The sequence below is a fragment of the Delphinapterus leucas genome, chromosome 14 (assembly GCF_059928025.1).
Source record: "Delphinapterus leucas isolate spDelLeu-1000000601 "Yukka" chromosome 14, BTC_Dleu_Yukka2, whole genome shotgun sequence".
NCBI classification, from domain to species: Eukaryota; Metazoa; Chordata; class Mammalia; order Artiodactyla; family Monodontidae; genus Delphinapterus; species Delphinapterus leucas.
The window spans coordinates 25375734-25622407 of NC_143142.1; the positions used below are offsets into that span (position 1 = coordinate 25375734).

The 246674-nt window shown below is 57.5% G+C and overlaps 10 protein-coding genes, 1 long non-coding RNA gene and 1 pseudogene across 23 annotated transcripts; 3 read left to right on the plus strand and 9 right to left on the minus strand.

The window, feature by feature from the left end:
* The first annotated feature begins 7126 nt into the window (after window positions 1–7126).
* Window positions 7127–19744, plus strand: GGT1 (gamma-glutamyltransferase 1). 5 transcript variants are annotated; one of them, XM_022551447.2, is made up of 14 exons: window positions 7133–7252; window positions 9067–9235; window positions 9766–9930; window positions 10554–10684; window positions 10809–10895; window positions 13661–13853; window positions 14085–14242; window positions 15176–15325; window positions 15723–15859; window positions 18201–18388; window positions 18569–18696; window positions 18791–18903; window positions 18976–19089; window positions 19428–19744. In XM_022551447.2, exons 3-14 carry the CDS (start codon window positions 9770–9772, stop codon window positions 19572–19574), a joined length of 1707 nt encoding a protein of 568 aa, XP_022407155.2. In that variant the 5' UTR covers window positions 7133–7252; window positions 9067–9235; window positions 9766–9769; the 3' UTR covers window positions 19575–19744. The 5 variants fall into 5 exon arrangements, with proteins under 5 accessions (XP_022407154.2, XP_022407155.2, XP_022407156.2 ...); XM_022551446.3 differs by having other exon boundaries at window positions 7127–7252; window positions 18791–19089; XM_022551448.2 differs by lacking the exons at window positions 7133–7252; window positions 9067–9235; window positions 9766–9930; window positions 14085–14242 and having other exon boundaries at window positions 10572–10684; window positions 18791–19089.
* Window positions 19745–19915: 171 nt separating this feature from the next.
* Window positions 19916–40738, plus strand: GGT5 (gamma-glutamyltransferase 5). Of its 8 annotated transcripts, none has more exons than XM_022551439.3 (13): window positions 19916–22978; window positions 32889–33019; window positions 33322–33417; window positions 33918–34113; window positions 34658–34815; window positions 35335–35481; window positions 36335–36471; window positions 36803–36993; window positions 37391–37497; window positions 37638–37756; window positions 37891–38001; window positions 38936–39014; window positions 40227–40738. In XM_022551439.3, the coding sequence occupies exons 1-13, from the start codon at window positions 22806–22808 to the stop codon at window positions 40721–40723; spliced, it is 2142 nt and encodes a 713-aa protein (XP_022407147.1). In that variant the 5' UTR covers window positions 19916–22805; the 3' UTR covers window positions 40724–40738. The 8 variants fall into 8 exon arrangements, 6 of the variants coding, with proteins under 6 accessions (XP_022407147.1, XP_022407152.1, XP_022407151.1 ...); XR_002641667.2 differs by having other exon boundaries at window positions 19922–22978; window positions 38936–39248; window positions 40227–40339; XR_002641668.3 differs by having other exon boundaries at window positions 19924–22978; window positions 38827–39014; window positions 40227–40247.
* Window positions 40739–54759: 14021 nt separating this feature from the next.
* SUSD2 (sushi domain containing 2) lies at window positions 54760–61317 on the minus strand. The gene is given in 15 exon segments (XM_089894797.1): window positions 54760–54986; window positions 55128–55304; window positions 55420–55692; window positions 55809–56057; window positions 56411–56569; window positions 56666–56809; window positions 56899–57167; window positions 57252–57337; window positions 57569–57770; window positions 57889–58103; window positions 58106–58161; window positions 58552–58719; window positions 59197–59348; window positions 59515–59722; window positions 61180–61317. Coding segments are annotated over 15 exon segments (2541 nt in total). The 5' UTR covers window positions 61256–61317; the 3' UTR covers window positions 54760–54879.
* A 2238-nt stretch (window positions 61318–63555) lies between these two features.
* CABIN1 (calcineurin binding protein 1) lies at window positions 63556–161664 on the minus strand. Its single transcript, XM_089894244.1, is given in 40 exon segments — window positions 63556–63943; window positions 64041–64267; window positions 65968–66132; window positions 69216–69498; window positions 71939–72013; window positions 72971–73645; window positions 74406–74502; window positions 75384–75547; window positions 101947–102060; window positions 108673–109004; window positions 110188–110370; window positions 120906–121084; window positions 122564–122715; window positions 125594–125854; window positions 126243–126504; window positions 128555–128700; window positions 128882–129088; window positions 129803–129964; window positions 131627–131742; window positions 136342–136498; window positions 136594–136836; window positions 139365–139559; window positions 140809–140961; window positions 141700–141887; window positions 142395–142473; window positions 143578–143795; window positions 144291–144427; window positions 146180–146348; window positions 147366–147652; window positions 149387–149536; window positions 150805–150934; window positions 153136–153316; window positions 154089–154223; window positions 154852–154965; window positions 156004–156096; window positions 156573–156614; window positions 157835–157899; window positions 161234–161346; window positions 161569–161607; window positions 161609–161664. Coding segments are annotated over 40 exon segments (6873 nt in total). The 5' UTR covers window positions 161650–161664; the 3' UTR covers window positions 63556–63799.
* LOC111162977 (uncharacterized) lies at window positions 84118–93125 on the plus strand. The gene is made up of 3 exons (XR_004024941.2): window positions 84118–85946; window positions 86179–86290; window positions 86407–93125. It is a non-coding gene; the product is annotated as an uncharacterized LOC111162977 (long non-coding RNA).
* Window positions 161665–163900: 2236 nt separating the features above from the next.
* On the minus strand, window positions 163901–166651 carry LOC111163030 (D-dopachrome decarboxylase). The gene is made up of 3 exons (XM_022551418.3): window positions 166287–166651; window positions 165778–165953; window positions 163901–164163 (listed from the first exon to the last, which is right to left on the minus strand). The coding sequence occupies exons 1-3, from the start codon at window positions 166515–166517 to the stop codon at window positions 164091–164093; spliced, it is 480 nt and encodes a 159-aa protein (XP_022407126.1). The 5' UTR covers window positions 166518–166651; the 3' UTR covers window positions 163901–164090.
* Window positions 166652–168510: 1859 nt separating this feature from the next.
* LOC111163016 (glutathione S-transferase theta-3) lies at window positions 168511–173958 on the minus strand. Its single transcript, XM_022551398.2, has 5 exons — window positions 173764–173958; window positions 172292–172379; window positions 171593–171743; window positions 169274–169450; window positions 168511–168944 (listed from the first exon to the last, which is right to left on the minus strand). Exons 1-5 carry the CDS (start codon window positions 173873–173875, stop codon window positions 168750–168752), a joined length of 723 nt encoding a protein of 240 aa, XP_022407106.1. The 5' UTR covers window positions 173876–173958; the 3' UTR covers window positions 168511–168749.
* Window positions 173959–175373: 1415 nt separating this feature from the next.
* Window positions 175374–176194, minus strand: LOC111163044 (glutathione S-transferase theta-1-like). The gene is made up of 2 exons (XM_022551453.2): window positions 176018–176194; window positions 175374–175812 (listed from the first exon to the last, which is right to left on the minus strand). Exons 1-2 carry the CDS (start codon window positions 176189–176191, stop codon window positions 175618–175620), a joined length of 369 nt encoding a protein of 122 aa, XP_022407161.2. The 5' UTR covers window positions 176192–176194; the 3' UTR covers window positions 175374–175617.
* Window positions 176195–185237: 9043 nt separating this feature from the next.
* Window positions 185238–193712, minus strand: LOC111163045 (glutathione S-transferase theta-4). The gene is made up of 5 exons (XM_022551454.2): window positions 193586–193712; window positions 192422–192509; window positions 188291–188441; window positions 187453–187629; window positions 185238–186339 (listed from the first exon to the last, which is right to left on the minus strand). The coding sequence occupies exons 1-5, from the start codon at window positions 193695–193697 to the stop codon at window positions 186142–186144; spliced, it is 726 nt and encodes a 241-aa protein (XP_022407162.1). The 5' UTR covers window positions 193698–193712; the 3' UTR covers window positions 185238–186141.
* Window positions 193713–193717: 5 nt separating this feature from the next.
* On the minus strand, window positions 193718–195758 carry LOC111162932 (glutathione S-transferase theta-1-like; annotated as a pseudogene). The gene is made up of 4 exons (XR_016387442.1): window positions 195647–195758; window positions 195476–195590; window positions 194784–194965; window positions 193718–194701 (listed from the first exon to the last, which is right to left on the minus strand). The product of XR_016387442.1 is annotated as a glutathione S-transferase theta-1-like (transcript).
* An 18113-nt stretch (window positions 195759–213871) lies between these two features.
* Window positions 213872–214685, minus strand: MIF (macrophage migration inhibitory factor). Its single transcript, XM_022551402.3, has 3 exons — window positions 214481–214685; window positions 214135–214307; window positions 213872–214052 (listed from the first exon to the last, which is right to left on the minus strand). Exons 1-3 carry the CDS (start codon window positions 214586–214588, stop codon window positions 213986–213988), a joined length of 348 nt encoding a protein of 115 aa, XP_022407110.1. The 5' UTR covers window positions 214589–214685; the 3' UTR covers window positions 213872–213985.
* A 9193-nt stretch (window positions 214686–223878) lies between these two features.
* On the minus strand, window positions 223879–239514 carry SLC2A11 (solute carrier family 2 member 11). Its single transcript, XM_089894798.1, is given in 14 exon segments — window positions 223879–224176; window positions 224395–224522; window positions 224742–224817; window positions 224949–225050; window positions 225471–225581; window positions 225692–225879; window positions 228790–228938; window positions 229455–229584; window positions 231232–231356; window positions 234435–234595; window positions 236824–236922; window positions 239068–239165; window positions 239168–239283; window positions 239285–239514. Coding segments are annotated over 14 exon segments (1842 nt in total). The 5' UTR covers window positions 239443–239514; the 3' UTR covers window positions 223879–223975.
* Between the last annotated feature and the right edge of the window lie 7160 nt (window positions 239515–246674).

Sequence of the window (246674 nt, forward strand, 5' to 3'; positions counted from 1 at the left end):
TGCGGGAGCCGAGGAAGACATCAGACCAGGAGACAGAGGAGGGCTTCAATGAGGAGGTGGTGGTGTTGAAGTTGGGGCCTGATGGAAGAGCCCCAGCAGTAGGGCGGTGGGTGAATCACACAGAGGCAGGGGCAGGCCCCAGCTGACAGGAATTTATCTGGAGGGCCACGTGAACCTTTGAAGGGTTTTTCAGTGGGGGAGGGATGTGCTCAGAGCACTGGGGATGCAGTAGTAGAGCGGCTGGGGACTCTGCAAAGTTGCCAGGTGAGAGGGGGCGGTGTGGGGGGCTGGGGGCTCAGGTTTGGCGAGCAGGAGGGGGTGTAGAGGTAGGGGCTGCTGGACAGGGCCGGTGAGGATGCGTGCGCTGCTGTCCAGGGCTAGGCCCTGGCTAACATGGCCGGTGGAGGTCTGGGAGGGTAGCTGCCTAGCTCAGGTTCCGGCTTGTTGGTTAATCCAAGGCGTCTGAAACATCAGCCAACAGGATGTTTCAGTGAAGGGGGCCAAAGAGATGCTGAAAAAGGGGGTGGGGGCAGGGCTTCTACAAGCCCAGGCAGGCTGAGCAGGGTGTGCATGGAGAGTGTGGGACAGTTTTGGCATTAGCGGAACCGCGCATCCACTTAGCCCTGTGCAGGGTCACGGGGTGGGGGATGGCAGCCGTGGACAGGTGGGCTTGGGCGTTGCACCCTCACACACACACCTGGAGATAGGAGTATGTCGGCTCTCCGGGAGACCAAGCCATGTGCTGGGCTGGGGGCCGGGGTGTGGGCAAGACGCAGCCTTCCTCCGCCACCCCCTGGAGCTCCCAGACACCGCAGATAATTATGAGGTGATGTGATAAATGCTACCTATGCAGGGAGCCGTGGGCAGGGAGGATGCGGCGGCCAGGAGTGGGGCACCTATGACCTCTGAGCTGCTCATCCAGGAGGGAGAGGCAGCTGCAGGCCCGGGTGCTGGACCACAGAGGTCATGGTGCTCACGGCAGCCTGTGCATGGCCGTCTCAGTGCATCTGCCCAACAACTATTTTAATGATCCCTGCTCTCCAGATAGAAAACTGGAGGCAGGAAGAGGAGACCCTGGGCCATCAGGGCTGGGACTGAACTTGAACCTAGGGACTGTAGAGCCCATGCCCTTGGTTGCGCTGCCTCTGAGTTCGGGAATTAGACTTGGTCCACCAGGTGCCAGACTGGCTCTGCTGCCGGAAGTTTCCAGGTGTTAACAAGCTGCTAGCCCTGGAGGCCCATGTACTTGCCGGAGCTCCAGCCTCTGTCCTCACATCAAAGGTGGGTGCTGAGATGGTGAACCGCTACAAGGGCACCAGGGAGTGTCTGGGACACAGGGGGCTCTCTGCCTATGCCTGCAGTTGGCCAGAGCTCACTTCCCACTACCACTGGACCTCACCAGCCCCTTCACCAAACCCGAGTTCTCCTTCCATCCCCTCAGTGTGGTCTGTGTGGCTCTGAGAGGTGGTGGCCAAATAGCCATAGGGTATGGGGAGCCCTGCTCTGTGGCCTCTGACAGTGGGCAGGGTGTTAGGCCAGGTACCCCTGAAGCAGGTGCAGAAGGCATTCCAAGAAGAGAAATTGGGGCTTGACGTTGGGAAGAACCTGCCAAACAACCAGTCTCACTGTCCTTAGAGGTAGTGAGTTCCCTGTCATGGCAGGTGTGCAAGCCGACCCTTCTGGGGTGATGGAGATGGGAGCTCAGAGGCCAAACATTTGAGATTCTGTGGTCCTCAAATTGATGAAGATGAACTTTTGTTCAGCCAACTGACCAGATGTCTCCTTGGTGCAGATACCAGGGGACACAAAATGTCTTGGATGATGTTAGGTTTCCTGACTCCCGGTGGCCCAGCAGCTCTGGAGGATGGCTTAGATGCTGCTGGCGTCTGGACCTGCCTGCCTGGCTCACTCACTGTGAGGCTCCCAACTGCATTTTGGGATGTTGTGTCTTCTTTTCTGGCCGAGTCACGTGGCTTGTGGGATCCCAGTTCCCCACCAGGTTTTGAACCCAGGCCCTAGCAGTGAAAGCCCAGAATCCTAACCACAAGGCCACCAGGGAACGCCCAGGATGTTGTGTCTCTACCAGCCAGATGTGGCCCACCTGGGGCACAGGCTCATCTGGCACTTCTGGGGGCTCAGACACAGCCACCCCCAGGACCTGACAGCAGGGTGGGGCACCACTGGTAGGAAGTGGTTTGCAGGTGTTTCCCCATTTCCTGGGTTGCTGTCCTGCCGGGTAGCTTTGGGTAAGTCCTTTTTCTACTTAGGGTGAGGTTTCCTGTGCCAGGAACACCCTGCTTGCCCCACAAGTGCTTTGTTTTTCCAGGCATAGAAGTGGGGCAGACCTGAGCCTGTTAGAGCAGGAAAGTGGCCTCCAAGGCCTCTGTGGGCCCACTTCTCAGAGTGGGGGATGGGCCAGGTGCCTGCCTCCCTGACCACTGGTCCAGGGCCTGAGCCTCCTGTCTGGCCAAGGTCCCCAAACTCTCTAGGTCGCTGGTGCCAGCACCGCAGGGGTGATTAGCAGATGAAAGGTTTTGGGATGGTGGGGTGGGGCCCCCAGGCTGCCTTGGCAGCTCCCCTGGCTGGAGGCCAGCCCGACCCAGGGAAGCTCCTCCAGGAGCAGGGACACAGAGACCCAAGCTCAGCCAGCCCCCAGCCAGCGCCCCATCAACACTCCCTTCTTCCCATGGCCCCTGCCCTCTGCCTGACTCCCAGAATGGCTGAGGAGCTAATGGTCACCCACCAGGGTCTTAATGAGTGAGCTGGGGTTAATGGGTTACCCAGCCCAGTGGCACATTCACCAGCCTCCCCAGGCTCTCAAAGTCCAGATGCACTGGCCTGGCCTTCAGGGTCTGAGCTCAGCCACTTCCGTTTCCAGCTTTGATGCCTCAGGGCTCAGGAAGGGTCAGGGCGGTCAAGAGTCTCCCTTGTACCCTCACTGCTGCGGAGATGCCCCAGGCTCAAATTGTTCCTTCTGCCTGGCTGGCCTCCACAGTCCAATCCCAGTGCTATCTGGATCCCCCCCCCATAGTTTCTGCCCCTCCCTGGGGGTCCTGGGCTCCTCTTCCTCCTTGGTTTACTATACTATCCCATCTTCAGTCTGGCTAGGGGCTGCTTGAGAGAAGAATCTGAATGGGCCAGGGTCAGATGGGAGAGTGAGTGAATGAATGAATGATGGATGAATAAATGTAAGCAGCAGGCTGTGTGTGGACCTCAGAAGAATGGGCAGGCTTGGGCCTGCCAGCCCTGTGGGGGTACCCACCCCATCCTGTTGGCTGGAGCAGGTGCGGGGGTGTGAGCAGATGGCCCCATCCTCCATCAGCCTGCCTCCTCAACCCCAGAAAGTTGAGGGATGAGGAAAGACTCCCCGGTTCATGTGACTCCTTTCTGTCCTGGTGACGGTGACCAGGGTCCTTGGAGTGACAGCCTGTGGACATCTGTAGCCCCGGGGGTTGGGGCGAGGGCATCCCCTGACCAGGAACTCTAGAGAAAACATCAGGCTTCTCAGGCCTGGCGGGGCCTCTGATGCTCACACACCCACCCCTGTTGGTGGAGGCATCTGGCTGTGCCCCAGCACTGTGGGACCTCTCTTTGGATATTGAACGTGGCCAGGAGTTCTCCTCCTCCCAGAGGACCCTTGGCCTAACTGGCCTCTGCCTGAAACCCAGCCTCATGTAGCCCTACCTAGGCCCTCAAAGCTCAGGTCTCTTATGCAGGGTTTGGGACCCCACTGGGCTTGAAGAGGCTACCTGCTGTCCCAGGTCACACAGCCCCAGGGACAGGACCAGGAACCAGTCCTCTTCCCACCTGGAAAGGTTCCTGTGCCTTTAAAGCCTTCCCCCACTCAGGCCAGCAGGGGGAGGGAGGGGAGGAGCTGGGCACTGGGGACTCTGCTCTGTGCTGGAGTACCGAAGGAGGACCAGCCTTGCAGCCAGGTGAGCTGGGGCAGGATGGGAGTCTGGCTGTACCCCAGTGCTATGTGACCCTGAAGCTCAGCTCACCATCTCTGAGCTGCTGGACATCGTAGGAGTGGGGAGCTCAGGCTTGGGGCCTCTCGGGGACATCTGGAGGACTGGGTTCCAGCCCCAGCTCTGTTATGTCCCGGCTGTGCTCTGGAGGAGTCCCCCGTCCTCTCTGAGCCTCAGTTTATACACCTGCGTCATGGGAGTGAGCTGCTCTTCAGGGTGATGGGGGTGGGGATTGTGTGGACGGATCCTGCAGAGGGGTCACACGGATGGGCAGAGCCTTAGGCCCTTGGTCTGACTGGGTCTGGGCTGGGAGCCTCTGTTTCTTTTCCAGTAAGTGGGTTTGAGGCTGCCTGACAAGGCTTTCTGGCTGACTGCTACAGCTGTGGGGTGGGTGGAGGAGGGTGGGGAAGTGGGCTTCTTGGATTGAGAGGGAGGAGGGCAGTGTGGAGAAACTGAGGCCCAGAAGGATGGGGCAGCCTGGGGCGGTGGTGGGGTCACTGGGGTGGCGGGTCTGGAGTGGAGGTGAGTGGTGATGGGGGCTGAGGTGCTGTGTCCTCGGGCCACATCTCTCGGGCTCTGGTTTGCTCTCATGGTGGGGGTGGGGCATGGCCGGTACAAGTACAAGGGGTGATTGCACAACTCCGGGGACGCCCGCCCCCTTGTGGTCATTGCAGGCATGTATAGCTATTTCGACAGGTTTCTGGCAGGTAGTGGTTATCAGGTCTTGGGGAAGGAGGCTCCCAAATCCGGTCTGGGTCATGGTAAGCTTCCTGCCCAGAGCTGTGTTCTCATACCTAGGGGACATCACTCCTCACTGTGGGCATTGGTGGTAAGGAAAGTGAAGGGGTGCCTACCTGTCCATCCATGTGCCTCCAGGGCCAAGTCGCTTCTACCTAAGCCTCGGCTTCAGGCCTGTGAATGGGTTTGGGGCTGTGCCCAGTTTCGCCCCTGTGACTCTGGGGCTGGAGGATTAACAGAGAAACCCCACGCTGTCTGTTCTGTCTCACTCTTCTTCACGCTCTCTTCTCTGCTGCGTCCTAGAACATGCTCGCTCAGCCTAGATTCAGCATGGGTGTGTGTGTGTGTGTGTGTGTGTATATATGTGTGTGTACTGGGAGGGGGTGGTGCTGATGGCAGGGTCAGTATCTCTGGCTGGGTGAGGCTTGCATATTCCTGGGGGCAGAGAACTCACCACCTTTTGTGCCTAGGACAGGAGCCGTGGGGTCTGGAGGAGACCTCCAGCCCAGACCCACTGCCCCCAGGTCCCCTCTCTGCATGTGGGTGTGGGGGGCTGACTGGGACAGAATGTGACACACTTGATATGTGAGGAAGGGCTTTCTTTGTTCCGTACGTATGTATGCCTCAGTTGACATGGCCTTTGAGACACCTTCGCTTTTGTCTCCCCTCCATAGAACCTGCAGCTGGGCTTCTTCCAACTTGCCTCAGCTCAGGGTTTTCCTGTTGAGGTCACATGGGGGGTCTGGGTCATCCTCTGCCCACTCAGACCTTCTTCTTACTTTCCTGCCACTTCTGCCATGTCTCATGCCATCCCAGGCAGGGAGAAAACCATTGAGCAGGCTCAGGCATTGAGACAGAGCCCTGTGGCTCTCCACTGCAGACCCCTCCCAGCCGACTGAGCTGCAATGCAGCCATTCAGGCAGGACCAAATACCGTGATGTTCCTGGCTGATGTCCAGTCCTTGGGGACAGGTCTTGGGCCTTGGTCCCTGGATCCTGCCTTGTCCATCTTCTTAGTTACCCTGGTCTGCAGGGGAGGGGATGGTGTCTAGGGAAAGAGCTGTCATGGCACCGCCATCCCAGGGTCATGCTGGTTGAAGATTTCATGGTAGTGCATTGGGTCGGTTCCATGCCAAGCCCGCCCAAGGGCAGTTGAGTGATAGGACCAGGCCTGTTCTGGCTGTGTGACCCAGGGCAGGCAGCAATGTCTGGTCAGCCTCCACGTCTCCTTCTACCTATCAAATGGTGCAGCCTTGCGGGGTTATTGCGGATTAGATGTCACAGACGGGGGCTGTGGGGGCTCCTGGGCAGCTTCGGCACAGCGAGCTGGGGAGCGGGGGAGGGAGGCATGACTCAGGAAGTGGCTGATCCTTCTCCTTGCCTGACGAAAGCCAAAGGGGGATGGGGCAGTGTCCAAGTTCCCTGGGGCGGGTCTGCAGCTGCTCCTGACTCTGGACTCCTTGGTGGGCTGGTCAGGGACATGCAGCAACTTGGGGCAGGTATGGGGTAGCCAGGTGTGCACTGGTGGGCTGTGTGACCTTGGACCCGCTCTGGCCGTCTCTGGGCCCTGCCTTTCCAGGCTGTTTAGGTGGTTCCTTGGGCCTGGGCACTAATGTTCCTGGATAGGTGGTGGAACCTTCCGGACTTGAAGCCCTGGGCCGTGCCCCAGGGAGGTACCCTTGCCGTCCAGCTGTGGGGTGTGGTGAGCCTCTCAGGTCTGGGTTCTGCTCTGGTGCTGGTGACACCCCTGCTCCACGGCCTCAGGAACCATCTCTGGGACACCATGTCTGGCCCTGGAGTTCCGATACTCTGAACAAGGACAGGGCAAGCCTGTGGGGGACACCCACCCTTCGGAGGGACCTGAGTCCAGGAGGAGGGATGCCTTGTCTCTGTCGCCACACCTCGCCTTCCCCATTGGGGCCACACCTCTTGCCTGCTGCCACCATCCAGGGAACCCCAAGGGTCACTGCTGAGAGCACCTCGTACCTCCAGGGCCCTCCCAGGGCTGCGTGAACTCTAGTCACTTGGCAATAGGCCGAGTCCCTGTGCCTCCTTGTTGCCGTGACATGACAGCAGCCTCCGGCCACCCTCTGGCTATCCTCCCTGCCAGGCCAGACCTCTCTTTGAGGACCGCCCGCTCTCCACCTATTCTGACACACACACAGGGATTCTAGGTGCCCCCCGGCAGGCCTCTCCCCCTCTCCCCCCGCACCCCTCCCACCCCCATCCCCCACCCCCTGGACTACGTGAGCACGTGAGTTCCTCCGGCCCCTCCTGCTCCTTTCCTGCCTCTGCTCCTCCTGGGAGGAGCCCACCCCCACCCCAGATCCCAGCCCAGCTCTGAGGCCCCCAGAGGAGCTCTGCCCAGGCAGGGCTGCAGGCGTGGCTCTGGGCGGCTCCTGAGAGTGGGGGGGCCTGGCCTACACTGTGGCCAAGACCTTCCCAGGCAGACAAATCTGCCTCTTCCTCCCCAGCCAGTGTCCCAGCCCAGAGCTGTCTTCTGAGGAACAGGGGCTGTCCTGGGCGCCCGCTGCCCTCAGGCCTCAGGTAAGTCCACCGGGCTCGGGAGGAGCAGGGTCGCTATTGGAGGTCAAGCACCCGCTCTCTGGCCTCAGTTTCCCTTCCTGACACTGATTTGGGTGAGAGCCAGTCCTCTGGGCTTGGACGTTGTTTTAGTGAGGCTGAGAAAAACGTGTGTGGGGGATGGGAAACAGAAGCACAGTCACCCGGCAGGGAGTCTTCCGCAGGGCTGGGATGGCTGCCTATGGGGGGCTGAGTCAGACCTCCCTACTGCCCTGCCCAGGGAGAAGGGGATGGGTCAGTGCGGCCCACCCCTCCACCCACTCCCTGGCAGACTGAGCCTCACAGGGTGCACCCTGCCCTTTGCGGAGCCCACTTGGGCCCTTGGGTGGAAGGAGGCACAAGCAGATGGTTGGTGGGGGGCTGGAGCGTGGACCTCAGGAGGTCTTGGCTGCCTTGTCTAGGGGCCTGAGGGTGGAGAGGAGGACCCAGAGTTGTGGGGGTGGGGTCTCAGCTGATGGTCCCAAGCCCAGGAGAAATGAGGCCATGCCCTCAAGCTGCCCAGCGTGGCCTGACCCAGTGGACAGGACTGGGGGGCCTCCTTGACGGGTGGGGCTGTGCCTGTGCTGGGGAGGGGGACACTGGCTCCTGTCTTGCCCCGCCCACCCCGCCGCATATGATGGGAAAGTTCTAGGTCTGGAACAGATGCCTCAGGTTGCTGGCCCAGCTCCCGAGGTCCCACAGACCTCCCAGCACAGCTGCCTCTATCAGGAACCCTGACTTGGCCCCCTGCCAGGGCCCGGGGTACGCCCTGAGAGCTGTCAGGCCTGGCAGAGGGCATGGCCTGTCCTCAGGGCAGCGGTGGCGGCAGGACCTGGCTGGCTCTTTGGAGAGAGCCTTGCCTTCTGACCGCTCTTCCGAGGACTGCAGAGCAGGCAGTGCTGGTGGGGGATGGGAGGGTGTCCAGCGAGAAACGGTGGTGCCTAGATTCGGTCAAGGTGGTCAAGACAGAGAGGAGGCTGGCTTGGACCCTGCTGGGGGTGTGGGGTGGTAGTCTGCTGTGTGACCGCCCCCTGAGCTTGGGGAGGAGAAAGCCCTTCTGTGCTGGGGTCTGGGCCCCCACGTTGGGTGGGACTCCATTCCTAGACCAGCTCTAGGAGACCCTGTGAATAGGGACAGGGTAGCCAGAGGGGTCCCAGCCCTGGGCTCTCCAGCAGACATCGCCCTTTGGAGGGAACTGAGTCCAGGAGAGGAGGCACCCTGCCTCTGTCACCACACCTCTCCTCCCCCGTTGGGGTCACACCCCTCGCCTGCTGCCATTGCCACGGGGACCCCAAGGATTACTTCCATCCCTCCCTCACAGCCTGGCAGGAAGTCAACAGGGAAATAAACAGTGAGTGGAGGCTGACCGGCTCCCCTCTGCCATACACAGACCTCCAGGCCCCCCCAACATAGCCAACACTTACCTAACACTTCATGCTTTCCAACCCACTTCATCTTCACAATACTCCCAGCAGGCCCTTCTGTCATTCCACTGGACAGATGGTCAGATGGTCAGTGACTTGCCCAAGGTCCCACACAGGTGAGACAGGGCAGGCTGGCCCCAGAGCCCATGCTCCATCCCCTCGGCTGGCACGCTGGCCCTCACCCCTTGGTCACATGACAGCTCCCTGCCCTGCTCTGTGCAACACCCTTGCTGTGCAGGGGAGAAATGCACTGTGGGGACGGAATATTCACCAACATGGGAGTGGCTGACAGAGTTCATCAGAGGCAGAGACACCTCACATTGCTCCCCGGAGGGCAGGCCCAGCCCGCTTCAGAGACACCTGCTCCATTTTCAGGAGAACAAGCAGACTGCGTGGTCTGGGAGTCTCCCTGGAGCAGATTCTGTGGCCACAGGCTCCTGCAGAGCGTGAAGGAGACCTCAGTTATTTCTCCGGCCTGTTCAGCCAAAACCATCTTTTGTGGCCACCTCCTTGGGAGGCTCAGGGCTCCCACCCACCGAGGAAGGTAGGCTCTGGTCCCACGGTGGCTCATCTGATAATTTCAGGAGACTGTGGGTGCCCCCTTTGAGGACACAACAAAAGCTGAACCCCACGCTCTGTGGCAGGTCACTCTGGGGACCCAAGAACAGTGCCGGGAAGGAATCAGGCCAGGCCTGTGCCTCCCGGAGTGACTGGCTTGGTGGTGGAGGGCTCTGCCACAGGACAGACAAGGTCCTGCAGGATCAGGGGCTCCTCTCTGGAAGTGAAATCCGGGGGGCTCCCTGCTGGAGATGGGGTCCTTACTGGGAGGGGGCCCCGAGGATAAGCAGGAGGATTTGGGGGGCAGAGGTAGGACCAGGAGCTTCTGGCAGAGGGAGTGGCCTGAGCAAAAATCTGGGGGCTGGGTGGCCCATGCATTCTGGGGGCCGGAAGGAGACATGAGGACATATGTCTGAGGCTCGACTTTGTGCTGTGCCCTGTGGGGCGATGATGTGCCCAAGGCCAGGTCAGCAGTGGCCCCCTGACCTTCTACCCTCCCATCCCCCATGCCCGCAGAGCCATGAAGAAGCGGTCCATGCTGCTGGCCCTGGTGGCCGTGGTCCTAATGCTCCTTATCATTGGCCTCTGCGTCTGGCTGCCTGAGACCTTCAAGCCCCACAGCCATGTGTACCCCAGAGCTGCCGTGGCCGCGGATGCCAAGCGCTGTTCAGAGATCGGGAGGTGAGTGGGGCAGGGTGTGGGGACACAGGCCCTGGAAGACAGCCACCGTAAGTGGACCTGGGCAAGACCCTCGCCTCTCTGGGACTCAGTTTCGCCACTGGTAAACGGGCTGCCTGGATGAGGGGTGTTCGGTGTGCGTGCAGCTGCCTATCCTGTCCCTGGACCTTCTCAGCAGCTTCTGGTCAGGGGAGAAGGGGACACTGGCCCTGAGAGCAGGGTGTGGGTCTCCCAGTGTCCAGCTGAGCCCTTTTCTCAGTTCAAGGGTGTCTGTCTCTTCAGATAAACTCTGCTGTTTTATTTTTAGACCCCTAGCTCACATGTCCAAAGATCAGTTCTCACTTAAAAACTTAAACAGAAAAAAGATGTTATTAATAAAAAGTAACAATTTCCCCTTTTTTTCCGATTATAAGTCACGTACATCTGTTTGCTTGAAAAAGAGGAACATTTAAGCCCGTTGGTTTTAGAATACAACAGTCTTTTACATTAAAAAATCAGAAACTATGGGCTCCTCTCCATCCTCCTTTGGGCAGTGTGGCCAGGCGGTGGGGAGGTGTATGGAGGGGTGCGCATCTCGGAGGGTAGAGACCCCGCCGGCTCTCACTCCCGGCACGTGCCACTGGCAGGGATGCATTGCTGGACGGCGGCTCAGCGGTGGATGCTGCCATCGCAGCCCTGCTGTGCGTGGGGCTCATGAACGCACACAGCATGGGCATCGGGGGTGGCCTGTTTCTCACCATCTACAACAGCACCACACGTGAGTGGCTGGCAGGGTGGGAGGGGCTGCACTTGGGCTGGGCAGGCAGAGCTGGGCAACTCCTAGGTTCACACAAGTGAGGGGCTGGTGTTGGTCCGGACTGCCCACATGCTTCTTCTTCCAGGAAAGGCTGAGGTCATCAATGCTCGAGAGGTGGCCCCTCAGCTGGCCTCTGCCGGCATGTTCAACAGCTCAGAGCAGTCAGAGGAAGGTGAGTGCGGGCTCGGTGTGGGTGCAGGGGCAGGACGAGCTGCTGGAAGGCATGAGCACCCGCCCCCCACCCTCCATATTCCCCCCATCCCATCTGGGGCTGGGAGTGGCTCTGGCAGTCCCCTCCCATCCCTTCCTGGCCCCACAAAACCTTCCATAATGATTGGTCAAGCCCATCATCACAGAGGGTAAAGAGAGCTTCTGTTATTTCTGCTCAGGTCCCTCCAGGGCCACACGGAGCTAGAACACAGAAAGAGTGATTACTATTACAACAGCTTGCATGTGCCAGGGTCCTGGGGCCAGCACTCTGCTCAGCCCTTTTCACCGATGAGCCCCTTGAATCCTCCCTGTACGCTTGGCAGGGGGAGCGTGGTGTTGATTCCCATTTTACAGGTGGGGATGCTGAGGCCCAGAGAGGTCATGTAAACTGATTAAGGTCACACAGCTGGATGGTGGTAAAGCTGGGATTGAACCCAGGCTATCTAAACCCTGGGTTTTTAAAGGGCATCCAAGTCATTCATTCGTTCGTTCGTTTGTTCATCGGTGGGGATAGCTCTCTAGAGTATGGGAAGGAGTCTCTCTTTTCTAACCTGTCCTTAAGCCAGGAAGGAAATCCCTGCAACTCCCCAGGCAGCCAAGGGAAATCAATGGCCACCAGGGGGCGCCCCTGCAAGGACCCCAGTGGATTGCAGGATGAGGTTGGAGGGAAGGAGGGGCGGGGATTAAAGGCCATAGTGGGTCTGAACCCCTCCTGCAGGCTTTGCAGGACCCCTCCTGCAGGTGGAGCCCTGTGTAGGGTGCTGAGAGCAGTCGTTTTGGAATCCCCTCCAACACAGTCTTTGAATTTTTACCCATTGGGAAACTCAGTGTAGAAATGAAATCATTCAGAGTGTGAGATTGTGGGAATCTTACAGACTTAGCATCTTTGGATGCTTGGAATTCACATATTTAACTAGGGCTCGTTGGGCACCTCCTACAGCATCAGGGGCTGTTCCCTAAGCCAGTAGAAACAAAGGTAACAGGTGAAATGCACATTCCAGGTGGAACAGGGAGAGATAGCACGCATGGGTGTGCCATGTGCCACAGCACTGCTTGGGAAGCAGAGGTGGGAAGGGTTGGAGGGCTTGTGGGTTCATCAGGTGCCCTGGTCAGGGCACGTGAGCAAAGACCCAGAGGCTGGGGCTGGGGGCAGCCGTGGGGGTGTCTGGGGGAAAGAGGAGGACACAGGGTCAGGTAGAACCGCCCAGGTCATGTTGGACCTCATGGGTCATCATGTCTGAGTGAGGTAAAGGTGTTCCCTGAGTCGAAAGGGGGACCTGGGTGGATCTGGCCGCTTTCTGATGGAACCCCCTCAGGCTGCTGTGAAAGAGGAGGAGCAAGTTACCTGCCCGTCAGGTGGCCCATCAGGATGTCACGGTGATAACCAGGGAGAGGTGAAGTTGGCGGCTGGTGGCTGGGCCGAGCACACTTGGAGGGCGGAGCTGCAGATTTGCTGATGGGTTGGGTGTGACGCTCACCCAGGAGTCTCGGGTGAGTTGGGGTCTCAGGTCTGCACCTGGAAGGACAGGGTGGCCTTTACAGAGACCAGCAAGGTGTTAAGTTTGAGAAGCGTTTTTCAAGTGGGCAGGTGCGTCCTCAGATCTGGCCATCAGGGGAGCAGGCCGAAGAGTCAGTCTGGGAGTTGTCAGCATGTAATGGACCCTGCAGCCTGACATGGAGGAGGGCACCCAGAGTTGGTGCAGACAGAGGAGAGGGCAGGGAGATGCAGAAGTGACACAGGAAGAGAGAGTGATGGGCCAGGTAAGATGAGAAAGAGACCCTGCGATGGCAGCGTGGGGGTCACTGGTGACCTTGGTGAGAGTGTGGCGTGAGAGCCTGATTGACCAAGGTCAGGGTAGCACTTATTTAAGGGGGAGGAATTGTGTGCTGGGTGTCAAACCTTCCGGGATGTGCCAATGTCGTAACAACCCGGCTCTTGGAACCTCATGCCCCACTTCAGGGTGGGAGAGGCAGCTCGAGAGCTGCAGCCGCCAAGCCTGGGTGTGCCCCCCTACCCTGCATCTCAGGGTTGAAAGCAGGAGGGTGTCTGGGAGCCGAGGCTGTGGCTGAAACTTTCTGGGTCAGTGCTGGCTTTAGGGTGTGGCAGGGGCAGCGAGGCCTAGTGGGGAACGAGGGTCCAGGGCTCTGTTTCCAGGGGAATCATGGCTCCTCAAAGGACAGTGCTGGGAAACAAAACTCTTTATGGTCAGATAGGGAAACCAAGACCCAGAGAGGGAACAGGGCAGGGGTTTGGGCTCGGGTCCCATTTGGGACAATGGAAGAGAGGAAGAGAGCCCCTTGCTTTGGGACCAGCCCAGCCTTGAGAGTGGCCTGGGCTTGCAATGGGGGCTTTGGCGGGTTTTGGAGGAACACTTGAGCCTTATGGGATGAGGGGCCTCGTGGCCCAGGAGGCTCAAACTGAGAGATGGTGAGGTCTGGCTTCCTTATACTCTCGCTGTGCAACCGTGGGCCTGGCACAGGATTTCAGACACGGTGGCACCTGCGGAGACAGGCATCCAGGCCTGGGACAGCGGAACCCAGCACACGTGCTACCGCCCCTCCCTCCTGTGCCCTCATCAGACAGCTGAGCTGAGCCACACTCATGCCTCTGAGTCCAGATGTGACCTCAAAAATCTATGTCCTTCCTGAGCCTCACTGGTCCCACCTGGGGTTGTGCCTGGAACATCCCCCGTGTGGAGCCACTAGCTGTGTCCCTCTCCTTCGCAGGTGGGCTGTCGGTGGCGGTTCCAGGTGAGATCCGCGGCTATGAGCTGGCACACCAGCGGCACGGGCGGCTGCCCTGGGCTCGCCTCTTCCAGCCCAGCATCCAGCTGGCCCGCCAGGGCTTCCCTGTGGGGAAGAGCTTGGCGGGAGCCCTGCAGAGAAGCCAGGCTGCTATCCAGCGGCACCCTGAGCTGTGGTACGTCTGTGGTCCCTACTGGTGGGCAAGAGCGGGTGGCACTTTCAGGAACCTGCGCTGAACGAGGGACCAAAGCCCTGCCTGTTCTGAGCCTGGGGGTGGGGTCCCGGCCCCACCTGGGCTGGATTCTGTGGACAGGGGCACCCCATCCTTTGTTCTCTTGTGTGTGTGTGAGTGGGGTGGCTGAGTCCGCCCCACCTGCCTGCCTCACGGGAGCCCCCTCTGCCCCAGCGAGGTGTTCTGCCGGGATGGGAAGGTGCTGCGGGAGGGGGACCGAGTGACCATGCCTCGGCTGGCCGACACCTACGAGACGCTGGCCTTGGAGGGCGCTCAGGCTTTCTACAACGGGAGCCTCACGGCCCAGATTGTCAAGGACATCCAGGAGGCCGGTGAGCGGGCGACCTCAGGGGCCTGGGGCCAGGAACTCCACAGCGGGAACACTGAGCCTGGGGTCCTTGGGTCCTACCTGGCCTGGACACTGGGCCCTCAGGGAGTGTCTGGCAGGGGAGGGTCACAGATGTGTCTGCAGTTAATGACAGGCCACACGGATCCACAGCTCCTGGTTAAGTCAAAGCTGAGAGAAACCCTGCAGTCCAGGAGAGAAAACCCTGGTGGGGGGAATGCAGGTGTAGGCAGGAGCCAGGGTTGGGGAAGCGCTAAAGTACAGACCCTGGAGGACTTCCTGGAGGAGGTGGTGCCTGAGCCACAGGTGAGGTTGGACTTTGTAAGCAGAGAGAACAGTTTGAGGCCCGGAGAGAAGGCTTTTATTTCTCCAGGAGGATCACAGGGGATGAGGGTGGACTTGGTGAGCGAGGCATGGGAGGAGCTGCATGCAGGGCCTGCGGTTGGGAACTTGTGGGCAGGTTCTTATAGGTTCAGGAGCCCCATGCTGCCTCTCCCTCACCGAGCCATGGCCTCTTCATGTTAGTTTTTCCAGTGTGTCAGGGAGGAGGGTGATTAGCATGTTGACCTTTACCGCTGACATCGGAAATTAGCCTGTAAATACTTGGTATGTCTGGAGCCATTTCCCTAGAGAATTAAGAGCTTCCCTCCACCCACCCATTAGTCATAGGAGGAGGGGACTGGGGGGCGGAGGTAGGGGAAGTGGGGGATGGGAGCAGATATCTCCCACTTAGAGAAGATCCTCTGGCCGCCAAGAGGACAGACGACAGACCCCGAGGTCAGTGGGGCAGCAGGTGGAGGGCGCTGGCCTGGACCTGGCCAGAGGAAGGTGGCACTGTCAGGGAGGTCCGGGGATAGACAGGGCTCCCTGCTTGATGGCCCCCCAGAAGTGTGCCCCATCTCCGTGTCACCCCATGCAGGGGGCATCGTGACGGCCGAGGACCTGAACAACTACCGCGCAAGGCTGATCGAGCACCCACTCAGCATCAGCCTCGGGGACGCCCAGCTCTATGTGCCCAGTGCCCCGCTCAGCGGGCCAGTGCTGGCCCTCATCCTCAACATCCTCAAAGGTCAGCTGCCCTCCGCGGCCCTGCAGAGCAGCGTCCTGGGGGTGGGCACAGCCATGTGAGGTCACGGGGTGGCTCTCAGTGCCAGAGTTCATGCTGGGCGGCCTGGTCCAAAGGGCACATCTGGTAAATCTGAGTGGTCATCTGTGACCCCGTGGACTGGGTAGACCTGTGGCTGACATGTGAGGCCCAGTCCTGGGGGACCCTTGCTTCCTTCCATCCTCCCCCGCCTCCCAAGCAGCCACTGCTGTTGGTTATTAAACGTCCCCCTTCTCAAGGTGAACCAGGTGGGTCAGGGAGGCGTGGACCACCCCCTCTCCAGGGCACTCAGCTGTCCTGGCCGAGCTGGGATGTCCCGGGGCCACCGGGACCACCAACCTGCCTGGCTCTGCCCAACCAGGGTACAACTTCTCCCGGGAGAGCGTGGAGACACCTGAGCAGAAGGGCCTGACCTACCACCGCATAGTGGAGGCCTTCCGGTTTGCCTACGCCAAGAGGACCCTGCTTGGGGACCCCAAGTTTGTCAATATGACTGAGGTAAAGGGCAGGGGCTGGCCTTCGATGGGTGGGGGGCCTACCATGGAGATGCCAGGAGGGCTCCCCGGGCCACCCCAGCCTCACTCAGCCTTTATTCATCTATTTCTGCCACTGACTTGCCCTCGGGCCTACTGTGTGCTAGGATGGACTGTTGACCCTGAGTCCTAGCCTCTGCCCCACGGAGCTCACAGGGTGGGAGAGACAGACTTGTCAGGGAGTGATAGTGCCCTCCTCTGCCACATTCCAACCTCGGGGCCTTTGCATGTGCTGTGTCCTTGGCCTGGAAGGCTCTGGAGTGGTCAGTGCCGAGGTGAGGAATGCACAGGGGCATCAGAGCCCTCAGGGTGGAGGAGGGTGGATTCAGGGGAGGGGACCAGTGTTCCAGGTGGGCAGAGGCCCCAGCCACGTGCTCCCTGGTCACACCCAGGAGCTAACTTCCCAGATCCCCACCCAGGCCCTGCACTGCCCGACCTACCCACTCGCCAGGTGCCCCGGCTCCAGGCTGGACTTCCACCTCCACCCCGATCACATCCCTCATTACCTACTTGGGTCCCCCCCTCCCTGCAAGGTAGACCCGCAGACCCCCTCACACTGACCTGTGACCTCCCACAGCTGCTCAGCAGCCCCTCTTCTCTTACCTGGGGATGATTTTGCACTCACTGCTCCCCACATCAGCACCTGGCATCCCTGAGGTGGTGGAAGCCAGTGCATCATGCCCCTCTTTGCCCTCCCTCCTGGCTGAGACTGGCCTTCTGCTCATCCACTCTCTGACTGCACGCCCTTCCTACACTGCTGCTCTCCCTCCTGGGTTCCCAGTCTGCCCTTTCTGATGGGTCATTTCCGAAAGAAGTGTATGGTTGTGGGTCCAGAACCCTCCAGCTGCTTCCCCGTCCCTCTGCTCCCCATTGGGGCAAACTTGGCCACCATCTCCTCTCTGGAGCCCTCTCCCCTGGTGCCCGCCCTTCCTCCCTCCCTCCATACCTGCGCTGCCAGGTCCTGAGACCAGCCTCCGTTTCCCCTTCGGCCCACTCTCTGCAGCATCTCACCACGTTCACCAGCACCTCCCTCCCTTGACTTTTTAATTTGCAAGGTTATGGACGTTTCGGCACATTTCCTTCCTCTCTCCCCATCTCCATCCGTTTCCCCCTTGCTCTCCCTGTTTTTTCCTTTTTAGATGTCTGGTCGGCCTTTCCCCAAGGGTCCCATCCGTGTCTTGAGGCCCCCAGCCTGTCAAGCTCACACCTGCTGTTGCTGTCACGTCTGCCGTCTCTTAGCCTCAATGGACCCCCTGGGCTGTTTGGTTGATTTTAAGGCCCAGGGCAGTTGTCTTTTAGGATGTCCGAATTCCTGGATTCAACCCTGTTTCCTTGGAAGTAGATTCAGGCTGAACGTTTTCCCCTTGGATTAGTCACTTAATTCATGGGTGTTGCTGGAACCTTCTGGAGGCATTTCCTCTGCTCAGCCTCCTGCGCCCTGCCTTGCCCATGAACTCAACACATCAGGTGTGGCCCATCACCCACCTGAGACAGATTCTTCAGGGTCCGACGAGCTCCTTTCCCAAATCAGGCTCCCAACCTGCCCCAGTTAGCGGCCACTATAGACTGAAGACTTGGGGCCTTTCTCCGTTCCTCTTTTCCACCTGGTGAGCCCCCAGCATCTCTCACCTGGTGGATATCATAGCCTCCCAGTTGGGTTTCACCCCCACACAGCTGCCAGAGGGATAACACCCATCACTCCTCTTCCCTAAGCACAGGTGGCTTTGAAGTCCTTATAGGGCTTGTAAGGACCTATGGGATCAGCCCCTGCTGGCATCTTCAACCTCTTCTCTCCCTAACCCCATTCACTGTCTGCCTGTCACTCACAGGCCTGCCTCAGGGCCTTTGCATTACCATTCAGGTGGCTTTTTCAGATATTACCTTCTCTGAGAAGCCCTCCCTGACCACTCTGCTCCCACCCCATCACACTCCACCCCCCTCACCTGGCTTGTTCTTTCCAGCACATCCCTGCCTGCCTTTGTCTTCCCTGCTGTGAGGGTGGGGACCTGCGCGTCTGTTCCCTGCTGATCCCCCAGTGCTGGGCATGAAGTTACAAGCTCCCTGAATGAATGAATGATTGGATGCAATGAGAGTGGGGACTCCGAGGACGGACAGACATTCAGAGTTGCTGGACAGCAACAGAGACAGAGGTTGGGGAAAGGGGGTCAGACGGGCCACGTGAGACTTTGGGTGCAAGAGGGTTATGGTCAGAGCCATGGCTGGGGGCTTCCTGAGAGCTGCTCGCACAAGCCCATCCCCCTCCCCACCTCCCTCACCTCCTCAGGCCAGCTCTGGGGTCTCGGCAGGTGGTCCGCAACATGAGCTCCGAGTTCTTCGCTGCCCAGCTCCGGGCCCGGATCTCCGATGACACCACTCACCCGGCCTCTTACTATGAGCCTGAGTTCTACACGCCGGATGACGGGGGCACCGCCCACCTGTCCGTGGTCTCAGAGGATGGCAGTGCTGTGTCGGCCACCAGCACCATCAACCTCTAGTAGGGCTGCTGGGTGGCCGGGTGGGCCGGGGCTGCCTGCGTGTCCTAGAAGGGGGGCTCCACATTGGTAGAGTGCTGGCCCCCAGCTCCCCAGGGAGCGTGTTGGCACTTTGGTGGGCACGTGGGGCTGGTGGGACGGGGCAGGGGTGGGCACAGCTCTCTGACCCAGCTGGTCTGCAGCTTCGGTTCCAAGGTGCTGTCACGGGCCAATGGGATCCTGTTTAACGATGAGATGGATGACTTCAGCTCCCCCAACATCATCAACCAGTTCGGGGTGCCCCCCTCACCGGCCAACTTCATCACACCAGGTGTGGGCACAGGGCTTGGGTGGGGAGGGGGCTGGTGTCCCAGCAGGCAGCTGACCAGCTCCTCTGTCCCCTCCCTCCCACCGGCCGGCTGCAGGGAAACAGCCGCTCTCGTCCATGTGCCCGGCGATCATCGTGGGTCAGGATGGCCAGGTCCGCATGGTGGTGGGTGCCTCCGGGGGCACGCAGATCACCACGTCCACTGCACTGGTATGTGCCACCTGCCTGTGCCCCCAGCCCCTTGCCCGCTGGGCTACACTGACCCCATCCCCTCATCCGCAGGCCATCATCCACAGCCTGTGGTTCGGCTACGATGTGAAGCAGGCGGTGGAGGAGCCCCGGCTGCACAACCAGCTTTTGCCCAACACCACGACGCTGGAGAAAGACATTGACCAGGTTGGGGGGTGGTGCTGAGTCACAGTGGGGGCCCCTGGGAATCCTGGAACAGGACCTGGGTCTCCTGTGTCATTGCGGAGTGGACGATGGCTGCTGTCCTCTGCCTGGGGCAGATGACCCTCATGCCCGCTGCCTGGGCCACTTTGCACCCCATGCTCTGAGGGCCAGGCCACCCGCTCCGATGAGACCCAGTCGGCCCAGCTGCCCCCAACTTGCTCTTCGTGGCCACTCAGACAGAAATGGCACCACCTGTGTCTTTGGAACCCATGCCCACACAGGTGTGGTTCAGATGGTGTCTTGGGCCCCCGTTGAGGCCTCCCTCTCCCTCCCACCCCTAGGCAGTGGCTGCAGCCCTGAAGACCCGGCACCACCACACCGAGGTCACTTCTGCCTTCATTGCTGTGGTACAGGCCATTGTCCGCACAGCTGGCGGCTGGGCGGCTGCCTCAGACTCCAGGAAAGGCGGGGAGCCTGCGGGCTACTGAGTACTCAGGCAGGCAAGGTGGACCAGCAGCCCAGGGATGAGATGTCCGCTGGGGGTGGGGGGCTGGGAGTGGGACTTCGGGGGACATGCTTCCCCTGTGAGCGGCAAAGCAGTGCAATAAATGGGGGCTGCAGTGCCAGGCTCTGGGCGGTCTTGCCGGCCAGCTCCCAATTCCCTGGGCCTCAGCATTCTGTGTGAAGTGGGGCCACCCGTGCAGGGAAGGATGGAGAGAAGGGATTCAGAGGTCTGGACAGCTCAGGCACTGGAGCCAGCCTCAGCATTCTCACTGGAACGGGGCGGGAGTTGGGGGTGCAGGGCTGGGGTGGGGGCCCAGGGTGGGCCATGCCAAGCACTGTTCTTCCTCACCCTGAGCCCCACGACGAGAGCCAGGCCACTTCTTCCCTGGGCTGGGCAGCAGCACTTCCCAGTGTGAGCCACCAGGGGGCGCATGGCCCTGGCGTTTCCTCCTGGGAGCCCTGGTACCTCTTCAGCCCGGCGGGTGTCCAGCCTCACCATAACCAGCACACACTGAGGTGAAGCTGAGGTCTGGGTGGGGGTGGGATTGGGCAAGAGGCTGGAGCAAAACATGTTGGTCAGGGCCAGGCCCAGGGGGCTTTCCAAGCAGAAACCCAGAGTGAAACCCAAGCTGTGATCCATTCCAGAAGGAAGCCCGGTTCTCAGGGATCCATGAACTGGAAGAGGTCGCCAAATCCCCAGGGGTCAGGGCTTGGGCCAGCACCCCAGGGAGGGTGGCTCTGGGTGGGGGAGAACCACAAGACGCGGCACCCAGCCTCCCCCACCGGGGCCAGCCCCTCCCTCCCTCAGGGCCTCCTAACTCATCCTTTATACACAGTTGTAACGCCCAAGGTGAGGTGCTGGGAAAGACCTGGGGAGGCGGGCAGGGGTGAGGGCGTCCCAGCACGACAGCAAGACATCCCGCTGCCTAGTGAGCACCAGTGGGGGCCCCTGAGGGCAGGGGCACAGGGCTGGGAGAGCCCAGGTTTGGGCTCTCCTTCATGAGGCAGAAAATCCTGATGCTTCCAAAGTGCCCACAGGGAAACAGGGTGTTGGTCTGCAGAGTGCTCCCATGTCTGAGCCTTGAGCTCTGGAGGGTGGCATCTTTGGGGTCCCTGGGGCATGGGGGGACAAGATGGAGGCTGAGCTGGTGGGGTGGGCAGGTCTCTCCTCAGCCCTCATTTTAGCCCCAGAGGAAAGGGGAGAAGACTGAGGCCTGAGGGGCGGGCCTTGCTCCAGCGGAGGTGGGGGCTGGCCTGGAACTCCCTGGGCCCCAGCACGTGGACAGGGTGCACCCCAGTTCCCCAGCCGTTATGGGGTTCAGCTCCCCCCTGGAGCCTGGAGACTTGGCTTCCCCTCTCTTTCCCGCCCCTCATCTCCTGGACACGGATGTCCAGGGCCCTTCCTGGCTGTGCCTCCCTGATCGTACTTCTGGCCAGCCCAGCACAATGCCTGTTCCTTCCCTGGGCCTTCGCTCTAGCAGTCCCTGCATCCTGGCCTCTGCCTGACCAGGAAGGCTGGGGAGAGGGGGCGTTGTTCCACCCTGACCCTGCCGACCTCTCTGTCCCTGCTTCCTCTGCCTCCCGGGCTGGCCCTGGCCCAGGAATGCACTCTGGTTCCTGGTTGAGCAATGTCACTGTGGTTTGGGGGTCCGGTGGGGGTGGTGGGAGGTGACCGCAGCCCTCCCCACCCCCCAAGGGTGCCCCAGTAGCCCCTCCAGCTCAGGCTGGCAGGGGCTTCGGAAAGGGGGGCCTGGCAGGCTCTGTGGCTGTGTGGGCACGTGTCTCAGTTTCTCTGCTGTGCCAGAAGGGGTAAAGAGACCTGGGGAGGGCAAAGCTCAGCTGGAAAGGAAGCTGGGAGAATGTGGGGGCTCTGGGGGTGGGAGTCCAGCCCCTGCACCCTGGGCCTTGCTGAGTCTCGTCAAAGGGGGCACCTCGGGGAGCCCCCACTCTCCCAGCCACCTCCCAGCTGGGCACCCTGAGGCTTGGGCAGGGCAGGGTGCAGGCCGGTGCCCCCAGGAGAGGAGGTGCTGTCAGCTCAGGAAGAGGGAAGCAGACATTTCACCAGGGATGGGCAGAGATGCAGGTGGAAGGGAAGCCCGCTCCCTGAGGCCCAGTGGCATTTCCGGGACAGCAGGCCCCAGGGGTGGACAGTCCGGTGGGCACTGTGTGCCAAGGGCTGGACGCAGACCCTGTCTTCATTCCCCACACAGAAGTCTTGTCCTGGGCATTTGGTGTTCCAGTCGCCTCCCCTGAGCAGACAGGGAAGCCAAGTCCCCTCTTGGTCACCCCTGGCCACCCCCCTGCCCTGGCTTCAGCTGAGCTGGGACTTGAACTCGGGTCCTGATTGACATTGCCTTGGGTCCCCCTGTGTCTGCCTCTGGTCCCCTTTAGCCCCAGTGTCCTCTGGCTCTGAGGATGCTGCGGTGAGCTGCGGCTGGGTGGGGCCCCATGAAGAGGAGGTGAGTTGGGGTTCTGCCCTGGCCCCCTGCCCCACTGAGCCTGATCCAGGGGAGGGTCATGGGCAGGCCTGCACTCTGCTGTCCTGGCTTTGCTGGGAACCGGGGAGCAGCCGTGGGGTCCTGGGAGGCCTGCACCCCAGCTTCCCCTGGGAAGCCAAGCAGGCACCAAGTCCTCACACACACAGGACAGGACGGGACAGGGTAGCCCTGGGCATTGGCAGCCGGTGGGAGGGGTGATTGTACCAAGGCTTTCAGGGGACAAGCGGTGGGAACAGCAGTGAGGGAGTTAATGGCAGCCGCTGACTCCTCTCTGGCAGGAAAAAGTCCCCATAGACACCCTGCTGCCTGGCGTCTTGCCAGGGCCAAGACAGGGGCTGAAAACTGGAAGTCCAGGCGGGTGGCCAGCTCTGCCTCTGAGGTGGGCGCTGGAGGAAGGCAGCAGCCCCGCTGCCAGCCGCCCATCCACATTCCCACCTGTCCGCCTGGCTGCCCGCTGTTCGCCTGGAAACCTGTCTGTCTATCTATCTGTAATCCTGACTCTGTCCGCTTGTCCATCTGACCGTCCTTCTCTGTCCAGCCATCTGGCTGTCAATCCATTTGTTTGTCTCTGGCTCCGGTCTATTTGTCCATCTGTCCCATCATCTGTGAGTCCATCTGCTCATCTTGTTGTCCATTCATCCACCTGTCTCTCTGTATCTCTCCGCCCACTGGTGTGTGTGCCCACTTACCTCCTCTCTCCCCCTGGACCACAGAGCCATGGCCCAGGGCCACGGGGCCATGGTCAGCATGGTCCTGCTGGGGCTGGGGCTGGCGCTGGCCATCACTGTGCCTATCGTGGTCGTCTCTTGGCACCGTGTCCACTGTGGCCCCCAGGCCTTTGCCCATGCTGCGGTTGCTGCGGACTCTAAGATCTGCTCGGACATTGGACGGTGAGTAGGAAGTGGGTGGGAACTGGGTGGCCCTTGGCGCTGACCCCTCCTGGAGACTTTGTGACCAGTGGCGAGAGTGTGGAGAAGGCACACGTGTGTGCATGTTGGCATGTGGGGGTCGTGTGGGTTTGGGCTCCAGTAAGGAAGCAGCCTCAGGGCCCTTGCACAGACCAGGTAGCAGGGGTGCACAGGGTAACAACAGTGTGGGCAGAGCAGAGGTGGTGTGTGAGGCTGATCCTAGCTCCAGGGCTTGGGAGGCCCAGCGAGGGCACTGCTGCAGTGTTGCTTGTCTGGTCCCGGCCCCTTCAGAGAAGCCCTGGCAGTTTTCCAAGGCTGGTGTCTTTCCCCAGGGACATGGGTGAGGGGGTTCAGGGGCTCCATATGTGAGGACTGCCTGCCAGGACCAGGCTCCCCTCCTGGCCCTGGAAAACTGGCCTCTGATGGCATCATGTCCCCTGCGGCCTCCCCTCTGTGTGTCAAGGCTTGGAGCCAGGCCAGTGGCAGGCAGAGTGACTGATGTTCGGTGGGCCGGGGCAGGGGGGCTGTGGAGAGGGGCCCCAACTGATGTTTCCCAACGCTCTTCCAGGAAGCCCAGCCCACAGGAGGCTTCCGCTGCCTGCCAGGACAGGATGCGCAGCACGCCCCTCCTGGCCCCTGCCCCACTCTGGGCTTGTGGGAGCCTGGGCTAGCAGCCCCCTCCCTGCCGGCTCAGTCTGCTTCCCGGAATATCTGCCTCAAGGGCCATTGTCAGAGTCAAGTGCTTTGTGAACCAAAGAGGACTGTCCTGGACCAAGGGGCAGTGTGTCTGAGTCCCACCCAGGGCACCACTGGGCAGGTGGCATCCATGCCCCCTTCGTCCCGGGGTCACCCCTCTTCCGTGCTTTCTCCCTTGGTTTCATTCATTCCTTCCTCCCTTCATCTTCCATCTGTCTGTTCGTCTGTCCCTGCCCTGCCGCCTTCTGGCCTGGTCCTCAGGCTCTTCTCAGGGTGCTTTGTCCCCTCCCTCAGGGCTCCCTCTTGGATGACAGGGACAAGTTGGGGGCAGACTGCTTGGTCTTCCCAGAGGGCTCCCAGGGGCCAGGAGGGGAATGACCCCTCTCAATGCTCTGAGAACTGCAGAGGCGCTGTGCCCCCTGAGCCCATATTTGCAAGGATGCAAACAAGTCGGGGCTTCAGACCCAGAGACCACTGATGGGGACGCGGCCCCCAGGGGTGGGGGGCTGCTGCCACGGATCTGCGAGGGGGTTCCGGGCCTGCTGTGTCTCCCCAAGTCTTTGTTGGGGGTTTTGGAGGGCTGGGGGTTGGGGTCTCTGCTCTGCAACTCTCGCTGGTGAGGTGAGCAGATGTGGTTCCCCCCAAGTGTTTCATGTCCTCGGCGTTCCACTTCCTGTTCTTGTTCTAAGAAACCAGGGGTGGGAGAGAGCCTGGAGCTGCCACAGCTGCTGTGGGACAGAGGCTCACATGATCTGGCAGGGCTGGGGAGATCCTGCAAGGGCCTCCTAGACCCCACCTCCTTCCACCCTGTGAGCACTGGGTTCTCTCAGTGGGGCTGGGACTCCTGCAGCAGCCAGAGCCCCTGGGGGAGGATCCGGCTCCGAGCCTAGTGTACACACGATAGAAGCACGGTGACAACGAGGTCCGTCCCATCCTGCGTGATGCCAGTGTGTTAGGCTCATGTTCAAACTGGGAGTTCCAAGGCTCCACGTGAGCGCTTGCCTTCTAGGGAGACCAGGGTTAGTGGTGATTTTTTGGCTTTGTGATGTCTGTCTGCTGTGACCACTTGGAAACGCCACACAGGATCCTGAGCGGAGGGTTCATAGTTCCACTTGACTTAGAGGAAACTAGGCCTGCACAGAAGGGACCAGCAGGGTGTCACAGCATGAGCGGGCCCAGCTGGGACTGTCCTGCTCTGCTGCCCCTGCAGAGAGGGAATCTCTCCGGGGTTGTTGGAGGGTGGAGTCTTCCCAGGGTCCCCACCCTCCGCCCAGGATTCCAGCCTGCCCAGACCCTGGGCTCGGATCGTAAAGGCCAGAGCTTCAGTGGCCATGTGGGTGGTTGTAAAGGGAGCCGGCGGGGGGCCCAGGGTGCTTGTCCTGTGGGGCCCTGGAGTCAGGGGTGGGGAGGGGCTGGGCCCCGCAGGTTGGGTCTCGTCAGCTGCTTCAGACCCATTCAGGAGTCGGCCTGTGGGTCATGCCCTTGGTGCAGAGGAGAATGGGGACTCTGGACAAGTCTCGGTTTCCCCACCTGTGAAGTGGGGCTCGTGTTGGCACCTCTGTCACGGAGCGCACCCAGCCCAGAGGAGGTGTCCCTGGCCTGTTGTAACAGTGGCTTGGTCTGGATGTGGTCGGCATCTCAACAGGGGACCCTGCTGTGGGGAAGGCTCACGGGATTATGGTGTGATGTCACCCTTCCTCCCCTCCCAGCCCTTGTGACCCTAGTGGCTCTCTGGACTCCCGGTTGGCTCACCAGGAAATTACTGCACTTACAACCCTCTGGGGTTCAGGAGGAAACAGCCTGTATACCTGGGCATCATGCATACACACGTGTGAGCGTGCGTGTCCGAGTGTGTATGTGACAGCAGCCTTCCAGCTCCTTGGGGACAGGCAGGTGAGAGAAGTGTGACTGCTCTGCACCGCAGCTCTCTGCTGGCCACAACTGGCCCCTTCACAGCTGAGGAGACCCAGGCTCAAGGAGGGTGAGGCACTTGCCTGGTGAGTAGGAACCCCAACCCAGGTGGCCCTGAGCACGTACCATCCTGTTGACATGACCGTGTTCGTGGTACATGTTGGCGGGCATCTTGGATGCGTGAAGGTGTGTGATGCTTGGCTACCTGCAGCACCTGCCACCTGCCAGCCATTGTCCTGGAGTCATAGTGGTAACCAGATGGTCAAGGCTCTTGCCTTCGTAGTGGGGGGAGATAGACAATAACTCCACACCTAATGCTGAGGGACTGGAAGTGATTATTGGTCATTGTGGGTATCCTCGTCTGTGAAATTTCTGTTAAAATCTTTTGCCCATCTTTCTGTCAAATGTATATCAAATGCATTTTCTGCATTATCAAGACAATCAAATGATTTTTCTCCCTTTAAAAAAGTGCAGTGGGACTTCCCTGGCAGTCCAGTGGTTAAGGCTCCACACTTCCAATGCAGAGGGCGTGGGTTCGATCCTTGGTTGGGGAACTAAGATCTCACATGCCGCGGGTGTCACGGCCAAAAAAAAAAAAAAATGCAATAAATGTTAAACTGCCCTTGCTTTCCTGGAAGGAGCCCAGCTTGTTCATGATTTAATATCATTTTTAGTTATCCCTAAGTTTGATTTGCTAATATTTTGTTTAGTATTTTTTTCTTCATATTCATGAGAGGTACTGGTCTGTAATTTTCCTTTCTTCTCATGTCCTTGTCAGGTGTTGGTGTCAAGGTTACACTGGTCTCATAAAAAGAGCTAGGAAATGTCCTCTCCTTTTCCATAGTCTGCAAGAATAGGTTTTGTGTTGTTGTTGTTTCTTGTTCTTAAGATTGGTGTTATTTCCTCCTTAAACGTTTGTAAGAAGTTACTGGTTAATCTTCTGAGCCTGAGTTCTTTGTGTGCATGTGAAGGTTTTAAATAACAGATTCTGTTTCTTTAACAAGTATAAGACTTTCAAGTTTTTATTTTTTCTTGAGTCAGTTTTGGTAAGTTCTTTCCAAGGAATTTGTCCAGTTTGTGCAAGTTGTCATGTGTTGGCATATAATTGTTTATAACGTCCTCTCATTATTATCCTCTTAATGTCCAGAGTCTGTAATGAGGCCCCTTTTTCTTTTTTTTTTTTTTAGAAGATGTTGGGGGTAGTTTATTAATTAATTTATTTATTTTTGCTGTGTTGGGTCTTAGTTTCTGTGCGAGGGCTTTCTCTAGTTGTGGCAACCGGGGGCCACTCTTCATCGCGGTGCGCGGGCCTCTCACTATTGCGGCCTCTCGTTGCGGAGCACAGGCTCCAGATGCGCAGGCTCAGTAGTTGTGGCTCACGGGCCTAGTTGCTCCGCAGCATGTGGGATCCTCCCAGACCAGGGCTCAAACCCGTGTCCCCTGCATTAGCAGGCAGATTCTCAACTACTGCGCCACCAGGGAAGCCCCCATTTTTCATTCTTGATATTGGTAACTAGCGTTTTCTCTTATCATTCTTGATCAGTCTTGATAAGAGTTTTATCAATTTTATTGTATTTTGGAAGAATCAACTTTTGGCTTTGTTGATTTTCTTTATGATGCATTTATTTCCTCTTTCATTAGTTTCTACTTTTATCTTGGCTTTTTTCTCCTCCTTCCATTGAGTTTAAGTTGCTTTTTAAAAAATATTCATCTTGAGATACATTTTGGGAAAAACAAATTATAAGGTGGATACATAGATGATTGATCTTTAAAGTCTTTTCTAGTACATGCACTTAAAGCTATAATTTTCCCTCAAAGTTTGGCTTAGCTGCATTCCACAAGTTTTTTGTAGTTCTTCCCCTAAATGTTCATATTTTTATTTTGAAAAAGTTTTACACCCACAGAAAAATGGAAAGAATACCCATACACACTTCACTTAGATTCACCAGTTGTTCATACTTTGCCACATTGTCTCTCTGTCTCTTTCTCGTGCTCTCTCACTCTCTCTCCATATATCTATCTTTCCACATATTTGGAAAATAAGTTGCATTTATCATGACACTTTATCCCTAAATATTTCAAACATGTATCTATTAAGAATAAGATTATTCTCCTATATAACCTTAATACCATTATCACACTCAAGAAATTTAACCTTGGTAAAATTATAGTATCTAATACCTAGTCCAATTCAAAAATTTTCCAATTGACCCAATCTTTCTTTTTCTTTCTTTCTTTCTTTCTTTTTCTTTCTTTCTTTCTTTCTCTTTCTTTCTTTCTTTCTTTTTCTTTCATCTTTTAATTTGAATTTTATTTTATTTTTTTATACAGCAGGTTCTTATTAGTTATCTATTTCATACATATTAGTGTTTATATGTCAATCCCAATCTCCCAATTCATCCCACCCCCACCCCCAACCCACCTTTCTTTTTAGATCCAGTATCCAGTGATTGTCATGTTTCTCTAGTCTTCTTTAATCTAGAATAATCCCCTGCTTTAAAAAAAAAAAAAGTTGATATTCTGTGACATTAAAGAAGTCGGTTCAGTTGTATCAGTCTTTCTTTACAATCTTGGTTTGTTTTTATAATTTATTTACGATCAGATTCAGGTTAAACACAATATAAGATAGGTATTTTGTCTTCCCATTGTATCACACAAGAGGGAACACAATGTCAGACCCTCTCATCATTGTGATGCCAAGTTGGATCACTTCATAAAGGTGGTGTCTTCCAGATCTCTCCATTGTACGGGGTACCATTTCCCTATTAAATTAGTAACATACGGTTTGATACTTTGAGACCAGGCGAATATCCTTTTCTCAAACAACATTTATCCCATGTTTTAGCATCGATTTTTATCCTTGTCTCAACAGATACATTTGTGTTTGCAAAAAGGTGATTTCTAAACTAGTCATTTCTTCACCACTCATTGGCTGGCATTCTTCTGTAAAAAAGATCCCCCTTCCCCAACCCAGATATTCTTGAGTATTACTATTGACTCATGGATTATTTTAGTTCACTATGTTATAATCCATCACTTTACTCTTTCTGATGCTCAAATTGTCACAAATTTGACCAGTGAGAGCCCCTTTAAGCCAGCATCTATGTTCTTTTACACGAATCCATCAGTCTTAGAGAATTTTCTTGACTTATACACAAAATGTTCCAGGATCTATTTGTATATTCCCTCACACCTGAAATCAGGAATTGGTAGAGAATGGTATTTTAGAAATGAAAATCTGGATGCTAAGAGGGTTCATTATTATTGGGATGCCATTGCTTCTAGGTAGTATCAGTGCATACAACAAGAAAAAATGTAAAATCTCTGACACCTCCAGTTCAAATCCACTATGATGTGGTCTTCTGCATCTTTCTCCATCCCATCTTGTCTCTGGAACTATGAGAAGTTCCCAGCAATGTCCATATATTTACTTACTTGCTGTATCCCCAGGTACTCACAAAAAAGTTTCAGAATTACTTCAACAATACACTATGAACAATGAATCTACTAGAGAAAATTCAAGATGTCTTTGCCGAGGTTTTTTTGGTCCTTAAGATATATCCCATGAAAGATGTGCAGTTAATTAAATTCTTTTTCCTGTGTGATTATGTTAACAGTTCAATATACTATTAGCTTAGTTTTTTTCAATTAAAATTCAATTTTAGGGTTTTCTTTTTCATCCTTTCTGTTTAATTTTCTTTCTGAATACAAGTCAGAACTGTATAAAAAGGTATTCTCCAAAGTCTCACTCTCATCCATATGAACTTTATTCTGTTCCTATTCTCTCTTTTAGAGGAAATCATTTTCATTTGTTTTGGATTTATTTTTCCTGTGTTTCTTTTCTCTTCTTTCAAATGCATATGTGTATGTGTGTATATATATATATTTTTTTCTTTTCTTTTTTCTCTTTATTTCTTTTAAAATTATTTCTGTTTTTTGCAAAATAAATATATCTCTTATTTTCTCTTTCTGATATACTTTTTGATACTGAGAAAGGTTTATATGTTTGTTATAATGGTTATAATTATATTAATATCTTTTTTTTTTTTTGCGGTACGCGGGCCTCTCACTGTTGTGGCCTCTCCCGTTGTGGAGCACAGGCTTCCGGATGCGCAGGCTCAGCGGCCATGGCTCACAGGCCTAGCCGCTCCACGGCATGTGGGATCCTCCTGGACCAGGGCACAAACCCGCGTCCCCTGCATTGGCAGGCGGACTCTCAACCACTGCGCCACCAGGGAAGCCCCAGCTTAGTCCTTTTTAATTGAGCACTAGCGAGCGTGTATAAAGATTGTTAAAACTGTTTAGAAATAATTTGAGGCCTATATGCACAGAAATCTCTGGTGTTCCTATACACCAACAATGAAAAATTAGGAAGAGAAATTAAGGAAACACTCCCATTTACCATTGCAAAAACATATAATACTCAGGAATAAACCTGCCTAAGGCGAAAGACTTGTACTCACAAAACTGTAAAACACTGATGAAAGAAATCAAAGATGACATAAACAGATGGAGAAATATACCATGTTCTTGGATTGGAAGAATCAATATTGTGAAAATGACTATACTACCCAAAGCAATCTACAGATTCAATGCAGTCCCTATCAAACTACCAATGGCATTCTTCACAGAATTAGAACAAAAAATCTTACAATTCGTATGGAAACACAAAAGACCCCGAATAGCCAAAGCAATCTTGAGAAAGAAAAACGGATTTGGAGGAATCAGGTGTCCCGACTTCAAACGATACCACAAAGCTACAGTAATCAAGACAGTATGGTACTGGCACAAAAACAGAAATATAGATCAGTGGTACAGTACAGAATGCCCAGAGATAAACCCACACACATATGGGCACCTAATTTATGACAAAGGAGGCAAGAACATACAATGGAGAAAAGACAGCCGCTTCAATAAGTGGTGCTCGAAAACTGGACAACTACATGTGAAAGAATGAAATTAGAACACTACCTAACACCATACACAAAAATAAACTCCAAATGGATTAAAGACTTAAATGTAAGACCAGACACTATAAAACTCTTAGAAGAACGGGCTTCCCTGGTGGCACAGTGGTTGAGAGTCCACCTGCCGATGCAGGGGACACGGGTTCATGCTCCGGTCCGGGAAGATCCCACATGCCACGGAGCAGCTGGGCCCGTGAGCCATGGCTGCTGAGCCTGCGCGTCCGGAGCCTGTGCTCTGCAACAGGGGGCGGGGTGGGGGCCACAACAGTGAGAGGCCCGCGTACCACACACACACACAGAAAAAAAAAACTTAGAGGAAAACACAGGAAAAACACTCTTTGACATAAACCACAGCGAGATCCTCTTCTGAGGATGTCTGAAGCCCTGCTTGGCTGTTCAACCTCCTCTTCCAGGACTGGCAGTCATCTGGAGGGGAAAAGCGGCTCCAAAAGCCAGGCTCCTCTCACTCGGAGGCCTGTATTTCTCTCCTGCTTCTGACGCCTTTGAGCAGATGTTTTCTATTTGTCTGGCTTTTCTAGTTGTCTGTGGAAGTTTGGTCTGAATTGTTTAGTCTTTCATTACTAGGATGTCTGCTTTACATGTTAACAGATTATTTTTTTAAAAACCTATGGGAGCAAGGCAGATGCAGGGGACCAGATAGGAGACTGTTACAGTAACCCAGGTGAGAGATGCTGGTGGCTTAGACCAGGGTGGTGCTGTGGTGGAGGAGGTGATGAGAAAGGATTGGAATCTAGGTGTATTTTGGAGGTATAACTAACAGGCAGGATTGGCCATTGGATATGGGGATGAAAGAAAGTGACCAATCAAGGACGACTCTGAGGTTTATAGCCTGAGGGTGAATGGTTGTGTCCTTTTCTAGGATCGTGATGACTAACAAAGGAGCAGTTTGCGGGGCAGAGGTGGGAGGGAAGGAAAAAGTGCAGTTTAGGTCATGTCAAGAGTGAAATACCTCTTAGATGCCTAGGGGAGGTAGCCTGTGGATGGCTGGGGATAAGTGCCTGGAGTTTAGGGGAGATCAAATTTGGGGGTCATCAGCACAGAGGTTGCATTTTAAGCCCTGAGCCTGGATCAGCTCATCTGGGGGAGGACATAGATGTACCAGGACCAAGGACTGAGCCTGGGGCTTCTAACATCCTGAGATTGGGGTGGTGGGAGGAAAACCGGAGCGTGGTAAGTGGGGGTCCTGAAAACCTAGTGCGGAGAGCACTTCCGAGGTCAAGTGAGATGCGGCCTTTGTGATGGGAATTTAGTTTTTTCCAGTTTGTCTTTTTTCTTTGTTTATGGTGTTTTATTCTAATTAAAGTGTGTGTTTCTCTGTGCCTGGATGTAGAATCTTAGTTCTTTCATACTTCTGTCTTTGTGCCCTCTTTCCCATTCCAAGATTACCTGTGTCCATGTGGCCCCCATGTGTGCCCACGTGTGGGCCCAGAGCAGGGATATGTGGCTCCGGGGAGGGGTGAGCCCAGCATGGAGTCGTCGGATCAGTGTGCCTGAGCTGAGAAGGTGCTGGGGTCAGCGGTGGGGGAAGGGGACCCAGGCCCAGCCCCTCTTTGGGCCTTGGTTTCGCATCTGTGACCTTGAGGTGCTGGGGAGGATTCCTGGCTGTGAGGGAAGAGGCAGCCCCCAGTGAGTTGTGCAAGGCTGTGCCCCAGGGAGATGGGCATTTCCTCGGCACAGGCCAGTCTGACCAGCACCTAGGAGCTGAAGGGTTCACCCCTCGCTGCCCGTGGACAGATGGGGAGACTGAGGCCTGAGAGCATTCCCACAGACCGTGGGGCCCTGGGGGGGGCTGTGGAACCCATCAGCCCAAGCCCTAAGCCCTGATGGCAGGGCAGGATCCCGGGGTGACTTGAAAAAATCCAGTCTTGAAGGGGTTGGGCCAGTGTGTCCCCAGTGAGATGAGGAGTGGCATCTGCTAGGCTAGGCTCCCGGCGCTGCCGGGAGGAACGGAGGGGCTGGCCCGGGCCTGGTTCTGCCTGTTGTAAATGAGCCACTGCTGCTGGGAGGACCTAGGGAATAATGGCAGCTGGAGCACTTTGTAAACTGAGAAGAACCTTATATACAGCCAGGGGCAGTGTAAATGGCATCACAATTTGCAATCTGTAGAGTGCTGTACACCTGTGAGTGGCTGGACTTGAGGGGGCAGCCCAGTGTGGTCTCAAAACTAACCTGCGGTTTGGTGGCAGCAAGCAGACCACCCACATGTCCCCATTCCCCAGTGAATGCTAGCAGAGCAGCCCAGGGCAGGAGGCCAGGGCAGGGGAGCCAGGCCACTTACTCTGTGCCATGTTCCCTAGAGCCATCCTCCAGCAGCACGGCTCACCTGTGGATGCCACCATCGCGGCTCTGGTCTGCACCGGGGTTGTCAACCCCCAGAGCATGGGCCTGGGTGGAGGGGTCATCTTCACTATCTACAATGCGTCCACAGGTGAGTCCATACGGGACCCCCGTGGGGAGGATGGGCTCGTCCACAGGTGCTAACAGTGAGGTCCTTTTAGACCACCTGAGTGTGTGGCCGACCTGCCCTGTCTACCCACGCCCCTTCCTGGGTCTCTTGGTGCCCCCCAATCTCTGCAAAGCCTAAACCAGCGCAGAGGCCAGTTCATGGTAGAGAGAGAAACTGAGGTCGAGAGCAGGGCCAGGGCTGTCTGAGGGGGACTGTTGGTGTGCAGTGAGGCCTGGCAGCCACCGGGGTGCCCCTGACACCCCACACGCCCTGCCCAACTCCAGGGAAGGTGGAGGTCATCAACGCCAGGGAGACGGTACCCGCCAGCCACGTCCCAGGTCTGCTGGACCAGTGCAAGCAGGCCCAGCCTCTGGGCACAGGTGAGGCCCTAGAGGGGCCACCCGCTCCCACCCCACCAGACCACTGGGGCTGACCAGAACCCCCCACCCTGAAGGGGCAGCGCCCCTGATGGACAGCTGAACCACCCTGGCACTGAGGGGTGGCAGCTGGGGATGGGGAGCCCCTGCGGAGGTTTTCCCGGGGGAGGGCTCTCTGAGTTGGGAGGGACGATCCAAGCAGAGGGACCACCTCAGCCGAAGGCCCGGAGGGTTCAGTGGAGACAGGTTGGGGGGCTGGGGGTGGGGGGTGGGGATGGGGCCAGTTTTTCTGGGCCCACAGGCCTGGCCATGGACTTTGTGCAGAGGGAAATGGGGAGGTACAGGAGTGTGAGGGGGAGGGCCGTGCTCCCAGGTGGGCTCCAGAAGGCTCGCTCTGGCTGCCACGGCTGGGGGGCCAGGCAGCCAAGAGTGGAGTGACAGAGGGCCCCCGGGGGCCAAGGGGGGCGGCCCAGGGGCAGGGGCATGACACCCATGCCGTGCAGGTGCCCAGTGGATCGGGGTGCCTGGGGAGCTCCGTGGCTACGCTGAGGCCCACCACCGCCACGGCCGCCTGCCCTGGGCGCAGCTCTTCAGGCCCACCATCGCGCTGCTCCGGGGGGGCCTCCGCGTGCCCCGCATCCTCAGCCGCTTCCTGCGTAGCAGCTACCTGCGCCCTTCCCTGCACGCATCGTCCCTGAGGTGAGCTCCGACGGGGGCCCAGGGCCCCTCCTCAGCCCCTCCTCCAGCCAGCGGATCAACCTTCTGGGGGCCGGGGCCCTGGCTGGCCAATATGTCACTGGCTATGTCACAGCTCAGAGACCTCCGGTTCCACGTGGCAGAACCTCATCAGAGGGCTCAGGCCAGAGACAGTTTATGCCAAAGTGATGGGGCTCCCAGGGTGCAGATTTGGGCCCTGCCCTCCCCCCCCAACCCACTCTCTCTGGGCTGGCAGGAGGGCTTTGGCCATCCCACTCGCCCACCCGGGCAGCCCACTGACCAGGAGGAATGCCAGGTGTCAAGCCCTGGGTGGACGCTGGCTTGGCGGGGGGGCGTGTCCTCCCTGGGCCTGGGTGATGAGAGACGTGAGGGGTGTCAGCCCCACCCAATCCTGGAGAATCTGCCCCCATGTCCACCACAGCCCCTCAGGACTCTGGACCAGGACTCCCTCCCTGTAGGGTCCCTCCAAAAGTGTGGCTGCCCTCCAGGACCTGGCCTCACCCTGAGGCTGCCCCCCACCCCCCAGGCAGCTCTTCTTCAATGGGACAGAACCCCTGAGTCCTCACGACCCACTCCCGTGGCCCGCGCTGGCCGCCACCTTGGAGACCGTGGCTGCGGAAGGCGCAGAGGCCCTCTACACAGGGAGGCTGGGCCAAATGTTGCTGGAGGACGTTGCCAAGGAAGGTCAGCACGTGAGGCCCCACAGCCCCGTTCCGCCAGAGAAAGAGGGGTCTGGGCGCCAGGGCTGAGGGTGGGTCCGGCCCTCCCCTCCCCTCGCCCTGAGAGGGGGCCAGCTGCTCCTAGGGCTTGGAGAGGTCGTTGCCCAAGTCATGCCCACTGCTGGTCTCAGGGACCTTGCAGTCAAAGCCCCCGAGGAGCAGGACCCTGAGGGTTAGGGCCACGAGACGGGAGCTATCGGTGGCTGCAGGGGTGCTCCTGGGCCTGGAGTTGGCCACCCTGAGTCTCTCAGAGGCCAGCTTGCCTCCCCGACCTTCTCCCACTCTCCCCTCCAACCTGCCCGTCCCTGGCCTCTGTCCACCCATCCCCCAACCCTGAGGCCACTGCCCACAGGCCCAGCACCACCCCTCTGAGCCTAGAAGGCTAGGGAACGAGGGGGGCCCCCACTGTGTAAACCAAGGTCCCTGGCTGACACTCTGCACCTCGTTTCCCCGTCTGTACATGGAGTCCTCTGTCTCACCCCAGGGAGCCGGCTGACCCCGCAGGACCTGGCATCATTCCGGCCTGAGGTGGTGGACGCCCTGGAGGTGCCCCTGGGGGACTACACCCTGTACTCACCGCCACCGCCTGCAGGGGGCGCGATTCTCAGCTTTGTCCTCAATGTGCTCAAAGGTGAGGCCCCCAGGAGCCAGGGGGTCCGGCGCCCGTGAACTGAATTCCAGGCCCAGCCAGGCTCTGGGCAGCCACTGCCTCCTCCAGCTCAGCCCCCTCCTCAGATGCTGAAGACGGGGCTGAGGAGTGGGCCAGGACGGTGTGTTCTAGAGCTGGCCTCCGGTGTGGCCCACGCCTGGGCTCTGCTGAAGAGTCTGCCGTCATCTACCCACTAAGTGCCCCCAGGTGACCCCGGCGCAGGGCACAGGTGCAGTGGCTCTGCAGGTGGTGAGCTGCCGGTCCAGTGTGTGCAGCTAGGGCTGAGGCCCAGCCTACTGCAGCCTGCAAGGGGGTTGCGGGGTGCGGGAGGCATCCTGGCAGCGTCCAGAGATGGGGCTGCCTGATGCAGCCTGTGGCTGCCGTAACAAAGTATCACAAATTACCAAAACCTGGTGGCTCAGACAACAGAAATTTATTCTCTCATAGTTCTGGAGCCCAGAAGTTCAAAATCAGGGTGCCTGCAGGGCCACATTCCTTCCGGGGGGCCTGGGGGAGAATCTGTTCTTTGCCTCTTCCAGCTTCTGGCGTCTGCCAGCATTCCTAGGCTTGTGGCTGCATCCCTGCAATTTCAGCCTCCCTCTTCTCTGTGTCTGTTTAATAAGGATATATGTGATTACATTTAGCGCCCACCCGGATAATCCAGGATAATCCGCTCCTCTCAAGATCCTTAATTTAATCACACATTTGCCATACAAGGTAATATTCACTCTTTTTCCATATAAGGTATTCACAGGTTCTGAGAATTAGGACATGGACAAATCTTTCTCAAACCACTGCACAGGATGACCCCCACCTGCGCCCACCCCCTCCCCAGGGTTCAACTTTTCCGCGGAGTCAGTGGCCAGGCCCGAGGGGAGGGTGAACTTGTACCATCACCTCGTGGAGACGCTCAAGTTTGCTAGGGGGCAGAGGTGGCGGCTGTGGGACCCTCGAAGCCACCCGGAGGTCCAGGTGAGGTGCCCTGAGCTGGTGGAGAGCCCCCTTCCCTGCCCCAGGGCTCAGCATGAAGGGAGGGTCAGGCCAACGGGTGCTCCATCCACAGACCCTGAGAGCCTGGCGGGTGAGGCTGGCGGGATGTGTACATGGTTGGTTCTAGAACCGGATGGCCTGGCAGTGGGCCAGAGCAGGGAGGGTACAGCAGTCTGGGGACTGAAGGGAGCCCTGGAGGGGCAGGTACGGGGGGGCAGTGGTGGCGCTGCATCTCTGACACCCTTAGGGGACCTTCTGCTCTGTGACTCCACCTGGCCTCTCACTGACCCTGTCACCTGTCTGCCCACCCCAGAACGCCTCCCAGGACCTGCTGGGGGAGGCTCTGGCCCAGCACATCCACCAGCAGATCGACACCCGGGGTGACCACCAGCTCAGCCACTACAGCCTGGCCGAGACCTGGAGCCATAGGATGGGCACGGCCCACGTGTCCGTGCTGGGGGAGGATGGCAGCGCTGTGTCTGCCACCAGCACCATCAATACGCCGTACGTGGGGCCGGGGGCAGGCGGGCAGGCCCCACTCCACTCCCTAGACCTCAGCCCTCCACCCCCAGCCTGGCCTCCCAGCACCTCCCTGGCTGTGTCCATCGAGCGGTACCTTGTTTTCCCCTCTCCTGTGTCAAAAGGGTCCTACACCCTGACACCTCTGGCCGAAAAGGCTGCTGATGGGGTGGCCCTGGGCCAGGATGAGGACGGGCCTTACAACCAGGAGGATGCCGTGGTGGGGGACAAGGTGGATCTTTGGGGGCAGGGCCAGGGAGGGAAGAGCAGTTCCAGGATGCTGGAGGACAGCTGCTAAAACGAGGAGCTTCTGGAGCGCTGGGGTGCAGCCCATGTGTGTCGGGAGCCCACGGCCTGCGCCCAGCTCTGCCTCTGTCCACAGCTTTGGAGCCATGGTGTACTCACCGCGCACGGGCATCCTCCTCAACAACGAGCTCCTGGACCTGTGCTGGAGGCACCGGCGGGGCTCCGGAGTCACCCCCCCTCCTGGTGAGCACAATGCCCCCGGACGAGAGGAGGGAAGGCAGGAAGGCCGGGCAGGCCCAGCACAGAGACAGGGATGGAGGGGGTGGCCCCGTGGGGGCGCTGGCTCGGAAGCGAGGCTGCACTGATACCCGTCCGGCCTCCAGTTCCAGGTGAGCGGCCCCCTTCATCCATGGTCCCCTCCATCTTGGTCAACGCAGCCCAGGGGTCGAAGCTGGTGATCGGCGGGGCTGGCGGGGAGCTCATCATCTCTGCTGTGGCCCAGGTGAGTCTGGGGGCTCCTGGATGGAACGTGCCCTTGCTGGGCGGCCCTGTTGTCCTCATGTCCTGGGAGGGGTTGGGGAGGGTGGCTGGTGCCCCTCCCTCCCTCCCTGCCTGCATCCTTCTCTCCCCAAACAGGCCATCATGAACAAGCTGTGGCTGGGCCTTGACCTGCAAGCTGCCATTGCAGCCCCCATCCTGCACGTGGACAGCAAGGGCCGGGTAGAGTACGAGCCCAGCTTCAGCCAGGTGAGGCCGTGGGCCAAGAGACCGCTAGACAGACGCCTCAGCGCTTGCCTTCAGAGCCCCTGGTGGGGCCTCAGCTTTTGAGTGTGCCCGGTGCACTTTGGCTTTGGGGGCCACCAGGAGTTGAGAAGCTCCATGGGGGAGGCAACAGGCAGCTGGTCTCCACGGCAGGGGACAGGGTGTTGTTCACACGACTCCCAGAACGAGTTCCCCTGCACCTTGGTCCCTGCTCTTTCTGGGCCATTCTATCCGGAAGCTACTTTCCCCGGCTGAGGCCTCTCAGACTCTCCCTCGTGGTGATCTGCTTCCTTGTGCGATCTGCAGCTTTTATCTGCGGGTCTATTTCTAAAGGAGTCTATTATTCCTGGGAGTCTGCAGAGGGATTTCCCTCCATGGCATTGGGTTCTTGGTTCCCCACACAAGCAGGCCCAGGAGCTGAATGGGGACTCCCAGCACCTCCCCTCCTCCTGGGCAGATGGCTGGCCTCCTTGGAAGGTCTCTGGGCTGGCAGATGCCCTCACTAGGACCCACTTTAAAGGACTAGCAGCTTTTCAAGACTCCAAACTTCATGCCCAGGGTCCATTCAAGCAGCTGGGGTTCAAGGTCATCAAAGCTGCCTTTCCTGTTATGAGCTTCTCTGGTCTCAAAGCCGCCTCCCGGGGCCCTTGGAATTTTGAGGACCACAGAGTGAGGGGCCTTGAGTCCAAGGGGGTGTGTAGTCCTGAGAACGTTGGTCTTTGGGCCTGGAGACTAAGGACCTCAGCCCGTCAGGCCCAAACTCTCAGAGTCCGAGGCCCTCCCTCCCAGCCTCCCTCCCTCCCTGTGCAGGGTCCTCTCCATGGCAGGAGGACTTGATGCTCTCCCAGGACTCATCCTCTTAGGCCCTTCTCCTTGACCTTGACTGAAGGTCTTTACTCTGTGAACACCATTCTCCAAGGACCTCAACTCTGAGAATTTGGACCTGACAGCCTGGAATCCAGAGAACCCCGAGCCCACGGCCCTCAGCTCCCTGGAAGGTTAGAGTGTTGGCCACACAGGTCAGGACCTCCCATGGAGAACATCTGAGGCACTGGGTGGAGACCTTGAGTCTCCAAGGGCCCTCAGAGCCAAGGCCCAGGCCTGAGGCCAGGAGGGTCCTTGTTCCTCAGGGCCTTGGAGTTTGGCCACTACGACGCTAAAGAATAGTCTCCGAGGACCACAGGTCCTGCTGTGGCTGTGAGGAGCTGGGCCTTCCAACCTAAGGACACTAGGTAATTAGCACGTCAGGCAGAGATACACCCAAGGCCATAGCGCCTGGAGACCTCGCCGTACCCGTGGCTCAGGTCCTGGGGACTGCAGGGCACCTGGAACTGAGGGCCCTGGTGGGCAGGGGTCCGTGGCCTTAAGTGGGAATGTGGGGCCCGAGTAACACAGGTCTCCACGTGCCAGGATCTGTGTGAAGAGTCACAGACTGGCAAGTGTGGGGACCAGGCCCCGAGGCAAGGTACTCGGGCGCTCAGACACCAACGCCTGGGCCCTGACGCCCTCCAATTCCACACACTCACCGTCTCAGACCTGAGCCTTTACAGCCCGTGTTCGTAGTGCCTCACCCTTGGGGACCGCTGGTGCCTGTGGCCTGGGGTCCATGTCCTTGGACTCATGGGTGTTCAGAAGCCTCTAGCTGACTCCTCCACCAGCGGGGCAGGGCCCTGGAGAGTCTGGGACCCCCGTCTTCTCATGCTGGTGTTGAGATGGCAGGTCCTAAGCTGCCAACAATGCTGGCACCAGGGCCATTCCTCCTGTCCAGGGCAGGAGCCAGATGTTGAGTTGGGCCTTTCTTATGTATGGGTGACCTGGGACTCCAAAGGGCCCAAGCTCTGCCTTCTAGAAGATTTTGCTTTCAAGGTCCTCAAAACGTTGAAAGCTATCTTCTCCACAGAAGCCCTTGGACTCCTTGGTTGTCACGTTGAGGCCCCTGGTGTCCTTGATCCAGGACAGAAGTGAACCTGCATCTCAGCTTCCTTCTAGTCCAGGCGATGTCCTCCTATCATATCCCCTGGAGCCCAGGCTTCTCCTCTGGGGCCTTTGGAGTGGGAGGCTGTAGACTCCATGCCTGCAGACAAGGCTGCGTCCAGCGCCCCTCTGTCCTCTCCCAGACTGCACCTGCCAGTCCTGCCTCCTTGGCCAGGGTCCTCAGCTCCCTGCCCGGGGTCCCAGCCCCTCCATGACCAGCCTTCTCTCCTCTCCAGGAGGTGAAGAAGGGGCTCCAGTACCGGGGCCAGAACCAGACCGAGAGGCCCGTTTTCCTGAACGTGGTCCAGGCCGTGTCCCAGGACGGGGCCTGCGTGTACGCCGCAGCGGACCCCAGGAAGGGTGGGGAGCCTTCAGGCTACTAAAGAGGCTGCTCCCTCCCCAGAGCTGGGATCCCACCCAGCACACGTCCAGGCTAGCCTGGTCCGGCAGAATCTGGACCCCTTGGCTGGACGGTCAGCCTGGGGCTTCAAGAGGTGGGGACAGCCCAGCAGAAGGACGGCTGTGGGGGCCGAGCCCTGCCCTCCCAGAGCCCCTGTGGCCCTGCCCTGACCCCTCCAACCTCCCCAGGCCTCTCACCCAGGACTGTGCCCCCGCTCCCCGAAGCCCCATTCCCCACCTGTGTATCTTCCAGTCCAAGATTAAAGAAAAGGCTGCACCACGCCTGATTCAGGGTCGAGGTGGGGAGGGGACCTTCAAAAAGCACGTGCAGTGAGCTGCAGCCCTCCACACACACCACCACGGAGCCAGGGAAACCAGACACGGGCTGGGCCTTCTCCAGGCCACCCCTGGACACTTGCTGGGGCTCCGCACACGCCGTTGGGAGGAAGGCAGGGGTGTGGCCTGGGGGCACCTGTCCCTGGCTCCTGGGGGCCCTTGGCCCAGGCCCGTCCTGGAGCTTGTCCTCCGTGCCAGGAAAAGGCTGGATGAAGCGAGACCTAAGCCCTCCCCAGCCCCCAACTCCATGTCCTCACGCTCATCACTGTTGATGTTTCGGGTGAGTCATTCTTCGCGGGGGCGCTGTCCACGCCCTGTAGGCGGTGGAGCAGCATCCCTGGCCTCCCCTTGCTAGGCGCAGTGTCACCCCACCGCCACAGCCAGTCACCAAACCACCCCCGATTGAGACCCACGAGCCCCCAGCCACCGTGGATGGCTCTGCCAGCTCCTGAGTGCGCCACCCTCCCTGGGGGGGGTCCTGCCCCATGCCGAGTCCTGGGAGCATTGGGAGTTCCTGTTTCACCCCAAACATCCCACAGGGGTGTACCTCTGCCTGGAAGGGCGCCACTACAGATCCATCACCTCCCATTCTGCCTGGAGTTCAGCCGCACAGGACGGGTTGGATGTTGCTCCTGTGCCTGCTGGGACAGAGCACTACACACTGAGGGCCTTCAGACAACAGACACTCTCGCCGCAGTGCCTCCCAGCTGTATCCCCAGAGCATGAGAACGGTGTCCCTGCACTCCTGACTCACCCTCTGCCATCCCTGGGACCCTCACCATCCCCTGGAGCCTCAGTTACCACTTGTGAACTGATGGGTCCCCGCCCAGGCTCTAGCCCAGGTTTCTGGACCATCAGACTCACATACCCACTCACCCGCCCACCTCCCACCTCCAGAGAACCTGGGATCCACAGGCACCTCGGACTCAATACACCCAACCAGAAGCCAGCTCTGAGGCAGCCGGAAGTTCTCTGGTGCCCCCCTCTCCCCCCTCCATGATAGTCACCCAGTCCTCTCCCTCCATATGCGTGGCTTGGCCTTGGTTCCATCCCTTCGTCCCTTTCTGCCTCCTTGCCGCTGCCACAGCCTCTATCCACTCCCTACTCGTGACAGTGATGAGCCTTGGAAAATGCATACCTGATCCTGCCATGAGGCCACACAGAGCCCTCCTTGGCTCCTGGGGGCCCCTGGAGGAAGCCCATTCCTCTTGCTCCCTGCTCATCCCACCCTAGGTTACTTGCCTGGCCCCTGCCCACATCCCTCTTGGACCACAAGTAATGCCAACCAAGATGCATTCCCAGCCCAGTTAGCGACTCTTACAGCCTCTTTAAACATCTTGTTACACAGAGGAAATCAAAGCGGTATCTTCAAAATAACATTCACATCAATACAGATCAGCCCCCACAGAATATAGCTAAAGCAGGGCTCAGAGGAAAATATATTGCCTTAAATAGTTACATTAATAATAATCAAAACAAAATATCTAACATACCAAGTTAGTAAAAGAACAACCAGAACAGTAAGGAAGGCAAGAGGAAGAATTTAGTAACAACTGAAGCAGAAATTGATAAACTTGAAGTCAGAAGGACAGATCTTTGAAAAAGATATATAAGCTATTAGCTAGCCAATTAGTAAAAATGAAGGACGTGTAAATACACACAAAAAAGAAATGACAACGGGGAAATAACCTAAGCTATAGAGGAAGTTAGAAGTACTAGAAAAGATTACTCATTTTAATAAAAATAAATTTGGAAACTTGACAAAATAAATTACTTTCTAGGATGATGTAAGTAGAATTGTGATACTTAACACATACTAAAAACACTGCCACTTATCTGAAATTCAGATTTAATTGGGCAGGCTTTATTTTTATTTGCTAAATCTGGCAAGCTTAAGTATAAATGACAAACGGGTCCAAGAAAGAGCAAAGGTCTAGACATGTCAGTGATCACACAAAAAAAACTGAGAACGTGGCAGGAACACTGGTCTACCTCAAATGCCCTTCTGGAAAGTTTCCCAGGCGAAGTGTGTCCTGCCGTTAGGATCAGAGGCCTCTCTTGCCAGTTAAGCCGCCACAGTGTAGAGCCAGGAGGAACATTTCCACATTCACTTTATGAAGTCAGCATAGGACTAGCCCCAAACTCGGCAAAGCACACCAAAGGCCAACACAAAACTCCTCAAACAAATACAAGCAAGGGGACTCCAAGAACACATTCAAAAGGACAGGGTGTCCGGGTGGGGCCAACACCACTACTGATGGGAATGTCCATGAGAGGGACTTGTACTCCTTTCACCAGAGGAGAAAAATCACGGAGTCCTCTCCACGGAGAGGCATTTGACAAAATTCAGCACTCATTCTTTTTTTTTTTTTTTTTTTTTTTTGCGGTACGCGGGCCTCTCACTGTTGTGGCCTCTCCCGTTGAGGAGCACAGGCTCCGGACACGCAGGCTCAGCGGCCATGGCTCACGGGCCCAGCCGCTCCGCGGCATGTGGGATCTTCCCGGACCGGGGCACGAACCCGTGTCCCCTGCATCGGCAGGCGGACTCTCAACCACTGCGCCACCAGGGAAGTCCCTCAACACTCATTCTTGATTTAAAAAAACAAAACAAAACAAAAAAACACCCACAGACAAAACAACAAAACACTGAATAAAATGGAAATAAATGGATATTCCCTTAACATGAATAAATATCTCAAAACAACAGTAACATCTGTCGGACACTGACCACGGCTAGGTGCTACTTTATTGCTTTACATGCATGAATTCCCGTAATCCCCTAATGAAAGGGAGCTATGATGAGGCCCATCTTCCAATGAGAGCACTGATGTACCAAAGCTCCCGGGGCCCTGTGGGGTAAGTGCCAGAGGTGGAAACTGGGGAGACAGATGGAGAAGATGAGTCTTGACCCCTACCTCATACCATATACAGAAATTAATTCGAGATGAATCTTAGGCCTAAATGGGAAAACTAAAATAAATGCTTGGGCAGCCAGTCCAGAATCATTTATTACAAAGACATTCATTTCCCTCATTGAATTGCATCAGTGCTTTTGTGAAACAAACAAAAAAACTCAAGTAAACCAAGCCATCAGATTTAAAAACACACTGTAAACATACAGTAGGTTAAAACAGCATATGAATAAACCTCAGAAAGCAATCAACCACAACACAAAGTTCACAAAGAAATGCAAATATATGGGGATCTTGTCTGCTAAAAGAGCATTTCAAAGCAGTAGGAAAAAGATGAATTGCTGACAATCAGTATTAGAACAAGTGGGTAGCCACCTGGAAAACAGTAAAGTGGGACCCCGGGCTTTTATTTATACCAAATTAAATGCCAGTTGGACCAAAGATTTAAGAGTTAAAAATAAAACCATACAAATATTGTAAAAAAATGGGAGAAAAAAATTTTATTTATGTCCTTAGAGTAGGGAAGTCCTTTTTTAGGCATGACATAAAATCAAGGAGCCACATTAAAGGGACTTTCCTGGTGGTCCAGTGGGTAAGACTCCACACTCCCAACACAGGGGGCCTGGGTTCGATGCCTGGTCAGGGAACTAGATCCTGCTGGCTGCAACTAATAGTTCGCGTGAGGCAACTAAAGATCCCACGCACCACAACTAAGACCTGGCGCAGCCTAAATTAATTAATTAAAAAAAAAAGCCATACTAAGGAAAGGATAAATTGGGACTTCCCTGGCAGTTCGGTGGTTAAGACTGCCCTTCCAATGCAGGGGGCAGGTTTGATCCTTGGTCGGAGAACTAAGATCCCACATGCCATGCAGCGTGGCCAAAAAATTAAAAAAAAAAAAAAAAAAAAAAGAAATTTGAACACATAAAAATTTTAAATTTTGATGTGAAAAATATTTCAAAAGACCAATGAAAACCTTGTGGAAAGACAGTTTCAGTACGCGATCTGGGGCTGGTTACTTTAATATTTAAATATTTAATATCAAAGACCAAGTATCCATTAGAAAGATGCACAGGGATATGACTCATTAGACCACAGAAAGAGAACTACAAATCGCCATTTCAACATATAAAGAATTGCTCAACCTCACTGACAAATGCGCCAATGAAAAAAACAATGAGATCCACAGGACAAAGCAAATGGCTCCAGCCCAAAGGCTTCCTCTGTGAATGCTTCCAAACACTGATGCAACAAAAAACACCAGTCTTACACAAACTTCCTGAGAACAGAACAGAGAAAACACTGCCCAACTTTTAATAAGGCCAGCATAATCCTGAGAACAAAACCTGACAAAGAAACTTCATGAAAGAAAAGTAGAGGGTGATTTCATTCATGCACAGATGCAAAATTCCTAAATGAAATCTGAGCAAGCCAAATTCATATATATAAATTCATCACTACCAATTTGGGTTTATTCTGGGAATGTATGATTGGTTGAACATTACAAAATCAAGCAATGCAATTCATTGTATTAACATACTAATAGAATAAAGAAGAAAAATCATTCACCATCTCAATAAATGCAGAAAAGCATTTGATAAAATTTGCCAACTTTCACAATAAAAATTCTCAGTAACTAGAAATAGAAGAAAACTTCCTTCATTTTATAAGTTGCGGCTACAAAACCCTACAGTAAACATCATACTTCATGGTAAAACATACAAGCCTTCCTTTTGAGATTGAGACCAATTCCTTTTGAGATGGAAACATGCATTGCTAGCTTTCATCATTTCCTTTCTGTACTGAAAGAGAAGTCCTTGCCAGGGCAATAAGGTGAGAAAAAAGAACAAAAGGTATAATTGGAAAGGAGGACATAAAACTGTCAATATTTGTAGATACTTAACAGGTAAACTGTTAGAATTAAGTCAATTGAACAAGATCACTGGAATCAAGGAAAATATACAAAAATCAATGATATCTCGACATCATTCACAAATAGAAAACACTTTTTTGAACTGAAATCAATTACAATAGCATTAAAAAAAAAATCCATGCCTAGAAGTAAAACTAACAAGTATGCAAGACCTCTACACTGAACACTGCAAAATATAACCGAAGAATTTGAAGAAAACGAATAAATGGAGGATTAGACTACATTCATGGACTAGAAGGCTTAGTGCTGTGAAGATGCCAATTCTCCCCACATTCACCTATAAATCCAATGCAATCCTAATAAAAATCCTCACAGGTTTGTGTGTGTGTATGTGTGTGTGTGTGGAAATTGGCAAGCTGATTCTAAAATTCATATGGAAACACCAAGGACCAGGACTAGCCCAGGCAATCTTGAGGAAGAACATGAAGGAGAGGGACCTCCCTGGTGGTCCAGTGGTTAAGACTCCAAGCTTCCAATGCAAGAGGCCTGGGTTTGATCCCTGGTCAGGGAACTAGATCCCGCATGCCACAACTAAAGATCCCATGTGCTGCAGCTAAAGAAAAAGATCCTGCATGCCACAACAAAGATCCCGCATGCTGCAACTAAGACCCAGTGCAGCCAAATAAATAAATAAAAATAAAATATTAAAAAAAAGGAAAGATATGGCCAATTAAAAAAAAAAAAAGAACATAAAGGAGGACTCACATTACCAGATGTCATGAACAAGCTATGGTAATTAAGGCAATTTGGTATTGGTGCAAAAAAAAACTGGGCAGGGCTTCCCTGGTGGTGCAGTGTTTAAGAATCCACCTGCCAATGCAGGGGACACAGGTTCGATCCCTGGTCCAGGAGGATCCCACATGCCATGGAGCAACTAAACCCGTGCATCACAACTACTGAGCCTGTGCTCTAGAGCCCGCGAGCCACAACTATTGAGCCCATGCGCCACAACTACTGAGCCCATGCACCACAACTACTTAAGCCCGTGTGCCTAGAGCCCATGTTCCGCAACAAGAGAAGCAACCACAATGAGACGCCCGCTTACTGCAAAGAAGAGTAGCCCCTGCTCACCGTAACTAGAGAAAGCCCACACAGCAACGAAAACCCAATACAGCCAAAAGTAAATAAATAAATTTTAAAAAATAAACTGGGCAATGGGACAGAACAGAAAGTCACCTGACAAGTGACAGAGGAGACACGGCAGTGCAATGGGAAAAGAATGCTGTTTCAATAAACAGTGCTAAGTCAATCAGATAGCCAGATGAAAAATGTGTATCCTGACTCCTACCTCACACCATGCACAAAAATCATTCCAGATGGTTGGCAGATCTAATTATGAAATATCACACAATAACACTTTTATAGGAAAATACAGAACAGCTTTGTGACTTGGGAGAAGGCACGTGTTTCTTAAACAGGACACAAAAAGTACTAACTGTAAAAGAAAAAAATGGATAAATTGACCTATATAAAAATTAAGAACTTCTGTTCAACAGAAGACATTAAAATAGTGAAAAGGCAACCCATGGAATACGAGAGTATCTGCAGTGCTTATATCTGACAATAAACTCTTACCCAGAATAAAGAACTCCTAAAAATCAATTAGAGAGCTCTAGATAGATAACCTGACGGAAAATGGGCAAAAGACATGAACACATCTCATAAAAGAGGAGCTCTGGATGGCCAATGAACATACAAAGAAATGCACAGCTTCACTAGTTGTCAAAAAAAAAAAAGCAAAATAAATCCACAATATGCTACCACTATATACCCATCAGAATGGCCAAAATTCAACAGACCAACAATGCCAAGTGTTGGCAAAAATATGGCAAAATGGGGACTTCCCTTGCAGTCCAGTGGTTAAGACTCCACACTTCCACTGCAGGGGGTATGGATTTGACCCCTGGTTGGGGAACTAAGATCCCACACTAACATTCCACTTCTATAAACAAAGTACAAATACAGCGGTTGTTTTTTTAAAAAATAAAAATATATGGCAAAATGGAATTGCCATTCGCTGCCGGTGGGAACATCAACTGGTAAAACAACTTTGGAAAACCAATATTACCTACTAAAACTACCACACTGCTACCTCATGCCCAGCAATGCTACTCCTAGGAACTTACCCAATATAAATGCATATGTCTGTAACTGACCAGGACCCTATGGGGCCTTCCTGGAATAGACCCTGCCCCTTCCAATGTCCTCTGCCTGCCTCTCTGTCTATAGAAAAACTTTAGTCTCCAAGGCCTTCCCTGAGTTTCTGAGAATACATTTAATCAGAGAAGTGACAAATACAGAAAGAAAGGAGAATAGCCAAGCAAGACAAAATAATAATAGTTTAGCCATTAAACAAAGTCAAGGACCTTCAGTTACTCCTCAAGGGCTACAGATAATATTCTGAGCTATGTCCTTTGAGCCATTTCACAGATACTAAAACCCCCACCAGGTGGAAGAAGTTAACTGCATGCTGCCCACTAGCACCTAAACCCCAGACCAGTTGGAACCAGAAGGATGACGATGTTGACTCCCACTTACCTCACCACCAACCCATCAGAAAAATGTCCACGACCTGACCACGCACCCTGAAACCTCCCTCCCTCACCCTGTCTTTAAAACCTTTCCCTGAGGGACTTCCCTGGTGGCGCAGTGGCTAAGACTCCGCACTCCCAATGCAGGGGACCCAGGTTCAATCCCTTGTCAGGGAACTAGATCCCACATGCATGCTGCAACTAAGAGTCTGCATGCCACAATTAAGGAGTCCACGTGCTGCAACTAAGGAGCTGGCAAACTGCAACTAAAACCTGGCGCAACCAAATAAATAAATGAATTAATAATAAAATAAAACCTTTCCCTGAAAGCCGTCAGGGAGTTCGGGCCTTCTGAGCATTAGCTACCTAGACTCCTTGCTTGGTCTGGCAATAAATGCTGCACTTTCCTTCAGCACAACTTGGTGTCAGTAGATTGGCTTTACTGCATGAAGGTGAGCAGACCCACGTTTGGTTCGGTAACACATCTGTGCATCAAAAGACACATACGGGCTTCCCTGGTGGCGCAGTGGTTGAGAGTCTGCCTGCCAATGCAGGGGACACGGGTTCGTGCCCCGGTCCGGGAAGATCCCACATGCCGCGGAGAGGCTGGGCCTGTGAGCCATGGCCAGTGAGCCTGCGCGTCCGGAGCCTGTGCTCCGCAACGGGAGAGACCACAACGGTGAGAGGCCCGCATACCGCAAAAAAAAAAAAAAAAAAAAAAAAAAAAAGACACATACAAGAATGTTTACAGCACTAGCCATTATAGCTCCAAACTGAAAACCACCCCAAAGCGCCTCAACAGGGAAATGGATAAACAAATTCATTAGCCGAAATAATACTCAGAAAAACTCTAGGATTCCACCTGTGTGAAGGACAAACCAGGCAGAACTCACCTATGGGGTGAGAAATTGATGGTTGACCTGAGGAGGAGGGAGAGGACAGTGTCTGATAGAGAAAATGTTAGGGGTGACCAGAGTGGTGGTTCACTGGGCATGCTCACAAGCTGTACCCTGAGCAGTGCACTTTCTTGCTTACAACTTATACTTTATTTAGCCGAGTTCCATCAAAGAAGCAGGGCCCACACCATGGGAACTGGGCAAGGGGTCCCTGTAAGGCTACTGTCTCCCATGGGATGCTGCAGCCTGAGGTCCATGAGGCAGAGTCAGGAGGAAAGATGCATGGAAAGTGGAGGGAGGATCCAGAGCTGACTGGAGCCCACGAGGATAGGCTGAAGTCCACATCCCTTCTTGTTGTCAAGGGCGACGAAGGTTTCTTGTAGCAGCTGGACTGCTTTGTCACACACCTGACCCAGGAGAATGGACTGAGGGTGGACTGGGAGGAGGTGGAGTAGTTGCCTGGATTCTGCTGGTGCTTGATGAGCTGGGTCAGCAGGCGCGCCACAAGGAGTGTGACTTACAAAAGAGGTTGCCAATTCCCTTCCGCCCTCCCAATCCTGCACAGGAATCTCTCTTGTGGTCCTAACCCAAAACACATTGGGAAGGGAATTCTGGGAATGCCGGTCAGCCTGACGGAGGCCCCACAGTGTGTTTCACTAACTGACAAAGAGCAAAAAATCTGAAGGCTCCTTACTCTGATGAGGGTGTAGGGGGCCTGGCAATCGCGTAGGTTGGTGGTGAGTGTCAGCGGGTACAACTCTAGGAGGAAAACAAATGTGTCGTTTAACCAGCCCATTGGACTTCCCCGGTGGCGCAGTGGTTAGGAATCCGCCAGCCAATGCAGGGGACACGGGTTCAAGCCCTGGTCTGGGAAGATCCCACATGCCGCGGAGCAACTAGGCCCATGCGCCACAACTACTGAGCCTGCGCTCTAGAGTCCGTGAGCCACAAATGCTGAGCCTGCGTGCCTAGAGCCCATGCTCCACAACCAGAGAAGCCACCGCAATGAGAAGCCCCGGCTCGCCACAACTAGAGAAAGCCAGGGTGCAGCAACAAAGACCCAACACAGCCAAAAATAAATAATATAAATAAATTAAAAAAACAAAAACAAAAACCCCAGCCCATCATCTTGTGTGAATTTCCCCTACAGGTGAACCTGAACTTACTTACCAAGCACAACAGCATTTGAAGAAGCAAAAGACTGTCCACCACCTGGGGAATGACTAAGTAAATTCCTCTGTTTGAGTTTTAAAATTTTCTAATTGTAGTAAAATACAAATAACACAGGACTTCCCTGGTGGCTCAGTGGTTAAGAATCTGCCTGCCAATGCAGGGGACACGGGTTCGAGCCCTGGTCTGGGAAGATCCCACACGCTGTGGAGCAACTAAGCCCATGCACCACAACTACTGAGCCTGTGCTCTACAGCCTGCGTGCCACAACTACTAAGCCCATGTGCCACAACTACTGAAGCCCACGTGCCTAGAGCCCGTGCTCCATAACAAGAGAAGCCACCGCAATGAGAGGCCCGCGCACCACAATGAAGAGTAGCTCCCGCTCGCCGCAACTACAGAAAGCCCGTGCGCAGCAATGAAGACCCAATGCAGGCAAAAACATATAAATAAATTAAAAAAATAAAACAAATAACAAAAACTTTACCGTCTTAACCATTTCTAAGGGTCCAGCACAGTGGCATTAAGTACATTCACATGGTTGCACAACCATCACCACCACCCATCTCGACCTTTTCGTGTTCCCAAACTGAAACTGTCCCCATTAATTGACAGCTCCCAGGAGTTCCCTGGTGGTCTGGTAGTTAGAATTTGGTGCTTTCACTGCCATGGCCCGGGTTCAATCCCTGGTCAGGGAACTTGCCAAAAACAACAGCTCCCCATTTCCCCTCCACAGCCCCTGGCAACCTCTATTCTACCCTCTGTCTCTATGAATTTGCTCTAGGGACCTCATGTAAATGGAATCATGCTGTATTTGTCCTTTTGTGTCTGGCTTATTTCACTTAGCATAATGTCCTCAAGGTTCATCCATGTTGTAGCAGTGGTCAGAATATCCTTCCTTTTTATGACCCGATAATATTCCATTGTACAGATAGACCACATCTGATTATCCATTCACCTGTTGATGGACACTTAAGTTGCCTCCACCTTTTGGCTATCGTGAATAACGCTGCTATGAACATTGGAAGATCCACTGAATTTTTTAAAACCTTTTGCACATAGTATTTATCTTCAACACTGATGAAAAACATAAGGCCATCTTTTCACATCTCTGCCTGTTGTGTATAGTTCAGGGGACCAATTGCTGCAACACATAGACCCCAAAATGTACTATGGCTTACTCACAAGGGAAGTTTATTTTTTGTTCCCAAAGCAGTACTGGATGGGTGAACAGGTGGGGATGGGGAGATCCTTCCACATGCTAGGGACCTAGGTTGGCATGGCTTCCAGTCACCTGAGCAACATCGGGAGCAGGGGGAAGGGCCTGCAGGGGGTTGCCTGTGGAGGTGTTAAGGACCAGCCCTGGAACTGCCCCATCCCCTCCTGCTAGAAACCAGTCACATGACTGCACCAACTGCAAAGGGTGCTGGGGAATGTAGTCCAGTGCTTTTGGAAGGGCACCCGGCCTGTGTGGCTGCAGAGTACCTACTGGACCTCACTTCTCTAATGGCTTCTGTCCTCTGAAATTCAGCTGGAGCCAGACTCCTCCAAAAAGCACCCACCTGGCCTCCTGCTCCCACAATGCACTACACCGATCACACCCTCCTCCAGAGCAGCATGGACCATGGGGACAGGGGTCTCCCAGCAGAGGCCTGGCCCGGGGCAGGGACTCGGTCACCTGGGGCTTTGCGGGAGGAAGCAGCCTGGCAGAGGGGTCCCTACTCCCCACATTGGTCCCTTCCCCCTACATCAGCCCCTTCCCACTGTTCAGCCAACAGGAGGCCCAAGTGGGAGGCTGGAGGGGAAGTGGTGTTTCCCCTCCTCGGGAGGCTAGAGGCCTCTGTTGGTGGGGTAATTGTCTCTGTGGTGAGGGCCCCACACAACCGCATGGTTCTCTTTCTTGGGGACCTGGCCTGGCTCCTTGGCCTCCCCCATGCTTTGTCCCTCGCTGGCTCCTATTTCACTTCCCAGCTCTCTCATTACCTGCATTTCCAAGTCCCTGGATTACTGTCCTCAAAATCCCAACTAGTACAAGGGACAGGGGACTGGCCGCTGGGTTCTGGTGCCGTCACTTCCTGGGGCTGTGGTTTGGGGAGACCACCTCTCTGAGGCCAGGGTGCCTACCGTTGATGTTTCTAGGGAGTCTCTGCCCAGCTCTGGGATCTTGTGCCCTCACACAGGCCCTGCAGCACCCCAGACTCCCGACGGGTCCCTGGGAAAACCCCTGCCAGGTGTTGGGGCTTCCCAGCCTGGCCGGCCCCTGGCACTGGGAAGGCCTGACGTCTGGGGCCAGGGCCACGATGGAGCCCTTCTCCTGCCAGGGCAGCTCCAGGGCCTACCTTAGAGGGACAAGAGTAGGGTAGGGGGCCTGAGGGAGGCCATGCTTTACTTTCAGGATGAAGCCTGGCAGGGGAGGCACCTCTACTGCTGCCCTCCACGTTACTCCTCAGACCTGAGTGCACGTCCCATCCTCTGAGCCTTTGCTCAGGCTGTTCCTCTACCTGGAAAGCTCTCTGACCAATCACACCTCTGAGGCCAGTCTGGGAGTGGTGATGCTGCCCCTGCCCTCCTGCTCTGACCAGGAACCTGACCCTCACCCACCGTCAAGGGCCTGGCCCGGCCTGGCTCGGCAAGGAAGCACTGGGGCTCAGGTTGGTGGGAGGCCAGCCCTGCCTTACCTCATCTGCAGAGAGGAAAGTACCTGCCCAGGGGCCAAAGGGTGGGCCCTCAGCCCCCCTGTCCTGAGCTGGAAGCCCAGAGGTTGGGGGGAGGTGGGTGGGGTCTGGAAGGACAAGAAGCACTGACCCCATCCGCCTCCACCAGAGTCTCCTCAGCACCACCCCCAGGACTCCCACCCCCCCAATCTCATCTTAGCCCTGTTCAAATGTGCCCCACTGTGCACACTCCAGGAATCCCTGCAGATGGGATCTGCCGCTGCCCCTGCCCACCCCTCTGCCAAAGGTGAGGCTGAGGAGGTAGGGAGGCCTGGCCTCCGATCCAAGTGGTCAGTGCCAGCTGGACGACCTTGAGTAACCCATGCAACCTCTGAGACTGGGGGATGACTCGAGACCCTCCCAGGTGAGGGAGATGACCCATGCAACCTCTGAGACTGGGGGACGACTCGAGGTCACCCCCCAGATGAGGGAGATGAAGAGGTGGGTCTGCATGAACCTTGGCCGGGGTCGTGACCACAAGCCTGCTGGCCCAACTGCACTGCTCTCCCTGATGGCCTGGGTCCCTGGGTAGCCTCCGCCTCCACTGTTCTTACCCTCTGCTGCCCCCACGTGGCCACTCTTGGTGCTGCGGTGAAGGGGCTTCTCTCAGCCTCCCACCCAGGGCTCCAGATCTCGTGGGCAACCCCCTGCCCCTCACTCCTCTCAGGCAGAGCTGCCCGCCCTGGCCAGGGGGCGCCAACCTCCAACCCCACACTCCCTGGTGCTTTCTCCATCTAACACCTATGATGCAAATCTGACCCCATCCTACCCTGCCCAGGCCTGCCCACAGCCCCCATTCAGCACCCTTGCTACAAACGGGGCAGTGATGGCATAAGGCCTGGGCCCTGTACTAGCTTCTGGACACTCCTGGGCAAAGGGCTCAGGGACCGGGACCAGTTGGGCATCGCATTACCAGACTGCCTCTGGGGCTGTGACAGGGCAGGGTGGGGGGCCCAGGGCCAGGCTGCCAGCTTGCTTGTTCCCTACATTGGGGGAGGGTGGGCCGCCCAGCCCTGTCCCTTCTCTTGAGTGCCCAGCGTAGCACCCCATGGAGAACCCTTCCCCTCCCTGTCACAACGTGGTCATTGTTCCAGATCCCACTTTACAGATGGAGAGACAGAGGTTGGGGAGAGACCGGTCCCAGGCGACCTGCCAGTGGACGAAGGCCTCAGACCCAGGTTGCTCTGGGTGCTGTGGACCGCACAGGGCAACCGTGGGACTCCCTGGAACCAAGGCACAGCACGAGCATGAGGACACCAGGGAAGGGGCACCAAAGGCTTGTTTTCTCCCCCAACAGGCAGGAAGGGGTGTTTCAGGAGATGTTCCAGAGACTTAGAATTACAAGCCTGGAGCTTAGAGGGTGACTCTCCACACCCAAGTCTGGACCCACCTACAGTCTCAGGCCAGGCCCAGGGTCTGGGAATCAAGGCAGCTCGGCCCTGGGGCCCCCTGTTGGGGCACCACGACTCAGTATACTGGGAATCAGCATCATGGGCAAGGGATCTGAGGTACTGGCCTTTGAAGATCAGGTGCTGGAGTATTAGGGCTCGGGAGACAGGCCTCAGAATTCAAGGGTACGGAGTCTCGGGCCTGGGGAATTAAGAGTCAGGGGTATGTGGGGAACAGAGCCTCGGGAACTCCACAGTGACTACTCAAGGTCCGGGTCTTTGGTGACAGAGCAGGGCACCGGGCTTTAAAAGCTCAGGTTCAGGTGTCCGTGTCCCAGGTGTATGGTGGTAGGGATTTGTGGATCCAAGTACTGGGGTGCACGTTCTTGGGAGTTTGGGAGGCTGGTCTTTGGCCCCGGGGAGGTCCTGTGTGCCCTTGGCCGCCGGCCAAGCGTGCTTCCCTCAGGGTTGCGAATCCCAGACGGCCCTGCAACAGAGGCTGGGTCTAGAGCAGGCCCGGTGGTCCCACCCGCGCCCCGGGACGCCAGGAGAGCCTAGGAGGGGCACAGAGCCTAGGAGGGGCAGACGGGGGTCTGGAAGGGCGGGGGTCTCACGTGTTGCTCTTATTGCGGCGTAGGAGCACGTAGACGAGCGCGACGAGGGCCACCACCGCCAGGCCTCCAAAGATGACGCCCAGCAGCACCGCGCTGCTCCGTCCTAGAGGGGCGGCAGGGCGTAAGGCGTGGGTGGGCGCACACGTGCAGGGCACGTAAGCGGGGCGGGCGAGTGGGCGGGGCAATGCTGGGGGCAGGCCGAGAGCTGGTGGGAGGGGCCGGTCGGTGGGCGGGGCATCCTCACCTCGCTGGCAAGTCGGGGTGGGCTGGGACCAGGTGCCATCAGTCTGGCAGGTGCTGGCCTCGGCCCCGGCCAGGCTGTAGCCGCTGTCGCAGTGGAAGTGGACAGTGGAGCCCACCAGGTACCTCATGCCCTCCTTGTGCCCGTTGGAGGGCGGAGCCAGCCAGCCACAGGACACCACTGGGGCAGGGGTGGGGCACAGACGACAGGCCTGAGCTGCTGACCACAGCCACCAGCCTGGGGGGCCGTGTCCCAGCACCCAGTGCCCGCCGCCCTCACCCACCACCGCCCTCACCGGGCTGCAGGCTCTGCGCGCGAAGCAGGTGCCGCCTGTGGACCAACAGCGTGGCGTTGCCCACGCTCAGGCTCCCGGTGGCCGCCACGTCCAAGTTGCAGAAATTGTTGTCCCCACACAGTTTGGCCGCCTCACTCTCCTGGCTGGGGCTGGAGGTGGTCTCCTCGGGGAAGAGGGGCAGGAAATTGGGGTCATGCTTGGGCCGGAGCAGGAAGTTTTCCACGAGGAACTTGGAGTCGTAGGTGAGCAGGGAGGAGGCATTCTCCACAGCCCCTAGGGAGACAGCAGCAGGCCTGGCTGGTGGGAGGGCCTGGGGGCTCCCACACACACACCTCCACTGAGCACCCCCCAGCATGGTGCCCCCTCCCCTCCAGCCTGTGGTCACTCACAGTCAGCCCCAAACTGGAACAGTTCTCGGGAACTGGCACTGGGGGGCAGGACCTGGCCGCTGCGCAGGGTGAAGTCGTCTGAGGGGTTGTCATTGAGTGTCCCAAGGAGGCCTCGTGTGTGGGTCAGGAACTTATCGGGCAGCAGGACCGCCACACTCAGGAACGGACCCTGGACGCTGACCTCCAGGCCGGCCCCTGATGACAGCATGACTGATACTCTGTCCCCAGCAGCTACTGACAGGAACATGCCTGGACACAGGGGGAGCTGGGGTCAGGGCCGCCCCTGTGGGCAACTTGCTGTGACCCCAGAGCCCCGGGATGCATGGGCCGGCACCCATGGGCTCAGGGGCAAGGGAGGGTGTCCCCAGGGCCCAGCCTGCTATGACACTCCACCACCCCGGGCGGTGGATCTGAGGTGCCCAGGCCCTAAATGGGGCCCCCATACCAGGGCCGTGCGAGGGGGTTGCCTGTCGGCCCTCATGCCCTGACTCCACCTCCCCATCTGCGCCCTGGACACCGCCTGCTTTCTGCCAGGGCCAGAGAGAGGTGTGGAGGCCCCGGCGGGGAGGGCAGGGGAGTGGGGCCCCCACCATCCCACTCACCCTTCAGGTCCATCCAGCTTTGCTCCTTGAAGCTGAGCACCTCCTGGTTCAGCAGCACCTGCAGGGCCCCGGCCCCATCCCTCAGCCGGACCTCTACCACATCTGAGTTGCCCTCCTGGACAGCCACAGCAGTCAGCCCTGTGCCTCGGTCCTGAGAGCCTGGGATGATGGGTGCAAAATGGGGTCCACTCGGCTCAGCCTCCCCCTCCCCAGGGATGACCCTGAGCCACCCAGAGCCCCAGGGCCCAGCCTCACCCTCGGGCGTCATCCTGGTCTGGGCCCGCGCCTGCAACCTCAGGTCAGTCCCAGAGGCCTCCAGCAGCACATACTCGCCGCGTCCGTTGAATGTGAAGTTGGTGCCATCGAAGGTGACAAAGTGTGGGTCCCCGAAAGCGGAAGCTGTGGAGAGCGGAGGGTCAGGCAGGTTGCCCTGGCCCCGCCCTGCCTGGGGCCTCGCCCTGGCCAGCACCTGCCCAGGCAGCACCCACCCAGGCGCGGGGGCTGGTAGCTGTGGCAGTCACTGGAGGGCCGCCTCTGCATGTAGTAGGAGCACTCGGGCGCCCAGAGGCAGCAATAGTAGAAGCTGATGACATCGTAGATCCAGTGGGAGAGGCCCGGCACGCGGGGCGGCACGCGGTATGGGGGTGCGCCCCAGTCGTGGCCACGGTCTGGGGTGCTGCCACTGGTGGAGTCGGCTGTCAGGAGCTGTGTGCCCGCTGCCGTGTAGCAGCACTGCTGGCCTGAGCCATATAGGGGGCTGGGGGCACAGACAGGTCAGGGCCGCCTTGGCATCCTGCCCCCAGCCCCCACCCCGCACCCTGCCCACCGTCTCCATGCTCACCTGGCTTGCACGGAGCGAACGCAGTGCACAGCCCCTGGGTGATAGGTGCACACGCTGCCATGCTCGATATCACAGCCGTAGTCTGCCTGCAGAGTGGCTGGTTGCTGTCCCCTGCACTGGCTTTGCACTCTGTCATCCCCTCCCTGGGAGCCAACCCCTCTGGGGCCCTGGGCCCTCAGACCCCAGCCTTACCTCCCAGGTCTCTACCTGCCTCCCCCTGCACTGCCTTGTACGGCACAGCCGTGTGCCTAGTTGGGGCAGCTGGCCCCGCCCATCCCCTCGCTCCCTACTGGGCCCTGACTGGGGTGGGGGCTCACTTGGAAGCGGCCAGAGTCAGCCTGGGCCTGGGCCAAGGTGCAGGGGCAGTCGGGCACCTCCTCCAGGAAGTTGGGCAGCTGGTCCTCCAGCTCCTCCCAGGCCAGGCACTGAGCTCGGGCCCAGGCCACAGGGTCTGCCCGGAAGTCATCGCCCAGGTGCCAGGCTAGCGCGTGCTCGTTGCTCCAGAGTGCGTGCACGTCCCTATGGGGACACATGCACACTAGAGACCACCCTTCCTGCCCTCGGCCCTGGCTCCCCATCTAGCGTGGGGGCAGCAGGCAGACAGGCCCCAGCCCATCTCCTGCAGGGCGGCCCTTACTTCTCCCCTGCGTGTTTGCTGCTGACAATGCGAAGGGCACCCACTTTCCACCTCTGGTAGTCTTGAGGTGCAGGTTTTGGTGTGAAGGTGAAGGAGCCGGAGTTGGTGATGCTTGTGGCCAAGGAGTACAGGTATGACCACGCTGCCGTCCACTCCTGGGAGTACGGCTTCCCTGGGGGAGAGAAGGCCTTGTCAGCCCCTGGGCCTGAGTCCGAGGAACCCCGGGGCATGGGGTGGGGGGGTGGGGTGCCGGTCTTTGGTGCTCAGAGCAGCCTGGTAGATGGACAGAAGGGTAGACAGATGACCACCATAGGAGGCCCTGCCCTGTTTGGGGAGGGAGCCAGGCCCAGGGCCAGCCAGCCATCCAGGGACTCAGAGAGGATGGGGCAGAGCAAGCCTTTCCTGTTTCCAGGATAAGCCTTGTATCCAGGAGCGGAGAATGGCCACACCTCCTCCTAGAGCTGGTACCCAAACAGCCAGGGATCCCCAGCTTCCCTGTGCTGCTCCAGCCAGTTCCCCTTTCTTGCCTGCACTCTTCCCACTGGAAATCCCCACCTGGATTCCCTCCACCTGGAATCCCCTTTCTCCCATCTCTGCAAGCTCCAAACTCCTGACCCCACCAGGCCCCACAGAGGCAGCCTAGGGTTACTCTGCTGGCCTCACCTGTCTCCTCGTAGCCCCATAGCTCTACAGTGATGGAGTTCGTGGGCAGAGCCAAGGTGTTCCAGGTCAGGGTGAGGTTACCCTGGGCGCTGGCGGTGCCGTAGTACTGCCAGCGGGTCTCATTCACCAGCTGGCTCTTTTCAGACTCTGACACTTTGCTGGGGTGCACTGGGCAGGGGGCAGGGGGCGGGGGTGAGGGGTGAGTGAAGGCCCAGGGCCCAGGGGGTCCAGGGGAGGAGGCCCGGGGCTCTTAGAGCTGTGGGGACCTCCCAAGGACAAAGCACAGCAGTCCCTTGGGAGCGATGCTCTCCCCCTGGCGGCAGGAAAGGGCAGGAACTGAGAGAGGCAGGGCCCTGCCCCCACCCATGCCCAGGCCTCTGTCCTCCACTTGGCTGCTGCCCTCCCCTGGCTGGCCGAGCCACACTCCCTCTGGGCTGGAACTCCTGCATGGGTGCCAGCGGTGGGGAAAGGAGCTTGGGGAGCCTGCACCCAGGGAGTCGGGCGGGCCTCCAGAGGGACTGGTTCACCCAGAGCAGGTGGGCCAGGTGTGCATAGATTAGCGCAAGGGAAAGTCCCTGTGAGGGGCCTGGGCCCGGGAGGGTGCGGCCTGGTGCCTCCAGTCTGGACCAGCATGTTGGGTCTCACCAGCCAGCCAGGTGCCTGAGCGTGGGAAGGAGCGGCCATTGTCCATGGAGAGCGTGAAGGGGATGCGGCCGGTCTCATAGAGCAAGGGTGACACACAGTGCACTCGTCCCGAGGAGTCCACGAAGCCGCGGGTCTGGATGCTCTCCTTAAAGCTGTGAGTGTGGAGGAGGCAGGAGAGGCTGGGCCAGCGTGGGCTGACCTCTCTGAGGCTCCCAGCCTCCTCCCTGGACAGCCGTCCCAGTCCTCTGTCCCGGGGGCCCCACCCAACCAGCCAGTGGGTCTGAGCCCCAGCGTGCACAGAGTCCTCGGGCCTCCCACCTGCAGATCACGCTGTCAGTGGGGTTGGACCAGTTGAGATGCTGTATCACAAAATCCTTGCCACCCATGATGGAGCCCGAGTAGGGCAAGATCTCCAGGCAGAAGTCCCGAATGTCCGAGCAGCAGCTGGCCAGGCCGAAGCAGGTCGGGTGGCAGGAGCATGGCCCATCCTGGACTCCACAACGGTGGGAGCAGCTCCCCTGGGCACCTGGAGGAGAGGGCCCTGAGTGCCCAGCCTGGCCACCCCATGTACAGGGCCCACATCTCTTTCCCCCTCGAGCCTGTTAGAAGCATCCCCAGGAGAAAGTTGGCCAGGAATTGCACTGACCACCACGTGGACCCAGTGGAAACCCATAGGGCCCATGGGGTGGGGTAACTCTTAGTCCAGTTGGCCTGAATGACTGGCTAGAATGAGGGGAGATTTGGGGAAATGTGTCCAGACATAAAACTTTTCGGGAGGAGCCCCTGGGCAGACTGGCTACCAAGTCCGGTACCTGACGGCATCCTCAGATGGCTACACGTGCCTGACCCCTTGACATGGGCCGGGGACCTGTCTCCACTCCTAAAGCATCAAGGACCGGCAGCCTGGAGAAGAACCACGCTGGCTTGCCCGATCTGGGGTCTGGGATATGGCTACTAAGAGTCCCATTGGAGGCCCACTAGGGGCTGGCGCCCAGGCTGAGTTTGCCACATCTCACTCCGCTGGGCCGTGCAGGCTCACCGGTTACGGCCCCACCCTCGGGGGAGAAGGCCAGGGGTTCTCCCCTTCGTTTAGGGGAGAGGAGGGACAGTTCCAGCAGAGGACCCAGCCAGGCCAGGAGAGGGGACAGGGTGGTTTGGTGGGGGGCTGTGGGCACCCATCGCCCTGGAGCTGGCCTGGCTGCGCAGATTGGAGGGTGGAGACAGGGGTGGGGTGCAGGCCCACGTCCCATCTGGCCCTTCCCTGCCATTCCCCAAAGGGGCTGGTCAAGGGCCAGGCTTGGGCCTGAGCCACCACTGCGGGCCCTACTTCACCCAGCACAGGGCCTGGCACTCAACAAATATGTATTGACCAAGACTGTGATAGCTTGAGGGGGTGGGGAAGGAGGCCCAGTGATGACTGTAAGTGAGATAAGTGGAAGGAGGGTGTTGGTGCTTCCCTGAGATGGGAGATAGGCCGGGGAGGGGGCTGGGGAGCTGGCAAATACCAGCTCAGCCCAGCCCAGCCCGGGGGGCCAGGGTCCCGGCTCTGGAGTGCGTGGCCTTCCCCTAGACTTTCTCGGGTTCAGCCCACCCTGAGAAGGACCCAGAATCCTGCCTCTGGCCAGGCAGGGGGCCCAGTGGGGCTGGGGGCTCCTCCATGTACAAACACACCCTCCATCGGCGCTTGAGGTGCAGGCCAAGGGCTCTCCCGAGCTCACCACACCCTGGCCACCTCCCTCCCAGCCCACCACTGCCTTCTGGCTCCCAGCCAGCTTAGGGTAGGCATGGCCCAGACACCCCCATCCCTACCAGCAGCCCCTTGACCCTGGGCTCCCCAGAATTTCTTCTTAGCACCCCTAGTATGGTCACAGATGGCCTGACGGATGGACAGAGGCTGAGCCCAGGGAAGTTCTGCCCTGGGTCTGACTACAGCGGGCAGATGGACAGACAGACGGGGGACAAAAGGGCAGCGTGGGGGCGTACCTGCTGCAGGCCAGGGGCCTGGGTCGGGGGCTGTCACCAGCAGCAGCAGGGCCCAGGGCAGGAGAGACAGCTTCATGGTGCCTGCCTGTGTCTGCAGCCAGCGCAGCAGTGGCTGGGAGGTGGCGGCGGCTCACTCCCCACGGCCTGGCCCCGCCCCACGCTGCCACCCCGCCCCACCCGGGTCCCCTCTCAAAGTCCACAGGTGTCCTATGCGCTAGCAGGGCCCTACTTGCCCAGTTAGCACATTCCTGGCCCTTGGCCCGCGACTCAGGGAGGGGGCCCACGTCCTGAAGCCGGATGTCCGGAAGCTGCAGCTCAGACCCTGGATCCCACCCCCGAGCCTGCTCTGGGGAGCCAGGCCAGGCTCCTGAAGGGGATGGGATGCTGCAGTGGGGATGAGGCAGGGTTGTCCTTGCAATCCCAGGATTCCAGCCCCTGGGGTCCCAGGCCACAAGCCTGGCACCTCAGCTTCCCTGCAGGGAGCAGGGGGTCCCAGTTCCTCCCCACAGCCGGGTGGGGTAAGGGAGCAAGTGACTTCCTGCTGGTGCCTGCTGCAGGCCGGCTGTGTGGGCGCTGGGGGAGGGCTCCCTCTCAGGAAGGGTGGGAGCTGTCAGACACAGCTCCGTGGGGATCCCTTTTGGAGGGAGGAGGGGAAGGGGGAAGGAGGAGGGGAAGGGAGAGTTGGGGAGGAGGAGGAGGCAGGAGGTGAAGGGGGAGAGGGGGAGGGGAAGGGAGAGAGGGGGAGGGGAAGGAGGAGGGAGGGGCCTAGCCTCAGGCAAATTAACCCTGGGGGTGGGGTGGGAGTTGAGGCCAGGACCCTGGTCTCCCCTTGGCCTGGCTCTCTAGGCCCCTGGGTCAGTCTGAGGGCTCCAGACGTGCTTCTGCCTTGGGCTGGGGACCAGGAAAGGAGCCGCCTGGCCCCACCTGCCCCTACCCTTTCACTCTCGATATTTACATAATCTCTTCTTTGTATACCTTCCTCCTATTGGTGCGGGTGAGGAGATTGAGGCCCAGACAGGGAGGGGGCGGTTAGGTCACCGGGAGAGGCATCTTCTGGGAGCCTCCAAGGTCAGGGTATGGGGGGAACCCAGGCCTAGGACTCACTTGGGCTCTGCCACCTGGGCCTGGGGTCTGGACAGGCAGACAGTGGCAGTTCCTCAAGACGTCTGAAGGAGACAGGGTCCTGGACCCCTCAGGGAACTGAAGGTAGCGGGGCACAGGCTTTGGCCACATGACCGGCCTTGGCCGCGGAGGTCGGCCAGCCTTGTTCCCTGGTCACCGCTGCCTCGCAGCTGCTCCAGAGAGCTGGGCTGCCACAGGTGTCGGGAGCCAGCCGCGGGAGTCGGAACCAGAAGTCCCAAGTGGATTACTGGGTGTTCAGAGCACTTCTGTGGGCAGGTGCCCTGGGTGTGGGCACTGAGGTCCCCAGCCAGCCTGGGGGCCGGTGCTGGGACTCGCCCGGGCCCAGAGCACAGCTTAGGGAAGGAAGCTCCTGGGGAGGGACAGAGGTGTCCTGCGCCCCAGCCAGGAAGGGCCCTGGGAGATGGCTAGGCTATTCCCAGGAAGGGGGTCTGTGGACCAGGGGAAGGAAGGTGGCCACCTCCTCTCCCCAGCCTGAGCCAGAAGCCAGGAGTGCAGCGTGGGGGCCCAGGGGGCTCAGCTGAGTAACTGCCGGTTCCCTCAGGCCCTGCAGCCTTGAGAAGGGCCTGAGTCAGTGCCAGTTCAGCGCCCTGGGTTCCCACGTGGCTCTGCCAGGCCTGGGCTGGGGACCCTGCAGTGTCCAGCCTCTTGGGCCTTTCTTCCCAGGCAGTGGGGGGTGGGGGCACAGCGCAGCAAGAAGGGTCTCTGTCCCCTCCCCGGACAGAACGCCTTTCAGAGAAGGCCCCCAGAGCAGGACCGGCCCCCAGCTGTGGGGCTGGCGGCTGAGCCCCCACGGCACAGAGGGGCAGATGCTCCCACAGAACAGACGGGCTTGGAGCCGGGATGGTGGGGCCAACATCACTCTGCTGGGGCCCCACGTTTGTATCTCGCACCGAGCCCCCCGACTCATGTGGCTGGTCCTGTCAGAAGGCGAGTATGGTGGGAGGTCAGCGCCACCCCCTGCCTCAGGCCCCTCCCCAGGGTGCCCATCACATTGGGGTGTAAGCCACCTCCTCAGCACGGCTGGGACCCTCCTGACCCTGACTCTGGAGGGACGTGCCCTCACCCCTGTGCTCCTTCCAGGCCCGGCTGCTGTCTCTCCCGGGAGCGTCTGCCCCGTGTGGCTCCCGCCTGCTCCCCGGGTGCCTGTGGGTCAGGCCCTGACCTGGCCTGGGGGAGGAAGGCCCAGAAAGCCTGGACAGGGATCGCCACCCCAGGGGACAAAGAGGCCGAGACGACGGTTCCATCTTTATTAGAAAAGCAACCAAAAAAGGACCCTCCACTGCCGTGACCCAGACAGAGCCTGTGGAGGGTGGACGAGGCCGCCTGGCTGGGCTGGTCACGTTTACAAAGAAAATCACTTCATAAAAAAGGAGGCGGGCCCTGCTGGGCTCCTGTGGCCTGTGGCCCTGTGGTGGGGACGCCCCACTGGGCGGGGCGTGGTGGGGTGGTGGAGGTGGTGGTGCGTGGGGAGTGGCCCTCAGATGTCCATGTAGTCATCGTCCTCATCTGTCTCGCTCTCCAGCGAGGACTCCTGGCTTGATGTCTCCAGGACCTCCAGGGCCGGCTGGCACAGGTTCTCCTTCCTCACGTTGGCAGCCGACTGGGCAGACAGGATGGCTGACTGCACAGACCGGGTGAGGCAGTGGTCAGTGGCAGCCTGGCACCACCACCCCACCCCCCACCCCCAGCCCTGTGTCCCACCCAGGACCTGCAGTCACCTTCAGCTTCTGTTTGGTCTCCTCTGAGATGCTGCCTTTGGGCGAGAGCAGCGTCGGGGTGGGCGGCGTGACGGTGATCTCAGGGGGGAACTTGGTGGTGGCCGAGGGGATGACCAGCTTTGGCATGTTGGGCAGGAGGCGTGATTTGGCCCGGCTGGGCTCAGCCTTGCCCGGGTGGCCCTCGGGTGGCTGGGCACTCCCACCACTGGGCACCTTGGAGCTGGCAACTGTGGGGTGGACCCAGTGGACTGAGCCGGGCTCTCGGCCTCCCGGGCCTGCCTGCCCCTCCCTTCCTTGGGGCTCATCCCCCGCAAACCCTGCACCACAGAGGCACCAAGACGCCTCCTCTGGCAGCGTCAGACCGCCCTACCCTCTCTCTTTAGGCCTGTGCTGGTTGCCAGGCTCCCAGGCCTCCTCCTGTCTCTCTGCCTCCCCGAGGGCCTGGCTCTGTCTCTGGGCTGTGGGGCACCCCCAAAAGCACAGTGTTCACTGGGTGCCCAGGGCTGGGACACGGGCAAGCCCTGCACCTCCCAGGCATGCATGTGAGCTCTCAGACCATCCTAGTGAGGCAGGAGATAGACGAGCCCCCAGGGCGAACAGCTGGAGTTCGCTCCCTGTGGACAGATACTCCAAGATGAAAATAGCAGGGCAATTGAGAAAGGAGGCTGGGCCCTGCCCAGATGAGGAATACAGGCCACATATTCCTCATTCTCAAGTCCAAGAGACCTTCCAGACTAGAAAGCTCCTTGGAGGTCAAAAGGGGAGTGATGCTCACTACCCATATAGGTCTCTTCCCTAGAATCCATCTTGGCTAAGAGAGGCACGCACACAGGGGAGGATCCTGAGATATACCAAATACGGACTTGGAACCAGGCAAATCAAAATGATTGGCCAAAGGAAACCCGGAAGAAATGCCCCATGTAAGTGGTTCAAACTAGCAGGAGGGCGCCACTCTCTCTCTGAGCCCACCTGTGTGTCTATCTACATGTACTGTACACTTTTTCCTCCTAATAAACACTTCACTTGTTTCACTACTTTCCGCCTTTATGGGAATTCTGTTCTGCAAAGCCGAAGAGCCGGGGCCTTGTCACTAACCACTGGTCTAGTGGCTAGGGTTCAGCACGCTCACTGGCCGGCAACCAAAACCCTGCTTCGAGCGGCTGCAGGCCGAGGCCACCTGAGATCACTAGGACACACATTCTATTGGTCATTCCCGCCACAGGGAGGATGCTGGGGCCCAGAGCCGGCCACTCAGCCAGCATCCACTTTCCCCTCGCGCCTCAGGATGAGCTGGAGCTGCGAGGCAGCAGTGTGGGCTGGCAGCCTCCGGGAGCCGCAGCCTGGCTGGTGTCTACATTCTTCCGCTGCTCCATGGCTTTAAAAGGAGCGGGGCTTACTCAGCCCCCATGCCCGACTCCCTCGGGCTGGCACCAAGCCCTGCTGTCCTGAGTGGGGTCTGCGAGAGGCCCCAGCCCTGAGGAGTCCCCGAGGGGCCTGGCTGGTTGAGGCGGCTGGTGGGAACAGGCTGTGACTCAGACACAGACACGGACACAGACATGACACGGATGCCCATCCGGCTCCGCCCAACCCGGCCGGCCCTCTGCCCACCCCTGACTCCTCCCCGCCCCACGCCTGCCCCTCCCATGGACCCATCTGGGCACAGGCACCCCTCCCTCTCGGCTAGGCCACCTTGGCCTGGGCTCAGCACCTCCCGAGCTATTCCCCTCTGTGAGGCGGGAGTGGGGGTGGGGGTGGAGGGTCTCTGGCCCTTCCCTCCCCCGAGGAAGCTCTCCAGCCAGGCCTTCCCTGCCTGGCCTGCCTTTCTTGTCTACCTCACCCCCAGGCCCACTCCAGGCCCCTCTGTCAAGAAGCACCCGCTGACTGCTGGCCCTGGGGGCCGTGATGGGCTGCTCCCGACTGGCCTTACCCTGGCTGCAGGTGGGCTCAGCGCCGGTCCGGGGGACCGCCTCTGCTGGCCAGCAGTGCGGCTCTGCTGGAGGGCCCTCGGGGGCCGTCTTCACCTGCTCGCTGCACCGCGGCTCCTGGGGCAGGGAGCCCGTGCCCTCTGCCCCTCCTGCCAGCTCTTCTTCCTCTGTGGAAACACAGCACAGCTATGGGTGACACGCCCCCCACCCTTGGGATAGGGGCCTCCACCTCCACCATGGCCGCGCAGGGGCTCCGCTGGAACAATCGCCCGGGTGGGGCCAGGCTGCTACCAGCAGGAAACCGCTCACCCCTGTGGACATGCTATGAACCTGACACAGCGGGGGCCCCACCCCAGCTTACAGGAGTGGCCACTGGAACCGAACAATCCAGCTAAGGACAAAGTAGATGGAGCGGTGGCGGGCCTGGCGCCCTCCTGCCAGGCCACACCTTCCAGGCGTGAGGAGGGGGCTGGGAATCAGCCTCCGTGGTGCCAGGTGGTCAGTCGGCACAGGTGTGCCTGCCCCCAGGGCCCCCGGCCACGTCCGGCCTCTTTGCACTCCCATTCCTCCTCCTTCCCCTTGAGGCCCGGACTCTCCTGCCACGCCGGCCATGACCCCAACACCCAGCTGCTCCCCACTTGGGGTGACGCTGGCCCCTCCCTGGCTGGGCAGGGGGACAGATGGGCCTCCTGCCTGTCGGCTCCAGCTCCTGGAGGACAGCACCTGCCCTGCTGCCTGGCCACGAGCCACGCCCTCCCTTCTCGGTTCTGACTGCCCGGCAGTCAGGGTCACAGCCTCTTCGTTCCCAGGGTCCAGCTCCACACGCTGCCACAGGCAGGGATGAGCTGCCACAGGCAGGCATGAGCCCCACAGGCAGGGATGAGCCCCTCGGAGCTGCCCTCCTGGGCCCCGCGGAGCAGAGCTGCCCTCCTGGGCCCCGCGAAGCAGGTGGAGCAGCAGGAATCCTGTGGCCCCGCGGCAGGAATGGGTCACTGCACTGGGCACGCACCCACGATGCGATGCAGGCCCGGTGGCTGTCTGGTCCAGGGCCTTCCATAGGTGGCAAAGCCCTGCCTGGCTGGGCCCAACACTGAGGGCCTGGCCAAGCGACCTGGAGCGGCTGCTTGGGTTAGGGGAGCGGGCAGGGGGCTACCTTGCTGTGAGCAGTCTACAGGCCAGGCTGGCAGGAAGCGAAGTCTGCCCTCAGGGGGCAGGTATCAGTCCCTCCTGCCCCCAGGGCACGGTCCGACCTCCCTTCTTGATGGGTGGCCAGAGGAGGAGGGACACTCGAGGCAGGGAAGTCCAGCAGAGACTCAAGCACGTGGAGAGGTGCTTCCTAGGCCAGGCGGCCCTGTGAGGAGGACCACGGTGGGGTGGTGGGGGTACCAACGGGGAAGGGAACTGCCTGGTGCCTCAGCCTTCAGGGGAGAGCTATCTGGGGCTCCCCGAGCCCCCAGGCCTCAGGCTCTGTGGAAGCAGGGGGACCGGCTGGAATCCTGAGCCATCGGGGCAACTCTCCCTGCTCTCTAGGCAGACTCACAGCCTGGCCGCTGAGTCCCCAAGGCCCAGTGTCCTGGAGGCACCCCTGACCCAGGTTCAGACTCTCCCTGGCTTCTCGACTGGCACGAGGCCGGCACTGTGGCCCCCTCAACCCCGTCCAGCGGGCGGCACCCTGCACAGACAGGTGCTCCCTGCCCTGAGTCCTGACCCAGCTGGTCCCACGGCCTGGAGCCCCCACTCCCCACCCCTGGAGCCCTGACCACCTCAGCAAGAGGGACCCTCAATCACTCATGGGCCAGGCACCGTCAGCAGGAAATCCGGTCCTGGCCTGTGGCGGGCAGACACCCAAGGAGACAGGGAGGTGAGCAGACGGGGGCAGCGATGGGCAGTGTCAGGGCCCCTCTTGGGGGACGCACAGTGGAGGAACTGAGGAACCAACAGCCGGCGAGAACCTGAGGCCACCAACAACCTGAGAGCACCCAGGGGACCAGCTGATGGCCTGACGCCCCCGAAGTTCTGATCCTCTGGGGCAGGAGTCAGGCGGGGGCGGCGACAGGCCAAGGGACAGCAGCCAGGTCTTCGTGGAGTGAGTGGCTTCCCCGGGCCGTGGATGGTCATTGCCGCCACCCTGTGAAGTCACCCCTAGCAAAACCCGCCTGTAGGGCCGTGCTCACCGTCTGCCACCGTTGCTCTGCTGGGTGTGGACAGCGAGACACATGGGATGGCAGAGAGGAGGGGATGCCCAGGCCACTGGGTGGAGCCGCATCTGTGGTCCTTCGGCCTCAGAGGCTCCTCCCTAAACACTCGGCTGCAGGGGCTACCTCAGGGGAGGTGACTGTCTCAGGCCGTGGTCAGCACCACTGTGACTGGCTGGGTAGAGGGTCCCTGCACTTCCCCACCTTCAGAGCAAACTAGGGACCCATGAGGTTGGGGGCCTGGGCCCTCAGCCTCCATCTGGGCAGAGCAGCCTGTGGGAGCAGCGCTCCTGGTCACGGCTAACCGGGCTTCCAGGTCTGGCTCCGGCCGGGCACTCCTGCTAGGGCTGACTGTCCCCTTGTTCAGATGGGTCAGGAAATGACATGGCCGAGCCTGCATGGCGGAAGTAGCACCCCAGCTGTGGCCCTCCATGTCGATGGCTCCTGGTGGACAGGTGAGCCTGGCCTTCAGGGACGAGCAGGGATGTGCGGGCAGGTGGGAGCCCGGCCCCGGGTCCGCGGAGCAGGGAGGGAGAGGTGCAGGGTGTGTGTGCGTGTGTGTTTGTCCTGAAGCGTCTGCCCTCCCTGGTCTGCTGGCTGCCCCGCCCGTGGGCTGCCGTTCCCATTCCCAGTGGCATCTAAATTTGGAAGGAACTGGGGCTCCCTCCTGCCGACAGAGCCCCCAGCCCCATCCTTCCGCAGCCCCCGCCTCAGCCTGGCCGGCTTCCGTCTGCCTCGCCCCGGGGGCGCAGGGGCTGGGCGGGTCTGCCCCACAGCCCAGCAGGCACCCAGGACTGCTCACAGGCCTGAGAGGTCTCGTGTGCACTGGGGTCAGGACCCCCTCCCCACTCCTGAATCCTCGTGCGAGGAGAAACATGGTGAGGTGGGTGCCATGAGGGTGGGGTGGGGTGGAGACAGCTTCTCAGGGATCACCAGGCTGGAGGCGCCCACACTCTCCATGCAATGAGCAGGACTTGCCGCTGGCTGGCAACGGGGTCTGGGCCCTGCTCTGGCCCAGCCGGGCCTCACCACCAGGTGAAGGGGATGGGACTCACCTGGGCCCGAAGAGGACATGCTGGGGGTGGCCTCGGGCCTGTGTGGCCGTGGGGGCCCGGGATCCTTGGACAGGTCTGGGGTAGAGCCTGACGCCAAGGGAGGACAGGTGACAACAGCCGGGGCGGCAGCCTGCGCAGGACGAGGCTTGGTGTGGCTATCGCTGGGCCGCTGCGGGGTGTCCGTCGGCGTGGGGTCGGGGGCTGCAGGGGCCACAGCTGTAGGGAAGAAGTTCTCTCGGCTGTCCTTAGGGTGCTTTGGGGTGGTGGGTGTGTCCCCTGCAGCCTGGGAGGACAAAGGGGAAGTGAGGGAGGCCAGTTGGGCAGGCCTGAGTCCACGCTATCCCCCAGGACACCTGTCATGGTGCCCCGCTCTGGGCCTCAATGCTAGCAGGGAGGCCCACTCTGCCAACTCGGGACACCGCTGGGGGCCCAGAGTCCGTCCCTAGGAGAACTTCCAGGCCACGCTGGCAGGGGCTCAGTGGAGGGGCATCAGGCTGGCTGGGATCTTCACCCTCCCACTCCTGGGTGCCAACCATGACCCGGGGCACAGGTTGGTGGCCCCCAAGGGGGGACTGCAGTATGGGAGGTCAGTCTTGGAGGGCGACTTCCCAAGGCCACTGGTGGAGGGGTCCTGAGACAGCCGGGATGACACCGCAAGAGTCAGCTCCTGGGCTTTGTGCAGCCCCAAAGCCACAGCACCCGAGGCGGCCCCAAGCGTGGCCCCTGCCGGCAGCCTGGCCTCGGCTGCCCCGTGGTTCCCCCACCACAGGCTGTCGGTTCTCAGGGAGCCGGGCCCTTCAGGGCCTCCCCATCTTTGTGCACACAGTTCCCTCTGCCGCTAGGCCTTTTCCACTTTGCACCTGAAGCCCACTCCCCAGGCGGTGTGAGGGCCACGGCTCCCTGAGAGCAGCTGCGAGGTGGGGCAGGGGCTCCGCGCGGCCTCTGGCAGCAGAGCTGAGGGCTGCACCCTAGTGCCTGAGCCACACCCCAGCCTGCAGGCCACCAGCCCCAGGCCCACCATACTTGGAGCCAGCCCACACCAGGGCCGTGGGGACCCCTGCCCAGGGCTGCAAGTGCGGGAGCCTCACGCCTGCTGGGAGCACGCCCCATCCCCAGCTTCACGGGGTGCGGTCAGCCCGGCGACTCTGCTGTGCAGTGAGTGTCTGGGATGAGCCCAGACCTCCAGTGGGAGGGTGGGCAGGACAGGACCTGTCTGTTGTGGGCAGACACATGGGGAAGGTGGGTGCTGTGTCCTTGTCCTGTGGGAGCCACGGGTGATGGCACTCAGCCTCTAATTATGTCCCGAGCACCCTCCTGGCATGTGCCGGGCCGCATGGCAACTCGGAAATGCCTCCAGCAAAATGGACACAAAATGGGTGGGAGCAGTGGCTCCCAGGGCCATGGCTGCCTCCCCCGCAGCACTGGCCAGAGGCGGGCCCAGGACAGCTGTGACCGACATGGTTGTCATCCCTGAGGTCGCTTCCTAGGCTCCTCTGACAGGCCAGGTCCCAGCTGGGTGCTGATCCTCCGTGGGCCTCCATCTCCCCATGTCCCCTCCTTGCCCTTGGCTCCTGCCAGCTCAGCACCCTCTTTTACCTCAGACCAGAGACCAGTTAAGGGGGAAGCTGTCTGGGGGTTTCCTGTGTGGTTCTATCATTTCAAGCACCTTAAAAGTCTGCATCAGAAACAGCCCTCCTTTCTCTGGAGTGATCACTGCCCACCTGCCCCAGTCTGGGTTGGTGGAGGAGGCAGGAGGGGGACCCCTGGGCCCGACCCTGCTCTGGGGCACTGGGCAGTCATTTCTTCCCACAGAGCAGAGGTTGTGACGAGGTGGCTGCACTGTGAACTCTGCTGCCTTGGCAATAGCAGGGCGGTGGGGACTGCCGGCAGGGGGACACCTGTCTCCAGGGATTCCTGCCCTCAGCTGGGGGTCTGGCCCACCTATGTGGCCCACAGCCCACTTGGTGAAGGTTGAACCTCTGGGCTTCCTCAGACCCAGAACCCAGGTGGGGTAGTGGCCCGATGCCCCACTCCACTGAGAAAAAGCCCATCTGGACACCGAGGGGCAGCCAGCCGCTGAGGGACTAGGACACGACTCCCCAGCTGCAGCTGGACGCCCACTGCCCTGAGCTCCTGCCTCTGGACTCCCTCATGACACCCTTCCCCAGGGGGCCCAAGGAAGAGTGATGACTGGGAAGGCCGGGCCTGCTGCTGGGGCAGGGCAGTCAGGACACCCCTGGGGACAAAGAGGCCGCACCTACCCAAATGGCACGTACCTGCCCTTTGACCTAGTGACCTGGCCCGGGACCATCCCCACCTGTGGCTCACCTGACCAGGCCCCTGCCCCAGCCCACCCTCTCCACCCAACAGTAGGGAGTCTTCCCAAAACACGATGCTGGACAAACACCAGGACCCCCGCCCACCCTGCTCCTATCAGCCCCGTATCCCAGCTCCACCTCTGTGCAGAGGAATGACCTTTCCAGTTGAAGTCGACTAAGTAGGGAACATCCTCCTTGTTTAGAGAAAAGGTGCGGGGGTGAGGGGACCTTCGTGTCACACGCCCAGTCAGAGCTGGGGTCTGGTGCACTCCCAGGCGGGTTGTCAGGGGCTCCTTCAGGGCCTGAGGCTCAGCTGCCCATCTCCCCTGGGCCCACCTGACCAGCCTGCAGCCCGGGGCGGGCTCTGCACGACGAGGCTGGCACAGGCAGGGTCACGCTTCTTACCTGTCTCTGGGCGGCGGCCCCAAGGTGGACCTGACAGAACTTCACGGCCTGCTCCAGGGCAGCCTCCTCGTCCACCTGAGCAAGGAGACGCCCAAGGTCAGAGGGCAGGGGCCTCGGTGGCCAGCCTTCCCCCGGCCCCTGGTGTTTGAGGACAGCTCCCAGGGTGAGCCCTCCCACTGCTGCTCCCCCCAGGACCCCAGCCCTGTCTCCCAGGCCCATCTGCCAGGGGCACTGCTCTGGGCCCAGATGGCCAAGCCACGTTCATGTCTGTGGCTGTGCTATTTCATCCTCGGGGGCTGAGGCTGGCAGACTCTGAGCCGGAACCTGCCCCTCATGTGGGCAATGAGGCCGGAGAGACCTGGGGGTCGCCCTGGATGAGCAGCAGACAGGGCATGAGGGAGACAGCCAGCATGGAGTGGTGAAAGGGCCTGCCCTCACCAGCAGGGAATGCAGGGCTTTTTTTCTAGTTTATCAGCAACAAAAAAAGTTACTGCTGGATGCTTGTGAGGTGGTGATAAGACAGACACACTCACGAGCTGCAGTGCAAATTAACACAAGTTAAAGGGAAAACAGTGTATCAAGATGGTCACCCTGTATGAACCAGTCACAGTGCAGGGTTCTTCCTGTGGAAAGAACCTATTTTTCTCTAAATAGAGAAAAAAACGTGTGCCTAATGGAGTTTTTTAAAAAGAAACAGAATAAGAAGGGCTCCTCCACTGCAGCCCCCTACTCGGGGGCCCTGACTCCCTGTGCCAGACTTGACAAGATTTCTGCAAAGTGGCTTCCTTTCCTTTATGGGTGAATATAAACATTTAAAAGCATGTTGTTTTCGTTTTGCTTTTTGGTATATGTTTCCCCAGGTTTACTAACGTTTAGTTGACAAATAAAATTGTAACATATCTGAACCTACCTCGTGCTCACAGTAGAAAACCTCAGAGGTGACCAGGAATGACTCTGAAAGCCCACCCCGGGCGGCCTGGCCGTGATCACGCTTGGGAACAGAGCCGCCAGGCCCGCCCCAAGGCCACCCACCTGCCTGATGAGCATGTAGCTCTCGGACATGATCCTCTCGATGCGGCCCAGGTCATAGGCCACGCCCTTCTGGCCCTGCTGCCACACTCGGTAGGCGTCCAGCAGGAGGGTCTTGCCGGACTCTGTGTCCTCCAGGAGCTTCCTCTTGCGGCTAGGCCGTGGAGGTGCCTCCTCGGGGTGGCTGCCTGTCCTGGGTCCAGGGGTGGCGGCCGGGGCAGCAGCGGCGGCTGGTGGGGCCGGTGTGGGCGGGCTGGGCTGCTGCCGGGCGCTGATGCTCAGCTCCTCCAGGGACAGCTCGGCTGGCCGGCTCTCGGGGCCCCAGTCTCTTGGGGGGCGGCCTGGCTGCAGGGGTGGCGCCCGCTCCGAGTCTGAGCCACAGGTGGCAGCCTCCCCCGTGTCCATGGGCTCTGTGGGGCCTGCCCGGGGGCTCTCATTGTCCTTCCACTCCCCGCCCTGGTCTGCACCATCTCCTGCATGCACAGCCACAGGTCGGTGGTTGTGGGGGCCTGCTTTGCCCCCTGGCTCGGCCCCTGGCCCTGAGCCATCAGCCAGAGGAGGCTTCTTGGGGTGCGGGAGGCCTTCCTGGCCACCCTCAGGACTGGCCTTGTGGGAGACATCGGTGGTCATCCTGGCTCCAGGGAAGCCACAGGCCTTGGGCCCTGGGCGTTCTGACCCCTGTGAGGAAACCAATGGTAAGACTCAGTGTGTCTGGTGTTTCTGCCACAAGAAAGCACCCTTGGGCGCCAGGTTTGCCCACCCACCAAGGCCACTCAGGCTCTGCCCATCTGCCCGCTGGCCAGGGCTGGGCCTGGAGAGCTGCCTGGGAAGGCCCTCCCGACTCTGAAGCTCCGGCCTTGACGGGGGCCGATGAGGCCTTGGAGATGGCTCTGCTCTTGAGGACCAGCTGGCCCTCGCCAAATGGCTTCTCTATGTGCGGGCGCCTCGCGGGGAAGTGACCTGCCAGGGCCACCAAGTGTGCTCACTGCAGAGCCGAGTCCACCCTGAGCCCCTGCACCAGGGCCCAGCCAGTTCTGCTGGGCAGGGGGGCATTGTAGCCAGATGGCCCTGGCTCCCAGCAGCCCCGCCTGCTAGGCTGGTGACCAGCCTCCGGGCCCTCAGGGTACCCAGCTGTGAAGAGGGACCGTGTGTGCACCAGCTCCTGGGGGCTGGTGGGTGAGGGTGCGGGGCCACTGGCTTTGCCATCTGCTCCACTGTGAGAGCTGCTGTCTCCTGAGCTGGTCCTGCCAGGCGGGGCTGCCTCAGGAGCCTCACCACCTTCCTCACCAACCACGAGCTCACTTTAGCCAAGCGCGTCAGTGCCTCACACGAGGTGATTGCGAGTTCCTCTTTGAACTGACCTTCCCACCTGGGGAGGCAGGTGAGTACTGCCCACAGGTGGGGGTGTGGGGACCTGCCCAGGGTGGGCGGGGTGTACCTCCGAGAGCTCACTCAGTGTGTCCTCCAGCACCTTCACAGTGAGGATGAAGGCCCGCTGAGCCAGGACCTGGCGGTCGGCATCTCGCAGATACTTCCTGCAGGCATGCGGGGGTGGGCCAGAGCATCAGAGCTGGATGGCGGCCCGTGCCCCTCCGAGTCCCACCCCCCTGGGGTCTGCTCCCCAGAAGTGTTCCCCGAGCCTCCTCCTCCTCGCCCAGCACTGTGTCCTGGGCCCCCCTGAGCTGGGCTGTGAGCCCCAGGGGCGGGGCGGGGCAGGCCAGGCTCAGTGAGCTTGGGGGCCCCCAGCTTCTCTCCCACAAGCCCATCTCTAGGGAGCTCCAGGCCCCTGCTGAAGCCCCCACCCTAGCCCCTAGCACGGCTCAGGTGAGTGAGACAGCGAAGAGGTGAGGCATGGTGCTGGCAGCAGGAGGCCTTGCAGCCGGGCCACTCCACGTCTGAACTGTGTCTCTCCTGGGACCCCCCTCCCCCCAACCACTGCAAGTGGCGGCTATCCCTCAGTCCTATCTGTCCCAAGAGGTCTCTGGTTACCTCTGAAGCCCAGGCCCCCTGTGGCTCGGCCCACTATTACTGGCCTTCACCTGGGGACCCTGGCTGTCATTTGGACACCTGTTGTCCCCACGAGCTGACAGCATCCCCAGGCGCCCCGAGCTGGGGGAAGCAGAAGGGCTAGCTTGTCCAGAGTCTCAGTGGGGAAACCAAACCCAGTGGGGAGAGCCCGTGCTTGCCCCGGGGAGTCTGGGGCAGGGGCACTGGTGTTTGGTTTCCAGACAGCGGGACAGAGAGGGCCTTGAGGAGAAGGACTGGGTTGGGCTCCCTGCTCGTGTAGACGCCCCAGGCAGACAGGGCCGAGCGGCTCCAGGCAGTACGTGCTTGTGCTCTGAGCCACGGCAGTGTCAGCCGCCGCAGGGCTGACCGCACGCTGGACTGGGCTGGCCGGCCGGGTGGCTGCACTCACTTGCCCTGGTCTGGGGTCCGCTGCAGCATGGAGGAGACCTTCAGCAGGGTGCTGTGGTCCCGGAGCTGGGCCAGCACCTTGAGCAGCAGCACAATGGAGCGGTTCATGTGCCAGGCAAAGCTGCCTGGCCGGTCGATCTCGTCCACGGGGATCCGCCAGATGCCCTGCGGGATGGACGCGGCGGGCATGAGAGGAGGGCCGCTGCGACCAGAGCCTGCCCTGGGGCCCAAGGGGACGGGAGTACGGCCCCCCACCTGCTTCCTCCCACAGATGGGGGGCAAGGACGTGTGCACAGTTCTGCACCCTCCTCTTCTGAAAGGCTGCACGGCCTCCGTTTACTTGATCGGCTCCCACGGGAAGCAAACGGGTTGCGCCTGGTCAAATGGCAGGACTGGGAGAAGCCGGGGCCTATGTGTCTCCTGCACAGGTGCTGACTTAGCGTGGGACCTGTTCCTAGAGGGAAACTCTAGGAACTCGTGAGGCCGAGGGTCAAAAGGTGCCGCCATACCACGGCAGCTGTGCTGGCCAGACAGGCCCAGGCCTGGGCCCCACCCATGGCTCTCCCTCCAGCAGTGGCCAGAGACTCGCAAGCCTGCCGAAAATGACCAGCAGCTCCCAGGATGCCGGGTTCCCTCAACACACCTTTGCCAGCACTTTGCTCTGGCTGGGATCCCCTCCCCACTTCCCCCATGGCTAACTCCACTGTCTGACGGCTGAGCGGGGGCAGGACTGGCTCTGGGGAGCCCCACTGCCATCTCCCCCCAGGCCGTGCTTAGCTCACCGCTGTACCCGGCACCCTGCCTATCACCAGCCCCAAGGTCTGGTTCCCTGAGGTGCCCCCCCACCAGCATGGGGTCTGACACCTGCTCAGACCCAGTCAAGGTGAGGTGAAGCCCAGGATGGCTGAGGGAGAGAATGACAAGTGAACAGAAGCTCACACCTCTGAGCCATATCTCTGGGGCAGGTTCCCAGATGGGTCCCTGCAGCTGACCCCTGGAGAAACTCCTGCCCAGGAAGGACAGAGCCGTGAGCGCCGCTGCCTCTCCAATGTGCGGCCCACGGCAGGGTGTCCAGGCAGAGCCCCTCTCAGGGCCCTATTCCCGTGGGAGCTGGAGGACGGTCCACGGCACCATCCCTGCTCCAGCAGCCCTGGGAAGGAAGCCAGAGCCCCTCCAGGCCTGAGCCATTTGGGCAAGAGAGGAGCTTGAGGGCTTCCCTGGTGGTGCAGTGGTTAAGAATCTGCTGCCAATGCAGGGGACACGGGTTCGAGCCCTGGTCCAGGAAGATCCCACATGCTGCGGAGCAACTAAGCCCGTGTGCCACAACTACTGAGCCTGCGCTCTAGAGCCCATGCTCCGCAACAAGAGAAGCCACTGCAACGAGAAGCCCATGCGCTACAACGAATAGTAGCCCCAGCTCGCCGCAACTAGAGAAAGCCTGTGCACAGCAACAAAGACCCATCGCGGCCAATAAATAAATAAATGTATAAAAAAAAAAAAGAGAGAGGAGCTTGAAACCCTCAGGGCTGAGTCCCCGCAGCCTGCACGCCTGGTCCCCGGGCTCACAGTAGACACGGAGGGCCCGCCCGGGCAGGCTGGGCCCCTGTCCAGACAAAACCGGGGGCCCGAGGCCACCCTCTCCTGTGGCACTAACACCAATGCTGCATCTCCTACTGGGCAGGCGTGGCTTCTGCAGCAGTTCGGGAAAAGCTGCCACTGGAGAGGATGAGGGACAGCCAGAGTGGTCCAGGCACCCCGCCCCCAGGTGTGATGGCAGTGGCCAGGAGGGTGCCAGGCCCAGCAGTATAAGACCAAGGAAGGGCCCGCCCCACCAAGGCACTTCAGACATCACCGTGGTCCCCACCACAGCCTGCAAGGGGCGGTGACACAAGGCATCTGCCTGTTTTTTTTTTCCCCTTGGGGTGAGGGTGCCAAAACGAGCCGAGGCACACGCTGAGAAGCTCCCTGGAGGGCACGGTGCCCCTCCCTTCCCCTGCCACAGCCTCCCGCCACTGCCAGCCCACTGGGAATTGCCAGGCAATGCCTCAATGAAGACAATTTCCAGGTGACACTGAGAGGGGTCTGCCTGCCACCTGCCCTGTCACACGGAGGCAGTACCCGCTGCCCGGCTCACCCTCTGGGACTGCTCTCCCCGCCCGGCACTGACGGTCTGGTGCATCACGATCACGGACGTTTCCAGGCAGACAGCTGGCTGAATCTGCTTGCTGTGTAGGTGGGAAGCCTGGGCCAGCAAGGGGCAGCCCGCCCCCAGCCACACTGCTGGACAGCAGCCAGCCCGGAGGCATGGGGCCCCTCCCGCCTCAGCCACTGACTCAGCCTGATGAGCAGCCCCTCCTCGGGCAGCCAGGACACAGCCACCAGGACAGGTCCAGTTTGCATCCCTTCACACAAGAGTTCAGCAGCAGAGGCCCCCATGCACCCACCCAGAGGGCACACATGTGCAGGCCCCAGGGAGGGCAGGGAGCGCACTGGGACCGAGAAGAATGGGGGCAGCAGTGCGTGAGAGGAAGACTGGCTGCGCTGGGGTGCCTGAAGGACAGGCCAAAGCAGGATCCCAGCGAGCAGGAGCCAGGCAGCAGGCAGCCCACAAGGAGAGTCCGGGACAGGGTGCCTCGAGGGAGGGAGGCAGCTCTGGTGCCAGGCAGGGCTGGGGGGCCACGACTCAGGCTCCCTCCTCACTGTGCCCTCCCCCAGACTCCCCTCTCCCAGGCGGCAGGCACTCCATCCTGGCAGGGATGCCGCCTGCTTGGAGAGCCGCGGGTGGTGCAGGGGGCGCAGCGGCAGCCTCAGAGCACTCAGAAATGCCAGGACTGTGCTCAGAGCTCACCCGTGTGCCAAGAGGCTCATCTGGAGTGTCCCAGCCGACCTGCAGCCCATCAGAATGGCTCTGGGCTCCTGGCTGACAGATGAGGTCACCGAGACAGACTGCAACCACCTGAATAATGCATGGAGCCCCAGACTCTGGGCCGAGTGCTTAATACCAGTTACCAAACCCTCCATGCAGCCCCAAGAGCCGGGCATCCTCCTGCTGCTCTTGAGGAAACCGAGCTGCAGCAGCTGAGCCCCACAGCGGGGCAGGCCAGGGGTCCTGGGAGCTGGGGTGGGTTGCCCTACTTGAGGACCCTTAAAGACATCCCCGAGGGAGCTGACGCTGGGTCAGTGGCATGGTGGGGTACCATCGAACGTGCCATCCACTTACAAGGGGGGCTGTGAAGCAAGGCGAGGCCAGAGCCTGGGCAGGAGGGCCATGAGGTTTTGGCCTCTGGTCACCGCAGCCTCGGCAGGTGGTGCCCCAGGGAAGGGACGGACAGCAGATGGCCCCACTGGCATGGAGCACTGCTCCTGGCTGCCAGGCCAAGGGCGTGCTCAGGCCCATGGCTCACGCTGTCTCCAGCACATTGTGGTCTTAGGACAGCTTCCTCCTGGAGGGGCAGGGGCTCCTTTCCCCCCAGATTCATGATTGGCCGGCCAGTCCACACCTCCCTAACTGCCTCAGTGTGGGCCAGAAGGAGCCCCGGCTCCCTGCACCCCAGGAGGGCTGCCGGCACAGCCTCTTCATCCAACCCGGGGCCAACTCTGAGCCTGGCAGACGGAGGGCAGAGATCCAGACACAGTTCTGGTTTGCACGGCAAACCCAACCACCCTCTGCTGGGCCACCACGCGGGCCATTCTCCACGGCATACTTCAGGGTCGTTCTGGGGCTCCCGGCCCCATGTGTCACCTTCACGGACCCCACCTTTCAGTCAAGGCTCCTCCACTCCAAGGGCCCAGGCAAAGGCTCCCCAGGAAAACAAGGGACTGGGAAATGCCAGGGCAGGAAAGAAGGCCGAGAGAGGCACGGCCCAGTCAGGCTCCACTTCATCCGAGCCACACTCAGCCCCAGTGCCAGGCTTGTCTGGGAGGGGATGAGGCTCAGGCCATGGGGGCTGGGTGGAGACTCGGATTCGTCCTATGCCCACACCAGCAAGGACAGTCCGTGTGTGTGTAATCAACCCTGCCCAAGGCTGCCCAGTGACACTGGGGTGGGACCAGGACACAGGGACCGGACCCCTTTGTCCCCCACTCTCTGCGCCCTTCCCGAAGGCTCACAAAAAAACAAGAAGTCAGCAACATGACCTGTGACTTACAGACGTAGAAATGGGGGTGCAGAGAATTAGACAGTGACACCAAGTCACTTCAGTCTTCAGCCGGGGCCTTGGAAGCCCTGCCCTCAGAGGGACGAGGGAGCCAGCGCCCTCCCCAGCACCCTGAGGGCCTCAGAGCCTTTGTGATCAAGTCCCTGGGGCCCTGTTGTGGGAGTCTTCTCGGAATCCTGGGCTCCTCCCGCTGTCCCCTGCTGCCCCACCCACGGGACTCAGATGTGGCCCCTTCCCCACTGTGCTGCCACCGGGGTCATGCCCAGCTGGGACACCAGGTGTGGCTCAAACAGAAGGACAGAGGAGAAAGTAACGACAGCTAGGAGCACCCAGAAAGGCCGAGAAGAAGCTGCACCTAGGAGCCTCATGTAGGAAGAGAGGAGGGAAAGGCGATAGGGGACCCACAGCAGGCCAGAGGGCGGGAAGAGGTAGAAGCAGGTGGCTGGGCAGGCAACACAGAAGGGCCTGTGTCTGCTTGGTGCCTTCCCAGGCCCAGCCCAGCCTGAGCAAGGGCTGCCACAGGGTGGTGTCAAGGGCCGACCTAGCTCTCGTGGGCAGCAGCCCGTCCTGAGGGCCTGAATCCTGTCGCACGGCCCCCCCAGACTCTGAGCCGCCGCCGGTGGGCAGGCAGGAGGGGCTGAGTCTCTCTTGCTTCCTGGCCCCTCCACGCCCTGAATAGAGCTGGCCTTCTGGGGGGCCACCAGGCAGGCCTGCACACCCTCCACAAAAGGAATGTTCCCGGTCAAGACCACAAACCCTGGTCCCAAGTCCCCACAACCTTGGTGCAGCTCTCGGGCGGCTCTGAGGGAGTTACCAGCGCTGCACCTGAGCCAAGGCCTGGTCAAGCCTGGGGGAGTCTGCACCCCAGATGGAGCCCCCGCAGGTGCTAGGGAGGCCCCTGGGTCCCCCAGGGCAGCTCAGCTTGGCAACTGCACAGAAAGCCAAGTGCATCCCAGGGACTGGGGGATCACATGGATGGGTCAGGCATACCCCCACAGGGGTCCATGCTGGTGGGATAGGCAGACACAGATGGCTGCCATCCAGGGCGAGGGAACAGATGAGAGATTGGAGTAAGAAAAAAGGAGCTAAGAGAGCAAGAACTTTGGGGAGGGGGTTGTACAGGAAAAGCCAGGGAGGAAGCCAGAAAGGAGCAGGAACCGGAGGAAGAGGGAGGGGAGCCCCTGCCAAGTGAGGGGAAATGGGCAGCCCCCTAGAGTCGACCTTGTGACCCAAGTGTCCTGAGTAGAAGGTACAGAGGAGCGTGAATTCTTTCACCTTAATTTTTAACTCAGTAATGGAGCATGCGTATTTTCCTGCACCATCAAAAACTCCCCATCACTTAAAAGGACCCCAGTGCATCATCCTGCAGGTGTACCCTAACTCACTCGGTCCCCTCCTGGGTGACATTTGGGGTGGAGTCTTCAGGATCATTAGGAAGAATGTCGGCTGAACAGCCTTCCCCACAGAGCTTTTCTCCCTCTCCTCGGGCTGGACCCCTCCCCACAGAGGGGACAATGGTGGGCATGCAGCAGCGGGTGCTGTCCTGGAGGCTGTGCCTGAGCTCCTGATCTAAGATGCGGAGAGCGTCCCACCTGCCCAGGCCCTCCCAGCCCCCACCTGTCCCATGCCCACAGCATGACAGGCAAGCAAGGCCTCCCCACAGCCGCACAGCCCAACATCCCTGTTCACAGAGAACACAATGCTGTGAGCACCCCAGGGAGAGCCCGCCTCCCGGGCAGAGGGATTCCTGCAGCCCACCCCCTTGGCATGGGTGCAGCAGTGACTCAGCGCTCCGAGCAGGCGAGGCCAGGAGAGTCTGCTGGCATCCCACTCTGAGGAGCAGTGGGCTGGGGGCTGTAGGAGCAGGAGGGTGAGAGGGAGCCCCTCAGCAAGAAGGGGTGTCAGGGTAGGAGCTTAGGAGCCTTTTTTCCCAGAGAAGCATAAAAACTTTGCTTCCAGGACAGCCTCGGTGCCGCAGCGCAACCCTGAGCCGAGCAAAGAAAGTGTCGGTATCTTGACTGTGAGGCCTTGAGGTCAAGAGCAGCCCTGGGGAGAATACCGGCACCCTCCACAGTCTTGGGGAGACACCTGTTACCTGTAAGCCCACGCAAACCTCCCAAGCAGCGAGACCACTCAGAGAAGGGTGGAGAGGGCAGGGCTGCATCTGGTGCCCATGAGTCCCTGAGGCCGACAGTACTCACAGGGCACCTTCCCAGCTTCTCCCACACATGACCCCACTTACACCTCCCCCGGAGAGACTAGTTCCAAGGCACACAGCCAACAGAGAGATGAGCTGGCAGCAGCACTCAGCCTACCCAGCTCTTCCCGCTCCACCCTGCCTGCCCCCAAGTAGGGTGAACATCACAGACAGGCAGGCCAGCAGGCCAGGTATCACCTCTCCCACCGCCGGCCCAGATGGCTCCATCACCTCCAGGAACTGCCCTGGTGGAGTCCTGAGGCCTTTGGGGCCAGGACTGCGTTTCCAGGTTGCCAGCTCCCCATCTTCCTGATGCCCTGCAGAACTAAGGGCCCTGCACCTCGCACAGCAATCGGAGCCACCATCCTGCTCCAGGCCTTCGGTTAAGGGCCCGCCAGGGGCGGGCGAGGTTGAACACGCCTGGGGGCAGGAAGCCCTGCAGCCTCCTCTGCAAACCCATCAGAGCCACCTCTCTGGCCGCAGGGTTGCACAGAGGCCGCCAGGGGCGCCTTGGCCCTGCCCCCAGGAGCCGTCCAAGCTGGGCTGCGAAGGGAAAGGGATTCCCCGCGCCATCCACAGGTAATGAGTCCCCAGCGCAGAAGCGCTGGGGAAGCCTACAATTTGCCTGCGGCCGGTGCCCGCCCGTTTCCAGCCTCTTCTGCCAAATGAGATGTCGCACACGGGATCCCCAGAACTGCCAGGCCGTCCGTCCCCTCCCCCTCCGGGAAGAAGCAGAAATGACAAACAACTAAGAGCGCGGAGGCAGCCCGCCCGGCAACTCCGCCGGGCCCCCCTCGCCTCCGCGCCGAGCCCCTCCGCCCCCTCCCGCCCACTCTGCGGCGGGGCAGGGTCCCGGCCCAGCCCGGGGCTTGGAGTAGGCCAGGCGCTCGCCAAGCCCCGGCACCATCTTCCCACCCCCGCACGGCAGCTATTTATAGCCGGGGAAGCACCGCGCGGGGTGCCGCTGCCCACCCGCCGGCCGGCTCACCATCCCCGGTAGTGGCCCGCGCAGCTCCCGGTCCGCGCCGCCCGCCGCGAAGTTGCTGGGTTGGCGAGCTAGCGGCTTTCGCTTTCGCGGGGCCGGAGCAGCGCACACCCCCGCGCGCCCACTTGCGTCCCCGGCGGGTCGGCTGGGCTCGCCCCAGGCTCGCGGGCGGGCTTCTCCCCCGGGCCCCCCCGCCCCGGTCCGCCCGCCCCCCACCTGGCGCTGTGCGGGGACCCAGACAAGGGCAGGGGGCGCCGCGACCCCGCCGCCTGCCGACTTCCTCTGCCGCGGCGCCCGGGAAACCGCGGCCCGCGGGCTTCCTGCTGCGTCGGGCGGGCCGGGGGCCAGGCGGGGGGCGGCCGCGCGAGCCGGCCCGGAGGACTGAGCCAAAGCTCGGGAGAGCGCAGAGCCTGCGGGCAGAGGGGAGACACTGTCGCGGCCCGGCCCCCGGCCCCCGCCCCGGCCCCGGGCAAGTTCCTACCCGCCGGCTCCGCCGTGGCATCTGTGCAGGGAGCTAGGGCGGGCGCCGGGCCATGGCGCGGAGGCTCGCTCGCTCGCTGGCTCGGAGGGCCGGGGCGGGGCGGCGGGGCCGGACGGGGCGCGGGCGCTCGCTCGCTGTTCGGCCTGGAAGCGGGCCCAGCGGCACGGCTGACTTTGCCGGCAAACACTCGCGGGTTCCGGGCCGGGCCGCTGAGGGTACGGGGGGCACAGCCCTCACCGCGGGAGGTTGTGGGACCTGGCATCCCAGGCCGAGCCGGGTAGGGGCGGCCAGGAGTGCGGAAGGCAGGGCGACAGGGGCCAGCAACGCGCCGGGCTGGGGCTGTCCTCGCCCTGTACGGGGCAGCTCTGTGCGCGGGGCCGCTGGAGTTGTGCCCCGAGGGCCCGGTGCAGGGCAGAGGAGTGGGTGAGTGGGGGATGTCCTTGCTGACCCAGTGGGGCAGTGGGAGCTGGAGTGAAGACTCTTCCAGGCCCATCCTCAGCGGGGAGGGCAGGACAGGGGCATCACGGCATCCCCCACGGGGCTTTCCAGCTGGGAGGGGGCTCATTTTCCAGTTGGCTGTGAGGCCCCAAGAGCAGAAGACACTGGGGGGAGGGGTGGGGCTGGGCAGAAGCCAGGCAGGCTCAGGAGCCCCTCAGCCTCGGCATGTGGCAGCCCTGCAGAGGCCTGCGGGTGCCAGGAGCGGGACTGTGCCCCTTCTGAAAGGAGTGGGCTCAGAGGGATGCCCCCGGCACCCACAGCCCCAGGGAGCACACAGCACCTTCCTCTCTGGCTTCCTGTGGAGCCGGCCGCCCTGGAATTATCCACCAGCTCCTGGTTGCTTCTCCTGCCCCAGCTGAGGACAGGCCGAGCAAAGGCGCAGCCCCCCGGTCAGGCACCAGCCTCCCCACCATCCCTCCCCCACCTCAGCACCACAAGGGCCCGGCTCTTTCCTCCCTCCCCAAACACCCAGATGCCTCAGATCCACCAGGTCCCTATCCTGGTGACACTTGTCCTGGTGACATCTCCCCAAGCCAGATAGTTTCCACCTGTCCTACCCCGGCTGGCTCCTGCCCACCAGCTTTCCCAGGCTTGCCACGTGCCCCCAGTCCAATCGGCCCAAGGCCAACCTTCGGCCAGGGGGCTGTGCACTCCCTGCCTGCCCTCCCTCCGGGGGGCGCAGAGGCAGTGGCTCACACTCCCTGGAGGATCAGGACTCTCTGTCTGGCCCTGGGCTCCCAGAGGCCACACAGCTGCAGGGAGACAGGCCACCTTGATGCTATGCCCACTGGGCTGGGTCTCAGGCGAGGAGTGCTCCCACCGCATGTCCTCAAGTCACAACAGCTGTTCACTGTCCACACTCATGTCGTCATGACACCCACACGTGGGGACAGGTTCAGAGTCACACAGCAGGAAGTCTAGTATAGCTGAGAGCCATCCCCAGGCCTGGCCGGCTCCAGAAGAGGTGGGGACACTCCCCCCAGCTGTCCCCAGGGCTAGAGCAGACATGGGATGCTCATGCCCTGCACAGGTCGAGTCAGACCCAGGGAGGCTGAAGATGTGTGTGGGCATCACATCTGGGCCAGAAAGAAACGGTGTGTGTGGAACGGGTAGTTCTCTGGAAAGAGGCCCCTGTGTGCAGGAGGCCTCCCACACAGCTTGGAAGTGGTGGGTGGGGGCAGCCCGGGGCTCAGGGTCTTGCTGTCACAGCAGGAGGGAGGCCATGGTGGGCGAGGGGAGCTCAGGGGCGCTGGGGAGAGATGCCCCGGGCAAATGCTGGCACCTGAGGGCTCCACCTCCTTGGCCTGCTCCAGCACCACACGGCACCCTGCACCCCAGCCCTCTCCAGAGCCCCAAGAGATGAGCATCACCGTCTCTAGCTGCCAGGCCGCAAAACAAGGAAGTGGGGACCACCCTCCCTGACCCCCCAGGGGGAACATTTCTGTGCACATGGGGATCCCCCCGGGGCTTCATGCGACAGCACTGTGATAGCTGTGGTACTGGTGGGCCTGAGAACTTCTGGGGCCTGAGAAAACCTTGTGCCCCACCTGGCACTTGTCAGCACCCTATGCAGGTCCTAATCACCCACAAAGCACTTGGACGTGCAGGACACAGGCCTCTGACTACTGCCCTGGAGAAACAGCTGCTCCCCACCTCAGGGCCACCCTGAGGGCCTAAGAGGGTGGGAGCTCCTGCACCACTATGCCACCCTCAGGGCCACCCTGACCTTGCTCCCCCACGGCCAGCAGGAGCCCCCGTGAGCAGGGAGGGGCTGGTCTAACCTGTGAGCTGGCTGTTCGGGGTTAATCCTGGGGGGGGCAGGTGCCCCTGGCCACCTTGCCTGGGTGCTGAAGGGTGTGCTCCAGCCTGCCCCTGGAGTCACCCTTGCCACTGGCCTAGTCACAGTGAGTGCCCCAGGACCGCCTGAGCCTGGCAGGCTCCTGGGAGGAGGACTGATGCCGAGGGGGTGCACGGCCCTGGGCTGAAGACATGCCCAGCACCTGAGAAGCCCCTTGACCTCAGGGCAGGATGAGCCTCACACTATCAGGGTGCCCCGCTGCCTCTCCAAGGGACACCTAACCTTAATCCCCCAGAGCAAACTTCAACAATCGATCATAAGAAAACAAACATCTGAGGACATCACTTGATCCCCACGGGGGCTTTGCCTGACAGACCCCTCTCCCCACTCTAGCCCCAGGACCTGTGGGTGACCAAGAAGACAAGGAAGATGGTGGCAAGGGCAAGAGGTAATTGGCCCTGAGAGCCACCTCCCCCTGCCTTGGACCTTACTCGTTGACCTCTTCCAGATGGGGGACTGGGGGCCAGCAGGAGGAAGAGGTGGCCAGGGCTGAGCTGGGGAAGGAAACGGCCCACACACGGGCCCCTTCCTGCCCTCGGCTCAGAGCCCAGGCCTTCCCCACATGGCCCTCACCCCGGGCAGCCTCACTGCCTACAGGACCCTGTCTTTCTTCTCTTCAGCCCTAAGGGAGAGGTCCTGGTCCAGCCCCGGTCAAGGGCCAGCCCTGGGAAGTCCTGACCTTCACATCCCCAGCCACCATCCACCCAGCACCCCTGGGCGGCCAGCGGGGAGGTAGGCAGGCCAGGGCTGCACCCGTGTCCATGCTGGGAAGTCGGGCGGCTAGCTTTCCTCTTGCGGCCCCCACCTGACTATCCCCGTTCATCCTCTGCTCTGCCACCATCTCTTAGGTGAAGCACTTGCATACCCGTCAGGGCTGCAGAGGGGGAGCTGTGAGCCTGGGAGCCCAGGGATGGCCGCCAAAGCCAGAAGGAGCCAGAGAAAGTGAGACTGGACGACTCCAGCCTTGTCTGTGTGAGTAGCCCCTGGCCTGAAGGTGGTCCAGACTGTCTCAAGGCGTCCGTGTTGAGTGAGGAGCAGCAGAGGACAAACAGTAGCCTTGGGGTAGAGACTGTCATCCCTATGCAAGTGGAAAGGAAGACTCCAAGGCCAAGAGGCGTGTGGTGGACTGGGGAGTGGAAGCCAGACTAACGGACCAACGTGTGCAAGAGCCCAGGCCTGCACCCGGGGCGGCGTGCAGAGCGTGTGGCGGGCCTGCTCACACCTCTCTGGCCACCTTCCTCTCAGCGGGCAGCACAGCCCCCTCGAGTGGCCACACCCTCCTTGGAAACACGCACCTGTGCTTTGCGTCACACGCCCCAGGCCTGCACCCCCAGCAGAGGTGGCTCCTGGCCCTGCAAAGCCAAGACCCAGACCTAGAGCTAGCTGCTGGCCAAAGTGCCACCGGCTGCGCTGCCCACGGGACCACGTGGCCCAGTGGCCTCTCACGGCCACCCTTCTCAAGACCTGACCCAACGCAGACCTGCAGGCTGCTCCTGTTCCTTTCCACCAGCCGTTACCCCAGCCCCCACCTTGACCTAACCCCAGTCTTCCCCAGGCTAAGTCCAACGCTGCCTTTTAGGGAGCAAGAATGCTTCTTAGAGTTAACAGTCCAAGTTCTCAGCACTGGGCTTTGAGCTGCCAGCTGGTCTGGAGGTGCAGGCCTCCCCGCTATGGGATGCTGGCTCTGTGTGTCGTGTGCCTGAGCAATCTCTCTGCCGGGAGCGTGCCAGCCTCCCAGGCCCACGGCAGCCAGCTTCCTCTCCTTTCCCTGATGGCTGAGAAAGAAGCTCGCCTTCCACCCCGGGCACACAGACCCCAGCTGCAGCCCCATCTCATTCTCACTAGAGCCTCTGGCACTCAGAAGCGGCTCAGACTACGCTCTGCAGCTGCAAAGTATCGTTGATGTCACTGAGTCCAGCTGTTTTGCCTGTTTGACCCACGAGTGAGGACACAGGTGGGGGACAAGGACCTGCCCAGGGAAACAAAGAGGGCTGGGCGCAAGGACCCCTGTCCCTCGGTCCAGGGCAGCATCCACCTCAGCAGACAGCTGTGCCCATGCCACGCTCAGCTCTGCGGGGATGAGCACACGAGTATGCATGCACCTCCACCAGTGCCTGACCTGCAGGGCCTGCCCAAGGCCCCAGTCACCATGGGGCGGAGCCAGGGTCTCGGTCACGGATGCCAGGGCTGTTGTGCGCAGGCACTGACACAGCCGTGGCCCATGTCAGCTTGGCTGACCTGGCAATTCCAGCCCAGCTGGGGGCTCAGGAGCGGAGCCAGCCTCAGAGGGAGAGAAACAAGGTTGGGGTGGGGGACAGAGCAGCTTCAGGAAGAAGAGGCAGGCCTGTGGGCTGGATGCTGTTGGACAGGGATCTCCCCACATGGCGGCAGGGGTGGGGATGGCTGGGACCATCAGGGACAGCCAATGGGACCACGTGGAGGGCAAGGGGTGCCTAGTGTGTGCAGTGGGGCTGCACGTGGCCTCATGGAGAGAGGGACTGCCAGGGGTCTGGGGAATGGGCAGCAAGGAGAAGAGACACCAGCAGGCTTTGATGCCTCTCGGGGTGATCTGGGACTTGGCATGTGTTTGATGGGGCCCAAGAGAGCCTCCTCAGAGCAAGAGGGTGCTAACACTTGGCTCCTTTGAGCCCGCCCCACGTCAGGGTTGGAAATGAGAGCTACCGTCCAGGCTTCTAGAATAACCCAGTCTTTGGAGGGCTGCTGAGCTGCTTCCGTTTCATCTCAGGAGGGGAGCCCGCATCCTAGAAAAGCCATGTCTGATGTGCACATGGAGAAAACTAGGACAACCCATCCACCATCTGACCCCTGGCTCCTAATGAGTGGCCTTTATGGACCCAGGGGCATCTGTGCTGATTAAGTGGAGCCAGGTTCAGGCCACAAGTGGTGGCAGTGGCCGTGGCCTGTGCCAGGTGTCTTCCCAGCACAGGATCCTCATGCAGGGAGGGGCTGAGCTGAAGGGGTGGCGGGGGTCAGGCACTGACCACAGACAAAGCCCAGGCAGAGCTGGTGCCTCCACTGGCATTCAGGTCCCAAGCAGGCTTACAACCCGCCACCTCCCCCAAACCCTTCACACTCATGTAGAACAGCAGAAGGGGAACAAACTCGTCCAGGCTTGTCCTGCAGAGCAGGGCTCTGTCCCCAACCTGCAGGGGTGCCCTGAACCAGAAGAACAAATGTGAGATGTTACAAGCGCAGCATTCCTCCCCTCTCTAGAGCGCCGTGCAGCCTCTGCTGTGGCCTGGGGGCCTCCCACTGAGCTGTGAGGAACAAGGACGAGGACCGGCCCCTGGGAGCAGGGCCCCCACACCTGCCGGACGCTCCTGCTGGCAGGTGGCGGAACTTGCAGAGGCCTGAGTTCACGACCCAAGCCAAGCAGCGTTGCAGCACATATCCAATCACTCTCTGGCTAGAGTGCACCCTCCCCCGGACGTACCTCTGGATGACCATGGACGTGGGCAGCCCTGGGGACAGCCAGCCCCGCCCTCTCCAGCACCACGTGCCCCACCCAGTGCTGACCCTCATGTGCCATTTGGCCTCTCTCTCTTCCCTCTCCTGGACCACCTTCTCCCTGGTCTGTCCAGCCACCTTGCCCCCTTCTCCTTGCTGTAGCTGGCCGACCCCCTCTCCTGCACCCTCGGCACACGCAGGGTGCCGGGTGCACTGCTCACACCCGGCCCCGAGGAAGGGGGGCTGAGGCAGGGGCTCCCGCAGGTCGACCCCTCCCTCCGAGAGCTCGCTGCGCCCGAGCACCGCCATCTCCTCCTCTTGGGTTTCCCGTGGTGCCCCTGCTGCAGGGCCGGCTTCATTCCCCACCCAAGAGGGGCCTGGAGCCCAGGGTTTCCCACCCCTCCTCTGAGTAGGGCCAGGCGGGTCCCTCTCTGGAAATAAAGCCCAGCACTGAGCCGCTGGGGCTGGGGCAGCCTCCCCTGCAGCCCGGAGCGGGCCCTTGCTCGTCTGTCCTAAGCAAATTTGCCAGTGTCCCCACATGGGGAGCTGCGGGGTGGGTGTGACAGGACGTTATCTGAGAGTCAGTGCCACCCTGGCAAGGGGCTGGGCTTCCTGGGGAAGCTCCACCTGCTTTGGCATACGCTAATTTTAGACTTCTTATACCTAATTAGAGATCAACATTTCAAAATTTGTTTTTAATCAACCAAATTCCTGCACATCCTTCCCAACTGGCCCCGAGCCACCTCGCCTCCTTCCCACGGACCCCACTGAGCCTGTGTGCTCTTTTCCACGAAGTCCCTTCCCCCAGCTGCCTCCTCCTCCTGCCGGGGCCTTCCTGGACCCTCTCCTGGACACAGTGGCCCCGGGGCACATGTGGTAATGGTCTCCCGTGATCCTCGATAACCCCGTGAGGTGGGTCTGGTCAGCCCCAGTTTACAGATGAAGAAACTGAGTCTTACCAATACTGAGCAGCTCGCCCAAAGCCACCAGCTATGGGTGGGGCCAGGCATGGTGCAGGGCCTGAGGCTGGCCAGGAGCAGAATTGAGCGTGAGGGCGTGGGCGGCCTTTGAGTGGCCTCAGCCTGGCCTGTGAGGGAGTACATGCTCTGCCCCCAGGGGCACGTGGTGGCCACAGCCCATCACCATGGAAACCAGGCAGGGGCCCCTGGAGCCTTCAGCTCTGGTTTGGATTTCAAACCCAATGCCGCTTTCTCAGAAGCAACTTGGTCAAACTTTCCAAATAGGAAAAGTGGAAGGAAAAAGAGAGAGAGAGAAATTCCCAGCCTGAAGCCACCTCAGAAAGACGGCCTGGGCCCTGAGCTGGGGAAGCCCTGTCTGGGTGGGCAGTGTGGTGGCAGGGCAGAGACCCCGTAGCCTCCCCAGGGCTCATGCACCTCCTCTGGGGAGCAGGCGGTGGTGGTGCAGCCGAACCAGGTGGGTCCGGCCCTTCCTGTCTCTGCGGGAGCAGCTGCCCTTTTGTGTTTCCCAGTGGGGTGTGTGAGAAAGGGCTCTTTTGGAAAAAGGGTTGGAAAACCACTGACCTCATCCAGCTGGCCCGCCTTTGGAGATGGGGAAACTGAGGTCAGGGTCGGGACCAGGAAGTCAAAAGCAGGGCTAAACCCCGAAGGTAGGGCAGCATGGCTACACCCAGAGCAGGCGCACCGGAAGATCTGTGGGTCGGGCCCCATGTGGACAGGGCGCTGGGGTATCCACACTCCAGCCCCCTGCAGCAGCCCCGGCTCCACGCCATGGGGGTGCCTCCCAGCCCTGTGCTCGGGCTCCTGGGCCAGCGCCCATCGCCACAGGAAGGCCGTCCTCCCTTGGGGCTTCCACTCCAGCTCAGGATGACTCTGAGCTACCCAGGGCACACCCGGGAAGCCTGCAAGGAAGGGGAGGTGAATGAGCAGCAGCCACAGGCACGGTGCCCTGAGGGGATGGGGGACAGGCAAAGGCCACCAGATACACTCTGCCCTCCCCTATGCCCCCACCCATTGCCAGACCCCTTAGGGACCCTCAGCTGCTCTCCACCCTGCCCCCTCCCACCCCCAGAACCCTCTGTGGAGGGGTATGCTCCTGCCCACTGCTTTCACTGTCAAGACAGGTGTTTGGAGACGTGATGGCAAGGCAGTCACGCACTCTGGCAGGGGTGGGCCCGGAATGGCCACGTCCTGATTGCACCAGGCTGCTCCCTGGGGCCCAGTGTATGGCTTGTGGCCATCTTGACACTGTTGGGACCACAGGGCTCTCGAGTGCCAAGCGCTGGACGTTCACATCCCCCATCTCACAAATGAGGAGGTTGGGTCTGTGCAGCCACAGGGCACCTGACTCGGTCAGAGGTGCGCCGGCCCACGGGGGCGGCCCCCCGGCAAAAGCAGTGAGCCTTGGCTCAGCCGCAGCCCCCACACTCCCTGGCTCTGTGGCTCAGGGCTTGTGGTCTTCAGAGTCCCTCCTGCTGGGCTGGGGTGGGGCCAGCTAATCAGGGCCAGGCAAGCAGGATGATGCCCAGGGCGGAGGTGGGCTTGAACCTCCACTCCTGCCGGGCTGGGCGCAGGCTGGGTGGGGAGGGCGGTGGGCAGGAGGTGAGAAGCATCCGAGCTCTGCTCCCTGCGGGCTGCGCGATGCTGGGCCTCAGTTTGCTCACCGTGAGATGGGAATCATGGGGCCACAGGGAGGAGGAAATGTCTGCTGTCCCCGAGCTCCTCTGTGCCCCATGGAAGCAAGCCCTGTGGCCTCCCTTCCACGGCAGAGGCCTGCTCCCTGACATTGTTTCCCACCTCAGCCCAAGGGCCAGGCCACAGCCACTGCCCTCCCACAGGCTGGGAGCCACAGGGAGGGCCTGCATCCGGAGTGAGCCCCAGCACTCCATGGGCCAAGAGGACTAAGCAGAGACTGGCGTAGCCAAGCATCCTCCTTCGCAAAGGACAGGTTCCTGCAGTGACTCTGCCACAGCCGAGGCCTCGGGGAGCCCCCTTCCTCCTGGCCCTGCCCCGCTGGGTCCTGCTCCTGTGGCCTCAGGAAACACAGCCCTCCCTCGGCCCTCTCCCACGGCTCCCTGCGGCTCCCTGCCATCCGTGGTCTGAGCAGCTGCCTGCCCTGCTCCACTTTCCAAACCCTCAAGAGGGCCCTGGGCCTCCTCCGGAAGCTGCCCCCCTGCCGCCCTCCAGACGGCGCCTGCCTGGGGCAGTGTCCCAGGGGGATGAAGCTGAGCCTGATACGTGCCTGCCTCAGAAAGACTCAGCGGAGACACTGATTCCAGGAGCTAGCCTCTGAGAAATAACTTGCAGTGGGAAAAGCAGTGCACACTGGAAAATGTTCTTCTCTCAGGAATGTTGCACAGCAAGCTCCTGACCATTCTGGATGCGGATACAAACACTGCTGTCCCGGGGCTGGCCAGAAACTCTGGGGTGGAGGCTGCCCGCAGGATGTGGGACCCGGGGCAAGTCCCGTGCCCCACTGGGGGACCATCATGGTGGGGTCGAGAATGCTAAGGGCTGAAGCACACTGCCGCCTTCTGCCAGGGCATCCTGGCATGGCCACCGCGGTGAGCCCACACCTGGACACAGAAACTGTCCCCAAGGGCCTGGCAAAAATGCACGTGGGGGCAGCCCGTCCAGAGGCTGATTATGTCTGATTGGTTTTTAAAGTCTAGCTGTGAATGGGGGTGGCTTGGCTTGGGCAGGGATTTATGACCGCTGTGGTCCTGTCAGGGCGGGGGCCGGGGCATCCTACAGACGGGAAGGCCTTGGGCACCTGCTCCAGGCTGAACCGGGCCCAGTGGGCTGGAGGCTGTGAAGTCCCATGAAGCTTGCAGAGCCGAGGACACGGGAAGGAAGGAGAGCTCAGGGTGATGCTAAGAAGTCACAAGCTTGCTAACCGTTTAAAGACTCTTAAAAACTGGGCCTTTTCCCTTGGAGAACTTGAAGTGATTCTTTTGTTTACTTTGCTTTTGCAACCGGCCCATCAATCAACTCAATAATGCTAAAAATAGCGCCACAGCAGCAATTCCTACTACAGCCTAGTGTTCGATTTCCTCAATTTAAACTTTTCCCTTCTTTTCTGTTCTCTAATTCCCACTGACGTGACTGGGTGTCCTTTACCCTGACGTCAGGACGGTGTTGTGCACGGCCTCAGTGATCTCAGCGAGGATGGGGCAGGCGGTGACCTGCCACGGTCCCCCTCCATCGAGAGTGGGGACAGGGACAGAGGCCCGGGAGGGGTGTCCACTGGTGACAAGGAATCCCAGTTTCTTCTGGGAATCAGTCGACACCAGCACGTGGAACTGAACCATCCTCAGGTAAATGGTAGGACGATGAACTGTGGGCCTGCAGGGGCGCCCTGTGTCCCACTCGCCCACGCAGACCCAGGGCCCACCCCTGGGCCCACCTCCACCTGCACCCTCACACTCTCTGTCCCTATGGCCCTGCCTGTCACCCTGTCGGTCCAGGAAGGTGCGCTGGGCCCGTCCTTGCCTGTCTCTGGGGTCCGTCCACTGGCTGCGTTCCTATGGCCCTGACTTGTTTCAGAATGTCTGGATCCCAGCTCAGGTGCCCACTTGCAGTGTGGCTGGGCCTCAGTTTCCTCCTTTGTAAGGCAGGGATGATGGCACGACCAACACCTTGTGGGTTCTAAGGATGCAACACGCTGCTGTGAGCGGTGATGCGTTGCTGTGAGTGGCGGCTGCCCAGAGGAGTGGAGGCCAGCAGCGCACCTGGCCCTGTCCCAGCCTGGCCCCTCCAGCACGCCTGCGTCAGCTGGTGTCACGTCTGCCCCCTGCCAGCCCCTCTGCCCTGCGAGGACCTGGCCCGTCCCTGCGGGCACGGGGTCACCCCACGGCTCCCACTGCTCTGTGGTGCAGGCACCCCCACGCCACCTCCTCTGCCTCTCTCGACCTCCTGCTCACCCTCAGGTTATGGGCTCTGACCTCCAAGAGTGGTGGGGCTTTATTCAGGCCTGAGGGTCTCAAAAAGCATGTGTGCAAAAGTGATGGCAAACCCACTGCGAGCTCTGGGCTCCCACAGCCGTTGTTCACCTAGTCGCCTCCTCCAGAGACCTGGTGCCCCTCAAGAGTGGGCCTCACTCATGGCATGATGGAAGGTAATCAAGGGCCATGCACAGAGTGCTTCGCCACCAGGAGGTCTCAGAGAAAGGGAGGGGCGAGGGTCCTCCCCCCCACCCCAGGAGGGGGCAGAGGTGCAGGATACAAGCTGCCACACTCACCTCCACCACACTCACCTCCCCGACACCCACACTCTCTAGAGCCCAGATGTGGCTGCTGAACTCCGAATGGCACAGCTGCTAAGGGAGCAGGCCTTGGAGTGGGACACACCTGGATTTAAATCCCAGCCTGGCCACTTGTTAGCTGTGTGACCTTGGGCTACTCCCTGGGCCCTGCACCTCATTCAAAGGGGATATAACAGAACCAGCCTTCCCAGGGCCCTGGCCGCTGTCACGGCTGCTGGCAGCTACTGTGCAGAGGCCCACTTGACATTCTCTCCCAGGACCCACAGCAGCCAAGGCAGCCAGGGAGGGGCTGTGAACAGGGCCCGGAAACAGGGCCACAAGCTCTGCTGTCCAGCCTGGTGGACAGAGACTAGAAAAGGGCTTTTGGTTTTAACAGCCTAAAATGCCCACTGGTATCAACCTCCCCTTCTGTACACGGGGACAGTAACAGTGCCTGAGCACCACAGACGTGCTGTGGGGACCAGAGTGAGCGCCTGTAAATGGCGCCAGTCCTGCCACTGCCCCCCGTCCAAGACCGGGCCAGACCAGGCACAGATTCTGGCCTCTCTCTGTCGCTGTGCTGTGCCTCGGGAGCCCCAGCAGGGTGGGCCGGGGGGTCTACACAGAGAGGTGGCCGGGCCCAGCCAGCCAGTCGCTCGAGGCCATGTCCACATGGCCCCGCTGCCCAGGGGAGGCCCTGGTCTACACCGTGGCCACTACTGACCCCGGTCCCCCATCAACCTGGCACGCGGCCTCACCTCCCAGGGCAGGGCTAGATGCCCGTGGCCCCTGCCCAGGCCACCATCCTGCTTATCGCCAAATGGGCCAATCCCAGTGTGGAGCCAGCGCTGGCCTTCCGCCCTTCCTCCTCACAGGCACTGCCGGCTGCCACCCGCGGCTTCAGCACCAGCGAGCACAAGGTCCACATCCCTCCTCCGGCCTAGACTGGCTGTGGGACCTCGGCCAAGGCACCTCACCTACTGGCGCCTCTGTGAAACGGGACTAATAATCCAGCCACTGCGTGGGTTGGCCTGTGGCCCCTGCATCTTGCTGTCAACCGGCCCAGGGCCTGGCACAAGCTGGTTTAACACCCAGGCGACACTCGCCTCGAGGTGTGGGCAGAGGGACGAGCCGAGGTGGAAGGTGATCGGGTCCACAGCCAGGCCCGAGTGGAGGGAAGGTGACGTGGGCGGGACCAACTTCGGAAAAGCGGTCGGTCTGCTGTCAGGCGGGCGCTTCCTCTCCTGGCTGTCTTGGCCCCGGCCCAAGCGGGCGGGCAGACTCCACACTGGAGAAGCCATGCCAGGGCACCCGCAGGCCGGAACACCCCACAGGGACACGCCGCGTGGCTTGTTTACTGCCAGGAGGCAGCACAAAGCCCCGCTGCCAGGGGCGGGTGCGTATAATTAACTGGGTGGAGACCAACACCTCTTCCCTGGGTTGAGCCTCCAAAGGCCCTGAACTTGAGGCTGGCGTCCGGGGGCGGTACCACTGGCTCAGTCAACGGGTGTATGCAAGTGAGGCAGGGGCTGCCCACGGGCCCACCAGGCGCTGAGCTGGAAGGGCGGGGGAAGAGGGGCCGAGTCAGGCCCCGCAACAGGAGGTGGCTGTCCCAGGCACAGACCCCAGGGCCTGGCCAGGGCTGGGCGCCCCCTCGCTAGGGGCTGCTGCTTCCTAGCTGACCTCGTCCCAGGGACCTCTAGAGGGCGGGAGGGATTCACACTTACCAGGCACACCCGCCTGCCGGGCACTGTGCTGGGGGAGCATCAGGGGGCAATGGCAATGCTGTTCTAGATGAGGCCCCCACCTAGGGATGCCCAGGTGCACTGAGCTCTAGAGGCCAGGCCCTGCCCAGCACCACAGGCTCTCTCCCTGGGGGAAGGGTGCTGGCTGAGGCCTGGCCTACACAGTGGGCCATACCTGGGGCTGGGCCATAGCTGGGGCCCAGAGGCCCCTGGCCTGGGAGGTGGGCCCGTTGCACCTGCCCCTCCCTAACACCGGCATCTGCAACTGGGTGGGGTTGGGGGACCCCCCAGGTCACACAGCCAACCGGTAGCAAGTCAGAGTAGGATCAGTGGGACGGATTCCTGCCAAGAAGCACGGGGTGCCAGGGGCTTTAGAGACCTTCTCTCCTTCCCCCAGCTCTGGCAGGTAGCTGTCTGGCAGCTGGCTGCCCAACCAGGGGGCCCTTCCTCCCACATCAGGGCCCTCAGTGAGCCACCAGGCTCCAGGGCACAAACACTTAATGAAACAAAGATGACTCCTGATGACTGTATCTCCCATCAGTTTAAGCAACTTGGAGTAAGGACAAACAGAACCACAGGGTGTGTGGTGGCTGCCGAGGAGAGCGCACCAGAGCCCAGGCAAAGGCACAGGCCTGGGCATGGGAAGGTGCTCCAGTCTCCCTGGTCACCCCACAGGTGGGCCAAAATGAGAGTCTCCTTCGGTTCTGAGTGCCTGGAGGGGCAGGGCAGTGGCCGGCGGGAAGGCACCTGGCCCAGCTCGGCAGAGCCGTTAGGCATGCGTGGGAGCACTGGGTAAGGAGTGCTTGTCGTGGAGCCCCTGGCACCGGGGAGAAGCAGCCCTCCTGTACCAGTGAAGAACTGAAGCCACCAATCCACGGGGGAGAGGGCGGGTAGAGGCGCCCCGGGACAGCCAGGCAGTGGCATCTGCAGCCGTGACAAGGAGGAACACAGCCGCACCCACAGGCACTGACGGTAGCGCCTAGACACACAGAAGGGGGCCCAGGTGGTGGGCGGGGATGGCGACATCCACATCTAAGGCTGCCCCACTCAAGCCAGGGCAGGCCCTTCCACCCTCCAGCCAGGTCCCTTCTGGTCCCCAGCACTGCCCTCTTGAAGCACCACCGGATCCGCAGACAAGCCCCAGGGCCCGGAGCAGGCTGACTTCCTGTCCTAAGGGTGAGTTGTGTGATTGGCCAAGAGCGTGCCGAGGGCTCCTGTCCACCTATCATGACCATCCTGCCAATGAGCAACCCCATGCCCTGTGTGGGCTGAGTAAGGGGTGAGTGGCTGGGAGCCAAACCCACTGGGGCCTAAAGTCTGTGCTTTTCTCGGTGACGATGGGGCCCTGGGACCTGCCCTGGGGGCCGCCAGCCACCGCCAGCCGTGGGCTGCTTTCCATGAAGAGGCGGGCCTCTTCATGGGGCGGGAGCAGCCGTGGTGGAGGCCCCGCAGGCCAGCACTCCCCCCCCACTCCCTCAAACTCAGGCCACAGCCGCGGACGCCTGCACAGCCTGGGAAGCAGGAACAGTGCCGGCCAGGCCCTCGCTCCCTTTGCTTCTTTCACGGTGGCTGGAAACTGGGTTGAAACATGAAAAAAAAACTTGCTTGCTAAAATCAGCAAACATTTTGGGGAAGGAGGGAGAGCCATCTCTTCTTTGGTTACTATGGGAACGTTTCGAATCAACTACCAGTGGGAGAGAAGTTTGCCCTGGACAGAGCTCCAGCCCCCATGGGCCCCCCACCCAGGGGCGCACACACCTGCCCAGGAAGCCGTGGAAACTTCCAGGCACTCAGAGACAAGCCCGTGGCCTCTGCTTTCCTGGTCTCCTCTGCCCAGGGACGGACAGCCCCTCTCTGCAGCCCCCTCAGGGCTGGCACTGGCTCAGAGGGCTCCCACCCCCAGGTCCAGCCCCGCTTTGCTGCCTCCCACCTAGGCCTCTGTGTCCTCCATGGGGTCCCAGCTCCCTGCACAGTCGTCCTGAGGAGGCACCGCTGAGTCATGTGGCCACACGCCTTCTGCCCGTCCCTCCCCAGGGCCCAGGCCAAGCCGTGCCAGGGCGGGGAGGGCCGCAGGACTTCAACCAGCAATGTCCAACAACTCCTGGCTCTGTTCTGGCAAAGGCCAGACCGTTCTGCCTGTCGGGAGAGGGCGGGGTGTGGGGCCCTTGGGTGGGGCTGCGGCCACTCCGGACTCAAGCCCGGGGCCAGGATCCAGCCTGCCCGGCACATGGCCCACAGACGGGATTTTCCACGGCAGAGAAGGGGTGGGTGGGAGCCAGTACCTCAGTCAAGTCTTTGGGGCGGGGGGGTGATGGAGATGCGCCAAGTTCGTTGCTCTCCCTCAGATGCTCGTCCCACCGCATGGCTGGGCCGCTGTGCACCAGGCCTCTGCCACAGGGCCCAGGGCACCGGTCCCCTGTGCACCCAGCCCTCTGCCCGGCCCCTCATGCTCCCCGAGAAGCCCCGGCCGGCACAGCCTCAGCCCCGGCCTCCCTCTGGCCCCCTCCCTGGCCAAGCAGCACCCACTACCCATGGGAGCCCTGCCTGCAGTCAACCGGACTCCTTGAGGGTCCCGCTCTCTCCCTGTGCCCCACAGCACGCTACAGAGGCCCGCACGACCGGGCAAGCACAAAGGGGCGAGCCCGCGAGTGTCCTGCGGCAGGGCCCACGGCAGCCGGTGCTGGCCGCACCAGGAGGACGTGCTTGGAGACGGGATGTCAGGGAGACGGTCCACAGACCCACAGCGAGCGCCTCCTCGGGACCCAGAGGACACACAGCCACAGGCGGCCTGCACCCCTTACAGGGAATGTCCCCAAGACTTAGTGTCGGCGAAAAAGCCCAAGTTACCAAAAAGCACCCCCCCATACACATATACACGCAGGCATATTTTTTAAAGCAGAATGACAAACTTGTCTGATTTGGTACACGTACACTTGAGAAAAGGGAGTAGCCGGCCGCTCACAGAGGTACCTCTAAGGAGGGCAGGAGGCCTGGGGTGGGAGACTAAGGGTGTGGGCTCTGCTGTGCGTCTGAACGGTTTGCAATGACGATGTGGCCCAATGACAATGCGGCTCACATGATTTTCAGAAATCGCCAGTAAAAGTTAAGAGGCAGGTCTCCTAGCCCAGGCCCTGAGGATGAGGGCACCGCCCAGGGTGGTGGGGGTTTGGATGGCCCTGCCCTCACCTCCCCACACCTGCTCACAGGGCCAGTCCCTGCCCCGCCCCCACCCCAGGCCCGGGCAGTAACCCCAGCACTGGAAGGGAGAAGAGCCAGCCTGCTCGTCCTGACCCCCAGCCCAGCTGTCAGCCCAGCCCATTGGCCAGGGCAGCAGTCAGCCAAGGGCTGCCCTGAACACTCCTCGTAAACAAGGCAGGAGGCATCCCTCCTGCTAAGATCTGTCCCACAAATGCGTGCAGGGCCAGCACTCCCTGAGGCGCTGGGAGCGAGCTGTGGCTGGAAGACACGTCCACCCCGAAGGTCCAGCCGCAGCAATGGCAAGGCCAGAGTGGGTGGTTCAGCACGGGCCGTGCTGTCACCAGCCAGCCTGAGTGCCTGTCCCTCGGGTGCTGCATAAAAGGGGGTGCCATCACCTGTCTGCCCTCTGCCCAGAGGTTAACCTTTCACTGCGATGCACAAAGAAACAAAAGCTGACCCAGAAGAGGCAAAACCGTGCAAAACGTCCCGTTCAGCCTGTGGGGCTCATTTCTGGAAGGCTCTGGAAACCACGGGAGGAGCTGCAGGGAGCAGGCATCTGAGGGGCTGGCCTCCTAAACTTCCCTGTTAGGAAGGCTGATGCCTGACCCGGAAGGAAGAAAGGGGGGTTGGGTCCCTCCTTGCAACATTACTGCACAGGCTTTAAGGGCAAAGCACCACGGGGCGGGGGGTGGGGGGGGATGTGGGCACGGGGGGCAGAGGGAAACTTTCCCGGAGCACCGACCATGCACCAGCTCCCAAGTGAGGCACTTCCCCTTATCTAACTGGGTCCTCAGTCACTCTTCAGGCCCACGTGTAAGGAGAGCAAGCAGGAGTTCAGGGGAACCAAGCCACCTGCCTGACTCTCACTCTGGTTCAGCAACTGCAGAAGAAAGTTTTGCAGAACACTGAAGAAGGGCCCCTTTCATTAATATAGAAAGAGTTCTTATAAATCAATAACAAAAGGGCCAATAATCCAATAGGAAAATGAACCTGAGTAGAAACTACACAGAAAAAATTAAAACTGCTTACATGACATCACAGTCCCACTCACAAAGAACGCAAGTGTTTTTCACCCACTGAAAAGCAAACATAAAACCATTTAATAATAGAGAAAGTCAGTAAGTCCAGGGTTGGGGAGGAGCTGGATCGGAGGGTAGCATCTGCTAAAACTTCAAGGCCCCACAAACCCCTTGCCCCGGGAATTGTCTCTCAGAGTGTATTCTAGGAGTGGACCCCCGACGCGTGTGGAAAGACATATATACCAGTATTGTCTGCAACAGTAGAAGACTGGAAACAACCTAAACGTCCATCAATAGGGGTGGTTAGTAAACCTTGGACATCCACATGGGAGGACCAGGCAGCTATTAAAAAGAACAGCAAGTTCAAAAACACCCTCCAAGGGCTTCCCTGGTGGCGCAGTGGTTGAGGGTACGCCTGCTGATGCAGGGGACACGGGTTCGTGCCCCAGTCCGGGAAGATCCCACATGCCGCGGAGCGGCTGGGCCCGTGAGCCATGGCCGCTGAGCCTGCGCGTCCGGAGCCTGTGCTCCTCAACGGGAGAGGCCACAACAGTGAGAGGCCCGCATACCGCAAACAAACAAACAAACAAAAAACACCCTCCAAGACACACGCTTAAGTGAAGAAAAACCAGGGGCAGGAGCACGTGCACTTTGCCCTTGTGTGCGTCTCCGGGCGTGGGCTCCAAAGCGGGCAGGATGAGGGACAGTGGCTGTGGCCTGGGCATCTGGGTGGGAGGGAGCATCTCTTTCACAACAAACCCCTTGGTACCATGCAGATTGATCTACCACTTGTCTATAAAATACCCATAGGGAGAGGGCTGGCAGGAGCAGGGCTCCCAGGCTCGGAGCCCCTGCCCAGCCCCTGCTCAAGCCTGGGAGAGGAGAAAAGCCATGAATCCAGACACCCACCACCCGGCCGGCTCTCAGCAGGGACCTCACTCTGCCCATATGGCTCAAGAACCAGCCTCTGCCACATCCCTCCAGGCCCCCCAAGACCCCCTCGGCTCCTGTCCAGGCCAATCCTGCCCTTCGGCTTCTCTAGATGTGACAGGGAAGCAAGGAAAATACAGAAGAAACCAAAGCTCAGAGGATCCATGTGACATGCCAAAGCCACCCAGCTGAGGACAGGTGAGGAGGATGGGTGAGCACCCATAGGTGGAGCAGAGTGAGGGGCCAGTGGTCTCTGTGCAGGGCAGAGCAAATGCGGGAGGCCCAGGCCAGGCGGGTTGGCCAGGAGGGGCAGATGTGGGCTCTACGGGGCCTCGGGGATGGGCCATGTCTTGCCTGAGGGTGGGTCTCTACCTCGCATGGAACGTCAGAGCTGGAAGCGCACTGAAGACCCAGCACTGGCCACACTCATTTTTTTTCAGCAGCAGACCAGCCTCCAATCAGAATCTCCAGGTGCCCAGGACCCCAAGGGGAAGCAGGGCACGGGCCTAGAGCCCCTCTCACCACTGCCCACCGCGGCCCCAGAGAACCACCGAGCTCGTCCAGGCCTCTCCCCATAGCTGGCAAATCGGTGCCCAGAGGGGGCAGCGACCTGCCAGAAGTCGCTCGGCAAGCAGGGCCTCACTCCCGAGTCTGGCGCACTCTCAACTATGCCACCCAGCCTGCCCTCTGAGGCCGCTGCCATCCCGTGTCCTGGGAACGCCCACGCCGGGGTCCATTCCCACACCTTCCTTCCGTGAAAAGCGCTGGCAGCCAGCAGCCGCGGAAATCAACAAGGCAAACTACTCACGTTGAAGAAATTGGTCTTGTTCCTCTCACAGAAGAGCCCCTGTGCCGGCATGTGCTGCAGCTGTTGCCACGGGATACCGCTACCTAGCAACACATCGCGGGCCCACTGGAGGTTCTGGGGAAGCAAGAAGTAGGTTGGAAGTGAGTGTGTGGGCAACTCTGGGCGCCCACGGAGAAGGGAGGCGGTCCCCTCCTTCCAGGCTGCGTGGGCAAAGCAGCAGCTCCTGCAGACATCCATCCCACAGCGCCCGGCGGCCCCGGCCGCCGGCTTTGATCATCTGGCTGTGGGGTGCGTTTCAGGAATTGGTTTCTTGCCTAATACAGCTGACCTAGGAGACCGTGGCCTCAGACTGCCTGAGGAGGGCACAGACAGGGACGCCTCACCCTGACAACTTCACAAGCTGCTGCACGGACCCAGCACCCCACCTTCTGCCAGGGGATGCCCCCACTGGTCCAAACGGTCAAGCCTGACTTGTCAGGCTGTCGGCTGCCACCGTGAGCCCGGGAGACCTGGGGCTCTGCAGGACGCCGGGGATGCGTGCTTGTTGGGACGGGGTGGGGGGGCTCTGTCCAGTGCTCAGGCCACTGCTCTCTGGGCAGTGGTGCCTCTTGGTGGAACCCAGGGCACGGTGAGAAGCCGGGCCTTCTCATGGACTGGAGAGCACGCCTTCCCAGCAGAGCACAGACAGCGTGGGCCCAACTGCGGGCCTGTCAGCCTCCCACAGACTCGGCAGACAGCAGGCTCTGGGCAGCCCCCAGGTGGGCCAGACGGAACTGACCAACGGCTCAGGAGACCTTATCAAGGTTCACATCCGAGGCCCCAGATGGAGCTGATGGGGACAAGGAGACCCGTGGGGAACGGACAGCCAACAGGCCAGTGGGGGCACCTGACCTGCCCGCATACCTGCAGCTTCGCAGTGGGGTGGGGAGACGTGTGCCACCCAGGCAGAGCACGTGACTGTTACCCTCACCACGTGGAACTGCCAAGGAGAGCGGCCTCCAGCGCTGCCTGAGGTCCAGAGCCAGTAAGGGCGGAGCAGAGCCTGCATTTGGCCCAGGCCGGAACCCCAAGGCCGGGATCTTCCCTAGGCCCCACGGGGGTTGGGTGGGGTGGGGGTCATGTCGCAGACCTGCCTCTGCCTCTGCCTTGTGCTCGGCACCGCGCTCCCCCAGGGACGCAGGCGACCCCTCTCAGGCCTCATGTGACCTGGCCCCACTGGCCGGGCTGGAGCCCCTCACCGGCTCAAGGGCAGGGGTCCTGGTGAGGGGCTCTCCTCTGCTTGAAGGCGCCCCTCCCTCAGAGCAGGCCCGGCCCATCCCCTCTTCTGACCTCCAAACCCACGTGCCGCCCCACTCACCCCCACAGCCCTCAAACAGCCTCGTCCACCGCCCCGCTGTCTGTCAGCCCCGAGGGCAGGGACAGACTGACCTCTTCACTGATGGCTCCTCAGGGTCTAGATCAGTAGGGGGTCCATAGAAAGGTGGGACAGATATTTGAGAAAAGAATCAAAGGAAGGAGACTTCCTTAGTGGCGCAGTGGTTAAGAATCCACCTGCCAATGCAGGGGACACGGGTTCGATCCTTGGTCCAGGAAGGTCCCACATGCCATGGAGCAACTAAGCCTGTGCACCACAACTACTGAGCCTGCACTCTAGAGCCTGTGTGCCACAGCTACTGAAGCCCACACACCTAGAGCCTGTGCTCCACAACAAGGGAAGCCACCGCAATGAGAAGCCCGTGCACCGCAATGAAGAGTAGCCCCCACTAGCTGCAACTAGAGAAAAGCCTGCGCGCAGCAACTAAGACTGGCCGCAGCCAAAAAAGAGAATCATCAAAGGAAGATGGGCAGAGTTTGAGCTTGAAGGAAATGCAGCCCATCAAGCCGAGGGGACAGACTAAGGCCCAGAGGCAAGAAGGAGACTGAAACACACACTGGGGAGGGGGGAGCCCAGGGCACTGGAGGGGGCAGAGGAGCCACCCACCCAGGGCTCAGCACACCGGGGAGCCCAGGAAAGGACTGCTTGAGCACTCAGGAGCCGGGGAGGCCAGAGCATGAGGTTGTTCTGTGGAAAACACACCCCCCTGGTCTCCCGGACAGGCATTCAGAGGTCCGGGTCTGCTCGCAGAGCTACACGCAGGTGCGGGGTGGTGCACATGGATCTTTGTGGAAGTGCCTGGCAGCCTCGGAGAGCTGGACCGCCTCTCTGGGCCTCCACTGCCCACTTGGAGGGTGGCGGTGGCCATCAGGCCACACCTAGCATCAGCTGGAGAACCCCAGGAATGCAGACAGGAAAGCAACTGTGTACACACACAGCGCCTTGGGGAGAGCTCCCTGCCCTTCCCACACCTTCTCCCAGGAGCTGGCCCTGCCGCCGCCCCTGTTCCGCCCTCCCACTGCTGAGCGCTAAAGGGAGGCAGCACTGGGAGGTGGGAGGCAGCACTGGGAGGTAGGAGGCTGGGGTGGGGGTGAGGCCAGAGAGCTTCTCTCCCAAGTTCCCTCCCTGAGGGGTTGCCAAGTGTTGGCCACCAAAGGGCAAACACTCCAGGGGCACTGCGGCTGACCCAGGCCTGCACTGCCCACCCGGCCCAGGCCCTTGTCTCCTTCGTTAACGGCTCTTCAGATCAGCGGTTGGATGGTGCCATTGCGACCTGCTGGGCTCCCACGGCCACCCCACTGGCTCTCCCCACAGCCGCCCGAGTCTCACACACGGCCACACACGTCCCCCCCTCCCCCGAGCCTTGCGACACTTTAACCTCACTCAGAATGACGCCCCACGACTCCTTCCCACCTAACCGGCCCTCCTGAGCTCTGCCGCCTCCTGGCCCTCCCCTCCTGCCCGGCTAGTCACACAGGCTGCGGGCTGAGCCCCATCCGGAGCATGCATGTTGGCTGTGTGTCCACCTGGAGGCCTCTCCCCGATAGCTCCTCGCTGGGCCCTCGCCTGTCGGGTCTTTGCTTAGAGAGGCCTCCCGGGCGCCCTGTCCAAATGGCCACACTCCTGCACCCATTCCTACCCACTTCCTCTCGCCCCACTCTCCTCCCCAGGGAGCCTGCTGCGGAATGCGTGAGCGCCCTGGAGGGCACGCCAAGCATAGGCACTCCTGCCATGTGGTGGCCGTGGGACGACGTGGTGATGGGTTCACCCCTCTTTCCAAACGTGAACAACAGTATCTGTGACGCACATGGCTGGCAGAGGGCTTGACCTACTCAAATCGATGGGCTCCACACCATGGAGAGAGGCCCATCTGTCCCGCTGACTCTGGTCCCAAAGGCACAGCACTCTTCACACCACATGGCACAGACTTTGAAGTGCATAACCAAGGTTCCTAAGCTGAGAAAAACATCGAGTTCTCACTTTATAAACCACACAAGTAAAGCCTGACAAGAACCTGGCTGGGGTCTGCGTGGAGAGGCTGGGGGGTGGGGGGCATTTTATGTGCCCAGAGGGGAGCAGGGCTGCAAGCAGGTGGGCAGCTCTGCGCTGTGGCCACCTGCCCTTGTGATGCCGGGTCCTGGCCCCGATCACTCACACGTGCCTACAGAAGGGCACACAGCCTGTGCAGGAGGGTCAGTCCCTTCACACCTGCCCACTCCTCAGAGGCTCTGAGGGTCCCACACGTGAGCTGGTGGCCCAGAGGATAGAGGACTGCCCAGAGCAGAGCACAAGCCGACAATGAATCGGTCAGGGCTTTCCCAGAGATCTCGTGGTGGGCACAGCTCTGCCAACCCTCCTGGAGGGGGCAGCCCTAACCAAACAAGTCCTAAACAGACACAGGCCTGGGCTCTAGCCCACTGCAGCAGGGTGAAGGGGCATCTCAGGGCACTTGGATCTGCATTTCCCTGATGGGTAACGGTGTGGAGCATCTTTTCTTGTGCTTATTGGCTGTTTGTATGTCTTCTTTGGAGAAATGTCTTCTTTGGAGAAATGTCTATTCAGACCCTTTGCCCATTTTTATTTATTTATTTAAATGTATTTATTTATTTATTTTTGGCTGCATTAGGTCTTCATTGCTGCACGCGGGCTTCTCTAGTTGCGGCGAGCGGGTGCTACTCTTCGTTGCAGAGCACGGGCTCTAGGTGCGCAAACTTCAGTGGTTGTGGCACGTGGACTCAGTAGTTGTGGCTCACAGGCTCTGGAACGCAAGCTCAGTAGTTGTGGCGCACGGGCTTAGCTGCTCTGTGACATGTGGGATCTTCCCAGACCAGGGATCGAACCCGTGTCCCCTGCATTGGCTGGTGGATTCTTAACCACTACGCCCCCAGGGAAGTCCCACCCACTTTTAAATTGGGTTGCCTTTTAATTAACAAGTTGTAAGAGTTCTTTACATATTCTAGATACAAGTCCCTTATCAGATATGTGACTTGCAAATATTTCTCCCATTCTGTGGATCATCTTTTCACTTTGATAGTGTCCTCTGAAGCACAAAGGACCCACCGGGGCCCCTCTGCTCCAGGCAGCCACCGGACCCATGAGATGGCAACGGGGAGATGCCACTGCCAAGCCCACAGGCGGATTTGATGAAGAAACAGGCTGCTGTTGAGCCCACACGGCAGGAAGCGTTTGTTACCCAACAGCTGCGTGGGAAGTGGTCGCTGCTGCTCAGTGACTGATTCAGCTGAGAGCTCTGGCCACGCCCCCAGGACTGCGGGCTGCCTTGACAGGTTCCCGCGCTCAGCCCTCAAGGCAGTGAGGTATTCACAAACTGCTCAGCAAAGCCTCTGGATGAAGCAACTGGCAGCCCACGCTACCCCCAGGGCACGGCCAGGCCCGGGTGCATATTGGGGGCCCTCCATGGCCGATGCAGGAGAAACGGGGGCTCACGCGTCGAGACAATGCACCCTCTGGGAGAACCACATGGCGAATCTGGGCACACAGTGACCGAGGAGATGCAGAAATGGGGTGTGATGCCCGAGGAGCAGACAACCTTGGGCAGCCTCATCTCCGCCACCCGGTCCAGCCACCCCACCTCACCCCATGGCCGCCACAGACCATCACAGGGGACCCAGACGACGTGGGGGAATTCGAGGAAAGAGTAAACGGCCAACTGTGAGCATGGACACACTCAGGACGTTGGGGGGCAGTGGAGTGACAGGGCCTGGGCTCCCAGAGCCGGGCTCCCTGACTTCAAGCAGAGGACACGACCCCCGATGGTCAACGGTGTGAGTGCTCAAGAGCTGAGAGAAGAGACACACGCAGCATACTCTCTGTTATACTGGCAAAACTATGAATAGCCCCCCTCCAATTTTTCTTTAATTTTGACATAAATACTCTTTTTCACTTTTAAAAAGCCCACTCAGCAAGGGAACAGGTTGTGGAGCCCTTTATGGGCACAGCTCCTGTGCTCAGATTAAAGCCATTTAAAGGGGAGGCGGGGGTGGGCGCGCCGCAGGCCTCTGTGGGGCCCACATTGCAGCCCAGCTCTCCCTCACCCAACCCTGTGACTTCCGCCACCCTTCCCTAAGAGGCGTCTTGTACCCTACATCCCGCCTCAGCAACTGCTTCTGGAGAAGGGGAGCATCAGCCACAGGGCCCCCACAGACTGTTCAAGTGGGAGTTTTATTAAAATCCAGGTCTGCCTGGGTCTAGAAGGCCTGGGCACTGGAGGTCAGGTGCACTGCTGAGTGCAGGCCAGGCCGCGATGGGCGGCTGGGAAAGCCTCACGCCCTGCAGCTGAGACGGAGCCCCTGCTGAGGTCCCCCCACCAGGCCTGCCAACTGCTCTACCTGCTCTGCTCCATGAACACCAACCAAGTCACGTGAGCGCACCAGCCGGTCCCCACAGAACCCCATCCAGGACCTTCCCGTCACAACCAGCGCCAGGGTCCATCTCAGGTCAACTGCCCTCCCTAGTTCTTCAAACGTCCCACAGAGAAGCCATCCAGGGGCCAGCAGCTTCTGGCTGCTGAGCTCAGGTCAGCAGAGACCACAGCCTGACCCCCGAGGCCGCCCCACCAACCGCTCACCTGTCTGGGCACTGCCCTCCCCTCCCCTCCCCTCCAGCCGCCACAACCCCACTGGACCCGTGGCCACCCTAGGGGTCTCAGCATGAGGGTACCTTCCCAGAGTGCAGCAGCACCCCAGCCCGTGTGCACCCCACTGTCTTCCCTGTAGGGTTTGTCATGATGCGACTTGCTTTATCTGCTCATTTGCATATTTTTGATCTCCCCGCCCCAACGTAGCTCTGTGGGAGCTGTCTCCCAGTGCCTCGGGAGCAAGTGTGAGTGAAAGAAAGCAGACAGGCCCCACTCCCCCCACAAATGCTAAGCGCCAGCAGGAGAGGCCTGGCTGGGAAGCACCGGGAGCCCCTACATCATCTGCCCTCCAAGCTGGAGGAGGCTGCCAGCGACAAAGGCCGGCAGCTGCGTGGCGAGGTGAGCCCAGGGCAGGGTGATGGCCAGGAGGTCCGCGCAAGAGGCAGCCTGGGGGACCGGGGCGGGGTGGGGGGGGCGGGCTCTAAGGCCACGGGGGAGGGAGCCGCCAGTGAGGCCCTCACAGGGAGGAGCTGACAGCCTGTCGTCCCCCGTCCCTCACCCCAAAGCCAGAATCTGAGCATGTGGTCCTGCTGGGGGAGCAGCCCCATGCCTGCCCCTGTCACCTGTCACCTGGAAGGCTGGACACCTCCAGCCCGCCCGCCTCTTGGCCCTCCGCCCATCCCTCCCGCCACTGCCGCCAGAAACCTCTACCAGCTCCGATCCATCAACCCCTCTCCCTCAGCCTCGTGCTCACCCGGTGGGTCTTGCTGTAGGTGTAGAGGAAGGCCAGGCGGTAGAGGCTCTTGTAGTGCTGGGGGAAGCGGCTGAGGCACAGGCGGAGCGAGGCGATGCACTGCTCCGTGAGGAACTGGCGCTGCTCCTCTGCGCCGGCCGGCAGCCCCGGGGGGAAGGCAGCTGGCTCCCCCAGCGGGTCCCCTCTCTTCCTCCCATCCCATGGGGCAGACACAGAAGTTGGGGGCTTGGCAGGGGTGCCAGCAGAGGCCGGGGGGTCGGCAGCAGGCTTCTGGCTGCCTTGCTCTGTGGCCCGGAAGCCTTCCGTGCTCTCCGAGGACTCCTCGGCTTTTCCTGAATTGAGAACAAAGAAAAGAAAGTCACCTCGGCTTTAGGCCCTCTCCCCGTGGCAGTCCACCACCAGCGACAGGGGCACCTTGGTGAGTGATCAGCATAGCTGGGTCCACACTCTTGCTGGATGGGAGCTGGACCCAGGCGACTCAGGGGCAGGAGGCGTGGGCCCTCGCTGCCTCTGCCCCCCGAGCCCCCAGCTGAGGCCTCCGTGGCCTCCAGTCTGCTCCCTGATGAAACAGGATATCTCAGCTGGCACGCAGCTGAGAAGGGGGGTCCGAGCTGGGCTCAGGGTGCCCCTGTGGGTGGTGGCACGGGGCTGCCCGCCTCAAGGCCGTGCACGTAAATGGGGAAGCAGCCCGAAGAGGGCAGGCGTGGCCACCACCACCACCGAGGGCAGCACCCGCTCCACGCTCAGCGCCCCCAGCCCACCCGCCCCTCCAGCCCACCGGAGAGGCAGCGTGGGGTAGTGGATAAGGGTGCAGACTGACCCTCTCTGGACCTCAGGTTCTTCTCCAGTAAAAGGGAACAGCCAGTGCTTTTCCCTGGGGTGGCTGGGAGGCCTGGCTGCTGTTGTTGCTACTGTCCACCAAGTGGCTGTGTGCCCCGGCCCGGCCAGAGTGGGAAAGCTTTCAGAATCCACGGCCGGCTGACCAGCCACGGCCTCAGTGCAGTGCCAGGGCCGCCGGCCTGCCTGCAACCTCCCAGCAAGCCCGGGAGTGGGCTCTGCCCACTGACTTCCACAGTGGGGCCTGGGGGCCCCACAGAAGCTGGGCAGACTCCAGGGCCAGATCAGGGCCCGCCCCAAGAAAGGAAGGGTTCAGGCTAAAAAGAAAGCACATTTGTGACATATAGTACCCAAAGGCTTTTTGGCTCTCCCACACGGGGCCACAGTGGGGTCCTAACAACAAGAACAGTGTCACCAGCGCCCACCGCATACCAGGCACTTGCGCGCACCTGCCTGAGACACCGCGTTTGACCCCACAACCCAGGAGTGGGCCTGGGATCACTCCCATCCTACGTGGGAAACAGCGGGGCCCAGGGAAGTGAGTGGCTCAGCCAACCGAGGTCCCCGGGCATCAGCAGAGGCGTGAGGGCAGAGGCCAGGACCCACGTTGTCCAGCGCTGCCCAGGCTCCCAGGACACCCCAGCAGTACTGCCCACACGCTGAGTCAGGTCTCCGTACCTCTCTCCTCTGCGGCCCCCTGAAGGTCTTTCCCGGGCGGTCCTACTTGGGAACTGGGAGCGGGCGGCCTCTTCTCTGTGTAGGGCTTCTGGGAACCCTCTAGGGAGATGGCAGGCTCATTGAAGAGGTCCTGCGTCGAGCTGGAGTCCGAGAGCGCCACGGCCGTGCTCTCCTGGCTGCGCTCTGGGGAGAGAAGGACAGAGGCGGCAGCGTGAACCCTGGCACCTGGGGAACAGAGGGGCCTCCCACGGAGCCCCTCGGCCAGAGGCCTGGCCACTGCCCCGTGCACAGCCACTCTGACACTGCCTGGCCCACCTGTCCTGGAGGCCACCGAGCCGCTCACCAGAGGCACCAGTTTCCCGGGGTTTCCCCCAAGAGTGGTGTTCTGGTAAGTGTTTGACAATTGACTCTCAGGAGGGGAAAGCCTTCGTTTGTAGCATTTACTGATTTCTGTGGTGTAAATACTCCCACCATGGCCAATTTCGAGATACCAACGTGATGTATCTGAATGCAGAGTTGGGAAGAGATGCACAGTAGTGATTATACACCACCACACAGTATCCCTACCGCAACAGGCACACGTAACCGCGATGGGGAAGAACTCAGCCAACACTTTTACCCAGTCTCTGAAGGCCACGTGTGGTGGGTCTGCAGTGACAGTACAGATCACTGGGACTTGCAGACCCCAGGTTGAGGGTGCCCCCTGGGCTCCTCTCCACGGCCCCCCAGCTGCTCCTGAGGAAGATGGGGGCAGGGCAGGAGAGATTGGGGGACATCTTCCCAGGGTGCAGGCTGCTGTGGGAAGGGTGTGAAGCCCTGGCTGGACCTTTCTCCCCGACAGAGCAAGCCAAAGCCAACAGGGGAGGGGTAGCAAGCCCGGTGACAGCCCTGTCGCCTCCAGGGCACAGGTGAAGACCCACAGGAAACACCTGCAGGGAATCGCCCAGGGCCTGAACACTCCCACCAAGACACAGGGACCCGGCTGGCCAGGTCTGAGGCTGCACCCAGACAACAGAGGACCAGCCGAGCCCCAAGCCCGGGCTGGCAGGCACAGACTCACAGCCAAGCACTCTGCCACAGGAAGAGGGGCGAGGACATGGAGAGACCCACCTGAGGGGCACACAGAGGGCCTGAAGCAAGCAGGAGGTGGAAACAGACGCTGAGAAAACCTTCCAGCAAACCACTCCACCCTGAGCACAAGGCAGCATTGGGGGAACTGGAGGCTGGGGGTGGGGTGCACCAAGGGAACCACAGCAACAGCAAGACCCAACCCTGCTCAGCTTCCACCTCGTCAGCCTCACTTCCCCACCTGACGCCTGGGAGCTTAAGAGTGAAGCCCATTCCAGGCATGAATATCAGTTATTTCAACCTCTTCTGTCCTACACACGCTATCTCGAGTTCAATATAAAAAGTATAAGACACACACACACGCAAAAGCAGAAAAGAACATTGTCAAGAGACAAAAAGATCAACAGAACTGGGCTCAGAGGTGACCCTCCCCTCTCTTTTTTGTATTTACCTTCTCTAAACTATTACTAACTCTTGATGAAAGCGAAACCAGCAGCCATGCATCGTGGACTGGCAGCACATGTAAGAATGAAATGAACAAGAGCAGCAGCCTGAGAGAAGGGAGGTTCACGCTGCTGCACGTGAAGCAGGATCACGTCCTCCAAGCGCAGACTGTGATCACCGGAAGATGTATTTTCTTAACCCTAATGCAGGCACTACATTATTTTTAAAAGAGTTATAAATAAACCAATAGTAGAGATAAAAGGCAACCCATTAAAAAATAGCACTTAGTTTTTGTCTTGAACTTTGTGTTCTTGAAGGTGAAGCTCACTAGTCACGTGACCTTGAATAAGTAAGGCCCTTTCCCCACCTCTGAGTTGCAGCCACGTATCATCTCAGGGGAGCTGGTGCCATGGGGGCTTCTGGGGTCTGGCTCTCAACCCTTGCTCAGCTGCTGGAGAGCCTAGATGCCCAGTAGGCAGTGCCCTGGGGCCACCAGCAGGACAGCAGGAGCTGCTTAGCAGGCAAACTCACAACAGAATGGGAAACTGTTCTGGCAAAGTCGAGAGCCTGGACTCTGGGAGACCCTGGCCTCTGAGTCCAGGTCCTGTTCTGTCACTTACTGGGTCGGACAGCCTAGGCGGTTGCCATAATTTCTTTACACTTGTTTCCCGACGTGTAGAACTGTCATAATACATGTGCCCACTTCATGGGGCTGTTATGAGGATTAAAGTGCCTGATACACTGTGAATGTTCACGAAATGTCAGCTCAACTATCACCAGTATGACCTCAGAGAACCCGGGCCATCTCATCTCTAATGTCTCAGATGTGACACACAAGGGTTTAGTCCTAAAGGCCACACTGGACACAGGGCCTGTCGACAGGGTGCTGACCACTCCTTACACTGACCGGGCAGCACTGTCCCAGGTAGGCCGGGCAGCACACAGGACACCAAGAATCAGGCCTGTGTTTCCAACGGCAGCTCTGGGGCTCCACCTCTCTACCCACGTCTGACTGATGACCAGGGTTTGGGGACAGTGACCTTTCAGGCAGCTCCATAGCTGCCTCTGCATGTCCACTGCCCAGTAAGTGCAGGGCATCAGCATCTCACTTCGGGGGGGCAGGGACCTGCTCGGTGAGGGGCTCTCCCCTGACTGCAAGGCAGACCCCAAGCTCCATAAGCCCCAAATGGGGGTGATGGGCAGTGTGAAGGCATCGCTTCTCCAGGGCTGGAAGCCGACCCTCTGGGCTCCGGGAGCCCCAGACCTGCACTCCAATCCCAGAGCTGCCACTTGGGCTGCTCGAGGACTCCGTGTCATGGTCTTTAACACGTTTGTCACTGCTCACCCCTCCACCACCACCACCACTGCCCCCAACACACACACAGGATTCCCACAGGGGCCTGCTTGGTTCCTGGCACACTGGAGTGACGCCCACCAACCCACCGGGCCCTCAGCCCCACCTCCGGCCCTGACAAAGGACTCAGGCTCGTGGTTAAGTGGTCCTGGCAATCAGCCGATGGGCGCTCCCCTGCCAGCACCCAAGCAGCCGCAGGCGCCGCAGGGCTGGGCAGCACGGCCTGCAGCAGGCAGGCATCCAGGAGGCAGCACAGCAGGAGGACTGACTGAGAGCCGGCATGAGGCTAATGGGCCACGAACTCACAAGTTGTTGGGCTTTGGGCCTGAAGGAACTGCTCATTTGGTGGAACCCGTTGTGATCATCCTGGAAACCAAGGATCAGCTTAAACAAACGTTCGGATATTTCCTACCAATGCACTAATGTCTTGGCAGCGCTGCCCGGTGAGGGTGAGGGAGGGTGGTATGGGCAGGACGGCGGTACCCGCTCCCCGGGGAATGACAGGTAGAGGAGCCTCAGCTGAGCCTCCTTTAAAACTGCACCTGCAGCCACCACAGAGCAGGACACGTGTCAGCCAGGGAGCCAGCGGGGATGGGGCTGCGACCACGCTTCCCTGACCCCTCAGACACGTGGGTGAAAACCTAGGACGCTGACCCTGACAGGGCAGAGAGCAGCATCAGCTGGCACGACGCGTGTGGTCCCTCCCAGGGTGATCGCGGGCACTCACGGAGCCCTGAGGAAGGCCAGAGTTCAGCAGGAACATGTAAAGGGCCAGGAAGTCCCCAGGGGCCACCACATCACGCAGCACCCCCTGCAGCTTGGGGGAGGCAAGGGTCTGTGAAGCAAGAAGGTGGGGGATGCTCATGTCTGGGAAACAGAGGATAAGTGTGTCGCTGCAAAGACAGACACCAACGGGGACTCAGGAGGCCCGGGGCCAAGTATCTCCAATCCTCTCGGGTCTTGTGTGTCAGAGAGGGTCGGCACGAGACTGCTGAAAATGATCCTGATTTTAAATACTAAGAAGCAAGTGAGGCCCCACGTGGGGGCCTGTGGAGGGGCTGCACTGGGGCTTTCCGGGCCCCTGGTCCTAAGGCAGAGCCAGACTCAGCTGAAGAGCCGGCGACCCGCAGGGCTGGGCGGGAGGGCCTTCCCAGGAAAGGCACACAGGTGGGTGGACCCTGGGGACCACCCACCGCCCAAGCTCCCGACTTCCTTAGTGGGCTGCCTAGAGGCTGGCAGGAAAGAGAGCTGGCACCGGGGTGGAGGGCCGGCTACACAGGCAGCCCTACACTCCTTCCAGGGCGCTTTTTTAGAACCTGTCCACACAGAACCTGCTCACACTAATACATACGTGAGGCAGGGTTATAAATATGTCACTCTTACTGTTAATCACCCAAGAGGTTCACTTCCACTCCCCTGGGCCGCCGCAGCCCTTCCTCTGAACCTAAGAGAGACGTGCATCTGTCGACCTGCTTTCTCAGCCCCGGCAACCCCACCACCACCTCCGGGGGACCCACAGCCAGGGCAAGTGAACAGAGCTGGGGGCGCAGAGGGAAAGGGGCCCGGCCTGGTGACACAAGCCCCTGTCCCGCCGGGGCTTTATGTGGGTTTGACTCAGTTGACATCCCTTGAACATTCTCAGGATTTGCAGGCCAGCCTGAAAGAGCTCTTTGGTTACAAGACACACGTTCCCTGCTGTGTTTTCTCCATTTGCTCTGGCAGGAAGGCTAGAAACGGCCACAGCCAGCTAGTCCATTAGTTCGGCTATATGAAAGCTCAAGGAAAAAGATGCATGCTGGTGTGATCAAAACTGCAGCAACTCTGGCTGCTGAGCCCTGAAAACATCACCAATTTTCTGCCGACCAGAAAACAACTGGTTTCTAAGAACTGCAAACTTGGGTGGAATCAATATTTTGAGAAATCTTTCAACCGGGCAAAACCTGCCCCAGTCGGGCCCTGATGACCGCCAGGAAGGGACTTGTCCACCGGGAGTAGGGCTGGGGTGTGGGATGGGTGCCCTCCTGCAGGCCAAGGAGACTGGACAGACCTCCAAGAGAAGAGACACCAGAAACCCGCCCCACCCACCCCCAGAGAGGCAGCAGTGGAGCCAGGCCCCCAATGCTCAGAGTGGGGAGAAGGGACTTCCCTGGTGGCGCAGTGGTTAAGAATCCGCCTGCCAATGCAGGGGACATGGGCTCAATCCCTGCTCCGGAAAGCTCCCACACGCCACGGAGCAACTAAGCCCGTGAGCCACAACTACTGAAGCCCGTGCGCCCTAGGGCCCGCGTGCTGCAACTACGGAACCCATGTGCCGCAACTATTGAGGCCTGAGAGCCTAGAGCCCGTGCTCCGCAACAAGAGAAGCCACTGCAATGAGAAGCCCATGCACTGCCACAAAGAGTAGCCCCCGCTCGCCACAACTAGAGAAAGCCCACACGTAGCAACAAAGACCCAACACGGCCAAAATTAAATTAAAAAGAAAATTAAAAAAAAATTTTTAAAGAATGGGGAGGGGACTTCCCTGGTGGTGCAGTGGTTAAGAATCCGCCTGCCAATGCAAGGGACACGGGTTCAAGCCCTGCTCCGGGAAGATCCCACATGCCATGGAGCAACTAAGCTCCTGTGCCACAACTACTGAGCCTGTGCTCTAGAGCCCACGAGCCACAACTACTGAGCACACATGCCACAACTACTGAAGCCCGTGCGCCTAGAGCCCGTGCTCCGCAACGAGAAGCCACCGCAATGAGAAGCCCACGCACTGCAACGAAGAGTAGACCCCGCTTGCCACAACTAGAGAAAGCCCGTGCACAGCAATGAAGACCCAACTCAGCCAAATAAATAAATAAACAAACAAATAAATAAATAAAAAGAATGGGGAGAAGACCGGGCCTCATGGTGTGCCCCTTGCCCTGAGCCCTCACCATGCACCACCCTGCTCCCCGAGCCGGCAAGGCACTGACCAGGGAGGCCTCGGGCAGCCCGGTTTTCCTAAAGGCAGGCAGGTGGGCAGCTGCCTCTCGACCCTGATACCAGGGGAGGCAGAGCAGGTCAGGTGAGAGCAGCACCCCACAGCTACCTGGAGGGGTTCCCAGGAAGGCTCTTCCAACAGAGGATGACTGGGAACCTGCCTTTCTCAGAGCCAGAGAGAGAGGGAGACACTGCAACCACGCCACTCCCCTGTGGCCTTCGGGCCCTGCTGCTTCCCAAGCTCGCTCCCTCAAGGTCTCTCTTCCACCCACCCGGTCACCTCAGTGTCCAAATGCCACAGGACTCTCCAACCTCCGTGTCTTTGCTCCCATGGCCCCTCACCCAAAATGGCCCTGCAGCTCTCTCTGGAGGCCCACCTCCTCCAGGAAGTCCCCCCGATCCACCAAACCCCAGAGCCAGCTCATGGCACTCCCTCACGACACCAAGCACTGCCCCAGGGACACAGACCCAACTGAGATCTCATCTCAGCTCTCCCCACGGCACCCTCTCCTAGGCCCAGCACACAGCAGACGCTAACAGATGCCATGACCAGCTACGGCCCAAAGACGTTTTTAAAAGGTGAGAATGAGGGAGAAAAGGACAGAGAAGGTGATGGGCTCTGCCCTCTGCCAGCCTCCCTCCTTGGCCCGACACCAGTCCCACCTTGTGGGGACTCGCAGGACCACCTGGGCTCCATGAGGAGAAGGTCTATGTGCAGGACAAGCCCAGCGTAGGCTTGTCCCCTCGGCCAGGCCGAGGACACCACGGCTGCAGAGCGCACGGTGAGCATTTTTACACCCTTGTCCTTGTAAAGAACACCTTGTATCTTATAGTCTGTTGCCTTTGCTACCCTTTTAAGCAAAAAAGAATAAAGCAACGGAAACACAGACTGAGCTGCCTGCAGGACAGGCGGGCGGGCGGGCAGTGCGGGGCGGCCACTGCTGCATGTGCATCTGGCCAGAACGGGGATGATGGGCCGGGGCAGAAGCCAAGCACATCAAACACACACTCTCCAAACCACAGGACAGCAATACAGAGGTGCTCCCGGCCACCAGGAAGCAGGGAGCCGGACTGAGGGTCAGCATGCGGTCAGCTCGGTCCCTGAAGCGAGCTGTGACAGCACAAGCAGAGGACAGCCTGGAGAACAGTGGTCAGGGTTAGGGGCAGCACGGGCAATATTGGTGGAGGCAGCGTGGGCGAGTGGGCGAGGACGAGCACAGATGGGACATGACACAGACGGTGACGATGACGGCATGGCAGGCGAGGATGGATGGTCGTGAGGGAGCTTGACACAGGCACGCTGGGCTGCCCCAAAGACCCACACGGCCCACACCTACCCCTGGGGCTCAGGGCAGCCATGGTTCACGCTGTAAAGGGGGCCACACAGGCACCCTGCACCCACCCCCAGCCCCTGTGGCTCCCGCTTGCCTGACCCCGGCTTGCCCTCCCCTCCCCGACAGTGACCTCCAACACACCCCTCAGATCTTGGTTAAGCTTCCCCCTCAGGAAGGCTTCCCACCCACCAAGAGACCAGGACAGGTCTCTATGGGACCCTCCGCTGTTCACGGATTCACACCTGCTCCTGTACCAAGCACCCGCAGCAGGGCAGAGCCCAGGGCTGTGCCATGTACCTGGCACAGGGCCGCAGGATGGGCGGGGCCTTGGGCAGGCTGGAGAGCCCCACCCTGGGGCCCCCTTCGGCTCTGGCTCCGACATTCCAAAGTGATGTGGAGCACAACAGCCAGAGAGTGAGGGTCCTGGCCAGTCCAAGCCAGGGCCCAGGCTGTTCTATAAGGGTCCCGCTCCCTGGGCCCTGCCACCAGGGAACTTCCAATAGGGAGACGCACAGATCCAGTGCCTTCCAGGCTGTGGGGACCTCCCCAGTGTGGCCTCCCCACTGGCCCAGGGCGGGTTGGGGAGGACACTGAGACCCCAGGTGCCCTTGGCTCCACCCCAACTAGCCCCACAGCCTCCTGCCCTCAGCTCACTCCCTCCTGGGGGACAGGACACACGGCCAAGCCCGCCGGGCGACCGTGAGGATGGGTACCCGCTACCACTCCCAGGACCCAGCCTGGAGCCCCACGCGGATCGAGTACACACGGCTTCGTGGTGGGGCGCCCATGCACACACACGCACATATACGCACACACGTGCACACTGCACATCGCATGTGGGGAGGAGCACAGAGCTTGTTTGGGAACCTCATCACACTGCGGTCGAGCCTGTGTGAGCGGTGATCTCTGAAAGCCCCCTGAAGGTCCCAACATGCTCCAACGTGGAAGATTTCAGCGCTGCGGGCGAATCCCAAGACGGATGGAAGGGAGAGGTGAGGCAGGCAGAGCTGCCGGGAGCGGAGGTCCTGCTATCTCTGTCTCCATCCCTCTCAGCCCAACCAGGGCCCCTCAGGTCAGCCGTGGGCGCCTCCAGCCGCCCGAGGGCCAGTTCCAAGGACTTCTCCCCAGGGCCGCAGACGGGCTGCAGGAAGCTCCCCACCCTGGTGTGGGGGCCTCAAGCATGCAGGTGGGGCCGGTTCAGAGAGCACCCCGGGGCCTCCTATGCTAAGTAATTACTAAGACAATGAGTAACTGTCAAGCTCCCTACATAGGCCGTAGCCATCTTCCTAAATCTCTCCTCAATCTCTCTCCAGGTCAGAACTGAGCCCGGCTGGCTCCTGGTGGTGAAGCAGAGGCGTCCTCAAGTACAGTGCGGCAGTGCGGCCCTGAGGCTGGGTCTCCTCGCCACACCCCAGGGAGGGCCTGGCACTTGGCTGCCCGTCCAGCGGGTGGCAAGTTAGCCTGATGGACTCTGTGGTGCAGGGGACCAGGGCCCCTCGGGGGCCGACTTCAGAGGACGCCACCTGCCCCTCTTCTGAGGCCGTGCCACAGCTGGAGGGTCAGGGCACAAAGTCAGGGTGACTGATCCCACACCTGAGCTCCCCCGGCTGAGCAGTGGCGCCCGGGGCCCCTGCCAGCTCCGACGACAGGGGTGCCTGCGTCTAGGAGGCAGCTGTGACCCGCAGGCACCCTCGCTTAACACCCACGAGGAGAACGTCACCCCCGTCCCACGGGTGTGGAAGCTGTGGCTCAGAGAAGTGAAATCCTTGCCGAGGGCAGAGCTGGTGGAGGGGGCAAGGTGGCCCTGCCCTCTCATCTGCACCAGGGCTGGGGGCATGCGCCGTCCTCCTCGCCAGGCAGGGGCTCCACGCTGGCCCCCGATCTCCCGTATCAGGAGACCCCAGGCTAGTCATGGGAGGTAGGAGCTGAGGTGGCTGGTGCAGACAGACCCTGGAGGCTCCAGCACGTCCCCCGGCATCAGCAGCCTGCTGCTTCTGCCCTAGCCAGGGCCTTGCCCGGCAGCCAGCAAGGCTGCCCTAGGGCCACTCCAACGTTCCAAGACCACGGCTAGCTCAGGGCCCCAAACATCCTCGTGCTGTGGACGCCGCTTTCTCTCTGAGGTGAGGGCTGAGAGTTCTAACAGCACTGTAGATAGGCCTGGCCGGCGCAGGGCTTCCCGGCACAGCCAGCTGGGGCTGGCCACAGAGAGCCATGGGATCTCAGAGGCTCCATGTCATTAACAAGAATCACTTTGCATAAAAAGTTTTTACAACCATTCAAAAACGTACAACCACTGAAATAATATCTGAGCGTATTTGTGTGGCTCCCCCTACAAGCTTGCAGAACCAGGTGCCCAGGACATGTTACACCGGCACCTGTCCCCAGTGCTCTGCTCCCCATGGCTCCACACACACACAGGTGTGCCAGCGTGGGACACCCTGAGAGGCATTCCTCCCTCCTGAGACTGGCCTGGTGCTAATTCCTCCAGGACGTACCTGGCAGAATGGAATTCCCAAGCAAGGACTTATTTCCAGTGTTTTCTCAATATTCTCAAGAGTAAAAGGAGAGAACAGGGTTTAACTTGAGGTGAGTGAGACCTGGAAGGTCCCTGTTTCAGGAATGTCTGCGGTATCACAGCGGGAAGATCAGGCCAGCCAGCTCCCGGGTCCATGCTCCCTGCTCTGGGGTGGGCAGGGAGGTGATAGACACACAGCACACGCTCAGACCCGCAAGCGCTCAGACCACAGCCCCTCCACACACACCACAGGCCACCCTGAACCCTGGAGGGGACACCGCCAGCATCCTCTCCTCTTGGGTCACAAACCACACCCCGAGGAGTCTAGTCTGCCACCTTGCCCCCCTCCACCAGCTCTGCCCTGGCCCTGCTCCCAAGCCCTGCTCTCCAGGGGCTGTGCACTGGGTCCTGCCGAGCTGAGCGACGTGGGAGAGAGGGCCTGGGTGGCCTTCAGCACTGTCACTGCCCCCAGGGTTCCACTTAGTGGCCCCCAAGGCCCACTAGTTGGCCCGGTGCCGTGCAGGTGAGGGGAACATGAAGAGACTGAGCTGCGAGGCCGGCATGCAAGCCTCCGGTGTTAGTAAGGATGTGGGTGACCGACCACCACCTGCCCGTCCCACGTGGGGAGCCAGCTGACCCCACCACCAACCCGTCTGGATTCCCAGGGTGACAGACTCAGAGTCACGGCCCTCCCCAATCATCAGAAGGACGTGCCGTAATAACGTGGGGGCCACTCGGGGCTGCCTGCAGACGCCAGCGGCCTCCCAACCGCCCTTTCACGTCCCCAGCTCACAGGTAGGAAATGCAGGCTCGCAAAGGCCCCCAGGTGGGCGGGGGCAGGTGGTGACCCTGAGCATGTCTGGGGAGCACAGGATCACCGTGAGTCCATGAGGTTAATGAACAGCCGCAACATTGCCCGTGTCACCCCAGACCCGGCACCCCCCTCACCACAACAAAGCGGCTCATCACCCGAAGCACCCGCCCCCGTGATTGGCGTGCCGCCCTGGGCTGGCAGGAGGGAGAACAGGGACTGTACCGTCCGGCGTCGCCTGCTGGTGGGGTTTTTTACATTTGACGTAATCGTGGTCAATCGGAGTGGCTGTGTAAGGTGGGGATGTCAGACCTGGGCCAGAGGAGGAAGGGAGGGAGGCTCCGGGGCCCGGCAGTGTCCCAGCTGAAGAGTGGGAGTCCTCGTCCACCAGGCAGGCCTTCTCCCTGTGGACCAGAGGGTCGGGGCGCAGGTCAGAACCCCGTGGCCCACTGAAATGGGGCATGTGCCAGCCTGGATGGTGCCCTTCCCAGGGCAGGGGCCCCTGTTCCCAGCGCCTCTGGTGACACCCACCCCCTCTGGCATCCAGGGGCTGAAGGGGTGGCCCCACGGGCCCAGCCGGGAGCTGCCCACCCCTCACAGCTGCGCTTGCCGGCAGCTCACGTCTCACGCCCAGGAGACCCCTCCTCAGAAGCACCCGCCCAGCGCCCCTCCAGGCCACGTCAGCGCCCTTCGTGTGACACCCACGGCCTGACACAATTCATCCCAATCAGTGTGTGGCCAAACATCTGGATTTACTGTGCACTCACACGTGTACAAGGGTATATGCTACAACAATGTTGAGAAAAAAGTTAAAAACACCTGAAACGTGCAAGGAAATGGCTATAGAGAGCAGGGCGCACCCGTGCTCTGCAATAACACACACCCAGACAAGTGGGCACCATCTACAGAGTGGGTCCCAGACTCGCTGCTGGGAAAAAGCAAACTCTGCAACACCTCCAGGAGCTTGATTTTATAAAATAAAATAACCCCTATAACTGGACGTTTACATGGAAGTGTGTGCAAATGCACAGAACATGGGAAACTCAACCGTGAACAGATGCTAACTCTGGGGGTGAGAAAGGATTTGTCACGTTTTAGTCCATACATTTATACACTACCAGAATTTTCTATAACTAGTATGTATTTGTGTATTATGTGTATAAGTTTTAAGTTTAAAAAAAGTTACAATCACAAAAAGGCCATATCACTGTGCCTTGGGGGCCCTGTATGACTACAGTCTCTGGGCACACCGTGTCCACCTGGTGACCCACCGCACATGTGCCCACCTGTCCCATAGCTGACAGGCCCCGGGTGCAGGTCTCTCTAGCACTGGGCAGAGCCTGCACGGTGCCCAGCCAGGCAAGGGCCCAGGGATGAGGCAAGCTGAGCCAGAGCTCCAGGACGCGGATGCCGGGGTGACCCACAATCAAGGGGAGGCCCGGGGGTCTGGCCCAGGCCTGCCAAGGGAACCCCATCAGGGCCCCAGCGCCACGAGCTCTCTGGTGCCGCGAGAGGAGCCCCTGCCTCTCACACCCTCCCGACCTCTTGGGAGAAGGGGCAGCAGCTCTCAGAGGGCCCCACCCCAGGGAGAGGCCCTGGCAGAGGGTGCCAGGGTAGGAGGCTGCCGCGTGCAGCATCCACACAGGCAGAGCTGTGCCGGGAGGGGGAGTCAGCTCCTCCAGGGACCGTCCAAGGACGAGGAGGTGATGGGCACACACAAGCAGCCTCTCTTTCTCAGGTTCAACAGAAGGGCCTCGGCCCAGCCACTGGGAGCCTCGGGCCAGACCTGACTCTGCAGGCTCTGGGAGACTCAGCAGATCCCTCCCCACCCCAATGCCCACCGCCCAGCCGCCACCCAACCGCCGGGAGCACGTGCTACTCACTTTTCTGAGGCTTTGGGCGCGTTCTTCTCCTCGCCTCTGGCAAAGGGCCCTTCTGCAGCCTCCTTCATGAAGCTGACCAGTACCTCTGCACTGACCCCAGAGTCGGGCCTCCCCAGGAGCTTCAGGATGGATGCGTGGAGCCGGAAGTACACCTGGGACAAGGACGCGGGTGTGAGCAGCCCTCCCAGCTGCCGAGGTTCGCTGCCCCCCACCCCCACCCCACCAGCTGTTAATCCAGCACAGCCTCCCACCCAGCACCCACACCCCCTCCTGGTACCGCGGAGAGTGGACAGCTCCTGCACACACATCTCCCCCGCACCATGGGCTCCCTGAGGCCACAAGTAGCGGGACTTCTGTCTGTGTCCCCACCCCAGAGCCGCCCTGCGGACAGAGGCGGGCAGGCAGTGCTGCAGCAGTGAGGCCTGGGCCTTCCCTCCTTTCCTTTGTCCTCACCACACTCGTCCCTTCACAAGCGTGAGGCCAGCGGCCCAGGCCCCCAGCCAGGAGAGCCCAGGGCACTTTACTGTCCCCAGGAAGTGTCACACACCACAGGTGACCAGGCCTGACCTTCCCACCCAGGTGTGGGTGCCACTTGGCTCCCACGGACAGCACAGTGGGCGACACGAAGGCTGCTGTGGCCACAGGCCCCGATTAACCAGCTTCTCCTCACCCAGAGGCAGTTCTAGACAGACACCAGCCAGGACCCACCCAGGTGAGATGCCTGGTGGTCCAGCCCAGGCCACACTCTCAAGTGGGCACCCCGGACAGAGGAGCCCACACCCAGAGCCCCTCCACCTCCAGCCAACCCGTGGGCCCCAGAGAAACCGGCCCAGAAAGTCCATTTTTAGATGCGGGGCACTCATATGTGCCCAGGTGGCCAAACTCAGGGGAAAGCCAAGTGTTCCACTGGCAAAGGTCATCCAAGCAGCAGGTGAAGTACTTTGAATGAAGGCTCAACAACAGAGGGGAATTTTCACCAGGGCAAGGTTAAATTCTTAAAGACGAATGCCATTTTTTTTTTTTTTTTTTTTTGTGGTATGCGGGCCTCTCACTGTTGTGGCCTCTCCCGTTGCGGAACACAGGCTCCGGACGCGCAGGCTCAGCGGCCATGGCTCACGGGCCCAGCCGCTCCACGGCATGTGGGATCCTCCCAGACCGGGGCACGAACCTGTGTCCCCTACATCGGCAGGCGGACTCTCAACCACTGCGCCACCAGGGAAGCCCGGAATCCTATTTTTAAAGCAAGATAGACACATGGTCCAGCTGAGCACCTGCCCCCTGAGAGCCCGGGTGGTGTGCTGGGAGGTTGGCCTCAGCCCCTCATCCGGAAGGCCCTGGGCCCTGAAGGGCCAACATCCTGCCTGCTCACAGGTTCTATCAGACAGCAGCAGAGGCCAAAAGTCCAAGGAAGATACATGCAGGAAAAAAGAGAGCAGTCGTCCTCCTGAGAGTGAGAGAGTCCAGGCTGAGCGTGCTGACTGCCCTCCCTCAGCGGCCTCAGGGCACGCCAGCCACTCCTCTGGGCGGCAGGCTTCACATGCCCCAAGCGGAAGTCCCTCCAAGGACGGGCTCCTGACCCAAGTGCAAAGCATGAAAGAAATGCGATAGGGAAGGACATGGGGCCTGGGCTGTGTGGACAGCTACCAGGATGCTGCCGGGGAAGCACTAGACAGGAAGTTTCCTTCCACACTCCACAAGGAACCCCCAGAGGTGGCCCAACACTGCTATACACCACTCAGCATGGAGCACTTTAAAAAAGCGAACTCTTTAAAACGTGACTTTTTTGTTTGCTCACAAGGCTCACAGATCACCACAAGGCTCCAGGCACAGGCCATCGTTGATCTAATGTTACGTGACCTTGGGAAGGGCTCAGAGGAGTGCTCCCTGGGACACCCCTGGTGGCCTAGTGGTTAGGACTCAGCGCTTTCACCACTGTGGCCTGGGTTCAATCCCTGGTTGGGGAATTGAGATCGCAAGCCCCACAGCAAGGCCAAAAAAAAAAAGTGCTTCCTGATACACACACGAAGCCACGCCCAGCCTGCACCCTTCACAGAGGGAGTGGAGGAGAGGCCACACCCACGAAGAAGGGGCTGGGTGCTCAGCCGGGCGAAGGGGCAGGAGAACATGAAGAAAGCCCCAGCTCCTTCCACTACATCTAGTCCAATGAGAAAAACAAATTAAAAGATGGTAAGAAAATGTTACTGTGTGTCTACATGTTAATAGGAAACATGCCTAGAAAAACAAGGACAGGGCCAAAATGTCAACGTGGATTGTTGCGGATGAGGAGCTAGGGTCAGTGGGGACTTTAACTTTTCAGTTTAAACACTTCTGAATTATTTGATTATTACATTTTTCTTAACCATTAACATGCATTAATTTAATAAACGGAAAAAAAAAACCTAAATGCAAAAAAGGCATACGCAAGCAGATTTTGCCCCAAATTTCAAGCACCTTTCTGGGCGGGGGATCGGTGGGGGTGGACACGCAGCCTGAGAAAGGGTGACGCTGACAAGCCCAGGGCCTTGGGAAGCCTGGTGCACCCATGCCTGTGCTGCGTCCTCAGTGGCCCCCTCAAGGTACCACCATGGGCACCAACGAGAGCACTGAGCCACACACCTGGAACCACAGATTCAAATCCAGGCAGCGCACACGCGCTCTGCTCAGGAGGAGCAGCGCAAGACCCTGAACTGGGGGTCCAGAGGGCCGGTGGCTGCCCGGCTGAGTCCCACCAGGATAGGTACTTGGGGCACCCACTGCAGGCTGGGAGCTCTCCCATGCACCCGGGGACCAGGCTGCAGGCGCGAGTGCCCCGGAGCCAGGGATGCCGCGTGCTAATGCTCCCTCCCCCAGAAAGGATGGTGAGCACCCCTTAGAGAGAGAGAGGAAAGGCTGTTTTAATTGAACTGCACACAAAGAAGTTTCCAGTGGGTTGCAGGGAAGTCACTGGGACCGTGTGCCCCATCCCCAGGGAGACAGTGAGACTGGCCCGTCCCCTCCCCATGTCCCCGCCCGGGGCCAGCGCGGTGTCACCTCCAGGGCCTCCATGGCCAGCTCGGGGGGGTTGTGGTAGTGAATCTTCTTGGGGTAGCGGGCCGCCTCCTCGTGCAGGTAGTGGCCGGCTTGCCGGTAGTGCCGCAGGTACACGGTGGGCGGCTGCTGCTGCTTCTCAGCCACCTTGCCCAGCATGTAGTGGATGAGCCACTCCTCCTCATCCCCGTCACCCTCGCAGCGCGCTGCTGACGTGAAGCAGTGCCTGGCGGTCTCCAGCATGCTGTCTCGCCGCTCCTCCATCTGGAATGAGACCACGTGGTGTCCTACTGCCACACCTGCCACACTGACACACCATGTGGCTCCTTCACGTCCCTTTTCAAGGAGCCAAGGGAGCCCCTGCAGCACACAGACCTCGGGCCAGACACCCGGCACCCACACTAGGGGAACATTCCCCCACCAGGAGGGGGCTTCAAACTTCCGAGCACAGTGTCAAGAATTTTACAAGGACTCAACAAGCTCCTCTGAGGGAGCAGGGAAGAGACAACAGCTTCTCCACGGCCCTGAAACTGGTGGCTGACCAGCGCTCACAGGAGACTGGCCCTGGACTCACCCACCCCGGACCCGGTGTCCAGAGACCAGGGACCAAGCTGGCATGGACCCCAGGACAGCGGCCGCCCCTGCCCCTCACCTGCTGCACAAGCTCAGGGGGCAGCTCGGGCCTCCACTGCTTCAACTGGCGTGAGGCGAAGGAGTGCAGGGCATAGGACATGGTGCCGAACTCGATCCACAGGGACAGGTTGGAGCTGTCGATCTCCAGTGCCCGCCGGAAGCAGTTCAGCACAGGTGTGGCGTGCTTCCAGATGGGCCCGTCGCTCTTCAGCTCGTTGGAGTTCAGTTTGTCCTGAATGCGGCTGGCCCGGGCCAGGGCCATGCCCGCCCAGGAGTCAAACCTGTGGTCATGACACAGCCCGGCTCAACATACTGCTGCCCTCACTGCCCTGCAGACACGGTGCCCATGGGCACATGGGCCCCACCCCAGACTTCGTAACTCCACCACCGCGGGCATCCCTGAGCCAGGAAACATGGGCCCGCAGGCCCACCTCCAGAGAAGAGCACAGGGCACAAGTCACCCAGCCCCTCACGGCACTCAGGCACCGCCCTGAGAGGGTCGCCCCTGGCATAGCCAGACGCTGGCACCCTGCTGCCCTCTGCTCCCCTGCCTGGAGGACGTCCCCCCAGGATGGCTCTGAGTGGGAGGAAAGGGCCTGCTCCACAGGTGTAGCCTCATGACCTATAACCTCCCTGACCAACAGCACGGAGCAGCCCAGACTCCCGAGACCCCTGCCACCTAGCTTCTGCCGGCTCCTCACTCCCCACTGGGACCCTGCCCTCTCCAGCTCAGGCACCAGCAGCAAGATGGACAGCAAGGGGACCATGTGATGGATGAGACCCCATCATTCTGAGACCACCCCAGAGAAACTGCTGGTGAGAATGCAGGAGCCTCTCTGAGGCACCAAGACCATTTCTGGGCCCTTGAAAGAGTCTGGAATTCTCTAGCACAGAGAACAGAAAAGGCAGCAATCACATGGGCATGCTACCCTCCGCAGACTGACAAGTCTTCCACTACCAAGGCACAAACTTCAAAGCCGGCCCCTGGCATCCCTGGGCTGTGCAAGGTCAGGGGAACCTGGGCAGCTCACAAAGCTTCCGGGCATTTCCACTGCTCTCCAAGCGACCAGAGATAAGGGAGCAGGAGAGACCTGAGAGGACAGTGCAGGACCCCCCTCGAGAGGGGTCCTGAGCACCCCTTTCTCCAGGGGTGGGGCCTGGGAGAGAGCATGGTGGGAATGGTCAGGGACCTTCCACCTGGGCAGCTCTTTCCACACCACAGCAGATGCCTATGTGCCTGCATGAGACCAAAACAGAAACCACCATCTCCTGTTGCAAATACAAGCAAGCAGAACACAGACACATGGTCACAAAAACTTGAAACGCTCCTCTGGGTGCTGCCAGGAGCCAGGCTCCCCCTTCCCTCGAACGTGGGTGTTGTCACTGTCACTTTTCAGGCGTGGCAGCAGCAGGGAGTGGCCACTCAGCCAGCCTGAGTGCAGCTCTGATCCACCACCCCGGGCCACGCGACCCCAAGCCACGGCGACCCTGGGCCCCACGACCCCAGTCGGCAGCGACCACAGGGAGGACAGCCAGGGCCACCACCACACAGGCCCCTGCCTGGAGGAAACCACAGGCTGAGCAAGAGGGGCTGCGGGAGAGCCTTTCCCACAGCTGTGGGAGTCATGCACTGGCTTCTCCACCCAGACCCCAGCCCTCCTGCCCCAGCCAGGCGGGTCCTGCCTGATAAGGCAGAGCCCTCTGTTCCCGACAACTCCCAGGAGGGCTGCCTATGGAGGCCACTCTGGACCCTTCAGACACAGGTCACCAGCAGAGAGTGGTCCCCTTCTGACCCAGGCCCTCCTAGGCGCAGCAGCCATCAGAAAAGATTCCCTCTCAATCAAGCGAGTCAGACTTTATGAGCTTAGCAGGCCCTTCACGAGGATCAGGCGAATCAGTACGATTTAAGAAGAGGCCACCAGGGACCACTGGGAAGGAAGCATGAGCCTTACGTACGATGGGCTCTCCTGCCATCAACGCACTGCATCCCAGGAAGGAAGGAGCCCCCCCTCCCCTGCCCCCAAAGAAGGAAACAACCACAACGAAAGACACTGCAGTGGAGGAAGCAAGAGTCCACCCAGCCGACTCCCCAGGGCTGCGGGCCGGGACCAGAAGGACACAGTTGCCTGCTTTGACCCCGCCCCCACCCCAGGGACTGGGGAAGAAGGCTCTGCCCTTCCTTGCCTCTGCGGAGTGCCCACCTGCCCTCTCCTTCCTTCTTCCTGGCCTCCTTGCTGTGGGCAGGGGAACCCCAAACCGCCCCGGGAAGAGCTCTCCGAGATGAGTCCCCAGCCCTCCCGCAGCCGGCCTGCCCAGCACCCGGTGGCTGACCTATTGGGGCAGACGCAGATGTCGTGCATGTAGAACTTGATGGCCTTGGACTGCTCCTTGTTTTTGAAATGGTAATCAGCCAGGAGGTAGTAGAGCTCATTCACCACCGGAGGGGAGGGGTCGGCCCCTTCAGGGAGGCAGGGCACCTGGCAGGTGAGAGGGCAAGGGTGAGGGGACATGGAGCCAGGGACTCGGGTGTCACCAGGGTGCGACCAGGACCCCTCACTTCCCAGGGCCCTGCCAGCTGGCGCAGAGCCGGGGAGAGGCCAAGGCACGCAGGCGGAGGTGCTGGAGGAGACAGGACACGGCCGGCACACCAGCTCCTACCTCTGCAGAGGTGCCCTCGATGTAGGCGGAGACCTTGTCCAGGCTCAGGGCTGGCCGCTCTGTGCGGGGCACGATGGTGGCAATTCGCTTCAGGAGGTTGGCCAAGTCAGCGGACACGGTGCTGGTCTTATAGCTGTCAAACTCAGGAAGGGTCTTGGGCTTAAAGTACTCGAACATGAACAGGGCATCCTCCCATATCAGATCCACCTGAAAGAAGGCAGAGGCAGGCCATAGTGCGGTCCAGGTAGAGTGCATGGGGGAGAGTCCTTCTACAGAAACGCTCAGTGTCCAATGTAGACGAGGAGAGCCTCAAATGACTCCCACATACTTAAAACATCTGCTCGCCGACTGCAATCCCCAAACCCAAGTGTGTGACAAGCAGAAAAGTGAACTAGCACAAACCTGGTCTTTATAGAGACAAACACTGGAACCGAGGGCTCGCTCTGAGTCCACATGGCCATGACAGAGGGCAGGTCACCTAGTTGCCAAATACTGACCAAGCACTTGCTCTGGGCCAGGGCGCTCTCCATGTCACGGAGGTCACGGCGGAGACCCTGCCCAGAGTCGCGCGCACTTAGGGGATGGACTCCCTCAAAGAATAATTGACCGTGTTCAGGACCACTGAGGTAACACACCCACTAGCGGTCTGAAAACCAAACACCAAAAAAACGGAAACCCTCTAAGGAATTATCTGCATTAATCGAATTGGGGGAAAAAGATCTACTGAAATATTGCCATGCTGCATTTTTGAATAATTAGTCAACATTTATGAAACTAGTTCTTCCGAGGAAACCAAGAACTTTCTTTGGTGGGACTAGTCCACCTGATGCAGCAAATCCCACCCCCCAACCCGACCCCCCCCACCACCACCACAGCACCCACACCAGGGGAGCCCAGGCCCCGCCCCCAGGGGGCCCTCACCTGCTGAGCCGAGTGCTCCTCCAGGTACCTGGCCTTGCTCTTCTTGCTGGGGTAGCTGTACAGGCAGTAGAAGCACTGCTCCAAGGCTGTCTCCAGCTCCTCCTTGTATGGGTGAGTGTCCTCAGACGTGGATTCAGCAAGCTCCTTCTGGAGGATGCGCACCTAGGTGGTGGGCGGGCGGGAAGAGGCATCTGGGGGAGGGCCGGCAGCCGCCTGCACAGTGGGCCCATCAGCTCTGCTAACCTGAGGAGCCTGTCTGGGCCTGTGTCCTGGAACGGGCCTGCCACCCCCTTGGGAGCCATCTGGGCCCCGCTCTGCAGGGCGTGCTGAGGATTTGCCCAGCTTCCCTCCTTCCAGCACCGCAGGCAGTTTCTTGCAGTTTCTAGCTACACTTGTTCATTTAGACATTCATCTGCTCCCCAAATATCTACTGAGCACCGTCTTATGCTGGGCACATCGAGACACTGTCCCTGCCTTTGGGAAGCTCAGACTCCCGTGGAGGGGTGTGAATTAAAGAGTTATAATGTCAGACGATAAATCCCGTTAGGGCCGAGGGAACCTCTCTCTGGCAGACAGACATTAGTGACGATCTCAGAGGAGGTGAATGATAGTCAACTGGTGAATCTACAGAGGTCAGAGCAACGGCTACCATTATGATGCCCAACTATTAGCAAACATACATTCTTTTCAAGCATCCGCGGTATTTTTACCAAAACTAGACAAAAAGCAAGTCTCGACAAATACCAAGGACTAGGTATAATACAGACCACATGCTCCAAACATAATTCGATAAAATTAGAAATCAGTTACATAAAGATAGCAAATATCTCAGCCATAAAAAGGAACAAAATTGGGTCATTTGTTGAGACGTGGATGGATCTAGAGACTGCCATACAGAGTGAACTCAGAAAGAGAAAAACAAATATCGTATATTAACGCATATATGTGGAACCTAGAAAAATGGTACAGATGAACCGCTTTGCAGGGCAGAAACTGACACACAGATGTAGAGAACAAACGTATGGACACCAAGGGGGGAAAGCAGCAGGGGGATGGGGGTGGGGGTGTGATGAATTGGGCGATTGGGACTGACATGTATACACTGATGTGTATAAAATTGATGACTAATAAGAACCTGCTGTATAAAAAAATAAATAAAATAAAATTCAAAAATTCAGATAAAAGACCTTATCATAAAAAAATAAATAAATAAAAATAAAGATCGTAAATATCAAAACTTATGGCATGCAGCTAAAAATGTACTTGGGGAAAACTTATAATCTCCAACACATGTATTAGAAGGTGATCACTAAAATAAGCATTTACTTCAATAAGTTAGAAAAAACACGAAGCAAATCCAAAGAAAGTAAAAAATAAAATGTCAATTAGTGAACTAGAAAGCAAAGAAAAAATAGGTCAATAAGCCAATAACCGGTAGTTTGAAAAAACTAATTTCGATAAACCTCATAAAAGACTGGTTTTTCAAAAAAGGAAAAGGAAGCATAAATAAATGATTTTAGCAATGAAAAAGGGGGCATAACTAGAGGTACTACAGAGACTTTTAAAATCATCAGCAGATACCGTGAACAACTTTATGCTTCCATGGACACTATTCCAAAAACAGAATTGACCACGGAAGGAAAAATCTAAATGAACCTACTAAAATCACTAAAAAAAAGAGTCAATAGTTTAAATTTTACTCCAAGAGAGAAGCGGGGAGAGAGAGGGGGACAGAGAGAAAGAAAGCAAGAAAGCACGGGCACACACTCTAGACCCGGGGTGACAACGGCCAGAGAAGGGCAGACGCGCCCCCGCAGCACTTACGTAGAATCGCAGCAGGGCCCCTTCGGAGTTGCAACACCAGGCCCTCCGGCCCAGGTACTCATGGGCCGTGTTGAGCAGCATGAGGGAGGAAGGGAGCATGGGCAGATCGGCTGACACTGGGGAAAGACCAGGCGACACAAAGGGTCAGGGCCAGCACGGCTGGGAGCAGCGGGCCCCGCTCCTCTCTCTATACCAAGGGGCCGCAGAGCTCCCCCTCTTTCCTTTTTCATCTTTTTGTCTTTTAAAATCAGTAATGATGTGACTGGGTTTACTAAAGCAGTACATGCTTATCAAAAAACAATTCAGATCACACAGGACCATATACAGAAGCAGTGGTCCATCACCAAAGAGCAGCACTGCCCACCCCACCCCACCCCCCCGCCCCCAATAACCAGGGCTGACATTTGGTGAACATCACTGGAAGCATCTTTCTATGCATGTATGAGACATTTTGAAAGAGAGAAACAAGTCATTTATGACAATGGAACCCATACTACACATACCATTGCTTAACTTAAAAATTCTTATATTTAGGTCTGTTTAACTACTACAGAAGGAAAAAGAACTACCAAAACTCAGTTAAATGTTTGTTCATCACTAGAACTATGACTAGTTCCTTAAATATCCCTTGGTGTGTTTGAAACTCTGAGCCATAACCCATCATGGTCTTATAATTAACCTTTTTTAAGAGGATTAGGACAGAACACATTAGGATAGAAAGTACTAGAGAAAACAGAATCAAGATTCTTTCATGAAATTTGTTTTGTACTTTTTAAAAAAATTAATTTTGGCTGTGTTGGGTCTTTGTTGCTGCGTGCGTGCTTTCTCTAGTTGCGGTGAGCGGGGGCTACTCTTCATTGTGGTGTGCGGGATTCTCATTGCGGTGGCTTCTCTCGTTGCAGAGCACGGGCTCTGGGCTCAGTAGTTGTGGTGCACAGGCTTAGGTGCTCCACGGCATGTGGGATCTTCCCGGACCTGGGATCGAACCCGTGTCCCCTGCATTGGCAGGCAGATTCTTAACCACTGCGCCACCAGGGAAGTCCTTTCATTTCCATTTTCAACAGCATCAAATGGCTGTTACATCAGGTCAGTGATGGCTCTGTGGTAGCTTTTTCCTCGTCTCCCCCAGCTCCCAATCTGGTCGTACATACTGCTTCTAGTGCAGTAGGGTTATAACACGTACATTCTGTTCTGCAGCCATAATCAGCCAGACTGCTCTCTTTCGACTCCAGTTCTAAGTGGATCTGGTGCTCATCGCAAGCTCTTTCCTGTGGCTTTTCCATCCTAACTCATGTTCGTTTACTGACTTCATCCTCCAGCCATGCTTCTAAGAAGCACTCAAGGAGCTGGAATCCACTGTAATTACAAATGACTGGCTACATGCCTGGGCCCACACTTTCCTGCCCTGAGAACCCTGCAGACATGTGGACCTGACCCCAACTGCACTGAACACTGCCAGGGAGAAATCTGAAATGAGCCCTGTTCTTTGTCCCACTAAGATAAATTGCTTTTTCAGTTTAGAAACCTGACAAGTCTTTACCCCTAAAATAGATCCTTCACCAGGATGCATCTTGATGTAGACTGTTGCATATCAACTTTTCTCGGTATATACTTTGAACCTGCAGATTCAGTGTTTATTACAATTCAGAGAACTCTTCCTGTATTTGACATCAGATTCCTTGCTGCCATCAGGGGCTCCATTCACCCTCACACTGGACCATCTCTGTCTTCCACATCTACCACCTTCTCTCCAGTGCTGTTAGCTCTTAATCCGTCTCCCGCAGTTTCAGTCATGTTCACTCTGCTCCTCGCTGTTTTAGTTTATTAGTTTATAATGGTGAGATGTGGTTTGCAGCGTTTTCCCTTAGTTCTGCAGTTGTCCTTTTCATTTCATTCTGCTTATCGTCTTAGAAATTTTAACAAATGATTTTCTTGGGCCAATCACCCACAAGCCTCTGCCTCTGCTCCTTGCCGTATGCTTTCTTCCAGGCCTAGTTCACCTGTCTCTCGAATGGTGTGTTCCTTCTTCCCTTCCTGTACTTGATGCGGGGTGTGGGGTAGGGGTGGGCCATGACCTGTCAGCATGCCCGCCATGTCACCTCTCTCTATCCTGCTCATGGTCAGCCAGGGCGGCTCCTCGGACCACGGCAGCGCTGCAATCACCATGAAGAAATTTTCTGGGGCAGCTCCAACAAAGAGGACCAGCCTGCCCTTCCTCGAAGCTGTGAGCTTGCAGCAGGTGTTGCTCTCAATCACTTTCCGCCGCCTGTGTCTGCTGAGGGAAAAGAAGGGAGCTCGCTCGACCAGGGCTGCATCAGTCCGCACTGGGGGACCAGGGTTTTGTCCTCTCTTCCGAGATCTCCTAAAGGTAGGATGGCTGCCCGGGGAGGGCAGTGCGGCCAGCACACGGCCCCAGCCAGCAGTTCCTTCGGCTTGGCTACAGCCACGGGAGCCACATCCAGTGACTGAAGTGAGATGGGAGGGCAAAGGCCTGGCTTCCTCTGCCCGACATGCTACAGAGCCCCCGCCGGGGGCCGAGACGACGTCAGGATGCACCCTGTTCTCCCTGCTGCTTCCCGCTTCCTTTCACGAGCAGAGATTCCTAATATACCATCCCAACATCTGCTCCAGGGAACTCAGCATGCAACACTGCCCCACGCCGGCCCCTTACTGCCGGCCAGAGGGCCCTCCATGTAGTCTGCCACCACGAGGGGCAGGACCCAGCAGCCCTTCCTGCCTCTGCCAAGGCCCAGGGCAATACAGGGGGCAGCCCCGCCAGCCCACTCTCTACAGAACAGAGGGCTCTGTCCACTCACCCTGCCCCCTCAGTCCTCCTCCAGGGGGTGGAGGAGGAGATGGGCCACACCGGCGGCCAGTCCACCAGGATCTTTGTTTCCCTATCCCACCCTTTTGAAGTTTATGGCCTTGGACTGTCCTCCTCCCCTTATTTGCTTACTGGCAGTTTTTTTAAAAACTATATTGTGGGGACTTCCCTGGTGGCACAGTGGATAAGACTCCACGCTCCCAATGCAGGGGGCCTGGGTTCGATCCCTAGTCAGGGAACTAGATCCCACATCATGTCGCAACTAAGAGTTCGCATGCCACAACTAAGGAGCCCGCCTGCCATAACTGAGACCAGGTGCAACCAAATAAATAAATATTTAAAATAAAACAAAAGAAATCCTGTTACTAAAAAAACAAAAAAGCAAACCAAAAAAACCCATATTGTGCTTGCATAATTAATTAAGAGGAGACTCTTAATCCAGAAGTCTTTTTACACCTACATTTACAGGTGTAAAGCTTAATTTTTTTCACCACTGAAGCTTTTTTGTAAAACACAGAGGCTCTATTTGTCAAGCACTCTAAAGATAACCGTTCTAAAAATTTATCCAAAAAAATCAATTAAGCAGAAGCAAAAAGGCGTGCATGATGTATTGACTAAAGAATGACCAGTAAGAGAGAAACACCGCTGCCCTGAGAGTTGGGAAAAGCAGGGCGCCTCTCCTAGCATCGCAAAGACAACAGAACACAGAGCCACACAGCTTATACACGGGGGGTGAAAGCCTTCCTCGGTCTGGCTCCTTGCCAAGTCCAGCCACATGCCCAGCCCTTCCGGGTCCCTGCCCAGCTGCCCCATCGCTTCCCGGTCCCCCGTCAGGCCGCAGGCGTGGCACTGTGGGTGCTGCTAGTGGTCCCGTCTGTCGCCTCCACTGTGAACCTTTCCAGGCCAGAGGTTCTCACCCACGGAGGCCTGACAAGCAGAGAGCAGCTGACAGACACCTGCGGAGTGAAGCACTTGGAGCAAGAGAGCAAGTGGAAGGAAGGCAAGCTGGTGTGGGCTCCGTGGTTGTGGCCACACAGCTGACTTTCCTTCCTGTGCGCTTTGCTGATCCGTCAAATGACTGAGGAAACCACCCCCATAAATTCAATTTTAAGCTGGTTGAATATACACATAAATACGTGTATTGTAATCATAGCTATATAAAAAGTTTACGTATATCAGCCAAGTTTAGATTGAAAATGCGAGAAAACCAAAGGAATAAAGTCCATTTGGTAGAGCTACACTCTTTGCTTAAATGTCATTTAGCTGTTGTTTTGATATAATTTCTTCCACCGACCACATTTCCCACCACGGTGCTGACCCGGCTCAAGTGCCATCTCCACACAGGGCCCTGGCTCGCCCCCGCGGCCTCTGCACTCGGCACCAGCACCCCTCGTGCCAGCACTGACCTGCCGTGGCAACGATGGCTTTACTGCCCCGTAGGTCCTCCAACAACCCTGAGATGGTGCCACTATCCCCAGAGTGGACGGGGGAACAGAGGCTGGGGGTCGCCTGACTGGCCCATGGTCACATGGCCAAGAAGTGGAACCTGTGCCTGCTTGCCCCGTGCTGCCCTCCAGTTGCCCGGGCCTACACCCACGAGGGCCCACAGGCTGCGCAGGGACTGGAGGAGCTGGCGGCACGAGGCTCCCAGAGCAGGCCCACTCCTCACGGTGCTCACCACCTGCACCCGATGTGAAACACTGCACAGGCCACGGCCACGCCCCCACCGCATGGTGGGGAGCCTCTGCCTCCATCCAAGTGCCACGAAACATCAACTGCCCAAGCCCAAGCCCAGTCACGGTGCCTGGACAGGGCCGCAGGGCCCTGAGGCAGAGACGAGAGGCAGAGACACCGGGCTGAGGGCCATCCCCACCGGACCGCGTCCCCACACCTTCGTCTGCGGGGCTCTGGAGCTGCTGCTGGTGGCACAGGGAGCGGAAGCTGTCCTCTTCCTGCCAGATGATGCGGTGCAAGATGATCCAGGGCAGCACCGAGGACACGTGGGGCTCCTTGGGCTCCTCCTGCACGGCCATGCTGCAGTCGATGACCTGGGGCGATCGGGCGTCACTGCAGGGTCAGCTCCCCCCAGGGTGCGTCCTCAGGGCCAACCGGGCTGCGGGCGGGCAGGAAGGAGCCAGGCTACCTGGATGAGGTTGTTGGTGAGACGGGTGAGGCCAGCGGCGGAGGATGAGTCCCTCAGGATGCTGCCGCTGTTGTCTGCTGAGAGCGCCTGCTCGATGCCCAGCAGCAGCTGGGTTACCGTGGCCACCCACTCCTCCTTGGCGGCAGCCTCAGTGGCATTAACCATCTGCTGGACTGCCTCATTCAGAGCCACGTCAGAGCACTCGAAGCACTGCCGGTGGTCCTCCAGCCGGAGCAAGGAGTCCTGCATGAGGGAGGAGGGGGCAGGAAGGCGCTGTGAGAGCTATGGCCACGCTCGCCACGCCTGGCCCCACAGGGGTCCAGGGCATGCAGAGCAGGCCCGCCCACCTCGACCGCCCTCCGAGGTGACAGACAGGCAGAAACGCGCCTGAATGCAGATCAAAACCACCCCCAACATAAGAGCCTTAATTGCCAGGAAAACGGGGCCTGTGTTTCTTTAGGGAAAGCCAGCACCGAGCAGGAGCTGCTGAGGTGTGAAGCCCACAGGGGCAGAGGTGGAGGCCGCAGGCTGGAGCCAACCCCACCTGATCAGAACACGCAAGGGGCTGGTTGACAGAAAGTCAGAGACAAGACAAGGACCCATCACTCTAATGTGACATGGTCCCCAGTGCTTGAGGCTAGAAAGAGCTAAAAAGCAGAAGAATAACTGCCAACAAATAGGAGAGCAGATCACCACTGACTGTGGCATCAGACCATCCACCCAAAACAGAAACCATCAGAAATAAAGGGAATGCAGTGAAGTGGCCAGATTTAAAATAAACACGCAAAAATCAACAAGGTTCCTATAAACCATAAACGTAGTTAGAAGACATAATGACCAGCAAAAATGTCCTGCTCAAACAGCAACCCAAAGTATCAGGACTAAGAATCAACACAACCATGAGGAGACTGTACACTTACACTGAAGAATGTGGCAGGCAGCTCATCTACACAGGGAGACTGAGCCTCCTGCATATCCCAGAGAGGATTCCAAGTCAGACCCCCACCCTACAAAAGCTAGGTGAAGCGGGTTACACGCAAGCATGAACCCAACACCTAACGCTGCAGGAAGAAGCAAGGCACACAGGCCTCTGTCTGTCTGTTGACACGCCCCTGCGGCCTCCCTTGTGGAGAGTAGGTTCCATCAAAGGGCCTCCCCGCTGCCCGGTGTCAGGCACACTGTGGGAGCTCCATCCTGTGTGTGCAACAACCGGATGAATGTTTTTCTAGCCTCGAAAAGGCTTTCTAAGCATAATGAACAAATTCACCACTGTTTGAAAACATCAAGAGATTTAATGACCTAAAAATTCAAAACTTATGTACGTCAAAGAAAGCACAAGCTGCAATTTGAAAGCAGACAACAAACTGGGAAAAAACATTCGATGAGAAAAAGATTAATATCTCTAATATATAAAAAGCATTCCAAATCAATAAGAAAACACATCCCCTCAAGAGGAAAAGGAGCAAAAACCAGCAGATTCCCCAGCACTCAGCCCAGGCCTCATCTCGGGCCTCAGCACCATGTGGTGCCTCCCCAGCAGCAGCCCCCTCCCCTGGGCGCCCCCCCTGCCCACTTTGCCCAGGAGCTCCAGACCACAGAGCAAGACCACCTGAGCCACTGAGCTGGCCTGTCCCTGGCACACTCAGCTGTCCACCTCACAGCCACTGGCGCTGAGGTCATCACAGCTCGTCCCCTGCCCTCCTCCCCCATTCTTCCCCTTTCACCTCCGCTTGTTCCCAGTCACACCTCTTAACCATTTCCCAGTTCAAGAAAGTCAGTTCAAAAAGCCCGGATGGGGACTTCCCTGGCGGTCCAGTGGTTAAGACTTTGCACTTCCACTGTAGGGGAAGCGGGTTCGATCCCTGGTCAGGGAACTAAGATCCCACATGCTGTACGGTGTGGCCAAAAAATTTTTTTAAAAGGTTAAAAAAAATAAAAATTTTTAAAAAGCCCGGGAGAAGACTGGGCTCTCTCCCTAGACTGAAGAGGAAGGACCCAGTGAGATAATAAATCAAAGTCCACCCCACACCACTGAGTACATCCTGTGTATCGTCTTCCACATCCATCTCCACGTGTCCCAAGGATGGCGGCAGTGGTCACTGCCAGCACCCGTCTGGGGCTTGCCACATGCCAGGCGTGATGCCCACACATGCCAGCTCATGAAAATCCACAGCAGGCCTCTGAGGTACAGACAATAACCATCTCCGCTCCAGAGACAAGACTGAGGCGCGGGGAGGCTGAGTGACCACGCAGCCCAGCAGAGGCTTGGTGCCCAGCCAGCTCTCAGCAGGGGTACACGTACTGAGGACGGGGGCGTGGAGGGAGCCAACAGGGCACATGGGCCTCACACACCACACTCATGTTCCTTTCCTTCAACTACTTGATCCTACGGGACTATTTACCTTCTCTTAATTCTTTACATTGTATAGATATTTTATCAATTTTATACGTACTCAATAGTTAATTTAAAAAGCAATGAACAACATGCAGATGAACCATCAGGTGGATGGATGGCTAAGCCCTGACTAGTCTCCCTTCCCCCTCTGCCACGTGGAAGTTCAGAGCCTGGCACAGGCTCACCTTGAGCCCAGTAGACCCCTAGGTTCCAATTCCCCCCCCCCATATATTCTCACCACGTCTTCCCGGTGCCCGAGGGGGCGGATTTTACTCCACTTCTCTCTACGTTCTCCAGGGCTGCCTCCAAGCCCCCGGAGAAGAAACTCCGGCCAAGCAGAAGGCACAAGCAGGAGAAGGGCCGGGGCAGCACACACCTGCAGCAGCAGCAGTTGGGCCGGCCTCTCAGGCACAGATGTCATGAACTCCAGGTGTTTGGCCCGATCAAACCCACTGGGGCACAAGGTGGGGCGGAGCAGGCGCACGACGGCCCGGTGGTCGCCAGCCTCATACAGCCGCTGAGTCTCCTCCAGTGACTGGCACCGTTCTAGCGACCTCAGGTTCTTGTCGATCTGGAAAAGGCCCAGAATCACTGCCTGACGACCAAGCCCTCACGGGCTCCCTTAATGCAGCCAGAGTTTTGCATTTTTTAAAACAATTATTTTATTTTATTTATTTTTTATTTTTGGCCGCGTTGGGTCTTCGCTGCTGCATGCGGGCTTTTCTCTGGTTGTGGCAAGCGGGGCCTACTCTTCGTTGCGGTGCGCAGTCTTCTCATTGCGGAGGCTTCTCTTGTTGTGGAGCACGGGCTCTAGGTGCACGGGCTTCAGTAGTTGCAGCACACGGGCTCAGCAGTTGTGGCTCACGGGCTCTAGAGTGCAGGCTCAGTAGTTGTGGCGCATGGGCTTAGCTGCTCCATGGCATGTGGGATCTTCCCGGACCAGGGATCGAACCTGTGTCCTCTGCATTGGCAGGCGGATTCTTAACCACTGCGCCCCCAGGGAAGCCCCCCAGAGTTTTGCATTTAACAGACCCAGCCGAGAAGTATTTACAGCAAGTAAATACCTTATAAAATACTTTATAAATAGTATTTCTATTAAGGGCAAGGCATTCAAGTCTTTGAAGAACAAATATACCAAAAAACAAAACTACCACAGAAGCAGAAGGGCTCCAGAAAGTGTCTGTGAAAATAGTTAGACAGCCTCATGGCCACAGTTCAGTGAACCAGACTCCTAGAACCGTGGAGCACGGGGCTTCAGAGACCTAGGGAGCCAGGCCAGAGGCTGGCACACACCACCAATCCCCGAACCCTCTCCTCACAGGAGGCCTGCAGGATACGGGCAGCAGGGGCACTGCACTAGGTCTGGCCCTGAAACCACTCTGCAAGAGTCTGAAGGCTTTCAGCCAATGTGAATGTGTCACAGATGTGAAACTGTGGGCATGCGGTCAGAGGCTGCACAGTGAGGACAGGATTAGAACTACACACCGCTGACCCACCCCAGGGCCAGAGCAGCACTGGTCTGCTTCTGCGGGGCTTTTCCTCTCGTTCCTCTGGGGCTGCTGCCACACGCAGGCCAGAGAGCTGAGCAAGAGCCATTCTCCACCCTGTGGGTAGACACCTCCACCCCGGCTCCCAGCCACCGGCCCCTAGAGGAGCACTCCATCAGGGGGTGTGCCTGCGAGTCTGTGGCACCCTGTGCCTCAAGAGCTGCCTCTCCTGGGTCCCACCCTGCCCTACTCAGCACATGGGCCGCTCTCCTAGTCCGCACGGACAGGTCAGGCCTTTGACCAAGAAAACACCATTAAAAAGCTCCCACTCACCTCCTCCAGGGAGACGACCGAGTCATTGTGGAGGTTGGGCAGGCGGATCACGACGTCTCTTTGCTCAGCTCCCGCCGCAGCCCGGGCGGCAGCGGAGCTCTGCAGCATCTCTGTGCAGATGTCATAGTTCTCCAGGGCCTGCTCCATGTCTCCCTGGGCAGAGGAGGGGCACTCGCTGTGCTGCACCAGGTGCCTGCCCCCTGAGCCCACCAGACTGGGAGCACCATGAAGGCGGTTTTAGCCAACTACTACCATATCCCCTCTACAGAGGGGGTGGGGCTTAGTAAGTACCCGCTGAATGAACGCATGAATGAATGATTCACACTACAGCTCCAAGGGGAGCATCGTGACCCTCGTGGTGGCGGTGAGGACACCGGGACACCAGAGCAAGGCTGAGTATCTATTCCAGATCTTGAGCAAAGCTGGCAGAGCCGCAACTAGACCCAGGCCTGTTCCAGCTCCAGAACCGACTGTGGGGCACTGGGTGCCACAGTGTGCAAGGGGCTGGGGAACAGCCAGCCCTCCCGGGCCCTCCAGACAAGCTCCATTCACACAGATGGGCAGTGATTCCCTCCCAAAAAACTGCACCCATTTGCACACATGCTCAGGCTCTCTCGGGAAACATAAGGAAAGGGTCAAGGCTCCAAAGCAACCTCGCTGGGTCTATAGGGGGCCCATGAGGCCCCTCGTGGCGCTACAGCTGTGCTGATGGTGGGCGTCGGGATTTCTGAGATGCTGCACGTTCCCCACCACATCCCACCTCCTCATGCAGAGCCCAGTGCCCAGACAGGTGCCACACGTGCGCACACACACCCTCCACCACGCGGCCAGCTCTCTCCCCTCCCGCTGGGTGCCAGCGCATCCTCCCCAAGCAGCCGACCACAGACCAACCTGCAGCGCCAGGAATCGCGCCTTCAACCAGTACACGCGGACCACAAACTCCAGCCAGCCATCCTCAAACAGGTCCCGCTGGGACGAGGCAAATGACAGCTGCAGGAGGTCCCCCAGGAAGTGGGCTCCTGGGAAGTCGGGCCCGAACCTGCCGCTCACCACACCCGCAGGGCAGTTCCGAGGAGACACTGAAAACCATCGGCCGAAAGGAGTCAACCTCATGTGCGGGGCCCAGACACCCTTCTGCTCCCTGAGGTTGCCCCCAGCCCTGAGCCCTTGGAGCCTCACAGCCCCCGAGCAGCAGAGAGCCAGATGGGCTGGATGGGGATACGGAGACCCTGGGGCTAGAGGCCCTCACCCGGCAGACTGACCTGGAGCGCATCTTTGCTCACCAGGTGGTGGTTTAAGTCAGAACGATCCATATCACCTGGGACAATGACTGGGGACACGTAAAGCATCAGGTGATAACCTGAGAAAATGGGAATGTCACGTCCCTCATCCTGAGCAACAGAAGCAGGCAGGTGGCTCCCTTGGGGCTCAGCTGCTTCTCAAAGGCCCCGGGTCTTTCCTGGCCTGACAAGCTGACCCAGGAAATGCGCCCCCTGTAGGTGTGACTCAGCCCCCCACTCCTGCCCCCTCCCGGCTACTGAGGGTCCAGAAAAGTTGCCCCACACAGAACACGGAAGGTCGCCTACCTGCAGAGCTCCGGCCCTTGGTCAGCAGCCACTGGTCCAGCTGCAGCTCCATGCAGGAGAGGGACATCAGCATCATGTCCTGCAGGACGGGTGCGGATGGTCAGGAACAGGGTCACATAGGTCAAGGGCAGGGGATGGAACGAACCTAAACTAAAATTTACTCTGATGAGAACATCAAGTTTTCCTCTACCTACTTTCCATTTCATAAGTGGTAATCACTAGCTTGCTGCTGGGCCATAAGGAGAGGCACGTGGATCTACACTGGAACAGACTCGGGAGGACCCGGGAGACCTGCCTTCAGTCCTCGGGGACTGTCCTATGGAAGAGGCAGCCCTGCCACCTGCCGAGCGCCAGGCACTCAACCCTGACAGCCCCCAGGGTGGGCGCGTCATTCCCTGGGTGGACCAGAAAGCTGAGACTCAGCAGTAAGGAGGCGCCAGCCTGGCCAATGGGCACAGCTGGGAAATAACCAAGCTGGTCTGTCTAGGGACCAAAGCCTCGGCCCCTCCCACTGCTCCACCCTGCTGGGACATAAGGAGAGGCACGTGGATCTACACTGGAACAGACTCGGGATGACCCAGGGGAGTCTGGGCAGATGGGCCTGGGGGAGCAGGCCTGGGCAGATGCTGCCAAGAAACAGTCCCTGGGGTGTCCCAGTGGAGGCTGCACCGCCAGGGGCCCCTGGCCCACACGGCCCTGAGGACCTGTGAACCTGGAGCTCCTCCACCTCTGTGCCCCCAGCAAGAAATACCACCCAGGGGGCCCTGAAATCTCCCAGTGCTGCCTCCTCAGAAGCGGCCTTCCTCCTCTCACAGGAGAAGGGGCCAAAGCACCCTGGCTCCCTTGGCCCTGGGAGGCACTGAGTGCAAGAGCCTGGGCTGCAGAGGGCAGTGCGTAGGCTCGGCCCCCACAGCTGGCAGTCCCCAGCACCCCTTCGGCAGCCTTCCTCCACCTCTGCACTTCTGTCTCCTCACTTGTTGAAAAAACGGGTAGCGACGGTCCCTGGTGCCTAGAACACAGCAAGCCTCCACCTTCCAGCCTCTCCGCTGCTCTCCTCCAGCTCGTGAACCTCCCTCCCCCGTGATCCGCACCCCCGTCTCAACCCCACACCTCCACCTGCAGTTGCAGCCCAGGTCCCCCGCCTATGCCTGGCCCCCACCTGCCCACCGCCCGGCCAGCCAACCTGGATGTGCCTGTCGCCACAGTCCCTAAGCAGCGGGTTGGGCAGGCTGGCACTGTGCCTCCGCCAGCTGTGGTAGATGCTGAGCACAACCTCTGCCAGGCCCGGCGGCCAACGCAGCAGGAACCTGTGGCCCATGCTCTTCAGGTAGCGCATCATAAGCTCCAGGATGCCCCCGTTGCTCAGGTTCCCCAGCAGGAAGGCGTGCACGTCTTGCTTCTCTGCCCGGAGCGGGGGAAGTGACCAGACTTCAACAGAGGACCCTCCGTGCCAGGGGCCCCATTTTGTTCGGGAGATGAGAGCGGGCGCCAGCGGGAAGAGCCCATGTGCCCCAGGGGGGCGCTGAGGGCGGGCCTCACGGCTGTGGGCACACCTATCTGAACCTCCAAGGCCCAGGCGGGTACGAGAGGGCTGACCCCTGGGTGTGGCCTTGCACAGCAGCACAGCTCCCGGCCGTACCCAAGAGCTGCGATGTACCCATTCGACCGGCAAAGCCCGCACCCCTAGGGGAGCACGGTGGAGTGTGAGCCAGGACACTCCAGCGCACCCCCTTCCTCCAGCAGACCACAGACCTCAGGCAGGACAAAGCCAGGCAGCCCCTGGACCACCCTTGAAAAACCACCCGGACCCATCCCCCCAGCACGCGGCCTGAGCGGGTTCCAGGAGAATGGGAGGAAGGAGTCCTCACGGCACTGCCCGTGGTGCCTGGGTCCTACCAGATTCCATGAACGTGGCTGAGTCGAAGGACAGCCTGTGGGGCCCGACGCTTGGGAAGTTCTCCAGTTTGGCTTCTGACGGGACTTCGTAGTTACTAAAGGGATCGTCTTCCTCCTCGGGGTCCAGCTTTCTTAACCTGCACGGAACACACCGAACTCGCAAAGGCCACGGCGCATGTTCCAACACCTTCCCCTGAGAGAGAGGAGAGCTGAGCCGGACCCGAGGCTGGCCCCAGCCCCACGGAGAGCTAGAGACAGAGGCCGAAAGGCTCCACTGGGCAGCACAGTTGGCCAGGCCTCCAGGTGCCAAGGCCCAAGGGGAGCCTGGGGGACGAGGAGAAAGTGGGTCTGGGGGACGAGGAGAAAGTGGGTGGGTGGGCGGCCCCTCCAGAGCTCCTCATAGCTCTCTGAGCCCAGGGAGGCCTCTCCCAGCAGGCACCACACCTCAGACCCCCCCAGGGACTCCACCTTAGCCGAGCCTGCCACCTCGCCGAGGATGGACAGGTAGGCGCCTCCTGACGTCCTGGTGTACAACTGCACGCCTCTGCCCCAGGGACCACACCCAGCAAGCCACCGTGTGCCCCTGCCTGACGATTCAAGGAAGCTGACGTGAAAACCACACAGGAAACCAGCAGTTGAAATAAAGAATAAAAAACAAGGTAGACACTATTCCACACGAAGGGGGCTGGGGAGCAAGGCCCTGGGCGGGGCAACGAGCGGAGGGGAGATGGGGAAATGGTCCTCGGGCCCCTTGGCACCTCCTCTTCGCAGCCCTCGGCAGGGAGACCTGCTTTTGGAGGGGCGGCTAGGGAGGAACTGATCAGAGAGCCCGCCTCCTCCACTCACTGAGAACAGCTCCACTTCTGAGCATTTCCCTCTCACCACACAGAAACGGAAAGGCAGCAAATTAGGAAATCAGGAACCTTGTGGCAAAACAGATTTACAATCCACCTAAAGCTCCTGGCTCCTCCTCCTCCTCCGCTTGGATGCATCACCGTTGAAACCTACTGTCACGAGCCAAAATGCCAGCTGAGGACTCCTGGGACACAAGCTCACGTAACACACGTGGTTACCTCCCAAACTCCACTCCAGTAACCGGGAAGGAATAAAATGGAGTCAACTCACAAAGACACAGGGGGTAAGAGAGGAAGCCCCAGCTGACAAGACATGCCCACCAAACGTTAGAAGGCAGAGAGATGCCCAACCAGCAGAGACTGACTGCTCTCTGCCCTCAGTGAGGGCATTAAGAAGTCTGGCACTGGCACCATAAACCCCAGGAAGGCTCAGGCATCATGGTCCCAGAGCGTCTGAGGGAGGTGACAGGGCAAGGACCAAAAGCATGGGGGCTGGCGAAGACCTAGGGAAGGAGCACTGGGGCGCAGCCCCCCAGCTCCACGCAGCCTGGCCCACCTCCTCCCGGGAGGCTCCTCTGAGGAACACCGTGAACCAGTGAAAGCAAGGGATGACTCCTGAGCCCACCGTCCACCTTCTCAGAGTTCGAGGGAACCCTGCTGAGCCTGGAGAAGCCAAGCAGGCGCCCTCCCTGAGCGCAGGGGGTCCCTTCCACGGGCCGTCCCCACGTCTGCACCTGAGGAGCAGCAGCCCCAGGCCTCCTGGCAACAAGGGAAGGCCCAGGGGCGTGAGTGGGTCACCTGCAGCTCCAAAAGACACAAAACTCACGGTTCCTGCCTTCAGGACATTCAGAGGCAGGAGAGGCAAGAAAACCCAAGCTCCCAATCCAGGAAGACCCGAGCGTTGGCCGTTTGTACAGATGTTACAGGAAGACGGAGGACGTGCCTGGAGGGGAGGGCGACCACGGAACCAGAGACATGAAGGGAGGCAGGAGGTTTGTGTGCTCCCTTTTCTAAAACAGAAAAAGTGCACCGTACCGGGACGGCAGGAACTTCACCAGCAGCTCCTGGAAGTCCACCTTCTCTTCTTTTTTGCACTTGGTGTTTCGGACGCGGGCAGACCGCCGCTTCGCCGTCTCCCCACTCTCCTCAGAAATCTTCTTCCGCTTCACCCCTTTCTTGGATTTATCTCCTCCAGAAACATCACCTTCACAAAGAGAGCACGTTGAAATCTCACAAGAGTCAGGCTAGGGAAATGCACCACGAGGCACTCGGTCCCTTCTTTTATAATAACCCTGCCTGCAGGTTTAACCTGTGGCTTCTTTGACATTCAGGAAATCTCCTGTCTGCTCTAACAAGGAGCCTGGGAAAAGTCCATTCCAAACCGCTTAAGTCTCACCCCTTTCTCCAACTCACAGAGCCCAAAAGCCAGATCTCAAGGCTACTTTCCACACCTACAGAACGCCAGGGTCTCAGAGTCAAACGCCCCATCCCCTTGCCCCTCCCACTGGCTGGCCTGGGATGGAACAGAGCAAGTAGCAATGACACTGACTCTGTCCATCGCCATGGCCCAGTGACACGATGTGGGCAAGAGAGTCACATAAATCATACAGAGAGAAGAGGGGTGTCATGTATAAGTTAAAAAGTTAAAAAGTTAAAAACAATCATATACAGGTTCATTCAGAAACTTCCTTAACTGCCAGATATTCTTCATCGGTGACACAAAAATCAAGGAAAGGCTCAGGAACTTTAGTCTGAAATTCTTTTACAACTCCAGTGAAAATAGAAACCAATAAAACCATTCCAACATATACTACCGCATACGGCGGTAACTATGCTGACTGCTTCTTAAAGCTACAAGAACTCAGAACATCAGTGCACAGCAGCACTGGGTGCAGGGCGTAAGCCAGCAACTGAGCAGAACAAGCAGGGGGACCTGCCAGCTCACTGGTCACAAGCAGGAGTAAACTCTACCCCAGGACTGAGCAACTGGGCATCGAGTGGTCTGAGGAGCTGTATCCCTGAGGCCAACCCCTTCCCTGCAGGGGCCCCAATGCAGAAGCCACCGCTGACGAGGGAGGCCCTGCGAGCAGGCCCAGAGGCTCCCCTGTGAGGCCAGGAGCGGCAGCAGGACCCGTCCCTCTGGATAGACCAGGGCACCCCGACTCTCATTCCTGCTCAGCAGACGTGGTCTCTCCCGAAGCCAACCCCGAGGCCTGCTCACCTGCGGGGATGCCTGTCTCCAACAGGCTGGGGCTGTGCAGCAGGAAGCTGGCCGTGGCCACGGGGGCGTAAGAGAGCACAGGCTCTGCCACGGTCACCTCGGGGTTGGCGTTGACGGGGCTCGGCTGGATCACGCTGACAGGTGCCACCACGGCAGAGGACACCAGGGGCTGGCCAGGGTCCTGGTAGTCGGACAGGTCGATCCTCTTGCCGAGGCTGGGCCGCGGGGGCTCGCAGGTGGTGAGGTGGTGGTACATGGCCAGCAGGCTCTCCCCGAGGCACTTCCAGCTGCAGGAAGAGGGTCACCGCCCGGGTCAGCACACAACACGGGGTGCCCGGAGCTCAGGGCTGCCATCTCCACGAGGGCGGGGTGGTCTCAGTTTACTGATAGCTGAGGTGGAGCAGCCGGGGCTGGAGCAGAGCCCGCACCCGCTCCACTGCCCGCAGGAGGAGCCCTGAGGCATCTCAGCCCCAGGCCCCTTCAGACCTACCAGGCACACAGAGAAACCACAGCCTCACTCAAAAACCCCTTCCCTACAAGGTCGAATCTTTAAAACGACGGTGTCGTTGACCTGTTGCCACTAGTCTGGTTTTCTGGGGGAGGAATACTGACAGGGATATGGTCTAAAGGGGCTGAACAGCTCTTGGGCCGGGGCTTGCTGGATGCAAACCGAGACTGTCATGTGTTTTGTGGTGTGTAAGTTGTGTTGTGTGCCCTGTTGTGGTGAGGTGTAGCATGTGTTATGTTGTATGCTGTCTGTTGTTTTGTGTTTTACTTGTAGTCATGTGTTGTGTTGTATGTCATGCTGTGTTATGGTATGACACAGTGTAGCATGACGTACTCACCCTTCCAACCTTGAACAGCCCAGGACCTCAGACTAAAAACCAAAGCCTCTGCCTGTCCCCTCAGTGGCGCCCAGCCTCATCGCACCGCCGCAACCCCGCCCCCACCTCACGCCTGCCCCCTGCACTCTCGCCTCGCTAGCTTGCTTTCAGTTCTGCAAACAAAACCACCCCCCACATACCACAGGGCCTTTGCACAGGCTTCCCTCTGCCCGGAAACAACACCCCACTCACACCCCCCAGCTCCTCTGCCTGATCCATGCCCACTCCTCCGCCAGGCTCCAGCTCTGGCCCTAAGCCTTCCCCAACCCCCGCAGCAGTGCAGACCCCATTATGAGCTCTCGGTGCTGTGCTTCTCTCCTCGAGGGGCCTGTCAGCTTTGCACGTGTGCCCCTCCTTCTGGTGACTGAGTACCCCTGGGACTGCCTCCAGTTTCCTGGGAAACTCAAACGTGCGGGAATGAACAAGTAGGAGCAGTAACGTGGGTCGGAACCAGCCCCTCCTGCGTGCTGTCTCTGCACGACCCCCAAGCACTCAATTCAATTATCATGATGACCCTACAAGAGAGGGATGCTGCTCCCTCTTTTCCAGGAAGTGGCACATAATGACCCGGTGAGGGCACCAGGGCTGGACCCCAGTCTGTCCCACCCGGTGGGGAGCTGCGGGCCACCACGTGACTTGCCACCACATATGAGACACTCTCAACTTATAGGCACGAGGGTCAATGTCAGGATGTTAGGAACAGACCTCACCGAAGGGCTAAATGACCCCAACTCCAGGGACCACCCTTCCCGGGGCTACGCTGAGGCCCACCTTCCAGGATGCCGAGCAGCCCTAGCAGGGGAGCATAGACTAGAGATCGGGAAGCCAGGACCTGGGATCAGCTCCCCCCTCACCATTAGCCTCTTTGAGTCCTGGTGTCCCCCGTCCAGGGCTTGGCTAATGCTGGTTTCCTTCTCCCCTTAGGGTGGGCAGATGAGAGGGGCGTACAGGAACATGGCAGGTGGTGGGTCAAGGACAGCAACAGAGTGGGACTTCGACCGGGGAAGGCCTGGCCTGCTTCCTGCAGTCACCTGCCCATGTGCGCCCAGCTCCTGCCACGGCAGCAGCCCGGGCGGGCTCAGCCCCCTCCCAAGCAGGGCCCAGTGGCCACCGGCAACCCAGACCCAGACGACCTACGTGAAGAAGGGGATGGGCTGCACCAGCTTCAGGTCCGGCTCCTTCTCGTGCATGGTCAGCGCCTGCCGCCTCCTCCGAAGCCCCAGGGCCTCATCCATGATGGCCTGTGACTCGGCCGCGCTCACCGAAACCTCGTGGATGGACATGTCGCTGAGAGTGCGTGAGACAGAGAGGAGTGACCGTGTCACACTAGAGCCGAGATGGAAATCTTACACAGAGGGATGCAGTTAATATCCTTTAATCTGTATTAATTCTTCCTACAAATAAAATAACCACTTGAGTCTGGGCTGAAAAGGGCAGTAATTAGCATTCTTAATACCCACGTTACCCTGGAAATGATTAATGCCCTTTGATCGGCTTACAATTCATCACCTTCATCTGTATTAACAGGATCATAGTAATGGCAGAAAAACCACAGAAAAATTAAATGCTGCTCTCAATTATTTGCTGAAAACCTTTTAAGAATTTAACGCTCCCATCCTATCCATCCCAAAAAAGGTTATCAGACCAGCCAAGCTCACCAAAGCCTATGGAAATCAACAGAAAGGTGGGAGTTTGAGGCCCCGGATGCCTCCCACAGGCACACCTCTGCCTGGGGTGGCCCGGCGAGGCCTGCCCCCACTGCCCTGTGCCCTCCTCCCCACAAGGCTCCCCCGTGGAGCCACGCGCTGATGGGCTCAGCATCTTTCCTGCGTGCTCATGCACCACCTCTCCAAAGGTCAGCTCCGTCCGGACAGATGTGAGTAAGAGGCGCAGTCCTACGAGGGGTAAACACCAAAATAACCACTAACTCCCAACCGGTGAGCTCCCAGGGCCAAGGAAATACCAGAGGGCGCAGGAGTTGGTTCCACTGGAGGATGGGCGGGGACGCAGCCCGAACTTAGAAAGCTGCCAAGAGGGGATGTGGGGCTTGGAATACGAAGGGGCACGAAGACACAATAGGGAGAGGTGGGGATTCCAGGTGAGGGCGCTGTGGGAGCCAGGGTGCGGACCGGACAGGACATAGCAGGGCCCTGGGACAGCTCTCCTCTTGGGGGAGGGAGAAGCAGGAGGGGAACTGGGGGGTCAGACTGCAAAGGGCCTCCTGGGCGATGCTGCTGAGCATGAGCCTCATCCCGGAGGCAGGCACGGTGGCCCGATTAGAGGCGGGCCGGGCAACACAGGAAGTACAGCCTCGGAAAGGGGTAGGGTGGGCAGCGAGGAGTGAGGTGAACAAGGCTGCTGTGAGCACCCAGAGGAGAGCCGCAGGGCAGCGGGGAAGGAGGGCAGCAGGGAAGGAGGGCAGAGGACAGGCGGAGGCACCGGCCATATGAGGCGCGTAGGGAAACAATAAACCAAGCAGATCAGAGCCGTTTGCCAAGCGAGGGGCCTCAACGGCCCCCAGCCGCTGGGGAGAAGGTGGCAGGCTGCAGACTCACCATTTCAGGAACATCCGGAGGGAGTCCTGGCGGAGACACGGTTGCTCCTCGAAGATCTTCTCCTTGAGAACCAGCCCCTTGCTGTAGCGGCAGTCCTTCTCCAAAGCTTTGCAAATGAAGTACAGACAAGCTGGCCAGGAAAGAAACAGGCGTGACCTCCAAGCTGCACTCTGACTCTCTGGCCTTGCCAGTGACGCCAGGGAAGTAGTCCCTGCTCTGGAGTCCAAGAAACACCAGGTAAATGACGACAAGACACCACTTTAATCCATCCAATCGGGAACGATTTTTGAAAATAATAATACCAAGGTCGAGGGGCAAAGGCCCACACTGCCAGGGAGGACGGCTGAACAACCTTTCTGGGGAAACATGGGCATCAAACACAGACCCTCAGCCCAGCAAGCCCACCTTGAGGAAACCCTTCGGGAACCAGCTGTTGACAAACTGGAGTACGGCTGCCAGCTCCTCTCTGCCTGGGCACCGGCCAGCCCTGTGCCCCACCCATCTCCAGAGTCTGAGTATGGGTGCAAGGCACTCCCATCAGGAATAACCAGAGAAGGATGGAGCGGGGGAGGAGGAAGGAAGGCTGGAGCAGAAGCAGAGATGCCATGCGCAAGTCAGGGAGAAGGGCAGTGGGAGAGTGGTGCCCACGCCACAAGCAGGAGGGGGTCTGGGCTGCCCCGCCAGCCACCCACTGAACTAGGGACAGGGGGCCCAGAGGTTCCCGCCTAACCGGAAGGAGGAGGAGGACATGGTTTCCTCTGGGAAGGTGGTGGGCGCAGAGAGAAAACGAGGGGGGCACCAAGCCTCTGGATGGGCTGGTCAGCAGCACAGAGCTGACCGCGCCCGCAGCAGAGGGAGGCCTGCCTACTCCTCTCGAGCGCCCATGTACCGGCTGCTCATACTCTGGGGCTTCGATGTGGTTCTGCGGCTCTCACAGACACATGCACCGCTCTGTCCCCCAAACCCATCTTCCCACTAACACTTCAGCTTATCAAGGGCGGCTTCTCCAGGAGAGAGAACTGAGCCTGGTGCCAGAGAGAAGGTGGGACGCTGAGGCTGGGGCCTCCAGGGGGCGCCCAAGCTCCAGGAAGAGCCCGGGGAGAGACCCATAGTCACCGAAGATGAAAGCACTGGAGTCGAAACGGGCGATCCACAGCACGGGCGCGGACATCCACGGAAGGATACGCCCGAGAACGTTTGCGTGGAGGGACACAAGGGCCCAAGTCCAGAAATGACCCCACGTGCAAGCACGCGATGGTCAGAGGGTGCAGAGGAGGACAGACAGCAGAGGCCCCACAGCAAAGGGGCTGGGAGAAGGCACCCGCCCCCGCCCGGGCCCACCTGGAGGAGGCGACAGAGGGCTGAGCTGGCTCTGGGGACACAGGGAGAAATCAGGGTCACCTCGGGCAGGGACAACTGGGAAGGGGCCACAGCAGCCTGCCCCTGGGGCACGCCGACCCTGCCGCTAGCCCTGTGCTGCGCGCGGTTCACCTGACTATACAGAGCTACGGGCGCAGTCCCGTGGGTGGCGGGCAGGGCCCAGCTTCCCAGCCTCCGCTACCCCATCCTGCTCCACCTGCTCGATGCGCTCTTAGAAAGAGAAGGAAAAGCCTCCAAGAGTCAGCCTTCCAGCTGTAACCTTCAACGTGAGGGCAAGTGCTGGCAGCAGGTCTGTCCTGAAAAGAATGAGCAGGCCGCGCCAGGACCACCTATGCCCGAGGCCAGCTGCCCTGCACCCGGCCCTGCCCGGGGCCCTCCCACAGAGCTGCCTGGAGGAGCTGGCCCAAGAGGCCCAGAACCCCAACAGCGCCCGCCTCGGGACAGCCCGTGAGGGGCCGAGCAGAGGGCCAGGCGGGGTCAGAGAGTGAAAAAACTGGAAGGCAGACAGGGCTCCGTCTAGCACAGATCTTTCCAGCAGCCCTGCTCCTCTGTGGAAGGACCAGCTGCTAAAAGGAGGGAGTGAGCTCCCGGCACCGGGAGTAAGGCTGCAGCCGCTAGGCCGTCTGTCAGCAACTTATAAGAATAGGCACAGGGTGGGACACTGCAGAGACGAAATGAGAGACTGAAGGGAAAACCGCTCAGAAGACATGCTTCCTACTACAATGCATGGGGTAAGTCTCAACCGAGAAAGAAAGACAAGCAGAGTAAAGCAGGGAAGCAAAGGCATCTCCATTTCCCCTGAAGGCGGGGCAGAAAGCCCTTCGGTGTTAACTCTGGCTCCGAGCTCATCCAGGCCTCCTGTTAACTCTGGCTCCGAGCTCATCCAGGCCTCCCGCCCTCCTCGGTCCCAGTGCACGAGCACGTGGCAGAAAGCAGCAACACCCCACTCACTGGTGTAATCGCTGAGGGTGTACAGGACAGTGATGAGGTTGTCCAAGCAGGGCCAGTGGTCAGGATTGCACCGCAGCCCTTCCTCAAAAGCGTGGCGAGCCAGGGGGACCCGGATGAGCCTCAGGGCCACGTGTCCGATTTTATACCAGAGGTTGACGTCCGTGGAGTCCAGCATGACCGCCTGGTAAGCAGCACAGCAGAGGCACACTCAGTCAGCTCCCCAGAGCGGGCATCCGTGGTGGCAGGAGGGCACAGCACCAGCCCAGCCACCCAGACTGCCCAAGGAATGACAGGGAAGTCACATGGACCAATTTATCTAACTCAGAACATGTTCTTAATACATTTTGTCACTCTGAACACCTGTAGTCCTTACATATTTGATATGTAAAAGAAGTGCAAGAAGTAGAATTAAAAGAAAATACAGAAACCTTCTGGGATTCTAGAAACAGCATGGGTGGGAGACAGACGTGGGTTCACATCCATACTCCCACACTGCCCAGGAGCGTGACCGCCAGCCTCAGTATCCTCATCCCTAAAATGAGGATAAAGACGCCCTCCTTGCCAGACGGCATGAGGGTGAGAACGTGCATGGTGCTGGCGCCTCAGAGGTGCCCCCACAGGTAAGCCGGCCTGACAGAAATAATGGCAGTACAATTCTGAGTAGGTACTGGGTGCCAGGGGTCAGGCTCTGTGTTCAGCACCCTCTTTATATCACTCCAACTCTACGATGTAGACCTGGAGGCCCAGAGAAATGAAGCAATCACCCATGGTCATGTGTGCCCTGCGTGGCAGAGGAAGAACACACATGCAGCCCTCTCTGAACTTGCTACTGTCACCTACTGCCTGGGGCCTCGGGCACTACAGCTGACACAGCACCACACACTCTTCAACCAACCAGACCACAACCCCAGCCCTCCCCCAAGAACTCCCAAAGACCCGGCTGAGGGGAGCACCTCCAGGTAGAACTCCATGGCTGTCTCCAGGTCCTCCCTCTGGGCGGCCAGCTGGGCCAGGTTCTTAAACGTGGAGTACTTCAACATCAGCCCAGGGTGTTTCAACCCCTCCTTCTCATCACCAGACGAAACTGCCTGAGAACAAAGCAAACAGAGGAGCAAAGTGACACGCAGGCTCTGAAGCCTCAGCCGGCAGTCAGCAGGACACCTGGCTTCAGGGCTGGCTTCTGCCACAGGCCCTTGGGCCAGTCCAGTGCCACCCTCCACTGGAAAATGAAAGCGTGGCCCCAGATGTCCTTTAAGGACCCCCCCGTTCCAAGCACACAGAGGAGAAAGGCCAGACCACCAAGAGGCGGTTTGCGGGCCGTCTGGGCACCAAAAGACACAGAGGGAACCCTCCTGGCACTACCGCCACGCCTGAGGGCCCAAGCCTAGATGGTGACATTTACAGCATCGGTAAGCCAGCCAGCGGCTCCCGCATGCCACTCCCAGCTCTGATGCTTCACTAGCTGCATGGCTTTGAGCCAACAACACCTCGCTAAGCCTCCATCTCCACACTGTGAACTGGGGACAACGCACCCGCACTTGGCAGAGTGGCTGTGAAGACCAAGTAGGAAGAGCAGCTGGCATTTACGGAGCTCTCACTCTGCACCTAGAACCGTTCTGCATGCTTCTCTGGACTCACCCAACCCTCAGAGCAAGCCAGAGAGGTGGACGCTCTGCAGGCTGGGAAGCTGGGGGCAGAGGGCCTCTGGGGCCTCACCTCTCGCAGCAGGCGCGCCTCCAGGAGCTCGTGGTAGGCCTTGGCGGACTCCTCAAACCGGTCGTGCTTCTGCAGATCCAGGGCCTTGTGGTACAAGGCAAAAGCCTCTGCTTCCTGCAAACCAAGACAGGAGACATTTTCACACAGCACATTTGTCTTTTTAAGCCAACAATGTGTGAGAGGGGGCTGCTGTCAAGGCCATGTTACTCGTCAGCTGCACGCTCTGTGCTGGAAACAGTCCTAACGCTCCAAGCTCGCAGGAGCTCATCACTGGGAGAAGAGCCCCTCAGCAGCCCCCCAAGGAGACACGAGCAGCACGGGCTCACCTGAGTCTAAGCAACAGAAGGCAGGCTGAGGGCACAGAGCAGAGCAATGCCAAGGTTCTGTGAGCCTCGCTGACGCTTTCTGGGAGAGTGGCCCCACCAGCCGTAATAACCCAGGGACTCCGAGAGAGCAGGGAAGGCTTCCACTGCTTTCTATGTGCTGCTCTGCCTCAGCCTGCTCGCTGCCGGGAGGGGCAGAGGGGGCACTGGGCAGGCTGAGCCCCACTGACACCCCTCAGGGCCGGGGACCACTGACTAGCAGCGTCTGTGAGGGCTCCACACTGTCCTGGCTTCTCCCGAGAAGGGGGAGGTGTATGCTTATTCCAGGGAAAACAAAGACCGGAGCAAACCCTTGTTATATTCGCATAGGAGGTGTGGGGAGAGCCGGCGAGAGTAAGGCAGGCAGGCTGGAATGGAAGTAGTGCCGGGCCTCGTGGCAGAGAGGAAAGACCAAGAATCCGTGCTCCCCACAGACCACCAGTGAGACCTGGGCTAGGCAGCACCCTCCGGGGCCTCCCCCTGGAAAGTGACGTGCTGCCATCCCCTGGGTATGCCAGCTTCTGAGGCCCACACAACCAGCTGAGTGAAGAGCCAGCCCCGGCTGCAGAAGGGCCCACGCACACTCAGAATAAACAGTGTGACCATCCTCAGCGTGACCCTCTCTCTAAGTGAAGCAGGTCAAACAGGAGATGGAGAGCCGGCCATCTCTGTAAACAGGGTTTTCCTCTAAAATCCCATTCAGGAGACATCGGGATGCATCTGAAACATGGTGCCACCCGCAGAAATGAGAATCAAGGTCCAGCTGCAGAGAAGCCCATTGACCACACACCTGCGCCTCCTTTGTCTGGGTCTTGTGACTTTTAAAGCTTCCTTCATGATCATCCTCAACCGTGGAGCTGGCATTTAAGGCTGCGATTCGAATCTAGAAGCAGAGGTTTGACGGAAGAGTTGCTTTTAGATGAGACGTGTCTCGTCTCTTCAATAACCCACAACACGCACAATACTCTGTAACGCACTCGGCCTCAAACAGCTACGGCCTCCCCAGATGCAGAGGAAAAGGAGGCCTGGGACATTCTGAGGGAACCACACCAACCTGCTCAGGGAGCGTGTCCACGACAACAGGAACAGGCTGGGGACACCCCAGCAATGGCCCGGCACAGCAGAAGACCCAGGCATCGGAAAAACAGATTCCAACGACACGGGATAACTGTGTGCCTCTCTAGCCATGGTGATGCGGCCCTGCAAACCACCCAACAGGAGAGCGGGCACCCACACCCTCGAGGGTGCCAAGAGCCCTCTGGGGAGGAACGCTGCCCCATTCAGACAGCCGTCAGGGCCCACCCAAGAACACGGCCCTTGCCCCGGAGCACCACAGAGCAGGTGAGCATCAGCACATACCATAGTCAGAGGCTTCGGCACACCGCCCAGCACCGCCCAGCACTAGAAGGGCAGTGCCAGCCCACGTGGCTCCTATGGAGGAAGGAGAACAGGCTGAGGGAGGGCCCGGGAAGCACCAGGCCACCAGGAACCCGTGTCCAAACCCATGGGCCTCCCGGCTCTGGGCACACAGGCTAGTGGGCCTTGGGATGGCTCTTCAGTCTGTCACCCGGGGAGCCCCTGGTCCTTGGGACGGAATGCCCACCTTTGCCAGACCAGGGGCCAGGGACAGAGGGGAGTTAGACTGACATCTGCCCCCAGGACGCACTGCTCAGCAGAGGTTACAGATCAATAAACAATTATTTTTTCAAAAGTTGAATGAAATAAAGAGAAACACAGGCAACAGGTGGAGAACAAGTCATTCGAAGGGATGGAGGAAGGTAAAGGAGGAAGCCCTGTGTTAAACCCCAGGAAGGGACAGCAGTGGGGTGGAGGGCGGGGAGGCAGAGGCAGGGGGCCTGGAGGATGGGAGGGAAATATAAAAGGAAAAAAATTAGAGGTAGGCAGACCAGTGTGAAATCTGCTAAAAAAATGACAGGATTGGTGAGGACATGGAGAAATCAGAACCTCATCCACTGCAGATGGGAACGAAAAATGGTGAAACCCGTCTGGCAATTGCTCAGAGTGTCAAACACAGAAATTCCACCCCCAAGAGAAATGAAAACGTGTCCACACCAAAACTTGTTCATGAATGTTCACAGCAGCATTACTCATGACAGATTAAAGGTGGAAACAACCCAAATGTCCGTCAACTGACAAATGGATAAAGAAAATGTGGTATGTCCATACAATGGACCATTATTCAGTGATAAATAAAATTAAAGCACTGGTACTTGCTACAACATGGATGAGCCTTGAAAACACGCTAAATGAAGGAAGCCAGTCATGAAGGCCACATATTGTCTGATTCCATTTATACAAAATGTCTAGAATAGGCAAATCTACAGAACCAGAAAGTAGTCTGGGGAGAGGGACACATGGGGAGTGACTACTACCACGTACAGGGCTTCTTTCTGGGGTGATGAAAATGTTCTGAAATTGACGGTGGTGATGGTTGCACAGCTCTATGGATACACTTACGCTCACTGAACTGTACACCCTACACAGGCGAGCTGTATGGTCTGTGAGCTACGTGCTGCTATTAAACAAAGAGATGCCAGGAGCCTGGCTGGGGCAGTGGCACTGGGGACAGAGGGGGGACAAGTTCCAGGAGGCAAACTCACAGAACGGGGCCCCTGGGAGGCTGGAGGGAGCGGCAGGGGTGCCGGGTAACAGCGGGGGTTCTGGCCTGTGGGGCGGGGAAGGAAGAGGCAGCACCACCAAACAAGCCCGTCAGGGCAGAGGAGGGAGCCAGGAACAGTCCCACCTGAGAGGCTGGCAGAAGGCCCCGAAGGGCCCAGCAGGCAGGGGAAATGAGCCTTGGCAGAGACTGAACATGTGCTCCACATGTATAAAATAAAATGACCACTGCTACTGCCAACAGAGCTCACAGCTAAGACCTTCACAATGGGCTCTGAGTTCTCCAAGGGTTCCTACAAGGAAGAAAGAAAGTACAGTCTTCTTTGCAGACGAGGAAGACTCAAACCCCACAAGGCTGATAGCTATTTTATCTCCTGGGTTCCACATTTAGAAAAAAGAATTCTGCTGATTAACTCTGGAAACTGCTGCTTGACTATAAACTATACTACAATGAGCACTGTGACCACCATACAATCTGGAAAAAAAAAGACGATGAAAGTAGAAACTATAGCACTAAAACCCTGTACCTAGGGAAAACACACACACATCCCAAGGGGCAGTGCCCCTGTGAAGAGCGAAGGGAGAGAATGAAGTCCCCGTCAACTCTGGGTGGTGTCTTTCAGTCGACCTTACAGAGGCCAAACCAGCTTCCCCAAGGACTCACTCTTCTCTGGGAGTGGATTTCCACACGTGCCTTTGATTGTGGACAGATCAGGCTTCACAGCAACCGATTCAGCTGCCAGATTCTGGACTAAGGAAGGAAGGCCCTCCCTCCGCCCCTGCTCCCTACAGGGCTTCCCTAGTGGTGCAGTGGTTAAGAATCCGCCTGCCAATGCAGGGGACATGGGTTCAAGCTGTGGTCCGGGAAGATCCCACATGCCGCGGAGCAACTAAGCCTGTGCACCACAACTACTGAGCCTGTGCTCTAGAGCCTGTGAGCCACAGCTACTGAGTCCATGTGCCACAACTACTGAAGCCCACGCACCTAGAGCCTGTGCTCCGCGACAACAGAAGCCACCTTAACGAGAGGCCTACCCACCACAACAAAGAGTAGCCCCCCGATCGCCGCAACTAAAAAGAAAGCCCGCGTGCAGCAACAAAGTCCCAACGCAGCCAAAAATAAATAAATGTATAAAAATAAATAAAGTGTTAAAAAAAATCTACAAATAACAAATGCTGAAGAGGGTGTAGAGGAAAGGGAACCCTCCTACATTGTTGGTGGGAATGTAAACTGGTGCAGCCACTATGGAGAACAGTAGGGAGGTTCCTTAAAAAACTAAAAATAGAGCTACCAAACGAGCCTGCAATCCCACTCCCGGGCATATATCCGGAGAAAGCCATAATTTGAAAAGATACATGTACCCCAGTGTTCACTGAAGCACTATTTACAATAGCCAAGACACAGAAGCAACCTAAATGTCCATCGACAGATGAATGGATAAATAAAATGTGGTATATTTATACAATGGAATATTACTCAGCCATAAAAGAAAGAATGAGGGACTTCCCTGGTGGTGCAGTGGTAAAGAATCTGCTTTCCAATGCAGCGGACGCGGGTTCAATCCCTGGTGGGGGAACCAAGAACCCATATGCCGCGGGGCAACTAAGCCCGCGGGCAACAACTATTGAGCTCCTGCGCCTCAACAAGGGAGGCCGCGTGCCGCAAACTACAGAGCCCATGCACTCTGGAGCCCGCGCACCACAACTAGAGAGAAGCCCCCGAGCCGCAACTAAGAGTCCGCGTCCTGTAAGGAAAGATCCCGCGTACCGCAACTAAGACCAGACGCAGACAAAAAAATAAGGAAACTAAATATATTAAATAAATATAAAAAAAAAGAACGAAATAATGCCATTTGCAGCAACACGGATGGACCTAGAGGTTATTATACTAAGTGAAGTAAGACAGAGAAAGACAAATATCATATGATATTGCTTATATGTGTAATCTAAAAAATTTTTTAAAAAGATACAAATGAACTTATATACCACAAAGAAATAGACCCACAGACATAGAAAACAAACTTATGGTTACCAAAGTGGGGGGGATAAATTGAGAGTTTGGGATTAACAGATACATACTACTACATATAAAATAGATGACCAACAGGGACCTACTGTATAGCACAGGGAACTGTACTCAATATTTTGTAATAACCTGTAAGGGAAATTAATCTGAAAAAAAAAATAGATATATATGTATGTATAACCAAATCACTTTGCTGTACACCTGAAACTAACACAACATTGTAAATCAACTATACTTCAATAAAAACACACAAAGTAGTTTAAAATAAAAACTTTACAAAGAAATAACCATTTGAGATTATATATTTATCATCTGTAAGCAATGTGAGAATGAGGACCATAGCCATATTATTCACCACAAACCCTAGAAACCACAAAAAGGAGTTTAAAAAAAAAAAAAAAAAAGCTACTGTATAAAGATGAGAAGGGAAGTATCTGGTACTCATTTCTCAGTCTCCCAGCAGAACAGTTGCATTTTCTCAGAACAGCACATTCAGGAGTTAAACCTCACAAGTTTTCAAACTCTTTATAGTTTTCATGTCCTTCAGAACACATAACAACAGCACACTTTGAGCACCTCGTACCCTGATCCAGTGGTAAGTGGTGATGTTTCCTAGCAGGCTCTGGCCTGGGAGTCGGGAAGAAGGAGTCGGGAAGAATAGGTCTTAAGCTCAGTTGGGGCACTACCCGGCTGTGTGACTGACATGGCATAAGATAACCCCTCCGGGTCTCAGTTTCCTCTACTGCATGAGTCTTTGAACTAAATGAGGCGTCTGCAAGCTCACTAGCCTACTGTTTCCATAAAGCCCAAGAGCAAAGAATGATTTTTACATTTTTAAATGGTTGAAAAACTTCATGACACGTGAAAATTACATAAAACTTACATAAAATTCAAATTTCAGTGTCCCTAAATAAAATTTTATTGAAACACCACCACTCTCTTACATACTGTCTTTGGCTGCGACCACAGTACTCAGTACAGTATAGCACCCGAATACTTATACTATTATAAGTATACTCATACTTACTACAGCCACAAGACATAATACTATTACTCGGATACTCCAGTTCTAAGAACGATTATGAGTCACCCAGAAGGAAGCCCAGACGCATGGAATCCGCATACACAGCACGACCTTTAGTAACCCAGGCCCCTAAGGGTGGAGGGCCCCCAGAGCCCCTTGTGCAGACACCTGCCAGCATCAGGAAGCTCTATCCGGCCCAGGTCCGCCTCCTCGGGGCGGTGGGGCAGTCAAAGCTTGCAGTTTGGAGCCAACGGCCCGCGGGGGAGCCGGGGACTTGGGACAAGCGGCTGCACGTCCTCTCGGCCTCAGTTTCCACATGTGAGGGGCGCTCACCGCGCAGCGCCGCCGTGAAGGTGAAGTAGAAGGACGCGAGGCGGTGGTCAGCGCGGGGCCCGGCACCGCAGCCACAGACCGGACGGCGGCTCCCGCTGCGGCCACTGTGATCCCTGCCCCCACGCGGAGCCCCTCTCAGCCCCCCGGGACGAGCAGGAGCCGACTAGAGGCCCGCGCGGCAGCGGGGCCCAGCCGGGCCGCTCCGGGTCCCGGCTTCGGTTTCCCCACGAGGAGCCCCGGACGCTGCCACCGCCGCCCCTCAAACACTCGCCCCCGGCAGGGCAGAGCCGCGCCCCCACCCGGGGCCGCCCCAAACCCGCTGCCAGCGAACTCACCAGGCGTCTCCACGGCAACCGCCTGTCCGCCAGACCCCCGCGCCTGCCGGCTGCGCGCCTCACAACAAGGCGCGCTCCCATTGGCTCCGGAGCCGGCTCCACCAGCCAGTCGGCAAGCGCTCACGCGCCGCCCCGCGGAGCTGGCGCGCGAGGACCCTGCAGGTGCCCGGCGCAACCCTGCCCTTCGGCCGGAGCGCGGCTGGGGACTCAGCGCCCGCTGCTGCCCGAATCCCGCCCGCTCCCTCCCCACCGCTTGTCGAACCCGGGAAGCACCGAGCTCGGGGCCTGGCCCGCAGCAGCTGCCAAGTGACGGCTGCACTACTGTTACAACCTGCGACAGGTGTTCTGAAGGCCGTGGAAACCTGGGACACTTGGAGGGAACCGGGGCCGGAAGAGCATTCTCACATTACCTGGACCTCACCTCGTTCCGAAAAGGATTTGAAACCTAAAAGTCACAGATACAAGCAACTACTGAAGCAAAAGAAAAAGGGGGAGGGGAAGCGGGGGATGAACGTACCGGGGAGGAAGTGACAGAACAGAGCCGGAAGGAGGGCTCAGCGTTGACGGGTTTCTGACAAGGGCCTGGGACACAGGGGTAACGCTCTTGGGAGCTAAGCGTTTTAGGGAAGGGCTTCACACTGGTTGACATTCATAGCGGCTTGAGTCCAGCAAGAATGACTTAAAGAACGAATGTTATGGCTTTTTCTTTGACTTTATCTATAGACAGTAAAACCATGGTGAAGAACTCATAGACGGTTCAGTACAGTAAAGCTAATGATATGCTAGTAGATAGAAAAATAATTGAGTCGCCAACCTTGATTTTTGAGAGGAGTATAAGGGGCAGGGTTGGGTTAAACAGAGCATAAACAGATGCTTTCAAACTTTCCTGGATGACTTGCAACCTTGTATGCAATTCCCACAACTGAGTTGTATCTTGAAAGATGCTCTGGAGTGAAAGTTGAACAAAGATGGAAAGGGTGGTGCAAGCAGCAGGGAGCTAGCTGTGTGGCAAGGTTTTGAGTTGAGAAACACTGCTGGCCATGCAGGAGCCTCATGCAGCATGGTGTTATCAGGGGGTAAAACTCAGGGCCACAACGGGGAGAGGTAATGCCCGTGTTGGGGGAGGGGCCAGTCCTCACAGCAAACAGATGACATCACTCACAATAGTGGGGATGAGAGATTGAAGCTGGGGAGACCAGATCTTACCTTATGGTCCTGGCAAGGGTTAGGCATGAATCCCTCCTTAGGCACTTCAACCATTCATTTGCATTCAACCCACAAACATTCCCTGAGCCCCTTGGGGAAGCAAGACATCCATGTTGGCAGAAGGAATGAGAGCAGAAACAGCTGGGACAGCGAGCCAGGGAAAGGAACTCCAAGCTATAGCTTTTAACAAGTCCTCAGCGGTGGTCAGTAAACACAGCAGGCACAGGCACATTCTTTTGGAAACTAACTTATTAACCAGGTGGACTGCATAGACTGCAAATCTCAATTTGGTATTTCATTGGTGCACAGGATGATCAAAGCTTTAATTGTGCAGAGAAACATAGCACCCAGAGATGTAAACTCTGCATCCGGAAGGAAACTGAAAAGGTGACTTCCTTTGGGCTACCCCCACCCCACCTGTATATCCTCCGAAATGCAAAAGCATGGTATGTTCTTTAGATGGGGGTGCGGGATCCCATTCATTCCATTTCTAGAAGCAGATGTTGCATTTCTGGGTTTGCCATTCTGGGACATGGATTTTTTTTTTTTTTTTTTTTTTTGTGGTACGCGGGCCTCTCACTGTTGTGGCCTCTCCCGTTGCAGAGCATAGGCTCCGGACACGCAGGCTCAGCAGCCATGGCTCACGGGCCTAGCCGCTCCACGGCATGTGGGATCTTCCTGGACCGGGGCATGAACCCGTGTCCCCTGCATCGGCAGGCGGACTCTCAACCACTGCGCCACCAGGGAAGCCCTGGGACATGGATTTTTACAAGGCGCACAGCTACACTGAATTCTCATCAAGATTCACTGGAGAAGGTGAAGTTTGGCAATGTCCACGGAAGGTCCCTAAAGCCCAGGCTGAGGACAGGAACATCTGGTCCACAGAGTCTGCAGGAAGGCCCAGGCTGGACCAGCTGCCAGCTCCTCCCCACCAGCCTGAACATGGGCATCAGGAGCAGGGCCTCCAGGCTGAGCCCTCCACCCTGATTTGGGCAGCCAAGATACAAAACATGAATCAGAGGCCCTGAAGACAGGAACATCCCACCTCCCAGGTTCCCTGAAGTCCCCACCTCATAAACCAACCCTGCTGCCCAGGGTGGCCCAGAATGCCGGAGGAGGGTAAAGGGAAGTAGAGAAGTCATGTTTGAGAGACAACGCTCTTCATTTATTTGTCATAAGGATGGGGAAGAGGACCGTGAGGCCTGTCTGCACGTGGGGGTGCCAGAAGCTGGTATCCACCAGGCCCTCACTCTGCCAGGAGGCCTCTCTGGAAGGGGCTGCCAGCTCACAGATGCCCTGGATGCCCTCCACGCCAATCATAAAAAGGTCATGACTGTCCCCTTCTTGCCGATCTGCCAGGGCTCCAAGGGGAGAAAGCGGATAATTATCCTTCAGGAGACAGAGAAAAAGATGTCATCAGCTCCTTGGCTAATGCCTCACATTCCAAGACCCCTAGCCAGGTACTCCCACCATGGGCTCTCAGGCCAGCCTGCCTTAGCCCACCAGGCATTTTGCAAGCCTGTCTCAACCCATTAATGCTCTCTGCCCAACCCCCGACAGGGCAGTGGGCATGTCAAGGTTGGGATGGTGACTGCACATCATCATCACCCACCAAGAACAGACTCTCAACATGGCGGCCTCTGTGGTCACTGTATGCTCTGTCTGTGGGTTCACAGGGGAGCCCTGTCTTCCAAACTGCAGCCCCATGGGGGCATGCGCAGTGCCCAAGCTGCCTGTTTTTGCAAAGCCTGGCTCAAGAAGGCCAGGCACAAGGTGACTCCCCCCACCACCCCTGTAATGTCTGTGGAGTGAGTGAGTGTGCCCCTCTCACAGAAGTGATAGGAAGTTCCTTGTGAAGAAACAGGATACCTGGGATAGCCTGGGACCAAGGAGGTATATGTGACAACCTGTTTTCCCATTTGTAAATAGGCATAATGGAGGTATCTACCTCATGGGGATGGCATGTCCACACGAGGGGTATGGAGAGGGAGACAAAACTTCTAAGGATCAAATGGGATCAGGCATGTGAGTTACCTATGGAGTATCTGGCACATGGTAAATTACACATTACTTATGTTGTTAGAATTATTATCACTCCACAGCTTGAGGACCAGGTCTGAGCACCCCCCAGACGTAACCATTCTTCACCAGCCTTTCTGGGCCAATGAAGGCTCCATTCTGGAAGGTTCTTTCAAGCTTCTCATATACTTAGTTCCTTGTAGGCATGGACTTGGCTCAGGAATATTTTTCACCCAGGAAGAAACTTTAACCTTGCCACAGAGTCCCAGGTTTGGGAGCTGTAAGTGTTCTTGGGAATCGTTTAATCCATGCCTCTCTGTTCAGAGAAGAGAAGGCTACAAACCAGAGATGGTTCACTTCCAGGTTTGTCTGGATCATCCAGCTGCATGGGACCCAGAACCCAGGTCTCCAGACATTCAGGCCAATGCTCTTTCCACTACTCTGTGGCCCTCCCAGGAACCTTACCTGGGACCTAATTGGGCCATAGGCCCAAAGGTCACAGCCTCAGGACATACCCAGAATTCCTCGACCAGCTTGGAGACGCTCTAGAAAATTACACCTGTTTCCCTAAGATGTGGGGAAGCCTGAAGGCAGATGATAAATGGCCTTGGTTTTGTCAGGGTAACAACATCCTGCCCTACCAGGTGTCAAGGCAAGTGCAGTATAGTGCCATCCCATGCAGTACCCCCAGGGAGTGGTTAAAGGAGAGCCTTCCCACTTCACAGATGGAAACACTGAGGTCCTGGAGGCCACACCTTGCCCAGGTGTCACAGGGACCACTACAGAGCCAGGAATTCACTCAATTCCACTACCACTCTCAAGGTGGGCCCACCACCGGGGGGCGCAAGGGGCCCTGCGGCACCACATCCTTCTAGCAAAGGGTGGGGAATTAATTTTTTCCCCAACCTTAGGAAGGGCCTCAAGTCGGATCCCTGCCCCGTCTCGCAGCAGTCCCAAGAGGGTCCTCTCCCTGCCCCTACTCACCGGTCCTGGGCCAGGTCCAGCTCCTTGGTGAGAAACTCGAAGAGGCGGGCACTGTGGCCGCGGTTCTCCTCGGCCGTGCCCACCACACCGATGGAGGAGACGAGCAGCTGCGCGCCGGGCTCCGCCGAGCCGTTCATCGCCATGGCCAGGCCGGGCCGCACGGTCACGTTCACGCGCTGCGGTGACACGAAAGTTTCGCCTGAGGCCAGTGTAGGCCGGGATGGTGCTGAGGACCGGAGAGCGCGGAGTGGGAGAGCGCAGGCCCCGCGGCATCACGGCCGGGGGCACGGGCCGGGGTCCTTGGAGGTCACGTAGGGGTCATGGCTGGGCAAGGCGACAGGGAGCAGACGTGGCGGGTGGAGCCGCGGGGTCTTGGAGAGCGGGAGGTCAGACTTGACGGGAGGCGGGCGCGGAGGAGTCAGGGTCGCGGTGGGGAAGCCGAAGCGCGGACAGAGCCCGACCCCATCCGCCAACCTCCTCCCTCTCCGTGCTCCCCTGCCCATACTCACGTCCTCAGGCTTGCCCAGGATGGCGGCAGCGGCCGCGCAGAGCCGCTTCTCTAGTCCCGCGGGCACACGGCCGGCGGGCAAGTTCGTGTCCAGCTCAACGAACGGCATTTCTAGCGGGAAGGCGCGCGAAAGGCCGCCAGGGAGAAAGAAAGCACGGAATCCAGGTGGGTGATCTCCAGGGCAGGGCTGTGGGGAGCGGGGGAGGGGGCGCCGCGGAAACCCGCTCCTCATTGGCTGGGCAGGTACACAGCGCCCCCCGATTGGCTGCCTAGACTACACCCCCCGGCTTCGGCCGACAGTCTCCGCGTGCTACGGCGCTGATTTCCGGAAGTGCTGTAGCCCGGCCGGCTCCGAGTAACCCCACCCCCAGGGAGACATTGGCCGCTCCAGGCCCCGCCCACACGACAGGCCCCGCCCCCGCTCCAGCCACACTGGCCGAGGTTTCCGGTCTCCTGCAGCTTTCGGGCGCTGCTGCGGTCTTCTGCTTCTTAGCCAATATTTAGATGGAGGTCTGAACACCTCCCCCAAACACACACACCTGTAGAAGCCTTCCCCAGGCTCCACCCTAAAAACGTTACATCGTCACGGAGGCTTAAAATTATTTTTAAATGGGTTGCCTCCAAGTCAAGCAACTTCACGCTCCATGTGTGAATCTGCATTTCTCTTGATCAGGTCACCTGGTGATACATGTGGGCTCGAGTGGGGCTGGGCAGAGACCCTCGGGCTCCCTGCATCCCTACCTGGCCCCCAAAGACATCTACCTTTGTGGCCTCTTGTGCCTGTGCCAACCTTACCTCACGGTGAAGAACAGCCCACCGGGGGGTGAGAGCCGCCAAGTCCCAGTAGAATTACCAGCAATGTTTACAGGACCCTATGTTTTTATAGGTGAAACAAAAGTTGTTATTTAAAATGTGGAAGTCGGACTTCCCTGGTGGTGCAGTGGTTTAGAATCCACCTGCCAATGCAGGGGACACAGGTTCGAGCCCTAGTCTGGGAAGATCCTACATGCCACGGAGCAACTAAGCCCATGCACTCAACTACTGAGCCTGCGCTCTAGAGCCCATGAGCCACAACTACTGAAGCCCATGTGCCTACAGCCCATGCTCCGCAACAAGAGAAGCCACCACAATGAGAAGCCCGTGCACCACAACAAAGAGTAGCCCCCACTCACCACAACTAGAGAAAGCCTGCTCACAGCAAGAAAGGACCAATGCGGCCAAATTAATTAATTAATTAAAACGAAAAAACCGTGTAAGTCTGTTGAGGTAGCCAAACATGGTACTCTCATCTACGTTGTAAAGCTGTTTGAATTGTAAATGACAAACATAACTGAAATTGTATGGGTGTATATGAACAATTTCAATTACACATCTAAAATTCTATTTAAGTGCACATATTAAAGGAGCCTCTATGGGAGGCAGGCAGGCTGAGGCTCTGTCTGTCCATGACCCTGTCTCCTTCCTTTATTAGATGATTCAGATATCAGAGGGTCTAGGACACAAGACAGGTAGATTGTGACCATCCTGAGGGACAGGTGACAAGTCTGGGACCCAGGGTGTAGCGTGGAGAAGACAGTGGCCGGGGTTATGAGTAGGCATGGGAGAGCAAAGCCCCTCAGCAGCACCAGGAGGGCCAGGAACTAACCTGATACTTCCCTCCCTGCAAGGAGGTTCATGAACCAGCCCTGCACCCCACCTGTGGGAGACAGCGTCACCCCAGAGGGAGAAGACAGACCCAGGAGACTGAGATGATTCCTGATTGTGACTCTCTTTACCAAGTCAACTGTGACATGTGCCAGTCCAGGGGGCATGGAACCAGCTCCCTGCCAGGACTGAGGGAGGGAAGCTTTGAGGCTGAGGAGCCCAGAAGGGTCACCTGACTTGGCCTAGGGTGAGAAGTTGGAGGAATTCTCCCTGGAGAAGGACATGGTAACAAATGCCAAAAGACCAGGAAGAGCACCAGGCAGGAAAGGTGAGGGGGAGCCCGGTAAGCAGCAGAAATAGGCTGAGCCAAGGCCAGGAGGCCAAGGAGGAAGCTGGGAGTTGGTGCTGGGGTGGGGTGGTGGAGCCAGGAAAATGGTGGGCTACTGGGGGAAACCATAGGGGGTGCCCTGGAGGGACGGGGGCAAGGCCTCAAATGTAAAGTTCAGTGACTCGTCCTTTGTCCTTTAGCCTCAGGGCAGTGAGGCACCAGGGTAAGTTTCAAACAGGAGAGGGCCAGGGGGTCAGAGTCACATCAGTGTTTACTAAAGCTATTTCCAGAGGTTACATGGAAGTCAGCGTGCAAGGGGTAAGGGTGAAGTTGGCAGGCAGACAGAAGAAGGAACACAGGACTGGCGTGTGGAAGGCACTGTGGACTGGATGCTGCGAAGGTGTCTTGCTCACAGCCGAGGGGAGGCAGTGCCATTTCTTTATTCTGAGGACAGAGCTCCGTCAATGGTGGCTCTGCAGGCCCACCCGGTACTCACTGCAACAAAAGCTGCGCCAAGGGCTTCAGCCTCTCCTTCATGGCAGTGTCGGCTGGAGGCAGGTCCTTAGCCTTCATGATGACCGCGTGGGCCTCCTGGAAGAGGTCCTCCCCCACCGCATCTTCCACGCGCTTGCGCCACGCAGCCAGCTTAGGCCGGTTTTTGAAGATGTCACAGCCGGCGCTGACAGGCTATGGGAGAGGAAGCCGGGTGGAGGGGTGGGACCCAGAGAAGCACAAGGCAGCATGTCCCAACTTAGGGATCCCTCGGGTGGATTTTCCCTCCTCTGCCACACGGGTGATAGGCTGGGGGTTCTCCTCCAGGAAATACCGAGAAGCTGCTCAATAAGCCTGCAGGGTGGGGTTTTTAAGCCTCTTTTTACAGATGAGGACGCTGAGGCTCAGAGGGGGAAGTGACCCGCCCAGGGCCCCCCAGCCAGAAAGGGCAATGTGAGCTGGTACACTGGCTCTCTCCCAGGGTACCCCAATGCCCAGCTGGCCCCCCACCCCACGACACTCACATGCATCAGCTCTGTGATGGCCACCAAGTCTGCCACTGAGATGTGAGGCCCAGACAGGAAGTCCTGATCCTTCAGGAACTTGTCCTCAAGCAGCTGCAGGCACCTGTCCAGCTCAGCCAGAGTAGATGCCAGTGTCTCAGGGGGCACCCGTTGGCCCAGGAACACAGGGAACAACATCTGGTAGGCGGGCAGGCAGAGGGAGGGCTCAGGGTCTGCCCAAGGCCCAGCATAGTGCCTGCTCTCATTCCACCTATCAGCCATCCTTCGCATTTCTCCTCACTCCCATCTACCATTTCCCACCCACAGCCACTACCAGCCCAGGCCTTATCCCTTACTCAGGCACAGATAGCCTCCACCTCTTCCTGGGTCATCACATCGGGCAGCCGGGGGATACTTCGGCAATCCCAGTCTGCCCATATCTTCTCCCTGCATAAAGCCTTCCATGGCTCCCTAGTGCCCTCACTGCAAAGGCCTCAACACAGGGCAGCAGCCATCCTCTCCCACCCCACCTCCCACTCCACCCCAGGCTTCTCAAATGGGAATGTGTGTGCAGATCCCTCTGGGATGTGGTTCAAGTGTACGGTCCTAATCAGTACACCTGGGTGGGGCCTGAGACTCTGCATTTCCAAGCTCCCAGGTGACGCTCATGCTCCTGGCCCATGGCCCACACTCTGAGTAGCAAACATCTACACTCACTCTCCTGGACTTCTCTCCATTCTGCCCTCAAATGCACCGGGCTTCCTCCCCCACCACAGCTTGTAAAGCTATGGAAACCTTCTTTGTGCCAAATGGACCCCCAGAGGGAATTCCCTGGCAGTCCAGTGGTTAGACTTCCGCGCTCACTGCCGAGGGCCTGGGTTTCACCTCTGGTCAGGGAACTAAGATCCCACAAGCTGCATGGCCAAAAGCAACAACAACAAATGGGCCTCCAGAACAGTGGTTCCATACATGCAGCAGGGGCCAGCTCACACTCCCTCACACACGCAGGGAGCCTGCTCTGTGCCAGACACTAAGTGCTTTACCAATAATAACTCAGAGTTCACATTTTAAAAACCTCTGCACGTTTGATAAGTAAAAATGGTATCTGCATGCTCTTTTAATGTGCATTTGCTTGATTTTTACTGAAGTTACATGTTTTCATCCATTTATTGACCCTTTCTCTCTGTCCTTCAGTTACGTCTCTGCTGGTTTCTTCTGCGCATTTTTCTCCTGTGTTTTGATGGGCTTCTAAGAGAGTCTTTTTTATTTTTTTTAAGCATATTTATTTATTTAATTTATTTATTGCTGTGTTGGGTCTTTGTTGCTGCGCCCAGGCTTTCTCTAGTTGCGGCGAGTGGGGGCTACTCTTCCTTGTGGTGCGCAGGTTTCTCATTTTGGTGGCTTCGCTTGTTTCAGAGCACGGGCTGTAGGCGCGTGGGCTGCAGTAGTTGCGGCATGTGGGTTCTGGACTTCTCCGGTGGCATAGTGGTTAAGAATCCACCCACCAGTGCAGGGGACACGGGTTCGAGCCCTGGTCTGGGAAGATCACACATGCCGCAGAGCAGCTAAGCCCGTGCGCCACAACTACTGAGCCCGCACTCTGCAACTACTGAAGCCTGCATGCCACAACTACTGAATCCCGTGCGCCTAGAACCGGTGCTCTGCAACAAGAGAAGCCACTGCAATGAGAAGCCCGTGCACCGCAATGAAGAGTAGCCCCCGCTCACCACAACTAGAGAAAGCCCGCACGCAGCAACGAAGACCCAATGCAGCCAAAAATAAAAATTAAAAAAAAAATTTTTTTAATGTTCTTTCTAACATTTCTTTGCCAAGATCTTTCCCAGTTTTGCTTGTTTTCATTCTTTTTTTTTTCTTACACAGATTTTGTGTAAAATCGATTAGCCTTTTCTTTAAGTCTCCCACTGTTACTAGGCTTATAAATCCTTGCATACCCGGAAATCAGATCAACATTTAGTGAAATATCTTATTTCTTCCTACTTTGAGGTTTTTCGCTTAACACCTCTCCATCTGGAAAGTACATGTGTAGCAAAGTGAAGGTTTGATTCTTTTCTCTCCCAAAAGACAATATTCCCAGGCAGCCTGGAGTGTGCAAAAGGGCACAAGATTAATTTCCAGCAGCTCAGGAATCAAGACGTATTGGGGGAGTCATTCCCAGGCTCTGTGCCTTGGTTTCCCCTCTGGGAAACAAGTTGGTTGCCCTGGAGCATCTCTGGCATTCTAGAATTTAGTGTTCTCAGGTCTCAGGTCTGAATGGAATGCTTTAGACAGAAAGCACCATCCCCTGGTCACCAAGGAAGGGCTCCCTGCTCCGAAGCTCACCTTCTGCCACATGGTCCGGGTGCAGCTTGTTCGCAGGGCCGTGTGCTGCCACGCCAGGTACTCATCCACACGGGCTCGGGCCTGCAGGTCCTGGGGGTACCAGTGGTCGGGGGTCTCATACTTGCGGGTCAGATACAGCAGGATGGCCACACTGGGGGACACGGTGGGTGCAGGGGACATGCCCCAGTCACTCTTTAACCATTCCACAGGGGCCAGGCCCTGGGTGAGGCCGGTCCCTGCTCCTCACACATCTTTCCCCAGCTCCTGGGGGTGGAACATTTCACTGTTTCTGGTACAGAGTAGGAGTGTGAGGCTCAGAGATGTTAAGTGACAGCCAGGATCACACAGCTCTATGTTGGGCCATCCTATCATCAGAACTAAGGGCACCAAGTGAAAAACAAAATGTCATGTGATTTCAGAAAGTGGGTGTATGCTCAGAGAAATCTCCCATGAAGAAGCAGTGCCCAACTTGTGTCCCGAAGGATGAGAGCGACTCCAATACCATTCTCCAACATCTCCAGGGCAGGGACAGCAACAGGAGGAAGACCAGGTGCCCCTCCCAGCCCTGGGCAGCTCTGCTGACTTCAATCCACTCTCCACCCTCGGGCTGGTAAGGGGCTCAGGGCACAGAAGCCACGATCCAAGCCATCAACGGTGGACACACAGATGGCTGACTGGTGCAGCCAAGGGACCCATTACCTCTCAGCCAAGGTGAAGTCCCCATCCTTCAAGGCTGGCACCTTCCTCAGGGGGTTCACCTGGGCAAAGTCATCGCTGTAGTGCTGGCCTGTGGGAGAGACCAGTGAGACAGGTGGGGAGAACTCTGAGCCCTCTGAGGTCTCTGCCCACCCCCTACCCCAATGTCCAGGCACCAACTTTCTGAGGCCTCCATCCAGGTGGGGCATCAGAGAAGACGAGGCCACTCTGCTGGTCAGCGGATCATACACGCTGAGCCTGCCAGAGGTCCCCCCTTCCTGTGTCCACTCGCCCCACCTTGGAACCTGGGTCAAGTAGCATCTCAGCTTGGACTTGGGAGGAGGGTGATTCACTGCAGCTGTAATCCACCCCAGCCCCAGCCAACTCCATCCACGCATCACACACTCTAGCCTCCTCCCTGGGCTCTAGGCTTGTCCACTGCAGTCCCCCTCTCTATGCAAACTGGGTGACCTGTCTACACCCCAGAGCTCCAGCCACACCTGCTCCCGGCCCTCAGCAAACCTCGCTCTCACCAGCAATACCTGCCCGACTCAGCCACTCAACCTCCTGCAGGTCAGCTCCTCTTTCTTTCTTGTGCCAAACCTTCAAGGCTCCTCCCCCACAGGGGTTCCCAGGTCTGAATCACATCTGCATACCTCCCTGTCCCGGGCCAGTGCAGATAGTACACCAAGTAATGTATGTGGAGTCGGAGGGCTTCAGTGGAGCCGGGATCCAGCCTGGCCGTACGACCGCCTGTGGGCCTCTTTGCCCTTCTACTGCATGGACGGAATCACCCCTACCCATCCTCCCTCTAGAAATTGCCTCTGTGCGCAGCCCCCACCCCAAGGAGCATTGAAAAGTCAGAGCAAGCTGGCATCAAAGCAGCTGGTGGCTCACGCTGGGGCACCAGAGGCAGAAGGTGGGCAGGCTCAGCCAAGCAGGGGTCTCCCTCCGGGCCTGCCAGAGGGGCTCTGAATCCAGAGCTTATCCTACTGTCCAGTTACAGCCCTGCCTGCCCCCTCCCCGGATTCTGTGTAAGTGGAGGGGACCTAGGCAGGCATAGGTAGGAGTAAAGAGGAGGCCAGATGCAGGTGTCCAACCTCCTCCTGCCAGCAGACCCAGAAACTCAAGAGATGGGGGCTGCTTCCACTGGGAATGAGGAGGCAGTTCACTGTTTTCTCCAAGCCCAGGTGTGGAGGTGTTGGAGCTGTCACTCCACTTCCCGCGGCCCCACACCCCCACACCCCCACTGCTCTCTACCTGCTCTGCTCCTTCCTAACCTGTATTTTGAAGAACGGTTAGTATTCACTAAGCAAAGGTCAAGACTCTGAAAATACACAACTTATAGGCGAAGCCACGGTTTCCGACTGGAGTCTGTCTCTTGCCGTCTGTCTGCGCAGGCCGCCTGACCGTGGGGCCCCGGGAGTCCATGTGCACACAGGGGCCCAGACCCCGGGCCTGCCTGCCGGGCCCACCTTTGAGCAGGTCCACGGTGCGCAGCTCGAAGGGGATGCCGTTCTTCTTGGCGAAGATGTAGACGGCGCGGCAAGGCTGGGACAGCAAGTCCAGGTAGAGCTGCAGGCCCATGGCGAGGGCGGGGGTTAGGATTAGTGCAGGACTGGCGCAGAAATGGCGGGCAGGGAATCACCGGCTACCCAGCCGGCGGCCGCGCGCAGCCTGATTAATCGAGCCGGGGCGCGCCTTCCCCGCCCATTGGATGGTGCCGGAGAACTTTGGACCAATCAGCGGCGGCCTCGCTCTCCCGCCTTCCCTCTCAGGGGTTCTGGGCTGGGGTCCCTTCCCTGGTGGGGAGGGTACAGGGAGACGGACTCTGACAGTTTCTCGCCGCCAGGTCAGTCCCCTCACCCGGACCTCAATGTCTACCTGAGTCAAATGGGGCGGGGGGATGATACTGGGGGGACGACGTTGAGGGCGCTTCCAGCGCAGACACTCAGTGAATTTAGAGTCGAAAGTGTTGGCCCAAGCCACCTTCTCCCACTCGCGGAGGGGGCTGAAAGAGGAGGGACTTAAGTGTCCCCAGAAACACAAATAGAGGAGGAGAAAGGAGGTGCCACGGCCTCCCCTGGGCCCACTGCACAGGGTGGAGGCTGGCGAGGGCGTGTGGACCTCTGCACCCAGCAAAGACTAGGTCCACACCTCAGGAAGCCGCCCCTCTCCAACTTTCCTTACACTCCCAGCTAATCCCTCCAGCAAAGCAGAAGCCCTGTGGGGCCCATCTGGAGGTTTGCAGGGGGGCCTGGAACCTGCCCACTTCCTTTGCAGGGCCAAACCCCTCCAACTACAACCCTGGAGCTCCTGAAGTCTGTGGCTATGATGCCCTCATTCTCTAAGCAAGCATCCTGGATAAAAAACCCTGTCCCCAAACCCAAGACTCAGAGAAAGCCCCTTGGCAAGAGGATCAGTTACTGCAAAACTTGAGAATAGCTTGGCCTTCCTGGGCCCCAGGCTCCCAGTTTAAAGAAGACCTATCCCCCCAGGGCGGGGCCATGTTCTCCACCCCCTCCAGTGGACTGCCCTCCTCCACAAGTCACCCTTGACCGGATTACTGCAATATCCAAATCTCCCTGCTTCCTCCCTGGCCACTGTCCAGTCCAACCCCCAACAGCAGGCAGAATATTATTCTAAAATGCAAGCTGAGCATTCCGTTCCTGTTCATGGTTTGCAGCTCCTAAGTGTGGCATTTAAGGCCCCTCATGACTGAGTCCTGACCAGGAGAGCTGCTGTTTGGGTTTCCCCTCCCGACCAATTCCTCAGGACAGATGCAGGACTTGTGATTTACAATACTTGGTGCCAAAGGGCCACGTCCTGGGTGACTGGCCCAGCAAAGTGATAGCTGGCATGCCTACAGCCAACACCAGTGGACGCCCGATACCCCTGCTGTCTTTGTCTAAGAACTAGAAGGCAAGGGGGCATTTGTTAATTTCACTCTTGACAACCATCAGGGGGAAGCTGATTCATGGGGCCTAGGAAAGGGGGTTGTCTTTCGAATAGAGGCCAAGACCAAGGTCAGGACAGAAGGAAGTTCAAATAAACCACACGTCAGAGTTAGAAGCAGAGGCTCGGGCTGAGCCCAGGTTTATTTCCCAAACTGAAAAGAAGATGCAGTGATTAAAGGAGACAAGGTCTGGGTATGCCATTTTCATTGTGGCTTTTAGGCAGCTGTGGAAGATGAGTGGGGACCTGGCCCAGGGAGCAGAGGGGCAGTGGGACTCAGGCAAGTCACGCCTGCTCTCTGGGTCTGCCTCCCATGGGACATGGAAAGGAAGGTGCTTTGTGAACTGCCAAGGGCAGAGCAGAGGCTTCCCGGCTCACTGGATCATGGACAGCACCCTAGGCATCAACTTCCGCTTAATGGTGGGGTCTGCAGCCTGGGAGTCCTTGGCCTTCAGGATGACCTCATGGGCCTCCTGGAAGAGGACCTCCCCCACTGCCGCCTCCACGCACTGGTGCCACGCAGCCAGCTTGGGTCGGCCTTCAAAGACTCGGCGGCCGGCACCCACAGGCTGTAGGGAGACAGGGGACAGGATGGGGATGGACAGGTGAGGCCAAGTATGGCAGCATCTACTTGGTTTGGAGGCCACAGAACCCCAGAAGGTTTCTACACATAAGCACAGTCCCATGGCCAGGTGAGGCAGTGTGAGCAGGACTTCAGCAGCCACCCAGGACCTCCCCTGCCTAGTCCCCCCAACAACTGCCCGCAGCACTCACATTCATGAGCTCCGTGATGGCTATCAGGTCAGCCAGAGAGATGTGGGACCCAGCGAGAAAGGCCTCGTTCTGGAGGAACTTGTCCTCAAGCACCTGCAGGGTCACGTCCAACTCTGCCAGCGTGGCTGTCAGCATCTCGGGAGAGACCGGCTCACCCAGGTAAACAGGGAGCATCACCTGGTGGGTGGGCAGGCAAAGTGGGGGGTTAGGACCCAGTCCAGCCTCAGGGGCAGGAAGGCAAGTCTCCCTGCCCTTAGAGCTGCCTCCTGGTTCCATGCATTTTTTTTCCTACAGGGAAATTCCTAAAGGACTCCTTTTCCCGGAACTATTCCTGCTCCCACAATCTGAGCCTGGGGCATCTGACAGAAGGACTCAAACCCCTTTGAGAATGACTCAGAGGGGACCTGAACAATGAGTTTCATACTGTGGGGGAGGGCCTGGCTTAGGAACAATTATTTTATAACCTCTTTCCCCCAGATTATAAAATCAGTACCTCGTACAGTATAATTAGGAGGATGGGCTTTTAAGGTCTCAACTTTGTTGCTTATAAACTATGTGAACTAGAGCAAAACACTCAAACTCTCTGAGCCTCGATTTCCACATCTGTGATATGGGAATAATAGTACAGGGCTCATCTTGTAAATGGAAAAGTGAGGCCCAGAGAGAGACAGACAGTTGCCTGAGACCACACAGCCAAGAAGAGACTAAGCCAAGCGTGAAACTGACGTCTTCTGACCCAGGGAGCTGCCAGGGACTAGGGAGAAGAGCCAGGAAAGGGTAGCATTCAGGATTCTGGGAGGAGGGCATTTGGGGTGAAGCCATCAACAGCCTCAGGCTTGCCAGAGCTGTCAGGGAGACACAGTGGATGTGGAGCAGGGGAGGGAGCTTCATGTTCAGTCTGGTGTTTTGTTGGGTAAAGTTGCTTGGGGAGCCTGGGACTCTGGAAAGGTAAACAGGACTAAGATTGTGCACAAGCCCTGGTGGCTTCTGTTTCCTCCCCCAAACAACAAGGTAGACAGGGTCAGTGATCACCCACCAGTGGCCTGGAGGCCAGTGCTGGGCTAATGACATTCCTTTGGCTGCAGACATTTTTTTTTTTTAGAAGATGTTGGGGGTAGGAGTTTATAATTTATTTATTTATTATTTTTGCTGTGTTGGGTCTTCATAACTGTGCGAGGGCTTTCTCTAGTTGCAGCGAGCGGGGGCCACTCTTCATCGCGGTGCGCGGGCCTCTCACTATCGTGGCCTCTCTTGTTGCGGAGCACAGGCTCCAGACGCGCAGGCTCAGTAGTTGTGGCTCATGGGCCTAGTTGCTCCGCGGCATGTGGGATCCTCCCAGACCAGGGTTCGAACCCGTGTCCCCTGCATTAGCAGGCAGATTCTCAACCACTGCGCCACCAGGGCAGCCCCTGGCTGCAGACTTTTTAAAACTATGGATCACTTGCTGACATTTAAAAGTGGAGACATTTCATATAAAAATCCTGAACTTTCTAGCTTCTTTTTAACATAAAGGTGCTGGCCACACAGGGCCAGCATTCCTACCTGGCCGCCAGCACAGCATCTCAGGCTGCTGCTGGGGAGAAGCTGCTCCTTGGTGGGGGAAGCGGGAGGGTGGGGGTAACAACGGCTCTTAGTTTGCCAAACCCCACATAAGTCCACCTCCCGTGTATTCTCTGCCTCACCCCAGCAGCAGACTGTCTACATTTCCCTTCTGTTCCCATGGGGTGGTTCCAAAGTTCTTAGGGTTTTAAAGAGTGTTTTTATTCCTCTTTAAATATAAAAGACCATAAGAGGGTAATAAATAAATTCTGATTTATTCTTATCAGGAAATGCTATAGAGTAGTTAGAAAAAAATAAATTAGACCCACCCATAGCACTATGGAAAAATGCAAGTTCCAGAATGATATGAGAGCATTTATATAAAATTGTAAGCACTGAAAGCAAAAGTTTATTTTTATGGCTACTCATAAATGTAGAAAATCGTGAACTGAAAGGACTTAAACCATATCCTGGGGAGCAGGGGGCACCTCAGGAAGGTACAAGGGCAACAAAGAGGTCTTTTGACTTTTGTTCTCTAATGTTTCCTTTTTCATATAAAAAAATGATAGAAGACACAATAAAACTCATAACCCAGAATTAGCCATACACTTTCAAAATTGAGGAGTGCACTTCTGATGAGGATATGACACAAAAAAACCACTGCTCCCACCATAACACTGAAAAGAAAATAACCTTATTTTTCTTTAAAGTCTTCAAAGAATATAGAACTTTAAAAAAAGGAAAATAAAAGAAAGAACAAAAAAAGAAAGAAAAAAGAAAAAAGCCTAAACCTGTTCTGTCCAATATGGAAACCACTGGCAACGAGAGGTTACTGAGCTCTTGAAATATGTCTGGTCTTAGGTGAAATGTGCTGTGCATGTAAAATACACACCAGAAAACAGACACAGATCAATGGAACAGGATAGAGAGCCCAGAAATAAACCCACGCACTTATGGTCAATTACAACAAAGGAGGCAAGAATATACAACAGAGAAAAGACAGTCTCTTCAGTAAGTGATGCAGGGAAAACTGGACAGCTACATGTAAAAGAATGAAATTAGAACATTCTCTAGCACCATACAAAAAGATAAACTCAAAATGGATTAAAGGGCTTCCCTGGTGGCGCAGTGGTTGAGAGTCCACCGATGCAGGGGACGCGGGTTTGTGCCCCGGTCTGGGAGGATCCCACATGCCGCGGAGCAGCTGGGCCCGTGAGCCATGGCCGCTGAGCCTGCGCGTCCGGAGCCTGTGCTCCACAATGGGAGAGGCCACAACAGTGAGAGGCCCGCGTACCGCAAAAAAAAAAAAAAAATGATTAAAGACCTAAACGTAAGACCAGAAACAGTAAAACTCCTAGAGGAAAACATAGGCAGAACCACTGAGGGGCAGTTAAGTGTCATTGTTGATGGACACTGGGGTTGCTTCCACAGCTATTGTGAATAATGGCTATTGTGAATATTGTTGCTATGAACATCTCTTCGAGACCCTGCTTTCAATTATTTTGGGTATATACCCAGAAGTGGAAGTGCTGGGTCATGTGGTAATTGTATTTTTAATTTTTTTGAGGAACCATCATACTGTTTTCCACAGCAGCTGCACTATTTACCATTCCCATCAACAGTGCACAAGAGTTCTAATTTCTTCTTATTCTCACCAACACTTGTTATTTTGTTCACATATATATATATACATATATATACACACATATATATGTATATATATATATATATGTAATAGCCATTCCAGTGGGGATGAAGTGGTATCTCATTATAGTTTTAATTTGCACTTTCCTAATGATTAGTGATACTGAACATATTTTCATGTGTTTATTAGCCAAAATTTTACTATTTTGAGTACACTGGGTTAAGTAAAATATAGTCATTTCAACTGTTTCTTTTTACTTTTTAATGGTGGTTACTAGAAGATTTAAGACTGCATATATCTCACTTTGTACTTTGGTGCAGCACTGGACTAAATGAACTAAATTCCAGAGGGCACGAGCCCTCCCTAGGTAAGCCACATTCATCCCTGGGGTCCAGGCAAGCCGAGGTGTAAGCCTGCCATCAGCATAGGAGTTTTCTGATGAAGCAGTCACGTGGGGAACTTAGGGCAGGGCTGAAAAGTAGAGCCATCTTACGGTGGTAGTTGGTGCTTAGATTCCAAATCCCTGCTGGAGGAAAGCGAGCAACCTGATTCCACCCTCCGGATACCTGAAACCAGAGATGAACTGAAACTAATGCCACATCCCAGCCCCATTCCTGACTAGCTGGAAGGGAGGAACCTCCCACCAAGACTGCCTGATAGAGAAAAGTGCAACCTTTCTCGGGTACTTATTATGTATTCAGTCTTTCCTTTTATACATAATGTGCAGCACATAATGATAAATTATAAGACATACAGAGAAAGAGGAAAATGTGGCCCATAATCAAGAAGGATAAAAAAACAACCAGTAGAGACAGACTCGCAGAGAACCCAGGGGTTGAAATTAGCTGACAAAGACTTTTAAGTAACTATTATAAATATGTTAAAGAATTTAGAAGAAAAGATGGACCAAGTGGGTGAGTGGATGGTGAATTTCAGCAGAGACATGGAAACTCTAAGAAAGAACCAAATGGAATTTCTAGAACTGAAAATTACATATCTCGAATAAAGAATGTATTAGATGGGCTTACCAGCAAACAGAAGGAAGGATTAGGAAGTCAAAGTCAGGTCAATACAAGCTATTCAAACTGAAAGGAAGAATAAATGCGATGTTGCCCAAGCCCTTTTGGGCGATGTCCTCACTGCCCCCGCCTGGGGAGGGGCACCTCACCTTATGCCACAGGACCTGGAGGCAGTTTCTCCGCAGGGTTGTGTGCTGCCAGGCCAGGTACTCATCCACACAGGCACAGGCCTGTGTGGTCCTGGGGGTACCAGTGGTCAGGGACCTTATACTTGCGGGCCAGGTAGAGCAGAATGGCCATACTGTGGGGGAGGGGAGGACATGATGGGTGGGGGAAACTATGGAGCTAGGGGCTTTATACAGAGTCCCTTCCTTAACCTTCCTGACCATGTGCCAAGGTATTTGCTCGGTTTCCAGACAAGGAAGCCAGGCTCAGAACAGAAATGGGAGTTGCCCAGAGCACACAGCCTTTGGTGGCAGAACTGAAAGTCTGTCTATGGCTAATACCCAAGCTCATCCTATTACCAGGCGAAATCCCACAGCAAGTCCTGCCAAGTGTTCTGAGACAGCTTCTGATGGGAAAACCAGAGAGAGCTTCCTGGAGGAGATGGCATCAAAGCTGAGCCTTAAAGAAGCTCAGTTCTTTCCAGTCTGCATCTACTCTCGTCATCCAACATTCAGCCCCTCCCAGATGGCCTGGTGGTTCAAAAAGGCTTTCCTGTTGTCCCTAAAGCACCAGCTGGAAACACGGGGTGGGGCGGGGGGGCGGTGCGGTGCTGCAGGATCATGAACCAGCAGGACAGACAACGCTCCCGCAGCTCCCTTCCTGCCCTGGGTTAGGAGGACTGCCTTGGTGTTGGGGCGGGGGTGGACCCGGAAGGGCACTGAATGTGGGAATTTGGGGCCATAGGAAGGCCTTCAGGAACTCGGGATACCCCAGGGGCTGGGCACCCCAGCCAAAGGGGCAGAAAACCTCTGTATCTGCCACTGGCCTAGGTTCCCTACTGGGAACCCTGCACCCACACGCAGCTGAACAGCTCACTTGTCTTTTTGCTCCCAACTAATTGTTCAAGGAAGCTCCAAGGAGAGCTGCAGGTCCCTGGGAGCCACGCACCTCCCAAAATAGGGGAGAAGAGACAGAGAAATGCAGAGATTGCATGCTGCCCCTGGCAGGTACGCTTGGGAGGTCAACAGTGGGCAGCACAGAACTCAGGACAGTAAGGGCAGTAGGAAGGAAGATGGCGCTGGCAGAAGCTGGGAGGAATTCTTTGGGGGTGCATCCACCTCAAGATTCCAGAGATGAGTTCAAAAGTTCCAGGTTCCCCTTGTTGTGGGAGGCGTGACTTAGGTGATGAAGGGGGCGGAACTGGAAAAAAATTTCACCCTCCCTAAAGAGATTTCTACTTCTTAGGACTGTTGTGATGCAAAACATGCACGTGTCTGGTGGTCTTCCCACGGGCATGGCCCACCCAGGGAAGGGGCAGCCCAGAGATGGAACCACTGGGGCATCAAAACACAAGTTTGGCCAGCGGGCAACCTTGGAGGGGATGAAGCCACCCTGCCCCGCACCCCTGCCCGGGGACCCATCACCAACAACCACAGGACTGGTACAGATGTAAAACAGATGCATTCTTTTCCAACCATCCCTGTGAACTGAAACTGTGGACAGGCAGGAGCCGGGGGGTCAAGCCCTGACTCTCTGTAGGATGTTGGGCAAAGGGCCCTTCACCTCGGAGGACTTCAGTTTCCTGTCTATGAAATAGAGAGCTAGGACGAGATGGTTCTAGCGAGGTCTGGTAGCAGCCCCGGCTCCCCAGTTACCTCTAGGTCAAAATGAAGGCCCCGCCCTTCAAGGCAGGCACCTTCTGCCGGGGGTTCACCTGGGCAAAGACATCACTGAGGTGCTGGCCTGCAGAGAGCCCATCGTGGTGGATGGTGGGAGGAAAACGCCAAGCCCTGCCTGGCTGCGCCCACCCCCCCCACGCCACCCCCCTCTCAAGGCCCAGGCCCCAATTTCATGGCTCTTCTCCAGCCCCGGGTTGCTCTCCAGTGTGGGAAAGGCTGCTATGGGAGAAGTGGGAGGCAGTTCTGCCAGCTGGTGCAAAAGACCTTGATACCCCTTGCCAGGTCCTGGTGGGCATAACCGTCCCCCAACAGCACGCCCCCAAAACAGAGCTCAAGAAGCTCCAGCCAGGGTGGGGCCTCTCCTTGCCTGGGCCCTCACAGATACCCAACCCACTGCCTTTCCACCATTGCCAGCATCACAAGCGCCCATGCAGGGTGTCCCCAACTGCAGGGGCCGGGAGGCTGGTGCCCTGAGTGGACTGTGATTCCCTTCGGTGCCCCTTTCCCTGTGGACTCTAAGGTAGGGTCACCAAACACAGACAAGTGGCCTCTTCCTGGTGTCCACTTACTTGCAACCAACTTCCACAGGCCCCTGAGTGTCCCCTTGCTCACCCTGCCCTGAGCACCGGGGACAGAGCTGGCCCTGTCGTTAGGCTCTGCATTCTTGTCCCACCACAGCTCCCCGGAAGGGTGCAGCCCACTGTCCCCCAGGACCCTGACCTCTGCTCAAGCTCATATGAGTGTTTTCTGCTCCTTCAGATGCAGCCAGAGAGAAGCTTCTGAAGGGCACTTAAGCATCACTGCTGCCATGCTCAACAGCCTTCAGTGGTTCCCCATTGCCACGGGAGCAGGGGGAAGCTGCTCAAAGCCATAAACTATCCACTACCGCCTTACCCCTCCAGCCTCAGCCCCACTCTCTCTCCTCCCTTTCCCTCCCTTCCGACTGTTCCTTCACCAGGGACCCTCCCCTCCTCTCCTGGTGAAACACACCTCCTACTGCACCCTCTATCTGACAGCCCAGTTTGGACATCCCTTTGTCCCCATGCCCTCTCCCCTACCCCACACTCTGCAGAGGTAACCCCGGGGCAGGACAAGTGGGCAGTCCCCAGAGGAGGCTGGGAAGAGATGGCGATTCAGGCAGAAGGACAGGCTGGTGCAAAAGGCAGAATGGCAGGCGAGGCCCACCGAGCTGGGGGCCCTGGGTGGAAGGCTCAGCCAGGCAGAGTTGCCCTACTTGCCCCACCAGCAAAAAGGGAGTTCTGCTGTCCCCTGCCCCAGCTGCCATGCCAGCTGTGCCCTTGGGACCTTGGGGACCTGTCAGAGAAACAAACCCTCTTGCTCAGAGTGCAGGGCTCGCCAAGCCCCTGCAGTCCCCCTCCTGCTCCCATAACTCCCCGTCGGCTGCCCCCCTTTCCAGTAGGAATAAGAGGCAGAGGACAAGGTAAGTGAAGGCAAAGCAGGAGGAGGAGGAAAGGACAGAGGGGGACCCAGTGCAGCCCAGGCCAGGGCATCAGCAGCTGGGGCCACAAAGGAGGGGCTCACTCTGCCACACACCCCATGCGGCCCCCCTAAAGCCCCCTCCTCCTGCCCCTTTCCCTGGGGCCCCAACCCTATGCCCAGGTGCACCCCCTCTGTTCGCAGCGTCCCTCCTCCTTTCCTCATGCCTCCCCCACTTTTTACTCCGCTTCAGCTGAGCCCCGTGGTCCATTCCATGGGACCAAGCAGAGTTTGAGGATCCCCGAATCTTGTATCTCCCTGGTGGCTCACCTATTCAGCGCTGGCCCCAGGACGGGGGTGACTCGGAGAGGGGTCCCCCTAATTGGTGTTCGGCCTCCTCGTCCCTCACTGACTTCTCGGTCCCCCAGACCCGGGCCTGGCCCACCTTTGCGCAGGTCCACGGAGCGCAGCTCGAAGGGGATGCCGTTCTTCTCAGCGAAGATGTAGACGGCGCGGCAGGGTTGGGACAGCAGGTCCAGGTAGAGCTCCAGGCCCATGGCGGGGACGGACCAGCCTCGCAAAGCACGGGATACGGAACACAGCAAGCCCAGCGCTGGGTCTGACGAGCAGCAGCGCGGCCCGCCCCCCCCCACCCTGGTAGCTCCCCATTGGCGCTCTGGCCTCGCACTTGGGTGCAATCGCGGAAGCCCGGCGAGTCTGCGGGCTGGGCGGGGGCTCCGGATGGTCCCCCTGGGGGAGGCGGGTTGGGGGGCTCAGAGGGCCCCCAGGCCCAAGCTCATCTCACTGAGCATAACGTCTTCAAGGCTCATCCTAGTTGTAGTGTGTGTCAGAACTTCCTGTTTTACGCATGAGAAAATTGAGGCCCACAGTGGATTACAGGTCCAGAAAGTCTGACTCCAGCATCTACGCTCTTGGCCACAAGCTGCAGAGATCCTGGCGCCAGCAAGAGGCAAAGCCTCAGGGCTTACGGTCAGCGTGGTGGGCTAACTCACTTCGCCCCGGCGCGCCCTGGACTCTGACAGCAGGTCTTCCTGCTCCTGCCAGCCCAGTACCTCAATCTCGTTCCCTGGGTTTGCTTCTTCCCTCCTCTGGGCCTCTGTTTCCCCACCTTTAAAATGATGGAGCAATCCCACTGAAAGATCCAGCAATCCCACTTCTGCATATATCCAAAGAAAATGAAAACAGGATCCGGAAGAGATATCTGTAATCCCATGTTCTTTGCAGCATTATTCACAATAGCCAAGATATGGAAACAACCTAAGCGTCTGTTAAGGGGTGAATGGATAAAGAAAAATTGGAGAATATACACTGACACGTACAGAGGAATCTTTCATCTAGCCTTTAAAAAGAAGGAAATCTTGTCATTTGCAACAACATGGATGAACCTGGAGGTCATTATGCTAAGTGAAATAAGACAGGCCCAGAAAGACAAATACTGCCTGATCTCACTTATGCTGTGTGGAATCTAAAAAAAGTGGAACTCTAATAAGCAGAGAGTAGATGGTGGTTACCAGGGGCTGGAGGGCGAGGGGGGAAATGGCAACATATTGGTCAAAGGGTATAAAGTTTTGAATACCCCAGATAAATAAGTTATGGAGATCTAATGCACAGCATGGTGACTATAGTTAACAGCACTGCATGGTATACCTGAAATTTGCTGAGTAGTTCTTAATTATTCTCAGCAACAACAAAAAATGGTAACTGTCTGCTGAAAGGAAAAAAAAAAAGGCACAACCTGAGTGTTGTGAGTGAAGTTTGATCCAGGGTCTTGCTGAAAACTACAGCACAAGAGACAGCCTTTTCAAAAATCCAGTTTTTGTTTCATTGATCTTCTCTACTGTTTTTCTCTTCTCTATTTCATTCATCTCCACTGGAATCTTTATTATTTCTTTTCTTCTGATGGTTGTGATTTGAGATCTGTATGCCTTTACAGCTATAAATTTGCTTCACAGCCCTGCTTCTGCCGCATCCCATAAGTTTGGGTGTGTTGTGTTTTTGTTTTCATTTGTTCAAAGTACTTTCTAATTTCCCTTGTGATTTCTTCTTTGATCCACTGGTTGTTTAAAAATGGATTGTTTAATTTCCAGATATTTCATCTTCTAGTTTTCCTTCTGTTGTTCATTTCTCATTTCATTCCACTGTGTTCAGAAACACACTATGATTTCAATCTGTTTAAATTTCTTGGGATTTATTTTATGGCTTCAAAAAGGGTCTAACCTGGAGAATACTACATGTGCCCTTGAGAAGAACGTGTATTCTGTGTTGTGGGTGCAGTGCTATGTGTAGTTGGCAGGCCGATTGGTTTAGGGTGTTGCTCAATCATCCATTTCCTTGGGGATCTTTGGTCTCACTATTTTATCCATTAGTGAAAGTAGAGCACTGAAGTCTCAACTCTTATTATTGACAGTTTAATCATGTTTAACCTTTAATTTTCAAATTCTTTTTGGAAGCTGGGGGGACTCATGACCGCCCCCCAGACCCACCACATCAGATGTGTGTCCCAGGCTCAGCAACCGTGGCGGTTGTTCCAGTTCACTGAAAAACAGTGATTTTCAGCGTCTCCCCTAAGGTAGGAGGCGCCGGGGGCTGAGCTGGCCAGGCCCGCAGGCTGGGCTGCTTCTACGTGAACTTCTGCAGCAAATCGCAGATCCTCTCCTTGACCATCGGATCCAGCGTGGAGCAGTCCCACTCCGCCAACTTCACCAGCCGGTCGTGGGCCTCCCAGAAGAGGTCGGAGCCGATGGCCAGCTCCACCCTCATGCGCCATTCGGCCAGCTTGGAGCTGTTGAGGAAGACGTTATGGTTGCCCGCCATGGGCTGTGGAGAGACAGAGAGGAAGGCATGGTCAGCCTGTGGACCAGCCCCACCTGCGTCCCTCCTACAGCTGCAGGGCTCTCCCCATCTGTCCCTGTGGACAGTGAGCTGGCTAACCCCTGAGGCCTGGTCAGGGGTCGCAGGCCATGTAACACATGTGGGTGGGGATGGAAGATCCCTGGGGGCTCTCAGTCGCTGGTCTTGCTCCAAGGCTCCTGAATCCCTCTCTAAGGGACCCCTGGCCCAGGGGTTCCCACTTCTCCAGCGTGAAACCTCCCAGGGGTCCTGCCCTCTTCCAGGGAAACCCCTTGTCCCCAGATGAGGGTGGGAGGAATTCAGTTATTTTTCCCCCCTGTTGAACCTCCCTCTGTGATCAAGCACAGGGGCGGGGACGAGAAAGCCATCAGGCAGCCTAAGAAACATGCACACAAGATGTTTGGGGGGTTGTGAATGAAATTTAAGGGGTGGGGGGTGAAACTGAGGGGACTGCACCACCTGGGACAGAAAGATTGGAATGTTTTTTTCCCGGTGCTGGTCCACACTGCACACTGACCAGGGCCACTTTGCATACTGGCCAGGGTCTCAACAGCATCCTGCACACCAGCTAGGTCAGAACTGGTCACCCTCCCCTGCACATAGAAACCACATAAATGCCGCCCCACACCCACGTGTGTCCCCCCATGCACAGCGGATGCCCCTCAGACCCAGAGCCAGGGAGCTGCTCTGTACAGCTATCTGTCTGGAGCTCTGGAAAAGAGGCACTTTGGCTGGAAGGACACTTTGGAAGCCTCTGGACAATTTCCGGAGAGTCCAGCGGGAGGAGGAGGCATCCAGGATCCTGGCCGACTGACCAAGAAACACTGTGTTCTTCTCCTTGTCCCACGCTGGCCCTCCAGCTCCTGCCCCCACAGAGGACTCTTGGTGAAGCATGAATGACCACGATCCTCCCCGATTCAAAACCTGTGTTTCCTGTGGCCCCCGGGTCAAGGCCAGACACCCAGGTGTGGCTCCCACAGTCCCCATATCTCCCCGTTCACCAGCCTTTCTGAAAGTTATGGTCACAGAGGAGTCCCTCCTCTGTCCAGGCTCCATCCCCCCATCCCCCCCACCGCACACCTGCATCATCTCCACCAGGGCTACCAAGTCGGCCAGGGAGATGTTGTCCCCGGTGATGAACATCTTCTCCTGCAGAAACTTTTCCTCAAAGAGCTTCAAGTTGTTCTTCACCTCTGCCAGCACCTGCTCTGTCTTCTCAGCTGGAACTTCCTCACCCGTGATCATCGGGATCAGCAGCTGGCCAGGGGAGGGGAGGGGAGGGAGAGGAGGCCGTATCTGACCCTCCAGGTCTCAGTACCCTTTTCTGCTAGAGAGGTGGTGGACAGTACCAAGGATGTAAAGTGGTGTCACCTCTTTTAGCAGTTCTGGTTGGTGGAAGTTGCCTGGGGCCCTTGTTCAGAAGGATTTGAGGTCCCAGCAGGAAAGAATCCTATGATTGATTACTGATATCTGTCACAGGCATAGGATAAGAAGTAGGGACACGTGTACTGGTTATTTGTCATCTTCAAATTTGGTAGCCTTTATGGGCCCTTTGACTCTGGGGTGTTTTTTTTTGCGGGGGGGGAGTGTTTTGCTGCATGGCTTGCGGGATCTTAGTTCCCTGACCAGGGATTTAACCTGGGCCACAGCAGTGACAGTTCCAAGTCCTAACCTCTGGACCACCAGGGAATTCCCAACTGTGATATTTTCTAGTTTGGAATGAAATGTCTTGAATCCTATCCCGTCTTCAGTGATACCAGCCCCTCCTGGGCACCCCTCACCTTGTCTTTATAAGGCTTTCCTACTCAGTGGTTCACACTCCCCACAGCTCTGTAAGGCAGGCAGGAAAGGGAGCTGTGGAAATGAGGCTCAGGGAGGGAGGGAGACTTGCTTGAGCCCCCGCTGTGGCCCTGCTCACCTTGATCCAGAGTATCTTGTTCATGGGCAGCTGAAGGGCTGTGTGCTGCCAGGCCATGAACTCGTCCACGCGGGCGCGCGTGTGCAGGTCTGGCGGGTACCAGTGCGAGGGCGCACTGTACTTGCGGCACAGGTAGAAAAGGATGGCCACACTGCAGAGAGGACAGTCAGGGCGCTCCTCTGGCCTCCCCAACCCTCTACACGAACCATCCAGCGGGGCTGGGCCCAATGTGGGCCCTCCAGCCACAGGTGGGCTCTAGGCACTGACATCCCACCTGGAGGAGGATGAGCCCCGAGGGCCCCGGGAAAGGCAGTCAGTCCGCCCCCATCAGCGAGGGCAGGGAGGGGCCCTGTGGGGCAGGTGGGAGTTGGTGGATGGCATCAGGAAGGGCAGTCCAGACAGGGCACAACACGTAGGGAAACACAGGGTAAGGGGGGCGCGGGAAATCTGGAGAAAGCAGAACCCATGAGTGACGGGGAGAGGGTGCAGGCTGGGTGGGGAGAGGTCAGGGACAGCCAGAGATGGCCTGCACTGCTCTGTCCATGCCCACTGCCCACCGCCCCCACCGCCACACCTTCCGTGTCTCTTGATCCTGCACCTAGAGGTTACGGTCCTCAACGCTTATTCCCTGCCTTCAGCCCTCCCGGCTCCCACACTGGGAGCTCGGATACCAAGCGGGGACCACACACACCAGCACGTTCTCTGACAGCCCCTGCCCCCAGGGTGAACCAGAGCTTACTGTGACCGGAGGAGCCTCACCTCCCGGCGGACAGGCGCCCAGCCCACATCACAGTCCCTGGGATGACCCTGGAATGGGCATCTGGCCTTTTGTCTGGCCAGCACCCTTTCCCCCACTTTTCCCGCAGGGACCCGCTCCACCAACAGTGATCCTGGCCCAGGTGACTGGCAGTCATGGGTCCCAGTGCCCTGGCCAGTGAGAGGCCCACAAGTAAGCAGGTGACTCGACTGGGCCCATCCCTGTCCTTCCTGAGAACTTCAGGTCACCCACGAAGGAGGGGTTGCTCGTTTTGCGAGGACCAGGTGCTTCAAAGATGAGGCTACAGAGCTGTTGCTGGTGGTGGGAATAGGAGAAAATGCTGAGAGAAGCTGGCAGGTGGGCTGGTGGGGAAAAGCATCAGCACCACCATAGCCAGGCCCAGATTCCCCTGGCTTGTCACATCCCCCAATAAACTCAAACTAGTTGAGCGGAGTTTCTGCCTTGCGTGGCTGGTGTCCTTAGCCCCTCACTCAGTGCCCTAATAGACACCTGTGGGCAGAGGGGCCAGGAGGCTGGAGGGATGGGGGAAGGGTGGGCCTTTGGAGAAGGTCTAAGGGGGATGGTAGTGGATTCACAGCTGTTCTAAGGCCCAGGACTGGGAGGTGGGAGGGAAGGACCAGAAGGGTGAGAAGGTGGCATAATAAGAAGGCCAAGGGCAGAGGTGGGGGCCCTGCTCTGGAGAGAAAACCAAGGGTGTGGCTGGATAATCACTTGGTAAAGATATTAGGCAGGTGACTTGTGAATCTAAGGGACCATTTCAGCAGAAACACTGACAGCTTGTACTGAAGGAGACAGATGGGATGAAATGAACGAAGGCTGTCAGACACCTCTGTGAAATGGGCAGATGGGACTATTCAACCTTCAAGAGGAAAGAATAACCCAGAGGGAGGCTCAGGGGCCAGTAGGGCTGTCCTGCCACCACAGGCCTGGGGTACTGGTTCTAAAAGGTGGGGCCAACACCCTGATAGGCTCAGAGGACAGAGTATGGAGCTAAAGAGGATCATTTTGTTAAGAGAGAAACGAAAGGCCCAAAACGGGGTCACTTGTGCTAAGCCCCACATCAGCAAACCGAGACTCAGTACCTTAACCTAACTGCAGTTTCAGCCTCTCCCAGGAATGTGACCTTGAACCAGTTAATCTGGAATTACCTGGCCAGCACTAGTGAGGTCATCTGCCTGATAGACCCCTGGCTTCCCCCAAAGAAAGGTGATCTTGACTAAAACAATCCACTCTTTGCTAGAAACTTCCTTTCCCTGCCTCCTTCTGCCTATATCAAGCCTTTCATTTTGTACAGCTCATCAGAGCTCCTTTCCAGGTGGGATGCTGCTCCGTTCATGAATTGTTGAATCTTTAATTTTACGCAGTTGAATTTTGATTTTTAACAATGCTCAAGCCCTAAAACCGAATGCAATTTGTGCTGCCAGGTTTCAGACTTGCCGGGGATGCACGAGCCTTTTATTCCTTCCTATCCTCTGTTTTGGAATGGTAATGTCTAGCCTATGCCTGTCCCCCCACCGTATTTTGGAAACAGGATAACTTGTTGTCTGGTTTCACAGGTTCATAGATGAAAGGGAATTTTGCCCCAGCATGAATCAAACCCTGAATCGCACCCATACCTGACTTGGATGATTTAGAGGATGGCATTTTGGACTTAAAGGTGATGCTGGGATGATTATGACTTTTGGAGATGCTGGGATGAGGTGAATGTATTTCACACATGAGCAGGACATGAATTTGGGGGGGGGCCAGGGAGCAGACGGTTATGAGTTGAATTGTGTCTCCCAAAAAAGACATGTTGAAGTCTTAATACCCAGTACCTTAAAATGTGACCTTATTTGGAAAGAAGGTCTTTACAGAGGTCATCAAGTTAAAATGAGGTCATTGGAGTAGATGCTAATCCAAAATGACTGGTGTCGGGACTCCCCTGGTGGCGCAGTGGTTAAGAATCCGCCTGCCAATGCCGGGGACATGGGTTCGATCCCTGGTGCGGGAAGATCCCACATGCCTCGGAGCAACTGAACCCGTGCGCTACAACTACTAAGTCTGTGCTCTAGAAACTGCGAGCCACAACTACTGAGCCCATGTGCTGCAACTACTGAAGCCTGTGCACCTAGAGCCCATGCTCCACAACAAGAGAAGCCACCGCAATGAGAAGCCCATGCACCGCAACAAAGAGTAGCCCCCACTCAGCGCAACTAGAGAAAGCCCACATGCAGCAACAAAGATCCAATGCAGCTAAAAAAATTTAAAAAAAAGACTGGTGTCCTTATAAAAAGGGGATATTTGGATACAGAGACATGCACAGAGGGAAAGCGATGTGAATAGACACAGGGAGAAGATGGCCATCTTCCAGACAAGGAACACCCTAGGCTACCAGAACCTAGGAGAGACCTGGGACAAATCCTTCCTGGCCCCTTAATGGCGAGCATGGCCCTACCAACACCTTGATTTCGGACTTCTACCCCAGAGCCATGAGACAATACATTTCTGTTGTTCTAAGCCAGCCAGTCGGTGGTGCCCTCTGACAGCAGTCCTAGAAATGTACCTAGCCCTGGGCCACCCAGACTTCCATGGTCCACTTGGGAGATATACTTTATGAGACCACCTGTGAAGCAGGCTGAGGAACAATGAACCCTGAATCTTACCAAACCTTGAGATCCGACTACCAGTTTACAGGAAATGAAGGGACAGAAAGCCATGTTACACGGCACCATGAGGATGCAGTCAGCAAAATTTAGACCATTGGAAATTCCACAGGACAAAGGAGGTGGTTTCTTCAACCATGGCAAAAAATGCAAAGGTCCAAGGTCCAAGGTGGGGCGTGGAGGGGGCTGGAGATGAAAAGAGACTGAAGAGGTGGATCAATCAGTTGCACTCTTTGCAGCTTATTTGGACCCTGATTCCAAGGCACGAACTGCAAAGAAAATATGTCTGAGATATTCAGAGACTGTCAAATACGAACAGGATATATGATGAAATACAGGAATTATTGTTAATTTTATTAGGTGTCATCATGGTATTGTGGTGATGCTTTTTTTTTTAAAGACACTTTATCTCTTAGAAGGTCATTCCTAAACATTTACAGGTGAAGGAATGGAGTGGCCAGGAGGCAGGGGAACAGAGTGGAGTATAGATGATGCAAAATGGGCCCCTGGGTGGACCACTGTTGGAACTACGGGGTGGGTACGTGGGTCCGTTATACTCCTTCTTATTTACTATTTACTCTACTTAAGTGTATGTGTGAACTTTTCCAGAGTAAAAAAAAAAAAATCAATAGGCACCAGCAGAAGGGCTGCCACTGACTCTCCCAGGAAGAGCAGACACATGGTGGGAGAGCCAGGGAAGACCGTTACCTTTCAGATAAGACAAATTTTCCATCTTTGAGACTGGGCAGCTTCCTCAGGGGGTTGATCTCAATGTACTCCTTGCTGTGGTGGTGACCTGAGAGGTGCAGGAAGGTCTGAGGCTGCTGGGACCCCAGGGAAGAGAGACCCAGGCCTCCCAGAGGCAGAAATGCCTTTCTCTCCATTTTCGCAAGAAGGGAAACTGAGTCCCAGAGGAAAACCATGGCTCACCCCAGGTAAGGGGGCAAATCAGCGGCCCAACAGGGACCAGGTCAGGACGCCTGCCCCCATCCCAGGCTCCGTGACCAGGACAACCTTTATGGCTCACAGAAGCTGGAGGCCTCCAGCCCTCACCCCCAACTCTGGGCCTAAAGCCACAGCCTGTGAATCAACAGAAGCCCTAGGGGCCTGGATCCCACCCCTAGACCCCCTGCCCCTCTAAGGGGAGCAGGGCAGGTGCCAGCACAGGAGCCCCAGGCCCAGCACACAGATGGAATCCAAAAGGGAGCCTCCCATAGGCACTCAATCCAAGTGATCCGAACAGAGAACCCTATGTGTGTGTGGGGGGGGGCTCGGGGGGGGTTTTAACTCCTCCTTGGTCAGCTGCCTCCACTGAAAACACTTCAGGGGGCTCTACTTCCACCCCGATAATGTCCAGGGCTCCCGGGTCTCCTCCTCTGTGTTCTGGAGGCTCCAGCCTCTGCAAGCTGAGGTTTTAGAGCTGCTTGGAGTGGTGAGGGAGAGTGCGGCCACGGACCTCACCCAGGCTTGGGGGGTCACCCTGAGCAGGTCTGAACACTTGGAGCGGGGGAACGGGTGTGGATTGAAGTAAATGAGGAATAACCGTGCGCCTCTGCGACCTCTGCCAAACTAATTGGCAGGTGCTGCAGCTGACGAGGTGCTGGGCACCCTCGAGAAGAAGGTGGGGCGCTAGGTGGGGGTCCCTCCGCCCCTCTTCCTCCCACTTCCCCCCAGAAGAGCCTGTTCACAGTGGGGCAGAGTCCGTGGGGACCCGCAAAGGCAGGCGGGGCAGGAGCACCACCACCAATTCCCTTGGGAAGCTTTTCTTCCCCTGTGGACTTTGTGGGGGTCTCCTCTGTCTCTGTCTCCGCTTCTCAGAAATACCCCAACCTTGTGTCCTGCCTTCCCACCCGGGCAGCTGCGGATGCCAACCTTTCAGCAGATCCACAAACTGGAAGTCGAAAGGGATGCCGTTCTTCCGGGCAAAGATGTAGACAGCGCGGCACGACGCAGACAGCAGGTCCAGGTAGAGCTCCAGGCCCATGCTGGGCCCCCACTGCGGCCGGCAGACACCCAGCCTCAGCCAAAATGTAGCCTGCGCCCTGGCCCTGTGCCCACCAGCCCAGGCCCAGGCCCCCGCGTTCTGGAACCTCTTGTTCACTTGGTGTTTTCATGAGGCCGAGAAGCCTGGAATTCTCACAGCAGCAAAGATTCTGAGGAAACCCAGGAACAGGCTGGGGAGAGGCCTGTGGCTTGGGGCCAAGGGGTCAGGGGTGGCTGTGACCTTGCCCTTCCCCTCCCTGGGGGTGTCCGTTTGTACTCCTGGCCCGGGTCTGAGAAGGGCTTCCACGTGGGCGCTCCCAGGGCCAGTCCTTCATGGCAGAACGTAATCGAAGGGGCGTTGCAGGGTCCAGAGTGAGGATGGGATGAGAACTAACCCAGGAGGGTTCCAGAAGCAGGGAGCGGGGATATCCACAGGTCAATCTAGCCTGAACTGTGGCTAGAAACAGGTGGGGAGAAAGAAACAGGAGCCCAGGGGGCCGTCAGGGCATTGGGGTGACGCCACAGGGGACTCAAGGGGCCACGCAGAGGAGCCCAGAAACCTCCAGCCTGGGTTGGGACCGGCTGTGGCCAGGCCGAGCACCTGGACTCAGCACCTGGCGGCAGAGGAAGGTCACTGTGGGGGCCTGAGTGCTGCTCACTCTGAGCTACGTGACTTCAGGAGATCCCCTGACCATTTGGAAATGGGGAGAGCCCACTTCCCGGGACAGAAAGAGGCTGGACATGAGTTGGGGGCACACAGAGTGTTTACTGCAGATGGCAGAGCGCAGGGGCGCGGCAGACCTTCAGCGGAGCCGCTCCTTCACCCTCTGCACAAGCTTCTGGGCCAGCTGGGGGTCCCACTGGGCCTCTTGGGGGGTCCCGAGGCTGAAGCACTCACCTGTGGGCCTCCTGGACGAGCTCAAGGCCCAGGGTGGCCTCCACACAGGCTCGCCACACAGCAAGCCAGGGCCAGTCTTGGAAGAGGTCGCAGCCGACGGCAGTGGGCTGGGGAGACAGGGCAGCTGGGGCCTGGGCTCAGCCTGCGCCCAGAGCAGCCCCAGAGGACAAGTGGGCAGGAGAACCTCACCTGCATCAGCTCTGTGAATGCCATCAGATCCGCCCGGGAGACCTGCTCAGTGGCCAGGAAGGGCCTGGCCGCCAGGACCTCCTGATCCAGGTGCTGCAAAGCGGGCGTCAGCTTCCCCAACGGCTGCTGCAGCTGCACAGCATCCACAGGCTGCCCGGAGACGTGGGGCAGGAGAGACTGGGCTGGGAAGAGAGGCGACAGCTTATCTTGGGGCCCTCCAAGCCTCCTCAACCTCCTCTTCACCCTCCCTCAGCAGCCATTTATCAGCGATGCCCTCTGGGGCTCTGCGTTCAGAATGATTCTGAGGTTTCATTCAGGCTCAGGGGAAAGACAGCTGTGATAGATTAGTGATGGGCAAAAAGTGAGGACAGGGGACGGGCATTCAGAGCCCAGTGCAGCCCCAGGGCTGCCCAGCTCCTGTGACTCTGAAAGGACATGTTCAGACATCTGGGGAGGGGCTCCCCTCAAGCCTGGGTCTTCCCCGGTGGCCTACACCCCCTTCCACTCTGAAGCTCCCAGCTTTAGCCCCAAAGCAGCCCCCTGGTCCAGCTCCCAGCCCTCTGAGCTGGATTCGCTGAAAGGAGGAAGGGGCCCAGCAGTCTGGAAAGATCTTCAAGCCAGGGGCTACCAGCTTTCTGTCTGCCTCCTTCTGCCTCCCCCCAGCAATGAGCCCCAGACCCAGGGCACCTTACCTCTCGGCCACCAGAAAGTTCCCATCCCTGAGGGCAGGCACCTTCTCCAGGGGGTTCACCTTCAGGAATTCGGGTTTCAGGTGCTCCCCTTGGGGGCAGAGAGCAGAGGAGGCTCAGCGCAGGGTCTGGCCCCTAGGCGCCCCTCCGTGGAGCCCACCTAGCTCTGCTCACCCTGTGCCAGCTCCACAGGGTGCATCTCAAAGGGGATGCTGTTCTTCCTGGTGAAAATGTAGATGGCACGGCAGGGGGGTGAGTACAGGTCCAGAAAGAGCTCAAGCACCATCCCTGTGCTTCCCGTCGGCCCTCTACTCAGGCCTCCAAAATGGGGTCCATGGTCTGATCCATGCCCCTCCCTGAAGCCTACTCCCTCCACAACTGGCTGGGCGCCCAGCCAAGCCATCACACCTTGTGGCCTCTGCCCCTGTGAGGGGCCGGTCACTGGTTTTTCAAAAGCAGGGTCCCCAGCCTGGTCCTCCTCCGCCTTCATGGGGCGGTGCAAGCTGATGGACACTCCCACCCCTGCTCTCTTCAGCTGGGGGGGCCACATCCCCACCCCCACCCCCACCCCCGCTTCCCTTCAGTCTAGACAGCTTTCACTGTTCTTCAAGTCCGCTGCGACACACATGTCAGGTTCTTAAGGATTTCTGTCTTCCCTCCCACCATGCCTGTGCCACGCACACCCCACACACACAACCCCACACACTCACAGAGTCATGCACACACACACACACACACACACAGAAGCACACACACAGACACTCCCATGCCCACCCCACCCCTCTGAGTAACTATCCCAACTTCCTACTGGGACCTCCCTCTGCCCTCCTCGCGTGCCCCCCGAACCCCCGCCCCTTGGGCTCAGGCCAGACCCTCCATCACCAAGTGCTGTCTCTCCACCTCCTGCACCTCTTACCCCACAACCAAGACCCCGATGGCCTGGCAGCCTCACCAGCCTCCAGACTCAGCCCTGCCTCCATCGAGACTCTCATCCTGGTGCACACAGCACAGCACCAGAGGTTTCCTTTCTTTCTTTCTGTCTTTTTATAAATTTATTTACTTTTTTAAATTTTTGGCTGTGTTGGTTCTTCGTTGCTGCGGGTAGGCTTTCTCTAGTTGCGGCGAGTGGGAGCTACTCTTCTTTGCTGTGCGCGAGCTTCTCATTGTGGTGGCTTCTCTTGTTGCAGAGCGTGGGCTCTAGGCACACGGGCATCAGTAGTTGTAGGCACACGGGCTTAGCTGCTCTGCCACATGTGGGATTTTCCCGGACCAGGGATCGAACCCATGTCCCCTGCATTGGCAGGAGGATTCTTAACTACTGCGCCACCAGGGAAGCCCCTCCCTCCCTTCCTCCCTTCTTTTCTTTTCTTTCTTTCTGGATTTCCTCTTTATTTCTTCTTTCCTTCCTTCCTTCCTCCCTTCCTCTTTTCTTTCTTTTTTGATTTCCTTTCTTTCTTCCTTCCTTTCTTTTCTTTCTTTCCGGATTTCCTCTTTCTACCTTTCTTCTTTCCTTCCTTCCTTCTGTTTCTCCTTCCTCCCTCTTCCTTTCTTTTTCTTTCTTTCTGGATTTCCTCTCTTTTTCCTTCCTTCCTTCCTCCCTCCCTTCCTCCTTTTTTTCTCTTTCTCTCCTCCTTCCCTTCAACTCTTTCCTTCTTTCTCATGTAAGGAGCCCTGGGAGACTGCTCTCCCTTCCCTGCCCCACCCCACCTATAAGCAAATAAATCTGTTGAAAATAGAAACGTGGGGACTTCTCTGACGATCCAGTGGTTAAGACTCCCCGCTTCCACTGCATGGGGCACACGTTCGATCCCTGGTCCTCGAACTAAGATCTCGCATGCCCAGGGCGCAGCCAAAAAAAAGAAAGTAGAAATGTGGGTAAGGGAACCCCGAGAAACTTGAAAGCATGGTGTGCTTTCACCTGTGCTGTATCGGACGCTTATGGGCCATTCCCTAAGTTTGTGTTTGGGCTCGCGGTTGGTTGTAAAGAGCCCTTGACTATAACACAGGGCGAAGGCTTTGTGATGATTAAAGACCGTGCGTCGCGTCCTCTCGAGACCCTGCTAGGATGCGGCCACGGAATAAGAAGCGTTCTTCACAAATGACAGGAAAAGGCCACCGGAGAGGAAATGCAAGAAAATTCCCCAGGTTTACGCCTAAAAATGTAAATCCCCAGTGAAACCAGTCTGAGACTCTATCGGTAAGGAAAAAAGCGCAACGCAGTAGAAAACTGGGCAAAAGATAAGAACTTTTTTTCTTTAAAAAAAAGAAAGAAAATCAGTGTTTTTCTTGCATTTGCTGTTTTTCCAGCGTCTGACTCAAAATAGTCAATATGCCAGAGTAGCATATTTGGGGGTAACTGTTCTGACTTCCTTCAATTATAAACACATACCTAACGGCAAACACCAAATTCCCAAGCGTGGAGGTTGAGGTGGAAGCACCCGAGGGCTTCACTTAAGCCCGACCCACGTGGGGGATACACGAGTACTTGTATATTATTCTCTATAATAATAAATTAAAACCTCCATACTAATAAAAAGGTCATTGCAAAAACAAAAATTACGCCAGACGGCCCTTCTCTTGGACGCGTGCCTCATGCCGGCCCTTGGAACAGCATTTCATCAGCCCTCACTTTGCCCCTCCGGCAGACACCACCAGCACACAGACGCTCGGGCCACCCGGCTCCAGGGCCCCCCTCTCGGCCCCGCCCCGCCGCGCGGAGCACGCTGGGAGCTGCCAGCCCCGCCCCGCCCCTCAGAGCACAGTCTCTCAGAGCATCGCCAGGAGCGTGGAGCGTAGTGTGGGCGGACCCACCACCTCGCCGCCCTCGCCCATGCCCTGCCAGGCCCCGCGCGCGGAGCTTGCCGGGAGGGGGGCGTTGCCATGGCAACGGTCGGCGCGTGCTGGACCGTTACGGTCTGGTGACACGCGCGCCCGTCTTGCCCAGGGACCCCGAGAGCGGTGGATGGTTCAGTTATTGCCGGGCGGCGGCCTAGGCTGAAGGGAAGGGGCGGGAAAACCACCCGGGAGGGGGGCCTAGAAAGCGCCGGGGCCTGTGGAGCGGAAGGGAAGGGTTTGGGGCCTCGGAGCTGAGACCCCGCCGGGCGAGGGGAGAGAGTGCAGTCTCCGGCCATGTCGAGTGGAAGGAACTGTGCCGGGTCCCAGAGGGGGAGACAGGAAGGCGCGAATAGAAGAGGGTGGACTCAAAAAGTGGAGGGAAAAGGGGAGGTGGAAGAAACAGAGCTGGGCAGACCTCCCAGCAAAGCTGAGTCCATGGCGTCATTCCCTAGCACTAGACGCCCCATCGCTGAGAAAAGCATAATAGACCCCTACTCATTTTTGGAAGGTCAATATTTTTTACGCACAGGATAGGGGAGGGGAAGAACGGTCAGGGAAAGGGGAGCAGGCAGGGAGGAGACCTGAGTCAAGAGCCCAGTTCTGAAGCAGGAAGGGTCCTCAGAGGTTGCTTTCACGTGTAGGTGGAAGTCTGACCACAGCTCTTTCTGGCGCTTAGAGCTCTCAGCCACTCTGAGTCTTCCCTCTACCTGTGGGAGACTTACCTTTGGGTTAAGGAGGGGAAAGAGGAAGGGACAGATGGACAGTAGCAGCGCAAGGAAGGGATGCCAATGGGAGGAGGAGAGAGCACCATGGAGGCCCACCCTGGTGAGAACTAGAGACTGGTTTTAAGAGAAGTACCTGTCATGACACCCCAGTCCCACCCATTTTAGGGCTTCTGGGTGAGGTGGACCAAGTCTAAGACTAGGGGGTCAGGGCAAGAAGCCTCACAGTAACCCTTGTCAATAGGAGACTTCACACGGGACCTCCCCCCATCTTGTTCATGCTTTGTTCATCCTTTGCCAGGGCACCTTGGGGTCCCAGGTGAGGACCTTGGTGGTCTTACTCCAATAGAAACTGCTGTGGCTGTAGGTGAATGGCCCCTGCACCGTAGGACAAGTTACCGCTGATAACGCCAGGGAACATCACAGTTGGGAGGTTATTGAGCTCCCCAGAGTTTTCTGAGGCTGCCTTGTCATCTGTAAAGTAATTGCAGCTCTGCCCTCTCTGGAGGTGGTTACAGAGACCTAGTGAGACGCTGAAAGTGCTTTTAAAGGGTGTGGGGCCCTGTAATGCAAGGACGTGTTACCAGAAAGCCCAGTCCACGTGGCTTGGGGAGCCACTGGGGAAGGAAGGGACTGGAGCCAACCTTACCCAGCCAGGGCCTGCTGCCACCACTTGCCAGCAGGGCCAGGTTGGCTTGATGGGCTGCCAGTCTGTTTGCTCTCGTTCTCCCTGTCCACGCTCTGGGTCCAGAGACCTGGATTTGAATCCTGGATTTGTCACTTACTAGCTGAGTGATCTTGGGCAAGTCATTTCAGCTTTCCTGCTTAAGTAGAGCTAAGGTGGCCTGTGAATGAAACCATATAAACGGAGGCATTTCTGGCTCCAGAGGAAGGCTGCTGCTGTCTGGGAGGAGCCCTTGCCAGGAATCTGTTAGAGACAGTTATTTTGTCACCAGCTGGAATGGCATGGGACAAAGCACTGCAGCTGTCTTGTCCTCACCAATTGCCTTGGCCTCATCCCTCATGTTATCCTGTCATTTTCAACCCAGTCACCTCCTTCAGGCTTAGCATTGGCCTTGGCCTTAGTTTCCTCCTGTGTGACTTGGGGGTGATGATTCCTGCAGGAATCAGTAAGCTTGGAATAAGGAAGCTCTCAGGTCACATTACAGTTCACATGCATTAGGTGGGGTATTCAGTCCTGAAGAGCAGCAAAAGGGATGGCCTGGTGTGAGAACAGAGCTGTGGAGAACATCAGGGGCCCTGTTAACAGCCAATAAGAGTCTGACCCATAAGCACCAGGGCGGGGTGGGGGGGGGTGGGCGTTGAGTCTTGACTAAAGAGTCTGTTGGAAAAGCAGGCTGAACAGAAAAACCGGGTCATTGTCAACACACTCAAGATGATAAGCAACCTTTTTTTATATATAAAGCGATTATTTAGATTGAGAAATTATGAATTTTAAAAACAAGTACCGGGCTTCCCTGGTGATGCGGTGGTTGAGAGTCCGCCTGCCGATGCAGGGGACACGGGATCGTGCCCCGGTCCAGGAAGATCCTACGTGCCGCAGAGCAGCTGGGCCCGTGAGCCATGGCTGCTGAGCCTGTGCATCCGGAGCCTGTGCTCTGCAACGGGAGAGGCCACAACGGTGAGAGGCTCGCGTACCGCAAAAAATAAATAAAAAATAAAAAAGCACCACAAGCTCAAGAAGAATATCCTGACATTCTTCTTAACTGCTGGACACACCTTCGCCTTTCAAATACTCCCTCCCCCAACCCCGCCCCTGTATTTTTGGACTGCAGACTCTTTGATTACCTTTCATTGTGACAATTATTTTATATTTCCTACACAGAAGAGGTGATTCCCCCACCTCTCCTTTAGCAGTAAGTGTGTCCCAGGGGCACACCGTTTATGCACCAAGATAGCAGACACAGGAGTGACTTCAAAGCCCGTGGACATATCCCACTCAACCCACACATTAGTGATCCCCCAATTTTACCTTCCCCTTAGCCACATCCCAAATGCCCAAATGCTCACAGGAGAGGTGTGACGGAGGAAATTTGCAGTGGAAAAACACAATGGGCCTCAACCAACTTGTAAAAGTATTTTCTGCAAATTTTCCAAAAGCACCTGACAACTGAAAGCATGGCTAGGGCCCCTGAAGGGATAAGCACATGCCCTGAAGCTTCAGCGCTGTTTACTTTGGCTGTAAATCCCCCTCTGCTCTGAGTAATCACAGCTGTGCCAGGCTCAAGTTTAGTGCTACCGGAGAGTTCAAGGGAAGAGAATGTACACCTTTGACCATTGCCAGGCACTGGTTCACTCTCTAATTTTGCCTCATTTTGTGTTGACACACAGGCTCCCACACCTACCCACCCTGCTCTCCTCCTCCAGTACACACAGCAGGGAGGTTCCTGGCATTTGTGTCCCCCCCACCCCCGCCCCGCCAAAGCCCTCCTCTGGATGGGAAGAGGGTCCTTGGCCCTGAGCAGAGTTCTCCCTGCTGGGCCCACCCCGCCCTCTCCTGCACACACACAGCTGGTCAAGCTGATCCTTGAGCCACAGGCCACTTCCTGAGCGGCCGAGGGGTGGTGGGAGCCGGCAAAGCTGATTCCCGTTCAGGTCCCAGACAGGTCTGGCAGAGCCCCAGGCCAGCTCCTCTTAACCTGCCTGTCCTCTGATAGGACGGGAGGGGAGACGGGAGAGGAAAAGTGTAGAAGAAGAAGAATTGGAAGAAAAGCGAGAAGGCCTCGGCTTGGGAGCGAGGGCAGGGGGGTGAGGACGGGCAGTGGGGTGAGGACGGGCACCGGTCCTGCGGCTAACTTGCTGTGTGACCGTGGGGGAAATCTCCTACTTTACCTCTCTGGGCCTCAGTTTCCCCTTTAAAGTAAGGCCACTAACACCTACCTCACAGGGTTGTTGTGAGGATACCACGAGGTAATGTCTGGGGAAATTGCTTGGGAAATTGGGAAAGGCCACTCACATGGGAGCTGAAGGGGGACAGGAGACCTGGAGGCCCTGGACACAGGCCTGGGCCTTGCCTGTTAGGGGAAGCCGCCCTGGCCTTTACTCAAAGCCGACCCTGCCTTAGGCCGAGCAGCAGGCCGTTCCCCTGAGAGCACTGGCCTGAGGTCGGAAACTCCAAGCTCAGTAAGTGAGTGCCCCAGGCCGCTGGAAAAGCCTGGAAAACTGAGGGGGTGCTGTTCTGGTGCAGCCCCGGCTGCCTCTCCAGGGACTGCAGGGAAGACGAGCAGCAGAGGCCAGGGACCGGGGAGGACAGCCAGCACAGGCGGTGATAGGGCAGCCACGGGGCCCGGGCCAGGCAGTGAGGAGCAAGGGGTCCAACTCAGCAGGGGGCTGCAGCTCGGCGCTGGCAGGCACTGGCGGGAATGGGGTACAGGGGCCTGATTGCTTGCCCCCTGGTTGTTCTTCCTCCACCTGGTACCTGGTGCCTCCATGATCTGAACACAGTCTGCCTCTGCCAATGTGTGCAGAGTGAGCCCTTTAAGAAACAAAAAAGCTTACCTGAAGTGATAGTTTGGAGTTCATTTCTAGGCAAGAACATGGGTGTTGGGTTCTGGGGACGGGCTGGCAGCGGTCAGGGCAGCGAGGCCGCGTGGACGAGGAGGAGGAGGAGGAGGCCAGGGAGGAGGTGGGGACGGGGCGTGGGGCTGGGAGGATAGGTCAGCAGCCTGCTAGGGGCCTGAGGCGATGGAGAGAGGCTGTCCCACGCTGGGCAGCTTGCTCCCCTTCACCCCCAAAGAGAGCGAGGGCGCCGCTGGGCACCCACAGGGCAGGCTGGGCCAGATCCCGAGAGAGGCCCCAAAGGAGCCGAATCAAACCTGCCCACTTTCTTTTCCCAAATACATGGGTCAGCGATATTGCTGCTGCTTGCTGAGCGGAGTGGTGGGTGGGAAGGGGTGGGAGGGAAAGGGCCCTCAAGGCCGCCTCAACCGTTTCCCAGGGGGAGAGGTGCGGGCCCCATTCCAACCATTCCCCTTTGGGGCCCGTGGGCAGTTAAGATTCCCCCACCTCCACAGTGGCTGAGAGTCCGCCTGCCAATGCAGGGTACACGGGTTCGGGCCCTGGTCCGGGAGGATTCCACGTGCCGCAGAGCAACTGGGCCCATGAGCCACAACTGCTGAGCCTGCGCTCTGGAGCCTGCGAGCCACAGCGACTGAAGCCCAAGTGCCCTAGAGCCCATGCTCTGCAACGGGAGAAGCCACGGCAATGAGAAGCCTGCGCACCACAGAAGAGTGGCCCCCGCTCGCCACAACTAGAGAAAGCCTGCGCACAGCAACGAAGACCCAATGCAGCCAAAAATAAATAAATTTATAAAAAAAAAAAAAAATTCCCCCACCTCAGCCACCTCGGGATGGGCCAGAACCAGGCGTCATTTAACTCCACGGGCACACTAGATCCCAAACCAAGTATTCTCTCCCTAACCTTTCCATCCTAAATCAGGGCCAGCCTCAAAGTCCAAATTTGGCTCAGATGTTCTGCAAAGAGATAAAATGACAAAGATATTCCAAGTCAACACAGAAATGCCCTCTCTCGTGAATTTCCTAGGGTGAAATTCAAATCAAAAAATTAAATTCCTTTGCCCTTTTAGGTTAAAGTTCAAGGAAATAAAAACTAAAAGTCTTAAGGTCCGAGGATTGAAGTCCAAAGCCTTCCCTGAGAGCCCAGTCGTTAACTTCCTCTCCAAGCATCTGTGCCAGCCCAGCCACCCACATGGCTCCTGGAATGGGGTCCTTCTCCACACCTCAGGATTTCCGCTAGCCTGTCATGTGCCCCACTTTTAAAGGATTCAGAGTTACTAGGCCTTGCCTGCCACAGGGAAATCAACCCCTAGGGCAGCCTGCAGGCTGCTGGGTGTACTCAGAATCCAGGCAGTACTCAGCCCCATGTGGACTCCTCTTTCTGCTGGCTCAAGACCCAGGCAGGAATGGAAGGAGAGTGGACAGGAAAGAGGATGTCAGCCCCCGACCCCACCCCCTGAGGGTTGGACCTGGTGGAGGGTTAGCTTAGCCCAGTGGATGCTTTGGGCGGGGCAGGGAGCAACTTTGTGTTCCTTCTCCTCTCTGAGCGCATCTGTGCCACTCCTGCCTTCTCACAAATGGCTGTGGACAGCCCAGCTGTAGGGTCTCATTTACGATACCTTCTTTCTTCCAGAATGTTCAAAACCTCGTAATTTTCGGTTTCCCTCTGGGCACCCAGGGCTGAGCTCTGCCCAGTGTCCGTGCGTCCTGCCTGGAGCAGGTTCCTGAACCAAGGACCAGGGAGCAGCCGCTCTGCCCGGTTGATTCTCAGGACACTGTGTGTCCTGCATCTGGGATACTCCGGCCTGACGTGGCAGCTGTTTCTGCAACCTCATTTCCGGTGCGAGGCTCTGTGCCCTGGGAGCATCCTGGCTGTGCTGCTGCCTGCGGCTCCAGGCTGAGCCCATGCACTTGTGCTGTGTCGGCTCCTGGTGGTGGTTTCATCCCTTTTCCTGACCACACAGAGGGCTGGCCGTTTTTGTTGGATTCCAGTGCCTTCCCTCCTTTTAATACTTTCTCGCCCACACATTTTACTTTTTCTGACATATTCCTCTAGATTTTGTCTCTTGGGGTCTCCCAGGGCAAGAGAAAGAAAAACCAGTCAACTCCGGCTTGGTCACAGCATCCACTGTTGAAATAGCCCCAGGGCTCCACCCCAGAGACCCAAGAGTGACGATCCATCGGCCACTCTCCCCGCTGCTGGCCCCTCTTGTGCCTGGCTCTGCTCGCCTCTGGTGGGGCTCAGCTGAGCCTTCCTGAGACCAAATCCCTACATTTAAAAACATGTTCCCTTAGGGCCGTGTGATCCTGGACCCTACCCCCCAGTCTTCCCGTCCCAAACGGTGTCCCCAGATCTTCTCAGTGTTTGGTGCTGATGTTCCATCCTTGCATTTGCCCGGATCCTCCACAGCCTCTGAGAACTGCTGGCTCGTGGATGGCTTCTGGGTCTCACAGAAGCCATCTTGGCCCTGAGCAGAGTTCTCCCCACTCTGTGTGGAGCGGCAGCCCCTCAGGAGTGTTCTGAGTCACCTGGCTCCCTGGGTGGCCTTGCCTTGTCCCCAGCCTTGCCCCCCCCCCGCCCCCCAGGGAGAGTTGCTGGCCCCTGCCTGAGTTGCTCTGTTGGCCTGGCCACTCCAGGGTCCCATCAGCCCCTTCATGTCTGTCCAGGCTGTCCCCTGACACCCCATGTTCTTTTGAGGGCATTCCTCTTATTTCCACTGCTCCTGTTCTGGGAGTCAGACTAGGGTGTGTTTTTCAAACCACTCCAGGCCCTTCTGGCTCTCCTCAGTGAACCTGAGGCCTGGGCAGACCGCTCCCACTCACGCCTTTTGCTCTGCCTTGCTAGCTTTGGGGTCTGCAGTGATCTCCTTGAGTTGTTTTTCTATCTCAACCCCTCTTCTCTGAAGGGCCCCGACTGCTGGGGATGATTTGTCAGTTAACAACCCTGCACCTCCTGCAGGCCAGGCAGGCTCTGTCTCCCAGCTCCAGGGATGAACCTCGGATGTACTTGGAGGTGCAGGAGGACCTTGCACAGCCCCAGTTCTGGCAGCAACTCATGGGCCACCACCTCCCTGTGACTGACCCAGAAGAACACCCACCACCGCCACCGCCCAGAAGGTGGAAGCTCTCTGGAGCCCAGGCGAGACCTCCTGCGGCTCACAAACCTGCCCACAAGGACCCTGCTTACATAGCAGGTAGAGATTCTCATCAGGACCACACAGCCTAGGCATCAGCTCACGGCACCAAAACCCCGTGGGGCACTGCCAAGGCCCCCAGGCAACCCCAGAGCCTCAGACTTCACATGGGCTACTGTGTGGGGTCACTGGTGTGGACTCAAAGCTTGACGCCAGTGTGCAACATGGTGGGTTTGAGGGGCCTGCGTATACCACTGCTTTCTTCCAATTCCAATTTCGGGGCTTTGGCCATAGCATGGGAGTCACAGCGTGTGCCAGAAGGCAAGCAGCACACGGCAGAGCCCAGGGGGGCCTAGCCAGCAGGGCATGGGGGGCGGGGGTGGGAGGGCTACTTTAGGGATGGAAACACCTCACAGGGAAATGTGAGGCCATGAGGGGGAAGGGCCCCCCACCTCAGCAGGCCCACAGTGGCTGGAGGCTCAGGGAGGCTGGGGGTGGGCTGGAGAGCAGGCAGCCAGTGGGGCGGCCCTTGTCAGGGGCCAGAGTCGGGCAAGGTCTCAGAGGGGTGGGGGTCTGGGTAACACCTCTGCATGGTATGTGGTGATGGTCTTCCTTTCCCTTTCCTTTCGTGTGTGTGTGCGTGTCTGTGTGTGTGTGTGTGTGTGTGTGTGTGGTCACTCGTACTGTGAAGTATAACATACACACAGAAAAATGCATAACAGTTTAACAAGTATAACACAGACACTTGTAAGAAGAGTGAGGGAAAAATATCACTGCAGCCCCCATCCACTCCTGTGTGCCCTGCCCCAGTCAGCTCCCACCCTCCCCGCCAGCCGGCCCACAGTCTTGATGGGAGGGGAATTGTTGCCTGACTTTCATCACAGTTTTACCACCTAGGTCTGGACCTCTGAACATTGTGGTTTGGGGCTCCCTGGTTTTGAACTGTAAATAAATGAAATCAATTCATCCATAGTGGTAAGTGTCCCTGTAGCTTGTTCATGGCACTGCTGTGTTGTATTCCATGCCGTGAAGAGGCCACAATTTATTTATCCATTCTGTTCTTGATGGACATTTGGGTTGTTTCCAGATGTAGGTTTCTTCAGGGTCTATACCTGGAAGTGGGATTGTGGGCGGATTAATTACAGCCAACATGATGGATAGCAGTAGCATCCTGTGGGGCCTTTAATTGCATTTCCCTGATCTCTTCTGAGGTTGAACACCTTTTCCATTTGGATATTCTGTTCTGTGAAGAGGCTTATAAAATACTTTGCTAATTTTTATTGGGTTGTCTATTACCAATTTGTAGCAGTTTTTAATACGATCTGGATATGAACCCTTTAGGTGTAGCATGTCTTTTGACTCTTCATGGTGTCTTACTAATATAAGGTCACGTGTCCATCTTTTCCTTAGTCATTTGTGCTTTGTGTACCTCATTTAAGAAGTCATTAAGATGATATTCTCTTCTATGATCTTTATGTCTTTAATTCACAGAGAACTGATTTTTGCGTGGGTATGAAATAGAAGTCCAGTTTACGCTTTCTCCCCACGTGGTGGCCAGTGGCCCTGCACAGCTAATTGAATTGTGCTTCCTGTCACACAGATTTCCAAGCTGTCCTGATCCTATATCGGGTCCATATGTGTGTGTAGATGTCTGCCCCATGCTGATTTCACTTCACCTTATTTATGTAGCTTGCTAAGAAATCTTGACATTGGCAAGCAAGTCATCCCACCTTGAAAATGTTTTGGCTCCTCTTGGCCCTTTGGAGTCTAATAAATGTTAGAATTTGGTTGTCAAATTCCACCCAAAATCTGTTGGAATTTCTATTGGGACTGTGTTGTATCAGAGGGCAGAATGGAGAGAAGGGAAGACCACACTGCCTCCAATCATGGACGTGTGTGGTCTCCCCACTTATGTGGTCCTTCATTGACCACCCCGCCCCCGGGTGTTAGTTTGCTCTGTAGAGATTGGCACCTCTTGGCTTCATTCCCTGATACAGAGCAATATACTCTCGAACTGTTCGTTTCCCTTACTCCCCGGCCAGCTTCTCTTCTCTGCACATATGAAGTCATGTTCTGTATGGTATCTGTAAAGTCATATCCTATTCTGGAAAATGTCTGTTTCTGCACCAGTCTTCACTGTATTCTAACTATTCTTTGTCTTGCTTGTCTGGTAAATATGGTATTGAAGTGACTCAACAGGGGCTTTAAATGTCAAACTTGTATGAATTTACACCCTTCGAGTCTTTCTTTGGCCTTTTTTATCCACCCATGATCACCAGGGTCCTTATCCTTGTCTACACTTGAAATGCCGGTATGGGGGCTAAAAAGCCTGAACTTGCTTCTCGGCTTTGTCACTGTGTTTTGTTCTGACTGGCGGCAACTCACCAAGGAATCAGCCCTTCACCGAACGATTCATTCCTGGAAATGGGGCTCCCTTCCTGAACCCTTCTCAGAGCACAGCTCTCCTCGTGCTTTGCTGTTGGTGGTGTGGAGGCCCTGGGCTCTTTGCTGTGAGGTGTCCCTGGTATCATATCAGTCACTCAGTCTGAACAGCTGATCAAGCTGATGGGAGGCTTCTGCCACCTCTTACCTGGCTGCTTCCCTGGGGGCAGTGTCACCTGGGCGTCACAGCCCCACGTGCTGGTGGGCAGGGTCACTCACCTTCTTCTCTGAAGCCATGCACTCAGCTCACCGGAAGGGGCCTAGTTCCGGCCCCCCCCACTCCCAGTGCTGGAGTGGAAGTCTGGGCGTTCACCAGAATTTAAAGAATAGTCGATAGGCATGAAATCCAAAGGGTCTTTTCACTTCTTTCTGAACAAGAAGGAAATGGGCTTATTTTAGAATCAATATTATCCTCTGAATTATCAGAGAGCAAAAGAGGAGACTTGCTCCCTGAAGAGTTGGGTTCTCCCTAGGGAAATACTGGAAGGTTCTGACAGAGTCCACCTGATTTCCCCGCCACGTTGCCTTTCTTTTTTTTTGGCTGCACTGTGTGGCATGTGGGATCTTAGTTCCCCGACCAGGGATCGAACCCGTGCCCCCTGCAGTGGGAGTGCGGAGTCTTAACCACTGGACCACCAAGGAAGTCCCCACATTGCTTTTTTGACTGGCCAATTTTATCCTCAGGAAGGTCTAGGCTTATGTGTTAAAGTAACAGTTCAGGTGGTCATCGCCCCCCCATCCCCTGCAGAGCTAGTGGTGGGAGGAAAGAAGCTCCTTAGGGAGCAGGGCACTGGCACCTACAAGAGGTCCTAATTCATAAGCTAAGTTGACAGCTTTGGAATTTGGGGCAGCTCCTTTTTACTGCTAGCATCATCGATGTGGCCCGTGAGCACTTCATCCAAGCCGTACTCGGGACATCTGAGGCCCTGGGGCCCAAACTGGGAAAACATTTGCAACTCATGGCAAAGGGTTAAATTCTCTGATATATAAAAAGCTCTAAAACAAAAAACAACCCAGTGGGAAAAATGGACTTGAGGATTTGACTTAGTTTCCAGAAAAGGAAAAGGTAATGGCTATTCACTAGAGGAAAAGACACTCCATCTCAGAAGAAGAAAAATGCAAATTAACACCTTCTGGGGAAAAGCCTTTCCCCACCAGGAAGCCCAAAGTCAAAACAGGTGGCGATGCCCCTGTGCCCAGTGGGTTGGTGCCCTATACCCCCTTCTAGGAGGGACATCTGGCCATATTAAAACAGCATCGATTTTGACTGACTAATCCTACTTCTAGGAACCTATCCTCCAAATATACCTACACACGCGTGGACGCCAACAGCGCAGAGCTAAGAGTGGAGGGATGGAAAGGGCTCGAATGTTCTCAATAGGGGCTGGCTGAGTAACCATGGCCAGTCCCAACAAGGGAATACTGGAGACTCTTCAGGTACTGAGATAGACTTTTAAGTAAAAAAAAAAAAAAAGTGCAACCTAGTGTAGAATATGCTACCATTTGTGGGAAAAAAAAAAGTTGGGGGGAGGGGAGGGGAGGGGGTGTTATATGTGCATAAAATAGCTCTAGAGGGATTTGAGAGAGGGCTGCCTGTGGAGGGAGAAGGCAGGAGGGAGCTTTCTCTTTGGGGATCCTTGGAATGCTTTGAATTTGAGCCATGTAAATATATTACCTATTAAAATGAGAGCAGAATTAGGAAAAGAAACCAGGTGGCAGCGGAGCATGGTGGCAGAGACTTCCCATTTGTAGCTTTGGGATTTGGAGCCCTGTCTCGATGTTTGGGGGGTAGACCTATGAGAATATCGAGTCCAGACCCCACTGCCCCCAGATGGGGGCTGAGGCTCCAGTAGTGAGGGGACAGAGTCAATTTCTGAAAACTGACCATTTTTGTCTCTTTTATGTCGGCTTCAAACACAGAAGTGAGGTGTGCTCACTTCACTAGGAGGGGAAATCTGGGCAAATGGCTGGTGGGTTTGCAGTATGGCTGCACCACGCCCCCCCCCGCCCCCATCTTCCAAGCCCATTCTGGAATTCTCCCTAGGAGGCCTGGAGGGCTGGAACCTGGCTTTGCACAGCTGGGAAGAAGGGCTGGGTGGCAGGAGAGAGCTTTACAAAAACACAGTTTTGGGGGCCAGCACTTAGTGCAAAGGGGGGCAAGGAGTCAAGGAGGACATCAGCGGCCCAGAAACACTGGAAACTTCCTAAGCTCTGGGACTGGCTGACCTCCCCAGATAATACCAAGACCTGTGTGCAGTCACGGCCCGCTGGTCCCTGCTTCAGCTCCCCTGGTGATCCACATTACTCGTATCAGAGGCTGAGCTGTCCTGTCAGCTCCGAGGTTTAGGGAATATGTAGGAAAGACATGTGGTGAATCTCTTCATTTCACAGGGAAAACTGATGCCCAGAGGGGAGCCAAGCAGTCTCTTGACCCCAGGGTCCCTCGGATCAGGCTCCCAGGGGAAGCAAGCCCTGAGGCAGGCATCTCAGACCAGGGGACAGGGCAGTGGGGCAAGCCTGCAGAGGACAAGGTGGGAGGCCTGAGGGGGAGCCTACGCTGCCCAGCTCTCCAGAATGGACAAGCCCCGAGTGGCCTCCGGGCCACTGGCGCAAAGATCACAGAGCCAGATGCAGCCACCCAGAGAGTGCTGGGGGACACAGGACCCAGGAGCAGCTCACAGGGCCTGGGCCAAAGCACAGGGTACTTGGCATCGTGCAGCACTGGGTGGCCTCAGGGAAGGCATCCTAGAAGGGTGCAGTGTGGGGCTCCCAGTGAGCAGGTGGGGGAAAGGCATTCGATGCAGAAGGGACAGCACTGGCAAGGGAGGTGCCAGGCTGCAAACCGGGGCTGAAGGTGCTGGTTGCCCCAGAGGCCAGGGGTCTTTGCTGGCAGGTGATGCGGTACCACTGGGGCAATGGCGGAGAGCGGGTGGCAGTCTGTGCCTCCACCCCCATCTGTCCCACATCTCAGTTCGAGCTGTTATTTGGAAATGAGTTTTTGCTGCTGTTTTGAAGGTTGACGACACCCCTGTGGGCCTTGGGGCAGCTGGTGGCATCAGGGGAAGGGACGGATGCTTGGTGGGCAGCGGAGCCCATGCTTCGGAGGAAATGGAGCTGGCCGGGTGCGGGGCGGGGGGTGGGGGAGGACTGGGGTTGGGGACAGATGTCTTGAGAGGGAGGTGCAGCAGCTGCTCTCCTCGGCACGCAGGGACGGTTGTTAGCTCCAGGGGGCTTGGGAGCATGGCGGGCAGGGTTAAGAATGTGGGACCCTGATCCACAGTTGCCCCCTTTTTCCTGTCCAAGGAGCCACTGCTGTGTGACACCCCAGCTGACCAGAGCCTCTGGCGCTCCCTGATTCATGGGGGCAGCGTGCCATGCTCTGCCCTCCAGAGCCCCTCCATCCTCCCCAACACAGCAGGTGTCCAGCCTCCTTGGCCCTCAGAGACCCCTGCAGCTGGGGAGACCCCCATGGCTCATGTGAGGCCACAAGGTGAAAGTCCTAGCTGGGGGCAATGGGAGGGAATGTGAGGTCTGACGCTGGGAGGTGGTGGCCTGGTGTCGACACACCCCAGGAACCGGGATGGTGTCCTCGCCTGTGAAATGAAGGAGTCGGCTGAGATGCTCACAGACACCTAGGCCCCTGCTCTCACGACCTCATGTGGTGTGGTGAATCAAGGTGAAGGCCAAGAGCAGGGGGAAGAGGCTGTGTGCTAGGAACTTGGGGATTGGGGGGCACACAGCTGGGGAGCTCAGGGGATGTGACAAAGGCCAGGCCAAGGCAGGAGCCTGTCACAGGGCAGGTGCTCATACCCAAGAGGGAGGCCCCAGGCCACGAGCCAGGCTGAGTGATGTTTGGCTGCAGCTGGAGCCATGCCACCCCCCCACCCCCTCCCCCAGCACGGAGACTGACTCCAGTCCCCTCACTGAGGACAGAATGAGACTGAGGTGAACTGGAAGACCTCTGTGGAAGAGGAGCGTCCCCTCCGAAAGATGGGCCACGCCCTCCAGACTCCCTTGAAACGGTTCTCCTCCTTTCAAAGGCCACGACTGTCCCCACTGTCCTGGAAGTAAATCCTCAATACCCAGGGAGCTGACTGGGGGCTGAGGGTGGAGAGTGCCCCCTGGACCTGGACTGAAGGAGAGCAGCCCTCAGGCATCTGAATGCGCAAGCTGGCACTGGCAGGCTGCCCCAGAGGTGTGGGGCAGGGGGTGGATCCAAGTGGAAAGTGCCAAGGGACTGGGCTAGGCAGCCCCGGGGCCTGGGCTGTTCTGAAGTTGCCATAATCAGAGGGCAAGTGTGGCCTGCTACAAGCCTGGGATGGGCACCCAAAGCTTCCTGCCCCTGCCTGCTGGGAGTTCACACTGAAGCCACAGTGGGTGCCACATGGGCTGGGCCACTGGCAGCCGTCCCAAGGAAGGAGCCCGTGGCCACCCCAGGCCCCAGCACACATACAAGGTGGCCCTTGTCACTGTGTATCACTCAAAGGTGGGCCTGCTCCTCACTCCCAGCATCAGAAGGGAAGAGCTCCAGAGGCTTGGTCCAGGTAGTAATAACCCTTTTCCCCAGAGCCCCTCAGCTTCCAAAAACAAATTCACTTAAATTCTGTGGAATTTTAAAAAATCACCTCCATCTAGGATGTTCTTGACTATCTTAGGGGCTGAGAAAGAACAAAGGGTTTCAATGGCTCGGGGCCAGCAGGAATCCAGAGGTGAGGGCCCCAGGAATGGGGTTCATGTGGCCAGAGAAGCCCCTTCTCTGTGCCAGCAGCTGCAATGAACTGGACTTCTCCCCCAGGGCAGGCAGTGCAGGAAGGGTGGAGCTGGCCCTTCACACAAATTCCCAGTGCTCATGGCTGGGCCTCATTTGGAAGGAGTCGCTGCCAGGGCCCATGGAGGTGCTCACGCTGCAGGGCAGTAAAGTGTTCAGCCCAAAGGCGACTGGACCTGAGCAAGCAGCACCTCATGGCAGCACCAGGACTGCCTGCTGCCCTATCGCTGCCCCCACGAGGGAGCGAGCCCCTGCACTTGGAGAAGGGATCCTAGGCCAGGAGACCCCAGTTACACTGGACCTTGACACTGACTTTATTTTCACAGGGTACCCTCAGCGCCAGGACCTCCAGAGTCATAGTGGGGTTAACTAGCCACCTGGAGGCTTTCAGAGCTGCTGCGCCATAAGACCTGAATGGTACCCAAATTACAGGGGGTGTTATCTCAGGGAACTGCTGTGCCTGAGGGGAGCAGAGCCCAGGCCCAGAACTGGGGTGAACAGGGCAACATAACCAGGAACTCCACCTCCTGGGCACCTTCCCTCCTACCAGACCCAAAAGCTGTTGCAAAGTTCCAGAACAACGGGATTTCCCAAGTCAAGACACTGAGGCAGCAGCTTATCGAAAAGTGACCCTGGATGGAGTGGGGAAGGCCTTCTCTCCCCCCCCCCCCCCACTCAGATTCTGACCCCTCCCCCTTTCCCACCCAGCCCTAGCCCAAGAGGTAGTCCGGCCTCTGCGGGAGGTAGGGGGTGGGGGACGATCGACGACGAATTCCCGTAGGATTCCGGGGTCTGCGGCCTCGGGCAGGATGCCAACCACAGCTGGGCCCTCTGCTGGGGGCTGGGGGCGTGGAGAGGCTAGGCTGCAGATTCTGGGGGCACCCCTCCCGACCTCGGTTCCCCAGTCACTGACCCAGCCCTGCACCGATTCCTCCGCAAGGCAAGGAAGCCCGAGGCAGCCGCAGTCTCCACACCGTTTATTTCTCCGTCCGGGTAGGTGGGGTCGCTGGGGTGGGGCGGGCAGAAAACCGCGCGCAGGTTGCGGGACGCGGGCAGGGGAGCCCGGGGCGCGACACTCAGGCGAAGGTGGAGCCGTTCCAGCCCACGTTAGCCGCGTTCATGTCGTAGTAGTTGATGTAGATCCTGCGGGGGAGGAAGCGGGTCTAAGCCGGCTGCGAGGTGGCCGCCGTGGCCGCGCGCCCCCTGTCCCCCGACGCCCACACACCTGTCCGGGCTGATGCGCAGGCGTTCGGCCAACAGGCCGCACAGCAGCTTGCTGTAGGAGCGGTTCTGCGCGCCGCCGATCTTGCCGATGCTGTGCAGGCTGCAGAGTGCGCACGGCTCGCTGGAGCCCCCGAAGGCCATGAGTTGGTCCGGCACCACGTGCACCGCGATGTACTGCGGGGGAGGGGCAGCAGTCAGCAGGCCTCCTGGCCTCGCCGTCCCGGACGCCCCCATCCCTTCCCCTCCCGGAGCCCCATCCCGGAGCCGCCTTCCCCGCCCAAGCCCCATCCCGGGGCCACCTCCCCCGCCCCAGCCCGAGACCGCTTGGCCGGGCCCTCCCCGCAGACCTGCGCCGGCTTGCCCGTGGCCTGCGCCAGCTGCTGGGTGAGCTCGGAGAGGAGCCCGTCCGGCACAGAGGCGCGGGGCACGTTGGTGTTCACCAGGAATATCGGCATGACGGCGAGGGACGGCGAAGACAGGGACGCAGGAACCAACCGACTCGCGCGCAAACACCGCCGGGAAACCTCGGAGCTACGTGACCGCCGCCCGGCGCCCCGCCCAGTGCGGCTGCGGCCCAGCCTCCCGTGACGCCCCAGCCGGCGGAGGCCCCGCCCCCGAGGCCGCGGCGCGCTCGCGCCTGGTGACGTCACCGCCTGCGGAGGCCCAGCCCGCCCGGCGGAACTCGGAGCCACTGCGGAGTCGGCCCTTGGCCCTGAGCACCTCCTCAAAGTCGTTCTCCACGCGGCGGCCAGAAATCTGCCTGTCCCTCGTTTGTCCTTTCATCTAGTCACAGCGACGTCTGTGTGCCGGGAGTAGCGGGGATGCGGCTTTTAGCGGGACAGATGGCCCCTTGCCCTCCAGCAGATCACAGCCAGACAAGCAGATGGAGTCCCAGCTCATTCCACTGAGCCCTTGTGTGTCCGCAGTCTCCGCGTGTGCGCGCGCGTGTGTGTGTGTGATGGGCAGGGGTGGTCATTGATGCAGGTGGGAGGGGGCTGCCACAAGCGAGTCACCATCCAGAGGCCTTCCCTGCACCCCTGCTCTTCACGGTGGGTAAGGATGCTGGGAGGCGCCCAGGGGAGGGGCAGGGAGTAGGAGGGGTTCCAAAGGCAGTCAGCAACTCCGTCTCAGAGCCCACCCCAAAGCCCCATCCGGTCCCCTGGGCAACCCCTCTGCAGGTCTGGAAACTTGAGCTCCTCAGGGAAGCCCCACCCTAGCAAGGTCCTGTGGGGATGCCCTCTCACAGAGCCCTGGGTGCAGTCTCTCTCTTCCACTGTTGGTCAGCTCAGGGGGCACCTAGCAGGTGCCAAACATACAAGAGACATGGACTAAATACTGGCTGAATGAATGAATGAAGTTAGCCATGACACGGCAGGAAGATGACAGGGCCAGGGATGAGCCTGCAGGCCCTGCCATTCCTGGGCAGGAGGGCCACCCGACTCCCGCTCTGAGGAGACCCTGGTGGGGGGGTTGTGCTGGGGAGCATAGCTCTGCAGGCACTCGAGGGGGTTTGGCTCATGCTGGTTTGGCCAAGTCTCAGAGCTCTCCAGGGAGGTCCTGTCCTTGGTCTTTGGCAGGTGTGGTCTGGTTAAGGTGGCACAGCACACACTGGCCTGGACACTGGGCATGTGATAGAGCAAGGCCACCATGCCTGTGGGAGCAGGTGGCCTCAGGCAGGAGGTCACATGGCCCAGCTGTGCAAATACTCTGTTAAATGTGGATCCCTCCAGGTGGGCCCCAGGTCATATCCCTCCCCACTCCCACACCCCAGCAGACTTCCTGTGCCCAGGGCTCTGTTACCACTGATGCACCCCATGCATTGTCTGCAGCCCGGGGTGCTCCTCCGAGCCCCAGCAGCCAACTCCGCATGTCCTGCTACCTGTGTCCAAATCCAAGTGCATGACTATTCTCCCATCCCTGATCGCCTGCCAGTGAAATGTGCCTCCATCCACTGTCCCTTTATCCTCACTTCTCCGGCCCCCACCCCGCCTTAGTCTAAGTTAGCTGGCACCACCTTTGGCCTGGCCTGGCCTGCCTGGGGGAGGGGTCTGTCTCCCCACCCACTGGCAGCAGATCTGGCCATGTGACTTGCCCAGTGAAATGTGAACAGAACTGACCCAAGTGACTCCAGCCAGAAGATTCAGGAGCCAGCACCTGGTTGGCGGTTCTCTGATAGTGGAAGTGGGTGACACATTGAAGCCTTGCCAGCAAGTAACCTGCGACACTGTGTAGGTGAGCCACTGTTCGGGGCCTGTGCTCCTGGCTTCTGGCTCCTGGCTTGGGCGTTGGTCCTGGAACGCTGTCGCTCAGTTCGTCAGGAAAGCCCCAGAGCTCCTGGCTCCGTCAGGTCCTCTACTTCAAGGCCGTCACCATATCTGTTTGCGAGTTACTGCTTCCTTTCTGGGCTGCATGAGGTGGGGGACATTGCTGTGGCCTACCTTCTGACCCATTACTAGGTAGCAGGCGGAGGGCTTCCAAAGACAACCACACCCGATTCCCTGGAACCTGTGAATATGTTACCTTACTTGGCAAAAGGCACTTTGTAGATGTAATTAGGGCTACAGACTTTACAGTAGGGAGGTTATCATGGATTATCTGGGTGGGGCCAACGTAATCACATGAGCCCTTAAAAGCAGAGAATTTTCTCCAGCTCAAGTAAGAGATGCAGCAGGAGGGGCGGTCAGAGAGCCTCGAAGCAGAAGGACTCAGATGTGCCGTTACTGGCTTTGAAGATGAAGGGGCCTCAGTCGTTCAGCTGCAAGGAACTGAATTCTGCCAGCAGCTTGAATGAGCTCAGAAGTGGGTTCCTCCCTATTTGACCTGGAGACGCCTTGACTTCGGCCGTGAGACCTGAAGAAGACCAGTCACTTTGTACTAGATTGTGACCCACAGAAACTGAGATAATAAACGTGTTGTTTTAAGCTGCTCGATTTGTGGTAATTTGTTCTAGGAGCAATAGGACAGTAACACCCCCGGCATCCCCAGGGGCTCTATCATCACCTGCTGAACAACAGCGCACACGCACCAGGAGCCCTTGGCCCCCAAAATCCTCTCCCCCTCCCTCCTCACTGACAGCATCCCAGTTCTGTTTCCTTAGAACCTTCACCGCCCCAGAGCCACTGGCAACCAGGCATGGCCACCGGAGGTAGCTGCGGCCCATGTGATGTGCAGGGTCCACAGGGAAGCAGCTGCCTGCAGATGGAGGCTCTACCCTACGCCCTTCCTCCTACCCCGTCCTGGAACCTGGACAGGACTGCACTCCCTCCTGGAACCTGGACAGGACTGCCAGACGTGCAGCAGCTGCCAGGCAACCCCGAGCTGGAAAAACACAGGCAAAGGAGGGGGAGTGGCAACCCTGAGGAGCCTGGGGCTCTGGCGGCTCTGCCCCGCCCCTTCAGCTGCCTTTACATTACAGGAGAAAAGTAAGCCCCTCTCTGCTTGAAGCACCACTGGTCAGGGTTCCTGACGTTTGCAGCCCCAGGGCAGCTCCTGGCTGGTACAGAGGACTTCTTGAGGGCCACACCCCACAGTTGAGGGCTGCTGGGCAGAGAGGGGGTGGGAAGGAAACCTCAGGATGTAGGGAAACGCCAGCTGGATGAGGAGGAATACGGCCCATACGAGCACCCGGCAGGCCCCTAAAGCTGGCAGCCGTGCCCCCCACCCTAGTTGAACATCTCCTGTGGGCAGGACGCAAGTCACCCACGCTGGAAGGGGTGCATGGGGAGGGGGAGGGCCTGCTGACTCCATGACGCAGGGCTACTGCTGTCCTCTTGCTGCCTCTCCCTGACACGGACCTGGCCATCGGTCCACGTCCACGGACGGTCCACCTGACCACCGGCTCCCACAGCCCCTTCGCCAGCTTCATTCCCCTTGCCATCCCTCCCCCAGGCACTCGCGGTTCATCACTCACAGCAAGAACCCAGCCAGCCTTGAGCCCCTGACTGTCCCCCACGCACCAGTCCCTGTGCCCTTGTTCGCTGAATGTGGTAAAAGTTACAGCAAAGACAAGCAAAGGAAACACCCTCCCCCTCCAGTCACAGCGGAAGAAGACCTGGGGGGTCATCATCCCTGCTGGAGACTGCCCCCCGAGCTGTAGCTGAAGGTACAGGATTTTAAGAGGGGTGTCTGCCAGGAGAGCACCACACTGCAAAAGCAGGGCCCAGGCTTGTTGGGGCGCTAGCGGTCATGGCCAGCTCTCCCCCACAGGATGAGACATGGTTCAGAGAGGGTGATCTGGGCTGAGCCTCTTAAACTCTCTGAGCCTCAGCTGAAAAATTCAAAATGGGGGAATTCTTTTTCCATAGATTTGTGTGAAGATTTAACGAGATTAAGGACAAGCACGAAGTGCCTGCATTCAGTATGTGCTCAGTAAAAGCTACCCGATCTTATTGCTTTGTCATCAAGTGGCCTGGAGCAGAAAACGGACTAACAGGCCTGACCCTAATGGTGGCACTGGGCAGTGTGGGCGACTGTGCTTTCCCTCCCTGGTGGCCAGGTCCTTCCCCACCCCCGCCCCTCCCCCATCCCATCAAACCTGAGGCCAAGCTGCGTCTCCCCCACCTCTCCTGGCACGGCCTCTCCTGTCTGCGGGGCCCTGTCCCTGTTTCCTTGCCCTGCTGAGGGGTTCCCTGGGCAACAAGGACTTGCAACGCCCACCCCACACTCTCAGAGCCAATTTGGCTGGGTGGACAGCAAGTGGGACACGGCCCAAGGGCTAGGCCCGGCTGGGGGCATCACTATGGTCCGTGCTGGGGACCAGGGCACCTAAGTGTGACCAGTGCAGTCCCAGACCTGGGACACAGCCTGACACCTGCCCTGCTCACAGCCTGTGCACCACGGGATTTCGAGGGATGGATCCTTTCTCACTAATCTTCACCAGGGGCCAGTAGCGGCCAGGGTGGCCACTGGTGCCGAGGGTGGGGGGCAGCTGGGGAGGCGGGTCAGCAGAGGTGGAGATGGGGCAGGTGGCAGAGAGAAGCTGGGAGAACACAGAGGGCTCCCAGAGTGCTGACACCTGCCTTCCAGAAAGCTCCGCATTTACCGGACCCACAGGCCTTCAGTCCCATCCTTCAACACTCCTACCTCCACAGGAACCCCAGCTGGGCCTGTCCTCAGGAAGCCAGCTCCAGGTGACTTCTCCATGAGACCTCTCCTGACCCCGACTCAAAGAGTTCTTGCTCTCCAGAGAACCTACTGCTTGCCGCTTCTGCTGATTTGGTGGTTACTGCTTCCTACTGAAAGCCAGACAAATTCTTTATGATACAACAATGATCAATTGTTTTTTTGACCTAAGTGCCAAGGTAGTCCAATGGGGAAAAGATGGTCTTTTCAACAAACAGTGCCGGCACCACTGGACATCCATTAAAAGTAAATGAATAAGGGAATTCCCTGGTGGTCCAGTGGTTGGGACTCGGCGCTTTCACTGGGCCCGGGTTCAATCCCTGGTCAGGAAACTGAGATCCTGCAAGCCACGCAGCGCAGCTTAAAAAAAAAAATGGTGGACACTAGATGACTGTGGATGTGGTGATCAGTTTTTAGATACAACACAATCCATGAAAGAATTCATAAGCTGAACTTCTTTAAAATTAAAAACATCTGGGGACTTCCCTGGTGGTCCAGTGGTTGAGACTTCGCCTTACAATGCAGGGGGTGTGGGTTCCATCTCTGGTCCAGGAACTAAGATCGCACATGCCTCCAGGCCAAGAAACCGAAACATAACCCACACAGCAACGAAGACCCCATGCAGCCAAAAATAAATAAAATAAAATAAATTAATTTAAAAAGGAAAGACTTTAAAATATATCAACAGGGACTTCCCTGGTGGCGCAGTGGTTAAGAATCCACCTGCCAATGCAGGGGACATGGGTTCGAGCCCTGGTCCAGGAGGATCCCAGATGCCATGGGGCAACTAAGCCCGTGTGCCACAACTACTGAGCCTGCGCTCTAGAGCCCGCGAGCCACAACTACTGAAGCCCACGTGCCTAGAGCCCGTGCTCCACAACAAAAGAAGCCATCTCAATGAGAAGCCTGTGCACCGCAACAAAGAGTAGCCCCCGCTCGCCACAACTAGAGGAAGCCTGCATGCAGCAACGAAGACCCCATGCAACCAAAAATAAATTAAATAAATAAATTTATTAAAAAATATATATACATTTTATAAATAAATAATAAAAACGTCTGCTGTGTGGAAGGCACTGTCAAGAAAATGAAAAGGCAAACCACAGACTGGGAGAAAATATCTGCAAAAGATGCATCTGGTCAAAGACTGTTATCCAAAATATATAAAGAACGCTTAAAACTCAACAATAAGAAGACAAACAACGTGATTTTTAAAAACAGCCAAACAGTTTTTTTTTTAAATTAATTTATTTATTTATCGGCTGCGTTGGGTCTTCGTTGCTGTGCACGGGCTTTCTCTATTTGCGGCAAGCGAGGGCTACTCTTTGTTGCAGTGTGCGGGCTTCTCATTGAGGTGGCTTCTCTTTGCTGCCGAGCACAGGCTCTAGGCACACAGGCTGCAGTAGTTGTGGCACGCGGGCTCAGTGGCTTGCAGGTTCTAGAGCTCAGGCTCAGTAGTTGTGGCACACGGGCTTAGTTGCTCCACAGCATGTGGGATCTTCCCGGACCAGGGCTCGAACCCGTGTCCCCTGCATTGGCAGGTGGATTCTTAACCACTGCACCACCAGGGAAGTCCCAAAACACTTTTAACAGACACTCACCAAAGAAGATATATACAGATGGCAAATTAGCATACAAAAAGATGTTCCATGTTTGTCATCTGGGAAGTGCAAATTACAACAAAATACCACCACACACTTATTAGAATGGCCAAAATCACTGACAACACCAAATGTTGGTGAGGATGTGGAGCAACAGGAACTCTCATTCAGTGCTGATGGGAATTAAAATGGTATAGCCACTTTGGAAGAGAGTTTGGCAGGTTCTTACAAAACTAAACATACCCTTACCCTACGATCCAGCAATCATGCTTCTTGGTATTTACCCAAAGGAGGTGAAAATGTATGTCCACACAAAAACCTGCACATGGATGTATATAGCAGCTTTATTCATGATTGCCAAAAGCAACCAAAATGTCCTTCAGTAGGTGAATAAACTTTGGGACATTCAGACAATGGAATTTTACTCAGTGCAAAAAGAACTATTAAGCAATGAAAAGACATGGAAGAAACTTAAATGCATATTACTAAGTGAAAGAAGCCAATCTGAAAAGGCTACATACTCTATGATTCCAACTATATGACATTCTGGAGAAAACAAAATTGTAGAGACCATAGAAAGATAAGTGGTCACCAGGCGCTGGGCAGGGGCAGGAAAGGGATGACCATGTAGAACAGAGAGGATTTTTAGGACAGGGAAAATACTCTGCATGATACTATCATGGTGGATACATGTCGTCATACATTTGTCCAAACCCACAGCATGTAAAACTACAGGAGTGAACCCTAATGTAAACCGTGGACTTTGGGTGTGATAATGACGTGTCAACATAGGGTCGTGGATTGTAACAAACGTCCCGCTCTGGTGGGGGACGTTGATAATAGGGGGCTGTGCATGTGTGGGACAGGGGGCATATGGGAAATCTCTGTACTTTTCTCTCAATTTTGCTGTGAAATTAAAACTACTCTAAAAAACAATCTTCTTTTAAAAATGTGGGCAAAAGACTTGAACAGAGTCTTCACAAAAGAAGATACGTGAATGGTCATATTAGCACACGAAGAGATGCTCAGCATTATTAGCCATCAGGGAAATACCTCAATAAAAGCACAAGACGCCACTACACACTCAGTGGAATGGCTAGATTAAGAAGAGTGACAGTGCCAAATGCTGACGAGGATTTGGAACATCCAGAAGTCTCATCAATTGCTAGCGGGAATGTAAAACAGTATATGCACTTTGGAAAACAGTTTCTGCTACGGTTAAGCATACATTCATTATTTTTTTTAACATCTTTATTGGAGTATAATTGCTTTACAGTGGTGTGTTAGTTTCTGCTTTATAACAAAGTGATACATTCATTATTAAACTCAGCAATTCATTTACCCCCAAAGAAATGAAAGCATACATCTACACAACTTGTGCAGGAATGTTCATAACAGTTTTATTCATCATGGCCAACAATTAGAAACAGGGCTTCCCTGGTGGCTCAGTGGTTAAGAATCCGCCTGCCAATGCAGAGGACGTGGGTTCGAGCCCTGGTCTGGAAAGATCCCACATGCCGCGGAACAGCTAAGCCCGTGTGCTACAACTACTGAGCCTGCGCTCTAGAGCCCGCGTACCACAACTACTGAAGCCCGCGTGCCTAGAGCCCGTGCTCCACAACAGGAGAAGCTGCCGCAATGAGAAGTCCGCGCACCATGGCAAAAAGTAGCCCCCACTTGCTGAAACTAGAGAAAGCCTGTGCGCAGTAACGAAGGCCTAATGCAGCCAAAGATAGATAAATAAAATAAATAAATTTATTTTTAAGAAAAACAACAACCAATTAGAAACAGCCAAATGTCCACCTGCAGGGAAATGGGTTAACAAATGATGGTATATCCATACAGTGGAATACTATTCAGCCATACAAAGGGATATATGCTAATACATGCAACAACACGCATGAACCTCAAAAACTTTATCTGGAGCAAAGCCAGACACAAATGCATACATGTGGTATGAAATTATATCAAATTCTGAAAAAGAAATCTGACCAATAGTGACAGAAGGCAGGTCCGCGGTTGCCTAGGGCCTGGGGTCGGGCAGGGTATTGATTGCAAAGGGGCACAATGGAACTTTGGAGATGATGTGGCCGGTCTACCTTGATGGTGGTGGCGGCTCATGGATATGTACACCTGTCAAAACTTATCAAACGTAAACTTAATATGGATACATTTTATTGTATGTAAATTATACCTCAATAAAATTGATTTTTAGCAATCAATTCCTCAGAAAATCCTTCCCTGACCACTCCCCACTCAAACACCCCTTGGTATACACACCCTTCAGAAGCTGTATTTTCTTCCACTTCATTTCCCCAAGTTTGTTTGTTTTGTTTTGTTTTAAGATTTTTTTGATGTAGACCTTTTTTAAAGTCTTTATTGAATTTGTTACAGTAGGGCTTTCCTGATGGTGCAGTGGTTAAGAATCTGCCTGCCAATGCAGGGGACACGGGTTTGAGCCCTGGTCCAGGAGGATCCCACATGCCGCAGAGCAGCTGAGCCCATGCGCCACAACTACTGAGCCTGCGCTCTAGAGCCCGTGAGCCACAACTGCTGAGCCCACATGCCACAACTACTGAAGCCCGCACGCCTACAGCCTGTGCTCCGCAAGGAGAAGCCACCGCAATGACAAGCCCACGCACCACAATGAAGAGTAGCCCCCGCTCACCGCAGCTAGAACCGCTAGCCTGCTCGCCACAATGAAGACCCAATGCAGCCAAAAATAAATAAATAAATAAAATTTAAAAAATTTGTTACAATATTTATTCTGTTTCATGTTTTGATTTTTTGGCTGCGAGGCATGTGGGATCTTAGCTCCCCATGCAGGGATCAAACACGCACCCCCTGAATTGGAAGGCGAAGTCTTAACCACTGGACTGCCAGGGAAGTCCACCCAAGTTTGTAATTGTGTTTTTATTGGTTTCCTGTTAACTGCCTCCAGACAGGGAGCACCGAGAGGTCCCAGACCCCATCTGTCCAGCTCACCACTGATGGCTAAACACCAGGCCTGCACACAGTAGGTGCTCAACAAACACCCATTAAACAAGGGGATGCAGGGCTGGTGAATGGAGAGGGCCCGAGGGAAGAGCAGCGGCCGGCTGGGCCCCAGCCAAACCTGCTGAGCTAGAGTTCTGTGGACCGGATGACCTCCCGCCTGTCCACGCGGGGCCCTGGCTCCACCCCAGGGAAGTTGAGTCTGTGCAATTCCTCTGAGATGTCCACGAAGCTCTTGCCTCTGGTCTCAGGGAGGAAGAAGCCAGTGTAGACGGCCCCACAGACACAGACACAGAGGAAAGGAACATAGAGGAAGTGGGACAAGCCCTCCTGTGGGTTAAGAGACCCAAGATCTGGTGTGGCCCATTCAGCCCCCACATGGAAGGCCCCACCACAGGTCCTGATGAGGGACTCGACCCTCTTGGCTCAGATAAGCCCCATCCCCTTCAGTCTCACGCCTCCTGGATGGAGCCTCCCCTGGGGTCCTCATGCTGACAAGGGCAAAACCTACGGCAGGGCCCCCGGGAGGGAGGGGCGGGCAGGCGTACCATGATGAAGGGGAACCCCAGCCCGACTAGGAAGAGCATGGTCCACATGAGCGTCCCGCAGACCATGTAGGCAGCAGGCCGGGCCATCTGGTCAAACAGCTCTGTGGCCAGGATCCCGGTCACTCCGGCTGGAAGGAGGAGTGGGGACAGGAGGCTGCCAGCCAGGGCTCCCTGGCCGGCCTTCCCCCCACCTTGCCCCAGACAAGAAAGTGGGGCCCTTCCAGCGCTCCTCCAGCCATTCCCTCCCAGAAGCCTGTACAGTGGGGGGAGGGCATACCCAAGCATCCTTCACCCAGACATCCGTGCTCCTTCAGCCAGGCCCAAAGGCAGGAACTCTTCCCACTCACCAGGGCCAATGCCAAAGCTGAGGATGAAGGCAAAGACGCAGGACATGGCCAGGTAGGGCATCCAGGGGAGGGAGCTCTGCGGCAGAGGGGCGGGGGTGGGGTGGTGGTGAGGGGAGGTCAGGCGGGGCCCAGCCGCCGGGCCCTCATCCACGCCCTGCTACCTGCAGGCACAGGGCCGACGCCCCACCCTCATCTACGCCCAGCTACCTGCAGGCACAGGGCCGCTGTGAAGACGGTCCCCCAGCAGGTCATCAGGCCGTACCCCACCATCAGCAGCATCCGTCGGCCCACCCTCTCGATCACCACACACTGCAAAGGAAAGGAGCCCTCACTGATTCACTGGTGTGGGCCACGGTCGCGGTCCCCTCGGTTTGCGGGCCAGCAGTGGGGAGGGGCCTCATGAGGAAGCTGGGGAGGCGGGCGCGAGAGCAATTTACCGCTTCAGTGGATTAAGGCATTATTAACTTCTCAGAGGACCTCAGTCATTCAACCTCATTCAGTTTCCCCATCTCAAAATGGTGGTGGGAGTGCCCGGCAAACTAGATGCTCGATAAGTGCTTGCTAACTCGCCGTATTTTAACATAGCGACCTGAAGTGGAAGTGGCTTAGCGCTGAGGCCTGCGGTCCCCGGAGGGCCAGCACCCCAAGGATCAGCACCCCGAGGGCCAGCACCCCCAAGGGTCCGCCGCAGGGCTGGGGGATGAGGTGTCATCCCGGAGGCAGACTCACGCTGAGCAGCGCCGCCAGCAGCTCGCAGCCCCCGGTCCCGATGGCGGCGTACTGGACCTTCTCCATGGGAATCCGCGCCTGGCTGAACACTGCCGACGCATAGGCGTACACCTGCCGCGGGGGAGGGGGGGAGGGGCGAGAGGCCGAGGCGCACCGGCCCTCCCCACCGGCCCTTCCCCCTCCCCTCTCCCCCCAACCCCGGCCTGGCCCGGACTGCTCACCGCGTCGTTCCCGCACAGCTCCAGGGCCCCGCCCAGCACCACCAGGCTCGCCACCTGCCTCCGCAGCGCGCGGTCCCGGAACAGCTCCCACGGGCGCCGCGCACGCCGGCCCTGGCAGGCGGCGCGCTCCCTCTCCAACTCGGCCAGCTCCTCGGCCAGGTCCGCGGGGCCCCGCAGCCGCTGCAGCGCTGGGGGAGGGGGCAGGGCAGAGGACGCTGAGCTCCCCTCCCCCAGGCCCTCTGTGGCCCCCACAGTGAGCTGCCCACGCCCACCTCCTTTCGCCTTCCCAGGGTCCCCTTGGTCTGATGGGGATGATCAGTTCACAGCACCACGGAGCAGAAAGGGCTTTAGAAACTCGGGGTTGTGCGGGTGCATCACACAGGACACAATTGTGGCAGATCTCCACTGCAGTCTCAGTTCACCCCTCCCTGGGCCATGGGATTTGGCAGTTGCTCCCACTAAAGAGGCATGTATACATCCGCCCCTTGGTGCTGGGCTCGGCCCTGCGACTCGCTCTGGCCCGTAGAATTAGGCTGTAGGAGGGCGTGCCGCGTGTTCCAATCCAGCCTCAAGAGACCTGCTGGTTTCTATTTGGTCTTCTGTCATCATCATAAAAACTTGCGGTGGGGCTGGCCCACTGGTCCCAGGAAAAAGCAGAGATGGCCCAGCTGGGACCGTCCTAGATCAGCCAATGCCCAGCTGACCTACACCAGTGACAGAGCCTCCAGCCAGACCTAACCTTCATCAGCCAACCCGAGAACTCAGAGGCTTGGGCTAAGTAATTGCTTCCTTGGTCTCCCGCGGAGGTGCGACTGTTAGGCAGCAAGAAAAAAAACGGACTAAAAAAACCCCTGGTAAGGGAGTAGGTGACGCCATAACTAGGACCTATGACATGCAGTGTTGGTTCCTAACCAGGCAGAGGACGGTGAGGAGATTGGAAGAATGAAAGCCCGTGTAACGTGCAAGAAACAAAACAGGTCTAATGAACTTCTGGACTTGGGCAAAGAGATCTCCAAGTGTCGAAAGCATGAACTAGCTGCCTTTACCTGAGTATTCTGAGCTGATTGTAAGGAAAATGAGCTCAAAAAGACCTTCAGAGGGAACACAATTTAATCCAATTTAACTTATTTCAGAGCTTGCTAGGTTAGTTAAATAAAAAAGAAAAAGAAATCTGTTTTTCATCTCTAGCTTCTCCATCTAGCAGAGTCCTAAGTTAAATCACAGCCTGAGAGCAAAGACTAAATCCAGAGCAAGGCCAGCGAGCCCTGGGCTGAGGGTAAAGATCAAATCAAGGGTATGGCTTCCTGCAGTGCCTCATGGACCCTCTGGGCTGGAAAAACGGGCATTACAGAGGCTTAAGGGTATTGGTCCTCTGCAGCTCGACATGCCCTAGATTCCAGTAATTAGGTTGCAAGAGAGAAGCATGTCTCGACAAGAATTGTGGGCGTGGCTTTCTGGCACATAAATCAAATGCACAGAAAGTTCACATCATTTTTGGGGAAAGTTGTATTGACAGAAGCTCTGCCGGCCTGGATGAAAAGACACCAAGACGGTTTGAAATGTAAAGACTTCTGTGCCCCAGTTTTCTATAGGTACATTTTCCAGGGCCCTCTTCAGGTGTCAAGGAAGGTGATAGAAAAGGAAGGTGATAATGTCAGGAGGCTCAAAGTCTGATCTTAAATCTTCCCGAACAGCTGAAGAGTCTTGACTAAGTCCCTGTCTTCCTTTAGGCATTTCTAATCTGTACCACGAGGGTGCCGAAGAAAATGATCCCTAAGGCCATTTCTAGTCCTGACAGTCTATGATTCTATATGTAACAGCCTGGACTCCACTGAATAACATAATCGCTGTTTAACACTGAATTGTCTTGTGCGGTCATATTACAGTTAAATGACTCCAAAGTGCCACCGTCACACCCAGATTCTCAGTGGCCTGGGGAGCCCCTCCCTGGGGGCAGAGCCAGGGCTTCATGCAGGAGTACTCTCCATCCCAGGGCAGGGGAACCTGGCACCGTTTTCCCAGGGGCACTCAGCATTGCTGTGGATCGGCAACTGCTTTCTGCCTCCTTGCTGCCTCTTTTTTGAAAAACATTTTTTCACCAGTGTCTGCTGAGTGCACACGAGGCGGAAGACTTCTGTTTATCTCCTGGGTCTTTGGCTCAAGAAAAGGCATATATAGACTTGACATGATCTTAAGACCCTGGACTTCAAGCCTGATGCCATGATTGGGTGAGACTTGGTGGGGGTGGGGGGTGTTTCCGGATAGCACTGAGCATGTTCCTGCTCAGGGCAGCGACATGAATAATAACTGTGGCCACCATGGCAAGCTGGGAAGAATACATTAGTGGGCCCTGGTCTTCGCCCCTTGCCACATGAGTGGAGATGCCATGGATTTTCCCATCTCTGGACTTTGGGTTCAGTGACGTGACTCTCCTTGGCTAATGGGAGGTTAGTGGGCAGGAAGGGACCAAAGGTTTGGAAAGTGCTTGTGCAGTTGGATCTGCCTTCCGGGCTAGTCTGTCAGTACCAAGAGTGCGAGGAGCAGCGTGTGCAGCAGAGCTGAACTGCTCCAGCCCAGACCAGCCTCAACTGGCCAGCCCCAGCTGACCCCGACACCATGAGCCAGCCCAACTGAGACCAGCAGGGTCGTGCAAACAGCCCAGCAAGTAAATGATAGAAGACACAGTAAAGGATTGCGTGCTTTAAGCCAGAGATTTGGGGATTGTTCCTTCGGCATCATTATTGTGGCCATAGCTAACAGGGAAGACCATCAGCCCAGCTGGCATTGGGCCCTTGAGGTCTTACTCAGTGTTTCTTCATCTTGCATGTCAGGCAGGGGGCAGGTGGCGCTCCTTCTCTGCACCACCCTGGGGGTTCCCAGATGGCAGGGGCTGGGTCTGTTCCATCCCACTGCCTTGGCGCTTAGGACAGCCCCTTGATAAAGAGCTCTGAAGGGATGGATGGATCATGAAATTGAGGCACAAAGAGAGGGATAGCTTTTCCTGAATAAATGCGACCCAGGAAATAAGGACCCACATGCTCTGGCCAGATGTGCCCCATGGTCAAGGGTGGTCTGGGGGCCCGAGGTCAGGGACTCACCTGCCAGACAGGCCTCGGAGTCTCCACGATCAATGAGGAGGTAGCGTGGGCTCTCGGGGAGCAGGGGCAGGGAGGCCAGCTGGAGCACCCCAGGCACCAGGCAGCTGGCCAGCAGCAGGGGCCAGGCCTGCGGGCCACCCAGGAGCTCCCTGGGGAGACAGAGGAGAGGCTGGGCCAGGTGCCTCCTTGTCAGAGCTCTGTCCCCTACCGGCCAACCTGAGGGCAGAGGGTCTGCATTACCCTGTGCCTCTTCCCAACCAGCTCTGGGTCTGGACACCCAGGTAGGAACCCACGATAGGACAGGGTCATAGCCCCACCTCATCCCTGGCAACTCCTCTCCCCAGGGCTCTTCCCAGGGCACAGGGCTCTGCCCTCACCTCCCTTTTCTGGGATAAACAGGACATGCTCCCTTTAAAAGCCCAGACCTGCACCCTCTCCTCTTTGCTCCCTGATCCAGAGAGGCGAGAAGAGGGTGACTCACACCAAGTGTGTCTGACTGACACCACACTGGCCAGGTACACATGGACAGGGTTTCAATGCCTTCATACAAGGAAGCAACGCCTTAATCCACTTGGGGGGGTAGGAGAGAAATTTAGGTGAAGAAGGGCTTTCCCTGGCATCCCTCAAACCTCTCAGTGCACGTGGGGTGGGGGGGCGGCACTTACCTGAGTCCAACAACCTGACCCATCACGATCCCCAGGGCGGTGAAGATGGCTGAGGTCATGGCCACAGCCCCTCGGAGCTCCTTGGGTGCGCTCTCCCCCAGGTACATGGGCTGGACGTTCATGCTCACACCTGGACATGAGCACAGCAACCGTCAGCCACAGGCTGGACTCCCGCAACGCTTAGGCCCGCCTCTCCCCCCCACCCCCGCCCGCCCCCGCCGCGGCCTTGGCACCACCAGCCCATCATCTACAGGCACTGAGTGCTGCTCCCTCAGCCCAAGCGCTCTGAGGGGCTCCTCCCCACCTGATATAGGGCCAGCAGGACTCCAGTCAACTCCCAGGACTTCTGAGAGAGAAGCCCTATCACCGCGAGGAGTGTGAGGGGCTCAGAGGGAGCAGATGCCCACCAGTGGCCCCGGCTCTCACCTCTCAGGTCAACTACCACTGCATGTTCTCCCCCATCTTGGCTTCCCTGGGGACGCACCTCGCACCCAGGCAGCCAGTGGGAAAATGGAACTGGATGGCGCCCCCACTGCCCACCCCAGAGGGTGACAGCCGGCAGAAGCTAGGAGGCCGCAGTACTGGGGCACCATCCACCTGGGAACACGTCAGGGAATGCTGCTCCATCCCTCCCTGACGTGGGATCAGGAAACAGCGCTCAACAAGGTCCTGCCTCTCTCTGAGCACTGGATGGGGGGAGCTGGGAGGAAGGGGGGTGCACCGATTGCCAGAAGCTCTCCCACGGAGGTACACCCACTTTTCCTACAGACAATTAGGGAGGGACTCCTTCTGTGCCAGGTACTCAGGGCACAAAGTTTGACCTGGTCTCTCTTCCCTGAAATGTGGGCTGTTCTGAGTGACTCACTTCTAAGTAGACTGTGGCAAAACTGATGGTGTATGACTTCTGAGATTAGGCCATAAAATGCACTGGGACTGTGTCCTTGCGCACACACGTGGGCTCCCTCTCTCCCATCACTTCCTCTGGAGGAAACCAGCCGCCATGCTGTGAGAACACTCAAGCAGCCCTACGGGGAGACCCATAAGCTGAGGAGCCCAGGCCTCCTGCAAACAGCACACGAGGGCGCCATCTCAGAAGCAGGTCCTCCAGCCCCAGCCAAACCTCAGGTGACTGCAGCCCTGCCTTACAGCTTGATCACAGCCTCCTGAGAGGCCCCAAGCCAGGACCACCCATCTAAGACACTCCTGGTTCCTAACCCAGAGAAACCATGAGTTAATAAATGTTGCTGGTGTTAAGCCACTAAATTGTGGAGTACTTTGTTTCACAGGAATAGATAACTAACTAATAAAGACATCAGCACCTGGCTGTATAAACAGTAGGAGTCAAGGGGGATTGTTGATGGGCACCCCTAAAAGCCCAAGTGGACACGCTCAAAATTCTGCTCCCTCCCGTGACAAGCCCCAGAGCCTGAGGGGTCCCTAACAGGCTACTCTACTTCTGTAGGGAAGATCAGAGAGCCCATCCTAGATGCCTTTTCATCTTGACTGCCAGGAAGCTCCCAGCTTAGAGGACTTCTGTTGGTTTAAGTTTCGGGATGTTTGCCCTCCCATCCCTTACAACTTTTCCATTTTTCTAGATCCACTTTAAGTACCTAGTTATATGACCCTTTTAAGATAAATCATATCTAATCATTCTGCAAAAAAAAAAAATAATGGTGGGCATGAAAGGAAAACAAATCAATGAATGAAGGGAATAAAGAGGATACAGGAAAGAGTAGGAACAGAAGCAGGAGGGGATCCCCACACACACACACTGTACCTGCGCTGACGCCCACGAGCAGCCGTCCCAGCATGATCATCTCAAAGGAGTCTGCTCTGCGGCTGAAGCCAAACAGGGTCGCTGCGGCCACCACGAAGATGTTATTCACCAGCAGGGACTTCTTCCTTGGGGAAGCCAAACACAGGCGAGAGAGGTGGGTTCAGTCCTGAGGACCACCCCTGGGGACGCTTCTCTGAAGCTGCAGCCAGCCCTGATCAGACCTGTGTGTGCATGAGGGGACTGAGTCAGGAGTGTAAGCTACACGAACAGAAATGACGCTGGCCACTGTAGCTGGGGTCACTTGTGCGATGCCCCCAGGGGCCTACTCCCACTCCCCTCCTCCAATATGCCCCAAATTACTCTCCTTGCTGCCTCCGCCACGGCTTGAAGTGACAGAACTCGTATGGCTTTATCCCTACAGATTGAGCATTGCTCTCCTCAAACTCCTCTGTAAAGCGAAGGGCCTAACATCTGATTTCTCAGCCTCAAGGAAACCCTGGGGAGGAAGAACAGGGGCTTCCGGAGTGAGGGAGGGGACACCTGGGGAGCCAAGTGCATTGCAGAGTCACTGTTCAGAGCCTTCAGGATGGCTGGGTGGTCTCTGCCAGGCTGGTTCAACGGGACAGACGGCAAAACAGGAAGGGGCACTGGGCATGTCAGCAGCTCCACACGATGAGGCGTCAGCTCTGGGCTCCTGACACCGCGCTCAGAGGCACCGTCATGCAGGTCACCCAAGAGAGGCCACAGGAGGTCATATGGCTCATGTACTGACAAGGAAATGAGCCACAGGAAGCCGCTGGCCTGCTCCAAACCAACAGCACAGGGGTGAAAGATGGGCCAAAGCTCAGATCCCCTGGCCTACAGAATGGAGAATGACAGTGGATTATAACTTGATCCTGTGGTAACTCCAGTTGTGAATTATAAGCCACATACGGCTTCCTCACTGGTATAAATTAATACAGTACTTCCAAGACTTTCCTGGTGGTCCAGTGGTTAAGACTCCACGCTTCCAATGCAGGGGGCACGGGTTCAATCCCTGGTTGGGGAAGTTCTGCATGCCAATGCCGCGCAGTGCAGCCAAAAACAAATAAACAAAAAAACACAGTACATCCATTGTAGCTATTTATCTGGCGAATGCATTTTGCTGCATTTCAATACACAGATGACAGCAGAAACACTTTACTTCCACCCGGCAGGGAGAGTACTGCACCTTTACCGACCTCCTTAGGGACATGGCAGCTCTCCAGCTCTGGGCCACACCTGCTCCATGGGGAGCTGCCAGCCTCAGGCATCTTGCTGGCCCGCTGCTTTGATGACTTTATGTTGAAAGGACCTGGGGAAGAGGAAGCGGCAAGTGCACCCGACGTCATGGTAACGTACAAGCATGACAGAGTGGGAGCCGCCACACCAGTGGAGTTCCTGACGTCCGAGGGCACATTTCTTCCGAAGTGCGGGATGGCTTGCTGCCCTTCCTCTAAGAAGGGTGGACAAATCTCAGATGGCTTCTTTCTACTTTGGAGGCAGCCTGTCCCACAGTGAGTGTCGTGATCTGATACCTACACTGGGTGATTTGCAAACCTGGAAGCTGTGAGTGGAGTATGCCCTAGTGGGTCCAAACCAGCTGCCAGAGGCTCCGCCCCTCGACCCTCTAGACCTGGGAGATTGTGGTACTCAAAGTGCCCCCAAGGGGAATCACAGTGCAAGACCTAGGATTTTGGAGTAAAGCCACTACTTCAGTGAATTACTACCCGCTTAATCAGAAATAACTCCTGGCTGGTCACTAGGCCCTAGTGGAGAATAAACACCAGAATGGGGTGTTTGGCTATTGTTTTAGCCAGCTGAGTCCTGGTTTTCTGTTACTTGCCGTTGATACTTCTGCTAAACACACAAACATGTTATCTGTGCAATTTTGCTTCCAACAAAGGAGGTTACATCAGTGGAAGTGGAAGGATGGGTGCCCATGGAACTCAGTATCGCGTTAGGAACCCCGTCATTCAGAAGTAGATGACCTCAGAGGGTAAGAACCTGCCAAAGGACCCACACCATCAGGACTGCCCTGCTCACTCAAGCATGAAGATTGGGGTCACCCCGATGGGCAAACAGCCTCAGGCCGGTGGAAGTGCTGACACAAGACAGGAGCAGAAAACCTGAGGATGGACGTTCCCGAGGCAGGTTTTGGAGTGACCAGCTCCAAAACCCAGGAGCAGACCCTCTACCTATGTTTCCATGTTCTGGATCATACGCTTTAAACTAAATTCATCCACTAGTTTCCTTTTCTTTGATTAGTTTCCCCTACACTTTCTTCTTTCTTCTTCCCATGAGGTGTCTTGAGGGCAGTTAAGTTTACCATTAAGTGTGTGGTGTGCAGAATATCAACACGTTAATGGCAGGGCTGGCAGATTGGTTGTCACGTGGAAACTCTGCACTCAGGGAGGACACTTCTGTTGTGCCGTCCCTGGTGGCTGTGACGAGGCAGTGCCCTGAGTGGTCTCAGGAAGGACTGAACCAACTAACGTGAGGAGGGGCACATGGGGAGCTGAATATATGGGTGAAAGGTGTTGACACGTGCTGGGTGGCCAGCCAAGGGGGGGACCATGAGAGCCGCTTGTTTTCCCGCCCGGCCTTGCTTCTCTTCTGCTGTCTCACGGGTGTAGGCGTGCGACCCAAGGTGGGCCAGGAACAACCCGTCTCCCTTGATTCTGAGAGCGAGTGAAGATGCTGGAGGTGGAACAAGGCTGGAGCTGGTGTGCTGAAGGCATCTCCCAGGAGGAAAGCCCAGGCTAGGGTGGCCTTGCATCCTGCCCTCCCCAGGCCTGGCTTTTGACCACTTCCTTTTGTCCTATGAGCTGCCCCAGTATCCTTTGCGTTATCACAGTTTTCCATTGAGTCTGCCAGAGTCTGTCTCTCTTGTTTGCGACCCAAGATCTGCATCAGTTGGATACAAAGGGGGGCACTGGGGAGAAAACACCTGTTCACAGTCAGACAACGTGTGTTGTATTGGCAGCCATGGGTCCTCCCTCCCTCCCAGCATGGGACTCTTCCCTCTGCCACATCTGCTGGGAAACGTGAGTCACCCGGTGAAACTGCAGGCAGAGCGGGAGGCTGGTGAGGAGTTGACTCAGGCCTGGGCCTGCCGGGCATCCTGCCCACACCCGGGGTGCCCCTCATTGAAGGGCATTTGGGGGTCCACGGGAAGCACTTACCTCCCCAGTGTGATGGCCAAGGGGCCAGCAAGCAGCGCTCCCAGAAGGCCCCCCACGGGGTACAGAGACACGATGAGGGACCACACAAGCGGGACCAGATGGTCGGGCAGCGGTTGGCCAGTTCGCATCCGCCACGTCTCATTGGTGAATTCTTGAATGTGCTGTGGACAGAGATGCCAGTCAGCCCCCCGGGGGCGGGGGCTCCCTCCCCACAACAGGCCTTCTCCCCACAGGCCCTGCCTCTGCAGAGCAGGCAAGTCTCCCCAGCAATCCTAGTCCCTTCGGGGCAGGACCGAACTCACCCAACTGCAGGGCACTGTGCCGTCTCTTTCAAACACAGTGTGTCCTGGAGCTCAGAGCTGGCCAGTCTCTATGTGCCCCTCTGAGTCCACTATCAGCTCCCCTCCCCCACTTTGGGCCTGGGAAGCCACCTGCATGGGCCACATGAGCAGGCTCCCTTCATGACCAGCTTTCTGATGGACGTGGCCATCAGTGAGCATCAGCAGAGCAACAGAGGAGGCAGGAGGGGTGTTTGTCCCCAGGGCTCCTTCACTGGGGGCACCTCAGGATTGCTGCAACGCCTGACCAAAAGACCCAGATACCCTCCCCTTGGTCAGAGATGAATGTCAGTGTCTGGCCGGTCTTAGTCCTCCCAACAGGACGTGAGGGAGGACGTGAGGATGACCAGGGGGTGTAGGTGAGCAGGCCAGCTCAGGGTAATGGCTATTAGCCTGGTGCCTGCCAGGTCCCTCTGGGGGAAGGACCTGTCTGGGGGAGCTGGGACCAGGGCCAGCCTCCCCTGACCTTGGCTTGAAATCCTCAAGGGTGACCATTCAAGGGGGTAGGGGAAGCCTCAGAAGCCAAGGAAGTCTCATTTGCAGGAGCCAGTGATGGCCCATGGGAAGCAAGGCCTCAGAGTGTCCTGCTGTGGACAGATCCCTCTCCAGCCTGCAAGTTTGCACTGAAGTGGACACTCGCATGCTTGTTGAATAAACAAATAAAAAAGCGAATGGAGCTCAGACCCCCCTTTCTAAACCCTTCATTTCATCCTCTTTTAAGGGACTGGGCAGCTATAGTTGTTTCTGCCCAGAATGTACTCCCATCCCCAACTTCTAAGCACCAACATGCTTTGAGGGAAATTCTTTCCCCTTGACAATTACACCCCCTACACAGTTGGTCACCTGACCCAGGCCTGGCCAATCAAAGTGCTCCACCCTCCTGACCACATGATTGGTCTAGTGGGCATATGATCCAAACCAGCCAATCAAACTCTTCCCCAGCCTTTCTGCTGGAACTAACAGGGAGGACTTCTGTTTGGGGGTTCCCAGTCCAGGACAGGAAGTGAATCTGGTGACAGCTGCTCTCTTGCACTGGGTGGAGGATGATGCCCTGCAGGGATAGGAGAGCCCCAGTTCCATCCTGGGACCTGTTTCCTGCAGCCCCACCTCCTTCACAGCTATGTGACAGGACACTTGCCCTTCTCACTTAGGTGGGATAGAGGTGGCTTCTATCAATGGGGCCGAGAGATTCATCCTTTCCACAGGCATTTACAGAACGTCGGCACAGACCAGGACAGAGTCAGGTGCTGGGGACTCAAAGATGACTTGGACACTGAGAGGAGACCAGCAGGAGGCTGAGACCAAGGGCTGGGGAGGGAGGGTGACTCCAGCTGTGGGGGCTGCTAAAGGACGGCTTCAGGGAGGTGATGGCATTTGGGTGGCTCTTGAAGGCCTTCTTGCAGGTGGGGCAGAGAGGGCTTCCCATTAGAAGGAGTCTTCAAGGAATGGCTGGGTGCATTTGGGGAACTGCGTTTAACATGCTTTGATAGCGGAGTTGGGGGAACGAAGGTGGAAGACAGGTGGACAGGTTCTGATCCCAGGAGGCCTTGGGTTTCAGATGGATGAGTCTGTCCTTATTCCTGTAGGCACTGGGGAGCCACAGAATGTTTCTGGGCAGGGGAGTGGTTTGATCAAACTTGAGAGGATCTAGAAGGGGGAGGTCAAAGGCAGGGAGGCCAGTGATACAGGCAGGAGAGACGGGGTCTGAACTGGGATTGTGGAAGAGACCCGAGGAGAAATGGCTGGAAGCCAGAGGCAGTTAGGAAGGACTTGGTATCCAAGAGGGAGGGAAGAGTCAGGGCGGACCCCAGTCACTGGGTGGATGGTGGAGTCATCTACTGATATCAGGGACTCAGGAGAACTTGCCAGTTTCAGGGGAGGATGCAGAGCTGGGTTTGAAACCACAGGGCCTGTGGAGCATCGCAGTGGAGGTGGACATGTGGGAGAAAGCGCCACCAAGTGGATGCTGGCCTGAAGATCTGCTGCAGGCAGCTGCTGGCCCTGGCCCAGCACCCACTGGGATGGTGACGGTGCGCATGGAGGGTACATACCGAAGTCGGGGCATTGATGATGGAGAGGTTGTAGCCAAATTGAAAAGTCCCACCAATGCCAGCCGCACAGATGGTCAGGAGCAGGACCCTGCCCTGGAACTGAGGAGAGAGGAGAGGACACAGAGTGCCTGATTACAGCCTCCGCCAATCCCAGCACTGCAACCTATCTGAACCAGGCAATGACGGCTCCACTTTGCAGATGAAGAAGCTGAGGCAGAGAGGAGCTGCCTAGTTAATATGGCTGGCAGGTAGCAGAGGCACCCCTAGCCTTCTGCTCTGAGTCCAGGATCTCACTGCCCCTTCACCCCTGACAGCATTTTCCTGAGATGGACAGCCATTCCGGGCCCTCCTTGCCGGGCTGCCCCTGGGCATGCCTGCTGTGGCTCAGGGGACAATGCCTTGAGCTGGGGCCCCACAGGCGTGAAGCTCTGCCTCTGGCAGGACAGGAGTCCCTGAGCTACAGTGACTCGCCCCAGTGAAACTCTCTCAATAGAGTGGCTGTGCCTCTCTCTCTTCCCTCCCAGCCTGTTCTGCCAGGAGGCTAAGAGGAGGGGCCACACGGACCTACACGTGTGGGGGCCTGGGGGGGCACGTGGAGCAGCAGAGAGCAGCCTGGGTCGCAGTGCCAGCTCTGCCCTCCCTCCCTCATCTTCTCTGAGTGGCTTCCTCGCTGGCCCTGGTGATGATAATGGCTACCTTCAGGCTGGGGGACAGCCAATGCGTGTGTGCACTACACACACCTGGTACAACAAAGGGCAGCTTTTCATCCTCATGCAGCACCCTTAGAGATGGAGGGAGAACTCCCCAAGGCACCCAGCTCAGCGCCCTGATGCCCCATCATTAGATTGGTATCTTTTTCGGGGGACTCAGTCTTGTTTATAATTTATCTCTTATAATTTTTAATTACAAAATAACCTGCTCGTTAAATTTTTTGAAAATCCAGTGTACGCTAACAGTTCTCCACTCTCCCAAAGAGCAGTGAACTGCTTCCCTCAGATATTTTCTGAGACATTCACAAAGTGGTTAACTATACAAAAATCAAATTGTTGATCTTTTCCTAGTAACTCTATACTACCTTTCTTGCTCGGGCAAATTGTCCCTCAAATATAAAGCACTGTGTCATATTTATTATTTTTTCAATACTTAAAAAAATCAGAAGGATGTTTGGCTAAAGGCTTCCTGAAGAATTTCCAGAACCTGAAGACTACTTACTCATTCATCAGTCAAATACCAAGTGCCTGTCCCAGCCAGGAACTGAGCTGGGAGGCACATACAGTGGGGCGGGGGTGTGGGGTGGAGAACGACAGACCTGCTTTCACCGTATTGTGAGAACCTGGCCTGGGGGTGGGGAGGTAGAGGAAGAGGCTCTGAGGGCAGGTTCCTGCCAGAGATCTTGCCACAGGTCTGCAGGCAGGTCTATGACAGGCACCCTGGGGGCCCGCAAGTTCCTACAAGGTCTAAGTAACTTCCTCCCAAGCCTGAAGCCATAGGGGGAAGCCAGGTGAGAACCCAGGAGTCCTGTCTCAGTCTCACTGGAGTCACTGGAAGCACCCTGCTGGGCTGCCCGGAGGTGAGAGTTCCGCTAAGAGAGCAGATCCGCAGGAAGCAGCAAGTCACGCACCGCCTGATGAGAACTGCGCCCATGTGGCAGGGGTGCCGGCAGGTCTCCAAGACAGCATAACTTACTTCATTCCATGAGATCGTGCAGGGAGATTGCCTCGTCCTCTGACTGGTCATGAAAAGCATTCAGACATTAGCTATGGTGGTGAGTTAAGTCAGTGAATAATAATTAAGTCAGTGAATAAAGATTTCTTGCCTCCCTACTGTGGGCAATAAATCTACTGTTCTAGGTGCTGGGGATATAGTAGTGAACAAAAGAGACGAAATCCGTGACTATTCCAGCGGGGGAAGACAGGCAGTAACAAATAAACAAGGAAAATACATAGTAAGTCAGCTGTGCGACGTAGACAGAAAGGCGAAGGGGAGAGGGGCGTGTCTGGAAAAGTTGGTCAGGGAATACGCCATGAGAAGGGGCCTCCGCACAAAGACTTGAAGGAGGTGAGGGGAAGCGCCATGCAGATCAGCGCCGGTTGGCGGGGTAAACCCTGAGGCGGGGTGGTCAGCGTTATAGGCTTGCTCTTCCCGCTGCCCCGCCCCCTCGGCGCAGCAGGACGGGAGGACGGAGTTTAGAACCAGCGTGGAGGAGATGAAGGTTGGGGAGAGAAGTGAAGGTGGGAAACAGGCCCAGGACGGGATGAGGCGGCCAGGACTGCAGTGCCCAGGGGCTGCTGCTGCTGGGGGCGTGTCCGGCCCATATGCGGACCAGAGGGATGCTAGCCTGGGACGCGGCCGGTGCGCAGGTCCCGTGCGCACTGCGCACACTGCGCCCCAGCCCAACACTGCGCGTGAACACCTGCTCTTGTTCGTCTGGGCCGAGCACCTAGCTCCACTGTGCACACTCAGATACTTCTGTACACTGGACGCGTTCGTTGAGCCTTCCCAAGTGCACGCCAGTCCGCAATCCCTCATCCGATAAGCCTGGGCCGGCAGGTCTCGGAATTCAGACGTTTGCGAAAAGCGGATCGGCGTGGAAGAGGGAGGCGCATGCGTACTGGGCATTTGCGAAGACTCGCTCAAAGCTTACCTTAGCCAGAGCGCGCGGCCAAGACACGTGCGCAGGCGCACAGGGCGTAAAGGGTGTGGGGGGCTGGGGTCCCGCGAGCGGGTCACCTGAGTCCGAGGCTGTAGCGGCGGCTCGTGTTCATCCTCCATCCCTCCCTTTCTGCAGCTCTGAAGGTGAAAAGCCACTGACTCCTTACTCGGCCGAGCCTGTGGCCCATCTCCGCAGACCGGAAGGGGGCTCAGGTTCGAAGTCACCACGGCCAGCCCCTGCATCCGCCTTCGCATGTCGTGGCCGGCGGCTCTGATCAGCGCGCTCCAGACTCGCACGAAATCCCGGCCCTGGGCCCTAGTCCCCTCGTCTCCTCCCCCACTGTCGCCTCCGGAGTGACTCTCAGTCCGTCACTGCTGCGCTCCCCTTTGGACCTCCGCCGCCGCCCCTTCCGGCCCCTCTGCCCGGCCTCCTCTCACCCCAATCAGGCGCCCCTGCCCGCCTGCGGGAGGCCCCTGTCCCCAGGCACTATGAGGGCCGAGCCCTTGATTCTGCACAGGCATCCCCACTCTCCTCCAGTACAGGTGTCCCCGCCCTTTCCCCCCAGGGGAGGGACAGGATTAGGAGGGCCAAAAGGCAGACCCACAAGTCTGGAGAGCTCTCATCCGTCCGTCCTGGCAGAGCCAGTGACTTGGAACGCGGGTGGGAGACCCAGTCTCGGGTTGCAGCCCGGGGATCCACTCCGTGAGAGGCCAGCCCGGCCTATGCGACAAGATTAGTCCGGCCCAGTGGACCTTGTGAGATGAGGAACCACCGGGTCCACTGGGCAGGATTAATCTTTTATTTCTCAGGGCTTCTCAGGTCCTTCATGAATCCAGGAGTTGGATTAAGGCCAAATCGAAACCAGTTGCCAAAGATGCTATTTTTGGTCATAGAAACATAGACCTGAAAGTGACCCTAGGAAGTCATCTGAGCAAAGACTGTGATAGGACATACACCAGAAGGGATACTGTTTTATTTTTGCTGCCCTGAACTTGTAAAAGTTTCTAAAAAACATCATGCATTTTTTAAGGAAAAATATCAACACAATAAATAAAATATTAGCAGTTGCTAAGTGCATGCCTTTCTGCATCTCTGCATCTATTGAGATGATCCACTGCTGTGATAATACCCTCTTCGCTCCCTCCCTGCCGCCCCCCCTCCATGGACACCTCGCTGGAGTCAGCCCCCCAATGCGTGGGCTCCCCAGCCACTAATTATTATCCTTAAGCAAGGGAGCTTGAGGTTTCTCTTTGGCAAACATTAATCAGGAGTTTAACCTTGAGTGTGTGACAGTCAAGGTTGTGAGTGTTTGTGGCTGCCCAGTGCTGATGGCTAATCCTCTCAACGTCCCTGAGACTCCACAAGGTGGAGTCTGTGTCCGCAGCACCCCTGCAGCCCTGCTGGAAGTCGGGGCTGGGCTTTCAGATCTCCAAGTCCAGCGCAGACCCTACGGGATGGGGCTGTCAAACCACGCCTGAGTCAGGGGACGTGGAAAGACAACCTCCACGCGTGCCGACTCCTCCTCCGGGGAGCTTCCCGCGTGGATTCCCACCCAGTCTCGGATTCCCACCCAGTCTTGGTTTCCCTGGTGAGAAGGCAGAGGTGGGGGTGTTATCAAATCTTGGCTCCCTGTCCACTGATGCCGAATAGAAATAAGGAGACAGAGTTTGGAGGAAATAGAACAGAGTAGCTTTATTCCTTTTGCCAGGCAAGAGGGGAAAACAGTAGGCTAGTGCCTCAAGAACTGTGTCCCCCTCCTTGGGGAACCGGAGAAGATTTTATATGTGGGGCTCGCAGTCCGGGGTATATGATAAGGATCAAAAGTAGTGAAGGCCTTGCATTTCTTTTCTTCTGCAAATTCATGGCCAAAGCTGGCATCAGGCGGCTCAGCAACCAGGTCTGGTGTCCCTGAAGTTATCGGCTGGTGACCTTCTTTCTGAAATGAAGAGTGCTACAAGGGAGTGTAGGGGGAGAAGAAAGGCCAGGTGCAAAGGGTAATTTGTACGGAGTCAGAGAGTAATCAGCTTTGTGAAGGACAAGTCTAGCTACAAGTGTTTGTTAGTAGTAATAGCTAAAGAATAACCAAGATTACTTAACTCTTTCAGGCCTGTTTATATTGTTTCCCCAGCCTGTTCATTGTTTCCTTATTTTCCTTGTTTATCAGAAAATTCTCATGTCTATTTTTCCTGCAACAGGGTCAAGGGAGGAGGGGTGGCCTGCTTTCAGTCACCGGTGCTCAGGAGCTCCGGGAGGGAGGCCAACGTGGGTGGTGACGCCCCTCCCCCGCCATGGGAGCCACGACCCACGCTCCCTCCTACACTCCGGAGCCTGTCACTCTGCAGATGGGGAAACTGAGGCCCAGAGCTGGCGGCGAGGGGGAGTAGGGGGATCCACCCCGGCACTCAGCGGGAGGCAGGGAACACTGCGGCTCGCACCGAAGGTAATCGATACCGCAAAGCTGGCTGGAGGGCTCCACCGGGTCTGCGCTCCACCGAGCCCCCGGCTGCTCCTACCCCCGCAGAAGCGGCGAGGCCGCCTCGTCGACCCGAGCCCGCTCCAGAAGGTGCCTCCACTGTTACCCGGGCCCGGGGACTCCGCTGACCCCTGGATTAGGCCTCCCGGATTAGGCCTCCCGGATTAGGCCTCCAGACCCCATTTAGCCCTCCCAGGCCGCCCCCGCCAGTTGCCGGGATCCGTCCCCGCTGCCGAGACCGGCTCCGGCCGCGAGGGGGCGACAAAGCCCGCGCTTCGGGAGTTGGCGCGGCGGGTCGTCAGACCTCTCGGGGCTCCGCGGTGGCAGGGAAACCAAGAGGCCTGAGCCAGGGCCCCGCCAGGTGCGGGGAACTCCAGGGGGAGCTGCCCCCACGGCCCCTGGGCGCCGAGTCCTGGCCGATCCCGGGCGTCCCCTGTTCCACGAGCCCCAGGTGATTTCGTTTCCTTAGTCCTGCGCGCCCAGACCGCGCCCCGCCGGGGGCCGGGGGGCGAGGGGGGGTAGGGCCTTGGTCGGGAGTTCGGCGGTCTGACACCCAGCCCACCCTGCCTCTGCCTCGCTGTGTGCCTCCCCTCTCTGCTCCATGAAGGGTGGGACAGGAGTCTGGATGGTGGCCTAACCCCTGGAGCCTGGGCTCAGGCTGGCCCCGATGGTCCCCGGTCTCTCCTTCAGCCCATCAGCTGGGCATCCATCACCGGGTGGGTGGTGGGTGGACTGACCTGCTTTGACCCGACTGCCTCCCCTCTGACCTCAGCGTCCTCATCTGTCAGCTGTGCTTTCCAGGAAGGGCTGGGGCCCTTCAGTTCAAGGCCTTCCCTGTTCCTCCCACTTGGACTGGCAACTCTACTCTACACCAGGAGCCTCCCAAGGAGGCACTGGCTGGAGTTCAGAGGCCAGCTGACCTTGGGCACCAGGCTGTCAGGGTGGGCAGTGAGCCATCACCAAGCACAGCAGGCCGGCCACAGGCCTGGCTGCAGCTGATACCAATGGGGTACCTGCAGTCCCAACATGTACTTCCTCTCTCCAGGCTCCATTTGCTTACCTGTTAAATGGGGACATCATGACGACTGACCTGCCCCCTGCACAGGCGCTGCACCCTCAGGCCCCAGGTGTGTCTGTTGACTGCCTGCACTGAGCATCCTAAGGGCAGGTACTGTGCCCTCTCTTGATCTCCAGACAGACCCTGCCTGTGGGTAGGTGAACATGAGGGGCTGCAGCCTGACTGAGTGTGGAGGGCAAGGCCTAGGGGCAGCCCCTGCAGGATCTACCCCAAATCCAGCTTCTCCCTCCTCCTCAGAGCTGGCATCCACTCCAGTTCTGGGTCACATTTCCAACTTAACGATTCAAAACTAAGAAAGAAAGAAGAAACCCCAAGCAACAACCAGCCGAGCAGCCCCTCCTGGCCACCCTTTGATATTTGAGGACTGAACAGTGGAGCTGATTGCGGACAGGAGATTTAAAGCCATCTTAATTAGAAGCAAAGAATGTCCTCGGGGTTGGCTGTTCTAAAAATACAGCTGTGCCCACATCTGGAGGGGAAGGGTGGGAGGCAGGGGGTGGGGATGGCGGTTAGACAGAGTCTGAAGTGCTGACGCCTGCATTCCCTGGTGGGGGAGGCCCCCTCCCAGCAGGGCCCATGGTGGGGGAAGAGGGGAGGACACCAAAGTGGTGGCCAGTCCCCTGTGGCTGGGCCACCTGGTGCAGGTTTGGGATGGAGCTGAACAGGCAGCCCACCCCTTCCTGGGCCCACCCTCACCCCTTCCCCATGCCCTCCCCACACCCCAGCCTCAGTTTCCCCAAGGGCCTGGTTAACGCCCGCTGCTTCTTTCACCAGCCCCCGCCTGACACAGGCACAGCTTCTGACCGGGGAGGGGATTTTTCCTGGGTTTGATATTGAGTGCTACTTGTTACCTTTTGTGAACTTGTCGCTTGTTTTGTTCGTGTCCTCATTCTAAACAAATGAGGTACTTTTGTACCTAATCTTGGACTTGTAATTTTGCATTTGTTTTCTTAAAGAGACCCTAATACCTCACACAAGTGAAGGGCGTGCGAGGCTGGGAGAACATCTTGAGTGAAATGTGGAGGCGGGGCTTGTGGTGGTATCTGGGGCGGGGGGTGGGGGTGGAGGGGTACAAGGACGCAGGGTTCCTGTCCCAGGGTCTGAGCGAGCACCTGGCCTGGGGCTCACCCTCCCCGGTATGTGAGCAGGGCCTCACCCTCGCCGGTATGTGAGCAGGGCCTGGGCTGCTTGGCAGGGGTGTCGGGGGTATAAGCCAGGTGGGAGATGGGGGAGCCCAGGGCCTGTCTGAGCACCATCCACCTGCTCTGAGCACTCAGTCACTTTCTGCGCAGGGCTCCCAGAGTGGTGGCCCCTGTCCTTCCAGGTCCTTGCCAGACCACAGATGGGAACTGCCTGATGATCTGGCAGGCAGGCTATGGGTAGGAAGACCGTGGGACAGTGTGGCCTCAGGTTCCACATGGACCGGATCCCACGTGCACCCCCGGGTGTGCAGGTGGGCAGCAGACCCGTGTGGGACCACACAGTGTTTTCACTGTATCTCCATGAACTCGCATCCCCGGCCCTGCCATTTGGCTGATTCAGCCAAACAGATAATTTTCTTCCAAAACACAACCCCACAGCCACACTGAGCTCAAAAATAGCTGAGGTGGAGGGGGCGGGGGGGGCGCCGCCAGCTGCTCTGGGGCTCTGGCTGGAGGCAGCTTTGATGGTCAGGTCGTGGCCACAGCAGCGAGTGGAATGAGGGGTAACTGATGAGGGTCATGACAGCCGGGCATTGAAGGTCAGGCTGGCCTGGCAGCTGGGGCTGGGGAGGGACCATCTCATCCAGCCACTGAGGGTCAGAGATAGAGAAACCGGGGTCCAGGCGGGGAGTCCCACACCCCAGCTACTCAGCAGGGGAGCATCCAAGGAGCAGAGTCGCCTGTCAGAGACATGGCAGGAGCCCAGAGGTGGCAGAGAGGTTTTTGTCTCTGAACCACAGCTGGAGAAGGGTGAAGGAAAGGAGCTGGGAGGGCAGGGCTGGGGAGGCCAGGGAGGGCTTCCCTGAGCGGTCCTGTCCCCCCAGCACCCCTAACTCGGCCTGTCCCAAACCAACAGGGGCTCTCCCTCCCAAACCTGGCCCTCCCCTACGTCTCAGCCCCCTCGCCAAGCACTCACTAAGGTCTATGCCTTCCGCCTCCTTGACCCTGTCACCCTCGCTATCACGTGCCCACCACTGCAGGCCGCAGCCATCTCCCCCTCTGACCCCTGCTTTCTCCAAAGAGCCGCCATCTGATCCTAACCTCACCTGGGGCTCTTCACTGCCCTTGGGACAGAGACCATCACCTACAGGGCCTGTCAGCCAGCCTCTCATCATATGTAGCTCCTTCCCTGCCTCTGTCCCTCCACGCCATCTCAAGACCTTTGCACAAGCTGCTCTCCTGTCGGGCCTGGCTAATGCTTACTCTTCCTCTATCCTGACTGCCCCCTCCCTCCCCAGCCCACCCAGAGACCCTCAAATTCCTGGAAAGTCGATTCTGCTACCAGGCTCAGAAGGCCAGGCCCAGGTCGGCCCCTCTGCCGGGCAGGCCTGACACAGCCCACCTGGACGGTTTGTTGCTCTTATGCTCCGGTCACGAGCAGCTGCTGCCGAGTGAGTTCCGGACTCAGTGCTAAAAATATCCCATGACCCAGACAGGAAGGGCCACCGGGGACACAGCTGCTCCTGGGGGCACTGGCTGGAGCTGCGGTGAGACCCACCCACAGCAGTTGGGGGCATAGTCCATATGCTGGGAGGGGGTGGGCACTGAGCTCGCAGCCCCTGAGGAAAGGCCCCGCGAGGGGTGCCACATATTATCCACAGGAAGACACAGTGCCTCCAGGACTCACCTTGTTTCTGCTTCTTGCCAGCTGTTACCACGGGCACGTGCTGCCTTCGGAATAAAATACCTCTAAAATTTGAGTGTGTGGGGCCCTAACAGAAGGTAGGTGAGCTCTGGTCCCTTCAGGGAGGGCTTCCTGGAGTAGGGGGCATTTCTATCACCCTCTCTCCCTCTCCTTTTAACAGAACATCTAGGCTGGTAGGGAGGGAAATGAGTGACTGAATAAGTCAGATCTGGGCTGTCCCAGGAGAGGGATGCTGAATAAGAGGTGGGGAAAGGACTGGAGGGTTCCCTGTGGGGCTGGGGAGTGGGAGTCAGGGTTGGCTCCAGGTTTTGGGGTTGTCATTGGGGTCTCATGAGGGTCTCTCCTGGTGTACGAGCCCTGTGAGGAAGAAGGCCAGCTTGATGGGCACGCAGCAGGTGCTGTCCTGCCTGTAGGCACTGGAGAGCCTGGACAGAGAAATCAGGGGTCTTCAGGTGTCCCCGGACCTGGGCACCTGTCCCCAGACCTGGGCTCCTTGCTCTGTAGCAGGCAGGGTCCTGAGGCCAGCGAGGTGGCTTGGAGGGCAGGCCCATCTTCACCTCGCCACAGGCCCGCCTCCTGCCATAGTCCTCAGCCCAGGAAAGAGGAGGCGGCCCCTCGGGCAGGCCTGCTGCCCTGCTGCTCAGGACAGACAGATGGCTACACAGCCATTAGCATCCAGCACCCCGCCTGCCTGGCTCACCCAGGCCTTCTCTCTGTAATTAACTGTCTGGAGGTGTCAGGGGTCGGAGCAGCGGGCCCGGTGCCTCTCGAGTGGCCTGTCCTGGGCCTGACACTGGACG

Coding starts and splice junctions, on each gene's coding strand:
- MIF (XM_022551402.3), bottom strand. CDS start 214,588: ATGCCGATATTCCTGGTGAACACCAACGTGCCCCGCGCCTCTGTGCCG. Junction 214,308..214,480: donor CCACGGGCAAGCCGGCGCAG/GTCTGCGGGGAG, acceptor CCTCCCCCGCAG/TACATCGCGGTGCACGTGGT. Junction 214,053..214,134: donor CTGCGCATCAGCCCGGACAG/GTGTGTGGGCGT, acceptor CCTCCCCCGCAG/GATCTACATCAACTACTACG.
- GGT5 (XM_022551439.3), top strand. CDS start 22,806: ATGGCCCAGGGCCACGGGGCCATGGTCAGCATGGTCCTGCTGGGGCTG. Junction 36,994..37,390: donor ACCAGCACCATCAATACGCC/GTACGTGGGGCC, acceptor CTCTGTCCACAG/CTTTGGAGCCATGGTGTACT. Junction 37,498..37,637: donor CGGAGTCACCCCCCCTCCTG/GTGAGCACAATG, acceptor TCCGGCCTCCAG/TTCCAGGTGAGCGGCCCCCT.
- LOC111163030 (XM_022551418.3), bottom strand. CDS start 166,517: ATGAGGAGCGGGTTTCCGCGGCGCCCCCTCCCCCGCTCCCCACAGCCC. Junction 165,954..166,286: donor TCCTGGGCAAGCCTGAGGAC/GTGAGTATGGGC, acceptor GTGTCACCGCAG/CGCGTGAACGTGACCGTGCG. Junction 164,164..165,777: donor CTGGACCTGGCCCAGGACCG/GTGAGTAGGGGC, acceptor TGTCTCCTGAAG/GATAATTATCCGCTTTCTCC.
- LOC111163045 (XM_022551454.2), bottom strand. CDS start 193,697: ATGGGCCTGGAGCTCTACCTGGACCTGCTGTCTGCGTCGTGCCGCGCT. Junction 192,510..193,585: donor GTTTGTGGATCTGCTGAAAG/GTTGGCATCCGC, acceptor TGCACCTCTCAG/GTCACCACCACAGCAAGGAG. Junction 188,442..192,421: donor AAATTTGTCTTATCTGAAAG/GTAACGGTCTTC, acceptor TCCTCTCTGCAG/TGTGGCCATCCTTTTCTACC.
- LOC111163044 (XM_022551453.2), bottom strand. CDS start 176,191: ATGCTCCCTGTTTACCTGGGTGAGCCGGTCTCTCCCGAGATGCTGACA. Junction 175,813..176,017: donor CCATCACGGAGCTCATGAAT/GTGAGTGCTGCG, acceptor GTCTCCCTACAG/CCTGTGGGTGCCGGCCGCCG.
- LOC111163016 (XM_022551398.2), bottom strand. CDS start 173,875: ATGGGCCTGCAGCTCTACCTGGACTTGCTGTCCCAGCCTTGCCGCGCC. Junction 172,380..173,763: donor CACCGTGGACCTGCTCAAAG/GTGGGCCCGGCA, acceptor TCTCTCCCACAG/GCCAGCACTACAGCGATGAC. Junction 171,744..172,291: donor GACTTCACCTTGGCTGAGAG/GTAATGGGTCCC, acceptor CGTGTCCCCCAG/TGTGGCCATCCTGCTGTATC.
- GGT1 (XM_022551446.3), top strand. CDS start 9,770: ATGAAGAAGCGGTCCATGCTGCTGGCCCTGGTGGCCGTGGTCCTAATG. Junction 15,326..15,722: donor CATCCTCAACATCCTCAAAG/GTCAGCTGCCCT, acceptor CTGCCCAACCAG/GGTACAACTTCTCCCGGGAG. Junction 18,389..18,568: donor ACCAGCACCATCAACCTCTA/GTAGGGCTGCTG, acceptor GCTGGTCTGCAG/CTTCGGTTCCAAGGTGCTGT.